The sequence below is a fragment of the Vulpes lagopus genome, chromosome 1 (assembly GCF_018345385.1).
Source record: "Vulpes lagopus strain Blue_001 chromosome 1, ASM1834538v1, whole genome shotgun sequence".
Classification (NCBI taxonomy): Eukaryota; Metazoa; Chordata; class Mammalia; order Carnivora; family Canidae; genus Vulpes; species Vulpes lagopus.
In genome coordinates this window covers 34,804,915-35,093,272 of record NC_054824.1, presented here as the reverse complement: position 1 = coordinate 35,093,272, position 288,358 = coordinate 34,804,915, and the positions used below count along the sequence as shown (strand labels likewise).

Here is a 288,358-nt window from a genome sequence, read left to right as displayed (position 1 = left end):
TTTGAGAGCCTAGAATATTTGTTGTGCCATTCTTTTCAAAATAATGTTAATAAAAAAAGAAGGAATGATAGAATTAGACAAATGCCATGTTATGACTCTCAGTGAAATAACTTGAGCCAAAGATCATCAAATGGATGTTGTAACCATTAGGTGAAAAGGCAGGATATTTCAGCATGGTGCCAAACTAATACTAAGGAGGACACTTATAAGTTGCAAAGCAACAATATGCCATTACAGTAGAGAGATCTAGTAATTGTTGGATGGAAGAGGGACTATAAAGTATCCTTCAAACTTAGAAGGTACTTTGAGGTCAAAAAACAAAGCAGGCAACTCCATACAGTTTACACACAGAGTTTTATTCAGAATAATTTGCTGATAGGAAGAATCAAGTAGATGGTGATCAGACAGTGGTGCAGCCATTCTGTGCAAGGTCTGGACCTTAGTCTACAGGTTTTATAGAGTGAGAGGACATGCTGGAGGGCTCTGTAATGAGATCCAAGGGTTCACATTCATTTCAAAGGGTTTGCATATACCTAATTGACAGCTGACATTTAATTAGATCTGGTGGTGACATCTGTGTGTCAGGAAGGGGGAAAGCAAAGCAAGCCTCACCTCATCCCTGCCTTGGTGTGTGTTTCTAAGGTATGAATATGAATCTCTAAGGGATCCAGAACCCCAAGAGAGGTCATCTAGCACACATGAACAAGAAGAGGACCAAAGATGGAATCAGTATCGTCATCACTTCTACAGGCAATCACAATTTAAATGGTCTCACTTAGCATCACTAATAATGTACAACCTGACATTATATACCTCCTGATGTGATATAGTATAAAAGATGTAAATATATATGTAATACAAAAGATGTAAAAATATATATATATATTATATATATAAAATATGCAACATTGTCTATGAAATTTTCTTTTCTTTTTTTTTTTTTTTGTCTATGAAATTTTCTTGTCAAAAATGTTTTTCTAAATCCAAACAAGTCTCTAGTCATAAATAAAAGTTTGCAGGCAGCTTTTATTTATTTATTTATTTATTTATTTATTTGAGAGTGAGGGAGGGAGAGAGCATGAGTGGGAGAGGAGGAGGGGAAAGGAAAAGGGAGAGAGAGAATCTCAAGCTGGGCTGGATGCCACAACAGCAAGATCATGACCTGAGCTGAAATCAAAAGTTGGATGCTCAACTGACTGAACTACCCGGGCACCCCAGAAAAGTATTATTATTATTTTTAAATGAAAATATCTGGGATGCCTGGGTGGCTCAGCTGTTAAGTGTCTGCCTTTGGCTCAGGGCATGATCCCGGGGTCTGAGGATTGAGTCCCGCATCAGCCTCCCTGCGAGCAGCCTGGTTCTCCTTCTGCCTCTCTCTCTGTGTCTCTCATGGATAAATAAATAAAATCTTTAAAAAATTAAAATTAAAATATCTCTCATAAAGTAGAAATACTAATTAGAAGAGTGAATGTTTTCCTTTGATCTTCATAATTAGAATATGGTAGATTCCAAAGATAAAAAGGGCCTACATTTTTTGTGTTACTTGGAATTGCTATATCTAGACTATAAAACTATGGATTTATTTTTATGTGGTATAGAAATGAACTTCTTTCTTACATAAGGCACAATAGTTTGGAGTTTCAATTATATGAAATTGAAATTGATTTGAACAGTAAGTTTGGGAATCTAAATTATAGTTAATCTAAATCAGCAAAACTCATAACATTCTCTGCCACATGGAACAAACTCTGTTCTCCATTTAAGTGAGGCAAAGTAACTGCACCGAAGGAGTGGCTGGAAATATCTACTTATACATATTTAAAACTGAGCAGCCCCAAAATAGTGCAGGTTTGTATATTGATCACATAATCAAAAAAACTAATTAGCATCGCATGAAAAAAATATAATGAATAATAAATAAGTAGCTAGATGTCCTTGAAAACATAAAATGTTAGAAATATAAAAGAAACAAAAAGATATTTCGTCCAACCTTCTCTTCCTACAAATATGAAAACTATATTTCTAGGAAGTAAAGTGCCTTCCCCAAGGTTATATAGCTCATTAGAAGAATAGTTGGAACTAAAACTCAGGCCTTCATGTTCTCAACAGTGTTCTTTTTCCACTACCAGGTATAAATAAGTGAGAAGTAAACAAGTCCTAAAGGAGTTGAATCTACTTTAGACATTATGTTGAAGTAATGAAAAGGGACTATAAATTAGAAGAATTCCCCTATGGCTTAGATAGCATTTGAATGGGATTAGGAAAAAAATAAAAAGATGAAAATATTTTTCAACATTGGCAATAAATTAATTTTATTAGTTTTTTAAAGGCAAGTAGATATTTGATGACACATTTTCTACCCAATGATCAATTTCTGTGCAATTTATTTTCTGGGAACAAAATTCTATGTCAAGGCTTACAAACTTACTTCCTTACAAACTTAAAAACTACTTGCTTGCCTGTCTTCCTTCAATTTCATGTTTTGAATCCATGCATTGGTAACAGATGGTTTAAATGTTATAATTTACAGTTTGGGACTGTCAAGAATTTACCATTTGGATAGGGTTTACCTTGGAATAGATATTGAAACAAAAATCAATCACATGTACTGTGACTTGAGAGCTTTCATTATTTACCAGACATTTGTATAGCACATGGAAAGTTTAATACAGAGGACAAGTGGGAGAAAGCTATTTCATACAGTGTAGCTCAAAGCAGCATCTCTTTTTTTTTTTTTTTTTTTTAATTTATTTATGATAGTCACAGAGAGAGAGAGAGAGGCAGAGACACAGGCGGAGGGAGAAGCAGGCTCCATGCACCGGGAGCCTGATGTGGGATTCGATCCCGGGTCTCCAGGATCGCGCCCTGGGCCAAAGGCAGGCGCCAAACCACTGCGCCACCCAGGGATCCCAAAGCAGCATCTCTTACTCCTTACCCATTCCACTGTCTTATAATTCTAGTGCCTTCAACCCAACACGCATAAGAACCACATTTCTAGCATCTTTTAAAATTGAAGTTCTAAAAACTGCATCATTACAAACAACCTACCACAAGAATGCTGCCTTATATATGCATACTTTTGCAACTTATTTTGTAATTTATTTTGTACATTAATTCCTTAGTATTAAATGTATAACTATATATAATTTTATAGCATTTTCCTTAAATAATTAAGAGCCTTATGGGCAAAACAATTGGACTTTCCTAACTTAATGGAATTTTTAATTTTAATTTTCCTGTCTCTTATCAGAGGAATGAAATAGATATGTTTTGAGATTTATTTAGAACTATGCTGAAACATTCCATTCTGTTACACTGAGAAAAATAGTTGGGATTCTAACAGAAATGAGGATCAGAACCTCATAAAAGACAATTGTCAGGGCTCCTTAGTGACTCAGTCTGCTAAGTGTCTGCCTTTGGCGCGGGTCATGATCCCTGGGTCCTGGGTTGCAGCCCCGTGAGGCTCCCTGCTGAGAGGGGAGTTTCTTCTCCCTCTCCCTCTGCTCCTCCTTTTGCTGGTGCTCTCTCTCTCTCTCTCTCTCTCTCATAACTCACTCTCCCTTTCTCAAATAAATAAATAAAATCTTAATAAATAAAAGACGATTGTCAAATTCATCCAATGTTTTCCTCCTTTGCACTTGATGTCCAAGCTATACACCACAAAAAAAAAAAAGCACAAAGATTAAGGATTTTGAAGCTGGAAATATCAAGGAAAAAGGTTAGACATGGTTTCTTAAGATTAGTCCTGATTCACTTTTTCCCCATGGTATATGTTTTTATTTACCTGCACTTAGGCTGTATCTTCAGAATGTTGGAATATACAAAATTATTTATTTATTTAAACTCTCATATCCTACTCACTTTTATGAATAGCTTCTAAGTTAGCAAAGCAAATTTTTTGCTGATTGAAAAACAGTGATTTGCTTGGTTAAATAAACATGATACATACATTAGATGAAGTCAACAAGAGAGATGAAAAAAGTATTATTATACATTTTGAGAAAATAATATATATTTTTTAGTTAAGGATATATGCAAAAAATGTTTTATAAGCTTAACTGTTTAAATACTTTAATTCAATACTCAATAAATATTATTTAAAATATTTTATTAAATGCTAGATAAAATGCTATTAAATATTTTAAATGTAACTAATTTAAAATTCTTTTAATTTACATGAAAAGATTTCCTAAATGATTATTCCTTAATAATTTTTAATAGAATCATGTAATATTTGGGAGCTTCAGTTTTCGAATTGGAGAGATCTAGATTTGAATGCTTGAAAGTGCTTTCTCTAAACCTCAGTCTTTTCAATCAAACCCCAAAATAATAGCCTTCTGGAGATGTGGTTAGGGTTTTGTTTGTAAATTGAATGATTACTAGTGATTTAACATAGGTCTTGGAACATAGGCAGGACTCAAGAATACCAACACATTGTTATTATTACTACCATTATCATTACTATTAGTATTACATGTATATTACCAAGTCCTATATTCTGAGAGGTTGTTGATTGTGCTAAGCTATCAACATGCTAAGCACAGTCCTCAACCATGATAATTGTGCCTACAGTCTTATTGTTGTTTTTTCTTAATCAATGATTTCTGTTAACACACTCAATGTTGTGGGTGCTACCATTCTTGTCCAGAGGTTTGCCTTTACTCAACTCCATTAACTTTTAATGCCTTTACAGTAAATGTCATGGTCTACTCTTTGTGATCAAGAAATACATAAATGCTTCCATTTTTCATTTCCAAATATTACACTTAGTACATTTGGAAATGTCAGAGTTAAGAGATTTGTGAATCAAATGGCATCAGTGTGAAGGGAATCACTGTGTCAAAATAAAATGATTTGGGCGCTTTTTTTTTTTTTTTTGCTTTTATCTCAGGCATCAGAAGTTTTCAAACAGTAAAAAATCTTAGGTTAAAGATGCTACATAGGTACAGAGTTTCAGACATGTGACACTGAAGAGTTCACTAAGTGTGAATATTACCTCTGTGGGCGGGGATCAAAACCTTATGCAAATGGTGGTGTTTTGGCAATGAGAATATTCAATATAAATAAAGAAATATAGAAAAATATTATAGTTTAATAGATTCTTTTTTGGGTAGAGCAGGTTGCCATGTTATGTCTTTTCTATTATTAGCTGGAACGTGGCAAGGGCTTTTTAAATGTTTATACTAGCTCAATCCTAAATTGTTCTTGAATCAGAATGGCCAATTGTGACAAATTATACTCAATTACATGACTACTTGCCACCAGAGACTGAGCTAAATTGGATTTGTTATTGGAAACCAGAGGCAGTGCCTTGGTAAACCATCCTGCTCTTTAAATTTTTGAAGGGCTGCAGGGGGTTTACTTTTTATGGTGGAATGTGTTCCCTGTAACACTGTCTCTCACACACTCTCTCCATATATATATATATATTTATTTGCTCCTAGAAAGTTAAAAATAATGCATATAGGGCAATGTGAGTTTTGATGGCTTGGGATTTGATGTTTGTTAATCCAGGTCAATGCAGTGGCACCCCAGAAAACTTGTCAAAAAACTAATAACAGTGAGTAAACCTGATATCTAAATCCACCCTTAGAGGATCCACCCTAAGTATCACATCTGGCTAAAATTTGAAATTATTCTTCTCTACAATAAAAATTGAATATGGGGCACCTTGGTAGCTTAATTGGTTAAAGCGTCTGTCTTTGGCTCGGGTCATGATCTCAGAGTCCTGGGATAAGCCCCAGCCCCATGTCAGGTTCCCTGTTCAGCAGGGAGTCTGCCTCTCCCTTTTCCTCTGCCCCTCCCCGCATTTGTGCTCTCTCTGTCTCTCTCTCTCAAATAAATAAAATCTTTAAAAAAATTAAATGTGTGGTCAGGCCACCAGAATATTTATATTTTTGACATGTTTGCACTTGAGGGTCATTTCCAGACTCAAAGATAGAGTCATGTCCAAAACTAGAGTTTTGTTCTGAGCTGATTGTACTTTAAGTGGCTGGAGAAATATGATTAAAAAGATTCCTTCTGCTAAAGGACAATAAATCTGGTAATAAATTAGTGGATTACTCTTGCTTCAATGTTAAGGTTGGATAAGCTGAGTTGAGAGGGGATAGAGAGTAGCAACATTGTAAATATAGATGGATCATTCCCAAATATGAATGATAAGTGATGTAATATTCTTAAAAAGCATATCCTTTCAACTTCAGAAGAAATGCTTATTTATGTGTTGTTTGTTCTAATGATCTTTGAAAAGGGGTTTTTGCTAAAGAAACATCTGAAAGTTTATAGGATTTTAGCAAGATTGCATTGCTGCTTTTGATATCCTATCACTTGGCCTAGAATTTCTAGAGTTATTAGTGTCAAAGGAGTCAAATTTCCCATGCAGTCTTTGATTCCAAATGTCAAATGGTTGGTTTTGCAATTTATTGTTTTTTTCCCTAATTTTTTTTTTCCTTGGGAATGATGTTGGCAGCTATACAACCCATGTGGAATCCTGGGCCAAATGAACTGCCATCTGGATTCCAGAAGTAGGGAGAGATGTGGGATGAGAACAAGCAGTACTCTCCTTATCTCTGGAAGTTCTCAAGGATGAATATTTTCACAGTATACTACAACCAACAGACTAGGTTTAAACACATGATTTGGATGGGCTTTTGATTTATTACCTTTGTCCCTGCCAAAAAATTTGATTCTCTACGTGGGAAGCCTAGATGAGGTAGACTTGGAGCCAGGTTTCAATTTAATATAAAATTCATCCAAGTCTTGTTAGTTCTAAGAGAGAAGCCATTGTGTGGCTTTTTCCTTTAGGTTTATGCAAATTTATAATCCGGATTCTGTTCTTCTTCTCCTTTCCAGGTCTGAGATTTGACCATTATGGATTTAAATGTCATTTCTTGCTTATATAATCCTTTGTTATTACTTAATACTTTTTATAGCAAAGATGTTTAAAATTATTAATTGTTGAATTTCAATTATATAAATAGGTTTGCTTTTGTATACTTTGTCAATATATGACTATATTTTTAACTTGCTTTGTTTTGTTTTGTTTTTTTTTTCACTTAAAATAGTTTTGATTTGGGGCAGCCCGGTGGCTCAGCGGTTTAGCGCCGCCTTCAGCCCAGGGCCTGATCCTGGAGACCCAGGATGGAGTCCCACAACAGGCTCACTGCATGGAGCCTGCTTCTCCCTCTGCCTATGTCTCTGCCTCTCCCTCTCTCTCTCTCTCTCTGTCTCTCATGAATAAATAAATAAAATATTTAAAAAAATAGTTTTGATTCACTTTAAAGTATTATTAATACAATATATTTTTTTTGGAAAATTTTACAAACCATAAAATTCTAAATAAGAAACAAAATATCCAAAATATAGTGCCCAGAGTTCAATCACAGTTTGATATATTTTTGGTCATTTTTTTTCTTCATTTTATTACATATACATCCACATACACACATACAATATTTGTTTCAGATCATAGTGATCTGAGTGCATAAACAAATTTCTTGTGTCTGTTATTTCATTTTGTCTTTTTTTTTTTTTTTTTAGAAAGAATAGCTAACATTGGTGGAGAATTTCCTTTTTTTTTTTTTTTAATTTATTTATGATAGTCACACACACACACAGAGAGAGAGAGAGAGAGAGAGGGGCAGAGACATAGGCAGAGGGACAAGCAGCAGGCTCCATGCACCGGGAGCCTGATGTGGGATTCGATCCCGGGTCTCCAGGATCGCGCCCTGGGCCAAAGGCAGGCGCCAAACCGCTGCGCCACCCAGGGATCCCTCTGTTATTTCATTTTGTATCATGATCATTACCCATTTGGTATCACAAACAATATTGTATCATAAATATGTCCACATTTTATTAATTATTTCTTGAAAACTCAGTTTTAAATTGCTACACATAAGTTTTAATTTATATTTCCCAGGAGGATCCAATGTAGCATTAATGAAGTAACAGAGTTACAATGGATTTTATTTTATTTTTTTATTTTTATTTTTATTTTTTTTATTTTTTATTTTTTATTTATTTTTTTACAATGGATTTTCTACCAACTCAAGTTGTTGCTACAGAAACTTGTTGGCTGTGTTACAATTCTATTTAGGTGCTTTGGGACAATTTATAAATATTAAAATGTCAAAAGCATGTTAAACAGTTACGTGTAATTTCTAAGAGAATGTTTTTTTTTTGTTTTTTTTTTTTGTTTTTTTTTTTCTATTTTTTTTTTCTAAGAGAATGTTTGAAAATTTATAAGCTAATACATGCATTATACCTGGATATACAGATTTGGGTATTTTCAGTAAATTACTCCTTATTGATTAAATTCAACTTAAATACTCGTTCTTTCTTAAATAAATATTTACTGAGTATCTATTATGTGCCAGGTGCTATTCTATGCACTAGAAGTAAATCAGTGAACAAGTTGAATTATTTTCTCTCTTAGAACATATACTTTAGTGGAAAAAACAAATAAAAATACGTATACATATTTATAGTAGGTGGACATAAGTGCTATAAAGATAAGTAAAGCATGGACTATTACCCAGCCATCAAAAATGAAATTTTGCCATTTGCAATGATGTGGATGGAACTAGAGGGTATTATGCTAAGCAAAATAAGACAATTAAATGATTTCACTTGTGGAATTTTTTTAAAGAGATTTTATTCATTTATTCATGAGAGACACACACACACAGAGAAGCAGGCTCCATGTAGGGAGCCTGATGCGGGACTTGATGCTGGGACTCCAGGATCACGACCTGAGCTGAAGTCAGACGCTTAACTGCTGAGCCACCCAGGCATCCCCACTCATGTGCAATTTAAGAAACAAAACAGAGGAGCATAAGGAAGGGGGGGGGGGAATAAAACAAGATGAAATCAGAGAGGGAGATAAACCATAAGAGACTCTTAATCATAGGAAACACACTGAGGGTTGCTAGAGGGGAGGGGGGTGCATAGGGTACCTAGAGCATGTACATTAAGGAGGGTACAGGATATAATGAGCACTGGATATTATATAAGATGATTAATCACTTATCTCTACATCTATTAATTGAATTTAATTAAAATTTTACAAAATAGTCCTAAAAAAAAGAACTAGTTTTCCCTTATGTTACTGATGAATCACTGAACTCTAGTTCTGAAACTAATAATACACTATATTTTAATTAATTGAATTTAAATTAAAAAATAGCCTGTTGATAAAGCAAAAGAGAGAGAGAGAGAGAGAGAAAGCAAAGTGATAGGACTGATTTGATGGGGTACTTTTTGAGTAGGTCTATTTCAGGTTGCTTGGTCACTGAATACCTTTGTAAGGTGGGAATATTTGACTAGGAGTACTGGTATTGTCTTTGTCACAAAATATAGACTGCTTTCTCTTCCTTCGTTAATCATACTTTTATCCTATGGAATAATTTTCCCAAGAGAGCAGTTGACATATATTACTCTTTAAGAAATCAAATCCCCCAAACTCAAAGTCTAAACAAATAAAACCATAAACCTGCAGTGTCTCCTTAGTATGTAGAGGATAAATTCTAAACCCTTTATTTAAGTGTTTAGGGCACTCATATTCTGGTACCTGCTTCTTTTGCCAACGGCATCTTTTACCTGTTCCCAAGATATAACTTCTGTGTCAAACATATAGATTTATTTCTTGGCTGTGAACATGTTTTATTTCTTCTTCAGGCATTTCTTCCTTTTTTCTTCTGGGATGCCTTCCTTTCTACTTTTCCAAATACCTATTTTTAAAGACTCACCTTCAACCCAGTTTCTTAAATAATTATTTATTGAATTTGGATTTATTAAGAATGATTTTCTTTGATGGTTATTCTAAAGACATTTAAATGTATTCCTTTATCATTAAATATATGTAAACTCTTCTTAAATATCCATAATTTGTTTCTTACATTCTTAAACACATAAATAGTAACATCATTTAATTGGTCTTAGTGAAACTATGTTGATTTATATCTTAGTAGCACTTATGTCTTAATTGTTCATTTGGTGGCAGTTTGTCTGTATAAATATTCATTCACCTTCACTCTCTGCATCTATTCATCAACCTGTAATCAATCCATCCACCCATTCTTCTCCATCCATTCATCCACCCACCATCCATCATTCTTTCTATGCATCCATCCTTGTATGCATCCATCTATCTATCCTTTCTTCTGCTCATCATTTATTTATCTATGAACTCATCGATTTACCTCTACTAATACACAGTCACTCTACTTTGGATATGAAATATATTATAAAGAGCACTTATATTTTTCTCTATATTTTAACATTGATATAATTACAACAGGCGTCTGTGGTCTCAGCTTCTAATACAGTGACATATTTGTATAATAAATGTTCAATGAGTATTAGTAAAGGATAAAAATCCTAAGTGGAAAATATTAATGAAATGCTAATGAAATGTTTGTGAAAGGACCTTCTCTGGATCATCTATTTTTATTTAAATGAATGACTTAGGTCCTGTTGGTGTTCAGAGGGAAGAATAGAACTTTTCTGGTTCTATGATCCAGTGCATCTCACAGTAGCTGGTAAAAACAGTACTAGTCACTTTACTTCTTAGTGCTTCTTTCAGCCCATTTGTAAAATAGGGATACCTATCTTTTATCTCATTTCATAGAAATGTGGAAGGAAAAGATAAAAGGGTATGCCTAAAATACCCATTAGTTCTTTAGACTAGAATAAGTAGGTGCTATAATACCTATTTAGCCTCACAGAAAATTCACTCTTCTAAGTTAGTGCTTTTCAACTTATTTTCTGCAAAGCCTAAGGATCCCTTTCCTTGAAGAATCTTCAAGGGCAACTAGGGGTATGAAATAGAGGGTTGGGTTTGAGTGGGATATCCACTGTCTCTTGAAACAGAACAAGCACTCATTGGTATGTTGTATGTATGTTTCCATAAAAGTTCACCTCTGGAGAAATGCCTCAGTTTCCTCTTCTGTAGAATGAAAATAAATAGTAATTCACATTCAGAAAGCTGTTATGTGGATTAAATGAATTTTTATAGGGAAAATGCTTGGAACAGTGGTATGTGGTGTTAGAGGAGGGTTAGCTGCCATTATTATTATTTACACATCTTTATCTGACACTAAATCTCCTCAGCTTCATGTGTCTTTTTGATGTTTGCCACTAGAAAGTAAGCCCTGCAAGAACTGGATGGCATTTTTGTTGTTGTTGTTGTTGCTCAGTGATTGTCCTGAGTTCCAAAGCAATGGTGGCACATAGTAAACACTCAGTAAGAATTTGTTGAATGAATGAATTTTATTTTCTCTTTCCTTCCTGGTTAGCTCTTCCTCTCTCCCTGCTCTCATTATACCTTCTGACAGCCTTTTCCCCTTCTGACATGATACTTTTATTGTGTTAATTGCATGGTATCTAGATATATTGGACTTTTAGAGTTGTATGTAAAATAAAAATATTTTGCGCTTGACTTTAAACTTCATGACAATAGAGACCCTTTTTGCTAATAATTTTATGCCCACTGCTTGCACAGAGCCTGGCCTACAGTAGAGCACATACTTTATTTTTTATAAAAGATTTTATTTATTTATTAATGAGAGACAGAGAGAGAGAGAGAGAGAGAGAGGCAGAGACACAGGCAGAGGGAGAAGCAGTCTCCATGCAGGGAGTCCGATGTGGGACTCGATCCTGGGTCTCCAGGATCAGGCCCTGGGCTGAAGGTGGCGCTGAACCACTGAGCCACCAGGGCTGCCCCACATAATTTCTTTTTGATGAATAAAGAATGAATGTGTCAATAAATGAAATAGAGTGATAATCTTCTTGGCTACTCAGAAACTGAGTTTTTGGCTGTGTTTCCCAGAGGCATAGCTTTGAGAAAGAAAATCCCAGATAGGAAAAATATTGTAACTACAAGATAATACTATTATTATGCATATTCTGCTATATATTGTGACAAATCACCACAGGAGGAAGTTTACAGAACTTGGAACTTGTCTACTTTGTTTCACCTTTCATTTTAAAGTTATTAAATATTCTAATTCCTAGCCTCGATGAAAGTAAAGAAGCTTAAAAAAGAAGTTACAGAATATATAAAATGTTTCCTTCTGGAGTATCCCTAAAAGAAGAGAGTCATAAAATGTATGTGTGAATCCATCTGTTTTTGCAAATTAAGTTGATTTGACATCTTAAAAGCAGAGTGATTGTTTCAATTTACAGGGCCCAAAGACAGTAGTCACTCTCAAGGGAAAGTTCTTCACTTAATATGGCAGAGCCCAAGAATCTGCTAATTAGATACTTGACTCCTGAAGGCACATTTGATTTCTAAGTGTGTGAGGTTGTGTGGTTCCCCAAAATATTCAAGGCATCTTCAAAAAGCTGGCGGGCTTTAGATTATGCAGTATTTGATGCTTACAGTAATGTGGCTCCTCAGGAACAAAGGCCCATCCTACATATGAAACAATCCTGCTGAAGGACTCGGTGTATTCTGGGTCACTTCTTGTTTCCTTTAGCACTTTTCATTCACTTAGGAGGGTGTTTCCTGTGTCTCTACTCATAGCAATGTTTCCTGAATTGTTTCTGAATATCTAGTCTGAAGGGATCATGAATAATTAAATCTAATAACAAAATTCACAATTAAGCCTAAGAAATCTGATCCTGAATTCTTTGTGCTTAAAAGCATTCCACCCAAGTTTCTGAAGAGATGAGTTAAATGGTAATTTAAAAGCTTTGAATGCGTAAGTGAATTAAAGTTCTCTGAGAATATTTTTCATATATGCTCCATATATGTACATGCACTATGAAATGTAAGAGTTAAATTCATATGGGAGAAAAATGTAATGAATATTTTATCCAGAACCTATTTCTTTTTTAAAGATTTTATTTATTTATTCATGAGAGACACAGAGAGAAAGAGGCAGAGACGCAGGCAGAAGGAGAAGCAGGCTCCCCGCAGGGAACCCAATGCGGGACCCCATCCCGGGACCCCAGGATTATGCCCTCAGCTGAAGGCAGGTGCCCAACCGCTGAGCCACCCAGGCGTCCCACTGGGACCTATTTCTTTTGTCAAAGTAAAGTTATCTAAAGAGTGAGGGATGCTGGGACTATGCTGTCAGAGAGAAGAAACTTGGGAATATAGCATAGGAGAGAGGGATGCTAATACCCTTCCAAGTGATGGAGTCTGGGAACACCCATTATTAGAGTGAGGGATCCCAGAAACACGCTTAGAGAGATCTGCTTCTCCTCAAAGCACTAGGGCCTGGTATTGCCGATCCATAGAGTACTTAATCAGAAGTTTAAGTGTGTAAAGGAAAGATCCTGAGATCTTTATGGCATTAAATATTACAGACAGGAATTCTCTAAGAAGTTTAGGGGTGATGGACTTTTAATCTTATACTTATTTAAGTTCACATTGTCTTTGAGTAATGTTGATATTTAAAAAAAAGAGAACTAGCTATTTTACCAGCAAGATAAGTTTATTTGGGAATAGCAGAGCATTGCAATTTGGGACAAGAAAATTATGGTGGGCCACAGGCAGGGCTGAGCTGGAGGAGGAGTGATTGTTTTTATAACTAAAGGGAGGAAGCTGGAGGGTCTGTTATGGCTTCTCATTGGCTGAATGTGGTTTCCCATTGGCTGGGCTGTTGCTGGACCAGGAGAAATTCTTCATTCCTACTGATGAGTTCTGTAAAGTAAACTTCTTTTTGTTGGGGAATACAGGTATATTTCTTACAGCAAGTGGTAGTACATGAAAGCCCTCTCTCCAGCCCTTTCTGACTCCATTTTTAATGCAGTTTCTTGGTTTATTTTCACAATAGCCAGGTTAAAAAAAGTAAAGAAAAGTTATCTAGAGGGATCAAATGCAATGGAAAGAATCAGGAATCCTAGATTTCTTTTCCTCCACTGATCAACTTTTTATTTCTAGTAAAATATTTAATCTCTTTTATCCCAGGTTTCAAATAAAAATGATATTTTTCTTATTTTTGCCATAGTCTGTTGGGGAGGAACAAGTGAGGAAAAAATGCTTATGGCAATTTTTCCAAAATGCTATACAAATATAGTCATTTTATCAAGAAGACGGTACTGGAATATCCTCACCCTACTGACTATCCATGAACCATGCAGTACAAAATAACAGTCCTTGTAAAAATGTTTGAATTGTTTGCTTCTTTCCTTAAAGCTGCACTGACATATGTTAGATAAAAGCGCAGGATGCATAGGTGAAGTATGAGTGAAAAGTGATGGTTTAATACAATGACTTTCAAATTTCAAGAGTACAGAATTCTTTGTCAAACAACATTTTTTTGTGGAAGTCAAATATAATCTACAATAAGCAAAATTGTTTTTGCTGAAGGGGCAAAGCAGGCATTCAGGTGCTCCAATTAGTCTCTTGCTACCTTGCTACTGAATTCAGCTTGAAAACAGCATAGTCTGAAGAAAGGCCCCAGTTATAAAGCCACTCTAAAGGGCAAGTTACAGTCCTGTGGTCAGGACAGGACTCTGCCTCCCTTGTCTGGCAATCATACTTACTGACTGAGCTGCAGGCTTTCTATTGTGCTTCTAGATAGCATATCTCAAAGTGCAAAATATAATAATTCAGAACCACTGTTAGGTATGGCAACATTAGAATTTAATATTTCAGTCAGTAGTAACTTAACAATCATCCAATCTGGTGGTTTTCAGACTGTCCTGGAGGAGCCTCTTTGGGATCATGTGAGGGTTGAGGAGAGATTGGCATGGGGACTGCAATGACCTAGACCTGTTGTATAGTTGGTGTTCTTGGTAAGGCATTAGTTGAAAAATAGGTTCTCCTGATTGATGAAAAACCACTGGTATGACCAGCTTCCTCTTTTGACATATAAAGCTATGGGGGTCCAGCAGGTTATTGACTGACCAAGGTGACAGACTTCCCAGGAGCCATCCAGGTGGCTGGACTCTCACTTCACTGCCCTTTCAATTGTGATGGGATGTTCAGACCAGAAATAAGAAATTTGGTCATTTTTAAAACAATTTGCCTTTATCTTCAATTTATGAGGGCTGGCTAGGAATACCAAAATTAGAAGACTTCATTTTCTGGCTAATGTACACTTTTCCTAAAGGAGAAGTGAATGTAAAGAAAAGATGAAAGATGCCAGATTTGGGAAAGATGTTAAGTTGTAGTTATAATGTGACCAAAAATATTCTAATTTAGCATTGGCTCAACTTCAGTTCTGTTTCCTGGCAGCTGCTTTTTGAAGAGGGATTTTTTTTTTCAGATCGTGTCTATTAAGATTTTCATCCCTGAGGTGCCACTCTTTCTAATATTAAGCAACAATGATAATAGCTTTCATTTGGGGAGAGGTTAGATAATAGCTAAGGACTACATGTGTATTTTCTCATGCTCCTGCCTTATAAAGCATCCTGGAGGTAAATATGATTACCCAAGTTTTAGAGATGAGGAACCTAAGACTCTGCTAGTCTCATGAGCTTTCCTAAGTTCTGCTGGCTAGCAAGTTGGAGAGTCTGGACTCAGACTGAGGGGACTGCCCTCAACACCTGAGCTCTTAGCTGTGATGTACTACTGAATTCTATGTCCTATTAAGGAAGAGGATCCTCAGTAAACAACTAAACCAAAATCCTCTTGAATTGTTTTAAACATAAATACTACACTACTAAATTCTTATAATACCTATTTCATTGCAGCTTAAATAATTTTTGATAAAGGAGCTGAATGACTATAAGAAATATAGAGCAGATCCTTAGGTATGTGCAGGGATCATTAAGGGTTGGCAGTTGTGAAAACTAAGTCCACGGGCCAGTGCAAATTGGCACACGGAATCCCTGTTCTGCCTGACTTGTTACAGAAACATTAATCTGACTAGAAGAGTGAGAAACATGATAAATATTCAAGAGCCAATGGAAACTCCAGTATTCCCCTGACACCAACTACAACTTTGCCATTGTGTTTGCAAACTAAACTTCTCCTAATAATTATGATATTTGATTCTCACAACTTTTTACATGAATTAAACTACCTACCAGCACTACCACAATAATAAACCTTCAGAAGAAGTTGAGATATTCAATGGATGGAGAGAGAGTCTTGCATTTGAGGAAGTACCCAAATGATATACCACTATCTTATAAGGTTCTAGCACTTTTTTTTACAAACACAATATGAAATATGTGTATAAGACATACTGAGTAATAAATGCTTGCTACCTTCTGTTCCCCAGAAAGAATAGTATTTTCATCACCATTCTTAATATCATTAAAATTGTATTAGAATTTTCTCTCTTGAATAAAGTCTGTAATATCCCAGTCTCTATTTCCTAAATGGTTGCATTGTGTTCTAGAACACATGTCTAGAAAATATATGTTTATCTAGAAATAAAGGAGATAAAGAATTATTGAATAAGTGGTAGAAGATGGATACTTATAATTCCCTAACTTGAACATGATTAAACATAACATTGTTATAACAATTAACATTAAATGTTATAACATTAACATTAATTGATTCTATCCTATTGAATATTCCACCTTTCTTTGACAAATACATGAATAGTATGACATATTAATTACTGAGCCAGTTGACTAACACAAAGAGAAGCGACTGCCACCCACATGTCCCGACTTTCAGTGTCATTCATGAACATTTGAAAAGAGCTGGGGACGCCTGGGTGGCTCAGTGGTTGAGTGTCTGCCTTTGGCTCAGGGCATGATCCCAGAGTCCGGCAATCAAGTCCCACTTCAGGCTTCCTGCATGGAGCCTGCTTCTCTCTCTGCCTGTGTCTCTGCCTCTCTCTCTGTGTCTCTCATAAATAAATAAATAAATAAAAATTAAAAAAAAAAAAGAAAAAGAAAAGAGCTGATATACCTCACATAATGGCTGACTGGTCCAAATCTACCTAGCACACTTTAGTATAGAATGGATACCAACTTTTCAGTTTGAGTGTGTAGCTTTTCAGCAAGCCATTCCTTATACTCATTGAATAATTCCTTATACTCATTGAACCTTATACTTATTTCATTAAGTATTGTTTTTTAAAGATTTTATTTATTTATTCATAAGAGAAGAGAAAGAGAGGCAGAGACATAGGCAGAGGGAGAAGCAGGCTCCCTGCAAGGAGTCTCATGCGGGACTCAATCTCAGACGCCGGGATCACGCCCTGAGCCGAAAGCAGACGCTCAACTGCTGGGCTACCCAGGCGTCTCCTCGTGAAGTATTGTTTTGTTTTGTTTTGTTTTCTTATGAAGTATTGCTTAAGTTGAATTTGTTTCTAAAACTATAGAAGGATGGAACTGTATTATAGGTAAGATGGCATCATAGAAAATGGCCTATTATTTTGTAATTTGTATTATTTTGTAATCAGTGTACTTCCTTACTGATTAACACATGCCTACTTTGGACAGTCAGGAGACAGTCTTTAAAAACAAAATTAGGCTTGATTTCAAATAGTTGATCAGACTCAATATTTCTTTAGTACAAGAATTATGAACAAAAACTTAATATTCTGAAAAAGATTGTGTTTTTTTTTCATTCAATAAATATTTATTGAGGGTCTGGGCATTAGGGATACAGCAGCAAACATGAAACATACATTCTGGTGGAATTCAATTTTTTTTATTGAAGTTTGATTTGCCAACATATAGTATAACATCCAGTGCTCATCCCACCAAGTGCCCTCCTCAGTGCCATCACCCAGTTATCCCATACCCCTACCTACCTCCCCTTCTGAAACCCTTTGTTTGTTTCTCAGAGTTAGGAGTCTCTCATGGTTTGTCTCCCTCTCTAATTTTTCCCACTCATTTTCCCTCCTTTCCCTTATAGTCCCTTTCACTATTTCTTATATTCCCCGTACGAGTGAAACCATATAATGATTGTCCTTCTCCAATTGACTTACTTCACTCAGCGTAATACCCTCCAGTTCTATCCATGTTGAAACAAATGGTGGGTATTTGGGTCTCTAGTGGCTGAGTGATATTCCATTGTATACATATATCACATCTTCTTTATCCATTGATCTGTTGAAGGACATCAAGCCTCCTTTCAGTTTGGCTATTGTGGACATTGCTGCTATAAATATTGGGGTGCAGGTGTCACTGTGTTTCATGACGTCTGTATCTTTGGGGTAAATACCCAGTAGTGCAATTGCTGGGTCTTAAGGTAGTTCTATTTTTAACTCTTTGAGAAACCTCTACATTGTTTCCCAGAGTGGCTGTACCAGTTTGCATTCTCACCAACGGTGCAATAGGGTTCCCCTTTCTCCACATTCTCTCCAACATTTTTTGTTTTCCATCTTGTTAATTTTCACCATTCTCACTGGTGTGAGGTGGTATCTCATTGTGGTTTTGATTTGTATTTCCTTGATGGCAAGTGATGCAGAGCATTTTCACATGTGCTTGTTGCCCATGTCTATGTCTTCTTTGGTGAAATTTCTGCTCATGTCTTCTACCCATTTCATGATTGGATTGTTTCTTGGGTGTTGAGTTTCATAAGTTCTTTATAGATCTTGGATATTAGCTCTTTACCTGATATGTCATTTGCAAATATCTTCTCCCATTTTGTAGGTTGTCTTTTAGTTTTGTTGACTGTTTCTTTTGGTGTGCAGAAGCTTTTTATCCTGATTAAGTCCCAATAGTTCATTTTTGCTTTTGTTTTCTTTGCCTTCGTAGATATATCTTGCAAGAAGTTACTGTGGCCAAGTTCAAAAGGGTGTTGCCTGTGTTCTTCTCTAGGATTTTGATGCATTCTTGTCTCACATTTAGATCTTTCATCCATTTTGAGTTTATCTTTGTGTATGGTGTAAGAGAATGATCTAGTTTCATTCTTCTGCATGTGGCTGTCCAATTTTCCCAACACCATTTATTGAAGAGACTGTCCTTTTTCCAGTGGATAGTCTTTCCTGCTTTGTCAAATATTAGTTGACCATAGACTTGAGGACCCATTTCTGAATTCTCTATTCTGTTCCATTGATCTATGTGTCTGTTTTTGTGCCAGTGTCACACTGTCTAGATGATCACAGCTTTGTAATACAGCTTGAAATATGGCATTGTAATGCCCCCAGCATTGGTTTTCTTTTTCAATATTCCCCTGGCTATTTGGGGTCTTTTCTGATTCCATACAATTCTTAAGATTATTTGTTCCAACTCTGTGAAGAAAGTCCATGGTATTTTGATAGGGATTGCATTGAACATGTAAATTGCCCTGGGTGCATCTTCACAATATTTATTCTTCCAATCCATGAGCATGGAATGTTTTTCCATCTCTTTGTGTCTTCTTCAATTTCTTTCAGAAGTGTTCTGTAGTTTTTAGGGTATAGATCCTTTGCCTCTTTGGTTGGATTTATTCCTAGGTGTCTTATGGTTTTGGGTGCAATTGTAAATGGGATTGATTCTTTAATTTCTCTTTCTTCAGTTTTATTGTTAGTGTATAGAAATGCCACTGATTTCTGTGCATTGATTTTGTATCCTGCCACATTGATGAATTGATGTATGAGTTCCAGCAATTTTGGGGTTTTCTATATACAGTATTCTATATACAGTATACAGTATACTGTATTCTATATACAGTATTATGCCATCTTTATGAGGGAGAGTTTGACTACTTCTTTGCCAATTTTAATGCCTTTCATTTATTTTTGTTGTCTTATTGCTGAGGCTAGGACTTCTAGTACAATGTTGAATAACAGTGGTGATAGTGGACATCCTTGTCATGTTTTGGTCTTAGGGGAAAGGCATTCAGTTTTCCCCCATTGAGAATGATATTTGTTGTGGGCTTTTCGTAGATGGCTTTTAAGATATTGAGGAGTGTCCCTCTATCCCTACACAAGGTTTTGTTATTTATTGGAGAATCAAATAAAGCCTAGGTGTATGGCTGCCATTCTTTTTTCCTTATAATATGAACTATTACATGTAGAGCACAATGATTTACCCATGGTAAGTGCCCCGGATGCTAGTGATGATGTCAGTGTAATGTCAGCCTCACATAATCATCTCCTGCGTTTTCCATTTCTGTGACATATGTGGCTGAAGACGCAACTGATTTCCACAAAGAAATATACCACTCATGTGAGAGATGAAACATGAATTTTGATTGACTGCATGGTCCCAAAGTATTCTGTAATGTGTTTCATTAACTCTAAAATAGTTCCAGGTATAAAAGCAAACCTAGGCCTTTCCAGCATCTGGAATGAGTGAATCACTCACACACTGCTGGTGTAAATCAATATAATCTCTTTGGAAAACAGCTTAGCCATATCTAGTAAAGCTCAAAATATACGTAAAATATGGTCCAGAAATTTCACTTGTAGATACATGCCCCTTGAAATGTATATCCGTGTGTGTAAATCTATTTCTCTGTCATTTCTTTTTATCTAATGACATTGACTAGTGTAGCCCCAATTTGGAAACTACCCAGAGACCCATTAATAGTAAGATGGAAGAATACACTCAGGTATAGTCACACAATGGGGAGCAATAAGAATGATTGGAGTAGGAGACTTTAATTAGAGTAAATCTCAAACATGATATTGAATGAAAGAAGCCAAGCACAGAAGAAAACATACTGTAATTAATGTCCCCTTTTTATAAAATACAAAACCAGTCATTACTGCTGTTAGAAGTCAGGGTAGTAGTTACTCTGGAGGAGTAGTGACTGGAAATAGTGACTATGAAGGTGCTCTCTTGGGTTTCTTACTCTGAGAAGCAGTTCCATGAGTGTGTTTGGTTGTAATAATTCAAGTTGACACTTATGTGATCTTTCATTATGTGTATCACATTCTGAACTTGTTCTCTTTTTCTCTGTAGATATTACTGGGTGAACACCATGACAACGATTCTAAAGTCTCTCAAATTTACTGCATTGAAAAAGAGATGTTTGGTTTTACCAAACAGAAAGTTGATTAAGTAATTACTTGAATATTACCTGAGGTTTGACCTGTACTATTTTCTGCTACTCTGTTTATTTGGTTGTTATAGTCTATCATATGTTGAGATAACTTAAAATGAAAAAACAAACAAACAAACAAAAACAAACCAACACTGGTCAGTAAATACAACTGAGGATTTTTATCTCCTATGCCATTGGAAGCATGCAGTATTCCCGCCTACGTCTGAGTCAGGGAGGTAAAGGCTAGTAGGGTTCTACAGATGGTATCTGCTCTACATTGTAATGCGATGTCTGTCTTTTCTCAGTCCACCCTTCTCTTGCAACAATGCCCACCCTCTTGGGCAATTACCAGTAAAACCTTTATAAAACAGAAATCTGAGCACATAACTTTCCTATTTAAAATTATCCAGTGATTGCCCATGTTCAGGTCTCTGTCCATTTTGATCACATTTATCTCCCTTTACTTCTTGTTTACTCCCTGGAGTCATTCTAGCATTTAAATATGGCCTCTTGAACCAGCCAAGCTGGCTCCCACCTCTAGGATAATGCACTAAGGGCATGAGAATGCCCTTTTTTTTTTCAGGTCTCTCTAGGCCTTCTCCTCTTTCAAGGCTCTGTGGAGAGTTGCCCTTCCTGGAGAGATCTTCCCTGACTTCAGAGTTTCTAGTAGCAGCCTACCTCCCTGTGACACTCTCATTTTTTACATGCTTTTAAAAATACTAGATAAAATCATCTTAGTTCTTTAATTGTTTATTGTCTGTATCCTTTAACTCTCCACTTTTCCAATAGAGCAAAGATCTAGGAAACTATCGTATGTTTTTTTGTTGCATCCCAAGGCCTAAAATAGTTAGTACATAGTAAATATGTAATAAAAACTTGTTAAATGTATGGGTATGGTATAATAACAGTGGTGAGAGAGAAATGTTTCTGCTGTTTGTCATTTTGGGGTTTGTCTAACAAAACCATTTGAATTTATTAAGTTTCTAGACTCTTAGAATCTTATGTTAGATGCTCATGTACATTGTCTAGCACCCATATATCAAATACACTGGATAGGATTATTCTTTGTCTTTCCCTTAATTATACCCCTATTCATGGGAGGCAGTAACAGACCTTGAGTAAAAGTACTCCCAGGCAGAGGAACCTGTATGTCATTAGCTGATAACTAACGGAAATGGAAGAGCTGTGAGCCATTACATAAACCTAGCCAGAACTTAAACTCTGGGGGAGAATATTAGATCCCCATTAAAATTGGGGAAATGTAGTTGATTGAAAATATGTTTATTTTCCCTACAAAGCATTCTGTCAAACTTACCTCATTTCTCACTGAGTGCTCCCTTAGAAATGTTGCAGACATTTACAAAATGCAGAGAATATAAATATAAATACATATGTCATATATTTAGATATTATTATATATTTGTATATATAAATATAAAATGCAGAGTTTGTTTCCCTCTGCCTTACTGCCTTGTCTTTGCATCATGTTTTGTATGTGTTGACTATTTAGCATTAATTGACTAGATGACCAGTTAGATTGGTCCAGTTAGATTGTTTGTTTTGGATTTGTTTTTTGGGTTTTATACAATGTGTCATATTAAATGACTGGTTTACCCAAAGGGATAGAGTGAAACCTGTGCCAGGATCAGATGTTCTGCCTTTTATTTATATAAGCTGGGTCTTCAAGTTACAGTCACTAAACTCTGGGACTCTGCTCTGCTTATAAATACCATTAACACAAATTTTTCTCATGTCTGGCTGTTAATAGTCAAATACGGTAGTATTGGTTGGATAATGCATAGGTAAAATAGTTTTGTCTATGGGGTAAATGACCATCTTGGTAGCATGGGAGCATGGGATGATGGTGCTGAAGTTTGCCCCAGACATTCTTAGGTACTTAGAAATAAACTTTTGGGCCAGAGAAACGCATAGCACTATGCTTTTTTCTAGTATCACCTTGGGCTTACCTGAACCTGGCCAGTCAGCATAGGCTTAGCCTATCCCTCTGTGTAAATCAGTCATTTACTATGACATATTTTATCAGTACTTACAAACCAAAAATAAAGAATACAATTGGTCAATTGGTCATCTAGACAATCAGTGCTGACTAGTCAATGCAAATAAAGCATGATTTTTTTTTTTTTTTTGCTGGTCACTTGCAAGGACAGAGGTCACTCTGAGGTCAGACTATCCTCAGCAGAATGAGACTTTCTCTCAATGCATGCTAACAGACAGTGAATGTAAGCTGGCTATAAGTATCTTTATTGTCTCATCCATACCAGCACATACAGAAGGATGAGTACATTAGGCTTCCCAGAATGGTTGTGGTAAATATAACAGCCATCATTTATGCAGTGAGTTATCATGTGCCATTGTAAGAATTTTATATCTATTCTCTGTTTTAAGAGTTTTATGTCTATTATTTAATTCCCAAAGCAACTCTATGATAGATACTATTGTTATTACAATGTTGTAGTTGAGGAAACATAGGCAGAGAAAGGTTAATATCTCTTCTAAGCTTCTAGCAATTTTAAGATGGTCTTCAAGGTTGCCGCTCCCTTGTGTACATGCCCTATATAATCTGCTCCCCTTGAGTAATATCATGTGATGAGATATCACTCCCTTTATGTTATGTTAAATGGCCAAAAAGACTTTCCAAATGTAATTAAGGTTCCTAATCAATTGACTTTGAGTTAATAAAAAATGAAACTATCCTGGGTGCTTCTAACCTAATTGAGTGAACCTTTGAAAGAGGTCTGAGGTATTGAAGGCAGCAGAGATTTTTCTGCTAGTCTTGAAAGAGCAAACTGCAATGTTGTAGAGAGGGCCACATGGCAGAGATGGCTTCTCAGAACTGAGAATGGTCTCTGACAACTATAAAGAAAACAGAAAACTAAATAGAAAACCATCTTAAAATTTTAATGAACTAAATCAACCAAAAACTATATGAATTTGAAAGATTCCCAAATCCAGAAAGGAATGCAATCAGGCCCATACACTGAGTTTAGCTGTAAGACTCTAAGCAGACTGTAGTGATATGAGCCATGATGTGCCCGGTCTTCTGACTTACAGAATTGTGAGAAAATAAATGAGTGTTGTTTGATGCACCTAAGGTTGGGGTAATTTGTTATGCAACAATAGAAGATATGACTTTTCCTATGTGATAGGGTAGTTTAAGTCCTCATGAGACAGACTGTTAATAAATAACTCATTTCTTAATCTTGCTTCTCTGTATTCCTGACTGGACCTCTCTATGAAAGTACTGAAAAGTAATCTCCTGAGACAGTATATTCTAAAAATTTAAGTAGGAAGAACAGATTTTCTTAACCATAATATAAAGCAAAGGCTGCCTCTCTACAATGCAGACAGTGCTCACATTATTATGCAGCAATTGAATCCCCCGCCTGGTAATTATGCCCCTTGGGTTCTAACTGAGTCATATTTCTCCTAAAAGCCACTGTCATAGCTACACAAGTACCTTGAAAGAAACTTTAAAATACTTACCTGTAAATCATTGATTAAGTTCTTTAGCAAAGATTCATACTTCTCCCCAATCTGTGTGTGTGGGTTAGAGTGGGGAGGGAAGTTTATTTCAGTTGGTAGCATCATATATGATCTCTGTGCACACATGCATACATTCATAAAGATATGTTGACCTTTACCATCCCACCATGAATTAGGTTAAGGTTTTTATTACCTTTCAGTATTATTTGGGCCTTAACCATTCCTTATAAAAGCAAGCAATATATTTGAGTCTAAAATTCTATCATTAATCATGGGAAGTTAAGTACACTGATGGAACTGAAAAACAATATTTTCTTTGGCATTTGAGCTACTAGCTTTTGAAGTACTGTATCAGGTGAGACATTTTTTTTCCCCTAACTGGTAGAGAAATGTTTGGTTTGTAGTAAAATTAGTGTGGGGCATGTGTTTTGTTCAGATTTGCTTTGTTTTAGGGGCTGTATCAGCTCCAGGAAGATGAAAAGCCAAGTGTGGCCTAGTTTATTGAGTGAAACACACAGCTGTGAAACAAGCCCGAGGTTGTTGGGGCGAGAGAGTGAGCAGCTGTGAAGTGAACTGCCAGGTAGGAGCTGTAGGAGACTGCCTTGCTGGTATTGGTCCCAGTCCTAAAAGCCCAATGAAGGTGAGATTAGGGAAAGTGCCTAGACACCAGTGGGAGAGGATCTCAGTTACAGCTCTATCCAAGGCACAAAATAAACTGAAATTTTAAAACAAAAACCTTCTCTATGATTAGGAATGGGTTTGGATGCATGCAAAGGATCTTTGGATGGGAAATTTTCATGTAAAAGTAGCCCCAAAATAGTTCCATCATTATTGGAGATGAAAAACCTTCAGGTGTTTTCAGTAGGGGCAGTAGAAGTGATGAGCACAGTGCCTGGCACGTGGCAGGTACTTAAAGAATTTTTGGTAACTAAGCGAGCAATGTCTGAGGCTTTATTGTGTTTTTTTTGTTTGTTTTTTTAATTTATGGTAGGTTGATAGGAGATATGCTTCTCAGTGCAAAGTTTCTGTTTTTGAAAAAACCCCGATGTTTTGTCAAATTGTGTGCTAAAATGAATAGAACTTAATATGGAAAATAGAGTGAGGATGAGAAAAGGCCACTCACACAAATGCAACTTTGTGACCGGAACACAAACCAAACGAGCAATTGGTTCTTTGAGAGATAGCAGACCACTCAGGTAGGCAGGTTAGTACAGCTAGAAGCTGTCCCAGAGGATATGAAAATGTACAGGAAAAAATACAGTGGAAATGCTGGCGACTTCTTAATTAGCCAAGGGCGGGCAGTTTGATGCAAGCAGAGATTCAAACCAGTAGGGCTGCTCTGAACGTGTGTGCAGGGAGGAGTGCAACCTGTCCTAGGAAGAGCCATGGAAGGCTGGAATGCTCCCTATGGAGGGAGTGCCCGGCACAGAACTTATTTTAATTTTTTGAAAGTAGAACTGAAAGAGCTCCTGTTGCCTGAGCAAGCATGGGCTGAGGGCTTTATCCTTCACTTCTGAAGGTTCTATTTCTACCCTTGTGTTTCTGGTTCCCCTTGCCTAGAAAAAAAACTACATAAGTACCAGATTATTTGCACACAATACCAACATAATTCCTCTACTTTCCAACTGTGTGTGAGCTAATTGTTGACAAAACACATTCTATAGTAGAGCAGACTTTTAGTGACCTGGAATTTTGCAAAGAATGAATCAGACCCCTTACTATTAGATGCATGGGAATCCTAGTAGCCATTTAACAAGTCCTGATTTACAATTGAAGCAAACAGAGAAATTGCATGCTTGGTGCAAGGCTCCTATAGTAATTTAATATTTACTAAATTTAAAAAAAAGTAAAAATCTATAAGACTGGGTGAACTTTGTAAACTTATGTTGGGTGAGAGAAATAAAATGGAATGTTAAAACCTCTAATTAAATGAATTTATTTCAAAAGGAATTAATAATTGCCATTTTTATACAAATATTCTGGTTTTCTTGATGGCTTTATGGACTACTGAAGCAAAAATTGCACTGGACCAACTTAAACAGGCAAGGGGGACTTTATTCAAGATTATTTCAATATGGAAGAAAGGCAAACAGCCTGAGCCCAACTCCATGGGAACAAAGGGCTGGAGAATTAAGAGCCTTCTGTGTTGCTGATTAGCCTCACACAAAGAAAGAGTAAACTGTGTCTTATCATTGAAAAGGAGGCAGTTCGGTCCCTCCCATTCTGACTGAGAGACAGAGGTGCTGTCCTTCTTGATGATTACCTCCAAAGGTGGTTCCCAAGGTCCTTGGGAAAGATAGTCCTGGATTGTAAAACTGGCAAGAAGCTTTTCAGAAAGATGTACCTCTCAAAGGACCAGAGAAAGAATTTACAATTCCAAATTTTCTAAAGTAAATGATCTGAGGAATGGGAAACCAGGAGGCTAGAATCAGGAAGAAAGAGCCTGTCTAAAGTTTTGTTAAGCTGAAGGAAACATGGAAGCCACTTTTATCAGCTGTTTGCAACTACCAGTTCTTTCTATGACCTGGTGTTAACCTTTTTTGGTGTCAGGTTTGATCCGATTAGTAGTGAAATGAAATAGAGGGGCCAGGCAAAGGTGTGTTGAGGCAAGCTTTTAACGGAGGTGCTCTTGGGCGAGGTTCTGCAGCCCACAAGGAGTGAGACCAGGGAAGTCGCTTGCGGGGATAATACAGGCAGGCTTTTATAGGGAAGGGCAGAGAGGTGCCCGTAGACATAAGCAGCCCATATAGCTGCTTATGTCTATATATGGTATGGATTAGGTAAGGTTGGGTTTCTGTTTTCATGCATAGGTCCTGTTCTCCCCAGGATGAGGTGTCCTTAGGTGGTCTGCTAGTGGCAGGAAAGTCCCAAGGGAGGATGACAAGATGGAGGTCCACTGCCATTTTGTTGGTGCCTCCCCATCCCCCTTGATCTGCTGGCCCAACATTTGGGACTGTCACATATTCTCATTGTTTAATTATTCTAGCTCTCTTCTTTAATATTAGGTCTAATGGTTATGTATTTATCTGTTACAAAAAGGGACTTGAAACTGTCACACCTTGCTGGCAAGGGGACAAATTGATATAATCCTTTGCTAGGACAATTTTTCCATATTCGTCAAAAGCTCGAAAAGTCTTCATACTCATAGCCTTTTTAATTCTACTCTAAGAAATAGCCCTAAGTAAATAGTCAGCGACGTCCTTAAATACATTCACATGAGTTTAATGATTGCAATAGTTGTTATAACTCTGAAAAGCTGGAAATAAGAGGTTCACAAATAGAAGATAGCTCAAAGGAAAAAAAAGGTAAAAAAATAAATTCACATTCATATTATTGATGCCTCAGGCTGGGTCCAGGAACACAGAGCAGGTCCTGCAGGGCCAGCCAAGAGGGTCCTTGACTTTTGAGCAGGATGGAAGTCAAACTTGATCCAGCAGGATGTGAGAGCAGAGTTTATTGAAGATACAGAGAGAGAGCAGATACAGTTGGAGCACTTGGGAGGCTCAGAAAGGAAAGGAGCATGAGTCCCGTCTTTGTTCAGGGCCTGGAGTTGTTTTTTACTGAGGATAGTGGTCTGGTATACATGTCCTAGCAGGAATAGAAGCAGGAAAAGGAGTAGAACGGCAGATTTTTATGGAGTCCTTCAGTTTCCCTGTCTCATGATTATGGGATTCTTTTCAGCTATTAAAAACGGAAAATAGAAAAGTACTTGAAACCATGTTCATATACTTTACATAAAAAAGAACAGAATTTCCTGGGATGCCTGGGTGGCTCAGTGGTTGAGCATCTGCCTTTAGCTCAGGACATGATCCCAGGGTCCTGGGATTGAGTCCCACACTGGGCTCCCTGCGGGGAGCCTGCTTCTCCCTCTGCCTATGTCTCTGCCTCTCTCTGTGTGTCTCTCATGAAAAAATAAATAAAATCTTTAAAACAAAGAAGAGCATTCCCTCAATGTTGTTGTGTATTTATATATACATATATAATATATTCTATGATAATGTCATATGGAATTTATAATATGATCGTACACTTCCTGAAAGTTTATATTCTCATGGTTCCTTCCTTTTCAGATCTGTTTTCTGTAGAACCCTAATGTTTGCCTTCTGCTGTCCTTTTATTTCACTCCAAAAAATTGTGGAGCATACTTTGATTTCTCCTAAGCATAATCAATATTAGATAGCTGTATATCACAGACCACTTGTATTGAATGTTTGAGGGCAATTGAGAGGGATTCTAGTACATCAAGCTCTCAACCTAAAATTAAAGGATAACATTCCTCTTCTGAAGGTCTCTTAGCCATTTCTTCCACCAGGCATTTCTCATAATTTGTTCCTTCACCTTGGGCAGTTGCTTCCTACTGACCTCTTCGCTCTTCTCTCTAGACCTCTTCAGCATTATCCTTTTCTAGACACCTGCATTCTTTTTTTACAGATATGTTTAGAAAACTCCAGATTCTTAGTAATGCAAAGCAATATAGCTCTCTCTTAGTTTTATTTCTCCGGCTTCTGGAGCATGCCCTGGGGGTTACTATTAGCAAAATGGCTCATTGGTTTCCTTTCTTAAGAAGAGAATAGAATTTTTTTCCCTACTATATACAAATATACTTCATGTGTTTTGACAGCCTGTGCAAGCATGTGGGTACAAATGGACTCACAGTTACAGTACTGATCTGTATTTCTCAGGTTCTTTCCTTTTCTCTGAAATAGGACCCTGCTATTACTACAGTCTTCTTTTTATTTCCTGGAGTTCCCATGCTGCTGATATATTACAGCTTTTGAGGTAGCAGTGCTACTGAGTGGCCTGGGATACTCAAGGCCAAAGGTGTATGCCAAAGTCAGACTTGTTTTTGCTGAAGTAAGAATGTCCTCCCTCATTCTTAATGTAACACAGTCAGTTGGAGAGGGATCAGAGTAGAACAGTCTTGCATCCTCAATAACTTTATGTGATCCTGGAGAAGGTAGTCTTTAGTCATTCATTTGTAGCATCCTGCTTCCTGGGATTCATTTGGAGCTGGACCAGGGAACACACCTAAGTGACAGCCTCCATTCCAGACCTGATGTCCCTCTTTGCTGTCTACTGGTTTTTTTGGTAGGTCTAGTTGGTTTTGGTTCCTTCCTCCCTTGAGAAACATTATTCCCAGGAAGCTACATAAATGTTCTTAGAAATAGAATCCTGACTACTCTACCCTACTCTACCCTATCCTAACAGTTTATTAGAGAATCCTGAAAATGTCTGACTATTGGTAGTAGTTAACCTTATAGACAAGAAAGAAATACATCAAATCTTTGAGTTATCTTCATTTCTTCTTCTTTTTTTTTTAAGTGGGGCTTGAATTCATGACCCTGAGATCAAGGTCTGAGCTGAAATCAAGAGAGTTGGATGCTTAACCAACTAAGCCACCCAGGGTTGCCATCTTTACATAGTGAGATCATGAGTAACTTTTAAAGTTTTATGCTTTACTCTATTTTCCATATTTTTTATGTTGAACATATATTTATAATCAGAATAGTTTAAACAATAATAAATTTTAAAAAATGAAAGTACTTGAAATATAGTTTGAAAATTTTGCAATAGTTTGAAAGTGATAGATGATATTCCTTTACATGTAACAGCAACTAGTCTGAGCATAATTTATGCTACTTACTCAAAAATAGGCTCTATGGGCAAAGATTTATGGTCCGCTAATCCAAAGGATTTTTTTCTTTATAATTCCTGAGGAAAAATTATTCAGGGATAATTATGGGGAATTATATATTTTGGCAAAACTGGGGCTCAATTGCCAAAACCATTGGAGTTATGTTTAGTAAGTCTGTGGGAACTAGATGTTTCAAAAAAGGGACAAAATTATATTTCATCAATTAAAAATAAAAACAAATGCTCTTCCTTAACTTCATTTTTAAATTCCTTCATTTTCTTACTCGGCTGTTGCTCCTTGGGATTAGTCGTAGCTCTGAGGCCACTGGTGATATGAGGTGCTCACTGCTGAATTTCACACTAAGGGAAATGGCTGTCTCTACTTTCTTCCACTGAAACATAATTGAATTGTTATAGATGTAGAGAGAAACAGCATCAGATGAGTAAGATAGAGGATTTTACCTCCCACCTGCCATGAAGCATTTGGATGACTGACTCATTGGCTATGGTTGATGTCTTGGTGCTATGAATACTGATGCTCTTGGCCACCAGCTCTAAAATATTTTGATGGCAGTGGCAGCTGTGCTTTGAGAGTCTCTCAGAAACTTGTTGTGCATTTACTGAGAATCCAGAGCCTTAGGGAGCCTTGCAGTGGCCCAATTAAAAGACAAGAGCTTAGTTAGGCCCTAATTATATATGGAGACACACTTTTTCTGAGAAGTCACAACTTAGGAATTCAAGAATTTTCTCATAGTGACAAAATGGGGGCTTGCAACCATATTCTTTTTATTGTTAAAAGTCCAATGATCTTATTTTGTACTCCATGCTGAAGATGGGAAATTTTGGTTGCACCTGAAGCATTCATGCCTATGATATGGCCTATTTCATAATTTTAGAGCATTGGTTGGAAAACATGAAAATATCAATACTTAGGTGTTGAATGCATCCTTAAGAGGGGTTCCATAGTATAATGGTTAGCACTCTAGGCCCTGAATATATTCTTATGCAAAGTATTCTGCTAAGATTTTGTGGTAAACAGAGATTAATGTTCAATGTTTCTTTTTTCTAGAAATTTCCAAAAGCATTAGTGCCTATTGTAATAGAGGTACGTAACAAGTTCTTTGGACGACAATGATAGTATTTACCTTATTGAGTAGCCGTAATAAATAAAAGAATTAATTGTTTAAAACAAGTAGGAACATAGAAAGTTTGATAAACAGTAGCTATTATTATTAAAGTTACAGGATTTTCTAGATTTACTGAAGGCAATTTAACAAGGGCAGGTGCAATTAGTACAGTACTCTGGACACAAAGAAATAATCATTTTAATGAAGTATTATGAGATGGATATAGCTGTAGGATGTAGAAGAGGATCCATGTATGAAACATAACTAAGAAGATGAAGGAATGACATCATCAAACAGAAACATGGCATTGTATATATTTAGGTGTATACCTTTGGAGACTTTTTGATGTGGACCACTTAATTAGATATTTTATCTACATGTGTTTTTTCTGCATCATGCTATCTACAGCATTCTTCTCCCTTAGCAAAATGTCACATTATCTATTTAATAAATATGTACTAAAATTCATGCATTTTGTATCCTTTCAGAAGAAGGATATGTATTTTTGCCAGGCTCCTGAAAATTAGTGTGTTCAAAATGGCAAGGACACATATGCGTGCACTAGAGAGAGAGACAGAGACAGAGAGAGGAAAAAAAAGAACACTGATTCTTATTAACATGTGGATATAGCCTACCATCTGCTAAGCCTACTCTTATGAATCAAAAAGAAAGAGTGGAAAAGGCATAATATCCATATGTGGTGGACATTTAATCCTTTTGAAAGGCCAGTCTCTATGACTGTGGTACTGTTGGAACTCAAGGACTTATCTCCCTTGGGAATGCACTACAATCTTTAGAATTGACCTCATCTTTGTTGGAAAAGTGATGAGGAGGATCATAAAGGAGAAAAGAGCATTACCTCAAATTTCTCCCCAGGAAAGCAAATAAGTTTTATATTTGTCATTTATTTTCACCTATTGTGGATGGTCTGTTGATTTTCTTAGCCTTTATTCTTTTGGGATATGCATTTTTATATTGAATTATATGTACTGTTTATCTATTTATAAGTATTATTTATTTGCATATCACATAAGTTGAAAGTATTTATTCCCAGGTTGATATGAACCTTTTATTTTGCTTATAGGGTTTTTGGATGTACAGATATTAAAAATTATACTACTGTTGTATATTCTACTACTTTCCTTTATGATTTCTGCCTATAGTGTTACACTTAGAAAAGCTTTTCATTCTGTAAGTATTTAAGAATTTATCTATATTTCTTTCAGTCTTTCCATTAAAAAACATAGGATAATTCTCTATTTCAAGTTAGCATTTATATTCCTTGATAACTTATTCTCAGGTATCTGATATACTTTCTTCTTTTGGGAATGGCAAATTATTTCCCTGGTTTTTAAAATACGTTATTTGAGCTGTGAAAGAAAGATGTGGAGGTATCTATATATATATTTTAAAACTAGCTACTTGAGTGAGCTAGTTATTCAAATAATTTTTCTGTTAAATATTTTGAGAATTCTCAAATAGACAATCATTTTATCTGCAAATATTGGGAACTTTGCTTCTTTATTTTTATTTCTTCTTTCTTATTTCTTTCCTTGGTTAGTAAATTTTTTTTGAATGTTACAGCCTTTTCACTCTTGAGTTCTTTTATTTGACTTACCACCTCCTCTAGGAAATGTTTTGAATTCATTTTTATTTTAGGAAGGACATGTGAGTTGTACACTGTCTGAGGGCTTGAATATCCCAGAATATCTTTATTTCGTCTTTGAACATCAATCTCAACTTGGTTGGTAGCAGAATTTCAGGTCACAGCTTTCTGCCCTCAAGTCAATGTGAATCTAGCCTCAATACCTCTGCCATTTTCTACTGCAGAGGTATCAAGTTTGATCTTTTCTGACTCGTACCATTAGTACAACAAAAGAAGTTATTTTTTTCTCAGATAAATCACCTATGACACTAACAATCTTTAGAACATTTGCCCTTTGTCCCATTAAGAAAAGAGGACCTTAAGGAAATCTTTAGAAGTTAGGATGAATGAAAGTCTTCTGTCTGTGGCATGCAAACTTATCTCCTTACCCTTTGTCTGCTTGTGATGCAGTTAAACTGTTTGAAGAGCTGTTATGAAGATGATGATGAGGAGAAGGAGGATCAACTACCTACTAGGCTTTATTACATTCCATGATCCTTAACTGTTTTAAAATGATTATCTCATTTATTTTGCTTTTATGTTGATTCCTTCCTTATGACACTATACAAGTCTGCAAATGCAAATAAAATGGATTTTTGTGCACTTTTTAGTGAAGATTTTAATAAATTAAAGAATCAAGAAATATTTGAGCTCTTCTGATTAGGAAACAGACCTTCCAGTGATTCCACATTTATTGACCAAGATGTGTTGAATACTTTTCTGGCTATATTCTGGAGGATGAGCACCAGAAGTCAGAGTAATCCCTGAGTAGACTTCTTAGACCTGACCATCTGGAATAATACTAAAAAAATGTCAAATAGATGGTGTAAGTTTTACTACTTTATCTTTAAAGCAGCATGCTATAGACCCTAGTCTCTTTTGGGAGAATGTGGCAGAAACATTATTTTTGTTTTTGCAGTCAGGCTATTAGTCTGTGTAACCCAGATGGAGAAGTATCCAGATACAAGCTAGGAATTAGGGTCTAAATATTTTAGCAACTGTGAGCTAAATTAGGAGCCTGGAATATATCTCCACACCTCTTCAAATGACCAAGAGAATGAAATATTAAACCTTTTCTGCCTGACTGTTATGGAATCTTTCATTTATTCCTTTGTACTTTTTAATTATCTAATTTGAAATTTTTTATTATGAGTTAGGTAAGATTTCACTTTTTCATGAATTTTGTCTCAGATCCTAAGATGCAACTTGAGCCTCTAAAAATTTAGGCTTTTCATTAACTAAAAACAGTTTTTATTCAATTGTATCTTTGATCTTTCTACTTTATTCTACGTTTTATCAATACCAATTAGTAGATAATTGGTATTATTTTTCTTCCTCCTCTACTCCTGTCATCTCTTTTTTATAGTTTTCCTCTGTGTTATTTTTCTTTGCCTTTGGAGAAGCATTTCAACTTTGTCTTCCATATCAATAATTCAGATTTCTGCAGTGCCAAGTCTACATCATGCATGTGGATTTGCAGGTTTATATTTTACTATGCATTTTGGATTTTAACATTTTTATCAATAAAAAAGAAAAAAGTTACCTATAGCTTAACTAACCCCTTATATTTACACAATTGCCTTATCATCTAATTGTTAATCTTTTATTTTCATAGAATTGATGATTTCTTGAATTTCATTTAGCAATCTCTTTATTGCTTTATTCAGCAAATATCTGGGAGCCTCCTCAGTGTCAGGCACTGTGTTTAGTACTGTGACTGTAACAGGAGTTTGCAGTGGTAGTGGTAGTAATGGGTACAGATAATTTGACGTTTATAAAAGTGAAAAGATATGTTGTATGGCCATTTTAGAGGTTATTTAGGTTTGAGTAGTCAGGAAATATATTGTAGAGAAAGAAAGTTCAGAAGAATGGGAATATTTGATCCAGATGAAGTCAGCAGTAAGGGTAATAGAATTAGGGTGGAATTTGGTGGCAAGATAATATATGGAAAGACCCAGAGATAAGAGACCTGGTTCAACACTTTAGCTTGGCTAAATGTTATGATGCAAGGACAGAGAAGTAGAGAGACATGAATGGGGAGAGCTTGGCAGGGTCCATCCAGATCATGGAAAATATTAGTGTTGCTTAAGAGGAAAGAAGTGCCACTGAGAATTTTAAATAGGAACATTGGCAGGATCAAATTTGAATATTGGAAAAACCATCCTGACTACAGTATGAAAAATGGAGTAGAGCAGAAAAACCAATGGAGTCTGGCAGCCCAATAGGAAGTATATTATTCCAGGTTAGAGATAATGGAGTGTTAGAAATAAGATGTGAGAGATAATGAGGTGTTGGGAAGTTGTGAATGGCTTTAAAAAAACATTAGGAAAATAGAATCTAAAGGTTTTAATGAAATGCCAAAAGAACAAGCAACAGAGACAAAAATAAACAAGTGGAACACATCAAACTTAAAAGCTTCTTCACAGCAAAACAATCAACAAAATGAAAAGGCAACCTACAGCATGGGAAAAAATATTTACAAACAGCATATGATAAGGATTTACTATCCAAAATATATAAAGATCTTAAGCAGGTCAATAGGAAAAACACAAATAATCTAATTTAAAATGGGCAAAGGACTCAAAAGGTATACAAATGGTTAACAGATATATTAAATGACACTCAACATTATTAATTATCAGAAAAGGCAAATCAAATCTTATCACAAGAAAAAAATTACAACTATGTGAGGTGATGGATGTGTTAACTAAATCTATTGTGGTAATCATTTCATAATATATGTCTATATCAAATCATCATCTTGTACATCTTACATTTATACAATGTTTTATATCAATTATATTTCAATAACGCTGGCAAAAAATAAAGACCCTAGTGATTGTTTGTATGGAAAATATGAAAAGCAGAAATCAAAGATGGCATGAATGCTGGTGCCATTTACTAAGGAAAAAAACACAGATAATTGACTTTCTGTTTTTTATCCTTACCTTTTAATAAGTTTCAAAAGTTTTCTCATGGTATGTGTGTGTATGTGTGTGTGTGTGTGTGTGTGTGTGTGTGTGTGTGTATTTATTGCTTATTTATCCTTAATAGAGGCAAAATCTAGCCTAAACTGTTAAGTTATTCATAAAATTAGTGGGAGTAATGCAGCTAAAGGGCATGTGAGGGTAGTTTGAAGGGGAAAAGGTCTCAAATGGTCATTTATTGTAATTACCAATAAGCAAGATGGAATCTGTTTTTTAGTCCTTTCATCATCATAAATATTGTTTGATGTTTTTTCCTTTCTGACTTTAAGTTCATTAATGAATACATCTCCTGTTCCAACTGATAATGTCAGTGGCCATGGGTTAAATGAGAGTCTTCCACACTGAGGATTATACATTATTCCACTTCTTTTTTTTTATTTCCTTATTCCACTTCTTGATGATCTTGCCTTGTACAAGAGAATGTATTCAGGAAAAATTTGAAGGAGTCTTCACTTGTTTTCCTTGTACTGTTCATATAACTTTTCACTGTTTTTCTCTCTTCCTTCTATTAAGCAGTAGTGTACCCCAAGCAGTAGTGTACTGCTAATTTCTCTTATACTTCTATCTATATGGTATTACATGGAACTGTCATCTCTAAAAGGATGGAAGAATGAGTAAAACTTAAGAGGCAGAGAGGCAAGGGGATGAGTTGTAAACTGGTATTGGTTATTTCCAAACAGAACTTTTGCATGCAGAGATCTTTCTTGTCCTCTGGATATTTTAGGTCCATGTCTCTGAGGATAGGTCACAAAGGTTATAGGCAGATGAAAGTCTTTCACCTTGCTTTCCTGATTCTGACTGGGTCTCAGAATCTCACCACCTCCACATTGGAGGTGAATGCTCATCTAGGGTTCTTGAAACCTATTGAGACAGGTCTCAAAACTAGTGCTCTGTGTTGTATCACTACCTCTTGTAAGATGTTTTACCTAGAATCTTCCTTATTGATTATACCATTAAAAAACTTGTGTTAAGATTTTTGGGTGGGAATGGAAATAAATGAACATTATTCTGTAGCAACAGAGATTTATTTTGGATCATGTTTACATGTTCTTGGAGCAAGGCACTGTTTGTGATTGTGTGTGGGAAGGAATCATGTTGGATTCTTTTTTCAATACATTCAATAACATGTACCACGTTTTGGCTGCAAGTTATGGGTTCATAAACCTTAGGCCTCCTAACTCAATGTATTTTTCCCCTCATTTATAATTACTACCACCTACATTATTTCTGCGATTTCTCTATGTCTAAGAATTGTAGCCAAGTAGGACATCATTTCTTCAACAACTCTCTCTCTGCCCACAGCAGCTAAGTATATAAGACATTTTTGCCTTAAAGATTTCATTGCTAAGTTCTGAGGAATTTGAAGGAGAAAATTGAAAAAAAAAAACTTTCTCAGAAGTTGAAAAAAGTTGTCCTTTGTTTGAGCCTTCCTTTTGGGATTGAATATGGATATGTGCAGTCCTGTTGGCTGTCAAGTTTATGTGAGATGGTTGATTTTATTGATCTTCTCCTCTCACATATACTCTTGTTCTCTGCTGGGGCTCTATCAATCTCACTAGATACTTTTCTGCATTGGAATAATAGGTATGAAGTAGTGTTGATCAATTACTTTCTAGAAACCTGTGGACAATTTACTTTTCAGAGAAACTCTCAAATAGGTGACTGCTGTATGAACACTTCCTTTGCTATATATGAAGGAAATTCTTTCTGGTGGGAACGTTAGAGCCATTCACTATATTCTGTTCCCCAGAGGTAGGTTGAGATTTTTCTTTCAGGGTTATTTTAGCAATATGTTCAACAGTTATCTCTCTAAGAGTTATTCATTATTCCCTGCCCTACCATACACGTCCATACACATCCAGCCAGTAACTTCTTACTATTCTCTTACAATGGTCTCTTTATTGGGTTTAATTCAGTGGGTTTGGAAAAAGCTCTTATTTGTGTCAGCTTACTCAATATTGCCAGTATCTTAATTACTATAAATATATATATTTATAGTCATTAAGTAATATATATATATATATATATATATATATATATATATTACTGTGTACATTAAAGGATTAACTCAGCAAATCTGCGTGGCACAAATCATGCATATTCCAGAGAAAAGTCTGGCACTTATCAGGCTCTTAGAGGCAACCTCTAAGTTCTTGGAATAACTCACTTAATCAGAATGTCTGTTTATCTGGGAGCCATGGACCATACCTGATAATATATGCTGACAATGTGATATGTGGTATGGGCCTTAAGTCACATGGCATCAGCTTGACCTTTGACAATTAGCCTACATGACTCACCTGCCAGTGAAAACCCTGGACCCTGGATGCTCAGGGGAGGTTCCTTGGTTGGCAGTACTCCATGTACGCTGTCACACATTGTTATACATTGTTATTGGCAGAATTAAGCACAGTCCACATGATTCCACTGGGAGAAGACAACTAAAAGCTTGTACCTGATCTTTCCTGGATTGTGCTCTATCTGCCTTTTGCCATTGATGATTTTAATCTGAGTTGCTTTGCTATAATAAACTAACCATGAGTTTTGATGGGAGATTTGCTGAGTTCTGTGAGACCTTCTAGTGGATCATTGAACCTGAGGATGATTTTGGATATCCCTGAACATGTATATTGCAATTTATATGTTTGGGATAGAAAATATTCTTTATGATTTCTTTTAAGAATTTTTTTTAAAGGGAAAGTATAAAATATCACATTGCTCTTACTCTAGTGTCAACTTCCCTACTGTGGTTGGATGAAGAAAAGCATTTGTTCATTCAGTCATTTAACAAATATTTATTGAAGACCTACCTGCTCAATGCCAGGATATGTGCTGGATGCTGAGGACATTGTAAAGAACATGATTGAAAAGGTTCCAGCCTCATGAAGGGAAAACATGTAAATAAATAAGGTAAATATAGTTGTGTTAAGTACTGTGAATGAACTTAATATGAAGATACAGAGAATGCAGGGAGAAGTTCACTTTAAGTCAGAAGGCTTCTCTGAGAAGACATTTTAATGATTACAGAGACTTAGAATGATCCAGACATTTTAAGAGCACTGAGAACAACCAACTGCAAATGCCTTAATTTGGGAAACTACTTGCCCTGTTCCCAAAAGAAAAAAAAGCCTGGTGTAGCTGGCATGTACTGACAGAGGAGAGAAATGGTATAAGACAAGATTAGAGAGATGGGCAGGAACATGGTCATGCAGCTCTTGTAGATAAAAGTAGGAAGCTTGTAGTTTAAGAGCAAGGGGTAGACATTTAAGAAATGTAGTTAGTTTTATATTTCTACAACTGCACTTAATTTTTTGAGACCCTATCAACTATGTATAAAATATGCAATAACCCCATCATCCTGGGAGGTTTTCTTATATTGTGCCAAGGTATTTGGGAGGGGGGACTGAGGTGTGATAAGTTCCCTCAATACTTGTATCTATTTTTAATTATCTTCAGAGAGGGAGAAAGGGCGGAGGGAAGGGCTGAGGAGTTGATGAGAGAATCCTACACGGGCTCCATGCCTAGTGCAGAGCCTGACGTGGGGCCCATGGTGGCTGATCAATACCATGACCCTGAGATTGTGATCTGAGCTGAAATCAAGAGGCAGTTGCTTAACCAATAGAGCCATCCAGGCACTCCAGTGCTGGCATCTATCAAGGTATGTTTCTTTCAATCAATCTGTCCTTGGTTATGACCCAGGAAGACTGCTTCTTATTGTCCTGTACCTCACCAAAGGGATTCTATCTCTCTGTGTTTTGGGGGACTTAGGACATATATTTGGTTGCTTGTTTGTGGTGGTCCAGAGATGAGGGGAATTTTGAGGCTCTTTCCTGTCCCCTCCTGTTTAGATATGACATGCAGCCTTTACTCCTTCTTTACTCCTAGACGATGCTGGGCTCAGAAAACGGGATTTGCAACTGTCTCAGGCCCTCTTCAGAGACAGAACACATGGTTTCCCAAACATATCCAGAATTGTGTTCTTCCCTCCTTGGACTTAGCCCTATACATGGGCTCAATGTTTTCTCTCACTGTCCTGACCAAAGAATCTTTATCTAGTCTAGGGCTGGGCAGTATGGTTTTTCATTTGTTCTTTCCTGATCATATGTTTACAGTAAAAACTTTCTGCTTCGAAACCTTAGAAACTCAAAAATGTCTTTTTTATTTTTTTTTTAAATGAATGCCTCTGCCAAGCATTTTGAAAACCTTATTTCCTTGATGTCATTCTTTCCCTGAGGCAATAAGCATAAAATATCCTAGCAGCTGCCTGAGTTAGGATATTACAGAAGATATGGAAAAAGCCACTTTGGTGAATGTAAAATAGCGGTTAGCTTACTAATGTCAGGAATCCATCTAAACATTTCACATGTATTCACTCACTTAATGTTTAAAGTAATTCTGTGAGGGAAGTACTGTGAACATGCTTGCTTTGTAGATGAGGGAATGGAGGCACAGGAGAGTAAAGTAAATTGCTGATGGTCACAAAGGTAGGAAATGACAGGTTTGGAATTCAAACCCTGGAAATAACATGATCTGATTTACATTTTTATGTTATAATTTTCAGTGCTGAGTGAGGAGTGCCTTATAGAAGAGTAAGAATAAAAGCAGGTATGCTAGTAAAGTGACAAATACTATTATACAAATAGTAGAAAGTATTGGTTGTGTGTGTTCATGTACACATTGAGGCATGGCATACTGAAGGAGAAGAATTCTTTCATAGATGGCCGATGGAGATGGAGAAAACATATTTGCACTAGTTGTAGTTTGATGTGGGTCAACTCTAATTCCCTCTCTCCTTTTTTTTTTTTAAAGATTTTATTCATTTATTAGAGAGAGAGAACACATGAGCAAGGAGGGAGAGGCAGAAGGAGAAGGAGAGGCAGACTAGCCGTTGAGCAGGGAGCCCAACTTGGGGCTCAATCCCAGGACTCTGAGATCATGACCTCAGCCGAAGGCAGATGCTTAACCAACTAAGCCATTCAGGTGCCCTTCCCCCCCAACTCTAATTTTAATGACAGCCAGTACATACACATTTGACAAATAGGAGACCATAATTAAAAAAATAAGTCTTAATTTGTTCAGATTACTAGCAAATATTATTTATTTTTCATAAAATTCAGAATATCTAGAATGTTAAAATGGTTCTGTAAAAATTTTCTTTTTCCTTTGGTGTTGCTGTGGCATTGATTATATTCTTTTTTGATATTCCTATAGGAAATAATTGTCAGGAATTGGGGAATACTATGTGGTAACCCTAAAGAGCTTGGAATGGAGAGTGTACATGTAACTTTCTGAGAGGTAGAATAAGAAACCACACATAATGGGTAAGAGTAAATTTATTATTCAGGGTATATTTCCAAATCCAGCATCTGCCAAATGTATCAAAGATATATTTATGGAAACCATGAATGAACTAAAGTCATCTTATAGAGACATAGTGGCCCTTAATCCTCCTATAGATTTGACTATATAAATATAAAAATTCTAAAGAAGAAATGTGCCAATCAGAGCTGTGTATGTGGAAGTAGTTTGGATGTGGAGGGGGACATAGCTGTTGCCTTGAAAACTCAGTAAGAGTCAGATAAATTTTGTCCATGTAGACTGGGATACTTTTTAAGGATAGACTGCTGTGGCCTATGTATGACTGGAGAGATCATAAAGGCAACAGAAGATGCTCAGGCTATGTTAGTCTAATGTTATAAAATATTTGATAGGATAATTAACTCTCTTCTATCTGAATCTAGACTTACTAAGCATACTTTTGGATGTTTGACGATAAGTTGGTTTCTCATGAAGATGCTACAGTAAAAAACACAAACCATAAGGAAGACAGTTATCCAACCCTCCTGACCACAATACATATTATTGTATTTTAATAAATTAGCACTCTGGATTTTATCATGGCTTCCTGAGCTTTGTGTCCATGAGTCCTTCTTTATTATTATTATTTTTTTTAATTTTTTTTATTTTTATTTATTTATGATAGTCACACAGAGAGAGAGAGAGAGAGAGGCAGAGACATAGGTAGAGGGAGAAGCAGGCTCCATGCACAGGGAGCCCGATGTGGGATTCGATCCCGGGTCTCTAGGATCGCGCCCTGGGCCAAAGGCAGGCGCCAAACTGCTGTGCCACCCAGGGATCCCCCATGAGTCCTTCTTTAAAGTGTGGATCCAGATTCCTAAGACAGATTCCTAGCTGAAAGGATGAAAATAAGACTTTGATTCATGTTAAATGCATCAGGTAGTTCCAACCTGCAAGCTGGCAGGGTTTTGACAGAAAGTAAGATATAGCCCAGGTGGTTCAAGCAGAGAAACTTAAAGAACTTGCATTCCCAGATCCATTTGGGTTAAAAAAATGAACAGGGAACAGTGAGATAACCACAAAGAGTTAAATGAAAGGCCTTTCTCACTCTTAGGGCCAAAGGGACAAAGAGAGGAAATGGAGTTTACTGGAATTGTAAAAAAAATTGGAACCTTTAAGGAGAGTTTACCTAGTGGGAGCTGTAATCATGGAGGAAAGTAGCTATCTTAAAAGGCTGGCCTCTAGAGCTGAGAATAGAACAGAACAACCACAACTTCTCTCTCCTCCAGTCTTCTGATCTGCTCCTGAGTTCTTTGGCCTTCATGAAGTTGGCCAGCAAGAAAGCTTGGGAGATGCCATCTGAAAGTTTCTACAGCTGATAACAGGGAATGAAGGGCAGAAATGGATGAGGTGGTGTGGGGTGGAGCATGATGAGGGAGGTGAGGGGGAGAGTAAGCAGCACAACCTCTGAGAGAGAGCTTCCAAACTTAAGAGAGCCTAGATGGGCAATAGTCTCTATGTTTTTAACAATCAGAATTTATTAGTTTCTCATATAAGTTTGATAGGACATATAAAATTTACTGTTTACTTGTTTACAACTCTGATAAATTAGAATTCTTGGTTCTGATCAATTCAGCAAGGTTCTTATTCTGAGAGCAGCTCCTGGGCTCCTTTGAAGTTCCGGTGTTCCAAAGAATTCAAAACAGACTAATTTTCTCCGGTATTTGTTGCTCTTTGAGGTGCTTTAGGGAGAAGGTCAAAAAGTAAAGACTTCACACTGTGCATTTCGTACAAAAACATAAACTCCCATACACAAAGATATATGTAGAATATTTAGAACAGAATATTGTGCCTTGCCCATTATAGAAATGTATTACTATTCAGTAAATGCAATGCCATGCTTGTTTAAAAGCTGGCTGAGGAAAATCAGTTGGCCTTTCAAGCACAGAAAACATCTTTACCTTTTTGGTTTATATGGAATGTTTGAAGGTCAGCGATAATTACACCGTATCTTTAGCATTCACAGAACTTCCATATGAGTTTTGTATTCACTTCTGAATTTCAGACTTTAAAGGGATGTAGAAAAGTTTTAGAAAAAGTTCACCATCAAAACTTTCCTTTCAACCTCATAAATAAGAAATAAAAAGAAATGACTCCCTAAAAAAAACCCAAACAAAAAAACCAAAATACCACCTTTTAAATTCTAAGAACAAATGAAATCATGACTTAAAAGCAATTTGAGACTAGTGTCCCCATTGCCACTGTTGCAATCTGGGAATAGAGTCTCCTCAGGGTGCCTGGGTGGCTTAGTCTAAGGTTAAGTGTCTGACTTCAACTCTGGTGGTAGGATCAAGCCCCATGTGGGACTCCCTGCTGGGCAGGGAGTCTGCTTGGGATTTTCCCTTTCCCTCTTCCCCTCTGCACCCCCTACTCCCCACACTCCCAACTCTTTGCCCATGAGCTCTCTCTTTAAAATAATAGATAACTGAATCTTTAAGAATGGAGTCTCCCCTCTATTACCAGCTGCTGAATCATAGCCTATGTCACATACCTGAACCCTATGTGGTTTAGGTCCCAAGGACCTGTCTTTTTTTTTGCTTCTGTAGTGAAAGATACACTATGCCTTTTAAGATTCATAAGTTTGAGAATACCACAAACAAGCCAGAATGTTTAGATGTTGGTAATCTAACCAAAACCAAACCAATCAACTCAATCGTGGTTAATATAGATGCAAAGATTCAAGTATTATCACTATTACAAACAGAATAAGTTTGAAGGGGGTTTAAGATGTAGCATAACATTTTTGAATAGACCAAAGGAAAAGTTTCTGATTAACAAATATGAAACATGACTTACTGAGGTGATTTTGGTGTCTCTTTTTCAGAGATCTTTTAAAATAGTATTCTCATTGGGTTGGAGAGATGTAAATTTTTGTTCCGTATTATCTTTGAGTTTGTAAAATTTGATTCCACTTATACTTATTTTGAAGGTTGTATTATTAAATGAGAGAAATTGTTAAACATGAAGACAAAAACTTAATAGAACTCAATGGAAAAAGAGAGCAGGATCTGATAAATCACATAAGCTCATGCTTTGTGTCTCTTAGCAAAAACATCCCAAAGATTCACAGGACATATAATAATATTTTGAATCCCATGAGTGTTTTAAAAACGTAAATGTAGGGATCCCTGGGTGGCTCAGCGGTTTAGCGCCTGCCTTTGGCCCAGGGCGCGATCCTGGAGTCCCAGGATCAAGTCCCGTGTCAGGCTCCCAGCATGGAGCCTGCTTCTCCCTAGTCCTGTGTCTCTGCCTCTTTCTCTCTCTCTCTCTCTCTCTCTCTCTCATGTCTATCATGAATAAATAAATCTTTAAAAAAACAAAAAAAAACAAAAACAAAAAAGTAAATATTTCTCGAAGAATAGACAACCAAAAGACACCATAATATTTTAGTACTTTGAGTTTAGTCTGAAATTAGTTTCAAGGTGACCTATCTCCTTGTCCCATGCTTAAAAGAAATCAAGAATGACAAAGTCAGGGTCCTGGCACAGAATTTTACTAAGTATTTCTTTAAAAAGATGAATTTTTAGATGAATTCTACAGGTATTTATTAAATAGCTTTTACATTGAAAGCACTGGGATCACATGTAAAAGATGAATATGACACCATTTCTGTTTTGAAGAGGGTTTAACTCAGTGGGGTAAAAGACATATGATTGGTACAAAGCTGAAGGCCTATGTGCAAATAAGAGATGTTCCAAAGAATGGAAGACTAGAGAAGGGAGGTATTCATTCTGCTGTGGGGAAGCAGATGATGTTGCTTTTTGAACTAGACTTTGGAAGATAATTATGATTAGAAGAAAAGATAAATCTCATATAAGATGATGGGACTGAATTTTCAAAGATAAGATGAATGTAAATGCTTGACTTATTCAGAAAACAGCAGGTAAAGCTGCAGAGAAAGAACATAAGAGTTTGTGGAAGAATGTACTTGAGGGACTAAAAATATGGATGGGAGCTTATATGTGATAGTACAGAATTTCGCTTTTGACTTACCTATATAGAACTCTCGTGGGGCACACATTGCTCCTTGCCTATCTCACAACTATTACCCTTCTTCTTTGTCAACAAGATCTCCATTTTATTACTCACTATTGTGTACCCCAAGGGTTGAGTGTCTCTTAGTCTAAGTCAATCACAGTAATTTCTTCTCCTTTGGCAGCAATTGGTTTAGTCAGTAAGATGTAATTCCAGTAACAGATGTATACTTGGGACCTTATGGAAAAGGGACCTAAAATATCATGTTGTCCGTTTCAGCCTTTGGACATTGTCTGGGAATGTGTTGTTTGGGAAAGTGGCAATTAATGTGGATCCATGAGAAGAGCACAGAAGTCTATGTAGAGTCCTCTCTACACTGAATTACTGAAGTAGCCCACCCTGAAATCAACTCCTTGGGCACTTATGAGAGATGAGGAATTTTACTTCTTGTTTATGGCATTTTTCTTTTCATATGTCATTACTTAATAGTGAGATCATTGGAGTGATATATCTCTTCTGCTATGACCCAATACTGCATTTTCTTAGGATATTCAGAATTAAAGTAAATGTTTACTTTTTTTTTTAAGATTTTATTTTTTTATTCATGAGAGATACAGAGAGAGAGAGAGAGAGAGAGAGCAAAGCAGAGACACAGGCAGAGGGAGAAGCAGGCTCCATGCCGGAAGCCTGATGTGAGACTCCATCCCGGGACTCCAGGATCAGGCCCTGGGCCATAGGCAGGCGCTAAACCGCTGAGCTACCCAGGGATCCCAAATGTTTACTTTTTTACCTGTCACTCTATGTAGAAAGCTTTTTTCTTATTTGTCAGAATCACTTTTGTAATTAGTACTTTTTTTCTTTAGGAACAACTCTGAAGTTCTCTTAAATATTCATTCCGTTGTTATATCCAAGAGTAGAGTAGATCGGTATGGAAAGAGATCAAATGGTTAAAAGTGTTCAAATGTATTTATATGGTAGAGTGTGCTTGTATCATTTATTAGACAATATTAGTTTTTTTGTAGCAACATTTGGATATAGGTACTTTCTGCATTACTTGGGAGAAGGGCAGTATGTTTATTAGCCTTCTCATTTGAAGAAAGCAAACCAACATTCAGCAAAGTTTTCATGGAAGAGATTATTGTTTTCACTCCAGGGAGGCCTCGAAGATCTGTGCTGTGGATCAGAAAACTGAACCAGGCAGCAAGGGCTCCTTTGGAACCTAATTTTGCTTGTTGAGATTCTGTCAATTCAGGCTTTATTCTTTTTTCCTCACTCTTGATGATTCTTTTATTCTTCCTTTGTTTTGAGCAGGCACTACTGGAACTTTATCTATTCTGATCTTCCCACTCAGTGCCAGATCTTCTCTGATCAGTGTGTTAATTCATAGTTAAGAGTTGTCCTGCGTAACTTGAGCATGTCTTCATCTGATCAGGTGAAACCTGGAATTGGACTTACAAGGCACAGTTTCCTTTACTTTCATGGTTATTTAAGACTAAGGGTATGGTAAATTAACTGGGGTCCAAACTCAGTTGGAACCCAGAACTTGAGACACAGTGATATATTTTTTTAAAGTTTTATTTATTTATTCATGAGAGACACACAGAGAGAGGCAGAGACATAGGCAGAGGGAGAAGCAGGCTCCCTGAGGAGAGCCCAATGTGGAACTTGATCCCGGGACCTTGGGATCACGACCTGAGCTGAAGGCAGACACTCTCAACCACTGAGCCATCCAGGCATCCCCATAATGTATTTATTCAAGCTTAAGCTTCATGAATTTCTGAATGAGTAAGTTTTTCAACTTCCTCAAATAATGAATATTATTTGAAATACCTTAATTTAAATTCTTCATTTAAGAAGAAAGACATAGGGACTGACTTGTATTTTGAAACCATTATTTATGCAAGACTTCTCATAAAAGAGTTAAAAATTTTTAATACCTTCTTTTTCCTGTTATGAACATGATTCACGTCTATTTAAAAATTTGGAAAATACTACCTGGGTGGCTCAGAGGTTGAGCATCTGCCTTTGGCTCAGGGCATTATACCAAGGTCCTGGGATCAAGTCCCACATCAGGCTTCCCATAGGGAGCCTGCTTCTCCCTCTGCTTATATCTCTGTCAGTCTCTCTGTGTCTCTCATGAATAAATAAATAAAATCTTTAAAAAAAATTGGAAAATACTGAGCTAATGCAAAAAAAAAAAAAAAAGGAAGTTGCTCCAAATTACATTATCCAGTATAAATTACTCTTAATCAATGAGATAGCCTATTTTTTTCTACATGTGTGTTTGAATGTGCATATGATGTCTATGTGTTTGTACACACACCCATCTGTACCTACATTATATATAGATAAACTCAGGTTGGTATTTATTCTACTCACTGGTTTTTGAGGTAATTTTTTTGTTAATATAATTTTAAACTTACATATAATTTGTAAGATTAGTACAAAAAGCTCTAGTATACTCCTGACTCAGTTTCAACAACTGTTCACATTATCTCCACTGTGATCAAAATTTTATAACTTGCTCTTTTATTTAGCAAATATAACACATTTTCTGGCATTTACTAAATATGATTATATTGTGTCATTCTAATGATGATAATGGGGATGAATTAATGATAGTGACTGCTGAATGCTTATTAGATACTTTCATGTGCCAGGCACTGTTCTAAGTAAGTGCTTTACATGTATTATCTTACTGAATCCTTAAATATCTCTGGAGGGTATACATTATTATTACCTCTCTAGAATGAGTATTAATACCTCTAGAAAGTATCACATTATTAGGTTAACATAAATCAGAGCACAAAGAAATGAAGCAACACAAAACTTGTAGATGCAAAAGCAGGGAGCTTGTTAAGGGAAAACCCAACCCTCATAACTGAGGTGCTGAAAGTAGATCATGATACTCATTGTGTCCAAACAAGGCAGTTTCTTACTTTTAGCACAGAGAACAGTAGGAACATTCGCATGGTATTGCCAGTTCTCCTGACCCTGTGTCTTGTGGGATGATTTAATAGCCTGGATGATAGCTATCCACACAATTATTTGCACTGTATCTCAGGAATCCAGGGCTAAGGACTTAGCACCTTTTGTAGCAAACAATAAACAAGCGCCTCTTGAGCAGTTTCATAGTAGTCATGCTGGGGTTGCCTTGACCTACTTAATTGCTTATGTGCCTCGCTATTGAAATAGTATCAGGTCAGAGGAGGTTAGATCTTGGTAGCTGGGCACACTGAGAAAGGATGTGCGGTGATACTCAGAGCCAACTCAGCTGATTTGTAATCAGATAAACTGAGTCCACATATTGATTGTATTGTGATATCTTCTATCTCATTTTATAAATTTACTATAGATTATTTGACTATTTTCATGGGTTGGGCCATAAAAGGTATTTCTTTTTTTATTACCAGGGAAATAAAGCTATAATAAATATCTTTCACACAAAAACTGGCTCACATCTCTAGCTATCTACTTTGAGTAAATTCCTTGAACTAGAATGATTGTATCAAAACGTGGGTATTTTAAAGTTTTTTTTTCCCATATTGCCAAATTATACTCCTGGAAATGTTGCATTACTCAGTTCTTCCAGCAGCTTTACCTACGAATAATAACATTGTCTCTTTCTTTCTAGTATTTATCTTCAATATATCAGATAGCCTTTTTTTGTTTTGTTTTGTTTTACTGAATTGGTTAGAAAATCAGAGCAATGTTATTGGGCATATTTATCTAAGCAAAGATCCATTTCTAATGGAAATTTTATGTTTTCAAGTGATTTATTGCCTATCCAGACAACAAGCCTTGTTAAAAACCAAATTTATTTGCTCACCTGTTTTGTCTCCTCTAAGGATCAGAACACTGATGAGTATATGGAGGGATTGTTAAAGTTAGTATTTTATAAAACAATAAAAAGAATATTTTCTATCTTGTGCAATAGGAGCTATACATAGTGGCACTGGAGTGAAAACTTGTTTAATTTATATTCGATACTTATGGATTCTCAGCAGTGGTGCTATCATCAGCTTTCATTTTTGTTTTGTAATGGAATTGCTAAAAATCATCAGACAGTGTGAACAAAGGAGTGCTTTGTTCATGTTTAATTTTCATGTTTCTTCCTAGTTCTGCTGACCATCTTCTGTGCCCTGTCCTCTTCTTGCTCCATAATATTTTAGTTCTATGTCAATTGGCTCCAGGATGTTATGCTGTGGCTGCAATTTGCAGAAGATTTCTCTGCCTGTGTCTTTGCTCAGCATTCATTTGAATTTGGGTTTTTATCACTGCCTTACCAAGGAGTTTTTATTTCTCTCCAAAATATTCTGCAGAATGCTTGCTCTTGATTACTCATTCCCTGGGAACAGCTTTGCTCTCTGTGAGGCACCAGAGTTCTGACTGTCTTCTCTCATTACTCCATGCTTTTGCTGCTGCTGGCCTTTTGTATTTTGAACCCCCTGTGGCCAGTGGCTGCCACGAGAAGGTCATATCTGTAATGTGACTAAAATGACTGGTGGAGTATCAACCTGAGAAAGTATTGATCAGTTTCTCCATGAGATGGCACTGAAAAATGTGTGTTTTTAGCATTTATCTTGACAAAAATTTGAAATTTTAACACTGTCAGGGATAAAACAGAATTTAAAAATTGTATAGTTTACTTAATGTGACTTTCTTAATGTGTATCATCACAATGTGATACCAAAATTTTTCTGAAAGACCTCTGGGCCCTGAGATAAAGCCTGCTCTAATCTGAGAGAGAGGGACCCACCAGTTCATCTCATGGAGTATTGAATCTGTTGACTGATTTCTAATTCTAGCCACTCAAATTATGCCCACCAGTGCAGATGTCTTTCAGAAACATTTTCAAGGGCATATTGGTAGTATCCCCACAGGGTTCTGTCCATAGTCTGCAGGAATCTAGCCTGGATGTGTCAGCATTCTTGGTAGTTACATTGAAAAGAAAAATGAAAACAAGAACATCTTGAATTTGATGTTGAATTTCCTATCTTGGTTTCAGTCATTCAGGTTGTGTTGATCAGGTTGAGATGTTTTGTTTTGTTTTGTTTCCTGGAATTAACATTCCTGTAGACTTTGGTGAAGTTCTCATTGGTATTGTTTGGTTTCAGGGAGCTCTGGTTTGCAGTAAACCAAACCAGAAAACTTGATGAATCATGGTGCTCTGTGGATTTGCTTGGCTGTGCTGTCACAGCTGGGTTAATCATTCTTATCAACCTCCCTTCCTGGGATTATGGGGCTCCCTATATATCTGCTAATGGCCTTAAGAAGGCCTAGAAGAAAAACAGTGGCCAGCAGGGCGTATTTTGTTAATCTACTCTAGTTTTTCCTTCCTGGGGCATAATATCCAGTTTAGCTTTTAATGTGTTTGCTTATTAGGTTGAAGCCATAGTATGGCACATAGTGGGGGAACTGTTTAAAGGGGTCCATGGATAATGATCCCATTCTTCGGCTAATTGCACATAATACCTTCTGAGTGTTAGGATACTACATCCCCTCCCCCCCTCCCTTTCAGGACATCAACCTAAATTACAGATATATGATTATTCAAAAATGTTGGATGCTATATTTTGTCAGGGCACATCATTTCTTGATCTGCAACACAGTAATCTGAAGGTGCTGACCCCATTTTCTTCTCTATCTCTAGACAGGAAATTCCTTTCTCAAATCTGCCTCTTTTGCTGTGTATTTTACAAGTTGTAATCTGCATAGTCTGATGTCTTTAAATTGACTATGACATTCTTTAAACCTCACTTTTTGTGGAAATATAGTATGAATTGTCAGGGATAGCAGATGATAGCTGAACTATTTTGTTACTGCCAAACAGAAAGTGCTGGTTTCCTATTCCTTGGTAGAGGAATCAACATTGCCCTTCAACCTGTATACCAATTTATCTAGCTTTGCATTATTTTTTTTAAATGTGGATTTGTTAATTGTAACTTCATTTCTCATACTAATTTGTGTTGTTTTTAAGAATATTTTGGCTGCAAATAAGTGAAACCCATCCAAAACAGCTTAAATAAAAGGGAAGAAGTTATTAAATGTACACTGATATCTCACAGAAGCCTATGGCAGGAAGTGTATTGGGTGTTGGAAGTTAAAAAACAAGCCATCCTCTTTGTTTCAACTAAGTTGATCTTCCATCTTTTTGTATCTGTTTCATTCATTTTCCTCTATAGACCAGAATTTGGCTACTAAGCCGGTTCTGGCATGACGTTTATTCCACCACGGTGTCTGTGTCACAGTCCCAGCCCATAGATGATAAGGATCTGACTGGTCTAACTGGGTTAATGATGCATTCATGTCCAGTCAACTCTGGTGTGAAAGAAGGTCACATAGGACAAAGAAAGTTGTATAGCCATAAAAACCCAGGGGGGCAGAATATAGAATGGAGGAATATGGTCTTATAGATATCCAAAAGGTAATTAATTATAGCTTACATTGGGTAGGAAGATGGATGCTGTGGACAGCCTTAAATATTGTCTCAGCTGAAGAATCTCAGAGTTTAATAATTTTATCTTATTGCTGTGTAAGCTACACCTGGTTTCAAGGATAACTTCAAACTTTGAACTCAAATTAGCATTATTATTTCATTTTTATTCTCTTGTCTGCAATATACTACTATCCACATGTGGCTATCCTTAGTTCAGTATTTAAATTGATTTTTAAGCACATTTCCATTTAGCTTTGTCTCTCTTGGTTTCTTTATTTCACTTCATTCTTTCTTGACTGGATTTCACCTGGTCAGCAGTTTTTCAAATCAAGGTTATGGGTGCCGCAATCTCTGAAGCCCTGTCTACTTGAAAATGTCCGTTTTCTCTATAGGTGAAGAATAACTTGGCCAGCCATAGAATCTTTGGGTCCTGTCATCTTTTCCTCAGAACTCTGGAGACTGTGCTTCAATTTCTACCTGCCCAGGGTGCTGCTGTAGAGATCTGAGACACTCTGTTTATTTCCGTCTTAGTTGGGCTGTGCTTTATCTAGCTGAAGATCTATATGATTCTTTCCTTATAATGAAAGTTCAATAAATTCACCAGGGTATATCTGGGGATTGATCATTTTGTGCCAGTTTCTTCTCTAGGATATGATGTGCTCATATTTCGGGGAGAGTCTCTTGTAAAACATCTTTGATAATTTTCAATTGATGAGTTCTTTTTTTTTTCAAGAATAATAAATATTCATATTTTGGGTCTCCTTTATTGTCATTTTCCAGAAAAAGGCAATCTATTTTTTTCTTTCAATCTTTGTTATTTTTCCATTTTATTTAATTGTATTTCCTCTAACCAACACATAATGTTGCTTCCTGGATTTCAGTCATGTTTTTTTCAAATTTTGTTTATTTGCTTGAGAGAGAGTGTGAGTGAGTGAGAGAGACAACACAAGCAGGGAGGAGCAGAGGGATTAGCTACTGGCTAAACAGGGAGGAGCAGAGGGATTAGCTACTGGCTAAGCAGGATCCTGGCTAAGGCAGACATTCAATTGACTGAACCACTCAGATGCCCCTCAGTCATGTTATTCTAAGTCAATTAAAACCTGGATTTCTTTTTGGTGATGTGTCTGCAGTGCTCTTTCCTTTTTTTTTTTTTTTTTTTTTTTTAACTGAGCTCTGCCAGTTGATTTTTATTTTTTTTCGATCTTCTTATGATTTCATCTTTGAAACTTTTAATCTCTTCTTTGTTCCTCTGTTACAATTTAGTTGAGGCTGGAAAAACATGGAGAAATTTTGTGATTTAGTTTCCTTGTAAACTTTTTCTTTTCATTACCTACTCTTAGTTTTGTTTTGATTGCTTTTTTGAATATTACTCACGTTTAAATGGGATCAGGCTGTTTTATTTTGTTTTGTGTGGTGACTGAACTGATACAGTTCAAAGTGTTGATTTAGAGCTTATGTCTCAAACATGTTCTTACCAAATTTGCTATTCACTTTGCATTAGATGTGCATCTCCTTTAAATTTTTTTCTTTTCTTTGTGTGTGTGAAGTTAATGGTTTGTTAGTAATACTCATTGAATCTGTAGTTTTCTTTCTTTTTTTTTTAGATTTATTTATTGATTCATGAGAGACCCAGACACAGAGAGAGAGAGGCAGAGACACAGGCAGAGGGAGAAGCAGGCTCCTCATGGGGAGCCCAAAGCGGGACCTGATCCTGGATGCCAGGATCATGCCCTGAGTCCAAGGCAGATGCTCAACCGCTGAGCCACCCAAGTGTCCAGAATCTGTAGTTTTCTAACTTAAAATCTGGTTGTTTCTCCTTAATTGTATCTTCCTCCTGTTCTTCACATTGGACTAGAGTTTACTAGTGAACTTCACACTCAACTACTCTTTGCCGATGTGTTTATATCCCTGAGTATTTTCACCTTGGTCAGTGATTGGATAGGCCCTGGAATCCTGTGCCACTGACTTTTCTCCTTTAAATTTTTTTAAAATCGACTCTATTGGGACCTAATTCAATAATAAAATACACATATTTTAAGTGAGAAAAAGTGAGGTGGGAGCATAAGTGTTCAATAATAAAGAAGGGTGACATGGAGGTGCATAGATTAAAATAATGAAGTGAAGTTGTGGGTGACTATTCATCAAAGGAGCTGCAGTTTAAGAGTTGAATGGAGAGGGACCCCTGGGTGACTAGCGGTTGAGCATCTGCCTTCAGCCCAGGGTGTGATCCTGGAGTCCCAAGATCGAGTCCCACCTTGGGCTCCCTGCGAGGAGGAGCCTGATTTATTTATTTATGTAATCATGAATTCATGAAACATGAATCATTTACTCCTGAGAGGTGTAGAGGAAATGGGGTTCTCTGGGGAGGGCTGCATTTCAGTTAAAATAGGATTTTGAACAGTGGAATGGGTCTCCGCTGATTATAGAACAGTCCTATTCTCATATACACTTAGATTTTTTATTTTACTTCTTAATTTCATATTCATCAAAGTAAGACTTGTAGATATTTTGAAAATTGGAAGGACTGTAAGACTTACAACAGAAATAACCATCCAATTCCCCACCCTTTTCCATCCTGAGATTATCTTTCCAAGAGGCAAGAGTTTCTTCTGCTATTTACTTCTAAATTTTGAAATAACATGCTTCTTTTGCAGGTTCATAATTATTTTTTTTACTTATGGATATTTTTCCTGACTTTTTGTACAACTTCCTCTCACATACACCTTTCCCTGCCATCCTCCTGATGGAGTTATATGAAAATTTGGGGGTTAATATGCTTTGCATATTATAATGACTATATAAGCATTATTCAGCTGAGTATATAATATACTAAAATTTCTTTTGCTTTCTTGTAAAATTGTCTAAAATTGTCTTCCATCATTTTAAATTTTGTTAATTTTTAATATTCTGATTAACAATCCACTCATAAACTCTTTAACTGTAAATCTTCCAATACATTCGAATCTATAAATAATATATCAGTTTTTTTTCTTCTTCCTGAAGGTGTCCATCTTGGAGTCCTCTCTCCTCGTACTCCAGTCAAAACAGCATGTAGCACAGCTATCCTCCTAGAATTTTTCCTTTGCCTCTTTCCTCTTTTGGAGTCCCTTATGTTTTGTCTTCCATTTTCCATCTTGTTGGTTTACTTTCTAATTTTGGTGCTACTCACATTATCCTGTAGTTTATTAAAACATGGTGTATTGGATTACAATTTTGAGAGGTTGTCTATTTGAAAATGTTTTTGTAATTCCCTGAAACTTGATTGATAATCTGGCTAGGTATAGACTACTGGATTGGAAATAATTTAGCCTCATAATTTTAAAGACTTTATAATATTTAAGCTTCCAAAGTTACCATTAAGAAGGTAGAAATTAGGTGACATTTGGATTCCCAGTCTTTGCATTTAAATGTTTCTCTTCATGCTTTTAAAAGCTTCTGATTATTTCTGCAGTACTCAAAATATTCATGTACTTTAGGTCTGGAAAAACTGTATTATTTACTTGAGAATGTTTACCCTACAAATTTTCTTTTCTTAGGCTAGAGTTCCTTTTAGTTTGATGTTGAATATTGTAAACTGCCACAGATGTTCTTATCTCTTTTATTTCCATCACATATCTTTAAAAAATCCTTTTGAGGGATTTTAACAACTTTACTGAATTCAAATTATTACTGTAATCATATTTTTAATATCTAAGTAATCTTGTTTTTTGGAATGCTTCTTTTTAAATAGCATCACTTTTAAATGGATTCTGTATATGTTAATTACTTTGTATTTGAAATATATCAATTAATAGATGCAAAATATATAATTGTGTGTATATATGTATCTATAAGTTATATTTATATTAAATGTGTACAAAATATTACAGGTTATAATATATTTGAAGTTTTCTTTTGATCTCAGCATAGTCTCTCTTGTCTCTGGTTACTTGTTTGTTTTGGTACCTACCTTTAATGATATAATCTTTCCAAGATTGTCATGTGATACTTAGTTGTTGTTTTTTTATATTTCAGGTTGATACCCTAAAATTCTGACTGCAAAGTCTGTGGCAAGGGCAGTACTTGTTGACTACTAGATTTCCCTGATTTCATAGAGATTGGTAATTTCATTAAGGGGTCCACAATAATCAATATTTATTGACCTTCTCTTTTATCCTAGTCAGTTTCTTCTAAGGGAATATCATCAATTTTAATCCTGGAGATATAAATCAAGGATCCCCAGTGGATATTACTCTGCATACTTAATATTTTTCTCATTTTCCCAGATGGGTTCTGGCAACTTTCCTTTAGCTGTGCTTGATGTTTTGAGTCAAGAGGCATTCAGCTCAGTCTCATGAGAGAGTAAATGGCCAGGCTTCCCCGGCTGAAGAATTGCTTGCCTGTTTCCAAGTGACCTATGAGTCAACTGCATCCTATAAAGATCTTCAACCAAAACTTCTGAAACTAGACAGTATTTCTGCTTTCAGTGATAACTCTAATTCTTGAACTCCTAGTACCTCTAAATCTTGAGACTTTCCAGGATCCTGAGATGTGCATTTTTAATTTCTTGGCTTCCTTCCACACTCTTGAGCTCCTATATAACATCTTTCTCTGGGCAGCCCGGGTGGCTCAGTGGTTTAGCCCTGCCTTCAGCCCAGGTTGTGATCCTGGAGACCAGGGATCGAGTCCCACGTCGGGCTCCCTGCATGGAACCTGCTTCTCCCTCTGCCTGTGTCTCTGCCTCTCTCTCTCAATCCTCTCTGTGTGTTCTCATTAATAAATAAATAAAAACTTAAAAAAAAAAAACAAACCTCTTTCTCTGTTCTGTGCAGTTAACCACTGAGGAGCTCCTTTGCTTCAAATATTTTGTTAAATTTCTTGTTTTCTGAGATATGCTCTCTCATTCTCATTGTCTTTATGTATTAGTATCTTGTTAACTCCTTCATTATAATAGTAGCAGGGTTTTAAGAAGGGTTGGTAATACATGCATATATTCAATCTATAGTGTTTCACTAGAAATTCTTATCTCCACATTAAAGACCTCAATCATTTTTTAATAAAAAGAGAGAACTTTTCAGGATCTGTGTGAAATGGATTAGAGATAGTTTTCAAATACTTCATGTTGTGAGAATGATAGGTATAGTTAATCCTGCTGAGGATCAAGTATGTTTCTATTAAATCTTATAGTTTCAAGAATTAAACGTAGAAGCGAAGGCTTTCTTTGGTAATGAAAAACTATATTTTATTAACTAAACAACTAGGAGTTTTCCCAGAATGCTGATTCAGTAAATTCTTTCCATGTTCTTGGCTTGAAATGCTGCAGGAGGGTAAAAGGATATGGTATAACTTTTTTGCTTGTACCATAAAATTATATTATTAAATTCAGATGTGCATTTATGGAGAAAGGATTATTCCCATCTAACCATAAATTTTTGGAATACATCTAAACTCTCTGTTACTTTGTGTTTTCCTCATTTTTTTTGGTTTATTTCTCTTTACACATGAACAGTGAAGTAAACAATTGCACAACTTTTTAAACAATTGTCTTATTTTTGTATTAGCAACTGGAAGGACTTTCTAAAGTTCTGATAGTCTTAGGTAGCTTTTCAGAAAAAACTAAGATTTGTTGACTTTTATTTGATGGTTATCTATTAAGATTTTGCATAGCTATTTTGTCCTCCTGAAGTTTTCTTTTTGTTTTGTTTTTGGTAAATAGATGCTTTAATGATGATTTTAATTCTAGATTTCTTTGGTACTAAAATGTAGTTTTTAAATATAGGCCATTGCATATATTTTTTCATATTTAATAATGAGAAAAAAATCCATTAAATATTTAATCAGTGAGGTAAGATACTTCAACATTTCATAAATATTTGAATGTAAAAATTGTCCTACTTCTGTGAAATAATTTATATGAATATTACCTATGTATGTATAATAATTTTTGTTATCAAACAATAAAAGAATATTATAATTTATGCTCTCTGATAAGCAAATGATTAAGTGTTGATTATCGTGAAATCCATAAATGTTTTCTAAATAACTTAAGTAATCGAATTTATTATAAATTTATTGCTTTCTATTAAGAGTCAGGATTGCTACTTAATGTTTTATTCTCTATGTTATTGATAGGATATGATTTAGGACAAATGAATAGAAAATATTTTGAGTTTTTTTCTAAAATTTATAAATCTTGGAATGGAAATTACAAATATTCTACTTTTTTAAATTACTTTTTTTTCCCTGGGAAGACTGGTATTTCTTTTATGCATGTAGCATTTTTCTAACAAAGATTACAGAAATTTCCTTTTTTTTTTAAAGATTTTATTTATTTATTCATGAGAGAAAGAGAGCGAGAGAGAGAAAGAGAGAGAGAGACAGAGACACAGGCAGAGGGAGAAGCAGGCTTCACATAGGGAGCCCATTGTGGGACTGGATCCCAGGTCTCCAGGATCACGCTCTGGGCCGAGGGTGGCACTAAACCACTGAGCCACCCGGGCTGCCCAAGATTACAGAAACTTTCTTAATAATTTGATTCTGAATTAAAATTAATTTTCCATCTACATAATGCTGTACTTTCATGTTGCTTTTCACTTTTAAAGAAACTTCACATAAATTGCATCATTGGCATTTTTTTACAATATGTATAGTTATATCTATGCTTTGAATATTTATACTTTTAGATTTATTTTTCTGATTGTTTCTCTCTCTTTTTTTTTTAACAATCAAAGCTGAAAAGCAATGATTTCTTTCTCCCTTCCTTTCAAGTTACATGCAGTCAAGACGTGGTTTTTCCTAAATACTTTTCCTTTTAACATATTTTGGCAGGGGAGGTAAAAAGGTGGGATGCATATTATTTAATGTGATGCTTTCCCATCTAAAATTATATCAATTATATAATCTCTAAAACAGATTTCACCCTCAAAGCATTCCTTGTGCAATAAAATATTCCCAAATCTCTTCAGCTCTTTACTGTGACTATGGAAGAACTCAACTTTGGTCCATTTCAGGGCAATATCTTTCTGTAATACTTAAATGTATTTCCGGTACTAAAATAAATATTTTAAAGGCATGTATAAAGCAATCTGAGTGCATAATCCCTGTAGAATTTTGTAGATTTCTTGCCACTTTTATAGTTTTCTTTCATATCTAAGTTCATAGCACTTTTATTTTAGTAAGGCACCTGTATTAAGCTTTCCCAAAAATCCAATTTTTTTTTATAGAAATAGCTAGATTTAGTATTTAACATTTCCTCAAATTTGCGTTATAATTAGAATAAAATGAAAAGGTGACATAGATTTATTTGGATGAAAACACAGTTGACTCTTGGAAACTAGAAGTATGTAATTTGCCATAGTCCTCATTTGCATGTTCCTGAGGAAATGGAGAGCATTGGTTAGTCTGATGAGTCAGTTATGTAAAGGTTGGTTAAGAGATCTCCAGCCAGAACAGAACTCTGAGCATGTACTAAGAGTGAGGAAGTGACAGAACTAGAAGAATGTTTCAGGTTTTACCTGAAATAGGGCAATTTCTTTCATTGATACATGAATCTTTAATAGATTTAACTCTTTTGACTTCTGCTAAAATGAATTATGAAATATGCATACTATGGACTATTGTTTATAAAATAGCACCATGCATCATGGAGCCTAGCTAAGTCCATGAGTTATAGTTAAGTGTATGCATATGTTTATGTGAGTTAGTTTAACTGCTTGGGAGTGGGATGACAGTGGATATGGGAGAAAATTTATTCTTTATGAACTTCAAATAGTTTGTGCTTATGTTACAATCAGCACTGCTTTTACAATGCTAAAGAAAAGAAAATATAAAAAGAAAGGTCCTCGGGCTCTGAGGGATTTATCTTCCCTTTTGTGATATATATTTTTTTAATTCCTTTCCCTAACCCCATCATTGCTGCAACAGTTAAAGAATCCTTCATACTGTTTAGTTTAGATCATTCCAATGGGAGCAAGGTAATAGAGAAGATTTGGGAGCAGAATTTCATGCTACAAATGTCTTCCTTGGTCAAATGGAAAGAATAGTACTTTCCATGAACAGTAGTTAAGAGGATTAAATGAGGAAATGTATGGAAAGTGCTTAGAATTCTCTCTTGAAGATAGTAAGCACTATGTATGTGTGCAACATTATGAATAGTATTGTTGCTGCCACAATGTCTAGCCAACTCTGTACAGCTAGAAGTTCTGCCTCTGATTCCATTCTTGGCATATCTGAGCCTTGAGAGGGGAAAGAGTATGAACTCTAAAATCAGACAGATCTGGTTGTGAATTCAGGCTTCGTCTCTTACAGCTATGTGTTTTTGTGCAAGCTATTTTAGTTCTCTGTGCTTCAATTTTTATTTCATGAAATGGTTATTATAATAATTACCACCCAGAGGTTGTGACTATGAAATGATTTTAAGGGATACAAAGCCCTTCACCCATGGCAGGCAGCCCAGAGGTCTTCAGGGATGCTGCCTTTCTCCCTTCATTCCTGCACTCCTCCTTCTCTCTATTCCTCTTGCTTTTTAAAAAAATTTATTTATTTATTCATGAGAGAGAGAGAGAGAGAGAGAGAGAGGCAGAGACACAGGCAGAGGCAGAAGCAGGCTCCATGCAGGGAGCCTGACGTGAGACTCGGTCCCAGGTCTCCAGGATCACGCCCTGGGCTGAAGGTGGCGCTAAACTCCTGAGCCACCCAGGCTGGCCCTTGGTTTTGTCTTCATAACTGAACCATCTTTCTTCCCTCCTTTCTTCCCTCCTTCCTTTCTTTCTTTCTTCCTTCCTTCCTTCCTTTCTTTTCTTTCTTTCTTTTCTTTCTTTTTTTTTCTTTCTTTCTTTCTTTCTTTCTTTCTTTCTTTCTTTCTTTCTGTCTTCCCTCCTTTCTTTCTTTCTTTCTTTCTTCTTTCCTTCCTTTCTTTTCTTTCTTTCTTTCTTTCTCTTTCTTTCTTTCTTTCTTTCTTTTCTTCCTTTCTTTCTTTTCTTTCTTTCTTCTTTTTTTATCAAAAGAAGTCTGTATGCTCTTTCTTAGCATTTATTTGTGTGATAACCCCTTCACAGAGACATACCAGAGATTGTTATGGTATTTCAAGATTATAGATATAATTGTGATATATATTATCAAATTTTATAATACAATTTGGCCTCTATCTAGAGAAAATAAACATTAATAACAATCTCAGTTTGTGCTTTCCTGATCTTCATAGAGGCAGAATTGGAGTACAACTTTAATTATTCATTTCTACTCTGATGGTTCCATTCATTTTTTATGATTTTGGGAACCATTTAAGACAGCTACTTCACTTCTCTACAAATGGAAGTCCTTTTGTTGTTATACCACTGACAACCTTCAAAAGAGTAACATGCCTAAGTGTACTTTTTACCTTGTAAAAGTGCCTGGAATCCTAGAAAACATTCAAAGAGATTTTTTTTCCTCTACTTTTCCTTTAATAAACAAACTCTCTTTAAAATGGTAATCTGGAAGGCAAAGTTAGGGAAAATTAGGTGCAATTTATTGAAGCTCATGTTGGTATAATTTATCAATACATTTAAACTGAATATTTCTATATATTTTGTTCCTGGAAATAAACAGTCCTCTCTGTGCTGTATACATGGCATGTAAGACTGATAATATCATATACACAAAGTACTTGTATCTTTTATTTTATATTTTAAGGGACTACTTTAAGTTTTATATTACATGCAGTGTTGGATTCCAGTTTTGCCTTGTTGAAGATTATACAGTTGTTGGGGGCTTTCCTTAATAAAAGGAATACAAAACTTAAAATACAAAGTTAGATGCAACTGTGAACATTCATATGGAATAAGGAAAAAAAAGACAGCCTAAAGTTTTTAGAAATTTTTAAATATTTATAGAATATTATAAATATATTCTAGAATTCTACAACTATTTACAAATATTTTTATGAATATTCTACAAATATTTAAAATTTGAGAAAATAACTCACTTTGTTTATTAATTAGCTGCCTCACAAAACTCTGTAATACTATTCCCTATAAGGTTAGTTGTATGTTTTTTGATTACCTCATGATATGACAAATAATTTTGTAATATTCTCTGTAGAGACTACAGAAAGATAATTTAGCTTTTTGCTATCATGGCTGATTAAAAGTTGTTTTTTAGCATTAATAATTGGGATGTAGTCAATATGAGATTTTACAATGAGCTGTACTTACTATTTGTAGTACTGCTTGGTTTGTGCAGTACAAACAGGAATTCTAATAAATTTATTAGAAACAATTGTTTTTGGAGAGATTCCAGTAACATGCTGTATTAATAATTATATATATATGCCACATTATTGAGAATATTCCTGAATGGACAGAACTTTCATTTTTGATTGCTGTCAATGAGAACTGAATCTTCTGCTTAGAATTTACATATTTGATAATTAGAAGAATTTTCCACATACTAGCTTATTGCTCCATTCATTTCAAACCTTATTTCTTCTCTATACTTACAGATATCCTGTACTGGGGATTATAAGACATTTTCATATCACATTATGATCTCTAGATATACAGGTTGACTTCAGTGATGGCCAGTGAGTCAGCAACAACTTAACCATACATAGAAAAAACTGTGAAACATACATATATTGGACCAAATACATATAACTCTAAGCCAGCTTTCTTTTAGCCAGATTTTTAAATTAATTAATTAATTTATTTATGAGAAATCAGAGAGAGAGAGGCAGAGACATAGGCAGGGGGAGGAGTAGGCTCTGCTCCTGGACTCATTCCCAGGACCCTGGGATCACGACCTGAGCTAAAGGCAGATAGATGCTCAACAACTGAGCCACCCAGGCATCCCTCTGCCAGATTTTAAAAGGCTCATGGGCACTCTGTTGCTACCTAACTCCAGAGAGTTTGTGATGGAGAAGATTTCAAAGGGAAGAGACAGCAGTTTTCAAAACTTTAGAAAAACCAGTGATTATATGAATACATTGCAAGTGGACCTCTGGGGCCTTACAAAAGCCTCATCTAAATGAAGTGCCCTAAAGTTAAGCTTCATTAACTTCACAATAAATCTGCCTCTGATTACAGCAACTTCTGAGTAAAACGCTTGCCCTAGAGGGGCCTGCTTTTTCCAGATTCAGATATGCCACACTTGATTTTGTGTTTGGTTATATGTAACTATTCAGCTTTTTTCTCAAAAGTTACAAGCAAATCAAAAGGCACTGAGGTTGTGGCCTAAGAACTGCTTCTTAGTGCACGAATTCTGTATGGACTATTAAAAATTGAATGACTCACACACGACAGACAACAAGAATTTAGCGGGAAGCAAAAATGTGTACTGAGCTAACAAACAAAAAGGGGAGAGGTTTAGTTCAAATTGTTGAAGTAGAAAGTTGAGTGTTAGAAAGCCCAGGAATTTCAAAAGACACCTAACTAGCTGTTTAACAAGAGGTCTATAATAAGTTAAAATTGTTCACAATTTTGTTCTCAGTCTCCCATGAAAAGAAATATAGTTTTTGTTAGTCGGTCTGAATTGAATAGATGACAAGATGTTAACTTAGAATAACTAGATTCTCTAGAGACTACAGTATAATTCTGAATGCCAAATGGTTAGTTTATAGTAAAATGAAACTCCACAGACTGAAATTCTTTTGTTAGTATGACCAGGTTTCTCTCTCTATAGACTAGCTTGAATACGAAGTCTAATTGTAAACAAAAGGTTACTTGGTGATTCTGGAATGAGAACCTGGGGTGTGTTTTAGTTCTTTCAGTCTGTTATACCAAATCCCACAGACTGGGTTGCTTGTGAACAATAAAAACTTATTTCTCACAGTTTGGGAGGTGGGAAGTCCAAGATCATGGCACTGGCAGATCCAGTGTCCAGTAAGAACACATTTTCTTTTAAATTTTTTTTTTAATTTTTTTTATTTATTTATGATAGTCACAGAGAGAGAGAGAGAGGCAGAGACACAGGCGGAGGGAGAAGCAGGCTCCATGCACCGGGAGCCTGATGTGGGATTCGATCCCGGGTCTCCAGGATCGCGCCCTGGGCCAAAGGCAGGTGCCAAACCGCTGCGCCACCCAGGGATCCCAAGAACACATTTTCTTATAGATGGCTGTCTTCTCACTGTAATCTCACATGGAGGAAGGAGCAAAAGAGCTCTCAAGGGTTTCTTTCATAAGGGCACTAATCCCATTTACAAGGGCTCTGCCTTCAGGACCTAATCACCTCCCAAAGTCCCCACTATCTAAACCATTACCTTGGGGTTATGGATTTCAACATATGCATTTTGGTGGGGGGGAAACAAACATTCAGACCATAACAGAATGCATGTGGTCTTAAGCAAAGTTTCTCAATTAATATATATTGAGTCACTCTTCCCCGTGTCTGTTAAGTTTTGATTTTCTTTTCATATTGATAGATGCACATTTGAACATTTATCATATATGATACATGCTTTTGTCAACTCATATTTATGCCACTGTAATGAGTATAATCCAGCTCTGGCCAAACTGGAAGCTATTTTTAATCTTTCAGGTGACAGAGCATACTTTTTTTCTATATATTTTAAAGTTTTTTACAAAAGTCATACTCCCTTATGGTTGACAAATCAGAGGGCTTATACAGTAGGTGTAGCTCACTACCACGTCATTACCATTCACAGTTCTGTCACTTGAACATTCCCCACGTATTTGCAAATAATGTGTGTAGTAGAAACTCTTGATTGTCAGTTCTTGGATATTTTCTTCTCTTTTTTAAGATTTTATTTATTTGAGAGAGAGAGAGAATGAGCAGTGGAGAGGGGCAGAGGGGAAGCTCTAGAGAGAGAGAAGCAGACTTCCTGATGAGCAGGAAGCTTGATGCAAGGCTCTATCCCAGGACTCAGAGATTGTGACCTGAGCTGAAAGCAGATGTTTAATGGACTGAGCCATCCAGTCACCCCTTGGATATTTTCTATTAACAACTTGCTAAGATAGATGAGGATTTAGCCCACTTATAACTAACCGATCTTCCTTCTTTCTGATATGGCTATATTATCGTTTTGTTCCTAAAGTCTTGTATTTATAACATTAAATAACATTCTTATACCTTTGCTTTTTATTCTGCCAATTATAAATACTAATTTTTATCCCTTACTTTATAAAGTGTAGATATTTGTATCTGTAACTCTTCCTTTTAGCACTTCCCTCTTATAGTTTCTATTTGTACTTTAACTTTTGTCAAGATCGATAACAAATACCTACTACATATTATATGGAAAAGAGAGCTCCTTAAACCCAAGACTACTAATATTTGCATTCTACCCATGAATTGTTACGAAAAAAACTGATCAAGAAAGATTTTAATAAGCAATAAACATGGTCTTTCAGAGCCTGTACCTTGCTTTGCTTAAAAACTCCAGACAAGGAAAGGCCAGTCAGGTCCAATCAACCCATCCTATATGTGATAAACAGCCTTTCTGGGATTCTGTATAAAATCCTCTCCCAAAGGTCTTTTGAGAACCCATGTATTCATTGACTTTCTTGGATACATAAATGTCTTCATACCCATAGGAAAGCTATACAAGCACTCAATTCAGATATTGCTGGTTTCTTTGATCTTGTAATTGAGAAAACTAATAATGACAGTTACATTCATATGATTACATAATTACATTCACTGAGAATTGTCTCTTTTCCATTTCTGGTTCAGTGTTTTGTTTTCTAGTTGCCCTCTTCTTTCATCACTATTTACCATCATTACATAATCTTTTCTTCCCTGCTACACTTCATATCATGCAGCTGCATTCAACCAGAGAGGATAAATATAAGAATAAAAATTCTCTACTAGGTGAATCATAAGAACTCTAAATTCAACATGTTAAAAACTGACATCATTATCTTTAATCCAGCTTAGCTCCTTCTCTGTTCCTTATCAAAAGGCACACAGTCCCAAAAAAAAAAAAAAAAAAAAAAAAAAAAAAAAAAAAAAAAAAGGCACCCAGTCCCAAGGCTAAAAACCTATGTGGCATCCCAGTTCTTTGCTCTTATTCTCCATATTCTGTGTGTTGTGAACATCTGCTTTATAAAGAACTGGATTAGGGTAGTTTTTTCTGTCCTCACTACTGCTATCTTGGTTTGATCTGAACGTAATTCTGAATCCTCTCACTGAGGAATTCCTGCAAAGTCCCCTAACTGCTCTCCTTGTCTCTAATCTTCATCCATCTTCAAGCCATTTTCTGTTCCCAGCGTAATCGTTCTTATACTCAGATCTGATCAAATACACATTTCTGCTTAAAAATCTTATTGCTTTCTCTTTGCTTGCATGATAATGCCCCAAATCTCCAACATGATATTCAAGGTCTTTCATTACCTAGGTTCTGCTCACCTCACCAGCCTGGTATCTTAAGCTACCTCTCCACATGGAGCTATTCCTAAGTGTCTGCTGTGCTACTTCCCTGTATAACTTTAGGCTTTTGCATATTTGGTCTTGTCTCACTGGAACACACCTTCAATTACTCTTTCATCTGGCAAACTTATGTGTCAGGTCTCTGTTTATATGGTAAACACTTTCTTGAATATCCTCTTCCAGTAATTAAATGTCAATCTCCTATTTCCAAAGATAATGTCTTAACTGCTTCTCAGAATGCATATATTATGCTGAAATTATCTCTACCTATTTTGCTCTCTAGACTACCCATTCTTCATGGAGATTGTATCTAATTCACTGTGCATCCCTAATGCCCAGTGTCGATGCCATCATTGCCTCGTATCTATTTGCTAAATGAATGAATAAAATCATCCAAGTCTTCTGTCATAAATTCCTGATTCAAACTATTTTCAATGGAGCAGATAACTATTTCATGAAGTGATATAATTTTACTTTAAGAGAAATAAGTGGATCAGATGACATCTCCAAGTTGCTTTAGGGTTAAGAGAATATTAAATTTACTGTCTTTATGTGTTCTGAAGCGAACATCATTATAACAGCTTTTATAAAGCCCTCCTTAAGTTACTAAGATTTACCTGTGGTTTACAGCAATTGCCACATGGTTAAGAAAGCTACTTTTGTATACACTTTAATTTTCTAACTACATCAGTATGAGAAAAGCAATTTATGCTTGTATATTTAAGAGTATAATGATCTCTGTGGTTATTCTGAGACATACTGCACTATGGCAAGTTTGCTCTGTTTTAATTTAAACTCAACAACTGATTTTACCCCCAAGAAAGCTATTTAAAATCTTATTTTGCAATCAGTTCATTTAAAAGATACTTCCAAATGGGAAATTTGTTTTCCAATTCTTTGATTATATGCATTATATGCATCTTAAACTATTTGTTGGCATTCTCTTTGCAGGGATTTCAAAAAATCTCTAGGCCCTGTCATTTGGATATGTCACTGAGAGAGCTGTGCTCCTCTGGAGGGTTGGATTTAGTGTCCAAGCTTCAGTTCATCCAAGTCTTCCATAGTATTACATCTACTGCTAACAGAGATTTTCTTTTCCAGACATCCTGTGTGTTGTTCTGAACTTTCCCTTATAGATTTGATCTTCAGCTTGTTTTGTAATGATATGTTTAGTGTTTGAGGGAATTTTGGTTAAATTGTCAACATTTAAAATTATTTTTTTTAAATTATTCTTAAAATCATATCATCAGACTAGAAGTTGGCAAAAGGCAGTGCAACAATTGTAACAACTATAAGTCTTGCTCCTTCATTTGCTATGAGACTGACTCTGTCTATTGGAACACTGGACTTCCAGCTCTTTCTCTTGAGGTCCCAATTTCATGCATGAGCCTTAAGGCTGGTGGCAGGAGGAAATTGGGACAGTGCCCCCCTCCCCTCCCACACTGAACCCCAATAGCTTCACATTTATTTATATATGTTGAACTTCTGAATAAAATTTCATTTGGAAAAAAAAGTGAATAGAACATATTGCTACAAAATATTTTGAAAACAGGTGCCATAGATAGAATCTGAGTGAGACTTATGGGGTAGATACAGTGAAAATATGCCTAAAACTAGATTTTGGTTCTGGCTATCTCCTGAATGGCCTGAATATCCAATACATTCTGTGTACAGACTGCTAACTAATCAACCCTTCAGGCATTAAACCTATGACTCATCACACTCGGGGTCTTCAAGGGCAATTCACATTCATAATGGATCCAATGTTCTCCCTTTGCAAAAACTGTCCAGTGAGTGCCTTGGAAACTTCCTCCCCACCTAGGGCTGAAGGAGCCTGGGCTTCTCATCTTGACAAGCATCCTGAATTAAACCTATCTTTTTTTTTTTTTTTCAGATACTATTTATTCCTATCTCCTTCCAGTGTGCTCGTATCTCCCTTGTCCCTTGTGGAGAACATTGCTTGTGTTTTGTTAACCAGAGGTCCTTGCATGTCTTTTGGAGACAGCAGCACTCTCTCCTTGGGGAAATGTTTTTCTCCTACTCCATGGGTTCTGAAGAGGAGAATTTCAACACAGCCCCCTTGTGCCTGGCCATAGGTGAGTCATATGAGCAAATAGGCTAGTCAAAATTCCCCTAAGGTATTTATACTTTCTTTAGGGGGGAAAGAATTGTCTTTCTCCTGGAATTTACCAGTGAGATATGAGGTAAGCTTGAGTAGTTATTGCAGACTGTTCTTAGTTAGCTCAGATCTGCTCTGCTTTTGTCTATGTGATAGAAGGGCTGACTTTTATACTCTCATGGTAATATTCTTGGGGTTGCAAGAAGTCTATCTCCTTGGCAGGATGCCTTTAGCATAGCTCTGCCCAGGAAACAGATAATTTCTATAAAATAGAGAATTTCTATTTCTGAGAACTTCAGAATTTTAGTCTTTCCTTTTCCTTTTCAAAACACTGTCATCTTTCTTGCTTTAGAGAAAGTTTGGAAACTAAAGCTAAAGTTTTATGACAGTTCCTGCTCCCATAGCTTCTGTGGCTGAGGCAGAAGCAAATAAGCATTTAATGGTTTTAACTTTTTAACTTTCCTGTCTGTGATATCCTGATTAAGTACATATAAATTGGGACACCAGGCTCAGTCAGTTAAGTATCTGCCTTCAGCTCAAGTCATGATCCCCGAGTCCTGGGATTGAACCCCATGTAGAGCTCCCTGCTCAATGTGGAATCTGCTTCTCCCTCTCCCTCTGATGCTTGCCCTGCTTGTTCTCCCTCTGTCTCTCTATCAAATAAATAATAAAATAAAATATTTTTTAAAAAGTACATATGAATTATTTCTCTGTGCATAATGTCCACAGCAAAATATATATTTTTCTATAGCCTGCTTGCTTGTATTAATTTCATAGGTCTTTTTTTTATAAACATCTGCATTAAAGGGAATTACAGCAATTATTAATTTGAACCTTTCTAGTTGTGCTACCTTCATATTTCTTGTCCCATGAAAACGTTATTACATAGCTACCTTTATATTCAAATTCTTGTTTTTTATGTCTTCGTTGTCTAGTTTCTACCTTTCAAACCCAAGTGTGTTGAATAGATTCCTTTCTTCTTCCTGTAGAGTGGGAAGGACAAATTGGTAAGAATCACACTGATGTCATCTACTATCCAGATGAGAGATAGGCCATCACTTTGGTCGAACTTGTCTCTGTCTTCCTTTTGGTCATCCCTAAAAGACTACAGTGGTTGAGAATGGGCACCATTATAACAGAGTGCATTTCATTACTAATAAAAATGAAACAAAGCTTTAGGAGTCTCATTTTCTAAAGACATAATTGAAATATACATAATTTTATTGTATTACTTCTCCAATCATTGATTACTTCTTTGCTGCTATAAGGGTAGGTAACTGTTGCAGTAGCATATTGGGTACTTAACCTGAGATTTCCTCTTCATTTCTGGGATTGCTTCCACTCTGCTAGGACATCCTTTTCTCATCTATCAGGTAAAGGGAGTCCAAAATCTGGAGGTAAAAAGGCATATTTAAATCATGTGTCAGGCAGCCTGGGTGGCTCAGTGGTTTAGCGCTGCCTTCAGCCCAGGGCCTGATCCTGGAGACTCGGGGATCGAGTCCCACGTCGGGCTACCTGCATGGAGCCTGCTTCTCCCTATCCCTCTGCCTGGGGCTCTGCCTCTCTCTCTGTCTCTCTCTCTCTCTCTCATAAATAAATAAAATATTAAAAATAAATAAATAAATAAATCATGTGTCATGTCTAAGTATTTCAGATTTAAAGTGGTTTTGGAATTTAAATCTTAGATATGTTAAAATGACACATGATTTAGACATAAAAGATTGTAATACTTCCTTCCTAATGGTAAAGATTACCTAAGAAAATTTTTATGGTTTGAATTAGGTGTACTGCCCCCAAAACAGTTATGCTTATAGTTCAGCAAATAAGTTAGCTCATGACAAATGAAAGAAGTAACAAGTGTTCAAAATATACCTTTTAAAGAGGCTACAGTGTTTAAGTCATAAAAATTGTTTCCTGGTAAATTTTCCTAGGCAGATTTTATTAAAATTTATTTATGTAAGGGATGCCTGGGTGGCTCAGTTGTTGAGCATCTGCCTTCGGCTCAGGGCGTGATCCTGCAATCCAGGGTTGGAGTCTTGTATCAGGCTCCCCCAGGGAATCTGTTTCTCCTTCTGCATATGTCTCTGCCTCTCTCTCTGTGTCTCTCATGAATAATAATAAAAAAATAACTTATGTAAGAGAAAAGAAATATTCAGCAACACAGATATCAACTATAGGTGAAAGGAGAGCCATCTCTTCACTTAAGAGTTAGGGATTCTCACAAATTATATAATTAGAGGACAAAGTAATAAATCTTACAAAGGCTTGAATGAGGTTGTAATTATTGAAAACTCAATTATGGTGTGTATTCTGAAAGAATTCACAGGTACTGCAGTGAAAGTTCCTGCAAAGTCATTAAATACTTTAAGTATAAATGGTATAAGAACTCCCCACCAAGGTTATGCCCTGTTTGCATTAACAAATAAGAATGCAGATACTATTACCAGATATGCTTACCATCACTATAGACTGCTCATTGGAAAACCAATGCAGATCTATAATTACCATTATATTCACATGCATTGTGTTCTGAATGTGTAATTTCTTCTAGTTCCCTAGGCAAATATGCATTGTGGTATTCTAGAATTACATTATGAAAACTTCTTGAGTGTACAGAATGCGGGAAAATGTGAACAAATACCATGAATATTTTTAAGGTTTGGAGAAGAAGAATTTGAGTTGGGAGAAAAAGAACAGTGTTAGAGCTCTATGTTATTTTCCGAAAAAGACATGTGTGTAGTTTAAATGTCTTTTAATAGGGCAAATTTAATTTAATGTTTGAATCCTAAAGCGGCAAAGAATGAAACAGAAAAGTGTCTATCTAGTCCATTAACTACATTAATTAAAAAAACTACTTATGAAATAACCTATCTAATAACTTCATGGATCATTAAAAGTATGTGAGAGACTTATCTGCAGTCTGGCTTTGAGGTTCTTTAACTTAGAATCCTTATGGGGGAAGGAATGCAACACTCATTTTGGTAAGTTCAAAACCATTCTTTCTTTGGAATTCTAGTCTTTACATTTGACTTTTATTGAGACTTGGGAAAGAAAGAAAGGTCATATTGTGACACTCTTGCTTTAGGAAAATGCAAATCACATGACAAAAAATTTGTTTTTGGTTATCCTTACCTCTTATTCTGAACCTCAGTTTTCAAGGCAATGGTGGTGAAAGTGAAAAATGGATCTTCATTTTTTTACATTGGGTGCTGAATACCTTCACTTATCTCTTCCATCAACTCCCCACGCCTCTCAGATCAGAACTCTCAATTCGTCAATGCCTTGAATTTAATTAGTTTGAAAGATGATCTTCCATGTTTTCTTTCCCATGTACAAGAATATGTACAATTTCAAATTTATTCTAAATGATAAAATGTATTGATTAGGGTGGAGGGTTCATGGTACAGTTAACTGAACAAACAAGGGATCTAGGTTTGTTTATCATGTTATTTACTTGTGTGTTTGAAAATTAGATACCATTTAACTGTTCCCTCCTCAGAAGAGTTGTGGTGCTTTGTTCTAAGAGAATTGTGACTTGATTATTAATTACTTAATTATTACTACTACTTATTTTCCACCTTAATTGTAATGCTAGTTGATATTGTACTCAAAAATGAACTCAAACTTCCAGGAAAATGGGGACATAAGAACGGGCTTCTTACCTTCTCCTAGAAAATCACCAAAATAACAAAAGATAATAAAAAATGGGATAATGTCTTCATCAGCTCTGAAAGTAGGGAATGTGCCATCTCTCTCCTACATGCTTGAGATATATTTTTCCCACAAAAATGTACAGATGTCAGCAAATTAATGTAGATAATAGGTCTCACTACATATTTCCCATTTTTAAAGATTTTATTTATTTATTCATGAGAATACACAGAGAGGAGAGAAAGAGAGAGAGAGGCAGCGACACAGGCAGAGGGAGAAGCAGGCTCCATGCAGGGAGCCCGACGTGGGACTCGATCCGGGTCTCCAGGATCATGCCCCGGGCTGTAGGCGGCCCTAAACTGCTGAGCCACCGGGGCTGCCCGTATTTCCCATTTTTTTTTTTAAAGATTTATTTATTTACTTATTTACTTAGAGAGAGAGAGAGAGAGAGAGAGAGAGAGAGAAAGTGAGTGGAGGAGGGGCAGAAGGAAAGGGAAAGAGAGAATTTTTAAAATTACTATTATTATTATTTTAAAAGATTTTATTTGTTTATTCTTGAGAGACGCAGAGAGAGGCAGAGACATAGTCAGAGAGAGAAGCAGCCTCCCTGTGGGGAGTCTGATGCAGAACTCGATTCCAGGACCCTGGGATCACAACCTGAACTTATTAAAGGAGACACTCAACCACTTAGCCACCCAGGAACCCCTAAATTATTTTTTAAAATTCAATTTAGTTAACATATAGTGTATTATTAGTCTTCAGTCCTCTTCTTGATTTTATGTGGGTTTATATTCTCAAAGGTTCTGCAGGCAGGTTCCAAAATGGGGGAGGGGAGCCCTCTAAGGTGGAGGAGTGAGGTCTAAAGGAAAAGGTGTGTTCTGAGGTGGGAGCAGAACTTGATTGACCTTCTTACATCATTTTAGCAGCTGCAGACCCATAGCAGTAAGGGCAGCTCTGACAGGAATATCTGGGACATGTGAACCTAGCTGCATAATGTGGTCTTATTTGCTGCTAAGCAACATAAAATGTTCAGGCATAAGACGACAGGCCTATATATAGTTAATAAATTGGGAAAGAAATTGTGGCATATCACACAATAGAATACTACACAGCAAGGAGAAAGAACAAAGTACTGCTGTATTCAAAGAATGGAAAAATCTAGATGATTCATCTTGAATGAGTCAGACACAAAAGAGCATGTGCTGTATGGTTCCATCTCTTCAAAGTACAAACACAAGGAAAAGTAATGTAATTGGTAGACAAGAATAGGAGTTAACTTTGGAAGGAGGTAATAACTAGGAGGTGGCAGGAAGGAGGCTAATATTCCCTATGCATAATGGGTATAAGGATTGTTTGCTTAGTCAAAACTAATTGAGGCATTCACACTTCATTGTATGTATATACAACTTTATTATATGTATATTACATACTTTATTATATGTATATTGCATGCTTTACTTCAAAAACAGAGCAAATCCCATTTTGTGGCAAGGAAAAGAACTAACTGAAGGTACTTTAAGGAAAAGTGGGACTCTTTACAGCTGCAAAAGGACTTGTACTGGAAATAGGGAAGTCCTTCAGCAGACCATCCTCCTCTCCTGCAGCGTTTGCCCTTTTCTTTGCTTTGTGCATCTGTTCTTTTTCTACAGCTATCTCATAACTGCAACTTGTGTTTGCTTTGGGTTTTCCACAGCTTTGGATCAATATCATGGCATTCTTCCACTTTCAATAGCACCCTCTCAGCATCCCAGTCTCCCTTCTTCTTTGAGAATGTCCTGAGAGGTGGCTCTGAATCGCGGGCACACCCACGTGAGGTCTGCCCTTGGGAAGGTGCCCACCTGATATGGAGTATGGCTACTCAAATGTCAGAGGTTGAGACTTGGATGAGTTCCCTTGGGAAGTGTGTGGGCAGGGCCAGCAATAATACCAAACTCCAGCCCATTCCACCTGTTTGTCTTTTCTTCACTGAGACAATTTCAAAGATATCTCCTTCTAACTTTGTCAAACTAGGACTCCGTAAGTGAAAATGCTGCAGTGGCATTCTCTGGGATGTGAGAATCCAAGTTACTTTTGGTCCCTTCTTTGTGTCCTTTTTATAGCCCAAGTTGTTACAATTAGCTTGTCATCATTTTATAACTAGAAAAAGGCAGTTTCTATTAAAAATAAAATAAAATGGATTTAAAACCGGTCAAGAGGATGAATCTTGCTTTTTTACAAGATACTGAAAAGTACATGCATAGGTGGAATTTTGAGACACAATGAATATTTGGTATTATTGGTATGCTTTAGTTGAAGAACTAAATAAATGGAGAAAAACCAGAAGTAGAAATTGCAAATATGTCTCAGAGCCTTAGATTCCCTTTCTGCTGGTGTTTTAAGTTATCTATAGAAAGAAATGGTTGGGAGATGGTCCGTGATGTTTCCTCAAATCTCTGAGAATTTGATGCTGAATAGAATCCTCCTGTGACTCAAACTCAAGGAATTACAAAGCATGCCAGATCCACAACAAATGGTGCACAGCTACCAAGCACCTATACCCCATCCGAGGGATAGGTTATTGAGTAAGTTGTATTGCCATACTGATGAAATAAATGAGAATTAGCTATACCAGAGAATGAGAACACATCCTGATGGGGCTATGTGACTAACAATGCATAAATGTTTACGGGAATTTATTGCTAATGGTTTCTGCAGACTGGCAGACACTCACACTTGCCTCTCCTAACCACAAATGTTTTGAGTATAGTCATGGAGCCTCTGTTGTAGATCCTTATGACATATTACCTGTCCTGGTTTTTCCTTATCATTAAATAACTTGGTATTGGGTGAAGCATTATTGGGTCTCATGGCAATTTTGATGATTAATCCAAATTACTGCTGGTAACTGAGCAGCAAGTGTTGCAATGTATACTAGCAAGTTCATTTCCTAAGATCCTTCAAGGTTTTAAATGCTTAAATATATTTGAAATTAAACCTTTGGAAAAATATTCAGGTGTAAGCTCTTCAGTACTTTTTGGTAGAAAATGTGACTTCCTTTCACAGAGAAATCCAATGGTTTAATTATTGTGATACAACATATCATAATATCATAACATATCATAATAACATATCATAATATATATAACATATATAATATAATCAAAATATAATAACATAACATATCATAATAAAACTTTTATATTGAAAAGATCAGTTCTTTCAAGAACAGAACATCAAGAGAAGCAAAATACAGGCACTGACTTTTATCAAATTGGGTGGAGACACTTTCAAATATTAGTTTTTATCATGACTAGGACTTGAAAAATAAATAACCTTTTTTCTTTTCTTAAAGGAAAAATTATTTTCAATTTAATTCAGTGACTAAGAAGGAATCATGATGTATTTAAAAAATAGCATTTTCTCATTTTCCATTTGACTTTGTACTCCTCTTTCCACCTATCTTTTACAGATAAAGTGATAAAATGGAACAGTTCAATTGAAGCTTTGAATATAATTTAAGGAGGCAAAAGTTGCTGACATACGTGTTTTGAGAAATCTGGGGTATTATAAAAAATTATAGAGTAGTGGCTACCAATAGATAAAATGTATATGCTGCATCTTTTCTAGGAGCTCAAAGCAACTTACACATATTTTGTCATTTATCCTCACAAATATGGGGAAGCAGAAAGACAAAACAGTGCCTTTGAGGTATATATTACATGGGCTGGGGACCCCGATAATACTTGTCGGGGTAGGAGAGGTTTTTATTCTAGAGTCTGCACTTCTAGATCTGAGCTTCTAGAGTCTGCACTTTTTCGCGTACAAAGGTAATGTTTTTGTATTTTTATAAACTATATTTTAAAATTTATTTTGTAGAAATATAGTATTTTGGGAATTATTAGAGTACCTAAGGTTTCTCTGACATTTACAAATTTTTCTTATTCCTATTACTTGTTTTGTAAGACATGTTTCTGAATGAGTAATAAAATTACAAATGCCTCCTTATTGAAATTTTTTAAAAAAATATTTATTTATTCATTTATTTGAGAGATAGAGAGCAAGAGGAGGGGGAGGGAGAGAATGAGAGGGAGAAGCAGGCTTTTTGCTCTCATTGGAAGGCTAGATCCCAGGACCCTGGGATCATGACCTGAGGTGAAGGCAGACACCTAACTGACTGAGCCACCCAGGCACCCCCTCCTGTTGAAATTTAAAACAAATATTTTGTGTATGGCCTCCCTATCCCAATAAGAACTATCAAATGGGGTGTGCAGTTACAGTTACGATTTTTCAGTTTTCACTTTATGAACATTGCTTTGTAATATAGCCCCTGGGGTCAATAACAGTTTACATATGAGTCAAAATGCCATAAACAAGCTTTTATTGAACTGAAAAATAGATACATTTTAATTTTGACAGCATAAAAAATATCCTTTCCAATTTTCCTATGTTTTAGTTTATGTCCAGCTGTCGCTGTTTACATCTCCTGCTATTTTTGCAGTGAATAATCGCCTGAACCTTGAGAAAACAATTTCTTTATGAAAGGAATTAAAATCATCCATCATAAATATATTGTCATTTCACTTGTGAAGCTACTGTTTGATAAAAGTTTGGAAAATCCAAGCTAAATTTTGTATGCACCTTGGCTCTATGGTCAAAGTATGATGTATAAACAGTAATGGCAGATTATTACTCATTTTTTCCTGTGTCTTTTCTTTATTGTCATAATCCCAGTTCTTCTCTTGTTTCATATGCTTTCCAATGTTTTCTTTCTTCTTCAACTTTCCTTACACCAAGCTTGAGTTATTTCATTTCCCAACCTGTGTTGAAATTTTAATGATTCATTGGAATTTAAGGTGTTTAGAAGGAAATTGAAAGTTCCAGTGAGGGACGGTTATTAAAAACAACAACAAAAACTACATCCACACCTGTTTTAAAACTTCCTCTAAATTCAGCTCTAGTCATATTATTAGATATAACTGCAGTACACATAGATCCATTCTGAATATTAGCTTCCTTATCATTGGACGGTTCTTGAGTGTGTTTGGTCCATTAGTCTTGGCATTAATCTGATCAACTGTTAATGCATTGTGGTGTAAGAGAGAACTTCCATACTATGGACAAGAAAACTGAAAGGAAGATTAGTTATATACCCAGGATGATAGATGGTGATGGGATTAATCTATCTTCTACTCCCCTTGCTAGCCATTTGATGTACTAGCGATTGTGCCATGACCTGAATGGAGGCTTGTTTGATGCTTGAACTCACTGGCTCTCAAGTTGATCAAAACAGTTGGAAATATGCAAAATTATAGGTTAGGTACTACATGAAGAACATTTCAGTACAGAATATCATTGGTGAAATTAAAAACTGAGAAGTTCTTCTTTAAAACATATAGAAAACAGGGACACCTGGGTGACTCAGCAGTTGAGTGTCTGCCTTTGGCTCAGGGTATGACCCCGGGTCCGGGGATCAAGTCCCACATCAGGCTTCCTGCAAGGAGCCTGCTTCTCTCTCTGCCTGTGTCTCTGCCTCTCCCTCTCTCGTGAATAAATAAATAAATCTTTAAAAACAAAACGACAAAACATATAGAAAACAATCTAAGAATACTTGCTATGGTGGTTTTGTCATTTATCATAATATGCAAAAAACACTACCTACTTATTTTATTGTTTGATAAGCATTTTAGCTTGCAATATGCTCTTTGACAGCAATAAATTTAAAAACAAAAGAGCATGATTAATTAAATATTAAGGACTGAATTTTCAAATCTCAAGAAAGTTGATGATGATTATAATTTGTACTCATAATGTCTATGAGTAGTTAACATCTGTGGTACTTTATGATTGCATAAAAATCAGGAGACACAGATACACTAAAAAAAGCAGCACCTACTTAAAATGTTATAATTTATTTTAAGAAAATTATAGAAAAAGACTAATTTAACACATGCAGTTGCAGAAAGTACATTTGCACATCAATCTATGAAACAATGACTTTTCATTTAGATTGAGTAACAGTTGTATTTTTATTTGCTTTTTATAATTCTCAGTTTTTATGTGTATAGCTGCTGCATCTGGTTTCTTCATCAGAGGAAGAGCTTCACAAATGTTTAAGAGAGGCTGGTTTTATATCAATGTCATTAGAATAGAAGTTGTAGAAATAGAAATAAAAACCAAGTAGAAAAATCAGTTAATTTTAGCAATAGTAAATATTTTTCCTTGGAATCAAATATACCTAAGGGCTCACCCTGTTGAAAATGAAACATTGATAATTTTGTGGTAGCTATTGTAAATTTGGTGAAAAGTTTAACATTAAAGATAAGTATATTTGTTTTTGTAGAAATTATTGGAATGTACATTTTGGTGGGCTACAGCATTATGGTAAAAGTAATGTTCTTGCTATATCAAAGACTTCTAACTCTGGGAAACGAACTAGGGGTGGTGGAAGGGGAGGAGGGTGAGTGTGGGGGTGAATGGGTGACGGGCACTGAGGGGGGCACTTGACGGGATGAGCACTGGGTGTTATTCTGTATGTTGGTAAATTGAACACCAATAAAAAATAAATTTATTAAAAAAATCTTCAAGAACTTCCCATTGTATTTAAAATAAATAAATTAATTAATTAATTTAAAAAAAAAGAAAAAAAAAGAAATCTGCAGGCCAAAAATGAACTTGGATTTGGCTCATTTGAACACCTAATTCATAATTACATCTAAATAATTACTATGCTAATTACTGATGAAATTAGCAGCTGTATTTACAAAACTTCAAAATATTTTTACATATAAACAGAGTAACTGAACTATAAAAAATATTGCAGCAGAGCAAAACATGTTTTCACTCTTGGCTGCTCATGTAACATCAGATTTTAAAAATATCTGAGACTTTATAAAACACTTTACTGATCAACCTAAGTACCTGATAATAGTATTAAGCATTTTCTTTTTTTTAGATTTTGTATTTATTTATTCATGAGAAACACACAGAGAGAGGCAGAGACATAGGCAGAGGGAGAAGCAGACTCCCAGCAGGGAGCCTGATGTGGGACTTGATCCCAGGACCCCAGGATCATGCCCTGAGCCAAATCCTCAACTACTGAGTCACCCAGGTACCCCAATAGTATTAAATATTTTTATAAGTAAGTCATAAATATTGATTGCATTTTGCTCAGCCAGGTGGAAATATTTAATCAAAACATTCAATAAGTGTGTTGAGAATTCCAACTTTTGAATATTTTAAGCTAATTGTGATTACTGAACACTAAGTGTGCAGACATGAAGACATTGAAATCTCTACCTAAGAAATCAAGGGAAGAACTCAACAAATAAACAATGAGAGCACAGGCTGTGTAAAAGTTTTAATTTTGAAATTCTGAAATTTTAGTTAAAAATCTTAATTGTGGGAAGATTATTGACAGAGCATCCATTTTTATGATAGTATGATAAACATTTGTTGGAGAGAGATATTTGAATAGAGGGAAGACTACATATAAAAACATTTGGATTTAAATATACATTTAAAACAAAATTTAGAATTGAAAATATTCTTTATTTAGCAAAATTTTCACTGAGTTTTACAGTAATGTGGCAAAAGAGTTTTCTTTTGATTAAAAATACTATAGTATACTGAAAGTAGTCAAGGGTATCAATATATGTAAACTTATTAATTATATAATTCAAATCTAATCAAGGCTGAAAACAAAATATATTAAAAATTTTAATAAGATCCTAATTAAAAGTACATTCTTCAAAAAATTGGTTGTGACATGAAATTAGGCACACATGAAGTTTAGAAACATTATAACACATGAATGTGTATCAAGATTTACAATTCTGCTTATAATTGTTTATAAACAGTACAAAGACTATCTGTTTTTTTTTTTTTTTTAAAGATTTTATTTGTTTGACAGAGAGTGAGAGAGCACAAGCAGGGGAAGGAGGAGGCAGAAGGAGTAGGAGAGGGAGAAGCAAGCAGGCTCTGCACTGAGCAGGAAGCCCAGTGCAAGGCTTGATCCCAGGATGCTGACTGAGCCAGCCAGGTGCCCCAAGACTGTCTGGTTTTAATGCACACGGTTACACACGGATATGTGGTATTTATTTTTTATAAAATATTTCAATAAAAAATTAGTTTTTGAGGAGAAACATTATAAATGAAACCTGTTCTGTAGCATTAAATCTTTTAAGCCTATCACTCACTTTTTCACTAAGATATGACATTGTATCCTGACTTTAAAATTGTTACAACAACCTGGAGCTTTTCATTGTGGTTAACTGTAGGCTTTTAAAAGCCTTTTCCGGGGATCCCTGGGTGGCTCAGCGGTTTAGCACCTGCCTTGGGCCCAGGGCGTGATCCTGGAGACTTGGGATCGAGTCCTGCGTCGGGCTCCGGCATGGAGCCTGCTTCTCTCTCCTCCTGTGTCTCTGCCTCTCTCCTCTCTCTCTCTGTCTATCATAAATAAATAAATAAATAAATAAATAAATAAATAAATAAATCTTAAAAAAAAATAAAAGCCTTTTCTCCCTGAGAATTAATATGTGCTGTAGACAGTAAAGTGGTGGTTTTGTCATGGAGCTAACCAAGCTCAGCCAGCAGATGCGTTCTTGCAGTCAAGGTCCACACAGGTATTTATGGTAGCAATTTCTAACAGATGAAATTTCATACAGAGAAGTATTTACACAGGTAATGGAAGAGTTGGGGAACCAAATAGGAGGGTGAGGTAACCCAGAGATTAGCAAAAAAAAAAAAAATCTAATATCACCCCTAGATCTGGGAAATACAGAGGAGAATTGGTGCTACCAGACTCCAGAAGCTAGGAGGCACTAGAGCCATGGAGGAAATGGCTGTTCAGTCTGAAAAATGCCAGTTAAAGCAGGCTTGTGGGCAGCTATGAGAAAACCTTGTTTTTTGCTTTTCAGCCCATCTTCCAAGTGCCTGTCTTGGTCAGATCTACTCGTGAACAGTCCAGGAGAGGAAGTGAGAATGAGTCAGGGAGCACCTATCTGGCAACTCCAAATAATACAGAATAATTAGAAGTTTTTTTTAAAATTTTTTTATTTATTTATGATAGTCACACAGAGAGAGAGAGAGAGGCAGAGACACAGGCGGAGGGAGAAGCAGGCTCCATGCACCGGGAGCCCGATGTGGGATTCGATCCCGCGTCTCCAGGATCGCGCCCTGGGCCAAAGGCAGGCGCCAAACCGCTGCGCCACCCAGGGATCCCTAATTAGAAGTTTTTAAAAATAAAAGTACAAGGCCAAGTATTATATTCACAGGCCTTTACTCACAATCTAATTATTTAGTCTAATTTTGCACATAATTATTCTGTGCACTATTTGAAAGGAGGCCAGGCATAGTAGTTTAGAAAGGTAAAATGGGCTGCAGGTGTAGACAAAAACAAATCCAAAGTTGAAATATTTACCAATCAATAATGAGGAAGAGAACAGAAAAAAAGAATACCCTATAAAATTGAAACAAAATAATTTAAAAGTTTTTTTGTGATTGTTTAATATAAAAAAAGCAATCTAACATAGCCAACTTGAGAACCCTTGAGGGCAAGCCCCTGAGATATGAAATCTTGCATTTATTGATATTGCTAAAGGTTGAACATGAATCACTGAGAAAGGTTAAATTATTCACAGTATCAGCTATTTAAATGGAAAGAATATAGAAAAGTTATATAGATTTGCAAACTCAAGTGGTATCTCTCTCTTAGTTGAAAACTAATATATTTTGAATACTTCAAAGTGTCTCGATACCACATAGATAGATAAATAGGTAGATGATAAATGGATAGATAGATAGATCTCTCATGACTAGAGTAAGATATGTAAAACATTAAATGTGAACAAGGAAGACTACTGTAAGGAAAACAAGTGAAGCATTATACAATTTATCTTTAAACACACTCACACACATATCCCCTTTTCAGAATGCAGAATCCAAGAGCAACATTCATTTATTCTACAAATATTTATTGAGTACATACTATACATCAGACATATTTTAATTATGTTTACTTTGTTGAAAAGTGACTTCGTTTCCAAAAATCATCTCACAGGGTAAGTATGTAAAACTTAAAAGAGCTAATGAAGTGCAAATGCACTTTTAATTGCATCATTATTTATTTTGAAATTGACTTGTGAATGCAACTGGTCACATGTGAATGTGAGACATTTTCTTGGTTATTTACTGATACTGAAATACCCAATTTATTAGGGACATGTTTATCAACTGAGATAGATTGATAATCCATTTTAAAGATAATATCAAGGGTTGTTTGTTGACTATTGTCTAAAAATTTAAAAGAGAAAAGAGGAAAAAGAGTTCTTTGCATGTTATAACTATAGCCAAAGAACTACAATATTCATAGAAATATGTCTTTGTGAAGCTGTTTGAAAGAAAAAGTAGGAAAGCAGATAAGACCTAGCACTAGAGTTGGATTCCTGACTCCACTGGTGTACTGTTGCCACCAATTTCACCACCCCAAATTTACAAAATGTGTTTACGTTTCACTGCTTATTTCTGGAGAAAAATCTCTTAGCTTTCACTAATCTTAAGATCCCCAAATGGTAAAGCACCATTGAACTAGAGTGATTGCTATCTGCTCTCTTATTATCTCTATGAAAAATATACCACAAATTAGTGAGGAAAAATACCTCCCGTGGGTTTGGTTATGTATATATTCTAATGTATCTATTAATGATGGAAGTGTCACCTTTGTTTTTTCAAATATGCCCAGATGAGTGTCAGAGAGCAATTAACACAAAATCATTTTGATTTCCTAATATCAAATTTACTATTAATTATAAAATTCTAAGTCTAAGATACATTAATTATGTATCTTTTAGAGGAGGTATATGAATAGATGACAGTTCTTCATTTGTAAAAGTTAAGTGGTGGAAAATAGAATTTCATTATTTAATGACTTGTAATTTAACCAGTGAGAGAATAAAGATATTTATCATCTCACAAATAGATATGTTATATGTCTGATTTATACCTATACTGACTAGTTTCAAATCATAAAATATGAAAAAGGTAAATGTAGTAAAATCTTTAAAAATAGTTAAAAAATCTGAAATACAGTAAAGAAAAAATTATAGAAGACAAATCTATTAGAGTCACCCTTCTCTCTATCCAACTTTTTCCCTTCTTCTCATTTCTATCTCCCATCTCCCATTTTTTTTTTTTTACTGGGCTGGGTCTCTGAAAAGATATCCTCCATCCCCCATTACAAAATCCAAAGTTTTTTAACATAGTCTGACGATTTGCATACATTTCATTTGATGCTGATTTTTAATTTCTAACTAGTGATTACAAAGTTTAATTTAATCTATACCTTGAATTTAACTTTTTGCTTGTATTGATAAATATGGTGAGCTATTGTGAATTTAAGCCGAAAATTTTACTATAATAGAATATCATCAATTCTGTATTCTGACATCTATTTAATGAAGTCAGTCCTCTATATTTTTGAATCTTGAATCTACTGACTGGCATTGGTGAGTAACAGATGCCCCATTTATTTCTCAGAATTTCTCCATTTCTCACTCTTGGCTTGACTACTTTTGTGTGTGTGTGCTGTTCCTTAATTTCTGATCTTCATGTTGATATTTGGTCATTGTGCTTTTGACACTTGGTTGTCTTTGAAGAATTTGGTTCAACTCTAATTCTTGATCACGTTTTTAAAACACCTTTATATGTATTAAAGTCATTTTCAATGACAAAACCTTGATGCACTAATTGTACTGTCTTGTTTCTTCTCCTGAGAAGAAACATGCTCCTGAGAACTTGTAACCTGCCATTAATGTGATTAAAACAGTGTGATGCAGAGTGTATATTATGACGTGTAAATGACATTTCTTTTAAAATAGTTATATAAATTAAGTTGAAGTACTGATTTCAATGAAGTTAGTGAGTAGACAGAGCCTAGCATGATCTATTAGAAAGCAAGTAGTCATTTTTTAGTAATGTGTATTATTAATTCTATATCATTGACTATTACACTTTCTTCATACTTAACTTGATACAACATAAGTGTTTAATTTGGGAGTGTATGATTTCTCCAACTTACTTCCAAAAAGAATTTGAAGTCAAGCTGAGGCATTGAACAGGACTGGTCTTTCAGTTTTAAGAAATAGCCATCTAAAATATGTGAGATAGGCAGCCCAGGTGGCTCAGCGGTTTAGCGCCGCCTTCAGCCCAGGGCGTGATCCTGGAGACCCATGATCAAGTCCCACATCAGGCTCCCTGTACGGAGCCTGCTTCTTCCTCTTCTCTCTCTCTCTCTCTCTCTCTCTCTCTCATGAATACATAAAATCTTTTTTTAAAAAGTAAAAAATAGGGATCCCTGGGTGGCGCAGTGGTTTGGCGCCTGCCTTTGGCCCAGGGCGCGATCCTGGAGACCCGGGATCGAATCCCACGTCAGGCTCCCAGTGCATGGAGCCTGCTTCTCCCTCTGCCTGTGTCTCTGCCTCTCTCTCTCTCTCTCTCTCTGTATGACTATCATAAATAAATAATAATAAAAAATTTTTTAAAAAAGTAAAAAATAAAATATCTGAGATGTCTAACAATTTAGTAGTATGTATGTGGCTTTCAGTTTTGAGGTAATCTATCTTTCCTAACAGGCTCTCCATTTAATGTTCTGTGCAGTGCCATGTAATGATTGCTACCAGTGAAGTTAAATGCTTTTATAATTAAATCTATGTTGAACAGATTTCTTTGTCTTTATTAGGCAGTTTCCTGCTGTGTGTTTAAACTTGTTGCTGTTTAGAGTATTATTATGGTAAATGTAAAATATCTGAGAATGAAATGAAACTATGTTCTATGATGAGGCAAATATATTTTTCCCAAATAGGCCTTGAATTGTATTCATTTATCTAATTACATATCTTGTTATGCTAGTTATAGCATAGGAAAGATAATACCTTTTGTGAAATCTGTGGGGAATATTATATTATGATAAGGAATATAGAAATGTTTATAGCGATCTCTTTCACTGTGTAATCTCCCTAAGTACTCCATAGGAAGCATGATTCATGGTGTTTGAAAGCACTAGCTGGAGTCATTCCAAGGAGTTGGAATAACTTTAAGTTCTGATTGCTTTGTTTACTAGCAATGTGAACTTGGGTTATGTACTTATCATATTTAATCCTATCAAAAGGGAAAAATAATAGTATCTGTGGCAAAAGATGGTTGGAAATTTAAATGTAAAGATGTAAAGATGTATGCTTAAACTGCCTGGGACAGTGCCTGGTGCCTAATAAATATGAGCTATTATGATTTCTTTTTCTTACTAAATAACCTTTCAACGTGAAATTACATTGTGATTTATATAAGAAACTATATGACTACACAGTATTTAAACTTAGCATACAAATTGGGGAGCAGATGTCCATAGAAAACATTTTCTTCAAAAATTACTTATATCGTATTTCCTATCTTATAGTGGTCTGTTATTGTTCATCAAAAATTCAGTTATGTATGGATGTATTAACTGTAAACTGTAAAGTCCACAAAATGGTTATTTTAGAGCCAATGCCTTTGGTTAAATTAAATCTCCAGATTCTCTTTCAAAATCATAGGATAGATTCATTAACTTTAGTAGAATAATATGAACATTTGGATATATGTGAATATAAGAAAATGTTATTTGCAAAAAATAAAAATGAGCAAAATTAGTTTTAGTAAAAAAATTTATAGCTGTGCTTTATAGTTATGGCTGAATACATGTGTCTGAATTTGCCATACAAAGTTAGTCATTGATTAACATTCGAGTTTTCAAGTGTTAAAGCAATGACTAGTGACTGGAGTGTTACAGCATTATAGGTAGTTATTTGAAATTGTTTTTTTCTTCATTTTGTATTCTTAAATGTCAGTTGTTTTTTTTTTTTTTATTGGGAAGGGTCATATTTGTAGAATTCTTAACACTATGGTTTGTGTCTCATGAGATTTAAACTGAAATTACTGTCCTAACCTCATTAGGCTATTTTGAAGGAGTTGAACAAAAAAGAAAAAAGTGAGGTACCTCATATTGTCACATAAAGTTCCAAAGTTTTGGGGAATTAAAACTTCAGAAGTAAAAGTGAAATCATATAGTATTTGTCTTTGTCTGACTTATTTCACTTAGCATAATACCCTCTAGGTCCATCTGTGTTTTCAGAAATGGCAAAGGTCTCATCCTTTTTTATGGCTGAGTAACATTCCTATACACACACACACACACACACACACACACATGCACACACACACACGTATGTGCACACACACATATTCTTTATCCATAGCATATAGACAAGTTGAATCACACCTAAAACTAATGTAACATTGCATGTCAACTGTACTCTAAAAAGTTCAGAGGAATGAATATATAATATTTTAGGAGTTTATTAAAATATTTGGTGCTAGGATTTGTTAAAGATAGTTGGAAGAAACTAGGGACTGGCATGCCAGTATGCAGTCTAACCTACTCTGCTCTTCCATTGGTTCACTGTATATTCATGTAAATGCACTTAAAACTTTCTTTTTTTTTTCTCTCTCCATAGCTCTTCTCCAGTCTAAATCTTGCATTCTCTTTAATACACATGGGCCTGGCATCCTAAACCTATAAAGACCAAAAGGTACTTCAGCCCAGTTGTCTGGGTTTTAGGTAAACCTGTAGGTCAATATCAGCATATTTCTTCCCAGTGAATCAGAATGGAAGCTGAGAGATTGAACTTTGGTTGAGGGAATAAATGGAAGAAGCATCTCATAGTTAACTGAGACATGAGTAACTGTGCCTTATTTTAAAATTAACTAAGGAAAATGGAAGTGATTAACATGGCATCTAAATGAAATATTGTTTTCACAGAATTTTGCTTCAAAAAATATATTTATTCTTACTCTATTTACTATCTATTAGTGTAAATTAAAGTCTGTGTAGATCATATAATGTGAATACTAATTGCCAATGCTATATCAGTATAAGTCACATATAACATGCCTTTTGCTGCCTAGAAAGATCTAAATCTTACTATTTTATTGTATCCATCAAGTTCAGTAATGTCTTGTCATATTTTGAAAAGAACATTGGCTTTCATATTAGACAGTTCAAACTACAGCTCTTCCAGTTACCATTTTCCAAGTACCACAAATTCCTTCTGTCAAGCTTCAATTTCTTTGTTCATAAAATAGAGCTATGGAAGGATGTGTGAGGATATAATTACGATAATCACTGATATTATTTCTGTGATACAAGTGATTATTTCTGTGTTTTGGGTTCTTGCCCACTCATTACTGTTTACATTTGAAGCAATGTCTAGTGAGACTTTTTTCTAGTCTCTTTCCATGTCCAGCTGGACTTGACAGTGATGATGGAACTGCCATTTTGGGATATCTGCTTGTCTTACCATAAAAATCATATGCTTGAGAAATTATTAATAGAAAGAAAGAACTGGACTTAGGTACCAAAGACCTGAGATTGAGTTGTGTGCCTATAGTCTAATGGGTGTGTGACTTCTCTGAGCCGCAGCTTCTTCATTCGTAGGATGAGAATAATAGCAATATCTGCCTTGTTGCCGGATGTTATGAGACTCAAACCAAATATTGTTTTAAAATGCTTCTTAAATTGTAAAGTAATCTGCAGATGTCTGTCTTCTTGATTCAGCTGTTTATCATGTCATGATTTCATTTTTGTAGAATGATTAAATATTGGTTATATATTTTACATTTTCGACATACTTTTTCATTGTCTCACATGGACTCTTTCAAAATGGCTGACTGCAGACAGGAGGACAATCTGTTACCTAGCAACAGTGTTCCCTGAATGCCATCTTTAGCAATACAGTTTTTGGACACAGGTATTTGCTACATGTCACAGATTAGTAGGTTATTCACATTCACCAAAACATCTGTGGAATTTCTACAGCTAATCAAATAAATGGGAATTCAATAACTATGAATAAGGAGCATACATGGGTCAACAACTTAAAAAAATTCATTAGAAATTTGTTTTTACTTATTCATCAGTGTAATAATTTATTTTTTGAACTGAGTCTCCTTTGTTTATTGCAACTATTATTTCTTATCAACAAGAGCTAATGTTTTTGAATGTCAAAAGCATCTAAAAATTGTATGTTTCTTATATATCTGGCAGATATCCAGCCCTACTGAATATAGTAGTAGTCAAAGCATAGTTTCATTTAAACTAGTAAATAATTACCCTTAGCGACAGACCTATAAAAAGGGCCTTGATTAATAAATTTGTTAATGTTTATTTACTGATTACAGAAATGAATTCAAACTGTATTATAGCTAATCTAAGCCTTTAGTTTTACTACATGTCATCATGAATAATTCCGTTCATATATGATTTTAGTTTGTCAGGCAATGAGAGCCCTCACATAATTTCTCTGATGTTTTTAATACTTGCAATTCTTAGGTTCTATTGAAGCATGTTTTTCTCAAAGTGACTACGAAAATTATTGAAAGTGTGTGAGCATTTAGAGTAATCAGTTACTCTCAATAATCAGTCTGAAAATAGTTCTGACAGTTCACATTAGAGCTAATTAGTTTGTGCCTATGTTAATTGATATAAGACTACTTGATTGTTGCTTTGGAACTGTTTCTTGTTTTTTCCCAAAATCTTTGAGGCAATTATAATATCCATTTGTAGAATCTGAAGCAATACTGGAGACAAGTAATACCCTGAGTTTTGGTATTTGCACCTTAACATCTTATAATGTGCATTATCAAGATACATGGTTCCTTGATGCCTAAAATCCAGAATATTAACTTTTGTTTCTAAAAAGAGAAAACCGGTAAAAACTAAAAATATCTGAAGTCCATTTCCCTTTTCTCAAACCATTATATAACTTTTAAAAAATGAAATCTTATTTATTATATATAGAATCTTGTTTTTCACGCAACACTCAAGAAGCATATGTGTGCAAATTATTTTTCCTGACACCTACTGTGATATTATTCCTAGGTGCTACTTCAGAAACAGAATGGTTATAAGGAGTAGAGATTTTGGAAGAGAGAGAGTTGATTCTATGCAAACAAATTGTTACTATTGATTGTGTACAAAGCAAAAGCATTGCAACATTGCTGTCAGTATGTCTGGAACATAAGGCATATAGATATCTTTCCAATCAACAATGCTAACTATGTTTGCACTAGAAATTTCACTACAAAATAATATGTGATTCAGCTAATAACAAACATTACTTGTTTTCTAGAGAAATGGACAAAAGATATGACAACTTATGGCCATCACGATTTGAAAAAATGCAGAATACTATTGTAATTTAGGGCAATACAAGCTTAAAAATAGCTATGTGGTTATTCTGTAACTTGCAGGATTGACAAAAAAAAAAGAGTAAAATTCTGACAATATCAGGGATTGATGAGGTTTTCTGGAAAATATCTGTTACCCACACAGCTAGTGGGGATGAGATGGAAACAGTGATTTTAGGGGGATTGTGAACTGAGAATGAGGACCCTGTGGATGGCAGTTACAATTCTAGGTATCTGCAAATGAGATTCGTACATCTGCCCAGGGAGATACCATTAGAGATGAATTGAAAACAAAAGTTCATCACAAGAGAAAAGGTAAATAAAATATGGTGCATTCTTACATTAAGAAATAATCTAACATGAGCAAGATTCAGCAGAAATCACAAGCCATAGAATCAGACCCCTATAGAGATTAGTGGGTACCATGTTGAAAGAATAAAAGACAGAATTGGAAGTATGACTAGAAATTAATAGAATTTCGAGAAATCAAAACAGTATAGTAATGGAAATAAAAGCAACTTATTACAGAATTAAAGATATAATTAATAAAATCAGAGATAGAGCAGAGGAAATTGTTTAAAATAAAGTTAAAAGAAAGAAATGGGAATAGTGGGGGTGAGATTAGAGCACATAAATATTAGAGGCAAGCAACCTAGTCTATAGCTAAAAGGAGATCATAAAAGGGATGCCTGGGTGGCCATTTGGTTAAGCGTCCAGCTCTTGATTTCTGCTGAGGTCATGATCTCAAGATTATGAGATGGAGTCCTGTGACAGGCTTTAGGTTGGACTCTGCTTGTGTGTGGAGCCTGCTAAAAATTCTCCCTTTGCTCTCCCCCCTCAAGCACATGTTTCTTTCTCTCTCTAAAAATAGAAAAAGTAAAAGGAGATCATAAAAAGTAGAGATCTGGCATTACATGAGATAATAACTGATTTTTTTTTTCTCACCCAGAATCTACTAAAGACACAAATTCTCAGCTTTAGAAAGGCCCACACATCCCAGGCAGGGTAGTCATGGTGGAGAATTGAGGAGAACAAAAACAAAAACAAACATACCTAAACAAACTGTTGTAAAACCGAAGAATCCAGTAGATAAAGGGGAGTTTAAAACCAACCAGAGAAAAAGATTGGTTACCTAAAAATTGACTGTTAATGAGTCAACCACAATGGAAGCTGAAAGACAATGTGATAACTTTTTCATGTGCTGATAGAAGGCAATTGTTCATAAATGTAAATTCAGAAAGACTACCTTTCGGTAAAGACATTGAAATAAAGGCCCTCTCAGACAACAATAATGTGAGTATTCATTACCAATACCCACAAAGTTCATCTCACTAAAGGAACTTTGATGTCTTAACAGGCTAAAAGAAAAATGGCCACAGAAAATAGGTCTGGGATACAAAAAGGAAGTGTCAGCAAATAAAATGCAAATTGGTGAGCAAGGTAAACTAACATTACTGCTATAAAATAATACACATATCTAATTTGTAGGGTTTAAATCAAGTTAGAATTGAAATCCTATAAAATAGCTTATAAATTGGGAGTATAGTGATATTTGTTTAAACATTTTAAGCTTCCTAAGTAAAAACCATAGGCAGAGGACAGAGACACTGATTATCACTGAACTTTATTCAGTGAAATATGTCTATAAAAATATCTTGGAGAGTCACTAACAGAAAATAGAATAATGGGATACGAGAAAGCAAAAGTCAATTCAAGTAAGGCAAGAAGATTGTTAGGGTTAAAGGAAAAATGGGACAAATTGAAATAAATTTAGATGACAGGAAGGAATACAAATATAGAAATAATCAAAATCATTGTAAGTGATCTCAACTTTCCTAATAAAAGATATTGAGTTCAAAAATCAATTAAACTACTTTCTATAAGAGTCAGCTGAAACATAAGGGAAATGAAAGGCTGGCTGAGACATAAAATGATGGAAGAACCTATATCAAGTATAAAGCAACTAAAGAAAGCTCTTGTAATCATACTAATACTTTGTGAAATAAATTTTAAGGTAAAAATCTTAAAAGGGAAAAAGAGGGTACTGTATTTTTTTCAAAAGATTCAATACACCATCAAAGATAGTTTTAGTTTAGCCCAATGATATCAAGCTATAAAATATGTAAAAATTGACATAACTTCAAAGAGAAATAGAAAGATTCATCATCATAGTGGGAGATTATAACACACTTGTATCAGAAAGAACTAGATCAAATTATAATATAATCTAAAACATGAAGGATTTAAATAGCTCCATAAATAGTTTTGATCTAATGAGTACATAAAGAACCAGTTCTCCAAAACTGAAGAATAAATGTTTTGCAAATTTTATAAAAATTGACCACATATTAGTCTATAAACTAATTTAAAAATGTAAGTATTATACAGTTACATTGTTTGACCAAACTACAATGATAGATTGAATCATATTAAATCACCAATAAACTACCATTTTTAAGCTTAGAAATGTAAAAATAATGAAAAAGACATATGTATAGAAACAGCAGATATTAACCACTTGATAAAGATAATAAGTTTGCTGGAAGCACATAACCTATGGCATTGGCTAGTAGAGTAGTAGTATGAAAGATGCTAAATCCATATCATATAGTTTATTTGAGTCTTCTTAACCTGCTGTGATGAAGATGAAGTTTTTGCAGAGTAAGCAGTGTGACAGGGTATTCAGGCAGATGAAATAGTTGACCTATTTTTTTCCTGTTTATTCTGTTTTGTTTTGTTTTTTCTCCCTCTGTGTAGCTGTTTATTGAGACTGTGAGGCAATGATGCTGCCTGTGAACCTGTAAATTAGATTATCAGATACATGATAAGGTTATAGTTTTTCTTTTTTGGATAAGACGAGGTGTTTATTTTTTCTTTTATACATTAAATTCCTAACATTCTAGCTTATTTTTTGGTAATTTTGAATTGTCTGACTTAACCATAATTCTACTTTCTATTAATTGGAAAAGTCAGAAAGATGAAAACTACCTTTCCCAGTTTGTTTTGTTTTGTTTTGGCAGCTAAGTTTCTTTTTGTGCATTGGTTTCTGCCATTTAGATGCATTCATGGTATTTGGAAGGCAGATAGGAGGTAGAGATCACATGCCTGATGTCCTTGGCTTTCTTGCTATCTGGAAGTCCCTAGAAACCTGTGACTGGCTTGTAAACAACATCTGCCTCCAGATTTCAATGTATCAGGAAGCAGTGGTAGGAGTGATGAGGGTTCTTGCTTCTACTTTCTAAACTCTGGAGCCTAGTTTCAGGTTTCATTTTTTTCCTTCTGCATATGAGAAGTGTTTGTGGCTGATATTATGGGTTCTTGATTTCAATTTCTGTGTGGTGGTGGCTTTGGGGCATCAGTTCCTTATTGTTCTGGTAGTCAATCAATGGGTCTAGCCTAGAATCTACTCCGTAGGCTCTCCCAACAATGTTTAGGTACCTAATTTCCTAATTAAACCTATTACTTCTTTGAAGCACAGGGGCTTGTATCTTGTCCTATACTTTGACTAAGACAGACTCAGATCCTTTCATGCTTTCTTCTTTATATTACAGAGAATTGTACTTTCTAGGCATGGATTTGACAATAGAATCAGTGACAATATAAGTACTATTTATTCATTTTCTACACATGGATCCCTGAATATTAGTAGAGAGATAGCTAATAATTCAAGGTTTACAAATAACATCAATTTCAATTTGACAAGTCTCTCTGTCCTGCTCTACCACTTGCTGTAACATGATTTTCCTCTACCTTTCTCCCATTCAGATATGTGTAGTGTCAATAAAAGTTCCTGCCTGAGAAAAACAGAGGTCAGTTTTGATATATATTACTCTGTTTAATGAAATACGACACTAGGAACATTTTTTTATGAATATTTCACAGTGGAAACCTAACCAATTCTTTTTTTTTTAGAACCATAGTTCATGTTCATGTATGGTATGATTACTAAATCAATCCATTTATTCATGACTCCAGTGAGCTACCCATTCATTAATAAGAAACAGGTTTTACCCTAAGGGATATTTGAACATATCAATAGTCTCTTAACCTAACCCATGTATTGCTCTTGGAAAGAATTGATGGGTGACAGGTGACCATTTATCAAAATCTATATACCTGCAATTTGGTTTTGCTCCAATAATCTCAGGATCTTCATTTTTAGACAGATTGGTATAAAATAATCCCAGAGGATTTGAGCAGAGTCAAGTACTATGGCATAGCACTTGCTGTCAGCTACTCTCCCTGCTCAGAAGACATATTTTGTTCTCCTATTTTTTTAAACATTAATGTCAGGGAAGTAGGATGAGAATTGAGTTTTACTAGTTTATCCAATATCTCCCAGTTTAATATATTATAAATTTATTTAATCCTATTTCATTTAGAAAATGTCTATAAGTAGCTTTCCACCTTGAAAACAAATTTGTGTATATAGACCTATGAGTTGATTGCAGATGATCTTTGAATTAGTGATCAACATATGGTGTTATTTCTCCCATGGCTATAATACATGGGTTCAAGAATTAAGGAGGGTGAACACAAAAGATTGAATTATTAAATCAGATTTACACTAATCAGAAATCTTACCCAGTAACATGCTTTACTAATCAATTTTAAGGTTACGAGCAATCAAGAGTTACCAGTATTGCTGAAGTCTGTTATATCCTGTGGGGTTCCGCAGTTCATTCTTTCTGGCATTAGGCACACTCTAGTCCTTCTGGCCTAGAGACATAGATGATGTTTCCAATGAGGTTAGCAGTTTATCTAACACAGCAGAGAGTGTTTAGAGTGTGTAATATCTCCATTTTCCATCCCATATTTACTGAGGCTTATGTCATTTTTAGCCAACTCATGACTCATGAATTCATAACTTGGTGTACCACAAGCAATTCTAAACCAGAGATAAGGATATCCTGGTAAAAGTATCCCTCAGATGAAGATTCTCTTCCTACTAGAAGAACCAGAAATCAGATTGTAAGTTAATTAGACCACATTGCCCGTCTTTCTTTCCCCCAAGGTATTCCCTTGGATTCCTGTCATCAACACAGAAATTGATCAAAAGCCAACTGCTTTCCTCCTTCCCCCAGGGTGGAAATGGGAGTAACTCCTTTCACTATTATACTTAAGAACCCACTTATAGGACTTATACTGCATCCCTGCAACTTTGAACTTTACTAATTTAGAAATCTCAGTTTCCAAGATTAAAAAAAAAAAGTTCCACCAGGGGATATACAATGATTCCATTTAAATTTAAGCTGAATACTTTAGGGAATTACAGTATTAGCTGAGGTGTTTGGTCCAGATTATCAAGGGAAATCATCTTGTTACTATGCAACTTGGCAAATAGGAGAATGTCCGGAACCCAGGGGATCTTCTGGGGGTACCATATCCATTAATAAAAAAAACAATGGGGAGGGTGCTTGGGTGGCTCAGTGAGTTAAGCATCTTACTCCTGGTTTTGGCTCAGGTCTTGATCCCATGGGTTGTGGGATCAAGCCCAGTATCCTGCTCTTTGCTCAGCAAGGAGTCTGCTTGAAAGATCTTCTCCCTCTGCCCCTCCCCCCACTCACACTCAGTGTCTCTCTCTCTCTCTCTCTCTCAAGATAAATAAATCTTTTTTTAAAAAAATGGAAAATACAGTAATTCGAAATAACTACCAAGGTTGCAGACCCTTTAGGGATGATCAGGTAAGGAATTCAACTAATTAAATTGTTGGCTTAATGCCAAGGAAACATGGAATGTGTTGTGGAAGAAAGAAGTTATATCAACTACATTTTTATGGTTAGTTACAGAAATGAGATTGCTACAGCAATACCTATTGCCTTCTTTGTTTATTATGTGCTATACATATAAACTAATTTGTTCCTCCCTTCTTATATCTTGTAAGTTTTTATTGTTTGTGGCTAACTTTCCAATTTAGTTTTTAAGTTAGTGAACATGCAATCCCTATCAAAATTCCAGTAACATTATTTCCCTCAGAAATAGAAGAAACAATCCAAAACTATATCTAGAACCATGAAAGATCTCTACTAGCCAAACCTTGAGCAAGAAGAACAAAACTGGAAGAATAGTCTTGATTTCAAATTATATGACAAAGCTATAATAATCAAAACAGTGTGTTGTAGTGGCATAAAACATTGACCGTTGTAGTATTATACTACATCAAACAAAAAAGCTTCTGCACAAGAAAGGAAACAGTAAAATGAAAAGACAACCTTAAGAATGGTAGAAAATTAAAAAAAAATAATGGTAGAAAATATTAGCAAACCATATCTCTGTGAGGTTAATATCATAAATATATAAGGAGCTCTCCTATAGCTCAATTAAAAAATAGGCAAAGGATCCAAATAGACATTTCTCCAAAGGACACATACAAATGGTCAACAGGTGTATAGAAAGATATTTAGCATCACTAATTGTCATGAAAAAGCAAATCAAAAGCACAATGAGACATTACCTCATACCTGTTAGGATGGGTATAATAAAGACAAGAGATATCTTGGGAATTCTTGTGTCCTCTTGGTGGGAATGTAAGTTGGGATAGTCATTGAGGAAAACAGCATGGAGTTTCCTCAAAAAATTTGAAATAAAGTACCATATGATCCAGCAATCACACCTCTAGATACATATCCAAAGGAGATGAAATCAGTATTGATGTCTTTACTTTCTTTATTTAATTTACAAGTTATACAGTGGACACTTGTAATCTCAAGACCCATATACAACTTCATTTCTAGGATATTCTCTTGTATTAGTTTGTTGAAAATTTCTTCCCTCAGTATTCTCATTCTGACATTATTACTTGATGTTGGGCTCTACAGTTGGACTTGTTCGTCTTTGGAAAATCCTCTTTTTCTTATATTTTCCATTTCTTAGTCTTCTTGATTTTATGTTTTAACATTTAAATTAAATTTTTATTTGACAATATTTCTATTTCTTTGATCTTTTTCTTGTTTTTTTAATATACTTCCTACATTTTTTCATTTTTTTTGTGTGTGTATACTCTCTAGAATTTCTCATAAGAGACTTTGAAGACCTTTTCAAATAGTTATTTCCTGTTCCCTGGATTGTCACTGTTGGATCTGCTTTTTTTTTTGTACATTTGTTTTATTTTAATCTTTTTCATTCATCGTATGACTTATCTTTAGAGTTTGATAGTTCTTGCATGTGCATTTGTAGTTCAAAATGATTTTATAGTAGAGATGTTGTCTGTTGTCTGTCTCTTACAGGCTTTTTTTTTTTTTTTTTGAGATGAGTTGGTGAAAGGCTGACCTGGGAAAATCTCAAATTTCAGATTTTGGGCACTTGTTAAGGCAAAATGTGTGACTCTCTCACTCAGTTTCTTTCTTTTTAGAAATAAGCACATTGTTTTTGTTTTTTGCTACGGGGATAAATACTTGTCTGCTAGGCATTCTGTACACTGAAATGGAAAATACTCTTGCTCCACATTCATTATTCTAGTATTACAAAGTTCATACCTGCATTCTTTTGCATTGGTGCCTCAAAATAGTAAACCTTCTCAAATACTTTCTAGTCAGGTCAATTTTTATTTGCTTGTATTGTAGGAGGTAGATTCTTATATATCAGTCACCAGTTTTCTGTATGCTCTGTCTCACAGAAATTTGAAATCATCTCAAATATATAATTTTCCCCATTGTACTTTACTTCACATTCCTATAATGTCTCTTCTTGACTGGTATAACCATGGTTCCATAACCTTCAGCTTCTTCCCAATTTATTCAGAACTTCTCTTTTCCATTAGGGTGTTCCATTCAAATAACAAATACAGTTGTGTCACTACAAGTGCCTAAAATCCTCCCTCATCTCTCCATTGACTAGAGAATTAAATCTAAACTTTAATTCAGCCCATGAAGTCCTTAAAAAATCTGCCCCAAATATAGTCTTGAGTATAGTTTTAATAGTCGACCTAAGTTATTTGACTATATTTTTGTCCTGCCTTTACTAGGTAATATGCCTGTAAGTGAAGGGCCAGGTTTTATTTCCTGTGTATCTCAATACCAGCAGAAGTCCGAACGTAAACTATTATTTTATTAATTCATTCAAATCACTTTTTGAAATGTATGTGTCAATTATTTTTCTAGGTTGTGGGTACACAATCTTGAATAGGAATTGTTATTCCTACAAAATTTGTGAGAAATACCAAATATATGTGCAAAACTCCATCCTTGTCACCTTTTACCCATCTATGTCCTAATGTAGGACTTCTCACCATTTTTATAAAACATCAAGGATATTCAGAATTCTATTGCTTTTATATTCTATTCCTGTTGCATAAGACTTAAACACTCAAAATTATGTATTTCCTTGACATTTGGTAAAACAGGAGGGTCTCTAACGACCTAACTGCAAAGTTTCCCTCCTTATTCTGTTCTCGCAAATAAAATTCTCTAGCCTTTTATCAAAGGACTATTTTTCAAGGAACTAGACATAATTTTGCTTATTCCTGAGTAGTGGGTTTCATTTTCCTGATAGCCATGGAATTATACAAACAAGCCAATGATACTGTCCTGTGAGGACCCTGGGGAGTACCTCACCTTCTTGATACATAAAGCCTGCCTTCCACAGCCCGTTGCTCACTCTATTCCAGAGCACAATTCCTGTGTGGCCCTGTGTAATGCAGTGTCCTCCTGGTTGTGAGTATAGGTTACTAATAACTCCTGTTGATCTTATTTGTCCAGTATTGGGTGTCATGTGTTCAGCCATTCCTATAATCATAGGGTGAGGATATCTTCTTCACCAATGGGGTGAATAGGGAGTGATTAAATTCCTCTGCCTGTAAATATGTGCCTTTTTCTCTCTTCTTAATAGCTGAAAAATCAAATAATCTATTCCAAAGTGTCTTCTTTTGTGAAGATTTACTAACTTTTTCAGGATGAGTTTCAGGATGAGTTAAAGAGTAGTCTTTACTCCTGCTCAAATTTATTTAATATCCTTAAACTATGGCATAGAATTTTTATGTTTATGTGTATTGTCTCTTCTTCCACATGGTGAGCATCTCAAAGAAAAAGTAAATCTCTGTCTTTGTATCCTTAGTACACTACGCAATCAAAATTTTGTTAGATAAATATGAGTTCTTCTTTTAAATTCTGACTCACAGCAACCATTTAGAATAATTGCAGTAGGACAGCCATTCATTATTTAAATCCTATGATTTAGTTAAATTTAGTAAACTTATGTTGCTAATCATTTCGGCTAGGAAAAGTCAGTATATATATTTTTGTGTATATAGATATAAAGAAAATAAATACATAATAATATGTTTGATGTCATAACATAATCTTATATTAAATTGCATACTATTTGGAGATTCCATTTTTTTTGTAATAGCATATTGATGTAACTAAATGTTTAAAAATTAAATAGAAAAACACAAATTAACTAAGAAAGTGTGTGTTCTAAAATATATGTCAAAGAAGTAAATAGTTCTTGAGAGGTCTAGTACATTCAAGCAATATAATTATACAGAAATTGCTGAAAAGCTATTTGAAGTTAAGAGTGGCAATCTCTGTTCCATTCAGATTGCTTTATTAAATGAAAATAATAGAAAGCCATTGGAACTTTCCATCATCGTTTCTTAACATTTTATTAAATCCCTAATGAACAATGGAAGGCAGAATAGAAAAAGTGGCACATTGTTAAACTCTTTCACCAAATGGTGGAGAGAAAGTCTGGAAATTAGTGTTCTGACAGATTTCTATATAAGTTAGTAAATAACCTAACTTGCTAATGAAAGGAGTAAACTATCTCTATTCTCAGTTTGAGCCATGAGTTGGCTATGTTCTGTTATGAGTGGGGTAAGAGAGTATAATAAATAGAAATAAAAAGGAAGAGAGAATGAATAATAGAAAGAGAATGCGTCTCCGAGTTTCAGTAAAACAATTACAACATTCTAGAGTATGCATAATTCTTGATAATGACAAGACACATATCTTATTGATGTTTCACACAGGAATCATTCTTAAATGAAAAGCATATGTTAGAAAATGACGTTTCATAGTGATGTATTAATTCATAGCCCAACTCTATTAGACTTTGCAATGTCTAACTGCATTATCTACTGCAATGTGACAAACCACCTCAAAACTTAGTGACTTAAATTAGCAATCATTTATTTAGCTACTGACTTTCCTGGATGGCAGTCTAGGCTGGGCTCACCTGGGCAGTTTTTCTTTTTGGCTGGGCTCCCTTGAGTATCCTTAGGTGAGAGCCACTTTGCTGATGTTGGCTGGGCTTTCTCATATGTCTAGGGCCTTGGTTAGGGCAGCTGGGCTGATTCAAGTCTTGTTTACCCAGGCAGTCTCTTATCATCTAACAAACTGGCACAGGCCTTTTCATATGGTGGCTGAGCAGAGTTCCAAAAGAAAAGGAAGCATCCAGGGACTCTGGGAGGTCTAGTTGTGGAACTGGTAAAATTATTACTTTTGCTTCTTTTTATTTACTGAACCAAGCCACAAAGTCAGATCAGATTCAAGGGGTAGAGATTTAAAGGCTGCAAAGGATGTAGATACAGTGAAGAATGAAGACTATGGTTGTATTATAACCTATCACATAAATATATGGAAAATGGAGGCCATTGAGAACAAAGTTCTGGAAATAATGACAGAGATCAAATATTTTAAAATCAGAATTTCTTTCAAAAGTTTGTTTTAAAATCTGTTAAGTATTTATTTTAGGTTTTTATTTCCATTGATTATGTCTCAAAAGTTTTGATGAATTCAACATGAAAACAGTGGATTTTATTAAAAATAAACATATAAGCTAATTTACAAAGGAATATGAATTTAGGGTCAGTTCTCAGGATTCAGGCTCATGATCCTGAATTGATGATATTCTAGCTACAAGTGAACTTTTAAGCTACCAATCTACATGCAATTTATTTCAGGTTAATGCATTTGAATGTAAAGATAAATTTAATATTTTATTAATATTATTTTTAGATGTGACATTTTAAAGATCTAGTTAACAATTTTATTTTATTTTTAAAGATTTTATTTATTTATTCATGAGAGACACACAGAGAGAGAGAGAGAGAGAGGCAGAGACACAGGCAGAGAGAAAAAACATGTTCACTGCATGGAGCCCGATGTGGGACTTGATCCTGGGACTCCAGGATCATGCCCTGAGCTGAAGGCAGATGCTTAACCACTGAGCCACTCAGGTGTCCCAACAATTTAAAAAAACCTTGATTGCAGTTTTTGTGAAGGTTGTTGGTAGAGATTAAAATTCTAGAATCAACCCAAAGATATATAAGGTGGTAAGTTAAAAAAAATTTTATTATAGCTAAATAGCAGTACTCCTACAAAAGTGAACATATTATCTATAGAACTTCCCAATACATAATGAGTGATTAGAATTAGAAACTGGTTACAAAACCCAGACAAGGCAAATTTTCTGCTGTATTTTTCCCGAACATCATTTGCAGCTTCCATCAGATAAAGATTGATTTTTGGAATGGAAAACTAAGGTATGTATGTATGTATTACATTTCCTAACTTATTTATTATTAGCTAACTCAGTAAGCTAAGAATTGTAATGCCAATCCAAAGTTATCCAATTCAGATTATTAATACTCATAATTACCTTGAGAATATTTATTATTGATAATCCATTTTCATATATTAGAAGCCAAGCAAATCAGTGTTAACACAGAGTTCAGAATATTTTTTAGAAAGAGGGGCACTTGGGGTATGTGGGTGGCTCTGGTGGTTGAGTGTCTAAGTCTTGATTTCGGCTTAGGTCATGATCTCAGGGTGGTGAGACTGAACCTTGCATCAGGCCCCATGCTCAGCGTACAGTCTGTGTGAGATTCTCCTCTCCCTCCTCTCCACCCCTTGCCGGCTAGTGTGCACACACTCTCTCTCAATAAAAAAATGAAAAACTTTATTTAAAAAAAGAGAGAGAAGCTTCCACATAAATTTCTGATAGGAAAGTACTGGTGTTAATGTAAAATAGTGTAAAATATTTTTAATGTAAAATAGTGATTAAATTCTTCCCTGAAGTAACAGAGGAGATAGAATAATGCAATTACCTTTCTATAATCAAAATTTTAAACTATATCATTGCTAAAAATTATCCTTGACTTTATATGCCACCTGGGGACCAAATAGCAGTTAAGCTCTTAGGATGAGTAAGAGGAAAAAAATTTGCTTGCCTCTTAGCTGAATTCAGTGAAAAATATAAAGCATAAGACTTTTTATCTCATATTGATACAAATCCTTAAAAAAAAAAATACTTAGAAAATAACTGAGTTGAAATGTAGTGCATATCAAAAGACATTTCAGTTGTCTGCAGTTTGGCCATTATTGACACAATCAACCACATTCACCATGGGCTATTGCTTTTGGAGAGTCAGTTAGAAAGGGATATGGGGGGATCCCTGGGTGGCGCAGCGGTTTGGCGCCTGCCTTTGGCCCAGGGCGCGATCCTGGAGACCCGGGATCGAATCCCACGTCAGGCTCCCGGTGCATGGAGCCTGCTTCTCCCTCCGCCTGTGTCTCTGCCTCTCTCTCTCTCTCTGTGACTATCATAAATAAAATAAGAAAAAAAAAAAGGGATATGGAAGCTTTTCATTTGACTGCCATTTCAACCACAGCTATTAGAATCTAGCTTTTAACAGCACTAAAATGTTCTTTCATGGATTTCATAGAAAAGAAATTTGGACTAATCTAAAAACCTGTCCATGTTAGTGCCTCAATCTGAATGAACATACTCAACTAAGTTTATTTGCCAAACCTCCATATTCATATGTTTTATTATCATTTTCAGTTTTGATGTTCAATGAAGCAAAATTGAAAAAAAGTATTTTTCTTAAGAATCAGTTAGAAGCCTCTTTAGCTATTTTGATGCATGAGATATTAAACCATTAAATTATTTTCAAAATTTATTCTAAGCTTCAATTTTTCATCATCTAAAATAGAGCCGGAACATTTTGAGATTGTTTTCTGCTAACATGCTAACATATGGATATTAGAATTGCTATTCAGAATTGTTAGTTCACACAGTAATCTGCATTGTATGCATGACATGCAAAGTGTCTTGTTAAACTGTTTATGAAAAACCTAGTGTCTTTCCAAGTCAAATTTGCATTTGGCTGGAAACGCTAACATTTTTTTCTTTATGCTTCCTTAAGGTCATAAAATGTATGTTTATATATGTAAATTAAACATTAAAGTTATGATAGTAAATCTAACAAGAGGCAAAGATATTTTCTATTTTAATTGTGAAATTGTAAAATTCTTATGATATTTTATTTATTTTAAATGACTAAATTTCAGGGGAATTTTTTATGTCTAGTTAAGTTCTTAGAGTTACTTACTTACACACAGTAACTATGCAAGTTAGTATAATATTGCTTTGAGAATTAACCACTAGCTTTGATCACATTAGGTAGTCATGTAATGTGTGCCAAATGACTTGCTCTTTGGTGTGTTTTAGCTGACTACCCAAGAGCTCTGATGTATATCATATCATCCTTATCAGCTATTGATATAAGAGTAGCCACTTTAAAACAAAAAATCCATTAAATTTAAATTTTTTTTTAATTAAAAAAACATTTTGTACTATAGGCATTATAATAATAAATAACAGCCCTGGTCACCTACCAGTACTCCCCCTTAAATCCTGTTAGAGGTTTCCTTGGTATTTACCATTATAGTTTTAAGTGATAAACCTATACTACTGTCTCAGTTTCAATTTTTTCAATGGACTAATCAATTCTGGTATCTATTTTTTTCATTTTATGTTACATAAGTATTTTAGCTCATGCCTCCTCTTCATCTAACCATATCATTCCAATACGGTTACACATACATTTTTGGATAAAACTATATTTAGTGTCACTGTTATAACAATTTAAATATAATTTATTTCTGTTCCAAATAGTATCTATGGTTTTATTTTCTTCCTTATGTGATATTTTTAATAGTTGCCTCATTATTTTATTAGAATAACAGTTTGCACATCTTCTCTGTAAAATATTTCCCGAACAGTTTTCCATTTGGATATATCTATTGAATGATTTATCAGTTCAATTACTTCTTTCTAAAGGCATATTTCTGGAACTCTCTGACCTCTTCTTCCAGCCTAAAGGGTTTCCTTTCTTGGCAGTTGCATAGCATTTGTCTTGGGAATTTTTGCTTTGTACCTGTGTTAGTTTTTCTTATTCCTGGTTTACTCTTTTTCCTATTGGCACATGTTCTTGTAGTTTACTGAGAAAAAACCCATGGGAGATAAATACATAAGGATTTACATATTGAAAAATATCTTTACTCACTTCACTGGTAGTTTAAATAGGGGAAGATATTTATATTGAATCTCATTTTCACTCACAGTTTTGAAAGCATAGCTTCATCTTTTTCTAGCTTCTAGTATTACTTTTGAAAACACTGATGAGATTGGCTTTTTTTTTTTAATCTTTCGTGTATGACATTGCTTCTCTGTTGGGAAGCTTTTAGGGCTTTATTATTATTATTTTGAAATTGTATATTAATATGTCTCAATATAGGTTTTTTTAGTTTAATTTTCTAAAAATTATTTGGGCCTTTGGGTAGGCATTTTCTTAGAGCCTTGAAGTTCTTCAATTTTGGAAAATATTAGTTTCTTATTTTTTTTAACAGTTCCTTTTCTTTCTATTTTGTTCAGAAATTCCTATTGATTTAATGGTTACAATCTAGAGTAATGCTCTCTTTCTTCCTATTTTTTTATCTTGCTCTCCTTTCTGCCCTTAAAGGATTTCTTCTATTATATATTCCAAATCCTCAAATTTTTGTCACACTTTTTGGTTATTATAGCTTTTGATATTTTTTTTTTCTCTGAGGGTGTTTTTTGTGTGTGTTGTTTGTTTTAGAGAGGCAGGGAGGAAGAGAGAGAATGAGAGAGAGAGAGAGAGAGAGAGAGAAAGAGAGAAATGGCAGGGGAAGGGCAGAGAGAGACAGAGAGAGAGAGAATCTCACAACCCTGAGATCATGACCTGAGCTGAAACCAAGAGTTGGATATTTAATCGACTAAGCCACCTAGGTGTCCCAAATGTATTTTTTTTTTTTAAGTAGCAATCTATACTTTGTATACTTCTGTTTGGTCCAATGTCTTTCTTTTCACTCTATTGTTTCTTGTGAGTTTCTTCGACCTCTCTCTCTCTCTGTCTTTTTCCTCCCTCTCTCCTATCCTCCCATTTCCTTCTCTACCTTCCTTCTTAGAGCCTTTTCCAAATGTCTGATAATCTTGGCCATTCATTGTACTTTAAAACTAAGCCTCTAACAAGCTGATGACAAACTCTGTTTGCATTGGCAGGGCTCAAAGACTGGACAGAACTTGTTTTGGGTGAAGGATCCCCAGTTTTCTGTTGGGAAGCCCTGGATGTCAGTATTCATAAGTATTTCTCTAATGGTTTAATATTTCAGAAAATTTCAAGCCTCCTGCTTGAGGTGGAATCTAAAGTATAGATAGGAAAGTGAACATAGAATAAACATGATTGTTGGCATTCCGGAGCTGGAAGGGAAAAGGTGGCAGGCCAGACATTTCATTTTTCTTTCTTTTTCTTTCTTTCTTTCTTTCTTTCTTTCTTTCTTTCTTTCTTTCTTTCTTTCTTTCTTTCTTTCTTTCTCTTTCTTTCTTTCTTTCTTTCTTTCTTTCTTTCTTTCTTTCTTTCTTCTTTCTTTCTTTCTTTCTTTCTTTCTTTCTTTTTTTGTTTGTTTTCATTTTTTAACAGGTTTCATTCAGCATACACTACCAAATGAATGTCTTATTAGGGAGCCTCCATCGCTCCCCACAGACATTTCATTTTTCACAAGAGTTTCTTATATTTGGTGCCTATATTTTTAGCATTCTTTTCCCAGTTCAGATCCAGAGACTAAGTCTCAGTCTACCTTGGAGTTTGCTGAATTGGTTTGTTTATGTGGAGGAGAAGGGTCCAGAGTTTTCTGCTCTGCCATCTTGCTGATGTCACCCTCCTATCTTTCTTCTTAAGAAAATACTCTTCAATAATATAGCAAGGTAATTGACCTTAGGGTGTGTAGTCACAATAATCATATTTGTGACTTTGGGCAAGTCCCTTCCTTTTTTTTTATTTTTTTTTTTTATTATTTATTCATGACAGTCATACAGAGAGAGAGAGAGAGGCAGAGACATAGGCAGAGGGAGAAGCAGGCTCCATGCACTGGGAGCCCGACGTGGGATTCGATCCCGGGTCTCCAGAATCGCGCCCTGGGCCAAAGGCAGGCGCCAAACCGCTGCGCCACCCAGGGATCCCCCTTCCTTTTTTTTTTTTTAAAAAAAAGATTTTTATTTTTATTTACTCATGAGACACAGAGAGAGAGAGAGAGAGAGAGAGAGTCAGAGACACAGGCAGAGGGAGAAGCAGGCTCCCTGGGGGGAGCCTGATGCCGGAATCAATCCCAGGACTCTGGGACCCCAAAGGCAGACACTCAACCACTGAGCCACCTAGGTGTCCTTTGAGCAAGTTACTTAAACTCAGTGTGCCTAAGTTTCTTTATCCTTAAAATGGAAATATAGTAGTGCTACTCTGTAAGTTTAAGGATTAAACATATTACATACTTAAACATAACTAAACATACTTAAGAATAGTGACTTAAATAATAAGTGTTAATGTTGGCCATTACTAGGTAATACCCATAATATTTATTCAGTATTTTGTTCTTAACAATATTTTCCAATGATTATTGGGAGTTTCTCAAAGGGAAGGCATTCTGGTAGACTTGGATTCCAAATGACTTTCTCAGTAGTTGATTAACTATACTATATACCTTCATACATGGATGTAAGTTTCATAATTAATAAAGTGTTGATGCAGGGGATCCCTGCTTTTGGCCCAGGGTGTGATTGTGGCGACCCGGGATCGAGTCCCACATCGGGCTCCCGGTGCATGGAGCCTGCTTCTCCCTCTGCCTGTGTCTCTGCCTCTCTCTCTCTCTCTCTCTCTCTCTGTGACTATCATAAAAAAAAAAAAAATTAAAAAAAAATAAAGTGTTGGTGCAGATTGAGAGCCTGGGAATTACATCATACTCTTGTTTTAGGTAAAAATATTTTGTTATAGAAAAGTAATATGAGTACATTTATTAAGTGGTAGTACCATGACAACATAATTCCAGATATTCTTTCTGATAAAATTAAATAACTTGTGGCCTAAGGACTGAGTAATATTACTAGTAGTGTGGCTTGTTACGAAAATCCTGGTTTGTGTAATGCCTATCTTACTTGAGATATATAATCTAGAGAATATTTTTATTTCAAATAAAGTAATCAACCATATATGTAAATATATATGTATCTAAGTAAAACAAACAAGTTATATTTATAAACATATTTCTGGGCAATCTACATTAGTTTTCATTTCAGAGTCTAACCAGGAACTAACTCTTACTATATAATCACATCTAAAATTACTCTTCTTTAATTCACCAAGTGAATAATGTACAGAGAGAACTGAATTAGCAACAAAGACCCAGAGGATCGGGATGCCTGGGTGGCTCAGCGGTTGAGCGTCTGCCTTTGGCTCAGGTTGTGATCCCAGAGTTCTGGGATCAAGTCCCACATAAGGCTCCTGCATGGAGCCTGCTTCTCTTTCCTCTGTCTGTGTCTCTGCCTCTCTCTCTCTGTGTTTCTCATGAATAAATGAATAAAATATTAAAAAAAAAAAAGACCCAGAGGATCCCACATTCACAGCCAATATTTTGTGGATCAAATCAGATAAAGTGGCACTTACTACCTTCACTCCTTACCACCTAATTTTATAACCCAATCCTTTTCCAATCCTAGTTCCCTCATTGTATTGAAACAACCTTTATCAAGACCAGCTCTGGCCTCCACTGCTCAACTGCCAGTCCTCATTGTAGTCAGCCTTTTACCAGTTTTATCACTTGAACTTACTTTTCTTTTATTATTTTATTTTATTTTAAAAAAATATATATTTTTATTTGTTTAAGATAGAGCAAGAGCGAGAGAGCAAGCATGTGTGGGGTTGAGGGAGATCTAGGAAAGAGAGAGAGAGAGAGAAGCAGGCTCCTCACTGAGCAGAGAGCCCTATGCAGGCCTCCATCCCAGGACCTTGGGATCACGCCGTGAGCCAAAGGCAGATGCTCAACCAATTGAGCCACCCAGGTTCCCTGACTACTTTTCTTGAAACACTAGCATCTCCAGGCCTCTTGGGTACCACCCTCTGTGGGTCTTATCCTATCCCACTTCCGATCATTGCCTGGGTCCCCTTTGCTGGTTTCTTCTTCTGTGTCCTCTTCTCTGTCTTGTTTCTCAATTCCTCCTCTCTATCTGAATGCTCTTCCTATCTCATCTCATGCAATCCTATGTGACTTAAGGTATCATTTATGTGTTGATGCTTCAGACATCTCTTGAACTCAAATTCTTTTTGAAATATTTATCAGATATATAATTGGGATATCAGTATTAAATACATCCAAAATAGAACTCTTGATTTCTTATGCACACCCTCAGTCTTCACTGTCTCAATAATGGCAACATCACCAAGTGACAGATCAAATACTTAGGAAACATTGTTGGTTCCTCTATTTTCCTCACACTCATGTCTCTTGTCATCAAGCTAGCACTATCTCCAGAACATCCCAAGTCTGGCCCCTTCTCTCTACTGTTCTATACCTACCAACTCTTTTACCTATTCTTGCATTCTTCTATTATTAATTCTCCATCCAACCTTCATAATGTTTCTGTAATAATTAAATCATAGCATATTATGATTAGGTTATATGGCTTTTCTGCTTAACATCCTATCATATAATAGTATTAGAATAAAGTAACGTGCTTAATATGGTCTATAGGGCCCTGCCTGATTTGGACACTACCTAGTGCTTACTTTGATTTCCAGTATGCTCCAGATGAGTCATCTTTCTTTCCTTTAACATATGACACAATTCTAAGTCTTTTTACTTGCATTTCCCTTCACTTGGAAACTTCTTCCCCTAAATCTTTACATTATTCGTTCTGTCTTTTCATTCAGTTTTCAGCTTACATGCCATCTCTGCAAAGTGGTCTGGTCTAAGTAAAGAGCTCTGTTCTCACTTGTCTGACTTGTCTAATCCTTTTATTTCTTACCATGGCACTTATCACTGTCTCTGATGAGTGCAAAAGTCAAACTCTCCACTAAAATATAAGTTGGAGAGGAGAGAATTTGACTTGTCTTTTTCTGCAATCAGAGCCCAGAGCAGTGTCCAGCAAGTATAGATATTTGATGAATATCAGACGAATGAGTGAATTAATTGATTAACTGATGAAAAGTCAGTTCTTGAAGAATGTACTTTGATTAATTACAAATAGAAATTAATAATAAAGGACCTGAATCAAAAAGTAAGATAATAATGCCCAGATAGCACTGAGAAAGAAACCTTTGGAATTAAAGACTTTGGAGTAGAACAGGCTATCCCTTTACTCTGAGTTGGTAAGATTATCAGTAATATCTTCATGAAGAGTTGCTAAAGTTTTGGATTAGAATCCCTGTATTATTTGTTGCATATAGTTTTGAAAAATATGTAATTCTTACTAATCGATGGCAGAATAAATCATTCCTAACAATTTTGCCATCTTCAAGGAATCTACATTTAGAGAATCTTTTCAGGGATTTTTAGGTAGATCTTGTTTTGGTAGATCTTCTCTAGATTTTGCTATGGCACACATGAGTCTTAAAAGACATTTGACAGAACAAATAAGACTGTAGCATTATTGAGATGCCTGGGTGGCTCAGTGGTTGAGCTTTTGCCTTAGGCTCAGGACATGGTCCCAGAGTCTTGGGATCAAATCACATTGAGCTTCCCATGGGGAGCCTGCTTCTACCTCTGCCTATGTCTCTGCCTCTCTCTGTGTCTCTTATGAATAAATAAATAAAATATTTTTAAAAAAGAGACTGTAACATTATTAATGTCAGTTTTAGTACGCAACCTTCCCCTAGTCAAAAATAGAGAGGGAGATATAATAGAATATACATATATATATTCTGGTCTACTTGTAAGTAGCAAGAGTATTTTTTCATTGTAAATAAACAAAGCCTTTGACTTGTCAAAATAAGTATACTGGAGACCCAGACATGCTATCAAAAAAAGAGAGGAACATTTAGTCTAACAAAGAAGATAAATTAAAAAAAATTAAATAGATGTATTTAGAGAGGAATTAACTTCCTGGGGGCCATATTGGGTTTGCCAACAAGGCAAACTATGATAGAACATATTTTCTTCATGTATGTGTGATAGTTACTAAAGTAGTAGAAAAAGTGATATAGCAAGTTTGGATGTGAGTAACAATTTGACTTTTTTTTTTTTACATCTTGTGGAAAAAACATGTGTGATAACTGATAATAAATTATGTGACTTCTTAATCAGTGACACAGTTATACCTGAAAGGTCCTACTAATTATATCATTGATAGCCTACAGAAAATAGGTCTCTGGTGGCATCTCAGTATGTTTAGCTTAATATTTTTATCACTGCTTTAAGTGTTGACATAGAAGTAATTTATACTATATTTGCAGAAAGCATGAAGCTAGGAGTATAAAAATATACTGAATGACAGAATCAACATATTTTTTTTTAGATTTTATTTATTTATTCATTAGACACACACACACACACACACACACACACAGAGGCAGACACGTATAGGCAGAGGGAGAAGTAGGCTCTTGCAGGGAGCCCAATGTAGGACTCAACACTGGGATCACGCCCTGAGCTGAGGGCAGACACTCAACCACTGAGCCACCCAGGAGTCCCTGAAATAATTTCTATATGCTGCAAAACTCTTCTTTATCTAACAAAATGAAATTTATTTGGAATAAATCGAAGTACTACATTTAACTTTTTAAAATGCCATAACTAATATTTAGGAAAGGAAAGCATAATTTTACTTCATTTTATATGGGATAATCTTGTCTACAAAATACATATGAATCAATAGCTTATTTACTCATTTATTAAGCACCTATTATTTGATTACATTTTTCCCTTTTTAAAAAAAAGAGATTGAAAAAAAATTAAAAAAAATAAAATAAAGAGATTGCATTTATTTATCTATTTGAAAGAGATTGAGAAAGAGTGAAAACATGAGGGAAGGGGCAGAGAGGGAGGGAGAGGAAGAAGGAAAGAATTCCAACCAAGGGCTTGATCTCAGGACCCTGAGACCATGACTTTAGCTGATATCAAGAGTCAGATGCTTAACCCAGGTACCTCTGTTATAAATATTGTAGCCTGTATAGAGGTCTATTTCTTTATTGGGTGGGATAAACAAATGCAGTTTCCTTAGCATAATCAGACACATGAACAAGTCTTAACCTCATCTCCTTGTCAGGTCTCTTTAAGCCGGATACATGGGTGGGATTTGGGAGTCCAGAAAAATCTATCCCTGAAATTATTTTTTTAAAAGATTTTATTTATTTGTTCATGAGAGACACAGAAAGGCAGAGACATAGACAGAGGGAGAAGCAAATCCCCTGCAGAGAGCCTGATGTAGGACTCAATCCCAGGACTCTGGGATCACAGACCTGAGCCAAAGGCAAACACTCAACGAACTGAACCACCCAGGTGTCCCTATCCCTGAAATTAATTGCAAAATTATATATGTATAATCTGGGGAGAAGTTCCTTATTATTTATGCCTTCTGAAATCCCTAAAATGTTGATAACTATTACTCTGGAGCAATTTGCTAGCTCTAGAGTATAACTTCCTTTTCTTTAAAGAGAACAAATAAAGTGGGGGATGCCTGGGTGGCTCAGCGGTTGAGCATCTGCCTTTGGCTCAGGGTGTGATACCGGAGTCCTGGGATCGAGTCCCACATCAGGCTCCCTGCATGGAGCCTGCTTCTCCCTCTGCCTGTGTCTCTGCCTCTCTCTCTTTCTCTCTCTCTCTTTCTCTCTCTCTGGGTGTCTCTCATGAGTAAATAAATAAAATCTTTAAAAAAAAGTGGAACTCAGAAGTTAAACTTTTTTCTACACTAGAATCTATTCTATTGTTGTTAAAAGTAAAACTTAAGTCTATATGAAGTCACATTAATTGTTCTTGAAAATTCTCTCCATGCTTAAAATTGCATTAAAGATATTTGTTTCATTTAAAAAATAATCACTATGGCTTAAAGATATAAGATTCAGTTAGTGTGTCAAGAAATTTTTTCCCTCGGATAGGCCTGACCTAGATTTTCTCAAGTTGTGTCTATTATTTGATCCTTGTTGCTTGTTAATCTCCCACCACCTCTATGAAGGTAGATATTTTTGTCTTTTTTTTTTTTAAAGATTTTATTTATTTATTCATGATAGTCACACACACAGAGAGAGAGAGGCAGAGACACAGGCAGAGGGAGAAGCAGGCTCCATGCACCGGGAGCCCGACGTGGGATTCGATTCCCGGTCTCCAGGATCGCGCCCCGGGCCAAAGGCAGGCGCCAAACCGCTGCGCCACCCAGGGATCCCTATTTTTGTCTTTAATGAGAGAGATGCTTTGGCCTCCATGAAACTTTTTTTCTTTTATTTATTTATTTGTTTGTTTGTTTGTTTGTTTATTTATTTATTTATTTATTTATTTATTTATTTTAGAGAGAGAGAAAGTGTACAAGCAGCAGGAGGGGCAGAGGAAGAGAATCCTCAAGCAGACTCCCTGCTAAGCTCAGAGCTCCACTCAGGGCTGGATCCCAGGACCCTGAGGTCATGAACTGAGCCAAAATCAAGAGTCAGGTGCTTAACCAACTGACCTACTTAGGTGCCCCTGTGAATCTTTGTTTTTAAACTTATCCTTCAAAAATCTGAGGATGCTGAAGTATTTATGACTAAATTCAACTCTAAAAACACAAACTCAGAATTATTTTACCCAATGGCAGATTATAATTTTTGTCAACTACTTCCAAAATATTTCTGTTAACAATAGGCAGCTATTGTGAGTTACAACTTAAATTCTTCTGCCTTCTACTCTTCAAAGTTATAGTAAAAATAATAAAAAGACCCTCAGTTATCTGACAGAGTTAGTGCCCACTGAGTAAGTGATTTAATAAAATTCATGAATTTGAGGAAAGTACATTCTCTTACCATGTCATTAAGAAACTATTTATTTATTCTCAAGAAGCAAGAAAAATTTCAAATGAACAACTTAACCTTGCGCTTAAAGGGGCTAGAAAAAGAGAAATAAGCAAAACTTTAAAAGGCCAGAAGGAAATAAATAATAGAGATTACAACAGAAATAAATGATATAGAACACTTCCTCCAAAAAAAAAAAAAAAAACCCACCAAAAACGTAAATACAATAGAACAGATCAATGAAACTAGCAGCTGGTTCTTTGAAAACATAATATCTTTTAACCAATTAAATAGAGCTCTTACCTCCTGTTCCCAGTGCAAGCTTCCAGCCACCTAGGGAGTTGCTGCCTCTTTCCTCCTGGATTGTAAGGGAAAGAGGAGGTGCACAAGGGCCAAGCAGCCATGGTGAAGATATAAACAGGGACCAAACAACCAGGTGGGACATAGATTTATTTCAATCTCCCAGACCTAAGCTAGTCTCTGTTAAACCACTCTCGTTTTACCAGGCAGGAGTATCCAAGCTTCTGAGTCCCTGAGTTGTATGACTTGTATGTATGTAACCTGGGGATGTCTGGACTCAACTCAGATGAATATTCAATTCCCGCAGGGTATTTTTAACTGTTATACTGACCTGTCCAGATTTTGTGAGAAACTCTAGTTTACCTCTAAAAGCTGTCCCATAAACCTATGTAATTTATCCCAAGAGAATACGTTTTTGTTGTTGTTAAAGAATTTACTCATTTATTTGAGAGAGAGAGAAAGAGAGAGAGAGAGAATGAGTTGGGGGAGGGCAGAGGGACAAGCAGACTCCTCCCTGAGCGTGGAGCCCCACTCGGGGCTTGAGCATAAGTCAGACACTGAACCAACTTAGCTACCCAGGGTGTCCCCCAAGAGAAATCTTCATCATAAAAGTAATCAGAGGGTCTGCTGGATTTCAGATGAGGTCACACACCAGGTTGGCAGTCATCAAACACCACCAAGAAGGGAGAGCCTCACCAAAGAATCTACTTCTGGCTAAAGAATCTGCTCCTGGTCCTAGTTGCTTCATTAAGGTAACTAGTGTGCAGAACCTCAGAAGGACAAGAGTCCCATCTGGGTCACCAAATCTTGTAACCAGAATAAGGTGAATTTGCTTCTTGGCAAGTTTTAGATAGGAACTTGTAGAGTTGTCACACAAAAGATCACAGGGAATAACTTCCAAAGTCCTGATCCCTAAGTAGGGTTGAGTGGGTTTCCTTTATTTAGGGTCAGGATGGATGCTGAGAAAGGGAGCTTTGTCATCATAGATAGACATAAATGGTTGTGCATGTGCCTTATGGAAACATACCTGTACATACATTGCATGTTATGTTAATGAACCTTGTTCTCCCCCTTGGGTGGTTATTGTAGCATTATAATAAGGTAGAGGTAACTATCAATAAGTCCATGATCCATCTGTGTGATCAGGTTGAGCTCAAACTGGTCTAGATGGGCTGAATTGGGTGGAGCTCTTCACCAGGGCAGTTATTATTGCTTGTGAGGTAGTTGTCTGTTTTTGTCACCAGATATTATGTGTGTGGGGTCTTTTGCATGACATAAAATATAAACTGGAAAAAAAAAACTTGTGGAAAATGTGGGACAAAGGTAGATGGTTACATGTAGGTAGCTAGTAAAGGTCAGTTCTTAGGGTCAGTCATGCAGGGTCTTGTGATAAAAGGTTAAGGAGAAAGCCAGATCTTAAAATGTGGTGTGGATAGCATTCCTTAAATGGAAATAATTTTGAGGAACTTCAGTTTATTTCTCTTAATGTCACTGGGGGACACTTTCTGTCTAACACTCATGATTCTTCTTTGGCTCCCGTATCTTTCATCACATTTACAGTGAGGGCTAACAACCTTCCCTGGACTCTGAGGGTCTCCATAATCTGAATGATTTGCCATTGCTTTGGGGGTCCTGGGGATATCTGTGCATATTTCTGAGGATCTCTATCATAAGCCATTTCTAAGTTCTATTTTGCCTCATGTCCAAAGTGTGTGAGGGGAGTGGGAGAATGGGAGAATATTGGGGTTTAGTGCAGAAATCCCAGGAACACTGGAAACATGTCACATGTTTTTTGCTTTACAATTTCCAATCTTATGGAGGCTTCAAACATAAATCAGAAAATTGAGACTCAGTCATTTCATTACGGCACAAATCATCTCATTAAAATGGAAAAAATCTAATTAACTATTAACTTTAAAATTTCCATTTTCTTTGCATGAACTAACACTAAAAATGTCAACTCTATGTGCTCCAATTTCTCAGTAGTAAAATAATTTGTTTACATCCTAGAATTCCTCCATAAGAGAACAAGAACATTTAGAACTTAGACTTTTGTCATATAATAGTCAATTGCTACCTATTTCTTAGTAACTATGATTTTATAATTTTATCTTAGTATTAAGTTACTGAGCCGGTGTCCTACTGTTTTCTCTTTCTGATCATATTTTTTTAAAAATTCACTTGTAAATTTTTAGATTCACAAATTCTGATATGACATGCTTGAATGATGATACCTTCTATAAGAATCAATTAGATAATTAGTAAAATCCCCATATTTATTAAAATGTTTTGTTCATAAATATAATTTTACTTAAAGCAAATGTAATCATTAGGTTTTTAATCTACTTTCCTCATAATTTATCTGAATTTAATCCCAAATATTTATTTTATTTTTTAATTAAAATTTTTTAAAGATTTTATTTATTCATTTGACAGAGAGAGAGAAAGTACAAGCAGGGGTCTCTCTAACAAGGAGAGAGACCATGGCAGGCAGAGCGAGAGCAAGAGGGAGGCTCCCTGCCGAGCAGGGACCCTAATGTCAGGCTCAATCCCTGGATCCTGGAATCATAACCAGAGCAGAAAACAGATGTTTAACTGACTGAACCACCCTGGAACCCCTCCCAAATATTTATTTTATATACAATAATTCTCAGCATAGTTTACAACTTCTATGTTGTTTCTTTATTTAGAAGTGAAGGACTTTGCTGGCTTTCTTCTGAAGAATGGATTATAGTCTTTACATTCTGTGTAAAATAGGAGGAATTTATTAACATATATTTCTCTAATTCTTAAGTGCTTATTCATAAATTTTTTAGAGCTTTTTATGGTTGATTGTAAAGAATGTCTTTACAATTTTATTGCCATATAAGACATTCCAATTATTTAAAATGCTTGCTTTTCATAGGTGCACTGTCACTGTTCAAAATTATATAGAATAATTCTTTTTTAATAATACCTTCATGTAGAATTTTTTGGGTTAAGTTTTCTCTTACTTTTTTCTTGAAATGCCATAATAATTTGGTTCCTTTTTCATGGGACTTTCCACAATATTAGTTAGTTGAATTTTACCTATGTATTATGTTTTGGGTAGCAGTTCTCAACTCACTACATTTTTTTTTTTTTAACTCACTACATTTTAAGATATTGCAGGGATTATGCAGGTATGAATCAGCTGTATGTTTTTGCCAATAGTATTATGTATGTATTTGCCTCTATAAATATTACCCATATGTATGGAATGGTTGAATCACTATATTATACACATATAATATTATAACACTGTATGTTAACTATACTGGAATTACAATTTAAAATTAAAAATAAAAAATTGTGATGATACTTGGTGATGTATGGAACTGTTGAATCACTATATTGTACACATATAACTAAAATTACACTGTATGTTAACTAACTGGAGTTTAAATTAAAATTTTAAAAGATGTGAAAAAATATTACCCATACATTAAAAAAGAAGCTATTTAATGACTTAAAATTAAAAGACATAATTATTTTCCAAAATATTCTATTATATTCATGGCATGTAGCAACATGTTAGATGAAACTGGTTGAAATTCGTAATTAAAATGATGGGTTTCCCTTTATTAAGTGCTAATAATGTTACATACCTTGCTTCTTAAAAACTGCTTCCTCTTTATTCTGCATTATTGTAATTGTTCATTATAAAGAGGATCTCAACTTGAATAAAGATACTAAGTTTGGACACCTGGGTGGCTCAGCGGTTGAGCATGAGGCTCAGGACGTGATCCCGGGGTGCTGGGATTATTGCTGCTATAAACATCGGGGTGCAGGTGTCCCGGTGTTTCACTGCATCTGTATCTTTGGGGTAAATCCCCAGCAGTGCAATTGCTGGGTAGTAGGGCAGATCTTTTTTAACTCTTTGAGGAACCTCCATATAGTTTTCCAGAGTGGCTGCACCAGTCCACATTCCCACCAACAGTGCAGGAGGGTTCCCCTTTCTCCATATCCTCTCCAACATTTGTGGTTTCCTGCCTTGTTAATTTTCCCCATTCTCACTGGTGTGAGGGGGTTTCTCATTGTGGTTTTAATTTGTATTTCCCTGATGGCAAGTGATGCGGAGCATTTTCTCATGTGCTGTGGGCCATGTCTATGTCTTCCTCTGTGAAATTTCTGTTCATGTCTTTTGCCCACTTCATGATTGGATTGTTTGCTTCTTTGCTGTTGAGTTTAATAAGTTCTTTATAGATCTTGGATACTAGCCCTTTATCTGATATGTCATTTGCAAATATCTTCTCCCATTCTGTAGGTTATCTTTGAGTTTTGTTGATGGTATCTTTTGCTATGCAAAAGCTTCTTATCTTGATGAAGTCCCAATAGTTCATTTTTGCTTTTGTTTCTCTTGCCTTCATGGATGAATCTTGCAAGAAGTTACTGTGGCCAAGTTCAAAAAGGGTGTTGCCTGTGTTCTCCTCTAGGATTTTGATGGAATCTTGTCTCACATTAAGCTCTTTCATCCATTTTGAGTTTATCTTTGTGTCTGGTGAAAGAGAGTGGTCTACTTTCATTCTTCTGCATGTGGATGTCCAATTTTCCCAGCACTATTTATTTAAGAGACTGTCTTTTTTCCAGTGGATAGTCTTTCCTCCTTTGTCGAATATTAGTTGACCATAAAGTTGAGGGTCCACTTCTGGATTCTCTATTTTGTTCCATTGAACTATGTGTCTGTTTTTGTGCCAGTACCACACTGTCTTGATGACCACAGCTTTGTAGTACAACCTGAAATCTGGCATTGTGATGCCCCCAGCTATGGTTTTCTTTTTTAGAATTCCCCTGGCTATTCGGGGTCTTTTCTGATTCCACACAAATCTTAAAATAATTTGTTCTGACCCTCTGAAGAAAGTCCATGGTATTTTGATAGGGATTGCATTAAACGTGTAGACATAGTACTAGAAGTCCTAGCCTCAGCAATCATACAACAAAAAGAAATAAAAGGCATTCAAATTGGCAAAGAAGTCAAACTCTCCCTCTTCGCCGATAACATGATACTCTGCATAGAAAAACCAAAAGACTCTACCCCAAGATTACTAGAACTGATACAGCAATTTGGCAGTGTGGCAGGATACACATTCAATGCCCAGAAGTCAGTGGCATTTCTATACACTAACAATGAGACTGAAGAAAGAGAAATTAAGGAGTCAATCCCATTTACAATCGCACCCAAAAACATAAGATACCTAGGAATAAACCTAACCAAAGAGGTAAAGGATCTATACCCTAAAAACTATAGAACACTTCTGAAAGAAATTGAGGAAGACACAAAGAGATGGAAAAATATTCCATGCTCATGGATTGGAAGAATTAATATTGTGAAAATGTCAATATTACCCAGGTCATGTTTATTTCAGATCTCTGTTCCTGTTGCTGCATCCTTCTGCAGATTCTCACTCTAATATATTTGACATGTATCATTTAATATGAATATATCCCTGTCAAAATATGTAGAGTTCCACATATATTTGTATATGTAGATGATTTTTATTTACATACTATTGGGCTAGGTCTTATTCCATTTTTTATGCCACCTTACTTGCAGGATTGCAGGATTTGTCCATGTTGCCACTTTTACCATTCTATCTTCCCTCTGGTGGCTGCATATTATGTATGCATGGTATGTACAATATGTACCTACCAAATTTAACTTATTCATTTGCTTTGTAATGAACTTAAGCTGTCCCTAACTTCTCATGGCCACAAAAAACATTGAGATACACATCTTCACACATGTTGGTTAGAGATCATGTGGGAATTTCCATAGAACTTATTTCAAGAATGAAATTACTGGATTATGTGATATGTATATCTATCTACTCTCTGTTAGTTAGTTGGTCCAAATTGCTCTGGAAATTGGCTAGAACAGTTTATACCCTTATTCATGATGGTTTACACTTTCCCGCACATTAGGTTTGTTTTGTTTTGTTTTGTTTTTGGTCCCACTTGATGTTAACTCACTTTATATATTTTGCCAATATGATTGAAGTAAAATGGTATCTCACTGATGTTTTAGAGACATGGTGGCTGTTTCTTTCTCACATTCTAAGTCATGCTCCTTTCATCTATGGTACTGTCTTATCCACATATATGACTAGAAATTAACATGTAAAGCACTATCAATAAATCCATATCACTTAAATGATTTTTAGGGATTATAGCAAAAATAGTGAGAAAAAAACAACTAAATGCTCAAATCATTACATAAACTCAGAAGGCATGTGCAAACACATCTAATCAAAACTTTTAGCTAACCTTAAGAACAATGGTTTGATTTTAGTATTAAATGAAGCAAAACATGTCCTTTTTTTTTTTTTAATAATAGGAGAGTTTGTTGTTTCACTTTTTCATGAGAAATCCCATCACATTGTACTTAACTGACTCTGATAGAAGTCAGTTTAAAGAGTGTGAGGAAACCAATGTAACAAAAAGGCAAACCATGCAGTCTTTTAAAGATCATTTTCACAAAAGCAGCAGGAGAGTTCATTAATTGGAGCACATATAAAATCAGGTCTTGAATTTTCTAGATGTGGAAACAAAACAGGCCATATGTCAATGCCATGCTGGGCAAAATTTTCATTTTCTTTCATTCAGTAATCCCAGTGATAGATTAAGTAAGTCCCAAGAAATAAACAAGATTTAGAAGTTATATGAGTGAGAAAGTCAAAGGGAGTTAGAATACCAGTTAAATGGTAATGATTGTTCTCTCTAAAGGAAAACAACAGATGAAATAGACTTAGGTTTCTACACTAGGATCTCAGAATTTCAATGCTGCAGGGAACTTTGGGAACTTCTGTTACACTATCTTAATTTTGAGAAGAAATTGAGAACCAGGAAGGGTAAGTGACTGAATCAAAGGTAACAAGGCACAATGGGTCTTTTAAGACCTTAGTGTTTATGGCAAGTCTTTTTTTTTTTTTTTTTTTTATGGCAGGCAAAAAGGTTGCTAATTGAAGACTGGTAGACTTAGGCCTGATACCTACCTGGCTAGTTTACTTACTAACTTGTCATATACCTTGGAAAAGTTATTTAACAGGCCTCTCTATATCTTCAAACTGGAGGTAACAGTACTTTATCTGGTAGTGATACAGTAAATAAAATTGGGCATAATTTTGTAGAGCATCTGATACAAAATAGACTTTAAATCAATGCTAACTAGTATAGATTATTGTAGATTTATTAAAAAGAATGCTTTTTCTCACAAACATTAGTTATTACTGTAGATTCACTACTCTTGAGTTTTACCAAATTAGATCAATATATACTTTTTTTTCTGTTGTTCTTTAGAATGAATTTTGATATGAGTTTGTTTTGATCTAATACTACTTTCGTTATTGATCATGTCTCTCTGTCTGCCAAGTGTTTTTGATTGAATCATATCAGTGGTGTGCTAATTCCTATAACTTTTGAAAAAGGGAAAAAGAGAAAACTGTAGATATTGGCTCACTAAGCAGTTTTTTATGCTTCATTTCAAATCTAGTAATGGAATCAGGACTTTACATGCTATTGTGAGGGGAAATAATGCCACCAGTTTGGGAGATTGAGAATAGATGATTTGGCCAAGAAATAAACTGTAAATATAAGAAAAATATGATTATCAAATGCTAGAAAATAACTTTAATGTTGAAAAAGTAGGTCAAAAGTGTTTTTAGATAAAGATCATTTTGAAGAACCCAGTGATAATAGTGAATTTTGGAAATAATGATGATGTTTATGAAAAAGACTGAAAATAAAATAGTTAATAGTTAAAAAGCAGATGAAATAATGGAAATGGTTAAAAATAACAAATGAGCAGTTATAAAATATTATGTTCATATAAAGTGGCAGTAGGAATTTTAAAGTGAAATAAAATGATGTGGGGGGTTTTTATTGTTGTTTAAATCTTTTACCTTTGTTGATTAAGGGTAGTATTAGATTTTATAGTTTAATAACTAAGGACTTGGATAAAGATAATTTTATAAAAGTATAAATTGTTAAGATAATAAAAATAACAAATTTCAAAAGATCTAGATACACACAATGGTTTCTGACTCTCACCTAAAGTTTAATATTGTCATTAGGAAATGCATATGTAAGTATTTAAGCTGCCTTTCCATATACAGGATACATCAGAAGCACATAGAGATGAATCTGTAGGCCTACTCCAGGGGTTTGGATTTATTACCTTTGGACAGGTCCTAGAAATCTGTCTCTTAAACAAATTTTTTAGACAATTTGCAACCAGGCTTCAGAGATACCACACATGATAAAATACTAAAAATATTAAGACAAATGACTATTAATCTTCAGTCTGTAGAAGAAATTGTCAAAGGCTCTTAGAATCATGAGGATGATCATTTCATGGATCCTGTTATCAAGAACTTAATCTATCAGAGCAGAGTTGCCTTTAAACTGCCATAAGAACTGTACAGACATCACACTTTATTAGCTAAATTGAAGAGTAGATTATTTTCTCTCTGAACCCTTAATAGGATTGATGGGAAGAAGGCCATTCCAGGTACATTATGTAAGTACTATCAATAAAATCTGGTTGAAGATAGAGTTACAGTGGATTTGGGGAAAGGAGAATAATGCAGTATAGATGAGATTGATGGACAAATATTTATTCATTCAATAAATATTTATGGAGACTAAATCTAGTGAAAAATTAGACGTGGAATAAAGTAGTTGTAGTATGAGTGGACAGAAGTTAATTGAATCAACTGCTACCCAACTAGAACTTAAAGATTAATTGTAGGCTAGAACTCAATGGTTAATTGGGTGTGGGCACATGTGAATGAGGGAAGAGTAAAGAATCACTTGAGTTTTCTGTTATGACAGAGTACTTGTGTTCTAATAACAGTTACTGGATTTTGGATACCCCCTATTTTACAGGCACTGAACTTGCCTCTTTCATATGTGGCCTCACTTAAACTTTGCAACAGTACAATAAAGTGGCTATTGTTGATACTGGTACTGTAGATCACTGGGTTGAAATGCTGAGAGACAGTGCTATAATCATAGCTAGATAATGGGCCTTTTGCATCCTCCTTTACTGGCAAGAAGATCACATTCATTTGTTTTTCTTCTATTAAAGAAATCAAAGGGGCAGCCTGGGTGGCTCAGAGGTTTAGCGCCGCCTTCGGCCCAGGGCCTGATCCTGGGGACTTGGGATCGAGTCCCACCTACAGCTCCCTGCATGGAGCCAGCTTCTCCCTCTGCCTGTGTCTCTACCCCTCTCTCTATGTCTATCATGAATAAATAAGTAAACTGCTTCTGGCTATAGAAAAATTTAAAAAAAAAGAAGTCAAGGGCTATACAATACACTGATTAGCATTCCACTATTGCTAGTGGAAAATGACTAGTTATAGTGGGAATTCCAATTTATATTCAAAATAAGAGTAGTTTAAAATTATAGTTGCGTTAGGTGAAACACTGAACTTGGTAAACAGCCCTCTCATTTGAGATCTACTGTGATTTTATTTAATATTGAGCTTAAGACTTCATTAACATTGTTTATTTCACTCAATTTAGCTGCATACTTATGGACAAAGTTATTTATTTAAAGATAATATCCCCCTAAGCTACTTATTATAATGAGTTATGAAAATAAATGAGTTTTCTTAGAAGGTAGAAATCAAATGTGTATTCTCCTAATTTCCACTGAGAGTAGGAGTGAGATCTTTAAATATAATTCCAAGAGTTCATGGTGCCTCTCAATTTTTTAAATTTCTAAAATGTACACTTTTCAGATAAAAAAATTAAAAATTGGGGGCAGAATAAAATCATCAAATTAAAGAATATGAACAAAAGTGATGTTTTGTAATAGGTTCTGCTATTTTGTTCTTCATTATAATTTACTTAGGGCATTATACATTTTGCAAAAGAATTTGATTAGTATTTCAAAAGAAAAAGGGAACATTACTTAGGGTAATAGTCAATTCAAACCCTAATGACCAATTTATTGTAGTTAAATGGTATAGCCACAGGATGATACATTTATAATTACTCAATAGTGCTAAACCAGAATATCATGCCAAGATTTGGTTCCCTAGCAGAGTTCAGTGCCACTCATATTTTCCCCCGAATTTACCTAATACAAAATTTTGGTTGAAGGAGAAGAGTCTTACAGTCTAGTTCAAGCCTGTACTTATCAATAATAAAATGTGAGGGATTTAAATTCTGTTGTCTAGTGCTCCTGTGACTTGGGAAAGGTTTATGAATAAGGCCACATTTTATGCTTAGCCATACATCCTGTCAGCCCTGAATTCAGCTATATTCAAAGGTGATTAGATAGATAGTTATGAACCTCAGGGTACTTTGAAGCAATAAAAAGGAGGATTAGAAAAATTTAGAGATACTGTGAATATAAAGGCCTGATCTGTAAACAGCCTTGAGCTCTCAGTAATGGTGTGGTTGCAGTTTTTATCAAGTTTATAGAGAATGAACTGCTATTATTTATTGATTTATGTTCAGTTCCACTCTGATAGATTAAAAGTGTCTTGTCTATGATAAAACAAAACTCTACATGTTTCAGATCTATATGAAAATAGTGACACATAATTTTGTGCATATACACAGATAGATACCAATTAGGATTAGAATACCAATTAGTATTAGAATACCAATTAGTATTCCCGTAATATTACTATTATCAACATATTTTATCAGTATTAGTATTAGTATGTAGCAGTTGAGACAAAAACATATGCTTAATCTTTGGAACTCTGTTTACTTCTGTCTCACATTAGTGTGTGGTGGCAACTGTTAGGGCACAACCCATGGAGAGTATGTTGAAGCTGGATGAGGTCTCTGGCCTCCAGTTAAAACTTTTGATGATTACCCAGTCCATTTCCATAGGAATATAAGGCATATTACCAATAACAAAACAAAGTGATTTTCATTACAGAACAAAGGAAAATGAAATCTAAGCACAATCCGAATATACTTACCAATACAGTTGACATGACTCATACTTAACTCACACTATTTGTATGTGTGTTTTGACTCCTCCAGACCCACCTGCAGCTCTAAGTTAACACTGGCAGTGAGAACCAGAGCAAGTGATATCTTTCAAGGACTCAGCTATGTTGTGGTCTTCCTAATTGCTATTTTCTTGCAGAGGAATAGACTGAATCATCTCTCCCATTAAGCACAATTTAATGCCTATTTCCACACTCATCATTATGTTGATAGCCTCTGAGCAGTAGTTGGTTGGTATCTAATCTTAATACATGTCATATTTTCTGCTCTTTGTTGGCCTAGTTATCTCTTACATGGCTGTTAGGTCTGCTCACAAAGATGCCAGTATCCCTCTCCTTTCAAGAACATGGTAGGATTGTACTTCACCACTCATTTCTTTAATCAACTTTTTGCATCTTTAAGAAAATTTGAGTGTAAGTTGACAGATAATGTAACATTAGTTTCAGGTGTACAACTTAGTTATTTGACAAATTTATATATTATGCTGTGTTCACAACTGTAGCTACCGTCTATCTGTTCTATTATATCACTATTATAGTCTCATTGACTGTGTTCCTGATCCTGTGCCTTTTATTCCCGTGACTTATTCATTCCATAACTGGAAGCCTGTATCTCCTCCCCTTCACCCATTTTGCCCAATCTCTGACTCCTGCCCCCTCTGACAACCATCAGTTTGTTCTCTGTATTTATAAGTCTGATTCTGCTTTTTGTTTGTCCATTTATTTTGTTGTTGTTGTTAAGAGTCCACTTATGAGTGGAATCACATGGTTATTTCTCATTCTGAGTCTGACTTATTTCACTTAGCATAACACTCTATAGGTCCATCCATAGTGTCTTAAATGACATGATCTCATATGCACACACACACACACACACACACACACACACACCTCACATATTCCTCATCTATTTGTCTATTGATGGACATTTAGGGTTACTTTCATATCTTGGCTTTTGTAAATAATGCTTCAACAAACATAGTGGTGCATATCTTTTTGAATTAGTATTTTTGCTTTCTTTGGGTAAATACCTAATAGTGGAATTATTGGATCATATGGTAGTTCTATTTTTAATTGTTTGATAAACCTCCATACTGTTTTCCATAGTAACTGTACAAATATACATTCTCACCAACAGTGCATGAGGATTCCATTTTCTCCACATCTTCACCAACACTTGTTATTTCTTGTTATTTTGATTTCAGCCATTCTAGCTGGTGTAGGGTGATATCTGATTGTGTTTTTTTTTTAATTTCCCTGATTATTAGTAGTATTGAGTATCTTTTATGTGTCTGTTGGCCATCCATATGTCTTCTTTGGAAAAAATGTCTATTTAGGTCCTCTGTCATTTTTTTAATTTTTAATTTTTTAATATTTTTAAATTTTATTATTATTATTATTATTTTAGTGATGAATTGTATAAGTTCTTTATATATTTTGGATAGAAGATATTTGCAAATATCTTCTCCCATTCACTTCTCCCATTTTTTTGTTTTGTTGATGGTTTCCTTTGCTGTGCAGAAGCTTTTGATTTTGATATAGTCCCAAAAGTGTATTTTTGCTTTTGTTTCCCTTGCCTTCAGAGACATATCTAGAAAGAAGTTTCTAGGGCTTGGAGAAATCACTGCCTATGTTCTTTTCTAGGATTTTTATGGTTTCAGGTCTCACATTTAGGTCTTTAATCCATTTTTTAGTTTACTGTTGTGTATTATGTAAGAAAGTGGTCCAGCTTCATTCTTTTACACGTAGCTGTCCAATTTTCCCAGCACCATTTATTAAAGACTGTTTTCCCCCATTGTATGTCCTTGCCTCTTTTGTCATAGATTAATTAACTGTATAATTGTGGGTTTATTTCTGAGGTTTCTGTTCTGTTCATCTGTGTCTATTTTTGTACCAGTACCATACTGTTTTGATTACTACAGCTTTGTAGTATATCTTAAAATACCTTCAGCTTTGTTCTTCTTCTATCAGGATTGCTTTAGCTATTTGGGGTTTTCTGTGGTTCCACACAAATTTTAGTATTATTTGTTCGAGTTTTCTTACCACTCATTTTAAATAAGGTATGGTCAATTTAACATACCTTAGCCATTGAAATGTGGAGCAGAATTGTCACGTGCCATTTCTAAGTGGAAGCTTTAAGAGCTAGTGTGTGATTTGCCACACTAATTTTTTCTGCTTCAGATATCATGAAAGTACATGTTGATATGAAGACTATGTTAGCTTGAATCTTTGAAAAAATACAATGAGTAGAGCCCTCTTATAGTTCTAGATTGGATATGAAGAATTAGGCCACCAAAAAGTAGGGATTATTTCTTACTGCAGCATAATTTAGCTTGTCCTGATTGAATTTACACTTACAACTTGTCAATTTTACATTCGACTTGACTGTTTCACCAGTGAAAACCAATGAATGACTACAAGTTGATTTTTAGAAGACCATTTTAATTTTTAATCTAGAACATGGACATTAAATAACCACCTGATGGAAACTCTCTTTTGTGATTTTTAAAAAAATTCACCATGCACATTGCAAGGTCAAGTTTTCTAAATAATACAAATGATGCCTTCATAGTAACTTTATTTTTGCAACACTAGTGAAAGTAGCAATTAAAGCAATTGAAGTTATTTAAAACACAAAGTATGTGGACATAAATATATAAAGGCATATCAAATAATCTCTGATTATCTTACTTTTGTCTAAAAACTCTTATATTAGCTTAAACTTCATAGTACCTAAAAAAAAAACACGAGCAAGCTGTAAAAATATGAAATACATTTTTCACCATCTTAAGAGTTCAAGTTTATTTCTTTAAATTGATGTCTGAGCGTGGTTATAAAGTAGGACAATATATAAGGTATAGCTGTTGCCATGAGAACTATAAAACCAGAACATGATTGATTTTAATCATTTGAATTTTTTCTTTGTCTTTTCATTTCAGTTTTTTCATTTCAAAAGTTTTTCTTTGTCTTTGCAGTATGTTACCCAAGCTTTAAGGAATGAATGTCTTGAATACAATTGTTCACTACCGAATGTTTAGCCTTTGGTATCTCTAACTCATTTCTTTGTCGTTTTGCTCTATTTCTTATCAAAACCTCTTCTTTCCTCCATGATTTTCACACATCATGGGAATGCAGACACAGATTCCACTCCTAGGTCTAATGCCAGTAATTTACCCCTTCACTCAAATTAAAGTCGGTAATTTTTCTAGTCTGAGGGTAATATTTCAATTCTGAAATTCTATGCATTTCAAAAGTGTCTGTGATAGTAGGAGGGCCCACATATCCTCTGAAAAAAATTCAGACATCAGATGAGAGAGGATTTTTAGGGAACAAGGGATGGTTTCTAGAACCTCTCAAATAATACTCTGTGGTGGAAACTTTTCAGCCAGCAAATAAGGGCAGCCAGGCTTTGAGGTTTAGACAAAGCAAAGGAGGGAATCAAGCCTTTTCCACTTGCATAAATAGTTTTATTTGTATTCAACTATGTTCCAACTGACTTTCTAACCTCTTAGAAAACAACATTTTAGATTCTTTGCAACACACAGCATCACTGTGTGAAATTTATGGTAATTCAAACAGAAACTCCCTCTGGCTTCACATGACTGAACATTTGATTAGAATTATAGAAACCTAACTACTAGGCAACTCCTTCTAGCTCCATATGCAACATCTGCTGAAGTAAGCCCTTAGAAGTCAGACAGAATTGAAATGTCATGCTCTAGGGGACATACACATAACACAAAGTTAAATGATGGACATGAAGGGGAGCACTCATAAGGTGTAGGCTTCATGTAAGCCTATTAGTTCCTGCCTCAAATGTGTGGGGTTCAGGAAAGAGTAGAAGGGCAGGGGGTAGTGGATTTGTTTGCTTATTTGCATTAAGCTAATGGAGTGTAGTACTATGTAAGTCTAAGTACAGTAAAATTGCATATAACATAAAAGCTTTAAAATAACTAATATAAGTATACCATAATTCAACTTTTCTTACATATAATCTCATTTTTAAATTTGTTTAGGTGTTAAAATAGTAAATGCATTTCAGAAAGTCAAAAGAGTAAGAAATTATTATACAAAGAAAAATTCTGGCATACAGATTTTTAGAATGCAAGAAAAAGGCAGTTATTTGACTTAATTTAATGTTAAAGAACTGGGGCTTTGGAAGATAGTATAATTAGATATATTGGCCAACAGAAATATGAAATATTCTTGCTAAATTTGTTACAAATCTATAAAGATATAACTGATGATAATAATTAGAGTGAAAATAAATATTTCCAAAGAGGTGGTTTTTGTATTACTTAACAGAGCTTGAATTTTTTTTCAAAGGTAAACAAATGGTATGTTAAGTGCATTGAAATCATAAAATGATTGGTTATTGGCACTTTACTATTTTCATAGGAAAAAATTACTGATATCATTTTGGAACAATACCAGTTTTTATATCTACCAACATTGATTATAGTTGAATACATCATAAGTAGGCCATAGATCAAATTAATAATTATTGCTTGTGTCTTCCTCTCTGTAAGTTAATGAGGCAATCATTGTAAATATAATAAGGCTTGGCATTAGGAATATTGTTATTGTGCATTTCTTAAAAAAACCATGAGCATTAGATTTCAAATATGCAAAATTAGGTAAATAATAGATTTAGTGATTATTTGATTTATATTTTACTACTGAAATATTCCTACTTTTGGCTTTGTCTATTCAATACGAAATGCTGTCTATAGAATCAAAATTCCAGTGCTTGCTTGGTATTTGGCAGAAAAATAGAAAAGTAGAACTTGATGAGGCTCTTGCATGGCCCTGTAGTTAAGTGTCTGCCTTCTGCTCAGGTCAAGATCTCAGGCTGGCATCCAGCCCCTCCCCGCCTTGGGGCTCCCTGCCCAGTAGGGAGTCTACTTCTCTCTCTCTCTCCGCCCTTCTCCTTCTCTAAAATAAATCAATAAAATCTTAAAAAAAAAAAAAAAAAAGGAACTTGAAAGTCTCGAGTATGGCATAGCAAAGAGCTATGAAAGAGAAAAAGTCTGAAGAATTATGTTTTATGTTGTGTCACAGTTGTACTAGTTGAAATTCAAATGGTTAATTTCAGCAAAAGATACAACATGAATAAATATTTAAGAGATTATAGAGATGTTAGTAATTCATTGGTGAATAGAAATATGTTTCCATAAACAGCTACATCAGAAAGACTTCTTTCAAATATATACTTTAATGAAAATACTCATTCATATTGATGTAAAATTTATGTCACTCCCAGGACTTCTCAGATATTTGTGCAAGGATTAGAATTAACCAGTGGAAGAGTACAGGTACCTCTCCTGCTATGACTGGAAATTTATGGTGCTTGAGTCACTAAATGAAACCTAATTATTCCTTTTAATCCTTAAGGATAAGCTTAAAGACCACAATGTTACTAAGATGAACTTTCAGCTAACATTTTAGAATAATTTTTGAATCTAGTTTAGTTACAAAAATGATTTCTTGGGCATTTCTTTTTTCTCCAATTTCAATAAAAACCAAAATATTGTTATTGCCTATTGAGGACCAAAGAGAATAGGTAAAGAAATTCAAGGTCCAGGAAAAAGGATAGGGGAATTAAAACTTCAACCTATGTACTGTTGAAGTAGAAGCCAAAACGTTGTACTAAGTAGGGTAAAGTTGTTTTTTTTTTGTTTTTTTTTTGTTTTTTTTTTGTTTTTTTATGATAGTCACAGAGAGAGAGAGAGAGACAGAGACATAGGCAGAGGGAGAAGCAGGCTCCATGCACCGGGAGCCCGACGTGGGATTCGATTCCGGGTCTCCAGAATTGTGCCCTAGGCCAAAGGCAGGAGCTAAACCACTGCGCCACCCAGGGATCCCAGTAGGGTAAAGTTTTTAAAGGAAAATATGAGTAGATTAAGAAATAAAGAACTACAAGCTTATCCATGTAAGATTATTTGAGAAAAAAATCCGAGTCAATAACAGAAAAATATTGAGGCTGTAGTTGCAGCCCTGGTAGTTAATTGACTATGCTAATGTAGCATTCTAAGTATGTGGAATGCAAATCATAATCAGAGGGGGGAGGCATTCAGCTTTCCAAAAAGCTTATAGAAAAAGAAATGGAAAAGCATTATAAAATCACAAAGTATAGTATATATGTTTGTATTTTGGCTCCTTATGATGTTGAAAGATGCAACTTTCTTCTGCCTGGAACATTTCCTCTACAAAACAATTCCTATAGTTATTAGGAATTAGGTATAATAAGCAATTGTCATTAAAATATATCACAATTATATCCCTTAGTTAAATTGTACTTCACTTACAATTCATAAGTATGTGTTATAAAATGTTAGTCTTTATTTCTATAAAGTGAGAAGCAGATAAACATACTGGAAGATTTAACATACTTATTACCTTTTGACTTGGTTGATTCTATAATGAAGTTAATGAGCCTAGGAATTAATATGATGTTAGAGAAGGTTCTAAAATGAATTCTTGGAGACTTACTCCAAATCAGTGATCATGGTTTAACAATATTCTTTATTGTTATTAAAGAATTCTATATTCTTTAATAGGTATAAACCAAATAGGTAAAACATCAAAGTTAACAACTCTGCAATTTACCTAAGCTACTACACTTATATTTTGAATTCGATGATACTGCTAATTATTTTAGTGAAAATGACTCACTACCATTAATCTTTTTATGAAAGAATATACATTCTAGGGGCGCATGGCTGGCTCAGTTGTTCAAGCGTCTGACTTTTGATTTTGGATTAGATCATGATCTCAGGGTCATACCATGAGTCGGGTTCTGTGCTCAATGTGGAGTCTGCTTGTCCCTCTCCTTCTGCTCTTCCCCCTGCTCACTCTCTCCTTCCCTTCTCAAATGAATGAATAAATAAAATCTTTAAAAGAAGAAGGAAAATCCATTCTAACAATATATTCCTATATGAAATTTTATATGGTTGCAATCGTGTCTCAATTCAGAATTTTTGGAGAATATACAACTCAACTTAAATCACTGAATCAGGTACCATATTTGAAAGATGGTGCAATTTTTACTCTATCATTTATAAAATTATTACTCAGATATACACCTCACTAAATTTTATTTGTAGTTGAAAACAAGACATAAATGTATAAGCTGATGGGAACCCGTTTGGATACTATCTGACAATCCAGTACATGTATATCTATCTGCATTTAATATACTGAAGAGTTATCCTCATAAGACATGTTAGTGGACGCAAATGACAACTAGGTTTGCATCTTTCTCCTAACATAGCCATGCAGATAGACTAGAAGAGCATGATTCAACTGCATGATACATTACTTGTATTTGTATCACTGAAGTCAACAAAAAGAATACCATATTGATGGTGCCCAAGACACTCAAATATTTGGGTTTGTATGTAATATTTACATAAAGCAACAACAAAAGCTATCATCTTTTATGTTCTCTCTTTACCCTAATTAGTGCCTCATATATCTTCTGGGGCTGCCACACATAAAACCCTGTGATGGCTGTACTTCTGATTTTTTGCATTAAAATATAATTATATTAAGGTGAACTAGATGTTTTATTTATGCCCTTAAGTCACTAGTGATTTTGGTATTAAGTCAACCTATTTTAAATCTCTTTTAAAATGTGGCCATTCAGGATTTCTTGATATTTTTGTTGAAATGGGCTTTTCTTATGTTCTTTATCTCTTTGCTTTTTCTTTTTTCTTTTGATTTATTGTTTCCTCTTTTTTCATAATTACTTTGGCTTGCATGCTTCCTTTTTTTTTTCCTTTATAAGGATTTTATTTTTAAGTAATCTTCACACCCAACATGGAGCTTGAATTTACAACCTCAAGATCAAGAGTTGTGTGATCTACAATCTAAGCCAGACAGCTGCCCTTATTTCCTTTGAGGAGGTGAATAGCTCAGAGGGACTTGTGTCTTTTCCAAATGTTATGTGCTTTTCTTCATTTGCCTAGATCACTGTTTCTTTTTTTTTTTTTTTTTTTAGATCACTGTTTCTATGGATATATGAACTTTATTTTATTTTTTTTAATTTTTTTTAATTTTTATTTATTTATGATAGTCAAAGAGAGAGAGAGAGGCAGAGACACAGGCAGAGGGAGAAGCAGGCTCCATGCACCGGGGGCCCGATGTGGGATTCGATCCCGGGTCTCCAGGACCGCGCCCTGGGCCAAAGGCAGGCGCTAAACCGCTGCGCCACCCAGGGATCCCCATATATGAACTTTATAATTTTTAACAAACTATTCTGGATAATTTTTCTCCTCTAATACTGGACTAGTTATATATTACTGTATAACAAATTTCTCCTAAATTTAGCAGCTTAAAACAGCAATGGATATATGTTCAGACTCAGCCTGAAGCAGTCCAGGACACATCTCCGCAGACGGCCCAGTGTGTCAGGTCCCCAGGAGGCCTCAGCCAGGGCCTGCCTTGGGTCAGTAAGGATACCACCCAGCCCAGCCCTCTGGGTCCCTCAGTAAGTGGTTTATGCAGCAGTGAGCATGTGAGCTTGCACCATCCCTCTACCAGTGGGCAGTGATGGCATGGGTCATGCCCTACTTTATAGAGAGGGAGGTTGAGGGGACCCAATCCAGATGACCCAGAGGTAAATGACCTAGACATGTCAGGGCCAGGCCTGAAACACAAGTCTCCAAACTGCACACCCCAGGCTCTTCCTGAAAAAAAAAAATGTTTTTATGGATTTGGAATTTGGGAACAGTTTAGCTGGGTTATTCTGACTGGGAATCTCTCATATGTTCCAGGAAAGATGTGAGCAAAGGTTTAACTGAAACTAAAGAACAACTTTTGTAATAGGGTTTTCCAGGGACCAGAACCAGTAAACTATACAAGGAGATTTATTATGATAAATTGGCTCACATGTTTGTGGGGGCAAAGAAGCCCTATAATCTGCTATCTGTAAGCAGGAGCCTGTTGAAAGCCAGTGGTATAATTCAGTCTCAGTCCAACTGCCTGAGAACCAGGAGAGCTAATGATGTAAATCCCAGTTTAAGGGCAGAAAAAGTTGAGACCAGATGTCCAAGCTTAAGTAATAAGGCAGAAAAGGGCAATTTTCTCCTTCTTCTGCTGTCTTGTTCTATTTAGAACTTCAACAGATTGGATGATCCCCATCCACATTGGTGGAGGGCAATGTAATTTACTTAGACCACCAGTTCAAATGCTAATCTCATTCAGAAACACCCATTAGACACACCTAGAAGTAATGCTTGACTGAGTATCTCAGATCTTCTGATCCAGTCAACTTGACGCATAAAATTTTCACAACTTCCAAGGTGGTTCATGCATGTTCCTGGCAAATTAGTTTGATTGGCAAGATGCTTCAGTTCCTTGGGATAAGTTCCTCTTCAGAGGGCTGAATTCCTCATGATATGCTAGTTCATTTTTCCAGATGAGTGATCTAAGAGAAAGCAAGACAAAAACTGTAATGTCTTTTATGACTTAGCCTCAGAAATCATACTGTGTGTTGCCCGGTTCACTCCTACTCATTGTAGTAGGGGACCACATGAGGCATGAATACAAAAATGCAAGAATTATTAGGTGCCATTTTGAGGGCTAGTTGCCACAAAGACATAATATATATGATTTTTTTTTCTCATTATCATTTGAAATTTTTCAGGGTAATTTTTACTCAATACTCACTTTCCTTTTACATGTCTTTCTAAATTTTATCTCCCAATAAAAAGAAATTCATGCCTGCAATTTATAATCTTGCAATTAACTGAACATTCAATGTTATCACATAATATGGATTTTTCGACATAAAGCATTTTTATAGACAATGCAATAAACTCATGTTTGCATACCATCACTTTTTAACACAGTTTTTGTTACCTTTTCCTGCCTATTCTAAAAATATCAGTGTGTTCTAATTTTTTTTTTTCCCTGTAGCTGCTCAGCTTTTTCCTACTTGGCCATTAGGCTGTCCTTTTTATTATTATTATTATTATTATTATTATTATTATTATTATTTTCCTTATTATCACAGTGTACTCTGGAAGCATTCTTTAACAAAAAAGAACCCACATTCAGCTTGCTTTTTCGTGGCCTAGGACATTGAATCAGCTATTATTCAAGTTCTTATTCCTTTTAGTAGAGAATGGCACGAAAGGCCAAAAGATATAAGCCAGAGGGAGCACATTTGATTGCTTCACAGGAGTCCTGAGGTGAGTAAGTTGTTCTGTTTGACGTTTATGCTTTCTGTTTTTTGAAATTTTAGATTCTGTGATTATGTCAAAAACAATCGTAATCTTTCACTTAAAAAATAGTTTCTTATGAAACATAAACTCTAGAAAGAGTATATCTGGAAAGATATGATGCAGAAATTAAGGGAATAAAATTAAATGACATATACAGATCTGAGAGATAAATAGCTAAGGGGAGACCTAGCTCATAATTGTTAATGTCTCACCTGAAACTTAGAAGTTTTTTGTATGAAAATCATTTCATCTTGTATTATAGTAAGTAAAAGGAGTTCAGAACTCGGTGCTTCCCTTTTGAAACTGTATATTTTAGAGCATTCCTCCATTTGCTATCAACATAGCCATCATAACTGTCATGAATAGTCTCTGGATACTTTCTCCAAAATTGTGAGGCTTAGTAGGTGGGAGCTCTAGCTCTGAAGTAAGCTCTGGATTAACTTCATCAAGTGGAGCTGTGTGACTTTAGGCAAGATATTTAATTTAAAGATTTTGATTTATTTATTCATGAGAGACACAGAAAGAGAGAGAGAGAGAGGCAGAGAGAGACACAGGCAGAGGGAGAAGCAGGCTTCCCGCGAGAAGCCCAATATGGGACTTGATGGATCCTGGGATCATGTCCTGAGACAAAGGCAGACACTCAACCACTGAGCCACCCAGGCATCCCTAGGTAAGATATTTAAAGTCTTTAGCCTTCAACTTTTTTCATCTGTGAAACAGGGGTAGTAACAGCCACCTCATGTATTTTAAACACAAATACACCATGAAAGGAATTCAACTAATGTTGCAAGAATGAATGGATGATAATATATTTGTATATGTTACATAATCAAGGGATTAATGTAGTGCCCGGAACCTAATACATGCTGGTTTAATACCAGCTTCTTATTATTAATCCAATATCACTTTTTTTTTTTTTTTTTTATCTATGATAGTCACAGAGAGAGAGAGAGAGAGGCAGAGACACAGGCGGAGGGAGAAGCAGGCTCCATGCACCGGGAGCCCGACGTGGGATTCGATCCCGGGTCTCCAGGATCGCGCCCTGGGCCAAAGGCAGGCGCCAAACCGCTGCGCCACCCAGGGATCCCTATCACTTATTTTTTATTTCAAGAAACACTTTGCAGTCATTTCAAAATCCAAACCTTTATATTGTAGATAGGAAGGATACCGCTGAAGTGTTCAGTACTAGAGCTAAGCAAAATTACTTGGTTGAGAAGGTAAGGTGACTGACTAGAAAGAGAATTAGTTTTTGAGTATACTTTTGAATTGTATGATATTGACTAAATTATTGAACTTTCTCTGATTCAGTTTGCTGAAGAAAACGGGACAGAAAAAAATGGGTTACTAATATCTGTCATTAGTATTATTGTATGGATTAAGTTAGTAACTTATTATATAGTAATAAGTTATTGTTATGTTTTGAAAGGATGACCACCTCTCAATGTAATCATCTCTCCTTATACTAAAACTATCAGAAGATATAACCCTCTCCTCCAGTCCCAAAAGCTAAGGAATCCATGTCTTGTTTGTTTGTGGTGATATTTCTGTTCAGTGATATTTACTTTGAAGTGAGATTGATTATATCATAGTTTTGTGTCTTATCTGGTTTAATTTACTTTAATTTTTTAAAAGATTTATTTATTTGAGAGAGAATATGAATGTGCACACATGCATGAGGGAGGGGCAGAGGGAGAGAATCTTCAAGCAGACTCCTGAGCTCAGAGCCCAACTTCCCAGCTCTATCTCCCCACCCATGAGATCATCACTGAGCCAAAACCAAGAGCTGGACACTTAACTGACTGAATCATCTAGGCACCCCAATTTTATTTTAAATAAGAATGATAATTTACATATCACAGATCTTAGGTTTCACTGATGCTTATCTGTAAGACAAGTAATGTATTATTACAGTTTAGGAATTAAAGGATTCCAATGACTATTACACAAATATAGAGGCTGATCACTGTATGCAATAATGACTGGAGATGTTGTTTAAGCACATCTATATGCTGCCTTTCATCATTCTGATAAGGGCCAAATCAAGGCCATATTCAGAATAACCTAGAGTAAAAATTCTGTTAATTGAAAGAGAATCTAATAGGTCACCTTCGATTTACAGACAATGAAATAAGACCAGGAATTCATATCATATCTGCAGTTCCACGGTAAATTTTGTAGAATAACTTATTTTTAGTCTTGTGGTTTTTTGACTTTGCTATATTATTAATCTATTGACTAGATTCAAGCCCTTTCTCATGAAAAAGCTTTGCTAATGGGGGAGATGTTAGAAAAAAATGAGGAAAAGACAATAAAATGCATGCCTTATAAAAAACACTTTTCTCACTCTTTTCAGCAGATACTTAACTTGTTCAGTTATTTCATAAGTTACCTTCTGCTAATGTTAGGACTTAAAAAGAAAGAAGAAAAAGAATGTCTTATTTATTCTCAAAAATACAATTGTCAGGGCACTACGGTGTCTCAGTTGGTTAAGCATCTGCCTTCAGGTCAGGTCACGATCCCAGGGTCCTGGGATGGAGCCCTGCACTGGGCTCTTTGCTCAGCAGGGAATCTGCTTTTCCCTCTGCTCCTCCTTTGCTCATGCTCTCTTTCTCCTTCTCAAGTGAATCAATAAAAATCCTTTTTAAAAAATGTCAGCAAGCTATGATATAGGACTGAATTGATCCTAGAAAATGTTGACTACAACAAGAACATATTAAGAGTAGGGACAGCTTCTACAATTTTACTACGGAGAGTATTTCCCAAACATTGGAATCTTATCATCCTTACGTTTTAGCCTCAAGCTGACTGATTAGCTAATAGAGGAAAACTAATTTTTTTCTTGAAATAGTTTTGCACAGTTAGGAGTATAATGAGTTTTACACCTTCCCCTAAGCATTAGACATTATTCATTGAGAGATACAGAATGGCAGGCCAGATACACCACTGATTTTTCAAAGTTTAATAGTTCTTTTATTGTTATGGCAATTAGATGATGTACACATGTGGATTCAAACCAACTATACGATTACTTTAGCTTCAGTGTCCCTCTCATTAGGGAGGTAAAGAAAAAGGTGAAATGACAAATATATGAATATAATAGTCTGTAGAACCCCATGACCTATATTTAAGGACCTGAAATTTTGTCAGAACTGCTTTGTGGGTGTATTTTAAAATAAAATAAAAGTTACTAAATAAAAGGAAAAAATCAAAGTAGAAAATTGATTAAAAAGTGTCAGTAGGGGCAGCCTGGGTGGCTCAGTGATTTAGCGCCGCCTTCAGTCCAGGGTGTGATCCTGGAGACCCGTCTCTGCATGGAGCCTGCTTCTCCCTCTACCTGTGTCTCTGCCTCTCTCTCTCTCTCTCTCTCTCTCTCTCTCTCTCGCTGTGTGTGTGTGTGTCTCTCATGAATAAATAAATAAAATCATAAAAAAAGTCCTACTCCCGCCTTTAAAAAAAAAGTGACAGTAGAAATAGAGTGGAAGATCTTTTAGAAGAAAATATGCAGTTAAATTGAAAGAGATATGTTCTATTAAGAGACACAAAAATCAAAGGATTTAAAATATTCTGAGATTCAAAATGAGATGAAATAATGAAAGTTTATTAACGAAACATGGAAACAAGGAAGCTCAAAAGCTGTAATACTATTACTTAAAACAAGTACTTAAAAGACCTACAGAGCATCTTGCACATTGTCAGCAACAATGATCACTTATTGAATGAATAAATGAACCTTTAAGATGCACTTTCAAACTCCCCAGTTTTGGAAAATCTTAAAAAGAATAAATGCACAATTTATTTAATTTCTGTAGTATATCTTTAAACATGCTAAATACATCACATGTGTTATCCTTACAACAGTTGTATGAGGTAAGGTTTATTACTCCCTTCAACAGATGCACAAACTGAGACTGGGACATGACTTGCCAAAGTCACATAGGTAAGAAATGACAAAGCCAGGACTTGAGTCTGCATGCCTACCCAGCCTGCATGACTCCAAAGCTTGAGTTCTAACCTTTCCTGTGGCATGCATCTCCATATTCAAGAAGAAAGAAGAGACAATAGTTACATTTAAACTGAAAGCTCACAGGCAGTATTCCTAAGTTGCAAAGACATTTAGAGAGCATGTGTTATGTGGTGGATAATATGCAAGACACTGAGAGGAAGACAGACTAGAGTCTTGAGAGATCAAAGAGGTAGGCTCAAACAGATGATTACATTTTGAAGTAAATGATTTATGACAAAAAATAGAAAAGTCTAGGATGCTTTGGAAACACAAAGTAGGGCCATGTATCCCTGGCTAGGAAGGTGGTTTTTTTTGTTTTTTTGTTTTTTTTTAGTATGATTCCTGAGTTGAATTTTAAGTCACTAATGAGTGAGTTGAGCTCAGTAAAATCAGGGGCTGACTCTAGGAGGAGGAAAGAACCTCTGTAAGGGTTGGGCAACCAGGGTACATAGAGGAAAGCCAGATAGGATATAGTGTCTTGTTTACTGTGCTAAATTTTTTTTATATATATAATACTCTCCCTGTCTATAGTGCTGTGGATGGACTTGAGAATAGAATTAGGACAATGTTTCAATATTCTAGGCAGGACAACATGATGGTGAGGGCATAGTATGGGGGTTCTGAAGCCAAGTTATAAACCCCTATGCAAAGGGCAGGCAAATTGGACCAGGAAATGAAACATTTGAACTTCTGCTTATTTTTATTTTATTTCAACCACTTTTCTAATTTATTAGAACCACATTTCTAATTTTATGTATTTTTATAGCATGTATATATACATTTTACAATAAAAAAGTGAAGAACACTGTTTTAAAAGAAGTGAAAGAAGATGGGCAAATATAAACCATGTGTTAGATATTCACAGGCTTTGGTAGGACTTGGATAAATGGATGTAAGATAATAAGTGTATTAATGAGCTATGGGACAGGATAAGTTTTGGAGTCACCAGTATATGGAGGCATTTGAAACCATGTAAATGGCTGAAATTGGCAAGGAAGTATATGTAAAATGAGCAGAGGTGAGGACCTAGCCCAGAACCCCAGAAACACCAACATGTAGCATGAGCACTAGAAGAGCAGAGATGAAAAATGTGAGAGGGTCAGAGAGGAAGACAGAAGATCGAGGCAGAAAATGGTTTCACAGGAACTAAAATAGGTGCTGGTAACAGTAAAATGTTGATGGAAAATTCTGCTGGCAACCCACATAGAATATGAGCTAAAAAGTGTATTCCATGTTTAGAATTTAACAGTGATTGGCAACCTTTTTGGGAAGCAGCTTCAGTAATGTGGTGGGAGTGGAAGCCAGATTTCCAGGGATGGAAGAGTGACTGACAAGCAAGGAAGTGAGGATGGGCATTAATGCCAATAGCTTTGGCTAGGCACAGGAGAGAGAGGATAGCCAGAGGCATATTAAAGGGTTGATGATGGTCTTCTGTTTTCAATTAAAATATGAAAGAAACTCATGTGCATAATGATGCTAATGAAAAGTCATCAGCTGTAGTAAGGGGATGATATAGGGCTCTGTGGTCTCTTTCCTGTCTTTAAAATTATCTCTCATTCTCCATGGCCTTTCTAAACAACAGAACTGAGAGGCAAAATTTCCCAAAACAGTTCTAACCACTATGAATGCAATTTTCGGACAAGCATAGAATGAACCAAGTCTTTCAGTCTCATTCATTCTGATAAGAAAAAGTGAAAACAAATCATAAATATTTCAAGGTGAAGAGGTCAGAACAGGTCAACAGTCAAAAAGAAACTGTCGAACAATGGAATCCTACAGAGGCTCCCAGTCCTTTTCCCCAAGTATGGCATCTGCTTCTCATGAAATGAGCTAACGATAATGAGTAGAACTGAAGAGGCTTAATAGCCTCTCTATCCCTTAAATGGGACTTGATGGGTCTGGGAATTTGAACATGGGAAGAGCTGATTCAAGGAGAATAACTGCTATTGATCAGGAAGTTTCTCCTTTAGTCATTTTGCATATTTCCCAATAATTCTCATCACTTGATGACATATTTCTGTTCCTTGTTACCCCATTTTACTCTGGGAGCTGCATTTAATAGAATTAGAGAATTTTCCTACTCAATCCAAAATAGTTCTTTCAAATATTATCTCTTCTTATGAATCCACCCCTAGATCCCCAATTTGCCATCCCTTCATTTGTATTTCTTTTGTACAACATTTGCAACACCTTAGTCCAACTAATCAGTTCATAATTCTTCTCTTCCACTAGTCTGAATATTATCATAGTCCTTTGTGCTATCTTTTGACCTGGTATATCTCCTGGCAGCTCTCCTAAGCTTAATAAATATTTTGAAATGAATGAATGAATCTTGTGAGCACTTTTTCTGTTCCTCTAAAACAGGAATAATTTCTTTTAGGAATAATTTTCATATATGTGATATAATTAAAGTCCCAAATGTAGCCCTAGTAACAGCTAGTATTTGTTGAGCTAGGAAATACGCTAATCACTCTGAGGACCTTACACCTAGAATTCTCACAACAAGCCTATAAGTTAGTGATAATTAGTTTCATTTTATCCATAAGAAAACTAAGGCTAGAGAAATTAAGTAAATTGACCTAGAGTTCCCAATGAATAAGGAACAGAGTTAGGACTTAAAAGACACAAAAGATATCAATATGGCAATTTTAATTTTCTGGACTCTGAAATATCTTACTGCTAGGACTTTTCAGCTTTTATCTGCTGATATTTTGGTGGTAGCTTGTCTCCAAAGATGGCCATTATACATAATGGTCCCTCCCCATGGAGAGGTGAAATTTATTGCTCCAGCCCCTTGTATCTGGGCTGACATATGCCTATTTTGACCAAGAGATTATGGCAGAAGTGTTCCTGCTTAAATTCTAGACTTGGCCTTTAAAAAGACTAGCTGTTTCTGCCTCCAACCTCTTGGAGCTCTGTGCTGCCAGGTACAAAATCCAGGCTGAAGAGAGAGGTTTCATGGAGGAGTAGTGAGGCATCTGGTATATGTGAGTGAAAAAGTCATCTGGACAGCCGTCCCAACTGAGTCTTCTGATGATCCCAACCCGAGACCCTAAGGACCTGAAACTGCATGAGAGACTCCAAATGAGAACACTCAGCTTAATTTTGTCACCTCACAGATTCCTAGGAGCTAATAATACATTGTTACTTTAAGACTTTCAATGTTGGAGTAATTTGTTACAGAGTCATGGAAAACAAGAAAGTTTTTTTTTTCTTTTTAAACTTAAATCCAAGCTGAAATTAAGATTACAAATCATAGTGCCCTGTGTTTCTTTGTATATGATTACACTTGTTACTATTCTATAACTATCACTATGTCTATCTCAATATTTGTCATGTTTTTAATCTAAAGATTAATCTCAGAATAAGGCTTTATAGTTCATTTATAGTAAATTTTATCTGTATAACCCGGCAAAAGTACATCTCAGAGTCTGCCTAGGAGCAGAGGGGAAGATGTGCTTTCCTTGATTTTTTTTTTTAAGAAAATTGCGATGTCATCATTACTAGTATCATAGGAAAAAAAAACTAATGTAAATAAGTATTATTTAGTGCTGATACATGATTCATGAGTATCATCCAGAGGCAACTACTTCCACTAAATTTACTAATAAAGCCATATTTTCATAACATTTCAGTTATGAAATGTTATTTGTCCAGGCTAATTAAGCACTATCTAATAAATGATATACTTGGCTTCAGAGATCTGTGACATTTGCCCAGATCTTCATTTCTTGATAGTGATCAGGTCTGGACTCTTTATATTTGTATCCTGCTAATTGCTTTTCAAATATAGAATCTTACTCACTAAAGGTTATTTTCCTTTTCAAGAAAGAGCTCTATAAGGCTTTCTTCAAAAAATGAAGACATAGTGATTGAATGTTTATTACTTTGAACCATTGGATATGGCCAATAATTCGATCATTTTTTTTACTTGTGAAAATTGCCATTTCATAATACTACATTCCAGGTGCGTTTTAATTGAAGTCTTATAATAACATTATGAGGCAAGACATGAAAGAGGGTATATCCACATATTTTCTGTGTAGGACAGTGGAGTTGGAACTTAAGTGATTTACACTTTGTCTTACAGCTAGGAAGTAATAGAACCTGGATTTAGATCCAGAACTGCTAACACCAACTCTACTAATTCACATTTTGTCCTCTACAATAATGAACTATTGCTATTCTTTATAAACATAAATTTACCTTTAGCTGTTAGAGATTTTTTAACCATATTTAATAAATTAATTTGTTACTTATGAAAATGGGTGGCATATAGAGAGATAGGCAAGATGGTGATGTTGAAATAGCAAGGGCTCACCAATTATGGAACATTATATCTTATAGTGTTTTTCTATTCACATACATTTATCATTATGAGTTCTCATTAGCCTGGTATTTTTAATAAGACAGTATGCGCACATTTGCAAGAAAGTAACAATTATAGAAAAGCAGAGGTAAAATTAATTAGAGGTACGGAAACACAATATGATTTGTCTTTTAGTTCTCAATTAAATTGAGAACAAGCGAATCCAACATGAATTTAGAGAGCAAGATTTCTAACATAGGGGCCAGTGTTGTAAATCTAACCTTCATATAGTGGTCACCATCACAATGACCTCTCTACCTATAGCCCTGATCCTAACAGGCAAGGTACATTTCAATGCCTGTTGACCACAGAGCATCTCAACCATGCCAAATGAAGCCAGAGAAAACCCCATATCGGTCACCAAAGATAAAGTATAGCTGTATGATTGTCACTGAAATATTTTCTAGAGAAATTGCTGCTAACAGAAGCTACTGTGAGATTTACAGTGTGACTGGGCATTGTTTTTAAATATTGTTAAAGATCTGTGCCAGTAGGATAAATAGAGTGGGGGAGAAATACTTGTTATTAGAGAAATAATAATTATTATTGTTAATATTAAGTGTTCTCAATTTAGGACATTTATCCTTGTGGCATGTTATAGCTCCTAAATGTAGCAGTTCCTAGTTCAGAACTACATAGTCCCAGATGATGTAGATTTAATCTACTGCTTACTAAATATTTATTTCTATTTGTCTATGGCTGATTTATCCAGCTCATGTGGCCATTCTGCTTTAATTGCTGTTTCTAACATTAACCCACTGAACTAAACCTGGTTCTTCCTCCTGAAGTCATATCCACAAGTCCAATTTTTAAATAGATCTTATTTATTTATCAGAGACAGAGAGAGAGAGCAGAGGGAGAGGCAGAAGGTAAGGGAGAGGGAGAGACCTCAAACAGACTCCATGCTGAGCACAGAGCCCCATGCGGGGCTCCATCTCAGGACCCTGAGATACTGACTTGAGCTGAAATCAAGAGTCAGATGCTTAATTGACTGAACTACCCAGACACCCCCAACAAACCCAATTTATATACATTTCTAAGAAAAACCTTCAAGCTTCCATTTATTCTTCTTTCTAGAATATGCTCCTTTTTTTCAGTTTGTCCAGGTACTGAGTATTTTTGGAACTAGGAAGAATCAGAGAAAAATGGTCTTTTTTGATATATCTTATTCAGAATTATTTAACAATGAAAGCTATTACAGCCACACTTTAACAAATAAGAACACACTCATCCCCCCTCCACATTTACTGACTCCCTGTTTCCCTTCTTTGCTTTTTTTTTTTCTCTAGAGATCTTGTCATCTTATACAGCCTAATTTACTTTTTTTTTTCTTTTATCCCCCAGAGTTCTCTAGGAGTACATATCTTTATTTGCTGCTGTATCATCAAATTCTGACACATAGAGAGTATACCATAAATATTTGTTCAATCAATAAATGACCTAACATAAAGGTGTATTTCCTTGGTAAATTTTTGTTTTGTTTTGTTTTGTTTTTCCCTGGTAAATTTTTGATAATGATGGTATAGGTTACTGTTATTAGCCAAATTGTTTTCATTCCTCCAGAGTGTTTGTTTGCAAATTTCCATAGAGCAGGAACTTATATTCCATTATTTTTAATTGGAAAATCATAAATAGGTTCCAAACTCCTCACAAAACTCCAAAAAAAATATCACTGAAACATTTTTAAATACTCAGTAATAGTCCTCAAATGATTTCTAGGTAACATAAACCATTTGAAATATAAAATGCTTAATTATTTAATAAATAATAAAGTCACTGGTAAGTATGCTTCTGAGCAGTATACAATGTTAGTGTGACTTTTCTTCATATATTACAAGTAGCTGGTATTCCAATGCAACTAAACAATGAAACAATGTGTTAAGTATAGAAAAAGATACTAACTAAATTGTAGCCTGTTGGTAGTGCCCTCAAGCACCTGACTGGAATAAACAGGAATCCATCTCAGCATGGGGTTAAAGGAGATTAACAGGTTTAAACAACTTTAATGTACCATCATAATCTCATCAGGAGAATAACAGAGACAGAACTGCAATATGATCAAAAGTCACTCATAAGGAGAAATACCCAATTTAGGTGTTTTTACTGATATGTATATATTGTTTTAGATACTTTTTAAATTATTTTATTTTATTTTATTTATTTTTAAAGATTTTATTTATTTATTCATGAGAGACAGAGAAAGAGAGATAGTCAGAGAGACATAGGCAGAGGGAGGAGCAGGCTCCATGCAGGGAGCCTGATGTGGGACTTGATCCTGGAACTCCAGGATCACACCCTGAGCCAAAGGCAGGCACTCAACCGCTGAGCCACCCAGGCATCCTACTTTTTGATTTTAACAGTGGATTTCTGGTAAAATATTTTGCAAGTCATTATATTGAATGAAGAATGTGACTTTGAATAGTAAAAGCTAACTGTACTTTTTAAATGTACAAAAAATCCTCAAAGTTTTTTCTTAGAGGACAAAATGAGGTATTATTCTCTGTAAAGGACCTAAATTTATTAATTATTCACATATAGTAATAAATATTAAGTTTTAAAGAAGTGGAAAGATATAATTGTCTTCACTAAATTCACCATGAATTAATGATATGCCTATTTTTTGTTTGCAAACTTTCTTTCCTGCCTGTCAGCTATCTTTTTTTTTTTTTTTTTCTGATTCAATATTCTTACACTTTACCAGTCTGGGGAAAATGAAGTAAGAGGGAGATCCTCCAAACTGTCATATCAAAGTGTGGTTTTAATCAACCATGAGCAAGCAACATGCTGTCCTGCAGCTGCAATGATGACCATTATTCCTTGCAGCTGCTCTTAATAAGGCTCTTAAGTCATATCGATTTGTTTGGTGCCCAAAATAATCTTCCAAACATGTTACCCCTGGACTGAAAACTGGTTAGATTGTTAGTGCCTGATTTTAAAACCTGGAGAAGAATGGGTATCCTGTTTTGTCTGTCTCAAATCTCTCTGCATTATTTCAGAGACGGTTCTATCTGTAACAGCTTTGTATATTCAGTATTGCACTTATAGAAACATATATATAATTTGAAATTAAATGTTTTTTTCTGAATCACAGATCAAAAACGTGGCTGGCAAGCTGTTCTCAGTTTTATGGAATCTGTTATTGCTACTGCAGAGCTACTTGTACCATCTAGCTCAGTTGATAATGACAAAAATAAGAGTAAAACATGGAAGTCTCCTATGCTACCCTATGATAGAATTTTATTTTTATTTTAGCAAACGTCTACAAGCAAAGTGTACAAAGGAATTTTTCTTGTTAAATAGTTAAATAGTTTTTCCTCCTTTGAATGGAAAATCTTTGTGGTATTCTGCATGTATAATTTAGTAAAGGGTACCTTATTAGCCTAAAAAACTAACATAAAGAAGTAGATCAGTTAGAGATACCTGGGTGGCTTAGTGGTTGAGCGTCTACCTTCGGCTCAGGAGTGATCCCCGGGTCCTGGGATCCAGTCCCACATAGGGCTCCCTGCAGGAAGCCAGCTTCTCCCTGTGCCTAGGTATCTGCCTCTCTGTGTGTCTCTCATGAATAAATAAAATCCTTAAAAAAAGAAAAGAAAAGTAGACCAGTTAGTCTCATCCTTTCTATTGCCAATGATTTCTGAAAAATACTATTTAGATTCAATTAAATTAGTAAATAAAACTAGAATAAACTAGAATTTGTATTTACATTGTCTGAAATGATATCTGAAATGTCATAAACATAGCATAATTTTTAGCTTTAGTTTTTTTATTTGCCTTGTGTAATTTTGAAACTAAAAAAAAAATGTATTTTGGATTTATAGGTTAAACCGTACTTGCCCTAGTCCTGAAAAACAAAAGATGGATATAATTTCAAAGAGCAGAAGCAAGCTGACCAATAAAATGCTAAAATGCTAAGAAACTGAGGAAATTAGGGAAATACAAGATACCACTATGGAAAAACTAAATTAACCTTTATTGATGGTCAGCTAATTAACGCATGGGTGATTTAATTATATGTCATTAATTAATTCATTTGTTTCACATTTATTGAGAATTTTTAAATTTTCACACACTAATCCAGAATTAGAATATTCTATTTCTCTAGGTTCTCTCTCATAAAGTGTATTTTGAGATTCTGCATTAACTTCTAAGCTAATTATATTATGGTCATAAAGACATATGATATATGTTCCTGCTAAAAAAACTTACTGTTTTATAAAAGCAACTTTTAGAAATAATAAAATAATCAAAGAACTGTATGCTGGTGAAAAAATACTTGTCAAAACTTATGGGATGCCTTAAGTGTAACTTTGAAGGAAAGTCGGAGCTGTAAATATTTATGTTAGTAAAGAAAAAAGCTGCTAGTGAAAAATCTAAGTTTCCAGCAAAAGAATATAGCAAGAGAAAAACATAGTAAGCCCAAAGATTAAAAAAAAGATTTAAAAAAATCAATAAAATAGAAACAAGATGTAAAAGAGATGTTTAACAAAGCTATCAAAGTTGGTAATTTTTTGAAGAACAATACAATCATATATTCAGCCATTTTTATAAATATTCCTATTATTACTAATAATTTGTAAAGTTTCTAGATTCTCTATATGATTAATGTCATGTGTAGTTAGTTATATATCCTCCTTCCATAACTACATGTTTCCAAATTCTTTTCTTAATATTATGCCTGGAACTTCTGCTACAATACAGATTGTAAGTGGTGATTTTAGAATTCACTGTATCATTACATATATAAATAAAAAATTAATATAAAACCAATTATATAAAACATTAATTTATATAGGAAATCTAAAGAAACTACAAAGTACTAGAAAAATAGGAATATTTATCAAAGTGGCTGAATATAAGATATATGTATTTGGTTGAATCATATTAAATTTGCCATTATTTGATCATTTTGAAATAAACATTTTTCAGGGATACATATAATTAAAATAAAATGCAGAAAGATAAGGAAGTAAATGATGGGCATAAGATTCACAGTGCTTGTAATCCAAGAAGGGGAAGCAGGTAGCTAAGAAAAGAAGACCACATTGGTGGATACAGGTTATTGTCAGTGTACTCATTTTTTTAAAAAAGTAGTTGATTAGTGCTTATAATACTAATCAAAAAGAAAAAATTCAAAATGAATTCACCCATGTATCAATGATGTGATCATATCACCATCAAGGCTAATAATCCAATTATGTGCACTTGGGTTTAAAGAATTTTTGAAAAATTAATGTAAGTAATTTTCTAGAAAAACCAACTAAAATATCTAAAACATTTCTAAAGGACATCCCTATACTTTCAAGCAATTGAATAGCTACATGGAGTAGTATTAGGCCAGGAAATGAAAATGTAGCCTGATTTCATAATTGTAAAACTGCTTATGATTAATTGATTAAGTTAGAAATCGCACATGAATGACAAATATTATCAATTTTTGTAACACCTAATCTACGTACCGATTAATCCCTGGGAACAGAATTGCATGTTTGATGAATGGCCTTTGCCAAGTAGAATTTCTTGTCTTTATTAATCTTGTTTGTCTTATTTAGACAGCAGCACTGTCAGTGTAGGGTGAACAGTGAACATAAAATAAAAATTACTTTCTAAGTCATCATTGTAAAACTGAGCAGACTTTTCTTTTTGTAAGTGAAAGCCTTTAGCCAATTTTACTTAGAATTCAGACTTTGCTTTGGACATGAAGATGCTTAATTGAATTGCCCTAATGAGAATCCGTTTTGAAAAATTGATAAGATTGTTTGACTTCAGAACCTTGAAAACTTGTTTGTTCAAAATTATGAGATGATTGTTTGGAAGGGACATATTGCCAGTAATTAATCTTCACCCTGATGTGTTTTAATTTCTGGGGTCACCCAGGGACAGCTAAGGGGCACAAGGGTAAAAGAAAATATATATGTTCTATATATAAATATAATTTGTTCAATTGGAGTGGAGGAAATGGGTGGTTGAAATCATTTGCCCTCCTTGAGCAGCAACACCTTAGTTTTTTTTTTTTTTTCTTTAGTAATTAAAATTAGTCACTAGTGCTTGTATATCTGCCTGTTGGTTGAGAGCTGCAAATAACCAGGGGACAGTCTTGGCTTCCAATTTAATGCAGTTATGATTGTTTTCCCTGGTGGAAGACTTCCTCGCTCAAGAATTAGGTCATCCTAATCCAGTGGTTTCATGGTGAAGAGAAACCCTCAAGTACCTTGTGCCTAGAAATATAAGGAAGCTGTTAAAGCCAGCTTTAAGCTTGAAAGAATTTACTGGAAGCCAAGAGCTGTAATTATTACTATAGGAGATAAATGTCTTCTACGCACCTTGACCTTAGGTAGCTGAACATGGCCACATCTAACCTGTGTCCTGGCAGGAAAGGAGCTGTCTACTTTCCAATCTCTTGCCAATGCCTCCCATTGGCTGAAAGCAACATTGATGCAGTCCATAAAGTTAGCCTCCTGGAGCACAGAATAGTTTGAAAAAGAGTATACAGTGGATTTGGGTGGCAAATGGAAACTATTCAATAGAGCCTACTTCCTTATTGAAAAGTCTAATTTTCTGCTCATCATTTAGGCAACAATGTTCACATTTCTGTACTGTAGGCCAAAGACTCAGAAAAAGCAAGAGTACCTCTTGATACCCATATAAGATTAACTTCAAAATCCTGTCCCAGAATCTTGGTAAAATGAGTGGAAGTGGGAATTCCCATTACTTTCAGAAGAAACTTGTGATAATTTATGTGTGCACTTGACAGGATCATGGGATGTCCAGATACCTGGGGAGGCTTTATTTCTGGGTGTGTCTATAAGGGTGTTTCTGTAGATATTAGCATTTGAATTGGTAGATTTAGTGAAGCACATTTCCCTCGCCATTGTGAGTGGGCTTCATTCAATCCATTGAGGGCCTGAGTAGTAAGAGAGTACTCAGTCTCTCTACCTCATGGATGAGCTGGAATTTCTGTCTCCTCCTGCGCTCGGTGTTTCTGGTTCTTAGGCCTTCACACTGAAATCTACACTATTGGTTTTTGACTATCAGAACTTTGAACTTCATCACTGGCCTTTCTGGGTCTCCAGCTTGCAGAAAGCAGATTGTGGGGCTTCTCAGCCTCTTGAATCATGTGAGCTAATACCTTATAATAAATATGTTATATTTATATATATATAATGTATATTACATGTATTTATTTATGTATAATATATATGTTACATATATTTTTATACACACATGTGAACACACAATTTTTTTCTCTGGAAAACCCTACTAATAGGAAACCTTATCCCTACTCACAGTAGGGATCCTGATACCTCACAAACAATAAATACACTGGTATACATAGATTGATGTCAGTATAAGAACTATATATCAAGTAAAGAGGATTTTTCCTCTAGATTTCCTTTTATTAAGTACAAAATGAAAGACTACCAACTTCAATTGTTTAATATTCCTTGAATATGGTATAGGACAGAAACGCTGGTGTGGCTGATATTTTCCAAGTCAACTCTCTAGGATGAGCCATTTAGACTTATGCATGTTTCCTACCATCTTCTGAGCTTTAGCTTTGATGACCTGGGCAAACAGTCCAAAGGAAAGATATGCTTCTCCATAAACCTTGGCAAGATTTTGCAGATATAGTGGAGTCCACCTTCATATCTATAAAGAAAAAGTTTTTCTAAAAGGAATATAGGGGATCCCTGGGTGGTGCAGCGGTTTGGCGCCTGCCTTTGGCCCAGGGCGCGATCCTGGAGACCCGGGATCGAATCCCACGTCAGGCTCCCGGTGCATGGAGCCTGCTTCTCCCTCTGCCTGTGTCTCTGCCTCTCTCTCTCTCTGTGACTATCATAAATAAAAATTAAAAAATTTCTTAAAAAAAATAAAATAAAAGGAATATAATCTTCAATAATATATTTCAATGATATATTTCACATTTTAATGTGCTTAATATCCTTATACACTTTAGTTGATTCTTTAGATCCCACATCATCTCAAACTTCACCAGGTCAGAATAAATTCTTCACTCTTTATTTACATAAATAAAGGGCCTTTGCATATGCTTTTTCAGAACAAAGAAATGAAAGGCATTGAAACTCAATCAAGCCTGTGTATGTTGGAAGACAACATTACATACACTTTGGAAACTATAGTATTTCCAGTTATACTATTCTCATCATAATTTCGAAAAATTTCAGTCAAGATCAGATGTCCTGTGCCATCTATTTTTGTCTCTTCCAGAAGCCTTTTTAAGAAAGGATTGTCATTTAGGGGCAGCTGGGTGGCTCAGTGGTTGAACAACTGCCTTCAGCTCAGGGCGTGATTCCCGGTCCCATCCTACATGAGGCTCCCTGTGAGAAGCATACTTCTGCCTCTGCCTGTGTCTCTGTGTTTCTCATGAATAAATAAATAAAATATTTTAAAAAAGAATTATTTAAGCTAAGGATAGTAATCAAAACAGAAATATCAATAACTGAATGTACTCATGTTTCACTTATACAATACCTTGCACATATTATGTGGTTACTCTTTGAAACACTGAGTGTAATCTTCACAACAATCCCATGAAGTAGATTCCATTCTTTCTTTCTTTCAAAGATTTTTATTTATTTATGAGACAGAGAGAGGGAGAGCCAGAGAGAGGGAGAGAGAGACAGCGTGCACAGCATGGGGGACGGGGCAGAGAGGGAGGGAGGAGAGTCCCCACTGAGCATGGAGCCACTGCTCCTTCCCAAGGCCCTGGGATCCTGACCTGAGCTGAAGGCAGACACTTAACTGAGCCACCCAGATGCCCCCAACAGTTCTGTTCTTATCAACGTTTTAGATGGTAGGATCCTGAAGCTCAGAGAGGCTAGGTAAAGTTCTAGCTTTGAGTAAGTGCTGAAGTTGGGCCTGTCTTCCTCATCTGGGTTAATATGCTCTTACCCTTTCTCTTATGCTGTCTTATAGGTTCTCATGTTCAGCCCAAACTCTGAGAGTAAGGCTGTCTGTTGGTAAGTGGATTTATGATAACCCCATGTCTCCACTTTGTTTCAGCCTTGACAACCTGTTCCAAGTGTGATGAACTAAAATATAAGTTGTATCTAGAGGAGCAACTCTAGAGAGTTGCTCTAGGAGAGGCTCTGCATTTAAGAGGTGTAAAATCAGTATAGTACTTTGAGACAGCAGTTTATATCTGGTTCCCAGGGCTTTTACAATAATATTATTAAAGGAAACAATGATAATAATTGTTGGTATATTATTAAGAGATTTACTAGTTTAGCTGTGACAGACAAGTACTATGGTAGATGGTATTATTGTTCCTAGTTACTTGCTCCTTCCCCGTAAGAGAATTATAAGGCTCTTCTCATCACCTACAGTGTCTCCTGTGGCAGGAATATACATGGATTCCACTGATGCTATGTCTAGGTAAAAGATTTAAGAGACTTTGTGTGTTTCCACTAGCCCTCATGCCCCTGCTTTGCACATCTCAGCACATCTCAGAATGTGTTTTTTTTCTCAGCCTAAAACTCAGAAAGAAGATGTATTGAGCACAACCTCAGGCAGAGAAGAACTACGGTTGATGTGTAACATGAGCAAGAAATACTTTTGTTGCTCTAAATGGCTGAGACTGTTAGAGCAGCCTTACCTGGCAAAAGGTTACACATGGCAAATGTTGCTAATTGTTCATGACCTCCTTTCCTAGTGAGTCCAGACACAGACCCTCTGGAACACTTTCCATCATAGCACTCCAGATCTCCTGTACCACTGGATCACAGTTCAAAACTTGTTGATGATTTATATATTATTGTCTGACATTAGGATAGACAGGATATAAAATATTTAAGTTTGATGGATAATACTCTTCTATCTAGGGCCTATAATCTTTACAGAAATATATATAGAAAAAGTAAAAAGTGATGAAAATCCGATGATCTAATTTTGATGTCCTTCCCAATTTTCTCAGGACAATAGTTAATATAAAAATAATGTTCAAATTAGTGGTCCTGCTGTAATGAATATATCACATATGATAGTGGTCTGGTATATGACATGGTAGGTGCCTAATAAATATTTGTTGGACAGATGGTCAATAATTATAATTTATAAAAATTATTAATACATTCAGATTATTAACAAGTTAAATAGTACATAAAAACATGATTTATAAAAAACTGAAAATTGAGGATGTTTGTTATATATTCTGTCTTTAGCTCTAGTATTTCAAGTGACTATCTAAACTACCGAAATCAGTTTCTACTTGGTGATTATTAATATCATAAATGGCATTTATTTATGATAGTCACACACAGAAACATGATATAATAACTAATAGTAAAATGTGTATTTACTATTAATAATCCACATGGTAGATTTTCATTGATATAAATTAGTAGGTAATACGCAATTATCTACTAGTTAAATTATTGTAGGTTTTGTTTTTATGACACTTGTATTCATGCAAATATTAACTGCTATTAAAATTTAGCAGCATATTTCTATGTGTTATTTTTAATGCAAACTTGGGGAGTTCCAGAAAGAAAATAATAAAAAGTACCATAATCAGAATAAAAAAATGAAAGATGAAAAGACATTATAAAACAAAATAAAATGAAATAATTTGCATCATAGAAAAATTTGAGGGGGGAATCCCTGGGTGGCGCAGCGGTTTGGCGCCTGCCTTTGGCCCAGGGCGCGATCCTGGAGACCCGGGATCGAATCCCACGTCAGGCTCCCGGTGCATGGAGCCTGCTTCTCCCTCTGCCTGTGTCTCTGCCTCTCTCTCTTTCTCTCTCTGTGTGTGACTATCATAAATAAATAAAAATTAAAAAAAAAGAAACATTTGAGGGAAAAATACAGAATATGAGGGAAAAAGAAAAATGATTTAGTTTTAGTAAATAAGCTCAGAAATATCAAATATAACTGATAAATTGCACTAAAAATTGAAAGACAAAAAAATTGCAAAGAATCCATTAAATGAAATATAGTTTTTTTCAAATCCAAGTATGATCATGCAATTTGACTATTAAATTACCTTCTCTTTGAAAGTTATATATCTCAAATAAGAAATTCTACCTTTCCAGTAGGTAGGAAATTTTGGAAATGAATATTATATGAATTTTTCAAATGGAGAAAAAGAATCTGGTTATTTCATTCTATTTCAAAGGTTTCTGCATTTTTTCCATATTTCAGACTCTTTGGAGGTAGAAAAAGATGTATCCAAGAGTGGCAAGTTTTTCTTGTGTTTTCAGTAATCATGAAGAAAGAAATGCACATTAAAAATATTAAATATTCAGAATTATAATCTTAGTTTAAAAATCTATAATTACCAGTTCTGCAGACCAGAAACTATATATAAATGAGAAAAAAAATAATGCCATGTGGCAATTGAATGCATGATCAGTATTTAGTGATGAAATGTCTAACATCATGGATGAACCAAGCAACTTTATGAGCATGATTATGGGAACTTTTCCATTTGGCAGGAATTATAGCAAAATTTGAATATTATGACAAACATTTATGCAGAATATAGACATTGCCACCAAAAACTAGTACATATTATTTTGGGTATAAAAGCAAATAATTAAGATAATAATGCATATTGTTAAGAAAGTAATTTTGAATAAATTTAGAGTTGTTATCACTTCATTGCTATATATATAAAACTCATTGGATATGAGTTTTAAAATTCAACTCATGTTGAATTGAGAATTAGTGTTTGATTTGAAAATTTCCACAAAGCATATTTTCCATATGGGAATATTTTTATGGGGGGTTGCCCAGTAAATGACAAAACTGGAGAAGGAATACAGACATTTTCAGTAAACTCTCGTAAGATTTGAATCTAGCCAAAAATAATCTAAGGAACAGGAGTAAAACCACATGCAGGAAAAGTAACAGATTGCAAATGAATATAAAAACAAACGCCTAGGGCATTTAATATTGTTTGTTCTATTAATATTTAAATTTCTTAGTAAGGGATGTAGCTAAAATATCTTTTGACACCATTGGTTTTGCTGTTATTGCTGTTGCTCAAGAACTGTACAACTATTTTTTGGTGTTAAAGAATCATTGCAGTACATTGAAAGCATATTTACCAGATATAAAATGTAAACAGAATTTTTTTCCTTTAAGTGATACTGTTTCTCAAAAGTACTCTCAAAGGTTGAGAAAATATTTCTAAATATGAGATTTGACTCATTACTTTTAACCTCACTTTTAAACTTTATAGTGCGTTAATAGATTCTGATACATCCTTTGAAAAAAGTTAACATTTTGCTATCTCTTACTAGCTAGTTTGGATTTCTTTGTAACTTTATCAAGTTTTGTAACATTTACAAAATGCTATATCACCATACAGTTATTTGGTTTTAATTCTATGTTTAAATTGTTTAAAAATTTACTGTCTAACTCTTTAAAATAGCTCAAGTCCCATGGAGGTTAGGTTGCTTAATCTTTTAATTCGCTGAATTTTAGTTCTTATATGTTGCGAATATTCAGAATAGGCTGATAATGGCTCTCCTAAGATCTACATCTTAATTCTTAGGCTCTATGAGTATGTGTCATGGTCTTTTTGGACTGCTAAACAAAATACCACAGACTAGGTGGCTTATAAACAATGGAAATGTTTTTCACTCACAGTTCTGGAGAGTAGGAATTCCAAAATCAAGGCACTGACAGATTTAGTGTCAGGTGAGAGCTTGTTTCTTTTTATTTATTATTTATTATTTATTATTTATTTATTTATTTATTTATTTATTTATTTTTGGTTTCCTTTTTATTTTTATTTTTTTTAATAAATTTATTTTTTTATTGGTGTTCAATTTGTCAACATACAGAATAACACCTAGTGGTCATCCCGTCAAGTGCCCTTTCAGTGCCCACCAGGTTTTCTTTTTAATAGATGATCATCTTCTACCTCACATGGTGGAAAGGGAGAGGTAGCTCTTCGACCTCTTTTAAAAGGGTACTAATTCTATGCATGAGAGTTCTGCCCTCATGACCTAATTACCTCCCAAAGCCCTCATTTTCAAATACTATCAAATTATCACATCGAGGATTAAGTTTCAACATATTTTGAGGGGACACAGACATTCAGTCTTTAGGAAAATGTTACCTTATATGGTAAAAGGAATTTTGCATATGTGATTAAATCAAATATCTTGAGAATTGATTATGCTAGATTAAGTGGGTCCAGTATCATCACAAGTATCCTCAGAAGAGGGAGTCAGTAGAATTATAGTGAGGGAGAAGACAATGTCATGAAAGAAGAGAGTGGAATGATGTGGCCATCAGCCAAGGAATGCCTGAAGCCTCTTGAAGCTGGTAGAAGCAAGGAATGGATTGTCCCCTGGAACATTCCTGCTGATACTTTGATTTTAAACCCTAAAAGCAATTTTGGATTTCTGGCCTATAGTGCTATAAGAGAATTAATTTGTATTGCTTAAAGCCACTAAGTTTGTGATAAGTGGTTTTGGTATCATATGCTACAATGTATAATGCTATAATTTAAAAAGCTGCTGGCATCTCTGACTGCTTATAATATTATTAGGTCAGAATTAATGCTCTGACAATTCTGGAGACATTTAAAAAAATTCTTTTATAAGTAGATATTAATTTGGAGAAGCCTGAAGTAAGCCTGATTTGTTCTCCCATCTTTTCAGTCTGAATGCTCAAAATATTTCTTCTTATTTTTGAAGTTTAATAGGTGATCCAGAATGTTTATAGTTTCACTCATTTTCTCTGTTTTTCCTAAAACATCATATGCTATTTGAATATACAGATTTAGCTACTCCCAGATATCAGCAAAGTATTACTTTATATTGGAGTATAATTAGTGCTTTATTTGTTGGACATTCTATTTTAGATATCTTAGGGATAAATTATCTTTATGTTGCATTATCTTTGCTTCCCTTATTGTTTTCTTTAATTGATTTATTTTAATGGTTTCTTCTTCATATACTGTGGTTGTCAGAAGCCTCTATTCTTTGTCATTAATTTGATTTTCAGGTCTTACTTGCTGAAGCTCACTTAAGCTGGTAATGATATTGTGCTAGTATTCACTTGTTCTTTATTTTTTGCAATCACATTCCTTTGTTTTGCTTTCATCTAGTCTGGGTTTTCTTTATTTTTAGCATGTACTCTTTCTCTTATTTTTACCTGTTGTCTTATTGCATCGTTGCCCCACTATATGTCTAAATAATGTACTTAAATCAACAGGACCATCCTTGTCTAAACATCAATTTTTTCTCTTAGTTTCAAGTGTACTCTGTCTCATGAGGACTTGGAAAGAGGAAGGGTGAGTAGAACTCAGTGGAAGCTGTGTAGTCCATTGAGAACACTGGTTCTCATCTGCTGCTTGTTAAATTTACCACAGGAGGTTTTATGCTGCCTTCTTGAAGTTGTTTCCCACAAAGAGATAACTGAGGATCGAAATACTTGGCTCCAGTGTTCAGTTTTACCATTATACTTGTTTTTCCCTAGTAACAATTGCTCTTGCCTCCAATTTTGCTTCAGATTTTAGGATATTAGTGAGAATTCTTTGGATTGTCTGACATATTTGGGGGAAGGGATTAAATTAAAAATTGCATTTGTCACTCTATTTTTCTTTGAATTTTTAGATATTAGTGAATATGGACATGCAGTGTTTCTTCAGGTTTTGGGATTTAGTGAATATTTTTAGAATTGGTTGACTCTCCTCAGGAATAGGATTGGACTAAGAGTTTTAGTACAACCTTTTTCTATCTTCTGACTAGATGCATGTCACATTATGTTGTAGCTCTTAACATAGTTTTTGATCATAATATTTTTTTTGTTTAAAAAAATAGTTGGCAGAGGAAGATTTTGTGATATAGCTTTGTTTCCCCATCATTATCTAGGAATCCCCTCCTTTTTTTTTAAACTAACAAGTCTCTATTCTCTCCTTCCAACTGGACAAAATTCCTTGGATGTCTTATACATCACTATTCTTTGTCTTGTGTGATTTATAATGTTTTCACTCTCAAATATGTACTCTAAAATACTGTAAAATATATACCTTCAGCAAGAGACATAACTTTCAATAAAGTACATTATTTATTTTACAATGAAACTGTATTTGCTCTAGATATCCTGACAATAAAAATTAAAATGTTTTTATTGGTATTATGGCCAAAGGACTCAGGAATCAACACACCACAGTTGATACTTCCAATGAAGTTACTGAAAAAGCTAAACACAGGTATTAATAGCTTAGGAGTATATAATAACACTGTTAAGTGGTTTGTGTCCTAAACTCTAGTATCAAGAACTCTTTTCAATGGACATAATGGGTATATACCAAACTAAAGGTATAACTATTCTCCCCTCAGCAATACAGTCGAGCAAAAGCATAAAAGCATGCCCCTCCAAAGGATACTCCATCCTTCTTCCTGCTACCCTAAGTCACAGCTGGTACTTAGATCTTAGCACTTACATCCAGCTTTATGAAAAGAGGGAAGAGATTCTGTCTGCAAGGTCTACCACAATCTTTTCCAAGACCAAAACACTGAGGGGAGTTCTGCCTCATGCTAGGAAATGGATGCAGGTGAGCCAGCTGTCTCGGTTCCCTCCTCACTGCTTTGGCAAGATAGAAGTACTATTCAGAAAGGACAAGTATGGTTTTTACTTGTTATTCCCTGTCACTTGACCATTAGGTGTTCATTACATGTTCTGGAATCCAACAAGTAAGCCTGTTGCATAACTCCAGTGAAAATAGATGAGTTTTTAGGCACAGAAGAGTGGCCATTATATTTTCCAAACTGCGAATCGGGATATATGACATCACAAAAGATTTGTATGCCCCTTTTGTGATGTAAGTAGCAGTTTAGGAGATAAAAAGGCTGAAAAGTTGGAATATCAGTATCATGCCAATGGTTTTTGGGATAGAAGAAAAGAAAATATGAAATGTGTATGCTTTTAGAAAATCTGATACAGTAATTAAAGGTGGCTATAGTGAATGGAAGAGACATAGGAATTGTTTTATAGGAACTTAAAATTTAATTCAGAAGGTAACAAATATAAAACATCTGGGAGATTGTTTCAAAATAAAATACACAAAATATTGAATAATTTAGTTCCAGAGGCAAAATAAAGACTGACAACCCCAAGGGTAACATTATTCAGGGATAACTTTGTGGGGGGAAAATAGTGTTGTACTTGAGATAGAAGAATTTGTGAAGATAAGGATTTGTGATTTGGAGAATAAAATCCATTTCAGGCAGAATGAAGAGTTTGGATGTCAAGATGAGAAAGGAACATGAAGAAGATGAAAGTAAACCAATTTATAGCAATCTGAGTTCCAAACATTAGAGTGTTGAGGGGTAAAGTAGCTCAGCCAGGTGAGCTGAGTGGACAGAAGAGCCTGAGAGTCCCAGCTTTATTTTCAGCTTTCCATAGGAACATATGTATTTTATGATTGCTATTGTAGGTTGATTGTTAAAATATACCACAAGTTTAATTGTGTAAGACACAGATCAAACTGTTTAGTAGGTCACAGGAAAGTGTCTATTGTGCGTCTGCTTCTTAAATATATATTTTGGTCATGAATAATTACTACTTATTTTGAAGACAGGAAGTGATAGTCTGTTACCTTTCTTGATAGGAGATAAAAGAAGTCAAATTGGAATGGAACTGGGTTAAAAGGATAAACATTAGGTTTTTGCCTATGTGATAAACTAAAATGGAACATATGGGACATGAAAACCTCGTAAGTTCAATATAAGCACATTGATATGGAACAGATAGAAACATGTGTTATGGCTGCAAACTCTCTTTCTTGGCTCATCCAGATCACCATAGATTGAAAGATTATGAGATTCTCTTTGAAATATCTATAAAAGCCCAGTAGATAGACCAATGTGTGAATCAGGTGGAGTGCAAAATAAGAGGGATGGATGGGGGCTGGAGAGAGCAGGATTGTGTGTGTCACCAGAAGGGATTTCAATTCAGTTTTTATGAAAACTGTGAATGAAAACACTGTGTCCATCAGAGAAAATTTATGCAACAGCCAAATACAAACTGGGCATCCAGTTTGCCACCTCTACCTGAATTTAAAACTTGACCTTTAAAGATAAATACAAATTACCTCTGGTCTAATAAAAATATTGCAAACAACCGATATTAACTAATTAAAGTCCATGATCAAATTGAAATCTTTTTTTTTTTTAATAAACAAGGTGGGATATCAGTGATCGATGAAATCAATATAAAAGCGAATGATCCCATTGTTTTAGGCTAAGCACTAAGATGATCAGAGCTGCAGCTCTACCATAGCAGCTTCCTTAGCAGCTCTTGACTTCTGCTGCATGCTATACTCTCTCCTGGTTCACTTACCTCCTGGCTCCCGAAACCAGAAGAAACCAGATGGTAGAGGCTACTCTGCTTGCTAGACAGTGCAGAGTTTAAGTAAGGCCATGAAATGATTAAATCCACAGAGAAAAGCTGGACCAATGTATTTATTACATTTCCATACGTCTCCTCATCTTTGCTTTCATGTATCATTTAGTTGTGTTTCTTTTTCTTTTTCTTTTTCTTTTTCTTTCTTTCTTTTTTTTTTGCGGCTGATAGCTTCTTATCACTTGCAAATTGACTGAGTGCCTAGTGGGTTTAGTTTTTGCTTAAATTGTGCCTGCCAAGAGAAAGGAATGAAAAAGAAATGAGAAAACTGACAGAGAGGATGGAGGCAGGAGAGAAACTGCTGCCCTCAGTAGAGTTATACAGTTGACCCAAGAATAATAGCAAGGGTTGAAGTGTAGTCCAAAATTCGCATATGACTTTTGACTCCCCCAAAACTTTACTAATAGCCTACTGTTGACCAGAAGCCTTATCAGTAACCTAGTCAATTAACACATATTTTGTGTGTTATATGTAGTATATACTGTATTCTTAGAATTAAGTAATCCACAGAAAAGAAAATGCTATTAAGAAACTCATACAGAGGGATGCCTGGGTGGCTCAGAGGTTGAGCCACCTTTGGTTCAGGGCGTGATCTCGGGTCTGGGGATCGAGTCCTACATTGGAATCCCTGTGAGGAGCCTGTTTCTCCCTCTGCCTATGTCTCTTCCTCTCTTTTTGAGTCTCTCATGAATAAATAAATAAAATCTTAAAAAAAAAAAAAAAGAAACTCATAAGGAAGAGAAAATAATATCTACAGTACTGGCTGTATCAAAAAAATTTGCGAGTAGACGGGCATGTGTAGTTCAAGGGCCAACTGTAATGACCTGAGAGAAGAAAGGGAGATGAAAGGCTCCGGTACCACATAACTATGACATGAGAGATGGGGATCAGGCAAATGGACATGTGTGTAAGAATTTTTTTATTGCTGATTGCATTCTTTTTCAACCAAGCATAAGCGCAAGAAAGTTTCAGTTGTCATTTATAACAATTTACCAATTAGGATCTTGGCTCAATACTGTTTTCCTTAAATTACAGTCTCTTTTTTAAATCATAGTGCTCAACTCCCAATGGAAAAAAAAAATGTTTTTATAAAGTATTTGGTTTCAGGTTTCTAAGTTAAAGAATTAGAAAGATGATCTAAAAGATGAGATAATCCTCTGAATTGGCCTAAATTTCATACGTAGAAGTGGAAAGACACAAAAGATGCATATATACATATTTTTAGATATAGTTTTATTTTTTAGTTATTAAAGGAAAAGCTTTGAGCTACAGATAGAAAAACAAATCATTAATTAAGACAATCAGCTTTTCGGTTAGGGAAAATATAGTAGTTTGAAACTCAGACTAAACTTTAGCTGAGTCCTGTTTCCAATTTATAAAGCTATCTCCTGTCATAAAGATAAAGATAGGAAAAAAATATTTTTCTTTTCTATAAAGCCAATTAACTAACACGGATGGCCAGTCTGGTTTGCCAGCTGAATTTAGGATGAAACTACATGTAATAAATGGTGCTTTCAAAGCCTCTTACTTGAGGACCAGTTATTGTTTATCTTGAGGACATGTATGGAATATGTATCTGCCTGGCTATATAAAGGGATGAGATTTCTTTCTGTCTTTGCAATCTCTTAGCAGAGTGCTGTGATGTGCATTATATTCTGATTTAATGTCTGTGCAAAAATAAAAGTGTTTTCTTTTTCTACTACTTTTGTGGAGAAAATTTCTGAGTTAGTAGATTTTGCTTTTAACTATATTGCCCCAACAACTTCAATAATACAAAACTTATTTTCAGAGCAGGTTTTACTTCATCTGCATATCATATACTTGTAGCAAAGGTGGAACCTGGCAGCCTGATTAAAATACATCAGTGTTTACTTATCATCGGTTTTCCATTAAGAAGAAGCATTATGGCTTTCAGTATCCTCAATTCTAAAAATGTCTTTTTATAGTATTTCCACTTGCATTTTACAAAGTGAATACTAAATACTATTCTTTGGTTACAGAAGCTTTCTGTATTGACAAAAAAGTAGTCTGAAAATATGACTATGTACAATTAAAAGTAGATCACCAAATGTGTTCATTACATGACTATTCAATAATAGGAGCTTACTTTTATGGTAATATGCTGCTTTTTAATGAAATTATATATATATTAATTTATATATAATTTATATACATAATTGATTATATATATATTATGTATATATAAATATCTTTTCTCATTTCATTGTTTTCTTTTTGTTCTTTTACATTTGTTTCTGTTTCCCTTCCCTTGAGTGCTTTCAAGATAACAGGTTTACAAAGTAATGGCTACCCTCTCCCTTTGTCGATATTTTCCTCACTTATTATCTGAAATGGATTATATCAATACCAAGCTTGTATATAAGAAATAAAGCTTCGTGACCTCTACAAAGTCAGAGAGTGGATTCTGATTAAAAGATTGTGCTTTCCCCCTTTACAAAATACAGCAAAAATCTAGGTTTACTTAATGGCAAATATACATGATAATATGGCTAAGGTAAAGAAAAATATGGGTAAAATTTGCAATGTGAAATTTATTTTGTGGTACTATTTTAAGCACGTATTTTAGATAAGGCAATTCCTTAAGTGCATATCTACACAGTTAAAAGAGATGATATAAATTGTTTTTCTAGAAAAAATTTTAAAATTGCATTGCTTTCCTTTCACTTTTGAATATGTTCATTTGAGATTTCCATTTGGGCCTGTAATATTATATTGAGTCAATCTCTGTGTGTGTGTGTGTGTGTGTGTGTTTTCTTTTTTTTCCCCCTTAAAAAATGTATGCTGTAGCGAATTATTAGGTTGGAGAGTGTTTCACCATTCAATGCACATATCATTTTTTTGCACATATCATTTTAATGCTGTCTAACCCGAATATTTACAGAAGCAGAGGAAGGGACCTGTCATAGAATAGGTGCAAACTTTACTTTTTCGCAATATTCACAAAAGCCTGTAAGGCGGAAAAGTGGTAACCTCCTAACCGATCTCCCCATTTTTACTTTTGTTCTCCTACACTCTATTCTCAGGATAACAGCCACAGGGATGTTAAAAGGGAAGTTAGATCATGTCCTTTGTCCACTCAAACTCTGCATGGCAGCCCTTTCTCACTGGCATAAAAGCCAGTGTTCTTCCTGAAAGACTCCCTGCGATCTGCTGCCCCCACTACCTCTCTGACCCCATCTTCTGCATGTTCCCCCCTGCTCTGTCCACTCTTCTCCAGCTACACTGACCTCTGTCCACTCCTCTCTATCCACTCCTCTCCAGCCACACTGGCCTCATTTTTCTCTGGCACTACGCACTTGTTCTGTCTGCACTGTGCAGAGCCACCTAGATGACTAGCTCTTTCACCTCATCCATGTCTTCACTCAAAACTCACTTTTAATGGCTACTTCAGTTAAAAATTATGTCTTTTCTCTTCAAAGTCTGGATCCTGGTCCCTACGCTTTGCTGGTTTTATTTTTATGTTTAACATTTATCACCACGTACATACCTTATATATTTCTTATTTTTCTTGGTTATGATTCATGTCTTCTCAATAGAATATAAATCCCTGAAGTCAAGTATTTTCATATGTGTTTTTTACTGCTGTACCCTGAGTGCCTGGGAAAGTGCCTGACATATAGATGTAAACATTATTTACATATTAAATGTATAGCGTGAATCTATATATTTTATTCAAAGCAATGCATTCAGGGATAATAAGCATTGACTTGGAGGCCCCAGGCACAGTTACTAATTGATGGAGGAAGACAAGACTGAAACTAGGTTAAGGTAAATGAACAAAGCCAAATGTTATTTTATATACAACAGTAACTCCAAAGGTGGCCATAACTTCCTCAACTGCAGCTTTCTTGGGTACTCCTGGCATTATAACATGCATACTTACTCAAAAGTATTTATTGAGCCAATATTATGTCTCAAGCCCTGTTGGAGATGCTGGCACTTAGCAACAAACTCAACAGGCTAGGATCCTGATTGTTTGAAACTTGTCTTTTAGTTAGAGGAACACAAACAATAAATCACCAGTGACAAATGATCTAAAACACAGTGGCATCATATTGAGTGTTTGTTGTGGAGTGGAAGAGGAGGTCTATATAAAATCTGAAATCCAGAGAAGAATTTTTTGAGGAAGGAAAACATAATCCAAGATCTGAATGAGAAGACTAAGATAGTTGCAAAGATATGAACAGGCTCTTTCTAGACTGAGGAAATAGCTAGCATAAAGGTTTGTGGTTGGAAAGAGCTTGGCATGTTGGAGTAACAGAAAAAGGTCAGAATGACTGGAATTTAGTAAAAAGGGACAGCATTATATGAGATAAGCTCAAGGAGACTAGCTAGTTCATATATAGCCTCATAAACCAAAGTAAGGGAGCATTGTTTTTGTTTTGTTTTGTTTTGTTTTGTTTTTTTAGCATGAGAATGAAATGATTTATTGATATGATTTACTCAACATATTTTACTCTAATTGTTGCCTGCCATGGTATATAGAGGCTAGGAGAAGATATGGGCATTGGTCCAATAGAAAAATTACAGGGTCCTAAAGGTGGGTTGCAACAGTGAAGATAGACAAAAGTGGGTGGATTTAGAATTTAAGTCAAAGGAACTGTTACTGGGTGAAGGGAGTAAGGATCAAGGGAAATCTCAAAGTCAGTACTCATGGATGGTGTTGCTAAGAAGTGGTAAAGCAGAGATTTTTAGGGAGAAAGAATCAAGGCTTCTGTTTTGGGCATGTGAATATTGAGATGTATATGATAGTCAAGTGGGCACATTGGACTGGCAGGTGAATACATGAACTGGAGCTTATCATTCAAATTGGAGAATAAATCTTAGGAAGAAGTCACTTAGAAGTTGCCATTAACAGATTGAGCCAATATTTGGTAGTTGATAGTGAAGTCATCTAAGTTTCCTGGGAAGGAATGGCTGGTGAGGGTTGGAAGGAAAACTTGGAGGGTGTGATGTTAGAGAATACAGGGAGAGAGCCCTTAACTCTGCTGGATGTTTTGGAGGGGTCCTCTGAAATGAAGACAGAGTAGTGATTACTAAATTTGGCAACTTAGAGGAAATTGCTTGACTGGAAACGAGGCACTGAAGTGGTAGGGCAGAAAGCCTGTTGATAAAGACTTAATGATGTGGTGAAATTGCTGGAAGAAAGAAGTTATTGAACTTGACATCAGTTAATGACTTTTTCAAACTTCAGATCTTGTCCATGGACATTGATTTCAATTTTTTTCTTTTCATGACACTAATCAACATCTGTACTCATAATTATTATGGATATTCCCAGAAACTGGCTTTAAAAAAATTAAAACCTCACATGTAATTTTACTTATAAAATTAAACATTTAATCAGTTAGTTACAAAATTCAGAGTTATGAAGCCAATTATATTTCAAAACAAATTAATTTATTAACAAAATGGGAAGGAGCTTCTTGTAGTTTTATCAGTGTATATATTTGTAGATGTAGGGAAATATCAAATGATAATTTTCAAGGACACTTTGAATTTATAATATCTGGAGGGAACACTTATAATTTACTATTTCAATACTTGGCAGATGGCAAACCACAGTAAATAATTTTGCCTTTTATAAACATAATATATTTTTAAATCAAGACAGTAGTTTAAACCTCCCACTTGCTGTGGCTGGTTGGGTTCCTCTGCATTCCACTGACAGAGACCATGGGCAAAGTGTCAACAAAATGCATGGACATGCTCTGTAAAGCAGGGGAGAAGCTAGTACTTACTGTTTAAACTTACCATTTTCAAATACGTAAAGCTACAAATATTCAGATTTCCAGCTCATCACAGCGGTGTTAAATAAGGAGGGGGAAGACAAAACCATCATATATATTAATTTAGCCCATTGAGCCCTCATATGACATGCACAATATGGTGTGCTATTTCAAATATATATTATTTTCCTGCCTGTAGTAGTCCATCTGCTTAGGAAGGTTTCCTTAAGTACTTTATTCGAAAACAAGACAATTTCAACAATACACTTTCTAAAAGCTTCATTTAGGTTCTTGCGGATTTTATGGTGGCATTTGACATAATACATCAGAAATAATGACTCTACAAACAAAAAGCATTTTCTGCCTTTATCTTTTAAAGATCACAGCTTGAAGATATTTGGAGCACAGCACAGCACAATGTGTTTTAGAGAAAGTCAGTTGTGTAGGTGGTAAAATACCCCTCCATTAGGGGTTGATAAGTGCTTGCATATTAGTCAAATAAAATTTCCATCCATGTCCTTATTGTAAATGTGTTTTTCTTTTTCTCAAAGTGGGTATACTTATAAAGTACTTTTTAAATATTTTAAGAAAAAACACATTTTTAATACTGAAAAATGTTGCTTTAGGAGAAAAATTATATCATTCAACATATAATACAAATGGTGAATGGATATGGTCTAATGTGTCTTCAAGTACGAATTGCATATGTTAGGGATTTCTTCTGAAGATGGGCAAACAAAAAAGATTTGAGTTCTAGGAGTTCTTTCCCCCATTTTATTTTCATAAATACTTTTAAGAGATTTATTTTGTAGAGACCTACACTGTCTCTATGGGTTTAAATCTATCTATTACATTCAACCACTAATGCAGGGCAGTATTGTCAGAAGAGTTGTCAGTGTTTTACCGGATCCTTATTCTTAATGAATACTTCATTTATCATGTGAAACATTATTGCAAAAAAAGAAATACAAAATATTCCCAAGTTCTTTCCAACAAAATATGATTCTGAATGCTCCTGCTTACCCTCTTCATTTTATTTTATTTTTTGTTCCTAAACGTGTTTGCCTCTGATCATTTTCAGTGGAAGTCTACCAAGGCAGAAAAATAATATACTCTGTTTCTTACCTGAAGCAGCTCATGCAGTTACACTGCAGGATCCTTTTGAGGTATACTAGGCAAAAATTTGAAAACTTCTGTGATTAGTTTATAAGCAAATTGTTAGTCATTTGTGGATTTGGTCCAATAGAAACTGTATTAAAAATAGTGATTTATATCAACAAAGATAAGAGCATTCTATGCTAAACAGAATAAATGTCTGATCATTTCTTAATGGAAAACCTGAAGCAATTTTCTGATAATTTGAGTGCCTAAGTATTGAATCATATTACCTTAATCCTCACTTCATTTCTTTTAAACTGAGTAATACTTTTTTCCTTGTTGAAATGCCCTTATTAATATATGCGCCCTTTAAAGACTTGATCATGGATTTATGAGTGTGCAGCACCCAAGATATCTGAAATCTTTTTATTAATTCAATAAAACTCTGTCATATGTAGTTTCTTGGCTTTTAAAGTTTTCTTTCTAGAAGACTAAATTAAGCCAATTTAGATTCCAATGTGATCCATTGGCTCCTTTTCCCCACACAGAGATAAATGAAATGGTAGCTCAACTTCTACCAAAAGAAATAAGTGTCCCAAGTTATTCTTTTTGTTCTTCTTTAGGATGGTTTGGATGTTAGAGATTTAGTATGATTTTTTGTTGTTGTTGTTGTCTCTTGGTAACTTTCCAGGGAAACAAGGAACCTGGGGTGCATGGATAGTTTCTTATTAGGTTACTTCATCTCCCAGGGAGCTACTGTTTACTCAAAATGATGGCTCTTTCTTCCCCTAAGTATGCTCTGTGGAAAAGAGCTAAAAGAAAGGGGCTGACCACATGCAAAGAAGAATGAAATAATTTAAAAACAAAGAGCTTAGGTGCTTCACTATTTTATTTCATTTTGTTTTGTTTTCAGCATCCCCCCCAAATCAGCCATTTGGGGGAAACAGTAATACTGATGACAATAATAACAATGTGCATACCTGCCTTATAGTCATCATCAACTTTTTAAAGTCAGGTTTAGAGTATTTTTTTAAGATTTTTAATTTATATTTATGGGGTGGGGAGAGAGACAGTAGGAATAGGGGAGGGGTAGACGGAGAGGGAGAGAGAGAGTCTTAGGCAGATTCCGAGCTGAGAGTGGGGATCATCATGGGGTTCAGTCTCATGACCCTGAGATAATGACCCGAGCTGAAACCAAGAGTCATAAGTTCCACTGACTGTCCCAGCCAGGCACTCCTGTTTTAGGGTAGTTTTTAAAGTAAACGCTGGTTAATGTCAGATACAATCCCCATGGAAATTGAATTTTCCCTTTGTAAAAAAGAAACATCAGTTTCTTTCATTCATGCTGTGGCAAAGTTCTGATTCAAGGCAGATAACTCCATGTGGTTTGACTTGTTTTCCTTAATTTAATGATTGCAAAGCCTTATTGTCATTCAGTTTATAAAGTACTTTAGAGCCTCACATCAACATGGTGAAATGAGCAGGGTAGGTGTGTGTTGTTATTCTCAGTGGTATAATTAAGACTTGAACCTAAGTCTTCTGATTCAAACTTTGGTGGTACTCTTCCACCAAACACATTATAATATGTAGCCTGACACATGCATCGAAGGAAAAATAAATGCCCCAGATCTCTCCACTGCACAAATCTGTTTTAGAAAGCTCATCATGGTTCGGATGCCCCCGGGAGGGCAGAAAGCTGGCTGAGAGGAAGGCACTAGTTAATGTTACCTTTCACCTTGTCCTGTTTCCTCCCCTAGTCTTGTTACCTTATAAAATTCAAAATCCATGGCGGTACTATGGCCTGTCCACTAAAGAAAGCCAGACATTCATCTCCATGTTTTCATTTTGCTTCAGGTCACCAGTGGGTGGGATTTTGGGGAGAAGACACCTAACATTATAAGCATTTGTGGTGAGCAATTTGTTTATCTTATGAGACCGCTTTTTATTTTTGGTGTTTCTAAATATATAAGGATGATTTGTCTTTTCACCTTTCTGAAAAATAAATAATGCTAATAAAAACTTTGTTGTGGATGTGGGATTTTCAGACAGTCCAAATGAGATACATGAAGTAGATATTGCTCATTTCTCTAACATGTGATCTTAAAAGATGTCATTTAGCTTTTGAAAATCCTGGTAATATAAAACTGTTTCTTCTTAGGAATCATTTTTTTTCTCCTTCTCTTTTTAAACTAGTAAAATATTCCATTATCAAAGCTGTCTGTTATATTCAACATGAAGGAACGCTGGCACCAGGCAGGCATGTGGCAATAAGAATGGGTGAAGAGCTAACTCAGAGTCATTCTCTATGGGAAATTTGTCCATAGTCCAGTGTCTCCTAGTCATACTTGCGTTATGGCTGCCTTACTCTAGAGAGTGAATTTGATCCCATCTAGGGAGGTAGAATAATCAGGTGGTTAAAAGCTTAGATTTAAATTTCAACTTTAATTTTCGACTCTATGACTTACTACCTAGATGAGCTTGTGTAGGTTATGTATCTCTGAACATGCACACATACATTTTGAAATTATTAACTAGAACATTCATTCATGCTATTCAAGAATCAAAATAATACAAAAATGTATACAATATAAAATCTTGTTTTTATCATTGTGCCAGATTACTCCTTCCCATTTCACTTAAAACATAATCACTTTGGACTTCCTAATGCAAATATAAATACAAACATACGTTATTTTCCTCTCTGTCTTATGCTAGGGATAGAATGACAAACCTGTTAATCTAGATGTGTCTAATTTTTTTTTTTTACTATATCTTAGAAAATATGGCAGACTATACATTCCTTTGAATGTGGGAGGATTTATGTTTTAGGCAGATGTAGTCCTATGGACTTTGAAAGCTACATATGAAGGAAAGTTCAGCTTTCTTTTGGTTCTTGTGGGGTGCTCATGCTCGGACTCGGCTGCCAGGCTGTAAGGAAGCCAAGCAATCTAGGTGGTGAGGCACCATGGTCCCTAGCTCACAGACCCATCTCCATTTCCAGCTGACAGATAGGTTCTACTTGCCAGGTGTAAGTTTGATTATCTATTTATTTATTTATTTGGTATTTTATTTATTTATTTGAAAGAGAGTGAGGACGAGAGACAGAGCAGGAAGAGAGGGAGGGGCAGAAGCAGGCTCCCCACTGAGCAGGGAATCTGATGTGGGGCTGGATCCCAGGACCCCGGGATCATGTCCTGAGCCATAACCCGGGGCTGCCTGGGTGGCTCAGTCAATTAAACATCTGCCTTTGGCTCAGGTCATAATCATAGGGTCCTGAGATTGAGGCCCACATTGGGCTCCCTGCTCAACGGTGAGCCTGCTTCTCCCTCTCCTCCCTCCTTGTGCACATGTGCTCATTCTCTTTATCAAGTAAGTGAAGAAATCTTAAAAAAAAAGAAAAGAAAAAGAAAAAGAAAGCCATTCCAGGCCCTAGTCAAAGGATTTTAGCTGATGTCGCATGGGTTGACAATGACTGCTCTTTGCCAAGCCCTGACCAAATTGCAGAGTCATGCAATAATTAAATGTTGTTGGGGGCGCCTGGGTGGCTCAGTTGATTAAGCACCTGGCTTATGGCTCAGGACATGATCCCGGGGTCCTGGGATCCAGCCCCACATCAGATTCCCTGCTCAGTGGGGAGCCTGCTTCTGCCCCTCCCTCTCTTCCTGCTCTGTCTCTCGTCCTCACTCTCTTTCAAATAAATAAATAAAATATCAAATAAATAAATAGATAATAGATAATAAATAAATAAATAAATAAATAAATAAATAAATGTTTTAAGTCACTAAGTTTTGGGGTGGATTGTTAAATAGTTGAAATAGAGTTACAGTTTACCATTTTTCTGATGATGGAGACCTGGATTGTTTCCAATCATTTGCTATTACCAACTGAGCTGCAGTCCCCTACATTCTTCATATCATATGTGAGTATGTATATTTCTAGAATAAGTAGGATTTCTAGACTAATAGGTAAATACCATTTTTAATAGTTTTATAGATCCTGGGACACCTCAGTGGCTCAGTGATTGAGTGTCTGCCTTTGGCTCAGAGTGTGATTCTGGGGTCCTGAGATCGAGTCCAACACCAGGATCCCCACAGGGATCCTGCTTCTCCCTCTGACTATGTCTCTGCCTCTCTCTCTGTGTCTCTCATGAAAATAAATAAAATCTTAAAAAATAGTTTTATAGATCCTGCCAAATGCCTTCTATGACAGAATTTTTTAAATTTATAATGTAGGGATAAAAACAGGATTTCTTTGCAAAAGTATTGTGAGATTAAATGACATCATCCATACTATAGCAGAAAACACGGTGCGTAGTAAACACTCAATAAATGTTACAAGACAAAATAATCCATGATGAACTACTTTTTATGATCACATTTTTTAAAAAGTAGCTGAATAATTGATATGAAGATTTTGTTACTTTGATTTTCACTTTTTAAAATGATGCTATAGCTGAAAATGAGGGACATTAGCATTAGACTTTGCATTTTTTACATCACCCTTATCACAGAAATAAAACGTGGTATTACTTTCCAATAAAATAGCTTTTTCCTTTTGAAAAATCAATTTTTTCTCTAATGAAGTGATCTTACTTTCCTCTTATGTTTAATTAAGTACTATGATATTAAATATCACAAAAAGGCTAGTAAATCCTCCATAATCTAATGAACATTAGAATAAGGAAATGAAGGGGGGGATGCTGTGAAGAAAATTTCTGGGCATATATAATCAAGTGTTTTGGGTAAATCTACAATTGACTGGTGTTATTATGCATATTCTTTTCCAACTGAAAAAAAAATATCATCAGTAATAAAAAAGCAGAGGGCTAATTTAAGTCCAATAGAATCACTACTACAAAGTTTTTCAACTGTTCAATTTTGTTTATTTGTTTCACACATTGTAAAAAAATTAATTTGTAATTAATTTTATATTCAGTTTCATGTTGCACTTAGACTCCTTTTTTTTCTGATTTGTACCAGATTTTATATTTACATCCACAGAACTTTATTTCTTTACCTTTTAAATCATAGATCAACTTTGTATGGCACTTTGTAACTTTCTAACCACTTTCACATACATTATATCCTTTGACACTCAGAACTACACTGTGAGGTAGGTTTATTTGCCATATTTTATAAGTGGAAAACTAGAGGCTCAAAGAGGTTTTGAGAGCACTGACTAATCTGACACTAGGTCAGCTTTCCCTGATACAGCACATTATACCAGGTAGTTCTTTATAAGCAAATAGAAAGAGACTCTAAAACAATGCTGAGTATAATAAAGCAGACATTCCTCCCCTCACCCCACCAGTCCATTTATATGTTCCATTTCAAAAATGAAGCCACAACAATGAAGGTTTGAATTAGCTTCTCCGTAGCAACAGTCCCATCTTTCAGCCATGCATGTATGCCCCTCATGAAACAGCTCTTTACCCAAGCCCTCTTCAGTTACTCTGTATTTTCCTTCATTTATTTAATTTTTGTTGTTCTCAAGGAATGACCTCATTCTAGCCTCTTCATAATTTCAATCAGCCTCCTGATTTTTGATATGAAAGCTAGGCTATTTTTCAATCTTTTGTACATTATTTTGCACAAAAAAAAGATTCAGACTTCTATTTCAATTAAGATTGTAGCCCCTAATCTTTTCCCATATAAAAGTGCATTTCTGGACCTGCTAGTGATCCCAGTCAAGACTGCATCCTCTTTTCTGTTTCTAGTTCTGGTTTGTTACACATGTGTTGCTTTTGAATGCCCTTTTTCCTGTGTATAGGTAGGTAATCACTGTAATGAATTAAAACAATGAAGCAATATATAAAGAAAAAGGTAAAAACACCTTGTCAATCCCTATTTCCTTTACCTTGTGTGACTCCCAATCCATCTGTGACTCATTACCCTACCCAGAGATAAGTATGATTAGCAGTTTGGTAAGCATTCTTACAGTCAATTCTTTGTATTTATACAAATGCATTCACGTAGGTATGTATAATGATTTTCTTGGGTAAATTGTGTAAGGATGTATTTATCATTCTGCAACTTTTCTATTTTCATTAAAATTTGTCTTGGCATTCTTTTCATAGCACTACATATAGATTTCTCACATTTTATAATGGTTGTGACAGTATATATCTCTGGTGGTATATGTTTTTATAAATAGTTAAGGGTTTGAAAATTTATTTGTTCTGAAACCCAAACATAAAGAACAAAGTAAAAGTACATGTGATGACTAGTAGGATTGAGAAGCTGTTGTTTATATTATGAATGTTGGTTAGCTTAAGTTGGTTAAAATATAAGCTTCTGTATTCCATAAAATGAATATGTCATAGTTTATTTTATAATAGTTTATTTATGAATAATTTTTATTAATAAATTTGAATGTTTATTAGCTTACAGATGGTTAAAATATAATGAAAGTTTATTAGCTTAAAGATGGTTAAAATATAAGCTTCTGTATTCCATAATATGAATATGTCATAATTTACTTAATGCCCGCCTATTGTTAGTTAGTTGTTAGTTATGATGCAATGAATACCTTAAAATACTAATGTCCAAGTATTTCCAAAACTCTATTTTTACAGGTGATGTTCAGGCTTTGAAAGGCATATTTCTTTTAATTTCATAGTTAGAAATTTGTGCTGCCACTCAGGTCCTAATCCAGTTAATATATTTAGCAACAGTATCTGGATATCATTTTATAAATAACAGAAAATTACTTTGGTTTGATGAACAAAATGTAATACTCTTTTCATGGTGATTAGAAAAATTTTGGAGCTACTTTATTTAAAAAAATAAAATTCAGGGCACAGGGGTGGCTCTGTTTGTTAAGCATCTGACTTGATTTTGGCTCAGATCATGATCCAGGGAGGTAGGATGGAGCCCCATGCTCAGTGTGGAGCCTGCTTAAGATTCTCTCTCTCGGGATCCCTGGGTGGCGCAGCGGTTTGGCGCCTGCCTTTGGCCCAGGGCGCGATCATAGAGACCCGGGATCGAATCCCACGTCGGGCTCCCGGTGCATGGAGCCTGCTTCTCCCTCTGCCTGTGTGTCTCTGCCTCTCTCTCTCTCTCTCTCTCTCTGTATGACTATCATTAAAAAAAAAAAAAAAAAAAAGATTCTCTCTCTCTCAGATCCCTGGGTGGCGCAGCGGTTTAGCGCCTGCCTTTGGCCCAGGGCGCGATCCTGGAGACCCCGGATCGAATCCCAAGTCAGGCTCCCGGTGCATGTGGCCTGCTTCTCCCTCTGCCTGTGTCTCTTCCTCTCTCTCTCTGTCTCTCTGTGTGTGACTATCATAAATAAATAAAAATTAAAAAAAGAAGATTCTCTCTCTCCCTCTTCCTCTGCCCCTCTCCTTCATCCATCACACACACACTCATAAAAAAAAATAAAATAAATAGTAAAATAAAATAAATAGATTCAACTGAAATGATTTAAATGAAACTTAGTCTGAAAATTTTAGTAAATCATCTGTATGCATTCACATATTTTCATGTTTTACAATATTTAAGGAGTGCTTTGGTTAACTATTATTTTAGTATTCATCCATATTTTTGGCATTGTTTATCTGAGAAATTTTTGTAAGAAAGGTATTCTGAACCTACCATCAGAAGCTAGTGGTAAAAAGGAAGACAAGTGTGTATATTCAAACACTAAATAATTCCTCAATAATTTTAAATATTTTTTTAATTTTTTATTTATTTATGATAGTCACAGAGAGAGAGAGAGAGAGAGAGAGAGAGGCAGAGACACAGGCAGAGGGATAAGCAGGATCCATGCACCGGGAGCCCGATGTGGGATTTGATCCCGGGTCTCCAGGATCGCGCCCTGGGCCAAAGACAGGCACCAAACCGCTGCACCACCCAGGGATCCCCCTGAATAATTTTAAACAAATGAAAAGGAAAGTATTTATATGGGTTTTTTAATTGAGAACTTTCCTTTGAGAATATACTATGAGTAGCCTAGATAATACATTAATTGAGTTAATCTAAGCCTTCAGTCCTCCTCACTTAATATCACAAAGATGTCTAATTACTTGCTCAGAAATCCAAGACATTAATAGATGAACATGAAGATAAATTCTAATTTTCTGATAGCTACTATGCCTGCTCTTAGAATATTAGTTTAAAAAAACACAAGAATTAAGGGCCCTTGGGTAACACAATTAGTTAAGCATCTGACTCTTAGTTTCTGCTCAGGTCATGATCTCAGGGTCCTGGGATTGAGCCCTGCATCCAGGCTCTGTGCTCAGTGAGGAGTCGGCTTAAGTTTCTCTCTCCTTCTCCCTTTGCCCTTTCTATGCATGCTCCCTCCCTCTCTCTCAAATAAATAAATAAATCATAAAAAATCCAAGGAATAGTAACTATGTATATACTTTAATCAGTCTCATAAATTTGAACATTGTCAGAAAACAACATATTTTCTCAATTTCATTGGATCAAAAACTTTATTTTGTTAATTCAGTAAAAAGTAGTAAGATGGGAAATGATTCTTCATGATAACACAGCTCACAAAATAATTATCTATAAATTAGAAAATAAAAAAAGTTTTGATGAGTTTCTGGCTGTTATGTGCTTCACATCACATGAATTATTTTTATGCATCACCTTGGCAGGGCTGAGGGATGCCAGATGGCTGGTAAAGCATTGTTTCACTTTGTCTGTGAGAGTGTCTCTGGTAGAAAGATTGATTCAAACTTACAGAAGATGACTCTCACCAATGGAGGCAGGCATTGTTAAATCCATTGAGAGATTATGGAATAAAAGAAGGGCAGATTCTCTCTGCTTGAGCTGAGACATTCATCTTCTCCTGTCCTTGGACAACTATGCTCCTGGTTCTTGCCTTTCAGATTTAACCCAAAATTTATATTATACCATTGGGCCCCTGATTTTCAGGCTTCTGGACTCAAACTTAATTACAGTGCCAGCTTCCCTGGTTATCTAGCTTGCAGAGTGCAGATTGTGGAACTTCTTGGCTTACATTACCTGGTAAGCCAATTTCTACAATAAATCTCTTCCTTGGAGAACCTAGACTAATATACTCTATCACGTTTAATTTCTACAACAATTCTACAGTTCTACAATTGCCATGATTAACCTCATTTAAAAAAGAAAGATTTTATTTATTTATTCATGAGAGACACAAAAGAGAGGCAGAGACATAGGCAGAAGGAAAAGCAGGCTATCTGCAGGGAGCCTGATGCAGCACTTGATCCCAGTACCCCATGATCACACTTTTGTCAGATTTTTTTTTTCTATATCAAATAATGTAAATGTGTCTTTCTTCTTTAGACTATTAACATATTATATTATATTGATTGATTTTCAGATGTTATACTAGCCTTGTGTTCTATACATCCCGCTTGGTTGGGATGTATTATTTATTTTATGAATTGGTAATTTGATTTGTTACTATTTTATTGAGAATTTTTGAGTCTATAATCTTGAGAAACGTTAGTTAGTTTTCATGTCTTGTAGTATCTTCATTTAGTTCTGAATACCAGTAGTGCTGGCTTCATAAAATGAGTAGGAATTTCTACAATATTCTGGTTAAATCTGGTACTATTTCCTTCTTAAGTGTTAAAATTCATCAAGGAAACTATCTGAACCTGGATCTTTTTTCCTTGTTTTGAAAGTTTTTAAGAACGAAATCAATTTCTTTAACATAAAATAATCCAAGTTCTTTATTTCTTTTTAAATAAGTTTTGGTAGTATGGGCCATTTTATATATAAGTTGTCAAATTTATGGGCACAGAAGTGTTCATTGTATTTCCTTATTATCACTTTTATATATGAGGGTCTGTAGTGATGTCTCTGCTATCAATTCTGATATTAATAATTTATATATTCTTTCTATTTTCCTTTTATAGATTTATTTTTTAAAAAGCAAATCCTTGGTTTCATCGATTTTCTCTATTGTTTTTCTGTTTTCAATTATTTAAATTTTTATGTTTATTTCCATCCTTCTTGATTTGTTGGTTAATATGCTATTTTTAAAGTCTTATTTCTTTTTTTTTTTTTTTTTTTTTTTAATTTTTATTTATTTATGATAGTCACAGAGAGAGAGAGAGAGGCAGAGACACAGGCAGAGGGAGAAGCAGGCTCCATGCACCGGGAGCCTGACGTGGGATTCGATCCCGGGTCTCCAGGATCGCGCCCTGGGCCAAAGGCAGGCGCCAAACCGCTGCGCCACCCAGGGATCCCTAAAGTCTTATTTCTTAAGTAGAAGCTTACACTATTGACTTGAAACACTTTAGAATTTAAGTATTTAATACAATACATTTCCTTCTAAGCCCTGTATTAGCTATATCTCATATATTTCTATATGTTGCACTTTCATTTTCATTAAGCTCAAAATAGTGTCTTATTTCCCTTGAAAACTCTTCTTAAACATATGGAATATATCGAAGTATTTGTTTAATTTCTCACTACTTGAAAAGTTTCCTGTATCTTTCTGTATTTGATTTCTAGTTTAATTCTGCCATGGTCAGAGAACATATCTTGAATATTTACTCTTCTTTTATATTTGTTAAGGTTTGTGTTATGATGGAGAAAATGGTCTATGTTTGTGAATGTTTCATGTTCAAATAAATAAATTTGTTTTAGAGATTTAAATGCTAATTAGTTCAGGTTGGTTGAGAGTCTCATCCAAATCTTGTCCTATACACTTGATTTTTTTGTCTACTTTTTCTATTAATTACTGAAAGAGGAGTGTTCAAATTCCCTAGTAAAATTGCATTTAGCTATTTCCTCTTTATGTTCTCTCAATTTATGTTTCATATATTTTTAAACCATTTTTTATATATCTGCCCATTCATGATTGTTGTATTTTTCTGGTGAATTGATGTTTTTCTCCTTCTGTAATGTCCTATTTTTTTCCCCTTGCAATTGTCCTTGTTTTGATGTGTCCTATGTCTATGTAGCTACTCTAGCCTTCTTTTGATCTAGGTTTTCATGTTTTATCTTTTCCAATCCATCTACCTTTAACTTCCCCATATAATTACATTTGGAGTGAATTTATTGTAGACAGCTCATTACTGGGTCATATACTTTTAATCCATTCTAAGAATCTGTCTTTTGTATGACATTTCAGGCCACTTGCATTTAATGTAATTATTGATATTGTTGGAATTCAGTTTTCTGTTTTGTCATTTATTTACTGTTTGCTTTTTTGTTTACCTATCCCTTCTTTTTTGCCTTCTTTTGCATTTTTTGAATAATTTTTAGTATTTCATTTTAATTTTTTATTGACTTTTGGCTATACCTCTTTGCATTATATATATATTTTTCAAAACACTTTAGTTTATTGATACATCTGACATCCATTTTTTTAATAAATTAATTTTTTATTGGTGTTCAATTTAACAACATACAGAATAACACTCGGTGCTCATCACGTCAAGTGCCTCCCTCAGTGCCCGACACCCATTAATCCCCACCCCCTGCCCTCCTCCCCTTCCACCACCTCTAGTTCGTTTCCCCGAGTTAGGAGTCTTTATGTTCTGTCTCCTTTCTGATATTTCCCACACATTTCTTCTCCCTTCCTTTATATTCCCTTTCACTATTATTTATATTCCCCAAATGAATGAGAACATACACTGTTTGTCCTTCTCCGATTGACTTACTTCACTCAGCATAATACCCTCCAGTTCCATCCACGTCAAAGCAAATGGTGGGTATTTGTCGTTTCTAATGGCTGAGTAATAATCCATTGTATACATAAACCACATCTTCTTTATCCATTCATCTCTCGAAGGACACCGAGGCTCCTTCCACAGTTTGGCTATTGTGGCCATTGCTGATAGAAACATCGGGGTGCAGGTGTCCCGGCGTTTCATTGCATCTGAATCTTTGGGGTAAATCCCCAACAGTGCAATTGCTGGGTCATAGGGCAGGTCTATTTTTAACTCTTTGAGGAACCTCCACACAGTTTTCCAGAGTGGCTGCACCAGTTCACATTCCCACCAACAGTGTAAGAGGGTTCCCTTTTTTCCGCATCCTCTCCAACATTTGTTGTTTCCTGCCTTGTTAATTTCCCCCATTCTCACTGGTATGAGGTGGTATCTCATTGTGGTTTTGATTTGTATTTCTCTGATGGCAAGTGATGCAGAGCATTTTCCTCATGTGCATGTTGGCCATGTCTATGTCTTCCTCTGTGAGATTTCTCATCATGTCTTTTGCCCATTTCATGATTGGATTTTTTGTTTCTTTGGTGTTGAGTTTAAGAAGTTCTTTATAGATCTTGGAGACTAGCCCTTTATCTGATATATCATTTGCAAATATCTTCTCCCATTCTGTAGGTTGTCTTTTAGTATTGTTGACTGTATCCTTTCCTGTGCAAAAGCTTCTTATCTTGATGAAGTCCGAAGAGTTCATTTTTGTTTCTTTTGCCTTTGTGGATGTATCTTGCAAGAAGTTACTGTGGCCAAGTTCAAAAAGGGTGTTGCCTGTGTTCTCCTGTAGGATTTTGATGGAATCTTGTCTCACATTTAGATCTTTCATCCATTTTGAGTTTATCTTTGTGTATGGTGCAAGAGAGTGGTCTAGTTTTATTCTTCTGCATGTGGATGTCCAATTTTCCCAGCACCATTTATTGAAGAGACTTTCTTCCAATGGATAGTCTTTCCTCCTTTATCGAATATTAGTTGACCATAAAGTTCAGGGTGCACTTCTGGATTCTCTATTCTGTTCCATTGATCTATGTGTCTGTTTTTGTGCCAGTACCACACTGTCTTGATGACCACAGCTTTGTAGTACAACCTGAAATCTGGCATTAAAGGCATTCAAATTGGCAAAGAAGAAGTCAAACTCTCCCTCTTCGCCGATGACATGATACTCTACATAGAAAACCCAAAAGACTCCACCCCAAGATTGCTAGAACTCATACAGCAATTCGACAGTGTGGCAGGATACAAAATCAATGCCCAGAAGTCAGTGGCATTTCTATACAGTAACAATGAGACTGAAGAAAGAGAAATTAAGGAGTCAATCCCATTTACAATTGCACCCAAAAGCATAAGATACCTAGGAATAAACCTAACCAAAGAGGTAAAGGATCTATACCCTAAAAACTATAGAGCACTTCTGAAAGAAATTGAGGAAGACACAAAGAGATGGAAAAATATTCCATGCTCATGGATTGGCAGAATTAATATTGTGAAAATGTCAATGTTACCCAGGGCAATTTACACGTTTAATGCAATCCCTATCAAAATACCATGGACTTTCTTCAGAGAGTTAGAACAAATTATTTTAAGATTTGTGTGGAATCAGAAAAGACCCCGAATAGCCAGGGGAATTTTAAAAAAGAAAACCATATCTGGGGGCATCACATGCCAGATTTCAGGTTGTACTACGTTGTATAATTTTATTGGAATTAGTGGCCATAACGAGAGGAAAGTAGCCACTATCAGGGAGGACTGAAACAGTAAATATTGTCATGTGTCTTCTGCTGCCTTCGTATCTTCCATTAGTGTCTCTCATTGTTTGAATTCAAACAGATGCTGTACTCAAGAGAGCCTGAGTGAGGCAGTTCCTGGATGTCACATATCCAAACTAATATTAGTTGAAGAGTAGAAAGTGGCTATAGAGGACAAATGGAGACTCTCAGCCCCCTTTGCCCATCAACCCCCAGCCCCAGTCCTATTGAACAATGGAAAACAGGTGTATCATTTCAGAATGATTCACTCTCATTTTAACCTTACCTTTGACTTAAACTAAAATATTAGATTGCCTCTGCCATTCAGATATGATAGAAGAAAAAGAGGGAAAATAATTTTAATGAAACATGGTTACAAGAGGCTGATAAATAGCTTTTTATTCTGCCATGACCCATTTTGTGTTTCTCTTACCTTCTACCCACTTGTTGATTGGGTGGATTTTCAATCCAGTGAAATGACGAAAACTTTTATTGCCAGAGGATCCAAGTCCTTAGTGATCCTGTATTAGTTGCTGCAGTTCTCCATTATCCATTGATTATGGAAGTACTACAAGATAGCCTAGTGAATGCTATGGATTTCACAAATAGTTACTTTGAGTTTTCTTGTGTAATTTCCCTTTGACAATAATGGCAAATCACCATTCCTGATAAAGTTTTATGCCAATTGATTTAGTGGCATGAGGGACCTTAAATAACCAAGGAACATTGTGATTGGTAAAATAATACACCTCCAAAGATCTCTGTGTCCTAATACCTAGAATCTGAATATGTTAGGTAACTTGGTGAAGGGGAATTATGGTTGCAAATAGAATTAATAAACTGACCCTAAAATAGGACCCTAAAATCCAGGAAGAATCCTGGATTCTTTGTGTGAACCCAGTGTAATCCCAAGAGTCCTTAAAAATGGAGGAAAGAGGCAGAAAAGGAGAGACAAAGGGAAATATGACTATGGAAGAATGGCTAGAGATATACAGAATTGTTAGCTTTGAAGATGGAGGAATGGAACCATGAGTGAAGGAATGTATGTAGCCTCTAGAAATGGTAAAAGTCAAGGAAAGGAATTCTTCTTTAGAGCCTCTTTAAAGGAATGCAACCCTGTTGGCCTCTTGATTCTAGCACCATGAGATCCATGTTGGACTTCTAACCTATGGAACTTGTAAGATAATTAATTTGTATTATTTTAAGACACTAAATTTAGTGGCTTGTTATGACAGCAACAGAAAACTAATACATGCATTTTCAGTTCCAATTAAGTGGACCCATAATTGTGTTTCCTGATGGAAGCATTGTGCTCTTAAGTAGTAAGTACTACAAATGCCCTGACCTCAAGGTTGTAAAGGAAGAAATAAAAAATTCCTTTAATGCGATGGGCCATTTTGACCTCCACCCATTGATTTCCAGATCCACACATTTTGGCTTTGGAAGAACAGTGCCATCTATTGATTGCTGGGTTAATGCATTTTCCATTATCTATTGATAATACCTCAACTTCTTGATGTTGTCTCCTAGATGACAAATCCTAGAGATTCCAGTAGGCCATTCTGGTTTTTTTTTTAATCAATTCAGCTGCTTCTGATATTGGTACACATATAAGACTAGTGAATACTCTAGTCATAAGCTCATTGCATACCTTCTTTACTGTAAAATAAATTCCTTGGTGAGAGGCTATTTGGTGTAGTATCTCAAGGAACTGTGTAAATCTGAAAATGCTAATCATGTTAAAAACTTTATAGGTAGAGAAGGTGGGTATAAATATGTAATATGTATCTCTTCCCATGAAGACAAATTAAGGCTTTCTTTGTTGTGAAAGATGATCAATGTAATCAACATGCCTCAAAGTATCTGGTTGACTTTGACCTGGAATTATGTCATAACATAAATTTATCAATTTTCCTTGCATTTGTCAGCTTTGACACTTGTAGTATTTAAAACAAACTTGTTAAATCCATGAAGAACTTCTGTCCTTCGCTGCCCCCCGATTATCCTTTGAACTACATGTAAGTGTAGATATTAAGTAATATTTATGATTTGTATGAATCTGATTTGACAATCAACTCTCTGTGCTATCACATTTATCTTCAAATATATTTCGATGTAAGTTAAGAACTGCCTCTGAATAAGTAGAGATTCATATCTCAGGCCATTTCTTCTTATCCGTCAAATAAACAATCAAATACCTATGTGAAATTTTTCCAACCAGGAGAACACTCTTTTATTGCCATATTTCATAGCCACCCTAACTGGGGGGGTAATGCAGCAACTACTCACTTCCAGCTGATTCCATGTTATCATGCAGACTCATCTATATTCTTGGCTTGCATTTTCCTTCGTCTGTTCCAGGAAACTCTCCATGTGACCATAGTACTCATTAAGTTTAATTTTGCATTCTGGAGCAGCTGGGGCCAGGTGCCATAAAATGGGATGCTGCTTTGCACATTAAATGTGATTTGATGGATCAGTAACACCAGTCCAGATGGGGAGTTTAGGTAGCATAGGTATTTGATGTGCCATGATCCAACACTGAATTGCCACCAGAAACTGCTTTTCAAGTAGGGAACAATTGTGAGCAGAATATGGTGTGCCCTCATTCTAAAACTCTAGAGATTTACTCATTGAGTCCCCTATTGAGGTTTGTAAGAGGTTCCTTAGAATCTTTCAGATGTTGACTATTGGATCTGTTGGGTTAGAAGGTCCAGGAGTTAGGGCAGCTTGCCCTGTGAGTCTAGACCTACTGGAAAAGCCTTATTTTTCTTGATGTTCCTCCTCAAAGGTGGAATTTTTTGGTTACCTAGTAAAAAGACTAGAAAAATCTCTGACCATTGAACTAAAATTTTTGCAACTTGGCAGACTCCTATAGTGACTCTTTACTTCAGTAGATACTCTGGATAATTATAGGATTCTCTCCTAATTTATGTCTTTGTAATGAGCCACTGTGATAGTCTATGGGTTAAAAAGAAGGTTATTTTTTTTTTTTTAGTAGACTCTATAATGACAGGGAGCAAGAGAGTTGCTATTGCCTTGAGATATGAAATGGAGGATATACTATCACTGACATAAGAAGACAAGTGCTTTTGATTATCTTTACCAAGTGGGATACAAAATAAGAATTTCCTAGATTAAAAGCTGCCTGTTAGCTACAGGGCCTAAGCTGATTTGCTTTTAAAATTTTTGTCCCAAAATTGCAGCTTAAATTGGTATCAACACCTGATTAAGATTATAATAATTCACAGTTACTGTTTATAAACTGAACCCATCTCCATTTTTCAGTGATCAAAATATATGTTAACAGGGAAATGAGATCCATCAACACCTCTACATCCTGTGAGTCTTATTTTTACAATACTCTCAGGAATGCATTGTTGTTTTAGTCTTTTGTCAGTGATTTTGGTAAAAGATAGTTCTAAGGACATCTTTCTGGACCTTCCCATAAAAAAAAAGAGTCATCACTATGAACTTTGGGTTGGTAGATGAATCGAGGCCAAGGCTCCAGCACCTAAGTGCCATAAACCCCCACTCTGATCAATTAATTGCCCATGATAGCTTTTGGTTGTTTGTGGATATTGGTATCAGTTCAGAGCCAATATCTAATATCCCTTAGAAAATCTGAGTATTTCACTTTCTTTAATGCATAGATACCTTAACAAATAGTTGATTGTCTGTCTAGAGAAAGCCTCTAAGAAGAGTCAAAGAATCTATACAGCAGAATCCTTCATCATATAGACATATCCTCCCTTTCATAGGAAAGGGTTCAGATTTGTAAAATGAAGAAGAGTGCACGAGTTCCCACTACTGTATTGTAACTTAGATTTTCATTTACCAAATCTAAAATTTTTCCACTAATTTTCATTGAGAAATATCTTTATAGACTTGGTAGTCTAGTCATTCATTTATCCTTAGGGACATCATGATCAAGCAAAAATTGCCACAGAACCCTATGTTCAAATTGCTCTGATTACCACTCTTTCCCAGTGGCCTCAAACAACCCCTTTTATTCCAATGGTGACTGTTGCTTATCTGGCATTTATCAGCTCTGGAATCCTATTATTCTCATTTATATTAGGGAAATCATTTTCACTCTTCACCTGCCCCTATCTCTAGTCTGCAGAGTTTTCAGGGATGATGGTGGCCTTTCAATAATACATTTCTTCATGTCTCAGGGTTGTAAGTGTCCTATGGGTCCTTCTCTACAAAACATTTAGGAAATGATTTATTAGATTGTACATAATGGATCCATAATTGTGCCACCTCCCTGAGCCCTAGAACTCCTTCCCTCTTAGTATGACAGGAGAGTACTGTCATCTCAATCCAGTATAGACACTGTTGAGTCCAGGTTTCCATAAACAAGCCCAATAGACTGTTGACACTACTAATGTGTTGGCCCAAGATACCTGAATCCTAGGTAGCTATACTCACTTAAATTAATTTATCCCAGTACAGTATTTTAAACTATACTTTAACATGTTAGAAATTTCCTGCCATACATGTTCTCTGAACACCTACACTTACAAATTGAAAAGATCCCACCAATTTTGGTTTATAAAGGACACATTTTGTCTTCAAAGAACACATCTTGTCTATATTTGGCCTGTTCTGGGTTCTAATTATATTTGTGGGCATAAAGGCAAGAATGTGGAAAGGGAGGCTCTTAAGGAGAATTTTTATGACTTTATAAGACAAATTGTCCAGTTGAAATCAGTGTATGATTTTCCTTCAGAAGGGGGAGGGGAATGCTTCCACTAATAAGGATGTTTCTTTAGCATAAGGGCATTGAAAATTGATGCTGCAACTCTGTAGCTCTATTTATTAATAACTGAACTTGATTTTCATTCACAAGTGATTTGCTATTATAGGCAGCAGTATAGTATATTCCTTTAAAGCTGATATAGGTTTTTTTAATTTTCTACTTGTGCCTTTAATTTTAATTTTCATGGCTTTCAACAAAACTTTGTATACTTTCTCAAAGGCAATCAGAGAAGCCATCTCACCCAACAATGTTGTAACCACCACTGTCACAATAGTGGTCATATATTTCAGCCTCTTAATCTTCAGTGCCTTACCTTCTCCTTATTTCCCTTCCCTACCATTACTAGTGACAAATTGAGCAATTCTGATGCCAGTGCATGCATGAATTACCAGTGTCTCATTTCCCCAGCAAATGTACTCATTGATGACACGTGCAACCAAATCCCAGCATTCCATTTCAACATTTGTGTTTCCTCAGGTCACTTCTGGCAAAAAGTATTATATTAATCAGGATCTTAAAAAAGAAGCAGCACACTCAAAAAGGGAAGATAATTAAATAAGAGTGTGGGAAGGTTAAGTAAATGAACAAGAGACTGCAAAGCAACCAGGATCTAGCAACAGCTGGAAGCCATTAGCAAACTTTAGTTTGAAGGGCTGGAGGAAAGCTACTATGAGAACCTATGCCCTAGGAGAGTATCAGCCAGATAAGAGCTATAGTCTTAGGTAGAGGAATATAGTTATTGCTATACCAAATCTTGTTAATAGGAAGTGGAGAAATGCATTCTCTTATTTTCTCTGGTATGCTGCTGGAGTATCCCATTCAAGAACCCTACCATAATCCAGAGGACAAGAGAGCAAAGATGATCTAGAACAACCTGGATGGATGTCAAGGCAGAGAGTACTCTGATGAGTGGAAGGAAAGTAGATGTTGAAGGACAACCAGGATGCCACTGAATATAAGACACTTGATTCAGAGATATTCAAATGGGAAAAATGCCTTAAATACATTTTTTAAGTTAATAAAATATGATAATGCAGAAAGAGATAAGGATACAAAACTATTTTGAAGGATAAAAGATTAGAGAAAGCCCTTGAGGTAGTTATTTATTTCAATGGGTACATTAAATTTGGTATTATGTTTTCTGATGGTAGAAGAAAAAATTATTAATAATAAAAATTTAATTGATAAAATGAAATAAATTAATCTGGATTTTTTTAGGTTCATTTCATGAGGAATGCATTCTATAAATCTTTGTTTTAAGGTATAATGATTCTAGTCTTCAGTATAAAGGGAATCCTTCAAAACAGGAGTTTGGACATGAAAGCTTTTCAGTAGAAAAATAATGGCTCTAGGCAAGAGCAAGGAGATAACTCTTGAATATGACCCCTTTTTTGTAGTTTTTGTATTTTTATATAGTATTAGAGAGAATTGTTGTTTGGCTTCATTTTTGTCTAGCTCAAGGCAAAATTGAAAACTACGTGTAGTTTATTACTTTAGCCTCAAATTTTCTTAATTTTATCATTTTCCCTCCATATGGTACTTGTACCAAATTGAAAAAAAAATGACAAAACAAAAAATCCATGAAGCTCATTTTTGCATGATATTTTTATAAAGTCCTCAAGAAAATTAACAACAAAGAGTTGTATTAGTGGATATTAAGTAGTCTTCATATACATATTGAACTCAAATTAGTAAAATGATTTTAAGAATTTGTTTTAAAGAAAATTAAACAGCAGGGAGAGAGGGAATCTAAGTAGAATTTGGTGAACTGCAAAATTTATATCTGCTGAGAAATTAGTTAAGGCATTGACTTATAAAATTCTTAATTGTCAAAAGTGAGAGAAAATATAATTTGAGGTGTGGTACTCATCCTGTACCATCAAGTACTGAACAGGAAAGATGCTTCCCTACTGGGAACAAAATATATTTTCTTTAGAGAGAATCAAAGGTAATTCCTTGGGAGAAGTGTTGAAATCAAATAATAATTTCAATCTATAATGCATTTTATCTAAAGAACTGAACCATATTCATTTAGTTTTCAGAACATACTTGTAATTTGACTATTGAATTGTTATTACTTTTTTTTGTTACAAAGAAATTAAGGCATAGAGAAATGGACATGTGATAACTGCACTGAGGTCATTTAAACAGGATGAATTACTAAGAGATATGCCAGTCTTGGTGCCTGGTATACTAAAGGAACTTTTGAATAGAATCTGCCCTTATGCAGCCTGGGTGGCTCAGCAGTTTAGTGCCACCTTCAGCCCAGGGCGTGATCCTGGAGACCCGGAATCGAGTCCCACATCGGGCTCCCTCCATGGAGCCTGCTTCTTCCTCTGCTTGTGTCTCTGCATCTCTCTCTCTCTCTCTCTCTCTCTCTCTCTCTGTGTGTGTGTGTCTCAAGAATAAATAAAATCTTAAAAAAAAAAAATGAATCTGCCCATACTTGAGTCCTGTTCATGGTGGCAGCTTTAGAAAGCCATATGTGTACTATGCAGTATCCTCTCTTCTCATACTCAGCCTTATATGATTGAATCACATGTAGGTATATGAAGTTGGATTGGTTAAACTTCAGTAACTTTGTCAAGCAGGGATATAATTCTTTTGGGGGGAAATGAATAAAAATTAAGAAAGTAAAAGTAAGAGCAGAACTTAAGAAACTGAAGTAGAGTATCTGTGATACTTCATTCGTAATGTTTGGAGGAAAAACTATAAAATAGAATTAGATTTTCCAGAGATTTAGGGATAAAATATTTTTTCAATTCCTTTTTATATTTTGAGAATTAAACATTACTCAGTACATTAAAACACATATAATTGAGTGACAAGGGTCTGAGATTTTACCCAATTACCAGTCAACAAATTAGTGTGCCACAGTTTTGTGGATGTTGATTGAAGACAGGAGATTCCTGGGTAAGAGAAAAAGGACCATGTATTCCTCATAGCTACAGCAGTAGCTATGTATCCACATTTTTGTAGTATCCACATTTTTGGGCCATTTTTCCAAGCTTCAATTCCCATGGAATGACATGAAGAAAGCAAAATGATATTTGTGTGTGCAGTGAATTGCATGAAAGGAGAGGAACCTTGAGTTTAGGGAACTTGAATCTCTTATAATGGGAAGTATACATGCCTGTCTTTTTCTCAAGAAAGAAATCTTTCAAGTCTGTAAGCTAACTTATTCTTGTTCTAAGGGGAATTGTATCTAAAAGGAAATAGTATCTGTATCTTCCAAGGCTGTTCTCAATATAAACATCTTTAAAAAGATAATCTAGTTGAGCAGAAACATGAAAGACCATGGAGAATTGTTTCTCAAGAGAGTGTATCAGAAATATAAAATTATTCTTTCATGCACAAGGTACAAAAATGAATATAAGACATGAAAATTCGTTGTAATATATGTAAATATTTCATATACATAGATATAATTAAAGTGTTTTGATATTTTCAGACTTTGTATTTATGCATAAATTTATTTCTAGATGCATGAGTTTTTTAATATCACTAGTGTAACATATAAGGGTTTTTGTTTTGTTTTTGTTTTTCCAATTTGTTTATTATGGTAAAATAAACATAACATAAAACTTACTATCAGCCATTTTTAAATGTATAGTTCAGTACTATTAAGTACATTCATATTGTTGTGCAACTATCACCACAGCCATCTCCAGATTTCTTTTTATCTTGCAAAACTAAAATTCTGTACCTATTAAATAATACTTCTGAATGTTATAATCAAATAAATGGATTATAAAAACATAATCTGCATGAGACTCTGCTCTACTCAAGGGTTCTAATGAAATAATCTGGCTTGAATATATGGCTAATAGTACGATTATCCCTACTATGAACTAGCCTAAAGTTGGTCTAATATCCAGAAATGTAAGACTCAACATTTATCAAATACCATTGAATGTTTTTCTATTATAATCAGTTATCCTTTGATAATTCAGTGTATTATAATCTATAGTTCAATATATGTTTAATCAGAGTGTACTTGCTGTATCTATGGTTTCCAAAAGAAATGCACACGGTTATTTCAAGGGTCCTGGAATTCTCCTTGCTACTCAGCTTACACCAATATATCCTCAATATTCAGGAACATGCATAGAAACCTATGAACCTGATTTTTCATTGATGAGGCAGTAGCCAACATTTTTGCATTTCTAACTAAATCCAATCCTGGAACCATGAATTCCTTTAAGAGAAAAGCTAGTTAGTTGATGCAAGGTTTGTCCATATTATATTGCTATACTTTCTTCACTTCCAAAATTATTAACCGTGCATCTTCAGACAGGCATTATCAGTCATAACAATTCCAAGTGGGCTTGGTAAAGCCTCATGTCTCAGACATACATTTCATTTGTATTTATCTTGGTCATCAATCTGTTCATCTGTAATAGGGTTTTATAATATATATAAATATATTAGTATATATACCATATAAATATTATTGTCAAAAGAATTTATTCTGTAGTAGGGTATTAACAGAACTTCTCCAAAATCATTAAGTTCTTAGACTTTCTTTATCTTCTTGTGAGCTCAGATAATCTCCATGGTTATTATTCTCTACAAATACAGTAAGGGTGACCAAAACATTCTCATCTCTGTATTCTTTCTTAACCTTCTTCTGAAGTTAGAGCCACTCATATTGTCTCATGGTTTATTTTATTTGCTTTCATTGCATTATTAACCATGTAAATTCTTTTTATTTCACTTAATCATAGAAAGCTTATATTTAGTAGCACTATTTTTTTTGAATTGACAGTTGTTATCGTGACATTTGCCTCCTTACATAAATCAGAAATATTTCTTAGTTCTCCAAGACTCATTATGTTTAAAAGTAATTAAAAACTTTCTTCTGCTTAAGTTTCTATGAGGAAACTAGTTTGCCTAAGATCATTTTATCTACCTATCCTTTTCAGATAAATATTGTTTGCAGATATTTTTACCAAAACTTCTTTTAGTCTATGACTCAAAATGAGAGAAGAGTTAGAAATTAAGGTAAGCCTAAATTTGTTACCTAAACAAATGAATAAATTAGATCTCTTAATCCTCTCTACATTAGAATTCAGTCATTCAAATTGCAGTTTGAATATTTGTTGGAGTATTTGCTGCTTTTATATTAAATATTGGAGAAATATATGGTAGGAATATTTTTATCCTGTTGTAATATTACCATTATAAAACATTTTCTATTATGGAAAATTTCAAACAAGTAGAAACATCAAGAAGAATAGCGTAATAAATCCTCTATATATCCATCGTGAATCACAACAATGATCACTCATGGACAAACTTGTTTCAGTTTTGTCTGTACCTACTCAGCCACACTGGATTATTTCGAAGCAAATTCTAGGCATAACATCTTTCATCTTTGAATATTTCACTAAAAGATAAAGACCCTTCTAAAATCACAATCCTTATACCATTATTCTATTTAGAAATACGTGGTAATTCCTTAAATTAATTAAAAATCCAGTCAGTATTCAAAATTTCCCAATTAGTTACCTTTTCCCCCCAATTTTTTTTTGCATCTTTTTGCTATTGTTTGCCATATGCCTCTGCTCCCTGAATTTCTTTTAAGCAGATAGTTAAATCTAGAGGTCTGGTCAGATTCATGTTTGATTTTTTATTTTATTTTGCCAGAATTATTTTTGAGTGTTACTGTGTACTTTCATCAGAAGGTAACTAATGTCTGGTTGCCCTTCATTTTATGGTATTAACAAACATCATAATCATTGCTTAGATTAATTTTTTTTCATTATGTATTTACAAAATTGGAATATTTTAATTTTATTATTTCTTCTTCCTTTTTTAAAAGCTGGAATATGGCTGTAAAAAATCAGCTATTTGAATTGGTTACTCCAAAGTTTTGTTCACAAAGAAAGGAATAAATGCTTGATTATTTAGCTTAGTGTACTAGTTTTTAACAGAATTAATTAACTTCCTACATTTATTTTTAAAAGGAGACCACTACATTTATTTTTAAAATATACTTCTGAAATCATTTGACTTATTTCACTCCACTACAGTTATTATTCTTTCTGAAATGCAAATCACCGCACCTTTGCCCAGTAGAAGAAGGCTCTTCAAGTTGACTCCTGAGTACTATGACATGGCAATATATTTTAATAGTTTTATTACTATTATAAGATACCCCAGACACATCTTGTACATTTTCTTTGCCAGGCACGTAATCACCTATTTCTTTATGGAGCTCTGGTTTATTTTTATTGGGGAAAGACATTAGATACTACAATCTGGGTGCTAGGGCTGCTTATTACAGCCAGGGTGATTTTCTTTTTTCCCTAGGACTTTTCAGTGGACAGAGTTAGGGAAATGTACCTTTTTGAAAATAGACTTTATTTTTTAGAACAGCTTAAGGATAATAGCAATATTAAATATAAAGTACAAAGAGTTCCTATCTGCCCCTACACATGCACAGCCTCTCCTAGTATCAACATCTTCTAACAGACTGTACATTTGTCACCATTATTATCCAAAGTACGTAGTTTATATTAGGGTCAATGTTGTACATTCTATAATTTTTAAAAGATTTTCTTTATTTATTCATGAGAGACATGAGAGAAAGAGATAAAGAGAGAGGGAGGCAGAGACACAGGCAGAGGGAGAAGCAGGCTCCATGCAGGGAGCCCGACGTGGACTCGATCCAGGGTCTCCAGGATCACACACTGGGCCAAAGGCAGGGGCTAAACCACTGAGCCACCCAGGGATCCCCTTTTCTATCATTTTGATAAATGTATAATGACATGTAACCATCATTATAGTACCTTACCGAATAGTTTCAGTGTCCTAAAAATCCTCTATATTCTACTTATTCATCCCTTCTACTGCAACACCTGGCAACCAATGATCTTTTTATGGTCTTTATACTTTTGCCCTTTTTGTAATGTCATATTGTTGTAATCATATGGAATATAGCCTTTTCAGACTGCCTTCTTTTCCTCCATGTCTTTTCATGGTTTGATAGCTCCTTTGTTTTTAGTGCTGAGTAATATTCCATTGTTCAGATATACCACGTTTATTTACCCATTCACTTACTGACGGACATCTTGGTTGTTTTTAAGTTCTGACAATTATAAATAAAGGTGCTATAAACATCCGTGTATAGATTTTTGTGTGGACATGTTTTCAACTCATTTTGGTAAATACCAAGGAGCATAAATGCTGGATTCTATGATAAGAGTATGTTTACTTTTGTAAGAAACTGCCAATGTGTCTTCAAAAGTGACTGTACTACTTTCCATTCCCACCAGCCAATGAATGAGAACTCTTATTGATCTACATCCTTGCTAGCGTTTGATCTTGTTGTCAATGGTTTGGATTTTCACCACTATTTGTTTTTATTTAATAAAAAATGCATCTTAAGTTCATACTGATTATTTCCTTGGGTTACAAGTTTTAAGTCCATTGATTTTATGTTTGTATCTCTTTCTCTTGATCCATAAACCTTTTTTTTTTTTTTTTTTTTTTTTTTAGTGAGAGACAGAGAGTGTGTGTGCGAGGATGCAAGCAGGGTGGAGGTGGGGGAAGAAGGGGTCAAGAGATACTTAAGCAGGCTCCACGCCCAGCATGGCCAAACATGGAGCTTGATTCAGGACCCTGAGACCATAACTTGAGCCAAAATCAAGAGTTGGATGCTTAACTGACTGAACCACCCAGGTGCCCCAAACCATAAGCCTTATTTCTAATGATATATACATAGATGTTTAGCAGCCATAAATACCTAACATTTGAAAGATTCCATTCTGAGTAATAGTTTCCCAATTCTACATAAATTATTAATACTTATTCTCCTGAACATTCTCACCAAGCCAAACCAAAAAAAAAAAGAAAATCAGTGATAAGAGACATTGGAATCAGGATCTTATGACTATCATGCCTCTCTGATAGCATTAAACCTTAAGTACTATCTTTGATTATATTCCAAAAGCCAAATGACTTTGGGCCATTGAGAAGAAAAAAGCAGGGCCAGGTGAGCTCTGAAGACTGATGTAATTCATAACCACAATGTTATCTTTGCTTAATGTGAAAAATTTCTATTTTACGGAGTTCCCTTTTTGTTAAAATTGCTCCTATTCTTTTGTTAAGTGTCAACTAGTTAAGTTTTATTTTTTCACTGTAAAACCTATAAAGAGAATAACTAATTTTACATGTAATAAAATACTAAGTGTGGGATATAATCCCTTTGCATATGGCAATGAGTTAGGAGAGGCTGCTCTCTCCCTTTTTAAAATAGGCTCCATGCCCAGTGTGGAGCCCAACATATGGCTTGAACTCATCTCATGACCCTGAGATCAAGACCTAGCTGAGATCAAGAGTTGGACACTCAACCAAATGAGCCCCAAGGAGAGGCTGCCCTTTATCTTTTTTTAAAGAATTTTCAAGGAACCATTATGGATATAACTAGAATATTAAATTCTGAATATTGGACAGATTACTTCTGTGTTAGAGAGCGTATTAAGGCGAGACACCTAGAATACTTCTTTGAATTTGAAATAAATTTCTTCCTGCAATTAATTCTCAAGCCAAACTTAATATTTCAGTGTGGTATACCCTGGAATTTCAGTGTGGTATACCCTGGAATTTGCAAATCTAAGCAAGATGTTTCATTTAGCTATCCCAGTCCCATTATTTTTATGTTAAATGATTTTTCTTTTTTGGGTGGTTTTGAATTAGCAGTTATGCAACCAAAGAGAATGATTACTACTTAATCTTGGGAGCCATCATTATAAAATTAGCAATCTGTCTCACTGCTTCACAATTGAGCATTCTGTTTTGTTTCCTGAGGGAGAAAATAAAATCACAAATGTGTTTAGTACTGTCTTGTCTTCCATATTCTATTCATCTACTCACGATAGAGGATAACTGATATCGCATAACCTAGCTCAATTTATACTTTCTGGTAATTAAACATTTAGTCTTGAACAGAGTTTTCATTAGTGTGATTTCATTATGTTTCACTCATAAGTTGCAAAAAGCCTTTAGAGGGGCTTTGAGACTACAGCTGGGAAGAAATAATATAAACTCCAAGTGAATGACTCTGTTGTTTTATGACTTTTATTTTAACATTACTTTCTAAAGTATATTGAAGAAATATATTTATTATTTTTTTCTTTACAGGAGAATGATTCTCATAGCTTAACTAATTATATGTGAATATTAAAATATTTTTTAAGAATTATATTGGTAGTCCAAGTAAGACTCTCTTTTGGTCTATGACAGCAAAATAGGATGATCAATGTTTTCAAAATTCAGAAATTTGACCACATTACAGGTCCAATCCTAAGCAACACTTGATGTCCTATTAAAAGGTCTTTTACTGGGATCCCTGGGTGGCGCAGCGGTTTGGCGCCTGCCTTTGGCCCAGGGCGCGATCCTGGAGACCCGGGATCGAATCCCACATCGGGCTCCCGGTGCATGGGGCCTGCTTCTTCCTCCACCTGTGTCTCTGCCTCTCTCTCTCTCTCTGTGACTATCATAAATAAATAAAAATTTAAAAAAAATAAATAAAATAAAAGGTCTTTTACCTTAGATATCACGATTTAAAATAATTTCTTAAAATTAATTAGCCAGAAAATGTTACTAGAATAAATGAGGGTGGTACCCATGGGAGGGACATGGAAGTAGGGAAGATTTTATTTTAATGTGAGATCAAATGTCTGTAAATTATTCCAAAATAGAACATCAATTTTAGAATTTAGGACAGTGGCCACAGGTGGAGGGTCTTCCCAGCTGGCACACTTCAGATCCCGTGATCTCTGCACCAATATGCACTACCTGTTTCTGATATGATCAATCTTGGGAAAACTAAACTCATTTAAGAAATGTGCAGGATTTTCAACTACTTTTTGTTTCATCCATTTTAAAAGCCTCTTTTGTAGACAGTAAGTGATGATAGAAGAGTATTATTCCTAACTTGGGTTATATAATTAATTTAGAACTTAAAAAAAAAAAAAGACATTCTGTACTTAAGTCTAAGTAATCCATTTTTTCTAGAAGTGTGCTACATTTAAATATTCAAATTTTAGAAGTAGTTCTTTTTATTTTTTCCTTGTTAATACCATGGAGGACTTGAAGAAGAAGAATCTTTTTGGAAATCTGGTGGGTTTCCAGATGGTGGACAGAAGTCGATAGCATTCAGTGTTTAAGTAGGATATAAAATTATGTCTAGGGCTGCATGAGAATGGGATCAGATTGGCAACCTTTTAGAGCCAAGAAGTGGAGTTTGGGGCAGGAATGTGAATGGATTATTTTAGCTGAATACCTAAATTAGGTTGAGTAGGGCAGTGAAACACAGTGAGATCCATAGGACCAGAGCTAGACCCTGCTATGAAGATATCCCATAAATCAGAAAGCAATGAGTGCTGGAAAGGAAAGCCAATATATGATCTAGTAGAAAAAGCTGAGGTTCATGAATTACCAGACCACAAAGAGTAACACAGTACAGGAAGTACTTAGTCTCTCTGTCAGTAATTTCTCAGGGCTCATAGTGTATTGATCATTAGAAACTTCTATTTGCAGTGTTTTTCACACTAGCTTCCTAGCCCACCCCTTCTGAAAATCATGTACAAATACATCTATAAATGCATTAGTGAGCCAGAAAAAAATTAAGAGAAATCCTCAGAAGGCAAAAATTTGGTGAAGAACATGAATGCAGAGAGTTAAATGAGCAAGCATCAAATCACTGGTTTCTCTAGGGGCATCCAGTTATACATGGCTAGTTCCATGACCTTTATTTTGATGTCACAAAGCTATATCATGTTTCATGTCAGAAATCTAATAGGAGACCCTCCATATAAGGTCAGATCAAGAAAGTTGCATCTTCTGTGAAAGAGTGAATACAAATTACATGCCTTCTGTAGAGGTTCTGGATGGAGGGAGAAAGATAAAATCTCTCTTGAGAAATCTAAGTAAATATTGACCCTTGAGAGAATTTGTGGCCAAACCCCAACCCATAATACTAAAACTGAAAATCATCAAAGAAACAAAATCTTTGAAGTATCCAGAGGAAAAAAGATATATTAAATACAGGACACAACATTTTGGTCAACAGACTATTTCTCATCCTCAGTAATGCTGGCCAAGGAGACAATGGAATAATATTGTCAAAGCATTATGTGAAAATAAATCTTAAATTACAATAACATTAACTAATAATATAAAGAAGAAAAGGGAGATAAAAAGCATTTTCAGATGTATCCAGACTGACAGAGTTTTATCATTAATAACCACTTGCTAGAAATATTCTAAAGTAATTACTTTGCAAGGCTAGAAAATTGTCGTATGAGGAAAATATATGAGTAAGGAAGAAGTATTTGGTAAAAATGGATAAATATCAAAAGCTGTCTGTAAGACCAAAAAGTAATAATGTATGATTTTTGGAGTAAGAAAAAAGACTAAACTCTGCAAAACAATAGCCTGTAGGTCAGTGTTGAAATATTAGAGTTAAATTCCATTGTTTGGGAGGATGAAAATAACTTTAGTCTTTGAAGAGTAAAGTGGGCATTTAAGATTTTATAGCAAACTTTAAAAATAACTTTAAAATTAGTAGAGAGAAAAAAATGGAATCAGAAAACAAATCTCGGTCAAATCAAAAGAATACAAGAAAGGAGGAAGAAGGGTGTGGACACATTGTATCATGAATCATCAACTATTATGGCTTCTCTTCTTACTGAAAATTGTACTTCCCTACCTCCTTGATATCAGGGGTTCATATTAGTTCTTACACCACTGCTATTTAAATATTTTAAAATTAGAGCAGTTATGTAGATAAATGCTGTGTGTGTGTGTGTGTGTGTGTGTGTGTGTGTGTAAAATGTATCCTCTTACAAACTTACTTATTCTCCACAAAATATCTGTTGACTTATGTGGTCCTGTGAGTGTTTTACTAAACATACCACAATTAACTCAATATACATTTAGTAAGAACCTGCCATTGCCAGGTTAGATCTGAGAGTACAGAAACTGTTAAAACTGGTACCTGCTCTTAAGGAACTTATAGTCTAAGAATAACACTCACATAATCAAATAATTAAAATTACAATAATTTGGTTAATGCTCAACATAAAAAAATTGATTCTCAAAATAAAAAGTCATCTAAGGAAAAGCTATCAAATAAAATACAAGATCTAGTTCTTAGTTCATACTTTTGCAACACTTTTCAATCTTATCATTCTACATATAGCTAAGATTATCATGCTTTCAAAAAGAGCAAAGTAAGGGATCCCTGGATAGTTCAGCAGTTTAGCGCCTGCCTTTGGCCCAGGGCGCGATCCTGGAGTCCCGGAATCAAGTCCCGCGTTGGGATCCTTGAATGGAGCCTGCTTCTCTCTCCTCCTGTGTCTCTGCCTCTCTCTCTCTCTCTCTCTCTCTCTCTCTCTCTCTCTCTCTCTCCACATCTATCATGAATAAATAAATAAATAATGAATAAATAAATCTTTTTTAAAAAAGAGCAAAGTAGAATGGAGAGTTGTTGCCATAATTTGTTTCAAAATTATTTCTATGAAGGAATTTATTTATGTACTTTAAACTGACCATAGAAAACAGCAAAGGACAAAACTGAAACAGAGAATGTGTCTTTACTTCTTGATCCTTCTCTGTAGCTGTTTTCATGGCTCAAATCAACTAAATGTTCCCCTAAATATTATGTACCTCCGAAGCCGTACTGATCTGAGTGAAAAATCAAATGGTTATTTTGGTACATATCATAAACACATCATATCATGTTTTAATCATATATTTAAAAAAATTTAGGACACATAGTTGTATTGCCCCGATCTGCTTACTTTTTAATAAGCCATTCCTTCACACAGTGTTTCAATCTTGCTCAGAAGAAGAATTTTTATAAGAGTCTAGGGAAAATACGCTTCAATGAACTTATATTTCAAATACTTTTCTAAAATGAACACTGATCAAAGCCCTTCTTAAATTATGCCAAATTGGGTCTTCTTCTAGGTCTTGAATATTGATATCTTGAGTTTCTCTGCTGATTGGTAAGAATAAAGAGAGAAAAGCAGTTATTTGGAATGGATACACATAAAGATAATACAGCAGAAGGGAAAAATTGCGGACTAAGAACAGAAGATTGGTAAGTGACTCTTAGGGACAGAAGTCACACTCGAATGGATTATTTAGATATGGGAACCAATGTAGATGTTGCTATCCTAAGGACCAAAATAGCATGAGAAGCTGTTTTCACACTGGATTTGAAGAGGCCAAGGGAAAAAGTATTATTGGAGCCTTGTGAGAATGGGAACCATGACATTTCATCAGTAGTAGAGGCCATTGAAGGATGAGTAGCTGAGAAACTACGGTATTGAGGTAAGGAGGGAGCTGGGGAAGAAAGTACCCCTCCTTCTGCTTTCTTATCTCCTAGTCATGCCTCCCATTTGAGGCCAAAGGGTGAAGCAGCTCAGATAACGGAATCTGTAGCATTCATCCCCTTGGGTCACAGAAAACTGAAGAGAAAGGCGGGAATGAATGTTATGGGAGACATTCACACAGATCACCAGAGGAGAATTATTAGTGCCTGATACTTACGAGTGCTTCAAGTTTTAAATGAGATTTTCTATGTTCAAGTTTTTTGTAAACTGTGATAGCTCTAGCAAAGTCAGATGAAATTCTAACACATTTAACCAGACTATAAACCTCTCCACTATATCAAAGAAGAGCTGGAGGGACTATTCCTTCATTTCTCCAGAGACTGTTATAACCTTTCCCACTTCTTTCCTTCTTCAAGGGTGCTCTTGAGATTTATTCTGAACACATTTTAACTGGGCAAAAATATTGAACATGGGAGAAACAGCTTACACTATGATTTGTCCTACCAATCACACACCCCAGTCTAGCCTAGAAATGACCCTAATTATAAATAGGTATTATCACAAAATATCTATCATTGGCTACATTACTTTTTCTTTCTCTGTGCCTCCTGAAAATATATTTCACAATGAAATAGCCTCATGATATGTTATTTACCATCATTTTATTTCTGTGCTGAATTTTGTTCCACTTAATAAAAGTTTATATTTTATAAAAGTAGAATGATGGCATGGATAAAAGTTACTACTCAGAAAAGCTTTTAATGTCAGAATTTTCTCATGTCAATCCCTGACACACTTATTGCTTTTTTGCCAGATGGGCTATGCCAAATCTCTGGACACTTGCTCAAGTCTTGATTAGTGTCTGATTCCCATCACAGCCATTTCCAGAGCTGTCTCTTAAGCTACTTCAAGAACCAGTGCATAATAATAATGCATTGCTTTTTGCATAGACAGTAAGTTCCTAAAATTATCACATTCTGTTTTGGCAACATGAGAGCTAAACTTTTATTTAGATTTCCAAAATTTTATTTTGCATGAGTAAATTGTATTCAAAACATAAAGTTACTTTATAGTGAACCTTTCTCATTTCTATGTACTTCTATTTTCTGCTACAGTTGTACCTATGAACTTCAGTCCTGGACCATAATCTGTGACCTACATTAGATCCCTCATTTCTCCTCTAGATTTCCAGAATCTTGATTTGAATGTTGTACTCATATTAAGACAGTTAATATGCTTTAAGGTGTAAGTACAAGCTCTGGAATTAATGGAGGCTTAAGCAATTATTATCTTAAATGATAAGAAATCCAGGTGAAGATGGTTCCAGGGTTGGTTGAGTACCTCAAAGAAGTCATCAGGGACTCATATGTTTTTAATTTTTCTACTCTGCTTGTGAGTGATAGATTTCCTCCTTATCACAGATGGTAACAGCAGCTTGGGGAGGACAGGTTGTTTATCTTTTTATCAGGGAAAAAACATTATTCTCTAAGCTTCTAGTAGACTTTTCTACTAGAAAAGTGGCTTATTGGCTAAAACAGGGTCGTATGACCATTCTTAATCTAATCACCCACAAAGAGGCTTAGGAGTTTTATAATAGGCTGAAATGAATTATTATTTTCTCAGGGCTGGAATTGGAGCCTAAGCAGAAGACTCTAGATTTCTGGACAAAACCAGTGAAAGGATCCTGGGGGAGATCACTGTTGAATTGGCAAACAAAGGAATCTGCTAGACACAGTACTTCTGTCATGTTTGTTGTACTGAATCCACTGCTTTGGCAAATATAGAAGCTTCCTTCTATTTCTCTCTCATTGAAATTTCCTTCTCTATCCTCCTAATACTATAGACACTAGAAAGTAAAACTCCACTATCTTATTGCTATGGATGGCCATGAGATACATTTCTGGCAAAGAGATCTGAGCCTAAGTGTCTGGGGAGGACTTCCTATTTTGAATAAAAAGGCAAAACACTGCAAGGTTTTTGTCCTTTGCCTTTCCTTTTTGTCTTTGTTCCCTAATTCTGCTCAGATACAGATGCTTGACTTGAGGTGCACAGCTAGCTTACAAACATGAGATTGGAATCCCACGCTAAGGATAACAGAATAGGAGGAGCAGGATGAGTCTCAGAACACATCACTGAGCCTCCCAACCAGCCTTGGATTTCTGGTGAGCGATAAAAAATAAACAAATAAGTGATTAAAAAATCCTGTAATTATTTAAGCCATTATTTGTATATGATAGGTAGCAGAACACAGTTTCTAATCAATATATTAGCTATCTGGTCTGTTTAAATATTTTTATTGAGCTGGTTTGTTTCCGTGGTACCCTATGAAACACATGGGTATTTTTTAATCTTGACCTCATTATTCCATCTTGTTTTTTCCAAACCAACCAGTAGTTTCTAAAATGCAGTTTTGGAGGGGAATGGTTGGTCATTTCTCTGCTCAAAACAATTCCAGGGTAAATGGCATCCAAGGCTTCTATCCATGGGTCTTGCCGACATGTCCATATTTATCTCTTACTTTCTTCCTACTTATACAGTAGCCATGCCAAATTAGCCTCCATTAATCATATTCTCTATTCTCCCATCTGCTACTTTTCTCTTCATGCTGTTTTTCTTTGTCTAGAATATCTTTCAATACTTTTTATCAAATTGTTGAAATTTTCCCCATCTTTATGACCTAATCAAAGTGAATTCTTCTCCAAGATATATCCTACTGCTCAGAAGAATGTCCCACACACAGGTAGTGCCAAATAAGTGTTAGCTATTATTATCTCTCCCTCTCTTGCATTATAGGAAATATACTTTTATTAAATATAAATTGTGCTGTTTAAAAATACTTAATTCCATGCAGTTACTTGCCCCAGAAAATTTTGAACTCTTTGATGGTAGACTTTACTTGCATTGTAGGTGGTGAGTTAGTAAATTATACTCTACTTAAATTGGGTGCCATAACTTTTATCAGTTCTTGTTATAGAAGGATGGGTAAAACTAATCCATGACATGGAAATCTTAGCACATAGAGAATTCAGGGATGACTCTTGTACTATTCTTCACATGAAGATATGTAACTATCCACATTTAGTTTAATTTGGGCCATGTGTAGGATTAAAGTTTCTATGACTCTTCTTAATCCCCTCTTATCCTACTTTCAAAAGTTAATGCAGTGATCTGAATATGCCTATGGCTATTAAAGAAATTAGATAAATTATTTATAAACTTAAAAAATAAGAGGAAGCAGAGCCAGATGGGTCCACTGGTGAATTGTACCAAATATATCAGAAAGAAATTGTACCAGTTCTCTACAATTTCTCTTAGGATATGGAAACAGGGATAATATATTCTAAATAATTCTATGAAGCCAGTATTACCCTAAAAACTAGACAGAGACATTATAAGAAAACAATACACCAAAATCAATAGATACAGAAAAAGCATTTGACAAAATTCAACATTCCAGTCATAACAAAAACTCTCAGTAAACAAAGAAGATAGGAAAATTTCCTCAACTTGTTAAAGAACATCTACACAAAAAACGTATAGCTAATATCATACTTAAAGGTAAGATACTTGAAACTTTCCTCTCTCCAGGTGTCCTCGTGGGAGTAACATCGTCTTTAAACCCTGTGTGGCAATCCCTGACGCACCACTGTGATGCCCAAGGAAGACAGGGCGACCTGGAAATCCAACTACTTCCTTAAGATCATCCAACTTTTGGATGATTATCCAAAATGCTTCATTGTGGGAGCAGACAATGTGGGTTCAAAGCAGATGCAGCAGATCCGCATGTCCCTCAGCGGGAAGGCTGTCGTGCTGATGGGCAGGAACACCATGATGTGCAAGGCCATCCGAGGGCATCTGGAGAACAACCCAGCCCTGGAGAAACTGTGGCCTCATATCCGGGGGAATGTGGGCTTTGTGTTCACCAAAGAAGACCTTACTGAGGTCAGGGACATGCTGCTGGCCAATAAGGTGCCTGCTGCTGCCCATGCTGGTTCCATAGCTCCATGTGAAGTCACTGTGTCAGCCCAGAACACAGGTCTGGGGCCCGAGAAGACCTCTTTCTTCCAGGCTTTAGGCATTACCACTAAGATCTCTAGGGGCACCATTTAAATCCTGAGCGATGTGCAGCTGATTAAGACCGGAGACAAAGTGGGAGCCAGCGAAGCCACACTGCTGAACATGCTGAACATCTCCCCCTTCTCCTTTGGGCTAATATAAGCAGGTGTTTGACAATGGCAGCATCTAGAACCCTGAAGTGCTTGACATCACAGAGGAAACTCTGCATTCTCGCTTCCTGGAGGGTGTCTGCAACGTTGCCAGCGTATGTCTGCCAATAGGTTATCCGACTGTTGCATCAGTGCCCCATTCTATCATCAATGGATACAAGCGGGTCCTGGCTTTGTCTGTGGAAACTGGTTACACCTTCCCACTTGCTGAAAAGATCAAGGCCTTCTTGGCTGGTCCATCTGCATTTGTGGCTGCTGCTCCTGTGGCCACTGCCACCACTGCTGCACCTGCTGCTGCTGCAGCCCCAGCCAAGGTTGAAACAAAGGAAGAGTCGGAGGAATTGGACGAGGATATGGAATTTGGTCTCCTTGACTAATCACCAAAAAGCAACCAATTCAGCCAAGTTTTTGTGAAACAAGGAAATAAAGGCTTACTTCTCTTAAAAAAAAAAAAAAAGAAACTTGAAACTGTCTCACTAAGATCAAGAACAAAGGAAAATTGTTCCTTCTCACTACTGCTTTTCATCATTGTGCTGGAAGTTGTAACTAATGCAATACAAGAAAGGGAAATAAGGGGTATGCAGGTTGGAAAGGGAGAAATAAAACTGTATTTGCAGATGACATGATCATTTATGTAGAAATTCTGAAAGAATAGACAAAAAATTCCTGAAAATAATAAGTGATTACAGGCAGGATTGCAGGATACTAACCTAATATAAGAAGTCAGTCATTTCCCTGTATATTAGTAATGAAAAAGTGGGATTTTAAATGTAAAAAAATACAGTTTCTATTAGCACTCCTCCAAAATGAAATACTTAGGTATAAACATAACAAAATATGTATAAGATATAAGGAAAACTACACAACTCCAATGAATATTTAAATAAATGAAGAGAGTTTCTTTACTCATGGATAGGAAGACTCAATATTGTCAAGGCGTCAGATTTTTTTTTCAAGTTGATCTATAGATCCATTGCAATCCCTATCAAAATCCCAGCAAATTGTTTTGTGGGTATTGATAAACTGATTTTAATATTTAAATGAAGAAGCAAAAGACTCAGAATAGCCAATACAATTTTGAAGAAGAACAAAGTTGAAGGAGAAACACCACTTGACTCTAAGACTTAATAAAAAGCTATAGTAATCAAGACACTGTGATGTTGGTGAAATAATAGATGAATAGATAAATGGAACAGAATAGAGAACCCAGAAAGAGACCTACACAAATATAGTCTGTTGATCTTTGACCAAAGAGCAAAGGCAATAAAGTGGAGGAAAGTAGTCTTTTCAACTAATGGTAATGGGACATGGGAAAGAGACTCTTGATGTAGACTTTATACTCTTCACAAAAATAACTTAAATGGATCACAGACATACATGTAAAGTGTAAAACTATAAACCTCCTAAAAGATTACATAGGAGAAAACCTAGATGACCTTGAGTATGGCAATGACATTTACAAAGAAATTATTTATAAAGTAAATAATTGTTAAGCTGAACTTCATTCAAATTTTAAAAAGTCTACTCAGCAAAAGACACTGTCAAGAGAATTTAAAGATAAGCCACAAGCCAAGAGAAAATATTTACAAAGACATATTTGATGAAGAGCTATTACCCAAAGTATTCAAAGAACTCTTAAACTCAACAATAAGAAAACAAACAATCCAATTAAAAAATGGGCCAAAAATCTTAATAGACTCCTCATCAAGGAAGATATACAGATGGCAAATAAACATTTGAAAAGATGCTCTATGTTTTATGTCATCTGGGAAATGAAAATTAAAGCAGGATACCACCACACATCTATTACACTAGCCAACATCCACAACTGAGATCAAATGATGGCAAGGATGTGGAACAACATAAATTCTCATTCATTCATTGCTGTTGGGAATGTGCTCCTTGATAGTTCCCAAAGAAGTTGATAACTTATGTCCACACAAAAATCTGTATATGCATGTTTTTAGCAATATTATTCATAATTACCAAAACTTGAAAGCAATCAAGATGTTCTTCTGGAGGTGAATGGATGACCTGTGGTACATCCAGACAACGGAGTATTATGTAGCACCTAAAAGAAAAGAGCTATTAAAGATGTAGAAAAAACTTAAATAAATATTACTAAGTAAAAGAAGACAACCTGAAAAGACTGCATACTTATTATTCCAACTCTATGATATTCTAGAACAGGCAAAACTATGCTTTCAGTAACAAGATAACTGGAAATTCCGGTTCTCCAGAGTTTAGGGGGAGAGAAGGATGAATAGGTAGAGCACAAAGGATTGGTAGGGCAGTGAAGACTACTCTGTATGATACTGTAATGATGGACACATGTCATCATATAGTTGTCCAAACCCACAGAATATATAACACCAAAAGTTAACCCTAAACTATGAATTCTAAGTAATAATGATGTGTCAGTGTAGGTTAACCAATCTTAACAAATGTATCACTTTGGTGGGGGACACTGATAATGTGGGAGGCTATACGTAAATCACAGCAGGGCATATATGGGAAATCTGTGTACCTTCCTCTCAATTTTGTCATGAACCCCAAACCACCCCCCCAAAAATGAAGTCTATTATAAAAAGTTAATTCAGTACATAATTTTCTTTTTTTCTTCATGATGACATGCATATATTCTAAGGTCCTGAAATAATATATGAAAAATTAGTTAAATTTATGAAAATGATAGCAACTATGAAAAACTACTGGTATTTGTAAACCACTAACTGGAAAAATAATATTAATATGTTAACTAATTGAACATCCTATGCAGATTGACAGCATGCCTTTTTTATATTAATAGGGTAGTATTAAATGATCATCAAATATGAAGTAGAGACTTTGAGAGATGATGTCTTTGTTTTTACTATTTATTTATTTAATTTTTTAAAAGATTTTATTTATTCATGAGAGACACACAGGGAGAGGCAGAGACATAGGCAGAGGGAGAAGCAGGCTCCATGCAGGGAGCCCCACGTGGGACTCAATCTCGGGACTCCAGGATCATGCCCTGGGCCGAAGGCAGGTGCTAAACCACTGAGCCACCCAGGGATCCCCTACTTTCTATTTTTAATTTAAAATTTTTTAAATTTTTTATTGTCAAGTTGAAGATTTTAATTTTATCTTAATAAATATTTTATTTATCATTTTATCTTAACACAATGTTACATTAGTTTCAGGTGTACAACATAGTGATTTTACAACTATAATGTTATGCTATGTTCAGCAAACTTGTAGCTACCATCTGTCATCCTGTGTTGTATCTTTTATCCTTATAACTTATTCACTCCCTAACTGGAAGCCTTTACCTCCCACTCCCTTTTACCTGCTTCACTCATCCCACCCTCAAATACCAGTTTTTTCCTCTGTATTAATGGATTTGTTTCTGCTTTTTTGTGGTTCATTTATTTTTTTTAAGTTCCACATATAAATGAAATCATATGGCATTTGTCTTTCTCTGTCTGACTTATTTCACCTAGTATAATATTTTCTAGGTCTGCCTATATTGTTGCAAATGTCAGGATCTCATTTTTTTATAGCTGAGTAACATTCCATGTTGTATGGATATATATATATATATCACATCTTCTTTACCAATTCATCTATCAATGGACACTTAGGCTGATGTCTTTGTTTTTAATTTCATTTCCATGCCCATGCCTATTTCTGTTTGGTACCTAATATACATATTTATATAAAGCTACTTGGGGTAAGATTTTATTTATTAAAGAATTATTTTTCTTGTCTCATATGGTGATAAAATTCATATCAAATTCAGCTTTTTAAAAAGATCTACTTATTTACTTATTCATGAGAGACACACAGAGAGAGGCAGAGACAGGCAGAGGGAGAAGCAGGCTCCCTTTGGGGAGCCTGATGCAGGACTCAATCCCAGGATCCCAGTATCATGACCTGAGCTAAAGGCAGACGCTTAACCACTGAGCCACCAAGGAGCCCCTGAAATTCACTTCTTGATCTATCAATGCATTCCTTTTATAAATCAATATTGAGGATTATAGTTCAGCAAGTAGATATTTTTATATGTCTTGTTAATAACATTAGTGTGTTAAATAAATATATGCTTTTTAATTCATTCAATGTCCCATAAGTGACAGGATATAATCTTTGCATTGCTTATGTCCAGAAATGGTGATATAAACATATGAACCAGAGCTATACACACCTTCTACCTAGTTGTCCTGGGGTCCAACAGCACTTCACCTGTGAAATGTTGGCTCAGATAAATTATAACACTGGAATATTTTATCTGAATAAAACTTATGTTCCACTGTGAGACTTGGTCAGGACTTAATTGAATTTCTCTGCCTCTACCTTTCTCAGTTCTTCACAGATTGTGCTGGAATGCTATCCTCTAGAAGACTTGGGCCTCTGTCATTCCTAACAAGTATGTAGTTATGCTGCCCACTACTCACCCTTTTCATCATTGCTTGAGTCTCTGCTTTCAACCTTTCTAAAATCTGTGTGGCAATTAAAAAACCCAGGCACTAATATATGATTCCAAAATTAAAACCTTCCTAACTTTTCCCTCTAACATCTTGGTTCCCTTATGAGCAGTATTAGCATCCTCCAGGGCTCCTGCTTGGTTTTCATTTATCATTTTGCCAGGTACTTAGTGTATTTAATGCTCTGCCTCCCATGCAGGGGACTTGTCCTGATCCAAAACCATTTGGTAGGAGCTTCAATACCCTACCGGGATACTGTCACTGTCTGGTGACAGCTGCCATAGTTCACATAATCATCTCTCCTAGAACTGTATCTGCCTCCCACCTACACTGCAAATGTTCCCTACCATTTTGGATTTCCAGTTGCTGCGCCCAGTTTACAGACTGCTTCTCAATACTGACAAAGACTGATGTTTTCTGTACCAGGTCAGAGCTGGTCATTCTAGATGGATTATCCTTCTGCCCCAGGCTTTACCTCTGGTAACTGGATAAGCAGATTTTTGGCCACTTTTTCTCTCCTCTATGTTTATTCTGTGATTCTTCTCACTTAACTCTCCCTGAGATGTGGTAGTAAAACCCCCTCAACAATCAATAGATTGCCAAACATGCTTAGGGAACTAGTTTCAGGGTTTACCTTTTTTGTTTGGAGTGAATACAAAACAGAAAGAAAAACACTAAATTTATTGCTGCCCTTTAAGTAAATAAGAAACATTGATTTTTCTCATAGAAAAAGTCAAAATTCATAAGAAAAAAATACCATAGAAAAGGGAAAAAGTACCTTCATGGAAAAAAAGGTATGGCCCTTAAACACTATCCATATCTATTTTATTTACTCAAAACTGACCAGATATATTTTTGGTTCTTAGTGTAACCATGAGGTCCAGTCCCATATTATCAAAACTTTTATATCAAAAAAGGTTTTATTCTTTATTTATGTTTTTAAATTTTATTTATTCATGAGAGACACACAGAGAAGCAGAGACATAGGCAGAGGGAGAAGCAGGCTCCATGCAGACCCTGATGTGGGACTTGATCCTGGGACTCCAGGATCACGCCCTGAGCTGAAGGCAGATGCTCAACCGCTGAGCCACCCAGGTGTCCCGCAAAAAAGGTTTTCAATATGTGTTCTGGTTTTTCTTACCAAGTGGCCAATACCCATAAAAACAACCAGACTCACCATCTGCTCTACATCAGCTTTGTGGGCTTTGGCTGATTGGCAGATGGTCCATATGGTTAGAGTCAGTATCATTATTTTTAGCTTTGTATTTCCCATTAGCTATTTTCATGAATGTTTGTGTGACAGCCACAGTGTCTCCTGGTATGATCCAGTCATATTTGGGTATATGTTGTACAATTGCGAGCAATAAGAGAATTTGGAGAGCTACAAGAAGTTACCAACGGGAGTCTTGATGTACTGAACTTATTTGTAAGTATCATTGCATCCTGATCTATACCGAATAGCCTTGTATATCTGGAGAAACATATCTATCCTGGCAATATATTTTCCCTTGTTGAGCAAACAGTGAAGAGGAGAGGCAACAATGAGGAAGAAACCCCCCTATGTTATTTCCTTAATAGGATTCAAGAGAGATCTTATGTGAGTTTTCCCCCCTGGGGCACCTCACAATTAGAAAGTAGCAATCAGACTGAAGGTCAGGAAACTGCAAGAGGATAGGCCACTGCATATAGATAATATATATATATAATATATATAATAATAATAAATTATTATTTAGACAAATATCCTGGAGTCCCGGGATTGAATCCCACATGGGGCTCCCTGTATGGAGCCTGCTTCTCCCTCTGCCTATGTCTCTGCCTCTCTCTGTGTGTCTCTCATGAATAAATAAATAAAATCTTTTAAAAAATTAAATAAATAGTAAAAACAAAGACATCATCTCTCAAAGTCTCTACTTCATATTTGATGATCATTTAATACTACCCTATTAATATAAAAAAGGCATGCTGTCAATCTGCATAGGATGTTCAATTAGTTAACATATTAATATTGTTTTTCCAGTTAGTGGTTTACAAATACCAGTAGTTTCTCATAGTTTAGTCTAAGTCCCAGAATATTTTTTCATCTTCGGAGAAAACAAAGAACTGGAAATCGTAGAAAGGGGATACCTATCAATTTTAGTGTCCCAGAAACTTTAAGCCTAGGTCTGATTACATCAAAGTGTTAAGACAAACCCATAGGTTACATTAAAGGGCTTCATGATCCTCCCCCACTCTACTCCCACCCTTGCTGGAAATTAAAGTGGCTATTTTTGTTTGCTCTTCTTTTGTATACTATTTCTCCTCTTTCCTTAATTTTGTTTCTTCCGCCCTCCCTCCCTCCCTTTCCTTTCATTTTTCATTAAAAATTCTGTGGCCATTCTTTTAATAATATTCATGAATTCCTCCCATCCTAGTTTTAATAAGGCCTCTTAAAAGTTCAGACTATATATTTAGGGTTGCTCAGATGAAAATTATTTTGATCAAAGAAGACAATTAACAGCATAATCATGTCTCATTTCTGGTTCATACAAATAATTTTAGCATTTATGAGGAATAGACCTATTCAGTATCTTCAAATGTTAAGTAGAGGAAAGATTCACATCTTCAGTATTTATGTTTACATTAGTGATGCATGATCATTGTAGAAAATATAGAAATAAAAATGTCAGATAATTCTAAGGGATTTCTACTATCCTTTCCTCAGTGTATTTGTCTATCTAGCTGTACCTCTAGCTATAGTCATATTATGAATTAGTCATATTCTTTTAACTTGATATTATAATGTAAGCACTTTATTCTGTCTTTAATATTTTTCTAGACTTCATGATTAAGGATGTTTCTGGATACCTTTTCAATTTGGATCTGGGGTCCTTTACTTAAATGATTCCCTCTCGTTAATCTTTAAAGTTGATCCCACTAATTTAGTATTACAAATAATTGTATGATAGTCATAATTTCACATTGATCTTTGATTGCATTTCTGTTTCCTTAGGATATACTCTTAGAAGGAAAATTATTCATAAGAAGTATAACGATACAATGTCTTTTTTTAAAGTTTTTTTTTTTTATTATTATTCATGAGAGACACACACACACACACACACACACACAGAGGCAGAGACATAGGCAGAGGGAGAAGCAGGCTCCATGCAGGGAGCCCGATATGGGACACGATCCCAGGTCTCCAGGATCACACCTCAGGCTGAAGGCAGTACTAAACCACTGAGCCACCCAGGCTGCCCGATACAATGTCTTCTAAAAGAATTTGTTGACTTGTTCCAGAAATGTTTATACCAATTTATACACCTCCCATTAGCATCTAGGGGTGTATTTCAATATGTCCTCTAGAATTATCAGAGGTTTCTTAGATATGATTATCCTTTTTCAAGTCATAATGCAAGGGGTACCTGGGCGGCTCAGTTCGTTAAGCATCTAATTCTTGATATCAGCTCAGGTCTTGATCTCAGCTCAGATCTCGACCTCAAGGCTGTGAATTGAAGCCACACACTTGGCTTCATGCTTAAAAAATAATAAAAAATTAAAAACATCATGCCAAATCATCACGGTCCTCTGTTATCAGAGGTTATCTAGTCTACCCATCAAATTTTGAATAGATTTCATATAAATAATGCAAGTCAGATGGGGCAGTATTCTTTCCAAATAATCTATTTTTATTGTATCCTAATAATTCGAAGCTGTGCTTCATTGAACTAAAAGCTGTCGTAGGAATGAAGTCACAGTAAACAAAAATTGAAGCTTCTTTGCTTGGAAAGTTACTTCCCTCTTACTTCACTCAGCAGGTTATTGATTTATTTTCATCTTCAAACCACATCAGAAAGTTAGAGCACTGAGGAAAGAGTCAAACTAAACTGTGCCCTCCTTTCTGGAAGAAGGAACTTTGATCAATTTCTAATTAACCATATTATAACTTAATATATACCAATTAAGCACTGCAATACAGATTTTGTCAAGCTTTTTCAGTGAACTCCAGCATTAAATAGAAACAATGGTGCAAAGGTTAACTAGAAATAAATTCTTGTACTGGAGTAAGGTCTTGCAACTTCTGGGGCTGCCATCTCTGTAGAGCGGTGCAAATAATAACCCAGTCCCTTCGCCGGCCTGCACTGCCCTCTGAGGTCCCCAGATGCTCATCTTTCCCCCTCCACTCCCAACTCAGTGGGCAGATCTGAGGTGATCTCCTGACCAAACACTAAAACATCTTTAAAATTTTAGATGCATCCTACTTGTGACACTGATTTTCTTAAGGAAGTGTTTTGCCATAGTGTTTGAAAAAAAAAACAAAAGAAAAAAAATCTTTTCCTTGTCAATGAAAACAAAGTAATAAAGGAGATGCTTTTAATAGCTGCCGAAATAGTCCCCTGTAATGTTTGGGTCCTTAAGCATCTCTCGCTGAATACTGTCCTATTCATTCAGATCTCTAAATTTGGTAAGATTATCACAATTAAATTTTAGATTACCCGTTGTCTTTGTGCTAGCTGCCACTCGCCCCTCCCGTGCCCCCGGATCTTTTCTCTTCTGACCTATATGCAGTGGCCATCCTCTTGCAGTTTCCTGACCTTCAGTCTGATTGTTTGCTACTTTCTAATTGTGAGGTGCCCCAGGGGGGAAAACTCACATAAGATCTCTCTTGAATCCTATAAAGGAAATAACATAGGGGGGGTTTCTTCCTCATTGTTGCCTCTCCTCTTCACTGTTTGCTCAACAAGGGAAAAAATATTGGTGCCATTCCCTTTTTCTGCTTTCTCACAAACTCACCTGACATATCATCTTTATTATTATTATTATTATATGTGTAGGCTTGGCCTCTGAGAATTGAAAGCCTTCCCTCCCCCTCCAATAGATACAGTATCATTTTTGCCCTTTTTATTCTAGGTTGCAAATTTGGTTTAAATGTAAATGAACTGCCTTTTTTATGTGTTTATTATATTGTTACTGGAGATATAGTATCTTTAGTTCTCCAGCCCATCCATGGTGCTGTAAGTGAGACTTATAATGCTAGGTTTTATTTATGTTTCTCTGAGTGGCTCTAAGATTTTTCTCTATCTCATGAGGAAGAGTATAATCCTGATTTTTTATCACAAACTCATCATTCATGGAATGTCCTAAAGAGCAGTCCTCATTACCATATGGGCAGCTATACTAGATTACACTTAAAGAAAGGATATCCTTTTCACTTTCCCTCTTTGGCTTCCATTGGTTCCAGTTTCTTGGCCTACCACACCAACAATTTTTTTTTCTTCTACTCAGAAACCTTTCTGATTAATGACACCTTCTATGAAGTGAATTTCATGATCTAAACCATGCTTGGTAACTATATTATTAATAACAACCTTTTTATTTAGCATACTGCATTTTCATAATCAAAGAAGTAGTAGATTTGTACATGCTTGACATTCCGTTCCAACTGCCTAAGGGATTTTAAAGACCCTTGTGGTAAATGAATCTATGAACCACTTCTCTGACTTTCATGTTTTACTTCTGTAGAATTTTATGTCATTTTGGTGTATTTTCAGGGATGGATCCTGGATATTATGAGAAGACAAATATGGATTTAAGTGGTATACCAGGTATGTAAGAGTAGATCCAGGTTTTATAGGGTCCAAAGCTATACAATTTAGGTAGCTCACTTTAAGAAAAAGAATAAAAAATTATCAATACATAATTCAAATCTCTAAAAGGGATTGTGAGGTCAGGGCCCTGAAGAACCAGCTTCCTTGACTCCATGGTAAATACATCTCTATAGCCATTGAATTATTGTGCTTGGATACATGCATGGGAAGTATTTACAGGATTAGCTAGTAGGCATAGTAGGTCAGTAATGTAGTATTCTGCATAAACAAGATAAGAATATGGATTTATTTCTATGGAGAGATATCCAAATTACCTTTTTTGTTTTCTTTCATTATAATCCTAACCCTTTCATACTGGTTGTAAATTGCTGTAGTGATGGAAGGGACTCAGAAGGGTTGGAGAAGTTAATGTGAAATATAAAAGGGTAATCTATAAAATTTTTGTGAATGTATTCTCTTATGAGCTGAGCTTGAGGTATTTCTTTATCTGTTGCTGTGCTGCCTGCCATCTATATGTATGGACAATAGATTTTTTAATCTATGACATCCCAATTGGTCTTTTTTTGTTTTATTTAAATTCAAGTTAGTTAACATATAGCATATTATTAATTTTGGAGTAGAATTTAGTGATTTATCAGTTACATATTTAACACCCAGTTCTCAGTACCTCTAGTGCCCTCCTTAAAGCCCATCCCCCTACCCCCCCTCCAGCAACCCTGTTTGTTCTCTATATTAAGAGTCTCTTATGATTTGTCTCCTTCTTTGTTTTTATCCTCTTACTTTTCCTTCTCTTCCTGTATGTTCATCTGTTTTGTTTCTTAAATTCTGCATATGAGTAAAATCATATGGCATTTGTCTTTCTCTGACTGCCTTATTTTGCTTAGCATAATATCCTCTAGATTCATCTATATGGTTGCAAATGGCAAAAATTAATTCTTTTTGATGGTTGAGTAATATTCCTGTGTAAGTGTGTGTGTGTGTGTGTGTGTGTGTGTGTACACTACATCTTTATTGATTCATTCACCAATGGGCATCTGGGTTCTTTCCATGGTTTGGCTGTTGTGGACATTGCTGCAATAAACATTGGGGTGCGGGTGCCCCTTCGAATCATTATGTTTGTATACTTTGTATACTATCTAGTAGTGCAGTTGCTGAGTTGTAGGGTAGTTCTATTTTTAACTTTTTGAGGAACCTTCATACTATTTTCCAGAGTGGCTGCAAAAGTTTGCATTCCCACCAATACTGTAACAATGTTTTCCTGTAGAGCTAGGGGTCAGTTTCAGGATGATCACAATCCCTATTCCCAGATATTTATCAATCACTCATCATATGCAAGGTATAATACTAGATACAAGGGGAAAAATAAACTCTGTGAGAGACCATATATAGTGACTTAGAAAAAGACATTAATTGACAAGTGAATGTTAAAGGTCGTAAGAGAGAGGTACAAGTATTCTAGAATCTTTTCAAAGAAGAGAAAAATCTTAGGCAAAATTTTAAACATAAACAGAACTCAGAAATGAAGTACTATAGAGTGAGGTGTGGGTCTATTTTGGGTCTAAATTACAAATTACCTGGTACATAAATAACAAATGGAGAGTGTGATCCTCAGAGGTAAGTCTATTATTTTTTGAAGATTTATTTATTTATTTATTTGAGAGAGAGTGAGAGAGCACACAAGTGGGAGGCAGGGCAGAGAGAGAGAGAGAGACTTAAATGACCATGAGGCTCCATCCCAGGACCCTGGGATCATGACCTGAACTGAAATCAAGAATCAGACACTTAACTGACTGAGCCACCCAGGCACTGCAAGGTATGCCTATTTTTAAGAATGTTCTTGAGTTACAGAGAGTTTACTTGGAATGATGGGCCTCTCAGCAAATGATTTTACATTCAGTATCCATTTGACTATGTCCACTCTGGGTCCATTGGGACAATTGGTTGCTTGATGATTTTTGTGGCTACTCAGATACAATGACTTGGAGGGAAAATGGCTTAATATTACTCAGTTGTTACATCATAGAAAGATGAAATTATAAGAAACAATTGAGGTCACCTAGATGTACCCTTCATTTTAATGGTGAAGCAGACTCAGAGAGGCAAAATAGCTCAACATCATACATCTACTAGTGGAATTAGAACCAAACAAAAATTTTCAGATCTTTTTTATTTACAGAAAGGAAAAGGAAGAAACAAAGCACTATTGTTTTGGACATGATGAGTTTGAAGTACTTGAGTGGGATTTACAGATGATGTTTAAGAAATACTTTATTAATTATGTCTGGACTTCAGGGAAATGGTTAGTTCAAGAGATAAGAATTTCAGAACTTTAAGACAGAGATGAATGTGAAGAATACTCCGTCCCTCAAGAGAACACTTAGATATCTTAAATCTCACTTAAAGAGGAAATGTTGTGAGTTTTGCCTTGAACATGAACATTGCATTGTCTTCTCCCAAGTTCCTGTCACCCAGCTTCTGGCTTATCATCCAGATTATAATATACATTCCACAAAGCAGCTCATGACATTAATTTGTCATTTATTCAAAAATATTTATTACCAGACCCTGTTTAAGGTGTTATGGATAATGTCATAAACAAAGCAGATAAGGTCCCTATGTTCAGATACTTGATGTTACGGTGGAGAAGATAAACTATTCCTAAAGTAACAAATAAGTTGAATTCAGCAAGTGGGAAATTCAGGATAGCAAATTCAGGTAGTGGGAAGTATTCAAAAAATTAAATAGAGTGATGTTATAAGAGTGCTGGGATTGATATTTACACTGGGTAGTCAGGAAAGGCCTTGCTGCAAGGTAACACTGGAGCAGAAACCTGAATGACATTTCAGAAGAAGAGAATTCCAAGTTGAGAAAATAGGTCAAAAGACTTCAAAAAGTCAATAAACTTAGACATTCAGAAGAGAGGAGGGGGATCACCATGGAGAAGTACTTGAGCAAAGGAAAGAATGGCATGAGATGAAGTCTCATCATGAGAGGCAGTTGCAGAGAATGATCAGAGTAGGGCACCACATGGCTATAGTGAGAGATTTAGATGTTACTTCTTGTGCAGTGGAAAGCCATTCATGAGTTCAGGGTAAGACAGTGACAAGATTTTATTTATGTTTTAAAAAGTTGACTTGGGGGCGCCTGGGTGGCTCAGTCGGTTAAGTGCCTGCCTTAGGCTCAGGTCATGATCTTAGGGTCCTGGGATCAAGCCCTGCCTTGGGTTGGGCTTTCTGCTCAGTGGGGAGCCTGCTTCTCCCTCTCCCTCTGCCTGCCATTTCCCCTGCTTATGCTTTCATTCTTTCTCTCTATCAAATAAGTAAATAAACTCTTACAAAAATAAAAAAAAAATAAAAATGAGTAGGGAGCTGATTTGAAAATGAACTGTAGGAGACAGGAGTAGAAGGTAGGAGCTAGTGCAAGGGTCCCATGTCAGATTGTGGTGCTTCATGGAGATGAATTGGGTATCCTCAAAGCCCATATGTTGAGGTCCTAATCCCTAGTGCCTCAAAGTGTGACTGCATTTAGAGATAAGATCTTTAAAGAGGTAATTACATTAATATTAGATCATTAGATCATAATATTAGGGCAGACTCTAATCCAGTATGACTGGTGCCTATATAGGAAGAAGAGATTAGGGCACACACAAGGAAAGATCATGTGAGGGACAGTGAGAAGGCAGCCATCTGAAAGCCAAGGGACAAAGACTCTGAAGATACCTGCTCTGCTGACGTCTTGATCTTGGACTTCTAGCCTCCAAAACTATGAGAACAAAATACTTTTATTATTTAAGCAATCCATTCCCTGAAATTTTGTGTTGGCAGCTCTAGCAAACTAATACATACCTCTTGTCTTACTTTGTTTTTCTGCAGCATCTGAAATTGTCAACTACCCATTTAAAAAACTGTCACATTTTATTAGACATAAATTTAGCTAGAATAAAAGAGTTCCCAAAATTATAGAGATGAGATAGAAGTTTACTTTTTTTACACTTAAAAGTCTAAGTTCAGGGGTACATGGGTGGCTTAGTTAAGTGTCTGCCTTCGGCTCAGGTCATGATCCTGGAGTCCCAGGATGGAGCTCCATGTGGGGCTCCCTGCTCAACAGGGAATCTGCTTCTCCCTCTCCTTCGACCCTCCCCTCATTCCTATCCTCTCTTTCTCACGCTCTGTCTCAAATAAATACATTTTTTAAAATGTCTAAGTTCAGAGCTGGTATGGTTACTCTATCATGTCAGGGCCCCAAATTCTTTCTAGCATTTTGCTCTGCCATCTTTGGGGTTTTTCCCCATCAACATGGTCCACAATAGCTCTGTGTCAGCTTTCAAGACAAAGAAAGGGTACAGCCTACCCTGTAGGGAAGTAACCTAAAAACTGGCCACATCACTTGGTCTTATACACCATTGGTCAGTACTTAGTTACAGAGCTAGCTGACTTTGAGAGAAGCTGGGGAAAGAGACCAACTAAAAAGTAGGGATTCTGCTATCAGAAAGAAGAAAAATTATCTCAAAAATTGCTTTATACATGGCAGGCACTAAAAATTTAATTTAACCACCTTTAAAAATTATTTATTATAATATAACTTCTAAGTATTCTAAAACAAAAGTTTCTTTCCTAAAATTATTTGTCCCATGTAGTTTAAAGAACCTCATATTACTTGTTTTTTTCTATACACTCAATCATGATATAGTGGAAAGCAAACTATTTGATTTTTCACACTTGTAAAATTTAATGATTTGTTAAATTATATACCTAAGATTTCTTCAAGGTAAAATTTCTATGCATCTATGCTATGTAACACATTCTACTTAGTGTACGTAGTTAAGAAATGAGGTATATCAATGTAATTGTAATGTATCTATGTTATAGTGAATTATTTATTTCCAAATAACCAGTCATGCAGTTCCTAGACAGCTCTTCTTTATTAAAACAAAACAAAAACGCAGATGAAAATACTCAAAATATCGTGGCTAAGGATCATTTCCAGTCTGTTCAAACATTAAACCACAAGGTGGCAGTAGTAGAGAAATTTCCCTTTTATTTTCTCAGGCTAACTAAACCATTGTTTAGAGAAATAGCATCAAGTATTGTTTTTTAATTCTTCAGTTTCACATGTATGTTCTCACCCTGTTTCAGAAAAAGGAACATTTTTTGTTTTTGTGTGTCTAAAAAAAAGAAAGAAATTTAACACTTTGCAAGTGTAAATTTAGACTATCTCAACCACAAATATATGCAAAATGTTCATGCATGCAGATGTTCATGCAGTCATAGAAGACATAAACTCAAAAATTTCAAATTCCTCATACTTCCCATATTTATGTTTAATCAGCAATACTTTAGCAGCCTAGAACTTCTCTGCTCTTTTCAAATGCAATAATTTTATAATCAATATATTCAGTTACTACTTAACTTGTTTTGGATAGTGATTTCCATGATGTGGAAACAATACCTATTACTGAGTGTAATGTGTATTTCATAGAATAAAGTAGCAAAATATTTACCCTTTCAAAGAATTTATAGCTATATTCTAATTAAGTTCAAGGAGCAAAAAAAAAACCCATATTCTTTTCTATTAAAAAAGACAACTGAGAATCATTTGAAAATGTGGATAGTTTTTTAGGAATTACATAAACAAAAAGCTAAATCTCTGAATTATAAATCAGCTACAAAGAAATGTTGGGAAATATCAGGAAGGGAGACAGAACATAAAGACTCCTAACTCGGGGAAACGAACTAGGGGTGGTGGAAGGGGAGGAGGGCGGGTGTTGGAGGGGAATGGGTGACGGGCACTGAGGTGGACACTTGACGGGATGAGCACTGGGTGTTTTTCTGTATGTTGGTAAATTAAACACCAATAAAAGTTAATTAAAAAAAAAATAAAAAAAAAAATAAAAAAATAAAAAAAAAAATAAATCAGCTACAGGATTTCATCTTAACGTTTATGTGATATAAATAGAGCTAAAAATCAAAGCACATTGACATCGTTAAAAATGACATATAATCTAAGTTTGAGAAAGCTGGTTTCCCTGAATGCTCATTAGAAGTGCTCCTGAATGACAATCGCCAAAAATGCAGTTAATCGCTCCTTACTTCTTCTATCAGAGGCATGTGCCCTACCTCTATAGAGGCTTGTCTCTTGGCTCCCCATTTCCCCAAATGACTTATTTTGGTCCAGGGCTTATGATTACTCTATAGATCATAATGCAGGCAAGTACTCTCCCTCTCTCTTATGCTTTGTGCTGGACAGGGAATATCAGCTTTGGGCTGCAGGAGTGGTCCTGCCGTGTCTGGTGAACGTGGTCGCCTGGGAACTTCTGGGCTTTCAAGAGCTGTGTGCTCCCTGCACATGTCTCAGGCTGTGCTCTACTGTTGGTGCTTACCTCATCACTGTGGTGGCTGCTGTTATGTGGTACCATCAACAGATGGGTGGCTCCTGTTCCTGCTGCCTCCACTTCAGCTGACACAGGGCTTCCTCTTCCTTCATCTCCCCTCCCTGTGCTGTTTCTCACTGTCTATTTAGGGAGCTGCCAAAGTTCATGAGAAAGTCTCTTGTTCTTTCTCTCCCTCAGATTCTGAGTCAACGGCTGGCTCTTCACGAAGTCATAGTCTTCAGTGTGAGAGCTACCATTCATAGGTCAATGCTCTATGTAGAGACTTGGGGGGAAAAAAGCATTTCTTAAGTAAGTTTTAGCCAAATGTATTTCTATGATTTTGCCTCCCTAATTCATCATCTGTTGGGATGATAACAATGCACCTGGACAGGCTCAGGGCTCCTCTCCTTAGGAACTTGCACCTGAATGCCAACACCCAATTCCCCATTTTCATGAAGGTCCTATTCTTTAGTTCCTTCACAGCCCCCAGGCATCTAATTGAGGTCTGCCTGCCTGCCATTGCCCAAGTCCACTCCATCCACCATGGGCTCATTACTGCTGCTCCACACCAACTTGAATGTAAAACATTTATTCTACTTCACAGGAAATCCAAGTGCACTTAATATATCAGTTCAGTTACTTACTCTTTTTTTTAAGATTTTATTTATTTATTCATGAGAGACACACACACTGAAAGAGAGAGAGACAGAGACACAGGCAGAGAGAGGAGCAGCCGAATGTGGGACTTGATCCAGGGACTCCAGGATCACTCCCTGTGCAGAAGGCAGGCACTAAACCACTGAGCCATCCAGGGATCCCCTTAGTTACTTATTCTTACTTAGCATTTCATCTTTGGCAACTTTGTCCTGTGTCAGCTTACCTAAGCTGAAACTTTCTTCCCTAGGTTGTTCTGAGCTAGTTTAGTCTCAGTGAGGTTGGGAAGGTGGGAATGAAGCCAGAGCTATGATTGTGCATGGAAGGTCAGCCTTCAGCCAGGTGCTATTGCAGCTTATCCATTGTGTGGATCTGCTGGCTCATCTTGTTCCTGCAAGACAACAACCAAGCCCACAGCTCCTGCAGCATTCTCCAGATCTCCTCATTTAGTTCCACCATAAAGGGCATCACATTCCTCTGCATGTCACCCACATATCCAAGGCTTGGAAGAGGTGAGAGACCCAGGCAGGTTCCAGCCTGTTCTTGAGGTTCCCAGCTCATTCTCACAGATTCCTTTTTGTTCTCACTACACTCCCACCTTCTTCATCCCTGCCCCACCATACACTTTACATCCATCTGTCCTTACACCCATCTGTGTTTCTCAATGGTCTGTCCTAGTGACCCTAGGCTTAGCTCAGATTCAGAAGCAACAAGCATGTATAAAATATGAATAAATTCGTTTAATACTGTAAGGTCAATTTCTATAACAGATCCATTATTTTTTATATCATTTATACCAGTCTTCCCTCTTAAATCAAAACTTGACTGATACATGAGTAGGTACTAGAAGAGATTCCAGAGGAATCTAATCTTAAGTATGAATTCTCTGGATGGATTCTGAGATAGCTAGAATTTGTTCTATCTTAAATGCATTAATGACCTTTTCTGGGGTAAAGGTAACACTGGTGACACTGGTGTTCCATGGCATGCAATAGAAAAAAAAAATACTTATTTAAATTATCATCTTTAGGCATTTGTAATCAAATGCATATATATGTCTCATGCTAAAGTTAGATGATTGAAAAGGAGTAGGATCTTGCTAATGTAAAGGGATCATATCGTTGTATTTGATGAAGCTGCAATCCTTGAATTCACATATTTTGAGTCTTCTTTTTCAGTAGAAGCAACTCTTCCTCTCCTATATGAGGATATTTGTTTCCCTTTATCTAAAAACACTCAAATGGATTTTCCTTAGGTAGCTGCCTCATAAGACAGTACCGATCTTCCTCATGACCTACCTTCATTAAGTTTCATTGCTTGAAACCTATTAACCAGACTCAAATCCCAGAAGAATTAATGAGACACAGAGTGTGATTAGTAAGAAGGTATGATATACACTAAAAACAAAACAAAACAACACTTCACACAATTTGCCAATTTATTTCCACAGAAGCCTGAAGGACAATGTAGGAATGGATCCTAGTGGTATGAGACCAGGGTTGAAGGAATATAAAATTGGGTCCAGCCAAATGTATTGAAATTTATTTACTAAGCAGAATTTTTCAATGCTTGTATTAGCTTAAGTGGCTATGTATGGATCTAACAGCTTAAATAGTTGCTTGTTTCAAATCTGGACTTATGGGTGGCCTACACTAAAAGAGGTTGAAAGGCCAGAATTCCTGGCTATTACTGAATAGGAAAGAATCCAAAGGAATCATTGGGATGCTAGTGTGGATTTATCATGTAGGATATGCTTGTCCTCTCCCTGGCCTTAAAAATTCTCTAGAAGAGTACATTTTCTTCACTAAGAGTGTGAGAAATACATTCAAGAAAAGAGTCCTAGAATTCTTGAAGAGCTCTGGGGTAGGTATTCTCTGTAGGCCAGGATGATAGAAGGATGGACTCTCAGAATTCAGTGGATAAGATAACATTCTAGAGTTGCAGAAGCCAAGTGGTATCACCTAATAATGAAAGACAATGTCAACATGGTAACTATAATAGTTAAGAGGTCTGCGGCAGTAATCAGAATGACCTGACTAATAAAGATCTTTGGCTTTGGTTAGTTGTGATGCTTCTAGAAGCAGAATAGATGGACAGCCTACTAAAGTCTTACATTATTTCTGTAAGCCAAAAAGCTCAAGATCTGGTGAGAAGTAGCAGCCCCTTGACAAATTTCCAAACTTGAGCCAATAGCACCCAGAGACCCCTGAATGAAGGGGAGGCTAGGTCTCCTTGACATAGTACCCTGATCTCAGACAAAAATTGTACTATAAATCTTCCTCCTCACCTTCCCAAAAAAAAAAAAAAAAAAAAAAACCTGAATCCATTTTCCAGGATGAATATGTACTGCAGAAGGGAAATAATCAGACATTTTAGGAATTATTGGACAATGGCTCTGAATTGGAATTAATTCCTAATCACCCGAAATGCTACTGTGTCCATCAGTCAAAGTAGGGGCTTATGGATGTCAGGAGATCAGTGGACTTTTGTGGGCTTAATGGTTTTGAATTAACCTTGTAGGTATTACCCCAATTTGGAATTTGTTATTAGAATTGAACATGCTGTCAGGGGTCTGAATCTTCATATTGTTTTTCTGGTCTGTGGATGAAAGCCAATATGTACAAGGAAAGACATGTACAAACCATGACAATTCTCTAGTTGGCAAACTTTTTTTTGTAAAGGGTCCATAAATTAGCAAATATGTTAGGCTTTGTGGGTCACACATAGACTCTGGTTCTTTTTCTCCTCTTTCTCTTTCTTGCTCCTCCTCCCCTTCTCCTTCTTCTTCGTCTTTCCCTTCTTCTTCTCCTCCTCTTCCTATTTTTCTTTTGTCCTTCCCCACCTCCTCCTCAACTCCCCACTGCTCCTCCTCCTTCCTCTTCTCTTTTTTCTTCCTCTTTCCCTTCTTCTCCTTCTCCTTCTTTTTCTTCTGTTCTTCTCCCCTAATCCCCTTCCTCTCCTCCCCTCTCTGTTCCTCCTCCTCTTCTTCCTTCTTCTCCTTCCCCTCCCTGCTTCCTCCTGCTCTTCTCCTTCCTTTTTCTTTCTCCTTCCCTCGCCCTTCCCTCTCCCCTCCTCCTTCTTCCTCTTCCTCCTCCTCCTCATCTTTTCCTTCTTCTCCTCCTCCTCCCTAATCCTTTGAAAATGTAAAAATATGTACATATTCTTAGCTTGTGGACTGCATAAAAGGAGGCCGAAGGCCACATTAACTCATAGGCCATAGTGTACCAACCCTTGCTCAGAGAACTCAGCCATGCCAACTTATCTCTGCCAAGGGGGAGGACAGTTGCTGCATCTGATTCCTCCTACCACTAAGAAAGAGGCATAAAACTTGGTGTGCTTTTTTAGGAAACGTGTATCACATTTGAGCATATTACTCTGACTAGTTACCTAGTAAAAACAAAAAAACCTGCCAGTTGTGAGTGGGGCCCAGAAAAAGTAAAAGGTCATGCAAGGGGTCCAGGCTGCTATACAAGCTTCTCTGCCACTTGAGCCATGAGTTAACAGATCCAATGGGCTCAAATAATTTGTGGGACATAGAGTTCCTCCCAGCACTCTTCCCTCTTATTCTGTACTTATGGCTTCATGGAGCGTATCCTTTGACAGCTGACTGAAGAAGGAGATAATTCTGTACAATATGCTGGCACCAGCAGAAACGGAACAGTAGCAGCACTACAACCCCACCCTAAAGTGGCTGCCAAGTGCTATGGTGAGGGAAAATCCTCTCATTTCCCATACCTTTAGACACTGCATCTGGTGCTTCTTTGTCCTTGAGGAAAAGCTTGCCAGTTATAGACATACAATAATTTATGATCAGTGATTAATAATTTGATCCCCAGCCATCTGACCTCTCTTTCCTGCTAGCTTTTTTCCATCCCAATTCCTCTCAACTTCTGTCCCTTCTTTTCTTTCCTCTGAACCCTATACTGTAACTCCTTTCTTTTTGATAAAACCTCAGTGTCATCTGACTCCCAGGCTCTAGACTTTTATTTCTACCATGGTTAAAATACTTTCTCAAATGGAGCCTAGCTCTCCCTATACAGCAATAATGTCTATTAAGGAATTGCAAATTTCTCCAATTTAGATGCATATGCAAGTGAGAGAATAATGGCTTTAATGTCCTACTTATGATTCTTTTTCTGGAAAGTTGATACATTCAGCTGCTGCATAGCCCTCAGAGGTTCTGAGCTAGAAAACAACAAAGACAACAAGAAGGAACTATTTGTCCATCTTGCTCTGTTTAGAAAGAACCATTGCTATGTGGGTCAGAGTCTCCAAGACCACTCTCAGACTGGATGATTCACTAGGAGGATTTACCAGAATCAGGCACTATTATATTCATGGTTATCATTTCTTACAGTGAGAGAATACAGATTATAATCAGCAAAGGGAAAGTCTCACGGGGTAAAGTTCAAAGAAACAAAGCTGTCAGATATTCCATCTCAGTGGATGGAGTTGTACAGAATGTACTTGATTCTCCCTCTGATCATGTGGGACAGCAAATGAAAAAGGGTTGCCAACCGGGATAGCTCACCCAAATCTTGATGTCCAGGGTTTTTATAAGAGGTCAGTCACATGGGCTGCAACACTCAGTTTTTCAGACTCTAACCTCCAGTGCAAGACAGGTATCACCATAAGTCATCCAATTAATATACACTATTTGGTCAAACCTGTGTAGTGTGGCCCAAGCTTCAGGCATATAAACATACTTATTAGGCAGAACATTTCAAAGCTCAGAGTGCAGTTCCCTGGAGTTGGTCAAGGGCTAGTCTTGAAAACAAGACTTTCTTAGAAATATAACGGAGAAACTCAGCTTTGCTCAGTTAATCCTTTCCTGCCCACTTGGTATTCACACTGGGACTTCTGACTTGAAGGTGTCTCTGTTCAGAAAGACAAGCCAACAAGAAAAAATAGCATTAGACAGGCATTATAGGGTAGGTGTCAAGGGCTTTAGGTTTGATTTAACTGCTTGACTGTGTCACTTTCATCTTTGACAGTGGAAGTTATTTAACTTCTCTATCACTACTTTTATTTCTTATATGTAGAATGGGGATAAACTGGGATATCTACCTCAAAGATTTATTGTGAGGATCAAATAACCTAATTTATATAAAATACTTACCACATTAAGTACTCAATGAATCTTACCCATGGCCAAATCAAACATGGATGCTAAATAGAAACACTACAGACCCTTATCCTCCGATATAGGCTCTGTGCTCTTCTGCAGTAGACTCCACCATGCTACAGCTCACTGCCATCTGAATATTGATATACAGCAAGATAACAGGCATGGGAAAGCCTGCTATGCTGATGTTTATTGTATTTGTAAGTGCAAGGGGTTTCTGAAAGTGTGGTTTCACTTCAGTTTGGGTTCCCTGAAAAGCAGACTCTTGGAGACAATAGCATTTAAGAGTTTTATTAGAGAATGCTCTTTCTATCAATATTTGTGGAAAAGAAAGGAAGGGAAAGGAAAATAAGAGAAGGAAAGGGAGGGGAGCAGGAGGGAAGAAAAGGGAAGGGAATGAAACCACATCATGTATTTGGAGAAGTTGAGGTGTGAGGCAGTCTCACACCTGTCTTTAGCTGATGCTACTGGCAGCTTTGAAGCTGAGATACCCCTACAGATTTGTTGCAAGTTGAGGTGAAGGAGGCCAGGACTTTGCATCCCTGTGTCAATCCAACTACTGAATTTTGTCCACTCTGGGAAGGATACATCTTTGGTTGAGGCAACTGTCTTCTACTGAGACTATGATTACAGTTGCCTGGAAGGTAAGGGTGGGTGGGCTTCACGGGTGTACAACCTGTGCAGACCCCATGCACAGAAGAACCCTATATTTGGTTTAATTTTCTACTGCCACCAGCTTCAAATTATTAGTAATTTATTTGAACAAGAGGCCACGCCCCACATTTTCATTTTGCTCTGGATCCTACAAATTATATATTTGGTCTTAGCTAGGGGCTGTCTGTTGGTAGCACTCTTAATGTAGCTGGGATAATAAGTCTACTCTGAAGGGGGATTTGTGTAGCATATCACAGCACCACTAGCTTCTAATATGGGAATAGAGAGGACCATTTCTAATAAAAAAAATTGAATATTTTAAACAAATAGGATAATTAAACTCATTAGAAAAGGTTCAATTTCTTTCCTATAAATTAAGTTCTATGTCATTCTCTGGCTTCCTGAAAAAGATCTGAGATTTTAAGTTATTATGTGTCTATTTGATTTACCATGTAAAGCTTAAAACTTAAGTAAACAACAACAAATATGCATTCTATGCATCCTGAAGTTTCTGTTAGAGACTGTGGCCTACTGCCAGTCAATTGATTGGCTTAAGATCAGCACAGTGAGAAAGCAGACACTGGAGGAGAAAAGCAGGCATTTCCTTTTTTTTTTCCTTTAAAGATTTTATTTACTTATTCATGAAATACACAGAAAGAGGCAGAAACCCAGGCAGAGGGAGAAGCAGGCTCCATGCAGGGAACCTGATGTGGGACTTGATCTGGGTCTCCAGGATCACGCCCTGGGCTGAGGGCGGCACTAAACTGCTGAGCCACCCTGGCTGCCCCTGGCATTTCCTTTTTCTAGGTAGTCCATTTGCTGGGGATTGTTCAATATGAGAAGAGTAGACAAAAAAATAAAAAAGAAAGAAAGAGAAAGAAAGAAAGAAAGAAAGAAGAAAGAAAGAAAGAAAGAAAGAAAGAAAGAAAGAAAGAAAGAAAGACAGAAAGAGAAAGAAAGAAAGAAAGAAAAGAAAGAAAAGAAAGGGAGGTTAGGGAAGAGGAGAGGGAGGAAAGAGGGAAGGAAGTAGTAAACATGTGAAGTGATGCATGTGTTAATTAACTGGATGATGGGAATCTTTTCACAATGTATATGTTATCAAGTCATTACATTTGACCCTTTTTACAATTTTATTTGTCAATTATACCTCAATACAAGGAAAACCAAAGACAAAACCAAGAAAACACCAAAACTAATTATATGCCCCATGCTATTCTATGTACTTTATTCATGTTAATCCATTTAACATTCCTAATAATCCATGAAATAAATATCATCATTGTTTATACATAAGAAAACTAAGACTTGATGGAGGAGAAAGCCATAACTAACCCAACGCCTCCATCATCACAATGAGGTAGAATTTGAATCCAGGCAACCGGACTGCAGAGTCTGTACCTATAGCCAGCACACTGTAATACCTCCTTTTGTGGTCCTTGACACTGTATTTCATTTTTTACCCCTAATTATATGAACTCCATTGCTTGCTTTATTGCCTTTTTTATTCTCTCTGACATCAGAAGACAGGTTATCTCTAAGCTCTCAGGGTCAGGCAAATTTTCATGAAAGTTATAATACTTAAGCCATAAATCATTCTCAGGTCCAATTTTTGAGCCATCTCAGACTGTCACCTATTACCTGGTGTGTGCTTCAAAATGTCAATGATTTTTCAACATCAAATTTATTTCTTAAGAGTCAACCAATATATTATACTCTGGTTGTGATTAGTATTAAAACAACCGTCACCACCATAACAAACTTGTATCTCAACTGCAAAATGATTAGATATACCTGAATTAGATATTGAATAAAGGATTTAGCCTGAATGAGGACTGATTTTGATTATTACAAACATTTGTGTCATGGTCCTTTCTCAAAACAAGAGATTAAACAACTGGCAAAGACAGAAGTCAGTGGTAAAATAGATTTGGTGAAAATCTCCTCAAAATGACAAATTTTGGTAAATATTCCACACATCAAGTTACAAAATACACATTTACTGAGAAGATATTTAGGAGATCTCATGTTGTCCATTTTTTATAATGAAGATCATAAACTAATATCTTAAATTTATAGCACTTTCCAGAAAAACACTCCGAGGAAAACTAAGGAAACATCAAAATTCAAACTCAATTCAAGAAAATTTTCTTTTTTTCTTTCCTTATCAACTAAGGATACTTTTTTCCAGCTGCCCAGCTTTAAATTGAGTTTAAATTTTCTTTCTTTCTTTCTTTCTTTCTTTCTTTCTTTCTTTCTTTCTTTCTTTCTTTCTTTCTTCTTTCTTTCTTTCTTTCTTTCTTTCTTTCTTTCTTTCTTTCTTTCTTTCTTTCTTTCCTTCTTTCTTTCTTCCTTCCTTCCTTCCTTCCTTCCTTCCTTCCTTCCTTCCTTCCTTCCTTCCTTTCTTTCTTTCTTTCTCTCTCTCTTTCTTTCTTTTTTTTCTTTCTTTCTTTCTTCTTTTTGTTTTCTTTCTTTCTGTCTTCTTTCCTAGAACACTTAAATTTTGCTCTCTTAACAGATTTTAATATATAATACTGTGTAATCAACTATAGTCACCATGTTATACATTAGATCTTCAGACCTTATTTGTCTTATAACTGGACTCTCCTGTCTGATACTGGAGAGTTTATAACCTTTTATAAGCCTCTCTGTTTTCCTCATTCTCCCAGCTGCTTACAATCACCATTCTACTCTGTTTCAATAGTTCAACTTTTTAAAAAATTTGACATATAAGTGATGCCATGTGGTATTTGTCTTTTTGTCTGGCTTATATCATTTAACCTTCCAGTTCACCCAAGTTGTTGCAAATTGTAGGTTTTCCTATTTTTTTTCTGCTGAATAATATTCACATTTTATGTATGTATATATCTCATATTTTCTTTATCCATTCATCTGTTCATGGACATAATGTAGCTTTCATACTTTGACTATTGTGGATAATGTTGCAATGAACATAAGAGTACAGATATATCTTTGAAGTAATGGTTTAATTTCCTTGGGTATATATACCCAAAAGTAGGATTGTTGGATCATATGGTAGTTCTGTTTTTAATTTCTTAAGGAATGTCCTTACAGCTTTTTCACAGTGGCTGTACCAGTTTATGTTCCCACCAACAGCGTACAAAGGGATCCCCTTTCCTAATACCCTTATCAGCATTTGTTATCACTTGTCTTTTTGGTAATAGGCAGCCTAACAGATGAGAGATGATATTTAATTATGGCTTTGATTTATAAATTTGATATATTTATGATATATACTATATATTTGATTTATATATTTCTGATGGTTAATGATGTTGAACATCTTTTCATAGTACCTTTTGTCCATTTGTAGGCCTTTGGGAAAGTTTCTGTTCAGCAGGTTCTTTGGCCATTTTATAACTGGGCTTTTTTTTTTTTTTTTTTTTGGCTATTGAGTTGTATGCATTCTTTACATATTTTGGATATTAATTCCTTATTGAATATGCAGTATGCAAATATCTTTTCCCATTCCATATGTTGTCTTTTCATTTTATTGATAGTTTCCTTTGCTGTGCAGAAGCCTTTAGTTTAATATCATCCCACTTATTTATTTTTGCTTTTCTTGTCATTGCTATTGGTGTCAAATGCAAAAAATCATTGGCAAGGCCAATCCAAGAGCTTACCCTTTATATTTTCTCCTAGGAGTTTTATGGTTTCAAGTCTTACATTCAAACCTTTAATTCGTTTTCAGTTAGTATATGGTGTAAGATAGTGGTCTTTTGCATGTGGCTATCCAGTTTGCCTAACATCATTTATTGAAGAGACCATCCTTTCCATACTGTATATTTTTGTCTCCATTGTTGAAATTTAGTTGACCATACATGTATGGATTACTTTGGGGCTCTGTATTTTGTTCCATTGATGTATGCGTCTGACTTTATGCCAATACCATACTGTTTTGATGACTATAACCTTGTGATATAGTTTGAAATCAAGATGTGTAATGCCTTGGTATTTTTTCTTTCTCAGGATTGCTTTGGCTATTTGGGGTCCTTTGTGTTTCCATAGAATTTTAGGATTTTAAAAAAATTCTGTGGAAAAGAAATGCCATTGTAATTTTGATAGGTATTTCACTGAATCTATAGCTTGCTTTGTGTACTATTTTAACAGTACTAATTCTTACAATACATGAATATGGAATATAATTCCATTTATTTGGGTCATCTTTGTTTTTTTTTAAAATTTTTTTTTATTACTTATTTATGATAGTCACAGAGAGAGAGAGAGGCAGAGACACAGGCAGAGGGAGAAGCAGGCTCCATGCACCGGGAGCACGACGTGGGATTCGATCCCCGTTCTCCAGGATCGCGCCCTGGGCCAAAGGCAGGCGCTGAACCGCTGCGCCACCCAGGGATCCCTATTTGGGTCATCTTTGACTTTTTAAGTTAGTGTTTTATAGTTTTAAGTGTGCAGATCTTTCATCTTCTTGATTCATTTTATTCCAAAGTATTTTATTGTTTTTGATGCTATTGTAAATGGGGTTATTTTCTTAATTTCTCTTTCCAATAGTTCATTGTTAGTGTATAGAAACTCAGATTTTATATATTGATTTGAATCCTGAAACCATTGAATTTGTTTACTGGTTCTAACAGATTTTTGATGGGGTCTTTAGGTTTTCTAGAAGTAATATCATATCATCTACAAAAAGGGTCCGTTTTGCTTCTTTCTGATTTGAATGCCTTCCTTCCCACCCCTATTTGCTCTGTCTAGGATTTCTAGTACTACGTTGAATAAAACTGGCAAGAATGGACAATCTTGTCTTGTTCCTGATTTTAGAGGGAAAGCTTTCAGCTTTTTATCATTATATGTTAGCTGTGGGTTTCTTATTATGGTTAGGTACACTTCTATATCCAATTTGTGAGGGATTCTATCATGAAAGAATGTTCAATTTTGTCAAATAATTTTTCTGCATATATTAAGATGATCATATGATTTTTCCTCTTCATTTGTTGATGTGGTACATCACATTTATGGATTTGCATATGTTGAACCATCCTTCAATCCCAGGAATATATTCCACTTGATCATGATGTATGATCCTTTTAGTGTGCCATTAAATTCAGCTTGTTAAAAAAAAAAAAATTCAGCTTGTTGGGCAGCCTGGGTGGCTCAGCTGTTTAGTGCCGCCTTCAGCCCAGGGTGTGATCCTGGAGTCCAGGGATCCAGTCCCATGTCGGGCTCCCTGCATGGAGCCTGCTTCTCTCTCTCTTCTCTTTCTGTGTCTCTCATGAATAAATAAATAAAATATTCTTAAAAATTCAGCTTGCTAATATTTTGTTAAGTATTTCTGTATCCATGCTTATTAGAATTATCGCCCTGTAATTTTCTTTTCTTGTTATGTCCTTGTCTGGCTTTGGTATCAAAATAGTGCTTACCTTGTAAATGAATTTGGAAGTGTTTCCTCCTCTTCTATTTTTTGGAAGAGTTTGAGAAAGATTGTTACTAATTCTTCTTTAAATGTTTGGTAGAATTCGCCAGTGATATAACCTGGACTTTTCTTTATTGGGAGATTTTTTATTACTGACTCAATATCCCTACTGGCAATTGGTGTTCAGATTTACTATTTCTTTATGATTCAGTCTTGGTAGATAATATGACTCTACGAATGCCACAATTTCTTCTAGTTTATCTAATTTGTTGGCATATAATTGTTCATGGTAGTGTCTTACAATTCTTAGTGTGTCTATGTTATTAGTTGTAGTCTCTTTAATTTCTGATTTTATTTATTTGAGTATTTGTTTTCTTAGTCTTGCTAAGGGTTTACATAATTTTCTTAGTTGTCTGATGAAACTGTGTGTTGGAATCACTTGGCTAGTTTATGGATTTCAGAGGGAATTGTTTCATATGTTGCTATATTTTTGATGTCCACAGAAGGGGAGAAACTCAAGAACCTCCCTTGTCACCATATTGGTTCCTGCATTGGTGTTTTTATACTTTTATTCTTTTAAGATTTTATTTATTTATTCATGAGAGACACAGAAAGGCAGAGACATAAGCAGAGGGAGAAGAAGGCTGGTGCTAGACTTGATCCCAGGACCCTGGGATCATGACTTGAGCCAAAGGCAGACACTCAACCACTGAGCCATCCAGATGCTCTGGTGTTTTTATACTTTTAGAAGGGATAAAAATGATGAATAATATACCAGGCACTTTACACATCTTGATTCATTTAATTCTTTCAATAACTTTGAAATATAGGCATTGTTGAAAAGACCCCGAATAGCCAGGGGAATTTTAAAAAAGAAAACCAGAGCTGGGGGCATCACAATGCCAGATTTCAGGTTGTACTACAAAGCTGTGATCATCAAGATAGTGTGGTACTGGCACAAAAACAGACACATAGATCAATGGAACAGAATAGAGAATCCAGAAGTGGACCCTCAACTTTATGGTCAACTAATATTTGACAAAGCAGGAAAGACTATCCACTGGAAAAAAGTCTCTTCAATTAATGGTGCTGGGAAAATTGGACATCCACATGCAAAAGAATGAAACTAGTCCATTCTCTTACTCCATACACAACGATAAACTCAAAATGGATGAATGATCTAAATGTGAGACAAGATTCCATCAAAATCCTAGAGGAGAACACAGGCAACACCCATTTGAACTTGGCCACAGCAACTTCTTGCAAGATACATCCATGAAGGCAAGAGAAACAAAAGCAAAAATGAACTATTGGGGCTTCATCAAGATAAGAAGCTTCTGCACAGCAAAGGATACAGTCAACAAAACTAAAAGACAACCTACAGAATGGGAGAAGATATTTGCAAATGACCTATCAGATAAAGGGCTAGTTTCCAAGATCTATAAAGAACTTATTAAACTCAACAGCAAAGAAACAAACAATCCAATCATGAAATGGGCAAAAGACATGAAGAGAAATTTCATAGAGGAAATTTGGTCATAGACATGGCCAACAAGCACATGAGAAAATGCTCCGCATCCCTGGCCATCAGGGAAATACAAATCAAAACTACAATGAGATACCACCTCACACCAGTGAGAATGGGGAAAAATAACAAGACAGGAAATAACAAATGTTGGAGAGGATGTGGAGAAAGGGGAACCCTCTTGCACTGTTGGTGGAAATGTGAACTGGTACAGCCACTCTGGAAAACTGTGTGGAGGTTCCTCAGAGAGTTAAAAATAGATCTGCCCTATGACCCAGCAATTGCACTGCTGGGGATTTACCCCAAAGATACACATGCAGTGAAACGCCAGAACCCTGCACCCTGATGTTTATAGCAGCAATATCCACAATAGCCAAACTGTGGAAGGAGCCTCGGTGTCCATCGAAAGATGAGTAGATAAAGAAGATATGGTCTATGTATACAATGGAATATTTCTCAGCCATTAGAAACGACAAATACCCACCATTTGCTTCGATGTGGAGGGACCTGGAGGGTATTAGGCTGAGTGAAATAAGTCAATCGGAAAAGGACAAACATTATATGGTCTCATTCATTTGGGGAATATAAAAATTAGTGAAAGGGAATAAGGGAAAGGAGAGAAAATGAGTGAAAATATCAGTGAGGGAGACAGAACATGAGAGACACCTAACTCTGGGAAATGAACAAGGGGTAGTGGAAAGGGAGGTGGGTGGGGGGTTGGGGTGACTGGGTGATGGGCACTGAGGGGACACTTGGGATGAGCACTGGGTGTTATGATATATGTTGGCAAATTGAACTCTAATAAAAAAAATTTTTAATAAAAAAAAAAAGAAATATAGGCATTGTTAATTTCACTATACAGATGAAAAAACTGAGGCTTAGGTAGACTAATTTGTTCACATTCAAGCAAATTGTCAGTGACAAAATAGGGATTCATGTCAGGTAAAATCATTTCACCTCCTTGCATCATTCTATGTAGCGGGTGAGATTCAGGTGAGATTCAAGAATATAGTTTCTATTAAAGTAGTCTTCAAAAGACATAAACAAGTTATATTTAAGTTGTGTCTATAGGTTTATCTTATTGAGTTGAGGTCTTTGTAAACAGATGTCTTCATTTATGTAGGTAGGTTTGAGATAAGTATCAGCTGGACTTCTTTTTTTTTTAATTTTTTTTTTATTATTTATTTATGATAGTCATACAGAGAGAGAGAGAGGCAGAGACACAGGCAGAGGGAGAAGCAGGCTCCATGCACCGAGAGCCCGACGTGGGATTCGATCCGGGGTCTCCAGGATTGCGCCCTGGGCCAAAGGCAGGCGCCAAACCGCTGCGCCACCCAGGGATCCCCCAGCTGGACTTCTTATAGCTAAGAGTGGCCTACCTGAAAAAAAGATCCTATGGCTGGGGATGAGTGCTACTCAGAGTTGCAATGAAATCAGCCTCAGGTAGTTTCCTTGGTCTGCTAGCATGTTTCTGAGGAATAGAAGAACATCAGTTGGTGAAACTAATAAGGGCTGCTGACTATTCCTTCTGTGCTATCTCACTCTTGTCAGATTTAATGTGTGCTAAGCTGTGTAAACTTCATTTGTAATACATGTGTGTCAGGGGGGTGCATTCTGAACGACCAGCTTTAACATTCACCCATGATTGCTCATAAACAAAATTGCATTTGAGTAAGATGGGCATATTTCCCAGTTTTCCCAGGATGGTCTGGTTTGTGTTATTGCCCGAGTATATTTATAGATAGCATTGACTTCACTTCTCAAAACTGTTCTAGTTCAGATGATAAATTAAATGATCATCTCACATATATACTATATATAAAATGGTTCCTGCCTCCCTTCCTAGTTATCTCTTATTTTGGTTTCATAATCATGACAAGCGCTTTCCTCTCCATTTATGTGCAAACTGTAATTTTTTGCTTTCAAATTGTCAATTACCCGTTTAAACTTTTTATTGTTAAGTTGACATATTTTTCTATTTGTGAAAATTGTTTGGATACTTTGAGCTGGGATCGGAATGCACCTTAATTGTTTCCACTAAAATTAATGGAAATATATTTTTTTATTTAATTATATTTTACTGGCAGTAGAGTTTTCAAGAATGAATCAAATCTGTTAAGTGAAGGTTATCTTATTCCTGGAACTGTGGCATACTGTGGGCACTCAAAAAAATAAATGTTAAATGAACGCTAAATGAGTGATTAGATGATTCTGAAGGCTCATATGGATTTTACACTGGGATTTTGGGGTCCCGTTATTGTGTTTTGTATTTATTTGCATTCTCATATAGAAAGACATGTTTAAACCTACTCATTATGCTTATTGCTTTTAATCTCTGGTGATATTTAATCATCATGTCATACTGTAGTAGTTGCTTCTCTTCACTAATATCTGATCCTTCCATACTTCTGAATATGCGGGTAGATTACATTTATCTGTAGATTAGGTATACTCACATAACTTCCTTTGGAAAATAAAATGTGGATATGTGATCAGAATAGTGAGGAAACATTTATTGATGGTGTTATTTCTTTTTTTTTCTTTCTCTCTCTTTTTAAATAAATTTATTTTTTATTGGTGTTAAATATAATGAGAATAAACCTTAGGAAACACAGGGACATTTTCCAAGGAATGAATCAATAAGTCACTATAGAGTGTTGATACTCTTTGCATAGTCCCTGGCACAAATTTGATATTCAATAATTGCTTGTTGAATATGAGATACAGTTATTCAGTAATCATTTCTTATTTTGTTCAGACCATTAAGAGGAAGAAACTGAGAGTGAGAGAAACTAAGGAGCTGCCCCAACGTCACCCAGTTTGTTAGTGCTTGGGCTATAACTAGCACTCAGTGTTAGACTCCTTGGTTAAAAGTCAACTATGAACTTGTGACTGCTGAGCATTCTACACTATAAAAAGGTGGAGGGATTTCTTCCCTTCTCTGAAGTGTTAATGGAGAAAAGAGTTAAATACAAATAATTATTTAACAGAATAATAAGTCAAACTTAGTTTAAAACTATCCTAGGTTTTGGATATAAATATAGTGCAAGACATAGTTAACTTTACAATACTTTAGAGTCTATTTGGTAGGAGAATACACCAAAATAATAGTAGAGAAGAGACTAGATTTTTTTTTTTTAGGTTAGCAAAAACCATAAGCAAATGGTAGTTTCAGTATGCATTAATTGTGATTGGAGATCATAGATTAACTAAGGAGACAAGTGAGACATGCCTACTCTAATGTATCTGGTTCTTTGTGTTTATGGGAAAGAAGATCAAACTGGATAACTGGAGGTACTTACCAGCCAAAACAAAACCTCATATAATCCCTTTTTTTTTTCCATAGAAGCAACTATGGTGGGCAGGACTGTACCCATATTAGATGTAATTAATAGACCCAAGGATGGTGAGGTCAAGATAAGATTGTAGTACTGTGGGGAGCAATTATTAAGAATGGAGAGGTCCCCTGTGGTGTACTACATAGGGCTTTTAAAGCCAGTTGGGGTACATGACACCCCCAAAGAGCTTCATTCCCTTCTCACCTGTACTCATCTTCCCACTTGTACCTGGGGCTGAATTACCCAGTGATACTATGTTGTCTCTCTTTTAACCTTAATCTGAACATCTGCTTAAATGTTACTTCTATCACTTATAGTTCTGACTCTCGAAATCCATTTCACACGATCTGTGAAAAAAATCTATGGTTAGTAGAAATAAAATTATAGAATAATGGAATTTTTTCCTGAATATGTATTCTACATGAACAGAGAAAAATTTAAAATACTGAGAAAAAAGTGTCATTTGAGATAATTCCATTTTTTTCCTCCCCCTGAGTAGTCTTAATCTTTCTTAGTGTGTCACTTAATGAGTAAAAGCCTGGGCTCTAGAGACCTTCTGCCTGGATGAAATCTCATCTCTACCTGCTAATTGTGTGACAAGACAAATTATTTAACATCTGTATGTGTTTTCTCATCTGCAAAGGTGATAGTAGTTTCTACCTGAGTTGTGAGAATTAAGGAGATGGTGCATATGAAACACTGAGGACAGTACCTGAAACTTACTAAAAGATCAGTGAAGTTCATGATCATTAATAGTTTATCTTTATCAGTGACAGAAAGGATCAGGAATAGCAATATAGTTTCTTGGGATACTGAATTAGCCAAAGCTAGGTCAAAAGGAGAATGACCTCAACAGTCTTCCAGCATAGAGCCTCCTTTGAGTAAGCATTATCACCAAGTGAAACACAGCTGACAGTGGATCCATAAGCATTTGGTGTGTTTTCACTGGCCATGATCACATCAGTGGATGACTCAGTAGGTCAGCAGACCAGATAAATATCTGCACTCATATTGTCAACAAAATCAATTTTTACTTACTGCCTCAGATCATCCCCTTGAAAAGTTATCATTTTCTATCTACTCCAACCCTTTCTGAACTCCTATTCAGACTGTCTCCCAAGATGGACCTCAGTAGATTATGACTAGCCCCACTCTTACTTACTGCTCACACCACTGCATGTGGCTCTTCTCACTGTAAAAAGCACTGACAGGAAGAGGGGGTTTGTTTTAGGACTGTGAAGAGAGCTGCCCTTGCCTTCTGGACCACGCAAGTCCTCTGCACCATTTGTTTGTGCACTGCTGTGTTCTTGTATCACCTCAATTTGTGGTCAGACAACTAGAAAGTCTGACGTTGTTTCCTTATTTGTTTTGGATTGCTTATAATTCCTTTGTTGAGGGAAATTTGGGGTTTCTACTTTTAGCTACTCTAAACAATACTGACCCTAAATTCCTTGACACAACACTTGCAGTCCCTACTGAAAACGTATTTCCTTCTTTCAATACAGTAGATTCACACCTTGAGCCAATATTCCAACTGTATGTGAGAGAGTTGGATTTGACTAGAGTTGTGGTTGAGACTAGTAATGGTAGAAAGGAACGATTTGTTAAGAATCATCAAAATGGCTGACACAAGCATCAAATCTAGGAACTGAGGAGTGTTATGACTGGAAGGCATTCAGTTGGGATTGTAAGTGGGTGGAATATTTGGAAGGCACATGTTTTAAGGGAACAGCAAGTTTTAGGGGGAAGGAGAGCACAGTGGTTTGTGTGTGACAATGTAGGACAAACAGGACACTTAGCCCAGCTCAAAACTGAAAAGTGTAAGGGATAGAGAGATCAACTCAATTTCTACTTGGTTGGATTTCAAGGAACGACATCACAGAAAAGAGAGCCAGATTCTCATCAGAGCAAAAGGAAAATGTCTACAGAAGGGGCTGAGAATAAGTAGGCTTTTACTTATGAAGGAGCTTGAGTCCTCAAGTGAGTTATGAAAGAGTTCAGGCATTAGCCATAAAAGAAGATAGAGCCTGATGGAGATTAGAATCTGCTGAAGGTAAAAGATGTCCAGCACTTCTTGGGATTGAAAACAAGATTTTAGAGATTCCCCATGAACTGGGATGCTGCGGTTGGTGTAGAGGGAGCAGGAGGCCTGTCTTGCTCTGGACATGCAGCTTCCTTCTTCATTCCTAGCATGAAGACCTTGAGGATAGCAGAGGGAAGGTGAATTGGAATATTTGTCACTTTGATAGGTAAAAATGTTTCTCAGTCATATATGTACTTAATTATAAAATCAAGATCAAATGAATATGGTTTCCTATTTTGCTTTTGTAACTCCCGCTTTATATCCACATGTGTCATTAATTATTCTTCTCACCTATGGTTTTTAAATGGCTATATATGGACATAAAGTAATTTATTTAACCATCTCCTTATTGTTAGAGAATTAAGTTGTTTCCATAAATGTAGGATATATAAATTTTACCCAAGCAATATGTCACTGAAAATACATTTAGAAATGGAGTTATGAACACTGGGGAAGGTGCCAGTATTTACTGTCAGAGTTAAATAAGTATGTTAGATTTAAGGCTCTTTAGAGGCAAAAAATTGAAATGAGATCTATAGAAGTCAAACTCAGAATGGTTAGAGGTTAGTCAATTCCCTGACTTTTTTTTTTTTTTTATGGAACCAAATTTACCTTTAGATCCAAGGGTGTTCATTTTAGAGAAAATGAATTTCAAATTTTGCAAAGATAAGGCAGGGTCATAGTTAGAGGAGACACTGTGAATCAGCAACATTTGGAGTTCAGAGATCCTGACCGCTAAGTTTTGTGTGAGTCTGCGGAATGCACAGAGATTATATATGAAGGATGCTGTTGCCTTATATACCCCCATCCTATCTCTGGAGGTCACAAGGTTTTACTGTGAGTCAGGTCATTGGGCCTAGAAAGGAATGCATCACTGATGGTTTTTGAAAAGTTAACTCTTAACAATACTGAATCACAACTTAATGCTTGGGGAAAGAATCAGTAGTATGTGTGTTATTAATCTTTTTATGGAAGTCTATCTTCAAGCCTCAACTCCCTGATCTTGACTCCAGGCTATTTATTGTCAGGATTATTTATCTGTGCCTTCATATAATTGGGTTTGGTGGGGTTTAGTGAATGTCAAATTTTTAAAAATATTTATTTATTTATTTGAGAGAGAGAGGGGGAGAATGAGATCAAGGGGAGGGGCACAGGGAGAAGGAAAGAATCTTAAACAGACTCCCTGCTACACGCAGTCCCTGGTGAGGGACTCAATCTAACAACCCCAAGATCATGATCTGAGCTGAAATCAAGAGTCAGATGCTTAACCCACTGAGCCACCCAGGAGCCCCATGAACATCAATCATCTAAATTGGATCTGGATTAGGTTTGGACACTCTACTTGTGGGGGTTTAATTACTGAAATTGCAGAAGTCTTTCATCTTCACATGTTACCAATAAGCTATTGATTACCAACTAGGGATGATTTTGTCCCCCTTCTCCCCAAGGAACATTTGGCAATGTCTGGAGACATTTTTAGTTGTCACAACTGGGGGAGGGTGCTACTGATATCTAATAAGTAGAGGACAGGGATGCTAATGAACATCCTATAATACACAAGACAGTCACCACAAGTTCTCCATCGCCAAACGTCACTAATGTTGATGTTGAGAAATCATAATATAAGCAGTCCTGTGTAAGCATTAGTGCTTTAGCAGGTTCTAATATCATTTTATTTCATGACGTATTTTAGATGATTTTAAATATTCTCAATAGCTGTTGGAATGTTGCTGTCTTCCTCAAATATTTTGCACATTATTAAACATACATTGTGCTTATACGTAATGAGTTCCTTACTTTCTGTCATAACCGATATGGGGAAAAGTAAGACGTGAATTTGCCCTTATTAAACAACCCATTTATACAAAATATTTTCCTACTTACATAATTTGTTCCACAGGTTGAGAGAAGAAAGATGTTCTTTTTTTTTTTTTTAGATTTTATTTATTTATTCATGACAGACACAGAGAGAGGCAGAGAGAGAGGCAGAGACAGGAGAAGCAGGCTCCATGCAAGGAGCCCAATGCGGGACTCAATCCCGGAACACCAGGATCACGCCTTGAGCCAAAGGCAGACGCTCAACTACTGAGCCACTCAGGTGTCCTGGAAGATGTTCTTCCCCTATAATTTCCAAAACATATACTCTTATTGTCTTTCTTGGAATAGCAACCATGTCTACCTGCAGAGGCTTCTGTGTGACTCAAAGAACAGCAGTCAGATTCATAGCTGGAAGCAAATGCTTTACTTGCAGAAGTCGTTTTTTTTTTTTTTTTTTAAGATTTTATTTATTTATTCATGACAGACAGAGACAGAGAGGCAGAGAGACAGGCAGAGGGAGAAGCAAGCTCCATACAAGGAGCATAATGTGGGACTCGATCCCGTGATTCTGGGATCACACTCTGAGCCAAAGGGAGATGCTCAACCGCTGAGCCACCCAGGCATCCCTCAGAAATCTTTCCTAATAAATTTTGATATATTCTCAACAGGGCAGAAAACAGTTAAAGTAGCAGAAACAGCTTGGTCGTGGCTGGTGGGGGGAAGAGAGCATAAATTAATACTCCTTCTCAATCCCGACTCTTTCCTCCTCTTATTTTCTTTCTGCCTCCCATCTCTCCCAGCTTCTAATGTTCTGTTTGGCTGGAAATTAATTTCAAGTCCTGGTTAGAAACTATCAGGATAAAATTCAGCCTCTTTATAGACAAAGCTTTCCATTATCTGGCCTCTTCTTGTCTCCCTTACATCTCATCTGCACTGCGCTCCAAGCACAATCCCTAAAACAGTGATTTCCTAACCTGAGTGGGCATTAAAATCAAAATGGATGGTGATGCTTATGCACCCAATTCCAACATGATTGGGGAGGGAGTGGGGTTTCTCCATACAACCAAGCAATTCTCAGATGTCAACTGGGTGTCCTGCAGTTTAACTCAGTCTTTACAGTATCTTCCCAGAGATAGCATCAGATTCTACAGGTTAAAAGTTTATCCTACAAGCCTGCTTTCCACTTTCAAATGCCAACCCAAGCCCAGGTTGTTACCTGTACTTATGGCAGACTAGCTATAAATTGGGGGTTCTCATGACCTTCTTGGATTTGATTAATTTGCTAGAGGAGCTCACAGAATTTGGGAGACCCATTTATTCACTAGATTACTTGTTTATTATAAAGGATATTAAAGGACATGAATCAACAGCCAGATGATGAGATACATAGGGTGAGGTCCTGAGCAAAGGAACTTCTGTCCTTGTGAAGTTTGAAGCCCAGGATGGTGACACATGGAAGTGTTCTAGTTCTATAATCTGGAAGCTCTCTGAATCTCATCCTTTAAGTTTTTATGGAGGCTTTATTACATAGGCAGGATTGATTAAATCGTTGGCCATTGTTGATTGGTTCAACCTCTAGTCCCTCTCTCCTCCCCAAAAGTCAGGGGGTGGGACTGAAAGATCCAACTCTCTATTGATGGTACATTCCCCCATCTTTAGGTGCTTTCCAAAGTCACTTCAATAGCATATACCCAGGTGTGGTAGAGAGTGACTTGTGAATAACAAGACTCATTTCTTCTTAATGGCTCTGACACAATTTCTGGAACTGAGGACAAGATACCAAATATATTATAACAAAAGATGTACCCATTACTCTTACTGCTCAGGAAATTCCAGGAGATTTGGGAGCTAAGCCAGGAACTGTGGACAAAGACTAAATATATATGAGAAATGTCTTGGTCATCTGAATGACCAAAAATGTACTTCTTATAAATCACAATATTGCAGGGACTCCAGGCTCAGTTGGTTAAGCATCTGCCTTCAACTCAGGGCATGATCCCAGAGTCCTGGGATTAATCCAGCATCTGGCTCCCTACTCATCAGAATGTCTGATTCTCCCTCTCCCTCTGCCTGCCACTGCCCCAGCTTGTGCTCTCTCTCTCTCTCCTTCTCTCTCTCTCTCTGTCAAATAAGTAAAATATTAAAACAAAATCACAATATTGCAAATGTACATTAATGTAAAGATTCCTGGGGCCACTTTGCAGATATTCTGAAGGTGTAGATCTCAGGATCCATATCCTTAAGAAACTCCCTGGGTAATTCTGATACAACTCCACTGGAATTTGTAATCTATTGCTCAAATATTTCAAACCTTTTTGTAAATCCTCTCCTTAGCTCATGCTTCTTCCTTTGCCTAGACCTTGCTTTTAAACTCCTTTGTGGTGTCTATCCTGTACTTACCAGGTCTTCTTAACCACTCCCACCTCTGGGTCCCTATAGCAACTCACACTCCTATAATTAAAGCAAATATAATAATGCATAGCAATTTGGTGAGCTACATTCATTTCCTGGATAGATTTGTGGACTCCTTAAGGAATAGATACTACTTAAAAAAAATCAATACAAAGAATAGAGTCTGCACCAAACTAGGTGTATCAGTCATTTCAATCATCATACTGAAATCTTGGAGGTTAGAGCTTCTAGCTGAAAAAAAAAAAAATTCTAAGAGTAAAGTCAGTCATTGAAAAATCACTTTTTAATTTAATTCTTTTTCCCAAAATGGAAGTCACCATTAACATTAAGATTCATAGAAAGTTTCAAATATGTAAGGCAATCCATGAGTCACAAATAATAATGTATGTAATAAAGAATAAATAATGGAATAGCTATGTAAAATGATACCAATTAATACACACATGCTCACAGGCATGCGATTGGAAAGAAATATGCTAAATATATTAAAATTTTATACTGAGATTTAGTAAAGTTCATTTATCTCTCAGGCCCACAAAATGAAGGCAGTGCCAGTGACCCATTCCATGTTACAAATCTAAACCTACATCAGCCTGAACTTACAGGAAACACCTATCAAGGAAGCCTATAATATACCAATCACAATCCTCCAACTCAGTTCTAGCTAGTAAGCTTACTTACTTACTCTAAAATAGGACCTGGTGGCTGTATAAGGGAATCCTCGCCCTGTCACCCAGTCATGCCCTGTTTCCTGAGTTGCCCTTTCTAATAATATTTTGTAAAACTCACTCTTGCCCAAAATACCTTGGGAAGAATGCTCCTGTGCTTGCGAGGCACTGCACTCAATTCATGGATTGTTTTTCCTTAAATAAAGAACATGAAACTCATTGGTAAATTGTTTTAGTTTTGTCATTTGACAGATTAACTAGATTTAACATGTACTTTACATATTGTAAGGGCAATATAAATTGAAAATAAAAGGCTTCCTTATCCCTGTTGAAATGGGGAGAAGATATTTCCCTCTCCTCTCTTTTCTTAAAATATTTTCCGTAGAAAACATGTAATTCTAAGTACTTTCTCATCTCTTTGAGAAGTATACAAAGTTTTTGAAGACTAGAAAGGCCCTTTGTCAGCTTTATGACCCAGAAAGGCCTTTGTCAAGAATGTGGAGCCATCTCTTTGAAAGGCAAGCATCAAAGGAGAGCACCCTCATCTTCCAGTGTCTCTGGGAAGAGAGGAGCCTAACTTTGATAGGTGCATGCTCCAAGACACGAAATTACCTTATGTCATAGAGATAGAGTCTGTTTTTCAACTTGGGTACTCCAGTTAACAGGTAATGTTAAGATTAACTATGTGGGACAAATAGAATTGTCAAGTTTACTTGAGGACTAGTGATCATTTATCTTGAAAACTGACTTATTTTTTTTTTAGCCAAGGACAGAAAGAGTGAGATTTCTTTCTGTCCTTAACAGTCTGTGATGTGCATTACATTCAAGTTTACTTCTTATTCAATAATCAAACTGCTTCTCATTCTCTACTACCTTCCTGAAGAGGATTTTGCAGTTGGAGATTTTGTTTTTAATTATATTTCCCCAACAATATTTCTGTCTAATTTCTGTATTTTCTACAATGAACTGCTTATTTAAATGTGAAGTAGAAATTTCCTTAGAATATTTTTGCTCTATGCCAGGAACAGCAACCCCCCCCCCAACTTTTTTAACTAAAAGATATCAAGAGAAAGAAAGTCTAGTGGGCCAGGAAGGGAAGGATAGTGGGAGAGGGATGGATATCAAATGTTTACTTAGTGCATTTTGTTGAGTGTAATGCATTGTGTGGAAATCTGGGGACAGTAGAATAAACTAATGGCTCCCACCTGAAAAGATGGCTTAGTATAATTGAAGACATGGACTTGTTCTCCAGTATTACAGAAAAACTAAGGAAGGTGGTGGAGACAAACTCATTTACCATTAGCTGAGGAAGTGAGTGTATATCATCAAGGCTCTCAATTGGAATCTCTCAAATTTTAAGAGAAAGGACAGGCTTTGTTGACTGACAGTTCTAAAACCAAGATGAAGACAGCCTTCCCCAATGATAATAATGGCTGAAATGAAGAGTATTTTTCTCGTGTAACTAGATTATATTATTTTAAACCCAGTTGTGAACAGCTAATTTCCATATGTATGGGATCAAGATACCAAGTGCCAAGCTATACTCTCACTAAAAATTCTCTATCCTAACTCAAAAGGGCTCATAGATCTAAGTGTAAAATATAAAACTATAAAATTTTAAGAAACAAATATAGAAAAAAAATCTTTGTGACCTGAAATCAGGCCAAAAGTTCTTAGACATGACAATAGCAAAACTACCTATATATTTTAAAAAATAATAATAAATTGGACTTTTGGTCTATGTCTGCAAAAAACAGAATGAAAATGCAAGCTCCAATTGGGAGAAAATGTTTCCAGGTCACATATTTGAAGAAAGACTTATATTAGGAATATATAATAAGCTTTTAAAGGCAACAGAAAGAAAACAAGTAACCCAATTAGGAAGCAGACCCAATTTTTTCCTTAAAGTTGACTTTGTCTGATATTAATAGAACCACACCAACTTTTTTTTTTTTTTAATAGTAACTGCATGGCATATTTTTTTCTTTTTTTTTTTTTGTCCCTTTTCTCCTTATATTTAATATATTTAATGTAAGCAACATATAGTTAGGTTTAAACAACCTTTTCCTTTTAATAAATATTTTATTTCTTTCCTATTTAATGACTTATTTAATCTTTAAATTGAAATATATAATAAATTGTCTTATAATTTTTTTTGTTCCATGTTGCTTTTTCTCCCCTTACTGACATTCTCTTGAATTAGTTAAAAAAAATTTTTTAAAAGAATTTATTCATTTATTCATGAGAGACAGAGAGAGAGAGAGAGAGAGCCAGAGACACAGGCAGAGGGAGAAGCAGGCTCCATGCAGGGAGCCCGATGTGGGACTCGATCCCGTGGCTCCAGAATCAGGCCCTGGACTGACGGCAGCGCTAAACTGCTGAGCCCCCTGGGCTGCCCGAATTAGTTAAGATTTTTAAAACCATTACAATATTTCTTTCTCCCACGTTACAATTTGTTAGTTGTGTCTCTTATTTTTTATTTTACCTCTATCCTAGAACTTATGATACACAATATACATCCTTAACCTATTATAGTTCTTTTTATGTTGGCATTCTGCTAATTCCAGAAAATGCAAGTATTTGAGAACTCTTTGACTACATTCACTTTATGATTGTTCTAAGTTTTATTCTCTACATATTTTAAACTTCAGAAAACATTCTTTTTTTAATATTTTACTCATTTATTTGAGAGAGAGAGCAAGAGACAGAGAGAGCATGAGAGGTGGGGGTGGGGAGAGCAGAGGGAGAAGCAGACAACTCCCTGCTGAGCGAGAAGCCCAACAACCCAACAAAGCTGATGTTGCTGGACTCAATCCTGGGATTCTGGGATCTTGACCTGAGCCAAAGACATATGGTCAACCAACTGAGCCACTCAGATGCCCCTAGGACATTCTTATTATTGCTTTACACAATCAGTACAAAATTAGATTTAGGCTAGATATATTTAACCTTTATGGTATTCTTCATACCTGTCTGCATTACCATGATTTCAACTGGAATGAATTTTCTTCTGTTGGAGAATTTCTACCTTTATTATTTTTTTCTACCTTTATTATTATTTTTAGTGTGATTCTTCTAGTGAAATAGTCTCTCAATTTCTGTTTTACTAAAACTGTGATATTTGCCTACATTTTTTTTCATTTATAGTTCTTGATTTTAACAAATTACATTAATTTTAACTATTTTTAGAAGGAAACTTTCAATAGTTACAGAGTTCTAGGTTGGCAGTTATTTTCTTTTTGAACTTTAAGAAATTTATTCCTATGTGGCTGGCTTCCATCATTTCTGTTAAAAAGACAGTTGTCAATATTTTGTTTCCTTTAGAGGAGCTTTCTCTAAAAATTTTTAGAGTATTCTTTTTTCCTTTGGTTTTTAGCAGATGTTTCTGGTTTGATTTTCTATGTGTTTGTGTTGCATAAATTTTTTAGAACATCTTAAATCTGTGATTTTGATGCTTTACATTAGTTTTGGAATATTTTGAGCTAGTATCTCTTCTAAAGTTGCCATTCTCTCCTTTTTCCTAGCTCTTCAGTAGCACATATGTTAGAATGTTCCTATGTCCCATTCATTCTTATAGTTTACTCTGTATTTTTTCTTTGTGCTTTTGTCTGGATATTTTTTGTTACTTTTTTTTTTTTTTTTGAGAGAGAGAGAGAGAGCAGGAGTGGGGAGGGAGGGACAGAGGGAGATGGAGAGAGAGAGAATCTTAAGCAGGCTCCACACTTAGCACAGAGAGAGCAGGACATAGGGCTTGATCTATGACTCTGAGATCATGACCTGAGCCAAAATCAAGAGTTGGATACTTAACTCAGCCACCGAAACACCCCTTGTTACCCATATTTTTTAAAAAAAATTGAAGTATAATCGTCATATAACATTATATTAGTTTCAGGTGCACAACCTAATGATTCAGTATTTGTGTATATTATGAAATGATCACCAGAATAAGCCTAGTTAATATCTATCACCATACATTGTTGCAAATTTTTTTCTTGTGATGAGAACTTTTAAGATTTATTTTCTTAGCTACTTTTAAAAATACAATACAGTATTTATTAACTATAATCATCATGCTGAATATCCTCAGGACTGATTTTAGAACTGGAAGTTGTATCTTTTGACCACTTTCACCCATTTTGCATCCCACCTCCCAGCCTCTGGCAACCATGAATCTGTTCTCTGTTCATCAGAATAAGTCTAGTTAATATCCATCACCGTACATTATTGCAATTTTTTTCTTGTGATAGAATAAGTCCACCCATCTGTTCTCTGTATCTGAGCTCTTGTTACCCATCTTTTGATTTGCTAATTCTATCTTCTGATATCTCTAATCCTCCATCAACTTAATTCTTAAATTTTATAAACTTAGTTCTTAAATTCAGGTATAGTATTCTTTTGTACATTTAATTACATTTAAATTACAGATATTTTAAAGTCCATGTCTTATAATTCCAACATCTTCTATCCGTGGGCTTATTCTTTTGTTTTTTACCCATTTAGTTTTGCCTCCCCACATACTTTTCATCTTTGTTTGTTTGTTTTCATGGTGGTAAATATATAAAATAAAACTTGTCACTTAAAATATATTTTTTAAATACTTCATTTATTTATTCATGAGAGGCACAGAGAAAGAGAGAGCGAGAGGCAGAGACACAGGCAGAGGGAGAAGCAGGCTCCATGCAGGGAGCCCGATGTGGGACTCGATCCCAGGAGTCAGTCCCGGGACTCCAGGATCATACACTGGGCTGAAGGGAGGCGCTAAACTGCTGAGCCACCCAGGGATCCCCCGTCATTTAAAATATTTTAAGTGTACAATTTATTAATTATATGTACAATGTCATTCAACCATCACATTTTCTATTTTCAAAGCATTTTCATCACAGAAACAGAGATTCTGTACACATTAAGCAAGAACTCTTCATTCCTTCTACCTCTTACTCCTAGCAATCTCTAATCTATTTTCTGTGTTTCTGAACTAAACCACACAATATTTGTCCTTTTGTGTCTGGCTTATTTCACTCAGCATAATTTTGTCAAAGTTCATCCATATTGCAGCATGTATCGGAACTTCATTGCTTTTTATGGCTGAATAATATTTCATTGTATGTATATGCCACATTTTATTTATCTATTCTTCTGTTGATAGACACAAGAGTTGTTTCCAACTTTTGACATTATGAATAATGCTGCAATGAACATATATATATATATCTGTTGAGTCTCTGGGATATATATATAGAATTGGAGGGATCCCTGGGTGGCGCAGCGGTTTGGCGCCTGCCTTTGGCCCAGGGCGCGATCCTGGAGACCGGGGATCGAATCCCACGTCGGGCTCCCGGTGCATGGAGCCTGCTTCTCCCCCTGCCTGTGTCTCTGCCTCTCTCTCTCTCTCTCTCTCTCTCTCTGTGACTATCATAAAAAAAAAAAAAGGATTGGAATTGCTGGGTCATGTGGTAATTCTACATTTAACTTTTTGAGGAACCACTGAACTGTTTTCCAGAATGGCTACACCATTTAACATTCCTATTAGCAATGTATGAGGGTTCAAATTTCTCTAAATCCATGCTATCACTTATTATTATCTGTTTGTTATTATTGTTGTTGGTATTATTTATTATCATAGCTGTATGAAAGGGTGTACAGTAGTGTCTCATTGTAGTTTTTATTTTCTTTACCCTAATTACTAATGATACTAAGCATTTTTTCATGTCTTTTTTGTCTATCTGAAGATCTTCTTTGGATAAATGTCTATTCAAGTCTTTTGTTCATTTTTTCATTGGATTACTTGTTAAGTTATAGGAATTCTGGATGTTAAACCCCACCAATGTGATGAAGCTTTTCCACAATGTTTTCTTTTAGGAAACTTAAAGTTTCAAGTCTACAAATCTTTAATAAATTTTGAGTTGATTTTTGTGTATGGCTTGATTTTTGTGTATAGTCCAGGTTTGCATGTGGCAATCCAGTTTTTCCAGCATCATTTGTTGAAGAAACTATCCTTTCCCAATGTGTATTCTTGGTACACTTGTCAAAGATCAGTTGACTTTGACCATATATGGTGAATTTATTTCTGGGCTCTGTATTCTCTTATATTAGTCTATTTGTCTGTCTTTATGTTACTATTGAACTGTTTTAATTCCTATAGCTTTATAATATGTTTCTAAAATAGACAGTATGCAACCTCTAGCTTTGTTCTTTTTTCCTCAAGATTGTTTTGGCTATACAGAATCCTTAATGGTTCCATATCAGGTTGTTTTTTATTTATTTTATTTTATTTATTTATTTTATTTTATTTTATTATTTATTTTATTTTATTTTTTGAGAGAGAGAGAGAGAGAAAGAGAGAGAAAGAGAGAGAATGAGAGAGAGAATAAGAAAGAGAGAGAGAGGGAGAGATCATGAGCAGGAACAGAGGAGCAGAGGGCAAGGGGGAGAGAGACCCTCAACTAGGCTTCACGCCCAGTGTGGAGCTTAAGGTGGAGCTCAATCTCACAACTCTGAGATTATAACCTGAACCAGAATCAAGGTTGGACGGTTAACCTACTGAGCTACCCACATGCCCCATTCCATACCAGGTTTAGATTTTTCTTTTCTATTTCTATAAAAATTGTCATTGAGATTTTGATGGGGATTGCACTGAATCTGTAGATCACTTTGGGTAGTGTGGCTATTTAAAATATGCCTTATTTGTTTAACTGCTTCACAATAGTCAGTTGAATGATGTTCCTTAAGTTGACCAATCCTATGTTGATGAAATTTAGGTTTCTAGTCTTCTGATATTAAAACAGTGCTGCTATATCTACCCAAGTTACTTCATAAACATAAGTAAATTTATATTTTTTATAGCATCAAATTGCCTTCCATTGAGATTGTAGCAGTTGTACTCCTTTCATCAGTTTGTGTCAATGCCCATCTGAACACCTTTAACATTGACCCCTTTAACATTGACCTTTGTCAATCTTATGTATAAAGATGTTATCTCAGAGCAAGGATACTCCTAATAAACTCTATTTTTTTCTTATATAATAAAGTAATAGCAAAAAATGACACAATGGTTACTGTGTAGTAGGCATAAGTGTGTTTCTAAGCTCTTTATAATTCTTAACTCTTAATTCTCAGGCCTACTTTTAATGTAAGCATTGGTTTATTCTTATTTTATAATGAGAAAACAGACAAAAAGATCAGATTTTCCCCCAAGTTCCTCAGAAGTGAGAGCACAATTGAAACAGGAAATATAACTTCAGAGTTTGTGTTCTTCATTGGGTAGCAGGAATCCAGATAACAATTCTAGGTATATTTCAAGATAAGAATTACTTTCTTTACAATAAAAATGGTATATATATAACTATTTACATTCTTTCTTCCTTTAACAACTGAGTGTATTATTAGAAGCCATTAGGACACCCACATTGTATTAATTTGCTGTGGCTATTGTAACACATTTGCACAAACTGGTGACCTAAAACAACAGAAATACATTCTCTCATTGTTCTGGAGACCACAAGTATTGATCACAGTGTTTGTAGGGCCATACTCCCTCTGAAGGTGAATACATTCCTTGCCACTTCCAGTGTGGCTTCCAGCATGTCTCAACTCACAGCTACATTACTCCATGTGTACCTTCATAGTGAGGTTGCTTGCTCTTCCGTATGTCTTCCCCTCTGTGTTCTCTTTTGTTCTCCCTCTGTCTCTCTTTTGAAAGGTTACTTGTGATTGATTTAGGACTCACCTAGATTGTCCATAATAAGCTCCTCCTCTTCAGATCTTTAACTTAGTCACATGATTGGCAGTATAATGTACTATTCATTCTTTTTTCTGTATAAGGTAATATTCATAGGCCCTGAGTATTAGAACATATACAAATCTTTTGAAAGGGGGCAACTTTTAAGCCACTAAGCACATTTTCCATTCACCTGAAATACCTTGAACCTCTTTTTCCTTTCTTCCTTCCTTCATATATCCCTTTACTCTAAATATTTATGAAAGGTCTGCCATGTGGCAGAAGTTGGTCAATGTGCTGAAGAAAGAACAATGAATAGAACAGATAACTCTCTTCATGGTGCTTACATTTTAGCTGAAGGAGCCAAATATATATGGAATGCGTGAGTAAACACATAGAGTGCCATCAGGTGATAAATACTATAGGAAAAAGAATAAAGAAGGAAAGGGGTAGAGAACATACTGTGGGAAAGGAGGGTGGAAATTTTAAGTATGGTAGTTTGAGGAGGCCTCTTTGAGAAAGCTGACAAATGGCTTCTCCAAAAAAATCTCAGGTTTGAATCCCTAGGACTTGTAAATGTTGTGTTGTATGGCAAAGTCTTTCCTGATGTGATTAAGTTAAGGATCTAGAGCAGGAGAGGTTATACTGGATTATCCTGGTGGGCCCTAAATGTTATGACAGATGTCTTTGTACGAGGGAGACAGAGAAGATTTCATATAGACAGAAGAGAGTACAATGTGACCACAGAAGCCAAGATTTGACACAGTCACAAACCCAGCTTCCATGACAAGCTGGAAGGTGTAAGGAAAGGATTCTCCTCAGAGCCTTTAAAAGAAGTATGGCCTTGTTGACACCTTGATTTGGGCCTCATGAATTTGGACTTCTGTCCTCCAGAACTGGAAGAGAATGAATTTCTGTTGTTAGAAGCACAAAGCTTGTGGCAATTTGTTATAGCAGCCATAGGACACTACTACAATGACATTAGCACACATTGCTAAAGGAGGTAATAGAACAAGCCTTGCATGTATCTGGGGACTGAGAACTCCTGGCAGAGAGAAACTTCATGTCCACCAGCCTTGAGAGAGTAGCATGCCTGCCATGATCGAAGAAATATTATGGCAACCTCTGAGGCTCAAGAGCAGTGAGCAGGGCAAGAGTAGTGGGAGATGAGACCAGAGAGGTCAGATGACTTGAGGATTTGGTGATGTTCATTCCCTCTCCCTAGGAGATGAGAAGTCCCTGAAGGATTTCGAGTACAGAGACAATAAGGTATGTTCCTTTCTTTGAACAGTTCTCAATTACCAAAAGAAACCAGGATCACTCTGTCTGTCAAATTTGTACTAGATTACAGGGAGCAACAGGCAGTAGCAGGAACCAATTAGGAGGCTAATGCTTATGTTTAGTAGGCCCCTGTGCTATGAGTTTATAGATGCTGGTTGGAGATAAACTTTTCCAAGGGTTATAACACTGGAGGTATGCTTTAAAACCTTTCATCACAGGTTCATACTAAAACACAGTATGTATTAGTTCAATGTCATTGAGGGGCAGTTAGTTTTCCTAACAACAAACACTATACACATGAGGGGTGGTAACATTTACTCAAAAGGCAACTCTGAGTATTTCAGCCATTATTATTTCTCATCAACATTGTGAGGGAGGCTTTGCAAATGGATGTTAGAAGGGAATTTTCAGGTGTGAATTTTGTGGCTTCTTGATTAGCATAATGGGTATGCCTATAAATTCAGTGTTAATTGGGTTGTATTCCACATCTACGAATTGGTAAACTATTTTAGACTTTCCACACTGCTTATATAGGATAATAGAGTCAGGGAAACTTTTCACTTCTCATTTTTCAAAATGCCATTCAAGGCATAATCTTAACGTAGGCATGGGTTAGAATATTTTGATCGAATGTGTCAAATATTAGACTGAGTCCTGCTTCTAAAATATTGTTGGGAGAGAAGAAACCTTTTATGCAAAAAGTGGTTGCTTAATCTAAGAAAACATGTAACTGGGACTTCATCAAGCTGACAGGAACTAGGTGTATGAGTGTTTTTATGCCTGCTTTTCAATAAGGATTTGACTTATAAATGGCAGTGGCAGAATTTAGTCTGAGATTTGTTGTCATTGAAAACCAGGTAGTGTGATTGTAAGAGAGGAGATATTTTTCATCTTCTGTAGTAGCAACTTAGGTTCTCAAGAGTATTTTAATGAAGGTTTCAGAGCCGAAGTTCCCAGGCTGAACACATGCAAATCACTTTGGATCGGAAGGGGTTCCCTCTCTCAGTTTTAAAATGTAGTTTCAGATTTTATTTTCTTTCCCCTTGATGACTGGATATTAACGTGTTATCTGTTATCTACCGGAGAGTCACTCTGATTGATTGCCTTCTAAATGATTTTCCTAAAGCATATTTTTATGCAAAATTTGAACAAATGGTGGATCCCTGCTTACTAAAAAGCATTCTTTATACTTTATAGCATGCAAAATGTTAGAGCATGGATAAGTTTTCCTCATCTTCTATGTGAGGTAATAATGATCTAGAAAGAATAAGTCACAGAACTTAAAAAATGTTTTATTGGAGGAAAGATATTCTAAAGCATTTATTCTGTATATGGTAAATCAATACAGAATATTGACTGTAATATTCCGAAGCAATGATGAAACAAAATAACTATTTCAAAATCCATACATATAGAATAATTTAAAATATTCTCAGATCATAAAATGAGTTCTAATCATTCCCGACTTTTTCGCTTTATGTATTTGGACTTAAATCGAGAAATGAGGGGTGCCTGGGTGGCTCAGACGGTTGAGCATCTGCCTTTGGCTCAGGTCCTTATCTCGGATCCTGGGATCCAGCCCTGCATCAGGTTCCCTGCTCAGCGGGAAGTCTGTTTCTCCCTCTACCCCTCCCCCCCTTGTGATATCTCTCTCATAAATAAATAAAATAATAAAAAAACCAAAATACCAAAATGAATTTGTGGAAGAGGGATCCCTGGGTGGCGCAGCGGTTTGGCGCCTGCCTTTGGCCCAGGGCGCGATCCTGGAGACCCGGGATCGAATCCCACGTCGGGCTCCCGGTGCATGGAGCCTGCTTCTCTCCCTCTGCCTATGTCTCTGCCTCTCTCTCTCTCTGTGACTGTAATAAAATAAATAAAAAATTAAAAAAAAAAAAAAAAGAATTTGTGGAAGAATGTGAAAGGATGTGTCCCTTGCACTGTATTCTTAGACATGCAAAATAAAGTCCACTAGTAATCCTTTGCTTTAGTTGGGGGTTCTTTCTAAATCTATGTTTCAATAATTATAATTTACATTTTAATAATACCTTAAATTAATAATCCTAATAATAGACACAATTTATGGATTATTTACTTTGTTTATATAAATAATTTAATCCTTAAAATAATCCTGAGACTGTGTTATTTTCCATAGGAGGGAATTCAGATTAAGACTAGATAAATAGAATGCCCAGCTCCACATAGCTAGAAAGTAGTAAAGCCAGAACTATATCAAATTTTTCTCTGAAATATGTTTCCATGTTCTCTTCACTAAATCATTTTACAATAACCTTGAGAAGTGGACAGAGAAGTTAGTGTTACTCATACTCCATATGTGAAGGAAATGAGATCATGTCTTAAATGGCAGAACTAGTTTATAGTAGAAGTGGCCTTTAACTAAGACTCCCACTTGCTGAGTGGTGCTCTTTCCTTTGAACCCCTCAGTGACTCAGTTTATGATGTATACTTTTTCTTTTCTTACCGTCTCAAAGTAGGCACCTTGTAAAATCTTCCCTTTAATTTCCACTCCTGAATACTTATGAATAAAATGACTTTTAAATCTCTGATTAGATAGGGAAATCTCTACAGTTCACTTTCTTACTCATTTTATCTTCCCAAGCTTTGCAAATTTGAGAAAATCCATTAGACAAATACATTGAGCAAAGTCACTTTAATCCACTTTCCTTAAACAGGGATTTTTATTGAACAAAGTAGAGAATTGGCTCTATCAAACTTTTATTTCACTTTATTGTGAATCTTCAAAAAGTGTCCCTAATTTCTCTGAGGAAATTGGTTTACAGATGGCGTATTTTTCTTTATGTAATCATGCACGATTAAGAGGATACGTTGGTTTCTTTTTTGGAGAGCTCTCCAGTGTAAAAAGTAACTCCATCTCATTTATACTTACAAACACATGGCTTACCGTAGTGTTGCACTAAATGCTCTCTTAAGAATGAAACTGAAAACCTTAGACTAATTTCTTATAATCATGATAAAGTTTCTTGCTTTTTTGAAAATTTATATAACCTTAGACTACTTTCTTATAATCATGATAAAGTCTCTTGCTTTTTTGAAAATTTATATAAGTTAGCTATACTTGGAGTTTAATTGGAAGAAGGGAGGAAGAGAAGGAGAGAGAGAAGGGCAAGTAGAGGAGAAAGAGAAGTAGAAGGAAAAATATATATGTGTATCTGTATCTACACATGTCTACCGACATATATTCACATATATGCAAGATTTTAAACTAAACAAATATAATAGTGTATATTTTACATATTATATAAATATGCACATGTAAATATAAATAAATGTTACCACACTTTTGTATCCTGTAAAACAAGGTTATCTGAAAGACATTTATCATTGTGGTAGGCAGAATTATCAGACGATCTCCAAGATTTCTGGCTTCTGTATAACCCCTTCTCCTTGAGTATGGTTGGAACCTCTGAATAGATGGGATGTCATAACCATCATCAGGTTACATTATATTGCAAGAGTAAAGTGATTTTGCAGCTGTAGTTAAGTTTCCAAGTCAGTTTGTTTTGTTTTGTTTTGTTTTTTTTAGGGATGGAAAAAGAACTTTATTTATTTTTTTTTAATTTTTTTATTGGAATTCAATTTGCCAACATGTAGCATAACACCCAGTGCTCATCCCACCAAGTGCCCCCTCAGTGCTCATCACCCAGTCACCCCAACCACCCGCCCACTTCCCCTTCCACTACCCCTTGTTCATTTCCCAGAGTTAGGTGTCTCTCATGTTTTGTCATCCTCACTGATATTTTCACACATTTTCTCTCCTTTCCCTTTATTCCCTTTCACTAATTTTTATATTCCCCAAATGAATGAGACCATCTAATATTTGTCCTTTTCTGATTGACTTATTTCACTCAGCATAATACCCTCTAGGTCCATCCATGTCGAAGCAAATGGTGGTTATTTTGAGTTAATCAAAAAAGATGATCCTGAGTGCGCTTGACTTAATCAAATGAAAGTCCTTAAAAGAGGGAGTGGGCCCTTTCTAAAGAGAATGATTCTTCTCCTGGTTTTGAAGAAGTAAAGCACTGTTTTAGGACAGGGTGTGTGAGGGATGGTCATGTGGCAAGGAACCAGGGAAGGTCCCTCTAGCACTAAGGGTATCAGCAGGCTGGCAACCAGCAAGAAAGTGGGACCTCAGTCCCTTGACTGCAAAGAACTGAATTCTGACAACAATTATGTGAGTTTGACATAAGATTTTGGACTCCAGAAGGAAACAAAGCCCAGCTCATGTCTAGATGCAGCCTTGTGAGATCGTATCAGAGGACCCATAGGAACTTACAAAATGTGTGTTATTTTAAGCCAGTACATTTGTGGTAGCTTATCACACAGCAATTAAAAGAATAAATGCAGTGGTTTCACCAAAGTTTTTATATGCCACATATTCTTGTAGAATCATACAGATACTTTCTGAAATCTAGGCTGAGGTAGATAAATTACTGTAGCTCTTTCAATTCTGAAATTCTGGACTATAGGAGGTAAGGCTCATAAACTCAAATGCATGCAGGATTTATGTGGTGTTATAGAATGAAGCAGTCCTGGAATGAGACACTGCTACCACTGCAGGCACACCACCTGCCTAGTTACAGTTTTTAAAACACTTTCAGGCCAAATGAAATGACCAGACACATTCTGTGGCTATATAAATCTTGTGGAACAGAGATTGAGACTCTGCCCTAGGATTTCCCATTGAGGAGAATGACTGATGGACATATGGCATTTTGTATTTCATATCTGTAAAATAAAATTTAAAACAGTTTAGTCTTTTGGGGCATCTATGTAACTCAGTGGGTTCAAGCCTCAGACTGTTAATTTCAGCTCAGGTCCTGGGATTGAGCCAGGTATCAGGCTCCCTGCTCAGGGGAAGAGTCTGCTTCTCCCTCTCCCTCTGCCCCTCCCCCATGCTCCTGTGACTGTCTCTGAAGTGAATAAACAAATCTTTTTATAAAAAAAGCAGTTTATAGACTTCCTTGTGCAAACAACTAAGAAATCTGATATAGAAACATTTATCAAATGTCAAATGTATAGACAATGTTGTAATGAATGGGGTTAAATATTTGAAAAGACGTTATTTTTAAGAAACAATATGCCAGATATATAGATATTTAAACAAATAAATAGCAACTGAGAACAAATAAATGAATGTGTCCAAGATGTAAACCTGTTGTAGGATTCTTTTTATTAAACATTAAGGTATTTTGTACTTGACATTACAATAGCTTTACATGGATAAAGTGGGTAATGAGCCATCTCATATAAAGATTAATCAAATGGCTCTAAAATCTTTAGCATTTTTATATAAGAAGACCAAAATTCTGAAAGTCCATTTACCATTAAAATATTGACCAAGTGGGATCCCTGGGTGGAGCAGTGGTTTGGCGCCTGCCTTTGGCCCAGGGTGCGATCCTGGAGACCCCGGATGGAATCCCACGTCGGGCTCCTGGTGCACGGGGCCTGCTTCTCCCCCTGCCTGTGTCTCTGCCTCTCTCTCTCTCTCTCTCTCTCTCTGTGACTATCATAAAATATATATATATATATATATATATATATATATATATATATTGACCAAGTCATTATAAATGAAAAAAAAAAAGGACTAACGTTGTGATTCACAGTTAATTGGCTATGTGTCTTTCAACAATTTAAGTTTAAGTTCTAAATAGTGTTGGCAAAGGATAAAATGATTACCTTTACTGGAGAGATAAAGACATTTCCTTTGTGAAACTCAATTAGCTCTTTTTTTTTTTTTCTGTCTCCTAAAATCATTTTCATATTGTTTGGATGTACCCTCTATTAGCTGGTGTCTGTGACTTTTGGTATGCAACCAACATGTTTAATTATTTTAATGGCTTAAATTATGCTGTAGTTTTCTAGCATTTTTTTTTGTCCAAAGTCCCACTGGTTTTGAGAAAAGGCTGATTTATCATAGAGGTGTGATCATTTCAAGAGTGAAAAGGATTTTTTAAAGTGTTTTTATCTGAATTATTTAAAAAATAATAAAAAGCTTCATTTATCTACCAATATTTAGTAGTACTAAATTAATACGTATATAGGACTGAAAGCTAAGTAGTGTACATGATTAATGAATGTTTTTTTCTCTTCACTTCCAGGCAATTTCTTTTAAAGGATCTTTTTTATATGTGCACTGGGTCTGAAAGCCTGCTTATGTTGATTATACTATGATTGCTTTGTAAATCACTCTTTCAGGAGAATGCTAGTACTTAAAATGCAACAGAACAACTATTTCAACTTTTTCCCCATAGTCAGGCAATAATATTATCTACTGAATAAATAGATTGCATATTTAAAATGTATGTGAATATATAATGTATGTGATTTTCCACTTCTTAGTTTTTTCATTTTGAGAAAATGGTGCAACCACATTGGAACGTATTTTCTGGTCTTTATTGGTCTGACAAATACTTTTTAGCATCTCCCTTCTTTTTGAAATGCTTTATGATTATAAGGAGCTTCCAAGCATTCCCAGTGTCTGTCTTCTTTTGTATCTTTCTGTTCCAGCTATTGCCCACAATGATACAGGAAGTGAAAGAAGATACCACCCAATAAAAAGAAAGGCAGGGAAGAATAAAAATAAATGCAGGAAGAAAAAGTACAAGAGAATGTTAAAAAACAATGAAACAAACAAACAATAGGCTAGAGGAAGCAAAAAACAAGTTAGAGTAACACAGGAAAAAAGAGACAGATAGAAGAAACTAAATCATGCTATTTATACACACGGTGTCTTAGCATCCCGAGGATCTTACTTCTCTCTTCTGGCTTCTGTTCAACCAGGTAGTGTAAATAAAAATTACTTTCAATCAATAGTATGGATATTCTTAGATATTCTAAGTCATAATTTAGTACTTAACTCATACCTTTAAGTTGGGTTTTGAAGACCTGGGAGATAAAGAATGGAGTCATTCAGAGCCATTTAGATAATCACAAGCTTGTTTAAAGTGGATTTATAGGACTTTTACAAAAGATAAGTGTCATTCTTGAGCCAGAGACCCTATCATACCATACTACTTCCTGAGCAGATTAGAAGATCACCTCATGGTTCCCTGACAGTCACCTCTCAGAACATGGAAGATTATTTGTAATACGGCTATCAAAAATATGTGTGCAGATTAGTGCTTCTTCAATACTGTTCATTCAAATCCTTTGTATTGCCATTAAAAATTCAGATGCCTGGGTCTTGTCCAAGACCATGGAAACCTCAGAATTTCTGTGGAGGAATCCAGGGTATCAGTATTTTTAAACTTCCTAAGTGGTTCTACTATTCATCCAGAACTGATTCTCAATCAATGAAGGTAACGCTTGCCCCTTATTCCTGTATTTCCTCAGTAACATCTAGCTCCTCAAAATCACTGCTCCTTTTCCCAGAAACTATAATCTTAGAGAAGATGCCTGATCAGAACTCCTATTATATGGGCCTTTATAAATAAATCAAATATTTGTCAAGAATACGTTCAAAATATGCTCATCAGACAAGTTGTTCATGGCAGTAAATGAAATTGTGGGAAATTTTTTGGCCAAAATAAGGGTCAATAATGAACATTTGTTTGCTGCACTGAAAAGCAATAAAGAATAGAAATGGGCCGTTTATATTCTCAATTTAGTACTACAAAAATGTGTTAAAGGTTTTTATTCTTCATTAGCAATTGATAGTTTAGTGGTTTAGCCTACTCTTAGAAAAGAAGAATACCATTTCTTAGAATATAGGTAAGATATTTCTTGCTAGCTGACTTGTTGATAATGCTTTTAACTGGATCATTTCTTTTCTTTTTTTTAAAGATTTTATTTATTTATTTGACAGAGAGAAAGAGAGATAACACAAGTAGGCAGAACAGCAGGCAGAGGTAGAGGGGAAGTAGGATCCCTCCCCACTGAGCAGGGATCCCAATGCAGAGCTGGGTCCCAGGACCCCAGGATCATGACCTGAGCTGAAGGTAGGCGCTTAACTGACTGAGCCATCCAGGTGCCCCCAACTGGATCATTTCTATTAGCATACAAACATTCTATTATTTTTTGTCTTAAAATATTTCTTGACCCTACTTCATCTATTCTAGTGACTCATTTCTCTAGTCCTCTCTATACCAAAATTTCTCAAAAAATTATGTGTATTTGCTCGCTCTGTTCCCCTCTGTCTATTTTCTCTGGAATAAACTCACCCACTCATAACCTCTTTCTTGGAAAGGTCAACTGCCTTACAGTTTATAATACTTAGAGTTTATAGAGGGTTAAATCCAACAACTCTCTTACTGACCAATCAACCTCTTTTGAATAGAGTTGATCTCTATCTCCTCCTTGACATATTTTCTTCACCTGGCTGCTAATACTCAATCTATGGTTGCACTTTCCCTCCTACCTCATAATCACCCTTTTTAGTTCAGTTTTTTTCAACTGTCCCTTCTCTTTTCTCCCACCTCTGAATGTTAACGGGCTCCAGAGCTTAATTCCAGGACCCCTTTTCTTTGCCCCTCACTTTCATCCTTTGGTGATTTTGCCCAATGTCCTTGCTTTAAAAATGATCCTCATTCTTGTGACAAATTTGTCTCTCACCTAAATGTCTCATCACTCAGTCAGCAATTAGTTGTGTAATAGTTACGTCAAGTTTAGTGTGTCCCAATTAAACTCCATTCTCCTCTCCACTCCTGAAAGTGATTCTCCTTGAGGTTACTACATCTCTTTGAAAGACAACTCCAGCCATTCTCCCAGTTGCCCAGATCACTTAAGAGTCCTTGACGCCTCTCCTTCTCTCACATCCCACATTCAATCTGTCAGCAAAACTTTTTTGTCTCTATATTCAAAATATATTCAGAATATGACTACTTCTTACCACCTTCATTTCTAAAATGCTGGTTCAAGCTACCATATTCTCTTACCTCAATAGCCTTCTAAATGTTCTTTATTTCTGCCCTTGCTTCCTGTCTGTTCTTAGCTCGGTAACCAAAATATTTATTGAAAATATTTCTCCTATCGTCTCACTAGGTAAAAGCCAACATCTACTAAATGGCTGTAAGACCCTCCTCTCATTCTCCTTATACCCTTGCTCATTGCCCAACATTTTCACTGGGTCTTTGTTCTTTTTAGTTCATACCAGCCATGATCCTATCTCAAAGCTTTGCACTTGTTGTTCCTTCTTCCTAGAATGCTTTCCTTACATATCTACATGGTTTCGATCCTTGTTCAACTCACCTTTCTAGTAAATTATTCACTGGAAACTTTATTTAAAATTGCAACCTCCTTAGCACTCCTCCCCTTCCATGCTCTACTTTTATCCATAGTATTTACCATCATCCTGTGTGCCAATATTTTATGTAACTTATTTTCTATATTTCTTAATTAGAATATAAGCTCTTTAATGATACGCATTTTATTTTGTTTTATTCGTGCTATATTTCTAGCACCCTGGACTTTGCCTAACACTTGTAATGTGATTAATATATCTTTGCTAATATAATATATCACTTATATAGAACCATCACTGGGTTCTAGCAGTGGAGTTTCTGACTCTCAATCAGAGACTTTATCTTGATTTTCATATAAGAATTCCTAATGAAATTAAACATAGGAAATCCTAGGGGCATAGATTTTTTAAAAAAAACATTCAGTCTACCTACTGGCATTCCATAGGGTCTCTACATTGCCTTATGCTGCGTTTGCAATTGTACAAAAGTATTGGAGGCTACATAGAAACATGCCAACTGAAGCTTAAAGAAGAGTGTGCAATGTTTTGTGAAATCCATAATTCATCTTCTGCTGTGCTTAATTTCAAAACCCAGGGTTATTATTATTAATAATAATAAATAATTTGTTCTTTTATCTGGGGATCATATTGCTATCTATCATCTATATCTATCTATCTATCTATCTATCTATCCATCTATCTTCATCATCATCATCTATCTATCATGTGTGTGAAAAAAAGTCTAAAATCTTTTCATCAAGTTATACTCTGGGGATCCTGTTTCTGAGAACTTTTTACCTTGGTTCCTGTTGTCAGGTGAGCTTAGCTGTACTTACCATCAGTGTAAGAACTAATTGAAAATAATTTTGAGATGGTGCTTTCTTCAATTTCCCTAAGGAGACCAGAAATTCCTGGTACAACAAACGTTTGTTGCTGCTGTTATCAGCATGTTCTCTGATTGTATAATGCAGGTGAGGCCATATTCAGATCATAGGGATGGTCTCATCTTGCTTGTATAGCAGAGACATTTATACCTGACTGTGTAAACTGATGTCACTTATTATTGTGTTCATGGGAGTTAGTGGCAACATTGAAGAATGACTTTCATTACCACTCCTCTTGCAGTTGCTCAAGCCAAATTCAGAAGCTATGACTTTCTTCAGGAACTTTCAATATCTAAGTCTATAAACAGTTTCTGAGTGATGGATCTGAAAAATAAGTAAATTTGGTAATTTTTGTGATCACTTTTTTGCTTATGAATCATCAAAAATATCATGTGAAGGGTTGTAAATTTCACAAGTTTACCTACCATAGGAGAAAAATAGAACAGCTGACACTATGTAGGTTTGCAGTATATGCCACTATAAAAGGACAATGTAAAAAAATTAATGAGCTGCTTAACTTTTTATTGTTAGCTTTATGAAGTATAGGAGCAGAGTTATGAAGATAAAATTTTTGCCAATATCTTTCAATCCTCTATTTGTATTGATTCTTATAATATGTACCCTCTTCTTGGTGTTCAAAGATACTTTCAGGTGCAATGAACAGAAACCTAACTTAGCTTGATTAAGAGGGTTACTATGAAAAACATGGCAATCTAATAATTACATAGTACTCAGATTTTTATAAGTTATAATAAAGGATTATTTTTGGATTATTGGAATCTCACAGTAAGTAACATGTATTAGCTACAATGGCACCCACAGCTAGATGAAATTGCAAACTATCAGAATAGTTTTTTCTCTAATTACTAAACAGATGGAATATCTTTGGAAATCCTATCGCAGACAAGAGTGTTTGCTAAAGTGTAAGGTACTTATAGGGGAGATCCTCTTAACATTGAAGGTAAGTCTGGGAAAATGGAGGGAACTTATTGGCAGAGGCAAAAGAGAGTGAAGATCAGAGAAATTTCTACATAAAAATGCAGGCTCCCTTACAAGCATGTAATCAATGTAGATTCATCTGCAGTTTGTGGGTGCAGAGCAAACATATTTAAATGTCCTTAAACAGTAAGGACATAGGAAAGTGATTGCAATAAGAAGCTTGAATTAGACAGATAATATAATGTGCAAAAATTAGAAAACACAATTTTATCTATGCCACGATTTTGTCAAAAACTTTACTTGGAAATGATAAATATTGAGCAAATTTTCTAGACTGAAGTGCAAGTAATGAAATATGAATAGATTACTTCAGTACATATCAGTGGATATGCCAGATCATTTCTTTTTTTCTTTTTTTTCCAGACCATTTCAAATGTATAAGAAAACCACATACATAAAATTATTACCTGTCAAAACCCTTGAGATCTAACAAAAATAAAGATGTGTATTTTGTTACATTAAGTTTACCCAGAGAATGATATTGTAAAGGAGTCAGCCATGGAATGGAAACTACATCAGACAAAAATTTTATGACTCTGCATCACACAGGCTGTTAATTGAAACTTTAAGGGGATAGTTGGGAACTTGGTCATGTTTGCCAAAGCTAAGACATACTGCATCACTAATGAAATCTCTGTAATAATAATGACTTAAATGATTCCTCATTCTCAGAAAAATCATGGGTTTTTTTTTTGCATCTTCAAGTTATTTGTATAAATACACATTCATAGGTAACTTCAATGTTTTTTTAATCTTAGATGTGTTATCACATAAACCTGGCAACTCATGTATCCTGGATTTCACTTTTTTTTTTTTTTAAGAGAGAGAGAAAGGGGTGGGAAAGGCTGAGGGAGAGGAAGAGAGAGAGAATCTTAAGATTTTAAGCAGGCTCCATGCTCAGTGTGGAGCCTGACGCAGGGCTGGATCTCATGGACCTAAGGTCATGCATGACCTGAGCTGAAATCAAGGGTAAGACGGGTAAGACACTTAACTGACTGAGTCACCCAGGCACCCCTCCTGGATTTCATTTGAATAACTTTACAATTAATGTGGTTCTCTTTGCACTTCCTTCTAGAACATGGAACAGTATAGTTTTTTCTTAAGAGAAATTATAGAATTTAGTATTACATAGGTCATACTCCTTTTTAACAGCAGAATGTTGGTACTGCAAGATTCAGTTATACTGAAGTCCAACATATTGTGGTGGATTATTCTTTTTTGTAAAGCCATTTAGTTTAGGCTTTCTATGCAAGATACTATATAGTGATCATAAGTGTTTTATGTCAGAGCACTGTTTTTCTTCTCTTCCTGCTTTTCCAAGATGGGGTCAACATCCACCCATCATTTCTCTTCAGTTGCAACATCTTAAACATGGATCATGATTTTAAAAGTAGAATTTTAGTCCTTACCGTGATAGTCATTTATGTATTTCTTCCCATTTTTATCATTATGCTTTTACCCCCACACTGTTGTTTTCTGACCCAAAATTTCTGAACTGAATAAATTTTTCTCCTTAAATTTTTGCCTCCTCATAACTTTTTTTTTAAGATTTTATTTATTTATCCATGATAGACACAGAGAGAGAGAGAGAGGCAGAGACACAGGCAGATGGAGAAGCAGGCCCCATGCCGGGAGCCTGACTTGGGACTCGATCCTGGGACTCCAGGATCACTTCCTGAGCCAAAGGCAGGCGCTAAACCACTGAGCCACCCAGGGATCCCCACATAACTTTTTAAAATTGACATTATTGTCCTCTCTGTTATCTAGGTACAAACTTTAAAGTTGGTTTGGGGGACATCTGGGTGGCTCAGTGGTTGAGCATCTGCCTTTGGCTCAGGGCATGACCCTGGAGTCCCAGGATGAGTCCCACATCAGGCTTTCTGCATGGAGCCTGCTTCTCTCTCTGCCTATGTCTCTGACTCTCTCTCTCTCTCATGAATAAATAAGTAAATAAAATCTTAAAAAAAAATAAAGTTGGTTTGATGCCTGTTTCTATGTCTTTCATCTTTTAACGGGGACCAAAGGTGACCCACTCATAGTACCAAATAACCCTCTAAAGAGCCTCTTATAGTTTTCTCTTTTTTTCTAATTTCATTGGCATTGTGTGGTTTGAGTTTCATTACTTTCCACCTACCCTGTTGTAACTTTCTCTAAATTATTCTTTTATCTTTAATTTCCCTCATTACCAATTCTTTCTATATCACAGGTTTAACAGAGTTAGTAATTGCTCAAGTATTTTAGTTACTCTCTATATTTTTTAAGAGAATGGGTTCTTCAGTCAAGATCCAATAACTATGTCTTTCTCCTAGAATCTACAAAAATCACTCCACAATGACAACCTCTAAGTTTTCAATCTTCTTATCTTAGAATGCTAAACTTCTAAGTACTACATCTATTTTTCTTTATTCTTTTTTTCTATTTTTCTTTAAATAAGTTTAGTAAAAATATATTTATTCTGTATCACTAAAGCAAAGCCATATGCTCTATTCTGTTTGGGAATCATGGATAGATGCTTTTCCTGCCTTCAAGAAGCTTATAGCACTCCAGGGAAGATTAAATACACACTTCAATGACTACAAAAATAAAAACACTCTAAGTTTCAAAGAAACTGCTATAACACTCCATTTATTTATTTAACAAATATTTAGTGAAATCCTATTGTGTGTCTATCATCATTCTGGATGTTGGGATATTAACATCAAAGCACAAGTCTTGCCCCAGTGGAGCTGACATTCCAAAGTAGTTAGATAAGGAGCAAATAAACAAATAAATATGAAGTATGTTTCCAGGAAGAGATAAATTATATGGAGACAAATAAACCAGGATAAGGGTATTAAAAACTAACAATAGGGTCAGGGCAGCTCTTTTAGAATGTGAAGTCAGGGAAGGCCTCTTGAAAGATAATGCATGTGATAGAGACCTAATGAAGTGAAGGGAGACCACCTTAGAAGGACATAGAGGAAGGGCATTCCAGGAGGAGGGAAAACAAATGAAAGCACCCAAAGGTCCATTTAAGTCCTGATGTCCAAAGAGCAGCAAGGAGGCAAATTCATGGGGAGATGAGTGAGTTGAAGGAGAAGGTGTTGGAAGTCAAGTTTGGGAGACAGTCCTGGGGGAAAAGAATGTAAGACTTTACATTTGCTATAAAAAAAACTTGAGCTTTTGTCCTAAATGTGATGAGAATCACTTTTATGGTTCTGAACAGGCAAAGGTACCAAATTACCTAGTTTAAATTCTGAAAGAGGGCAGCCCTGGTGGCTCAGTGGTTTGGCGCCACCTTCAGGCCAGGGCATGATCCCCTGATCCTGGGATCAAGTCCCATGTCCGGCTCCTCGCATGGAACCTGCTTCTCCCTCTGCCTGTGTTTCTGCCTCTCTCTCTCTCTCTGTGTGTGTCACTCATGAATAAATAAATAAAATCTTAAAAAAAAAAACTCTGAAAGAAATATTCCAGCTTCCCTGGGGGAAAAGACTGGAGAAGGAGTGGAATCTGAATAATCTGTAAGGAGACTGTGGCAGAGGTCTAAGTGAGAGAAAATGATGGCTCTAATGGTGGTGGAAAGAAAAGTATTCTCTGATTCTCATTTGAAAGATGGAGCTGAGGGGACTTGTTCAGAGCATATTGGATGTGCAGTTTAAGAGAAAAAGAAGAATTAAGAATAACTCCAGAGAAATGGAAGAGGTAATTTGGAAGGACAATATTTAAAGTTCTGTTTCACACATGTTAAATTTGAGATTTCTGTTTATACATAAGTATAGGTGTAAAGTAAGCAGTTGACTACATCAAGGGGAGGTCAAAGCTGGGGCAGAAAAGGGGAACTCAACAATTAGGAATTAGATTAAAACTCTTATGACTGGATAAGATCATTTACCAATGATGGCATGGGTAGGGAAGAGAAGAGGCCCAAACACCAAGACCAGGGGTCACTGGCATTTCAATAAATGGATAGAGATGAGTGTCAGAAATAGTAATGAGATGCCACTTACAGGTCTAGGGATCAGAAAAAGCTTCATGTAAGAGATACCATTTGACCCAGGCCTAAAGTATGGGTAGAATTTTCAACAGTAATACTGGTGGGAGGGACTTAAGGCTGCAAAGACCTGTATGAGCAAAATTGCATGGTGAAAAAAAGTTGAATGCATTTAAAAAACAAATTACTTAACTACCATCTAAAGTGGAGTCATCATATCCTCAATAAACTATACATCGTCACACCCATTCCTTTGTTTGGCATTATGCATCATGATAGGTGTTGTTTTTAATGCTTATATATGTTTATTTTTTCCATTTCAAGGCAGCGAATTAATGCCTACAAACTATGTTATTACATCACAGTGGTCACAATCTGCTATTTATTACCACTGACTTTTTGCTTTCCGGAAAAGGTGCTTTGCTTAGCCATGAAATGCCAGATGGCAGTGATGTACCAATTATAATTCAAGAAGAAATGTGTCTGCAGAACAGAATTAGCTATAAATTCATCAAGAAGCCCTGGCAATTATTATAGAGGAACTTCCACAATTCTCTGTGCTTTTATCTTCCAGTTTTATAATAAGCACAGGCTTCTCCAGGGGTTCAATATAAATTAGACATCATCCATGCCCTCAAGGTGTTTACTGTCTAGTATAAGAAATATGTTAAGCACATAAGGTAATTATTATAGAAAGCTAGCTGTGCTTTTAATGTTTTTACCTCCAGTTATTCCTATTTCCAGCAGTTTAAGACCTTTTAGTTGTTAATATCCTCTTGGCAAAAGCAGACAGTATATAGACAGACACAGGTTCAGACTCAGAATCCAGTGTATACAAAACACAAGGGCCAGCCTCCTTAATTGGAGACTCTACCTTCATTTCTCTAGTACTGCTGTTTCCTACTGAGTCTTGGAGAACACCTTTTTAACACCCAATCCATCTCTAACAAACCTCTTTTCCCAGGAAATATGGTCCTTTACACACTCTAAGTTGGTAGCCAGGTATCTGCTTTTAATGTGCCAATCACCTGGAAATACTAAACTACCAATGTAACATAAAATATATCCACCTGTTGCACCTCTGTCTTGTCCCAATGGCAGTTAGGATCTATGGGTGATCTGCTCCTGATGGATATACCCTCCATCACCCTCCACTTTATCATCGCATGTTGTAATGGAGTTCTCACCCCACAGGACAAGCTGTGCTCCCGGATTGGTTGTCCTCTACCTGTCCTGTTCTTCCTTCTCCTTTTTTCATAGCTGGTCATTCTGAGGCTCCAGGATGCCTTAATCAAAGCCCATCTACAACTTGGCAATGAGTATCATAGAAGAAATGCAAAAGCATTTGAATTAGAGGTGAATTACCACCTACAATTGATTTTGCTGATGAAAAGTTGTCTCTTTCTGAGGCCCAGAATGCTGACAGGAGGACTGCAGACATGCTTGCTCTTCTCTGATCCAGGAGAGGGAAGCACTTGAGCTTAGGGAGGTTAAAATCTGGTCGTGATGGGAATCTATAAAAACTGTCTCTCTTTGCCCCTTATGTAAGATATTCCTCTTTTTGAATGTGCTGTTGAACCTCACACTTTTATTTTTTTTCTGTTAGATGGGGACCCCCAGGGATCAGGCTCAAATAGAGACTGGCGCCCCATTGCCTTGGTTCATTTTCTGCTTGTTCCCTTCAATAACGTTTGCCAAGAGGAAAGCCAAGAAAAGAGCTTGCACCAATCTCTTAATGCTAGTTCCTTTAATTATATATAATTTGAATTAGATACAAATATAATGGCAGTAAGCATAATTTAATTTGAACATCTAATTGCTTGCAGGAATATTGTGCTTTTACCAAACTTCCCCAACGTACATAACTATCTATCATTCTATCTTTCTATTTTCAGCTGATCTCAATGCTGTCAATGAGATGCTCATTCTCTGCAGTATTGCTTGGGGCTGTGCTTCCCACCTCTCCCACGGCACCTGTCCTTGTATTTTGTTATTATACAATTCTTGGAAATTCAATGTCCTTATTTCCACTTCCTGTCCTCATTCTCACAAGTGTTCTCTTCCCCACCATTTCTCACTCATTAGTTTTTGGAATAGATTTTTCACTAAAGTTTTAGGTGATGCTCTAGAAGTAGCTCATGTCCTTCTTTCTCTTGTTATTGCCACATCTGTGGGATCTTATGTTCGGTCCATGGGCAAGGCTCACATATTCTGCAACATAAGGCACTGATGAAGAATGTAACATTGGAACTAGAATTTCAAGGTTTGATAAGATTTCTATAGATGTAACTGAAAGTGAAGACTATTCTAGATGGAAGAAGTGGCAGGAGTACCGTATTTGCTGGTAAATCTAGCTGTCACTAAATAGTACATTTTTTATTGTCGTAAAAAGTACATAATGAGATTTACCCTCTTAAGTTTTTAAGTGTGGGGTACCATATTGTTAGCTATAAGCACAATTTTATACAGCAGATATCTAGAACGTTTTTATCTTGCATGACTGAAACTCTAATCTATAAACATTAAACAGCAACTCTCCATTTCTTCCTCTCCTCACCCTCACCCCCACCGGCCCCTGGAAACTATTCTACTTTCTGTTTCTATGAGTTCAACTCTTGTTTAGGTAACTCATAGAAGTGTAATCACACAACATTTATCTTTCTGTGATTGGCTTATTTCACTTATATTATCCTTAAGGTTAATCCATAATGTAGCATATGGCAGGATTTTTTCCTTTTATGGCCAAATAATATTCAGTTGTATGTACTATCTTCATCCATGTATTCATTGATGGACATCTAGGTTGTTAAGGACAAAAGCTATTTTGCAAAAACTGAACTCAGAATCACTGCATATGAAGTCACCATTTTTACAGGCCAAAACTGTTTAATATCTAGTAATTTAATATGCTTCAGCACACTACTATATTTTCAGCAACTCAAAGAATTGGATAGTAATATGAACTCAAAAGTAATAGAAGTGCAGACCTGAAGCACATTGCTCCCCTGGCAAATTTGATGTTTCTTCTTTAGTTAACAATTCTTTACCCAGCAGTGGTAGTCGTTCCCAAACTTTACTGCACATTAAAATCACCAAGAGAGCCTGTATAAATATCAATGCCAAGGATGCCCTCTGGATCCAGGAATCAGTATTCTTTAATGTACTAAGCTGATTCCAAAATGTACCAATGTTTGTGAGCCATGTGACAAGGAAATTTACTTTTTCAAGACGTTCTTTTGTTCTATTAATAGATATAGGGTGAACAGTGATTTCACAGAATCAGTTAGGATTGTCAGAGGAGAATTTTTCTTTCACCTCACTGTGCTAGAATATATATAGCCAGACATTTACCTTTTTTTTTTTTTTTTTTTTTGGTCAGAGAAGATATGGTTTGAAGAAGACATGTTCACATCTAGCTCCGGGCCATCTTTTCCTACCATTGTTGCCCTTCACTTTCTTCCTCAGGAATCAGAGCAATTGTAAGAACAATAGATAAAATATATTGAGCTCAAGATATGTAATGCATCTAATCTTTACAAATACTATGGCATAGATATATTTCTCATTTTACAGATGAAACTGTCCTATTGGGGTAAAAAGGCAGTGAAGTTGCTGGATGGGGATCCCTGGGTGGCTCAGCAGTTTAGTGCCTGCCTTCGGCCCAGGAGTGATCCTGGATCCTGGGATCGAGTCCTGCATCAGGCTCTTGCATGGAGCCTGCTTCTCTCTCTGCCTGTGTCTCTGCCTCTCTCTCTCTCTGTCTCTCATGAATAAATAAATAAAATCTAAAAAAAAAAAGAAAAGAAAAGAAAGAAAAAGAAAAAAAAGAAAGCCTAATCTCTCTCTAAAAAAAAAGGTGGTGGAGCAACAATTCTATCTGGCAACCTGACCTTAGACCATAGGCAGGTAACCATGATACACTATGCTGTCTTTTAATTAAACCTAGATTTTATGTTTTTTTTTTTTTTTATCTTGGCTTAACCAAAGGAGTATGCTTTTAGCACGACATAAGACACCCATCAACCTCATCTAACCTATGGAATTTCCAAATTCTATCTTCTAATTACCTCTCATTACCATGCATCATGGCACATCCTCATTAAACATACAAATTCCCTTAATCCAACAGGTCATAGTACTCACATTCATCATTACACTTTTGCATAATTCCCTAATCATCATAAGGGGCATTTAACACAGCACCTAAGGAATCTGAAGGCATGCAAAGACAGGATCCCAGTGCCCTAGTGCTTTTTGTTACCTCATTTGACTATTTATGTTGACACAACTGGTTCAAGTCATAAGCCACAGGGCTCCAGCAATTACAGTGTCTCCACAATAAATTGGTCTTTGCTATACAGCTTATTCTTCATTTTCTTACCTATGCTTCCAGAGTTTGGGATCTTGTCCATCTTCTTACAAAAACATATGTTTCTGAAACTTTGTTCTACAGAATTCTATTTCAGCAAGATTATAATGGCAGTTCCAGGGAAAAATAAAAGAAGATGCCATGGCTGTGGTTGGGTGAATAACAGATTTCTAAAGATCACTGCATTCTAATCCCTGGAATCTATGAATATGTTACCTTACATATCTAACGAGATTTTGCATATGTGATTGAGACATGGGGAGATCATTCTGGATTATTTGAATGAGTCCATAGTAATCATAAATGTTCTTGTAAGAGAGAGACAGGAGGATCAGAGTCAGAAATGTGACAATGGAAGCAGAGAGATAGAAAGAGGTGGAAGATACTGCATTGCTGGCTTTGAAGATGGAGGATGGGGCCACAAGCCAATGAATGCAGGTAACCTCTAGAATCTAGAAAAGGCAACAAAATAGATTTTCCCCTTGAGCCTTCAGAGGAAACACATATGACACATTTTGGACTCCAGAATGGTAAGACAATAGATTTGTGTTGTTCTAAGCTACTAAGTTTGTGATAATTTGTTGGCCAGACATGCTTTATCTTTTTTTAGGAAATTCGCAGTGTATATTAGTGTAAAATGTCAATAAGTACTAAAGCATGTAGTAGAATTTCAATAATTTTCCCTTGGAAAACCTTCATAGACAGATTTGTTTGTGAATGACCTGAATTACTTGGCTAAATTTTTTTGTTAGTAAGCCATTCCACCCCAAAGGTTTCAAGGTTTGCTGGGGCATTTGGGTAGCTCAGTTGGTTAAGCATCCAACTCTTGATCTCAGCTCAGGTCTTGGTTATGAGTTCAAGCCGTGCACTGGGCTCCATTAAAAAAAAAAAAGTTAAGGTTTGCTGCTCTACCAGTTCTTGAGAAATTGTATTGGCAGCATCCAAACTTATAACATGATTCTTCCTCTTATTTAATGCATGTTAGTTGTATCTCTGTGTTTTCTGTTCGTATAAAATGGTAGCCCTTAGACAATGGTCTTATTGCTTATATTATTAACCAGTTTGGATGACTGATACTTTACAGATGATTTTTTTTTTTTTTTGCTAACAAGCTTGATCATCTTTTTTTCATTTTATGACAGTAAAAGTTTGAAATATAAACTTAAAAAAACCTCTGGATTAAGAATTATGCTCTAGAAATATTTTATAATAAACTATCCAGTTTATATTTTACAAAAAATGTGTGGTGATAAATACATAATTAGAAATTTTGAGTTTTCTTAACACCCTTCTAGAATATTACCAATTTAGTTTAAACAAACTTCGTAATTTTGTGCCTTGGTTTGGCACATATTAATTGGAGAGGAAACAAACATAAAGGTCAGGTGGATGTTTGAAACATTTGTTCTTGGAATCAATTTCTGGCTAGATTTATATTTTTGTTTTGTTTTGTGTTTTTTTTTTTTTTTTTTTAGAAAAAATGACCTTTCTTGAGTTATCAAAATACATTTTTCCTAGTTTGTTGTAGGTTTTCCTCAAATGACATGCCAGAATTAAATTTATTTCTTTGACATTCCAAGCACATCTCACTATGAAGTATCTCATTATAGAATTGGAGATATCACAAAAATAAAGGAAACGTAAAAAATACAAAACAAATATAGGCTTATCCTATTTATTAAAAAAGATTAAATTTCTATTTTATAGTAGGCATGCAACAAGGTGCTGCTGATTCAGAAATGTTGTCCCTGCTTTCAAGGGGCTTACAATAGTGTTTTGTTTTGTTTTGTTTTGTTTTGTTTTGTTTTAATCTCTAGTTGGTCAATCTTCCTTGACTTACATTAAAACCTTAAGGATTTATGTTAGCCAAAAGGATGAATTCTCTGACTGTAAGAGATCTCACCATTAACATAGGTGACTGAAATATACTATGGAGGTTTTAGTTTTAAAAGATTTCAGATGCCTGAAAGTTTCTTTTGACAGAATCCAAAGTATTAATGTTTTCATTAATGATATTAGCTATGAATTTGGGGAAAAATCCTATGGTTCTTTCCTCATGTGAAAAATGGAGACCATAGTACCTATCTGACCATCTTCTGAAGTTGTGATTACCAAAAGAGATACAATTTATGGTAAACCTTGGCCACTGTGGATAGTTTGTCTCAAGAGACGGCTTCATGAATGGAAGTACTAATTTATCTATAACAGTAATTTTCCACATGCGGTCACTGGACCAGCAGTGCTCTTGTTACCCAGGAACTTGCTAGATATGCAGATAATCTGGCCCCACTCAAGACTTGCTGAATCAAAATCACTGTGCTTTAAGGAGCCCTCTAGGTGATTCTGTTGCATGATAAAATATATAAGCACAACTCTGGTTCTGCTCTGAGTATAATGAGGGCTGTGTTAATGATTTTCAGCCCAGAAATTTCCATCAAGGGTCTTGATCTTTAAACTTACCAATGAGACATTTTCACCAGCCGAGAAGTCCATATTTTTATTTCTGATGCTCAAGATAGTTACTAGTTGTTTTTAGCATTTAAAATGAGAAAAAGCCCACATTTGATTCTTGGTAGATTCTTTGGTTTAATAACACTTTTGCTACATTTTTATGTTCAATTCTATTGCTAAACTATCATAGCATTATTTTAAAGGGGGATATTTTAATGGATTTTACTGCATATATAATTAAAGATGCTATTTTTTGTACCATTCTGTCACTGTTTTAACTTATAGTGTTGTATTTAATAATCATTATTATTATTATCCTATTTTACATGTGGCTCAGAGAAATTATTTAGTTAGTAAGTAGCATAGACACAATTCAAAGATAGAGCTGTTTAGTTCCAAGATAAGAGGTTTTATCATTATGTCATGCCTTCCAAGTAGAACTTTGGCTAAGAAAGAAAAGCTCCCAATTCTTTTTACTAGGCAAATATAGCTATTATACTAAATCTTTAAAAGACAGTAAAAAAAAAAAAAAAAAAAAAAAAAAGATAGCTTCCAGTTAAACACATTAGTAGATAAATATGCAGAAGTCCAAATTTAATGATAGCAAGTAGGAATCAAATTATTTTAAATGAAAAATATTCCATAATCAAGTGGGATTTTTCTCCCAGGATTTCAAAGATAGTACATTAATAAATATTTTAAATAATTATTATATTAATAGTAAAACAAAATAAAACATATACTCTCAACATAAAATGGGCAGGTGCTTGATAAAATTGTGAAGGAGTAATTGCAAAGAAAATATCCTGTTAAATCATTAACCAACTCCTGCTTAGTGGTAACCAATAGAAAGTTTTTTCACAAATAATATATATGTATATACATCAACATTTTAACAATACATACAGCCTGACTGTACAATGCCACTCTAAAATTTTTTCTTAGGGAATTTTTCTGTAAGGATGTATGTAGGAGATATTATTCATAATGGTGAATATAAGGTAATAAAGTTTCTAAAGTCGGAATTGGTATGATCGATTATGATTCATTCCCACAGGCAGGTGCTATACAATCGTTAAAGCTGACGATAGGGCTCCAGTTCAAGTTGCTAGATTAAACAGACACTTATCTTCTATACTTTATGAAATGCTATAGAAATGACAGTACTGAAATAAACTTTAGAGATGCAAGTACAAAGGGAATGGGGGATGAAACATATATAGAAAAGAGATTTCAAGGAGTTTTTGGAAGAGAAAAACCAGATGGAAGAGATAATGTAGTGGAGTGAGGTATACCAGACTGTGCAGAAGGTCTTTTGTTGTGTCATGAGCATGCTTACCTTGTAGAACTCTGAGAAGCATCAGATGCTACAGGGATTAGGTGTGTAGTTGGAGCTGAGGATAATTTGAAAGTTTGTATGCAGAATGATTGGACATCCATTCTGTTTCTTTGTTATAATTGGCCTCCTTCTATCTCCCTGGCCTACTCTCAGGTAGTAGATTTAGGAAAATGCTTTTCTAGAGAAACATTACCAGAGATCTGGACCAATGATGCCAGAAAAACATAGTTGAAGTGAGGCACTGTACTAAACACAGGGAATTAGGTGAAAATTTGCATAGGGAAAGTCTTCAGATGTTTATCAGTTTGAAGATCAGTTAATAACTTCCTGATCTATCCTAAAGAATAAACTTCTAGATACTTGTTTGTATCTGTGAGTTACCAATGAAAACGTTGCCATAACCTTGTTATTCCCCTTGGATACATTCAAGTTAGCAAGCCCTACAGAAGCACAAGGACCATTTTCTTTTATGTGTTTCACTTTTTAAAAAAAGATTTTATTTATTTATTTGAGATAGAAAGAGAGCAAGAGCGAGGGGGCAGAGGGAGAAAGAGAAGCAGGATCCCCACTGAGCAGGGAGCCCAATGCAGGGCTCAGTCTCAGGATTTCGGATCATGACCAGAGCCAAAGGCAATTGTTTAACTGACTGAGCCACCCAGGCACCCCGTGTTTCGCTTTTAAATGTAAACAGATTTCTGAGGATCAAGAAACATCTGAGGGAGAGTCTCTAACCTAAAAAGGATAAGCCAAAAGAAACAATTTTAAAAGAAACCCTAAAATAAGCAGGGATAGTGTAGGAAATAGAAGAAACACCAAAAAGTAATCATAATAAATAAGTAAATAAATCCTATTGTTATTCTTAGAGATATAAGATAATATTACATTAATAAAAATGGAATGCAATTCTATGGAAAGGATACTTATGAACAACAAAATAATGAAATTTGGAAATTAAAAATACACTAGCCAAAATAAAATAGTCCAAAGAAGATCCCCATGAAGTCTGGGAAATCTCCAAGAAAGAAGATAAAGAAAATACATAAAATAAGAAACAAAATACTAATTTATAGGGTAAGATTGGATGTGTAACCACTCACTGATAAAAGTCACAAAGAAGGAAGTTAAGAGAAAATGGAGGGTAAGAAATTATCAGTGACGTAATAAAAATATGAAGAGCGAAGTTATACATACCTCTGAATTTAAAGGACCTAGTGAATGTCCAGCTTGGTGAATTCATAAAGATATACTCTAAGACATGTCAGAAGAAACTTTGAAATCCTAAGTGCCAGACTGGCTGCATAATTTGTGGGGCTTACTGCAAAATGAAAAAGAGAGTCCCCTGTTCAAAAAGAGAAAAAAGAGTTGTTGAAAGTACTAAAATATCAACATTTTACTTCATTCCACAGTATTTCTCTCTCTCTCTCTCAACCTCTCTCTCTCTCTCTCTCTCTCTCTCTCTCCACTTGTTACGATTTTTTTTAATTTATCATTTAATGGTGCACTTCCTTAAGCATGGTGATACTAGCAGTGTGAGTTCAGCCACATGGGTGTCTGTGGGGGCTCCTGGAACCCTCTGCTGCCAGCTACTGGGGTGTGCTATGCTCTAGCCAGGCATGAGCAAGTCAAGTCAGGCAATTCCTTGTCCTTTGGAACTGCCACATGGACACAGAAAGAGGGAAATCCCTAAATATTGCAACTCTGCATTGGGTTGTTTTTGGTACCTGGATACCTAATATTTATGCTCCTGTGCCTGAAACAGGCCCTGCTAGGGGTAGAAGGTAGCAGCTATCACTGGGTAAGGCTTGGCCTGGTATGTGAGGGGCCTTGAGAGTGGATTGCTGAGAATCCATCCCAGGAAAACAGGGATATGGCAGGAGATGCAACCATGTATGAGCATCCAATACATGTTCCATTGTTCCATCACACTTAAGTCGCAAAACACCATTTAAAAACAATTATTAAGTATTTCAAGACACTAAGCCAAGGCAGACCATTAAACCAAGCATAGGGCCCTTTGTGACTGCTAGTTACCTGCCCAGGCAGCCAGTCCTGCCAGTGAACAAAGATCCCAAAGGCTTTCAAGGGCCATATGTAAAACATTTAAGTTTAAAAATAATAATGGATGCTCGGAGGAAATGAAGGAATTCCTTCAACTTTCTCAGTGAAACTCATTTTATTTATTTATTTATTATTTATTTATTGTTATCTATCTATTTATTAAGATTTTTTATTTTTTATTTATTTTTTATTTATTAAGATTTTATGTGGTTATGTAGTTATTCATGAGAGACATGAGGGGGAAAGGCAGAGACATAGGCAGAGAGAGAACCAGGCTCCATGCAGGGAGCCTGATGTGGGACTCGATCCTAGGACTCCAGGATCGCGCCCTGAGCTGAAGGCAGACGCTCAATCGCTGAGCCACCCAGGTGTCCCAAAATTCATTTTAATTTAGAGTTTAATCATGGACCAACTTATTGAGTGTGAAAATAGAATAAAAGTTTTAAAGTATGAAGGATTCAAAGATTTTCATTTTCACCCTTTTTAGGAAGCTTTGGAAGATGTGCTTCAGCAGCACAAAGAGGTAAACCAGGAGCTAGGAGACAGAAATTCCATTAGATAAAGCAGTCCAAGGATTGCTTCTAAGGGTGACATTCCTTCGAGCTGCAGCACACCCAATCCAGACTGGAGCAGAAGCAGCAGAGGGCTTCGGTAAGAAATGCTCCAGGAAAGAAAAAAAAAAAAAAGAGAGAGAGAGAGAGAGAGATGATGCTACATTCTGTAGGTGATCATCTTAAAACTAAATATTGACAGGTATGTAACTCATGGGATGGAGCATGTGGAAGAAAATGAGGCTAGGTATCATGCCATTGTTATTTGTAGTTAGATATTTGTTTAATAATATATAAAAAGTGTGACTCTTTATTATTTGGCAAAGTCTATCCATGAAAAATTACCTGCCTGCTTTAAAAAATTATTGATATACCTTTTTTAAAAAAAAATTATTTATTTATTTATTTATTTATTTATTTATTTATTTATTTATTTATTTTAGAAAAGAATAAGAGCACAGGGGGGAGGCGTAGAAGGGTAGGAGAGAGAGTCCCAAGAGAGGTAATGACTCTGGAGACTGAATGCAGAGCCCAATGTGGGGCTGGCTCCATCTCACAACTCTGAGATTGTGACGTGAGCCGAAACCAAGAGTTGGATGCTTAACCAACTGTGCCACCCATGCATCCCTGATATATCTCCTTTTTTTATAGAATTTTTGCTGGCTGCATTTCCCAGACTCTGTCCCACATCTTGTAGCTTCTAGGTGGGGCTTCATGGCTTGCAAAAATGACATACCACTTTTGCGCCATGACAATTGAAATGCAGATATGATTTCTCTACACTCTCTTTTTCTCTACTCACCTGAATACAGAGGTCTTTCCAGTATAAGGGGGATGATGAAGTTATCAGATGAAAGAAATGGTGATATTTAGGAAAGCTATCAGCTAACCAATAACCTCTGTATTGGTTCATTAAATGAAAGAAATAAAAAAAAATAAATGAAAGAAATATAAACTTCTGTTGTGTTAAGCCATTGCCCTGCTGCTGTTGTCATCATAGCAGCTATCCTAACAAGCACCAAATACAGCTCGGAGGATTTCATGTTAAATTGGGTTTGGTCTCTGTCTTCTGTTGGTTTTAGTCTGGTAGGAATGGAGAAAGACTAAGTCACAAAAAAAATGAATTCGACTTATTCGCCAGATTTAGTAGAACAACAATTAAGAAAGCTGATAAGTTTTCATATAAATTGGACTTATGCATTAGAAGAATAATTTTCTTAGCTGAGGATGTCAGAAAGAGGAATAGGTGAGTAGGCAGTGGCTAGAAGAATCATTTCTGACTCCTACTCCAAGTTCTGGTATCAAGTGCTATCCTATTTCCTCAAGTTTTAGGATATTTGGCCTAGGAATTAAGCTTCTTTATGTAAAAAAATCCTACAATAGGCCATTTATATACACAGAGCAAAATCTCTCAATTTATATGTGAAAAAAAATATATACGTATATATGTATATAAATAGTAATAAAAAGAATGAGGCCAGGTAGAAAAGACTGTAAGGCTTCTGTATCTCTCATTGGGGATTTCATGCAACTGTTATTGATGAAAGGGAAGAATTCTCAGATGCCAGACAGGGGGTAGGAAATGGGGATGACCCAATTGCTGATGGAAAAACTCTATTAATTTCAGTGTGAAGGATTGTCCTTTAAGCTTTCAAATGAGATATATTATTGCAAATATTTAAAACATTGATGGATAAATCCACCTCTGAGACCTTCTACTCTTGACCTCTGCCTTTTCATGACCTTTCATGACAGAGTGATTTGGAAGAGGTGCTAGGGCACATTTATATACCAAATTTAGGTTGCCGTTAAAGTCTTACTCAAATATGCATGCATGAAGTGTACAAAAAGGTCTAGAGGAAAGGGACTTTACTATTTAAAGCAAAGTAATTTTTTACATTTTGAGAATCCTTTATATTATTCATAACAGGAAGGAACTCCAGACTCTGATCTGCAAATTTTAGATAAGCAAAAGAAGTTTAATTAGAGCTAAAGCACTAGTATTTAAAAAGATTTTTTTAAAAAAAAGGTAGTATAGATAAGATTGCAAAAAAAAACAAAACTGTGGATTACTTGTAGGTATATGTACAAATTTAAAATTACCTAATATTGGGTGAAATTGGAACATAGCTTGTTTTCTTGCTATTGGCAAATCTTTACTCAAAAGCTAGTTTATTTTGTAGGATAATGTCATTGCACGCTATGTGAGAGGTAGAAAATAGTGCACTTAAATGACTAGCATATCACAGGTGTTAAGGTCAAAGTGCATCTATGAAAATGGAGTTATAGACAGAGTTTAAAAAGTAAAAATTCTCCTGAAGAATTAGTTACTTTTTCTAAAACACTTAAATAATATCCTTTAAACATTGATTTTCTTTAGCATCTAGTTTCTTTACATCTGTGCCAATATTTTTGGAGACATAATTTATTGTAATTTTGGTTCATTGTAATACTTGACTTTATTGTTCCTGAGAAATAACATTAGATTTTTTTCATTGTCCTATCTCTTACTTCAGAAGTATATCCCACTTTATTAAAACTTATTGGCCATCAAAACATCACCTAAAACTTACCTTAGAGAATTTAATGATTTATTTTTAAATTTAAAAAAACAAACAAAACCTGAATAAGACAATATCCTCTAGTATTTTAATTTCTACTATTTTGTGTGTAATTTTCCTTGTTAATTCTGATTTTGAAAAATCTCATTCATTCATTAAATTTTCAAATCTTTGACCATTAAATTATCAGTACATTAAAATATCGAGTCAGTGCCTTAGGATTTTTATATTATCATAGATATATTTTTATTTTATTTTTGAAATTTGGTAGTTAGTAAGTTAAACATTAAAAGAAGTATTAAATTTCAAAAGGTGGCACCTGAGTCATTATAAAAGGTTACTTCCTTTGTATAACTTTTTGGAAAATTGACAAAAGCAACTCAAATATTATAAATAGTAATGCATTTTGGCTAAAAAATTTTAATATTAATAAATCACTAAATAATGAATGTGTCTAGTATTGGACAACTAATTTAGCTTTTTAAGTATGGAAAGAGGGATATCTGAAGATAAAAAGAAAAAATTAAAATAAAATTTCAAGACAAAAATTCTATGAGGAGGAAAATAGAAGTAATAGCTAGAAAATCCAATATGTCAATCTTTGTGAAAATTGGTAGAAATGGGGCAGTAAAATATGTATTAAATGAGATTTGTTCAGAATTTGTTGTTATTTTCAAGTGACAGAATTCTAACTTGACAAGTTTAGTCACAAAGGTCAATTTATTTATTCACCTAATTAATCCTTGAGAAAGGCAGAAATGCATCTAAGCTTCAGGGAAGCTAGACCAATAACTCCAATCCTGATAAACCCTCTTTCCATCTTGCCTGTCTTTTTTTTTTTTTTTTTTAGGATTTTATCTATTCATGAGAGATACAGGCAGAGACACAGGCAGAGGGAGAAGCAGGCTTCCTCCGGGGAGCCCCATGCAGAACTCGATCCCAGATCACTACCTGAGCCAAATGCAGACACTCAACCACTGAGCCACCCAGGCGCTCCTCATCTTGTCTGTCTATATCTCTCTACATATCACCTGTATTGTCTCAGATGACATCCTTCCATGAGGATGGAAGAAGGGCTGCTGGTAGTTCTTAATTCTTCACCAGAAAGGGGTTAAGATGTAATCTTGGTATTCTCAAAAAAAAAAAAAAAAAATCTAAAGAAGGGTCTTAGCCCATTTGGGCTGTAATAACAAAATATGACAGACTGGGTAGATTATAAACAACAGAAATTTGTTTCTCACAGGTCTGAAGACTGTAAGTAACAGAGATCAGAGTGCCAGCATGACCGGGTGAGGGACTTGCACTCAGTTACAGACTTCTTACTGTCTCCTCATATGGTGAAAGGGGCTAGTGAGATCTGTGAGGTCTCTTTTGTAAGGGCAGTTAATTGTTTTCATGAGAGCTCCATCCTCATGACTTAGACACCTCCTAAATTTTAATATGAGCTACAAATGCCTGATGGCAATAAACTGAAGAGTGTTAGGGTGTGATCTAGACAATTGTGCCACTTGGTTTGGGGTGAATATCTTATGTGAGGTCAGTTTTCCTGTGGTTTGACTGAGTGAGTGTCCACAAAGTTTTGGTGAATCCAAACCAGGTGTCTTTTAGTGTAAAGATATGTAAAATATGGTTCTTTTAAAAATAATAATAAAAATTATGTATAAATATACAATTGTGTACAACATGATGTTTTGATAAATATATACATAGTGGAATAATTATTACAGTCAGACTAATTAACCTATATGTCTACTCATGTAGTCACCATTTTGTGTGTGTGTGTGATGAGGCACCTAAAATTGACTCTCCCAACAAATTTCCAGGATATAATATAGTGTTATTAACTATAGTAATTGTGCTATATTTTAGATCTCATCATATGCAACAGTAATTTTGTGCCCTTTAACCAAAATGTGTTTCTGAGGGATCTCATCTATGATATGGTCCGCATGTCTAAGGAGAGTGAAGCTTTACTTAGTGATACTACCTCAAGGGAGGTGTTTTGATTTGTTATAGTTTCTGGGGTTCTAATGATTACTTACACTAAAAAGTTCAGACTTATTTCTGATAAAAGCCAGAACATCCTAGAGGCTGTCAAGGAGGCAAGTTTGGAGAAGTTAGACCAGAAGATAACACATTATAAAACTGGTGACTTGACTCTTTAGCTCAACTCTCAAAATATGGTAGGACCTTACATGACTGGAGCTGTCTCCCTCAATGAAACTCTAGCATGTGAAAGCCACTGGGTAAATTTTTCATTGCACTTTGCCAATCAAATTCCCCCATCCTCCAATCTTTCTTGTTTATTATCAGTTAAGAATTTGTAATGAAAGTGTAACAAATTTCCCAGAGGTGATTTTTCCACATTTCTTAGTATAAAGCCATGAGAAAGTTGACACAACTTAAAGGTAATTCTACCCTTTATGTCAGTGACTATTCAGACATCAGAGTCAATACATAAAATACTGAAAAAGACTTTTTCTTTAGTGATAGTAGTGGACACATAAAGAATCCTCATGTATAATTGTACCAGATCTTGAGGTTTTAAAAACTTTACTGGTCTGACTCTGAAATCAGATCAGACTTACAGGTGCTACAGCAACAGGACTGGAATTTTCTGGCATAATGCAGTTTATCAGATTATTGCTCCCCAGCCTTTATAGAGATCACTAAACTAGTTGTCTTTAAATTTTCTTTAGGTGTGTGTGAGGGCATGTGTAGTCACGTTTCATCTATTTTGGGGAGGCAGTTTTACATTTAAATCCATTTTATGCAACCTATATATTTTCACATTGGATTATCTAGGCTTGGAGAAGTCTATAACCCAATACTGACCTAAATCCCCAAGCAACAGTGTACTAAACACACTCAATAACTTATCATTACCTCAATGTATTGAACATTTTCTCAAGAATAATTTGTGAATATTCATATATTTTCACATTACATATATTTTCATATGTATTTTCATTTATTTAATATATGAAATTCATACATTTTTCACAGTTTCTCAAGAATTACTTCAATATATTAAACATTTTCTCAAGAGTAATTTGTGAATATTAATATATTTCCACAAATACATATATTTTCATTAAAGGGGCTAATGGGGCACCTGGATGGCTCAGTCAGTTAAGCCACCAACTCTTGATTTTGGTTCAGGTTATGATCTCAGGGTCGTGAGATAGAACCTCTCACTGGGCTCTGCAGTGGGCATGGAGTATGCTTAAGATTCTTTCCCTCTCCTCTTCCCCTACCCCCCCATTTGATCATATGTGCTCTCTTTCTCTCTTAAAAAAAGAAAGAAAGAAAGAAAGAAAGAAAGAAAGAAAGAAAGAAAGAAAAGAAGACAATAGGCCTATATGTCTATTGAATCTTTAGAAAAGGGGAGGAGACTGTGTTGGTTTCATAGCAAATAGGTGGGTACTATTTAAATATATTAGTCCATTGTGAGTTCTGACAAAGCAGATTATATAAAAAAATCAAATATTTAAAGATTATTAATTTTTTTAAAAAGATTTATTTATTTTAGAGAAATAGCGAGCACAAAGGCAGGGGGTGGGGGACGGTAGAGGGAAAGGAAGAGAAAATCTCAAGCAGACTTTGCCTGAGCATGGAACCTTACCTGAGGCTCTACTGAGATTATGACCTGAGCTGAAACAAGAGTCCCAGACTGCAGCATCTAGATGCCCCAGGGTTATAAACTTCCAAAGATTTTTTGGAAAATGTTTGGGCAGTAAACTAGTAATTAACAACCTTGCAAACCATAAATTATTAAAACTTTCATTTCTGGCTATAGCACAGTATCTTGCATTGGATCAGCTATTGCATTGAGCCAATAAGAAAAGTTAGAAAAACAGAATTTAAAAAAAGAAGAAAGCTAAGATTTGAGAGGCCAAGGCCATACATAAGAAGAGGCCAACATTCTCCACCAGGTCTTCCTCTCAGTGTGTTTTCAAGTGTTCCAGAGCAGCCAAGTAGAAAGAAGAGACTGATTGTTTATGGAAGTCTCCCGGAAAAAATTATAATTGAAGGACAAAAAAAAAAAATCTTTGAGGCTAGGGGCACCTGGGTGTCTAGTCTGTTAAACCTCATGATCTTGGGGTCCTGGGATGGAGCTCCACATCAGACTCCCTGCTCATTGTGGAGTCTGCTTCTTCCTCTCCCTTGACCCTTCACCCTGCTTCTGCTCTCTCTGTCTCAAATAAATAAATAAAATCTTAAAATAATTTAGGTGAAGGCCCAGGGGAAAAGGGAACCACAGAGAAGTGGACCCAATATTCAATAGAAATTTGCTAAATTGTATGCTGTCCTGATACTAGAAATGAGAAGTGGATGCTAAGAAGCTATGAGGCTAAGCAGAGATGTCTACATTGCCATGGAGCTGGGAGACGAGAACTGGAGTCCAGGCCCTTTCACAGAAGACAGCTCGGGTGGGCTCGTGCCAGGAGACAAAGGAAGAAAAGAAAGGTGAAATTCAATATACATTATGGGTCTCTTTCAAGTTTTTTCTTCAGTCCTCGTTCTTCTGCTGGTGTTTACTTTTCAGCAACTTCAGGGAGTTGCTCTTTGTAGCCTGTCCAGAGGTTTGAGTTGTAATCAGTAAGTGAGGTAGACTGTAGTTGACTTACTCCACCTTAGCAATTACAAGAAACTTAGATATTTTGTTTTTAAAAATACATACTAGGTGGCTTGGCAGGTTAAGTGTCTGTCTTCAGCTCAAGTCATAATCTCAGGATCCTGGAATCAAACTCATCTCCCTCTACCCCTCTTCCTGGCTTGGGTTCTCTCTTTCTCTCTCTCAAATGAATAAGATTTTAAAAAATACATAATAATATGGACTATTACAAATATACATCAGAGGGTTACTACCTTTAATTGCAGTGTCATAGATGAACAATTGAGTGTGGCACTTCTGCATTTTAGAAAGCTCCCCTCGCCCAATAAATCTAGTTTCAGATTAAAATTCATTTTAAAAACGTTTGTCAAGTATAGACAATTTGAATATCAATTGGATTTTGGGAATCTTATATTTCGCTCTGGAAGTCAGTACAAAATAGCTTTTTATTCTGACTTCTTATTGTGCTGAAAAAAGTGATTTTGATAAAATAATTTTGAAAACCCAAGTAGCAGCATCATATGTATCAATCAAATGTGTTTCATGTGTCAACAAAACTTATATTTTATACATCCTGTATTATTTTAACATGGAAACAAAACTAAGTTACAAAGTATCAGTTGTGCTTATAGGAAAAAAGTAAAATGAGCCCGTCAGGGCCCCTAAATCCCTGATTCCAAGTTGTCACTACAATGATCAACAGAAGACACAAGTTAAAGGAAACCTACATCATTTCTAGTGACAGTGGAGCAACACCTTCCACATACTAAAACTCTGACAATTTGTACTTCAGATAGTTTGGGTGACAAAGATACACTGAATCAACTCGCAGTTCTCCTTCCTAATAGAATGTCATTATCACTGGGCAGTATTAGTGGAGGAAACCCTAGCAGAACCTTAGTAATTCCTGTAAATTTGGTGGAGAAAAGTTGAGTAGTAGGATAGATAGTGGACAAAATGAAAATATACAGATGGAGTTAAAAGAAAAAAAAAATCCCACTCTTGAATAACATCAAAAGGGTCCCCTGAGTATAAGAGAAGTTAATAGAATGATACCAAGTTCACAGTATTTTCTTTTGAAGCGTCTCCATGTTATTTATGCAGAATGTGACAAGAATGCAGTCTAAGCAACAAAATAGGAAAATCAGACTGGCCTCAGACTTCCCAATATTAAAAATCTGAGGGTGATGAAGAAACTTGTTCAGAATTTTCAATGGAAAAGAAAACTTGTGACCTCCACTTTCTCTATATAGCTAAGCTAATTTTAATTGCATTGGCAGATTATTACTTTCAGATTTTTTTTTTTTTTTGTAACTACAAAAAAACATCTTAAGCAGTTTTTATGGTTAGGAATTCAGGAGCAGCTTAGTTGATGGTTTCCTTTTTTCGTAAGAGTTTTTATTTAAATCTCAGTTAACATACAATGTAATATTAGTTTCAGGTGCACAATATAGAGATTCCACACTTCCATACAACCCCCAGTGCTCATCAGGACAAGTGCACCCCTTAATCCCCATCACCTCTTTCACCCATCACTCTACCCTACTTTCAGATTATTTTTGAGACATTTTCCATGTGACAAACTTTACCCCCTTTCACCACTTTCCTGTGGAATGGGCCTAGATCTTCACAGGAGTTTAAATATTTAGCATGCTTTAAGTTTTATTTGCCACAAAATCTATTCTAGTTATTCCCTTTATACTACAGCCACTGCCTTCATATTCCACTTAGAATACCAGACATATTTAGTTATATTCTTTGTAGTAAAATTGCTATACTTTTCTATACTCACATTAAGCTTTTGGGAACTTAATACATTGAAAAGTTACATAATGTGAATGGATATTTATCACTTATAAAATACAAATACAGTGAAGAAGGTTGAAAAAATATCCTATAAATGTCATTTTGAAGACTATACACATACATTGTCAGTTATAAAAGAAATCAAAACATATGCCAACCCCCAAGAAAAATTTTTATAAAAATTAATTAGTTTCTAAGTTACAGAAGTAAATTTTCATTTGTCTTCAATATTTAATCAGAGTTTTAGTGCCAGTGGTAGAACACGTAGAAAGTGAAAATATTTTCTTATGCAAGTGAAGTTTATAGACTGATAAAGTTTGTTATTCCTTAGTCTTTGAACATCACAACTCATATTTTTTGGTGCCCCAAAATAATATCCTGGTTATGGCTGACTACCTCTGCAAGGCAGTAGTAAGTAAGTATTATTTCTAGCTAATGTCTATCATGGCAGATTTAATGAATTACTGGGACAGGATTTATTTTTTAAATGTTGGCTTTAAAAAATGACTATGTCAGGGAATTAACAGGTGCATTTGCATTTTGATGTGGAAATCATTTCTGTTCTTTGTTTATGCCCATTGTTGCCAAGTGGTTTTTCTGTCACGCTGAGGAGAGTTTCCTGAGAACAAAACAAAAGCTTTCTGATTGGGTCAGGTTTACATTATGCCTTATCATTTACATCCCTTCAAGCTGAGTAGAGAGAAAACGATTTCTGTGGGTGGGGAAATGGTGGCAGGAGAGAGGGGTGTACACAGAGAGCACATTCATTTTGAATTTTGGTGCAGTGGCACAGATGGGGAATGTCCCACATAGAGTTGTTTCTAGTCTCTGCTTAAACACATAATGGTTTTATTATTTTGTGTGCCTGCTCCCTTTCCCTGTGGGAAGCAAGAGAATGGAGAAAGAAAAGAACATTGAGCTTATTCTTTAATTTTCCCCCAAAACCTAAATGCATACTTAAAAGAAAATAAGGAAAGTTATCATCCACTTGCATATAACTGCTCTCATTCATGGTGCTTAGATCAGAAAGGGCATGGCTGTTTTTGCCCTGAATAGTCTAAAGTTTCAAGGAGTTTCAGGGAGAGGCAGTCTTATTACCTGGAATGTAAGCAGTAGTATCTGTTTGAAGGACAAAAATTGCATCATCCTGCCTGAGTGTGTGTGTGTGTGTGAATAAAAATTACTTCAATAGTGTGGCCTAGCTCATCTTTCATGATTCCCTCAGTGAAAGGCTGACAGTACCCGTAGGATGTTTTTTCAGCCTTCTTCACTGTAATTGCATTTTGTAAGTGATAAACATCCATTTACATTAAGTAATTTTTCAATATATTAAATTCCCAGAAGTCTAACGTGAATTTGGAAAAGTATAGCAATTTTACTACAAAGAAATATGACTATCTATGTCATTGGTATTCTACTTAGTGGAATATGAAGGCAGTGGCTGTAGCATAAAGAGAATAACTGGAAAAGAATTTGTGGTAAATAAAATTTAAAGCATGTTAAATATTTAAACTCCTGTGAAGATCTGGGTCCAACCCCCAAGAAGGTGGTGAAAGGTGTAAAGTTTGTCCAATGAAAAATGCCTCAAAATAATCTAGAAGTAATTCTAGATTACTGCCAATGCAATTAAATATCCTTGTCCAAAAACCTAGCTCCAAAAAATATGGTGTATGTATTTTTATATATTATACATATACATATATATATATATATATATATATATATATATATATATATAAAATTTTGATGATAATTTCCATAGTCAGTTATGTGACTTTGATTTAAATACCTGGTCCATTGAATTCAGTTCACATACCTAGAAACATTTCAAGATACGTAAGATATCAAACGTGTATCAGATATTGTCCTTGCCTTTATTTTATTTTTTTTAAGATTTTATTTATTTATTCATGATAGACTTAGAGTGAGAGAGAGAGAGAGAGAGAGAGAGAGGCAGAGACACAGGCAGAGGAGAAGCAGGCTCCATGCAGGGAGCCTGACGTGGAACTCGATCCTGAGACTCCAGGATGGCGCCCTGGGCCAAAGGCAGGCACTAACTCGCTGAGCCACCCAGGGATCCCCTGTTCTTGCCTTCAAAATAATTATAATCTATCTTGAGAAAGAAATTGTAAATATATATACCAAAAACTACCAATTTTAAGTAAGAGTTTAGGTAATTTCCAGAAGAGATGTAATTTTATTAAAATTAATTACAAATACAACTATTGTAGGAGAATTCAGAGGATGAAAGAATATCTTTTGTTTAAACAAGACTATCCTGAGGAGATGGAACTAGAAATGAATCTCATGGATATTTCACTGAAGATGAGAGCAAATAAGTGGTCTTAGGAAGTAAAATATTAAAAATGAGTGCATACGACTCTAGTAGTCCATGGAATGGATGTAATAGTTTCCTCAATTCCTGTCTATTGTCCCCTGGAGTGAATACCAGTTGAAGGCACCTCTGTAGTAGTGTGGGGGTGGCTGAGATGAATGTAAAGAATGCATTAAACTGGTTATTTCCAAATTTATTATAGAACTTAAAACTTAAAGTTTTAAATTCCAGACACAGAGAACAGGGAAATTTCTATGACTGTATTAAAAAAATCTCTCATACTTTGTAGCTCCAAGGATCTTGGAGAATGACAATGGACTGGTAAACC

General features: G+C 35.6%; 1 pseudogene; it reads left to right on the top strand.

Moving 5' to 3' along the window:
• Positions 1-201,139: 201,139 nt before the first annotated feature.
• Positions 201,140-202,155, top strand: LOC121498822 (annotated as a pseudogene).
• The last annotated feature ends 86,203 nt before the right edge of the window (positions 202,156-288,358 follow it).